Source organism: Macrosteles quadrilineatus, unplaced genomic scaffold (genome assembly GCF_028750875.1).
Source record: "Macrosteles quadrilineatus isolate MER2022 unplaced genomic scaffold, UCM_ALF_1.0 Scaffold_6__1_contigs__length_79288215, whole genome shotgun sequence".
Lineage (NCBI taxonomy): Eukaryota > Metazoa > Arthropoda > Insecta > Hemiptera > Cicadellidae > Macrosteles > Macrosteles quadrilineatus.
In genome coordinates this window covers 8,718,826-8,962,618 of record NW_026542599.1, presented here as the reverse complement: position 1 = coordinate 8,962,618, position 243,793 = coordinate 8,718,826, and the positions used below count along the sequence as shown (strand labels likewise).

General features: G+C 37.5%; 4 protein-coding genes and 1 long non-coding RNA gene across 8 annotated transcripts; 2 read left to right on the top strand and 3 right to left on the bottom strand.

Annotated features, from left to right (window-relative positions):
• Positions 1-250: 250 nt before the first annotated feature.
• On the bottom strand, positions 251-6,497 carry LOC128997251 (uncharacterized). Of its 2 annotated transcripts, XM_054422865.1 has the most exons (7): positions 6,374-6,497; positions 5,431-5,602; positions 4,152-4,282; positions 3,095-3,180; positions 2,546-2,653; positions 1,216-1,344; positions 251-466 (listed from the first exon to the last, which is right to left on the bottom strand). In XM_054422865.1, exons 2-7 carry the CDS (start codon positions 5,590-5,592, stop codon positions 348-350), a joined length of 735 nt encoding a protein of 244 aa, XP_054278840.1. In that variant the 5' UTR covers positions 5,593-5,602; positions 6,374-6,497; the 3' UTR covers positions 251-347. The 2 variants fall into 2 exon arrangements, with proteins under 2 accessions (XP_054278840.1, XP_054278839.1); XM_054422864.1 differs by lacking the exon at positions 6,374-6,497 and having other exon boundaries at positions 5,431-5,673.
• LOC128997252 (uncharacterized) lies at positions 6,423-8,008 on the top strand. Its single transcript, XR_008491112.1, has 2 exons — positions 6,423-6,531; positions 7,804-8,008. It is a non-coding gene; the product is annotated as an uncharacterized LOC128997252 (long non-coding RNA).
• Positions 8,009-8,862: 854 nt separating this feature from the next.
• On the bottom strand, positions 8,863-34,901 carry LOC128997000 (uncharacterized). 2 transcript variants are annotated; one of them, XM_054422572.1, is made up of 12 exons: positions 34,858-34,901; positions 32,460-32,581; positions 32,141-32,193; positions 31,025-31,088; positions 30,771-30,915; positions 20,449-20,537; positions 19,358-19,543; positions 17,672-17,847; positions 14,959-15,112; positions 14,116-14,299; positions 11,121-11,989; positions 8,863-10,138 (listed from the first exon to the last, which is right to left on the bottom strand). In XM_054422572.1, exons 2-12 carry the CDS (start codon positions 32,550-32,552, stop codon positions 10,067-10,069), a joined length of 2,085 nt encoding a protein of 694 aa, XP_054278547.1. In that variant the 5' UTR covers positions 32,553-32,581; positions 34,858-34,901; the 3' UTR covers positions 8,863-10,066. The 2 variants fall into 2 exon arrangements, with proteins under 2 accessions (XP_054278547.1, XP_054278546.1); XM_054422571.1 differs by lacking the exon at positions 34,858-34,901 and adding an exon at positions 34,627-34,835.
• A 687-nt stretch (positions 34,902-35,588) lies between these two features.
• Positions 35,589-46,624, top strand: LOC128996554 (kanadaptin-like). The gene is made up of 12 exons (XM_054421943.1): positions 35,589-36,235; positions 37,285-37,536; positions 38,072-38,188; positions 38,816-38,915; positions 39,366-39,543; positions 41,179-41,321; positions 42,034-42,194; positions 42,593-42,778; positions 44,192-44,289; positions 44,943-45,142; positions 45,713-45,828; positions 46,502-46,624. Exons 1-12 carry the CDS (start codon positions 35,873-35,875, stop codon positions 46,595-46,597), a joined length of 2,010 nt encoding a protein of 669 aa, XP_054277918.1. The 5' UTR covers positions 35,589-35,872; the 3' UTR covers positions 46,598-46,624.
• Positions 46,625-47,315: 691 nt separating this feature from the next.
• On the bottom strand, positions 47,316-152,340 carry LOC128996696 (semaphorin-1A-like). 2 transcript variants are annotated; one of them, XM_054422133.1, is made up of 19 exons: positions 152,149-152,340; positions 67,752-67,889; positions 64,794-64,890; positions 61,761-61,812; positions 60,792-60,854; positions 59,911-60,018; positions 58,972-59,065; positions 58,047-58,151; positions 57,557-57,645; positions 55,321-55,462; positions 54,816-55,018; positions 54,040-54,185; positions 53,401-53,483; positions 52,690-52,918; positions 51,838-51,977; positions 51,453-51,503; positions 50,194-50,244; positions 49,175-49,370; positions 47,316-48,715 (listed from the first exon to the last, which is right to left on the bottom strand). In XM_054422133.1, the coding sequence occupies exons 2-19, from the start codon at positions 67,852-67,854 to the stop codon at positions 48,541-48,543; spliced, it is 2,127 nt and encodes a 708-aa protein (XP_054278108.1). In that variant the 5' UTR covers positions 67,855-67,889; positions 152,149-152,340; the 3' UTR covers positions 47,316-48,540. The 2 variants fall into 2 exon arrangements, with proteins under 2 accessions (XP_054278108.1, XP_054278109.1); XM_054422134.1 differs by lacking the exon at positions 50,194-50,244.
• Positions 152,341-243,793: the final 91,453 nt, after the last annotated feature.

The window sequence follows — 243,793 nt, the reverse complement described above, 5'->3', positions numbered from 1 at the left end:
AGTAGTAGTAGTAGTAGTATCGGCCTTAGTCAGTAACAAAATTACAAATCACGCCACTCAACCTACACTCATCTTCATTCATACTTGGCTTAAAATACCTACCTTTGTATGGTCGCCATTACAGATAAAAGTATTAAAGTAGTACTCTTATGAAAACTTATTTCCTTTTGACGTTTTAATCTTCACATGTTTTTTTGACAAACTACTGATTCCTAGGAGATGCTTTAGGTAAAACTTCCAGTTTAACAAGTTTATACAAAAAGCGTTTATTTCATCAGTCTATACTATTTTATATACAAAAGTGAAAAGTCCAATATAATACACAGCCCCTATAAGGGTTAACTTTGTCAAGGGTAAGCCAGTTCGTCTTCTTGATCCACTTTGTGAGCATTGATGGCGAGCGCTCCATTGAATGACGTGACGCAACGTTTGCGTAACTTGTTGGGGAACACAGTGAAAATCCGACCTTCAACAGATAAACTTGTTATAAAAAATTGATATTAAAGTCACTTCCAGCCAGTTTGAGTTGAGTAGATTGTAAAATTAAGTAAAATGAACAGAAATTCAGAATTTTATCTGATATGAATCACGGGTTTATGTTTTTGAAGAGAACCGATTTTCAGTTTTTGTGGTATTCTAACTCTCTTTTGAGGAGAAAATTTTTTAAATATGATGGCAAGATAAAGTTTGGTCTTTACACAATAGTTTCCAAAATTTGGCACAGCCATAATTCTAAATTCTTAAGGAGTTTTTTTACAACACATGTTTGTCAAAGACTTATTTATAATCTTATTTACCTACATAATGATTGATGAATGATTTAGGACTATTGATGTAGGTACCGAAGTGTTCTCAAAGGAAAAATGATAAATTATCTGTAAGTTATATTCTTTGTGTGACACTATAAAATATCATAAATCTATTTAAGATTCAATTTACATATTTTTTTTTTAATTATACTATAGGCCTTTCTTAAGTTGAAACTTTTAAAATTGATGAGTGGGAAGGCTGATAGGTATAACTTCTCGAAAAAAGGTCAAGCAACCAACTTAGTCAACGTAGCAGATAAGCTACGGGACAGTTCTGTCGGAAGTATATGATTTGCCTACCTAAATCCTTCAGCATTCACAACATGATATAAATTTATCACAAAATGATAAAAAAAATGAAATGAAATTAAATGATTGTCTTATAATCCACTGAACTAGTTTATACCTTGAAATTCTAGTGTCTTCAGTTTGAGGTCAGACATGGCCAGTTTGTAGCAGGTTTTGGATATCTGTTCTGGGGGAGTCGATGTCAAAGTGTGTCGAACATCTTGAGGTCCACTCATACGCTTGCAGTCTGTAATTCGTAAATGATTATGATTATGTAAAGTAAAAAAAAATTATACCAGCATAGAAATTATGCAATAAATATGAATTATAACTGTAGAAATGGGTGTAGGAAATTGAAAACTCTGAAGTTTTTACCAAAAGTGGGAAGTTGTAGTAGTATATTTCATCACTACGGCCTAAAGTTACTCTTTTTGACCCGAGGTCAAGTTTTACGATCATGGCGAAGCCGAGGTCGGAAAATGAGCGAGGGTTAAAAACACGCTTTTTGCCCGTGTGGTGAACTATATTTTTTGTCATATTGCATCATTAATTAACAAACTAAGCTAAAAAACGAAATAATTTTTATGTAAAGATAACCTCTCAAAATGACATCTAGCTTGTTTCAATTCTGCTAATGCAAATAAGCAGCTGTTTAGTAAGTGATTCAATTTTTTGTCTATTATGATTGTGCTATTATACCATTGTCGAGCAATCCACAACAATAGGCTAAAACCTCACCTAATAAATCAATCAATAAATAATTTCAATTGATACAAGTGCCACAATCGAAATTTACAACTGTTTACAACAGCTGATTTTTACTCCCTAGAGACTAAAAATGATTTTTACTCCCTAGAGACTAAAAATGATTTTTACTCCCTAGAGACTAAAAATGATTTTTACTCCCTAGAGACTAAAAATGATTTTTACTCCCTAGAGAGTAAAAATGGTACTTTAGACCCAACTCATCCATTAAAAATGGCTGTTTTTTCTGCAGTATGAGGAACAAAATTTTACACAATAGCATCCACTTTCAATGACACAACCTTTGCACAAACCAGTTTATCTTCGTAGCCAAGTAAAAATAGTGATCACCTTCAAATAAGGGTGCTGCTTCAATCTTAAGTTGGGTTGATTTCTGGAACCAGATGCCATTTTTCGTTGGTTTATCTACTAATGATTCTATCTAACACAGCATTTCACACAACATAAAATAAATATGCAGCTTCGTTTAGGTTTTTGTTTTGCACAAAAGTCTTAATTATTTTTTTCACGATTTTTAAAATTTGGCCAAAATTGGGTACGTAATTTTTATTATTGAAGTTATTTGAGTATCCAAAAATATACATGTATGTATACATAATGTATGTGAGGATATATGTTAATTAATACTGAGAAAGTTTCACTTCAAGCAGCTCTTAATGAAAGTCGTAAATAAATACGCTTACCTCCGTGTAAGAAACAGGTGTAAAAGTAGTAAATAACAGTGTTGACATCTGTGCAATTGTAGCGGCCCAGGAGATATTCTTGTGTTGAACAAACGTCGTACATGTTACCTGGAAAATGGAAAATGCTCTTTAGACAAAGTGTGACTTGCAAACAGTGCTAATCATACCATTGATTGTATACAATATAGATGGCAGGCTTATCGCTGCTCTAGCCTGTGAACAAGTTTTAGTTTAGAAATGGGTGAGAACTATTTAAAACCTTATGCCACCATTTGTATTTACAGTGCAAACTACCTAATTTAACTTCACACTTCACACTTATAATAAGTTGGTGTCAAACTTTTTAGGTGTTGAAAATATTGTTGCAATGTTTAATTTGTAAAAATAGATGTTATAGTGATGTGCTGTTTTGACTGTTTTTCTTTGCTCCGCCACCGTCAGACTAACAGGAGGATCCACATTTAGACCAAAACCAGTATATTCTGACAATGGCTGAAACTAGGTTCTTTTTATACAAAATAATCAAGGTAGATATTCAATGGTACTGACCTGGTTTACTGGCGGCTCTGAACACCCCGGGTCTATTAGACACTTCTGACTCCACTAGCAGGGTTATCTCTCCAGTATTGTTGTGGCTGCAAATGTTACGCTTTGAAAAATTATATTCTAGCTCTAGCAAATGCTGATCAAAAAAGAGCGTAATCATAGCCTCCTCTAAAAAAAGGCAGCGGTGAGACAAAAGTGGTAACACCGCTCACCTGGCAAACGGAAACATCTGTTGCACTATATAATGGAGCATATGCTAATGTTTATATTTTTCATGTTTGTTTTTGTTTTTTCCATGGCACCAGACATGACAGTGCGTTTCCACACACCAACACCAGAGCCTTGTTTTAGAGGAAACTTTGGCATAATACATTAGCTCAATGTTGTTGAATTTCTATATTGGAACAAACACAATCGACAAACTAAGAAAACATAGGTACAGTAACTATAGTTTAAAGGTTTAAAAGTCAAAAATACTATTCAATACTTTCTTTAAATAATATACAGTGGTAGGGTACAAAATGTTTTTTTAAAGCAAATTCAATTATGCAGTAGGACCCTGATAAGCGGAATCCAAATGAGCCAGAAAAATTGGGTAAACACTTTTTAATCCGAAAAGTAGAGAGAGTTAAATAAGCTTCTCACAGAATGTAAAACCTCTATTGTCATTCTTAATTTTTGATAATTAATATATGTGGCATCTAAAGTGCTAAAGTTTGCAGCAAATTGCCTTAAGTTTTGCTTGGTTAAAAGGTTTGTGTGTATGACATAAATCAGTGACTGACAGCAGCACATTCTAAAAAAAGCTACAACATGGGATTGGAACGTCTACTACTTTCTGTAACCAACATAGTTGGTCTTTCCCCACTAAATCAATAAAAACTAAGAATTAATGAGCCAGAAACTCTGATGGTTCCACCACTAAAATTATTCCAGTTAAGTGAAAAATCTCTGTGACAACCCCGTTGCTTTCCCCACTTACTTTGAACATTGACACAATGGCAAAATTGCTCTTGAAAGTGGTCAGTATTTTATAACAATTAATATCTGTGATACTTACTAAACAACAGACTTAAAAATCAGGTAAGACGTCAAATCCAGATGGAAGAACGTGTAGCAAACGTTGTCTATGTGGCTAGCATCACTGGCATTAAGACTGAACACTTCATACAGCGGGGACATGTCTGCAAACTAAAAATGAAGCTTGTTAATTTAGATGTGCTAGATATTACATGCTAACCAAGCAACAAAAATGAAAAATACTAAACTAAATTCAAGACATATTTTTAGCAAATTTCCCTAAACTTCTCAATTTCTTCTAAACCATTTTGTAGACTTAAAAGAAATAATTTAGCAAAATTAAGCTTTGTTGTAAGCTCCCTAAAATGGTTAAGGAGAAAATTAAAAAAAAAGGATAAATTAAGAATTTCAATTATGGATTATAAATAAACTAACTGTTGTAGTTTGCTTGTTTATAAATATATCCTATTCAAATTTGAAATTTTTTTGTATCATACTAAGCTATCATCATTTCAATAATAAAACACCTCACTACCTTCCCTGTAGCAGCAAACCTAAGTATTCATTAAAATTAATGTTAATTAAAAGTAAATAAATCTGACAATTATTTTAAGGGAATATTTTAGTGGAAATCTAGCCATGTGAATGGAAATTCGCTGAGACTGCAGGTTTATTGCGGCAGGGGTTTTTGTTTCTATATTTATTTATTCCTTGTCTTATAGTAAGTTTATGTTATTGGAGGAATTATTGCAGACAGGTTTCATCACAATTGGTAAAATGATCGTTCTAATTATTGTGGTATTCCGAAACTGACACATACTTTCTCCGATAAGCTTGTCAACAACCCTTATGGGTAAGCGGTGGAGCCATGCACTCAGCATAGCAACGCTGGTGGCGCTGCCTACGATTGACAGGCAAAGCTCTCTCAAAACACTTAATGCTTTTTACCATGCGGTTGGCATTCTGGGTAATAGTAGTATGTTTCCTGTGGCAGTGGGGAGTAACTATGGTATTTTATGGGTAAAATCAGCAAAATTCTGGTACCTGATGAACTGTAATTTTACAGCACTAGAGGGATAATATTTTACTTTGAGTGAGAAGGACTACAACATGTTAAATGTAAATTTAAATAATTAAACCTGTTTTTGTAAGTATCCTGTTTTTCAGATTTTTATGTGTCACACCATCCCAAAAAAACGTGTAAGTTTTTCGTAGACGATATTGTAACACGAATATGCCTAAAGAAACAGCTGATCAACATTCAACACAATATCAAGAATCAAGAAAAAGCGTAAGTTTTCCGAAGATTTGACACTCACATGTCTCAGACCCCTGGCTAGTGTGTTTGGGTTCTTGCAGGTGTCTCCGTACATGAACTCGTGTGGACAGTTGTCTGGCGTCTTCATCTCAAAGATGAGGAACACTGTGATTCCACACAGACAGTAGAGGCCCAGGATCAGAAGTGTGTACATAGGCCTCATGATATACGGGCTGAAATTAATGTCAAAAAAGATCATTCAATTTGTTAATTACTGTATCACAAAGGTTTGTTGGTAAAAGATATCTGGTTTTCTACTTAAGGTTTGGTACGGTTTTAGCGAATTTCCCATAAAGGGAATAATCTATTACGGTGGGTCAAAAGTTTTTAATTTTGAAAGTGGTTTAAAAGGGCTAAAATGGTTAATTTCCTAAAAAATCTATCAGTTTTTAAGTTTTGTTTTAATTGTTGCTGTTTGTGATTAAGTTATTTGTACCTACATAAACACTAACTCAAAAAAAACCTAATGAAAAGGAAAAATATATTTTGAATAGCATTTTAAAACTAATTGTTAAATTTATTGTTATTCAATAAAATTATTTTTGTCATACAACAAGTTTTCCAATACCTACTTAGTTTGTTGAGTTGTTAATCTAAAATTTGCCTACTAGTTTAAAATCGATACCTAAGTTAATTTGTATGCATAAAGGTGTATTTTACTGTAAACTTTTTTATCGGAAAGAAGTCTCTAGTGTTCAACAGAAAGGATTAAAATGATAATAGTTAAAAATCCTACGGATAAATAGTAATTTGTTGTAAAGACAACTCATGCCTTTTCTGTAGTACTCAAGTAGGAAGTGTTTGGAATGGAATCTTTATATCCTGTGATTACAGACATTTCCCAAACAATCATATTTTTTGGAAATCACTTCATAGAACATTTTACATTTAATCCTCGTAATCAATGTTTAACAAAAAACAAGGAGAAATTAACCGGCACTTACCTGTGATCTAAGTGTTCACTTTCAATATCAACGACTCTGAACTATCAGTTCCAACATTGCACACGTCTTCTCGTAATTTACGACTCTGCTTCAGATTCTCTTTTGACTTTGTGTTTATTGTACACTATTGTGAGGTTAAAAACTGAGTGTGTAAAAAGGTATGCTTAATATATATTTTAAAGATATTTGAAAATATTCACAATTGTTTATGATAGTTTTAAAGATTTTCTTTTGCAGTTGAAATTAGTTACAGTACAAATTAGAAACTGTTCTATAACCAACTATTCTATTACATTCACTTCATATTTACAAAAAGAACAGATATAAAAGTGTTAGACATTATTTCAACGATATTAAATTTAAAATATGAATTAGTTTTAAAAAAGTTATAGCTTAGTAATTATTTTTAGTAAAGTAAATAACAAGAGTAGAAATATTTGGTTAACACCCTTTTAATTGAGTAATCTCTTAAAATTATAATCTATAAATTTATACTAAGATTGAATAGTTATTGCATGAAAAAACTATTTTCGCATGCAGAGTATAGCTCAGCATAATGGGCAACTATTTGTTAATCCTTCAACTAAGCAATATTTTTATTGGTCAACATATTACCCAACAAATCATGCTTTAGCTGATAAAGCTAGTATTGTTATCACTATACCAACATATCCTTATCAGTAGGCTTAACTTGACCAAGACAAGACAGGATTCAGTTTCTTAGTTTTACCGATTTTGATAATACAGTAATACTTAGTTTTGTCTCTTGTTCATTCAAGGTTTGAGTTTAAGGTGAGGTTATTTGGCTTTTATTGGCTGTAAGTAGATTTTTTTTACAGAATTTAGAGGTTAGATGTTTGTGCATGATAACTAGTCCAGTTCTCTTGGAGTAACAGGTAGGCAGACATAGTTAAGTTGCTCTAAAACAAGATTTATGATAAAAGATTTAGATGATTTTGGTAAAATAATCCTTTAAATATATCCTTTTCCTAAATGATCATTGCTTCAAGTTTCAGCCCTGTGTCTATACTAATTTCAATTTAGCCCATATATTAGCAATCGACTAGATGTTTTCTGTGGCTTGGTTATTTTAAGAAAGGAATTGAATTTAAGAACTAATATCTTACAGTTTTGAGGAGAGTTAACTTGCATAATAAAAAAAACACCAAGAGTAAATAACAGTCTTCATAAGGTCAAGTAATAACTATATATAATATGTCCGAAATATTGTAATTCTATTCAAAATACAATAGTTGACCTAAAATAATTTACAACAGTGTGGTTAACCCTTTCAGTGCTATGCAACGATATATCGTTGTGCGTCTTTTTCCCGAAAAGTGCTATGGAACAATATATTGTTGTTTGAGTTTCATCTGAAAAGCGCTTTTTTTAGGTATTGTAACCGTCAGTTAAATTTTGTATTATTCCAGGTTTCTGTCAATTTTTCTGATTATTCAAATGGCGCAGTTCAAGTTGAAGTTTCTTCTCTGCCTGGCGTTTTGCTTGTTTGCTGCCTGTTTGGGAACTCGAACTTGTAGAGAGAAAAAAGACTGACGATGAACAACTTACGATGTATCTTGTATTACTTTCACTCAGAGATGGGCTAAGTTACTTTCAATAAATGCTTAAGTTTTACGAGTGATTATTAATTTATGTTTACTTACACCAGTGAGATTAAGTCAAATTGGTGGAGTGAAGAACAAAATTGGTAACTGATTAATTTCAAGCCCTTACATTCAAGGAGTTTATAAAAACGAAAAAAAAATTCTTAGCTTAACCGTTAGTTATAGCACACATTGTATTAATCCAACAATCTCCTGGTATTGAATTGTCGATTCATCTGTATTTAAATTTTGATGACGAGCCATTATTTTTTCACGATTATTTATGTTTTGGTGCCTCTGTCATAGAGTTTTCAATGATTATTTATTTTTCAACAGTTTATTGTTAACTACCAGCAAAATTTTAATACTTTAAAGCCAACAGCGGATGAAAAGTAGAAGTTTACATATCATCTACTTATACGAAAACTTGGATCTCATTTAGATTTCAGTATAATTTGTGGTTATATAATTTCAACATCAAACAACAAAATCACCATTAATAGTGGTATAATAGCACAGTAATATATATAATTTTTTTATGTTTTTTAACAAGGCAAAATAGTTGATAGGCCTAAGGCCTACATCTTTTAAAAATTGCTTCAAACCCGAAACATGCAAAAAGTAAAGTCAATCAATGATCAGGTGATGATATGAAGTCCAGTTGAGAAATATTACTTCTCCGCATTTACACAAAGCCAGATGGCAGGCAGGTTACCTGCCTCAGGTAACTCGAAATACACTAGAGGCAGGTAACCTGCCTGGTAACTTGCCTGTGTAAAAGAGGCCTAACAGCTACTACCCTTGATTGTCTTGACTCTTGGCAAGACTGTAAGAGAAAAAAATAATTGTTAGTTGATCGCAAGGAAAAGTATTTTTAAACGAGTAATAAAGTTTATTAACAACATTATAAATGTTAAAACTTATATAGACAATAGAAGTGATGTAAAATAAATATACAGACACAACAATAATTCAAATCAACACCACAGAAAGAAACTGTACAACAGCAAATATTTTGGAAAACACTGGAGAATACTTACACTTTTGACACCAAACTAAAACACAGGTTAATCATTTGAAGTTTGAAAACTGGAAAAGAATACTGCATGAGGGGTTGAGAAACTTGATTACGGTTTAACTGAAACTCAAATTTTAGAAATTACCTACTTTTTTGACAAAGATTGTTGTTAATGGAATATTTGGTTCGGTAACATTTGTAAAACTGCCTATGGCAAGATTAAAGGTGTATTTTTTATTGCTTAAGCAATACCGTACTTTTAAATTATAAAACTGTCAAAAAAATGTGCCAAAACAACAGCACAGTAAACCAATCAGGCTATAACTTATAGATCTGTATATGTTATCAAATCGGTAACATGTTCAGTATGCCACCATTTTGTTTCTTCAAACGTTGAGAAGCTTACATTTTCACAAAATATTTTCAAAATCTACTTTATAAATTGAAGTTTTACATATTTTGGTACATAATCAGCCAAGTAATATAAAACCAAATGCCAAAACCCCTTTGGGGCATTCTGTACATATCCGAACATCAAACACTAACACCTGTATGAACATGATACGAAGTAGAAATTACCAAGTGATCGATGAAAATATAGGGTGAGTAAATTATTAGGTTATACTTACATAAAATTTGTTACAAAAATAAAAAATCCCACTGAGCTTACATGTCAAACACATTCCTCCTACAACATTCTTGAGTAACTACAGTAGGGTCTGATAATTTTATCCCACCTTTGGTTTGCTGCCTGGTATTAAACATGAACGAACTACAACACAAAACTTCGGTCACAACTTAGGTACGCCAACTGTTCGCTCATCGATCATGTTTTATGATCTACGACGCAACCGAAAAGTACAGTTATTGGCATAACATCCCATGCCTGAAGTTCACAAGTTGTAACAAATTAGATGAAGAGTAGAAATTGTCCTACCACAGTCGCTGCCAGATTCGACTGCTGTTAAGTAAGGAAATCGCAAATCATTGAATCATTTGTCTCAGCAAGCCAGGTTCTTCTTAGTTAGATCAATTGGAGGTTTCAGGTAAGGTTTGTAATCACTTTACCTATTATGTTGGGGGTTCATTATTAGGGTACATCTCCTTCAGAAGTTTCAGTAAAACCTCAAATCTCTGTTGGATCTGAAAAAATAAAACAATAATTAGGTTTTACTTCATACACCATTAGTAAAATACTTATGATCAAAAAGTAAGTACTCTTAAGTAGGCTACTTTATAAAAAAACATTATTTACCAATTAACTTCATTAATTGTTAATTTGTTAATTAACTTTGTCAAACCAATTAATTTAAGTCGTTTATCAATTTAGTCTAGCCACAGTTTAGGAAAATATTGTTTTATTGAGAATTTAGATTGATTTGTGCAAATTTCAGATAGTTTCTAGCACCGGTACTGGTACATAATAGTATATTAATTACATTACTAATCAAGAAAATAGACGTTTACCGGACGAGTACAGTTGTTCTATTTCGTGGGATTAACATACAAGTACGGTAAAGACATTTTGGACGAGAGATGTACAATATATATTGTCAACTACTCTAAACTATAAGTAACAGAGATATTGGACAGAAAAAAAACTAAAAAAAAACAAGTTTATATCTTAAGTTTTGAAAGTTGTTTAGTTCTGGGCGAATTGTTTGCGTTCGAGAGATGTGGCCGCCGCAATGTCGATACTGGTTATTGTTATTAGCTAAATGTATTTTTTTTGTAACGTGTGTAGTGACTATTTTGTTAATAATTAATATTCATTGATGATAAAAGGCATAGTGGATGCCTGAAGATGTCATTGTGTTGACGAAACATGTCACAAATTAGCAGTGAATAGGAAATTTATTTCCACAACTTAACCTCTTTATTAATATTTGAGGTTCCAGTAGTATGAAATATAATTGAATTATTATTTATTTCAATTAAAATGAATTTTTTTTGTAAATTCTCTGATACATTTTTGTGACAGCATATTTTTTTACAATTACAGACCCCTCCCATTGCCTTTGATCACCAGCTGCTACAACATTAAATGAGACAGTTAACCAAAGTCAATATGATATGTTCTTATAGAATAATTATAAACTCCAATAAAAGTTCAATCAATTCTTACCTCTTCCTGTGTGCGGTTTGGTAAATGCAGACTTGCTGTTCTGAATGTCTGCTCGAGTCCACTTTCATGTTGAAAAGTCAACAAGATGATTTTATCCTCTTCTTTTGTCCACTCTTTGAATGAAGAGTCGTCATGACTGGATCCACTTGGCGTTTGAAGATTCACATTTTCTGCACACTGTTCAGCACACACATCAACAATTTCTAAAACTTCTGTTTTAATTTCATAACTTGCTTCACTAAATGGTTGATCAACATTCATTTGCTCCATAACATCATGAGCAGAGCTTACTGACATTGGCTCAACCTTCACAATGTCAATGTCAACTTTCTCTTTAGATGAAGACTCTAACTCAGTCTGTTTAACTTGTTCCACTTTTGTAGTTCCTGCAATCTTATCAGCAGTCTTTGACAAGCTTTCACTTTTTGGATTGTTATCTTCGTTTGGTTTCAATCTTTCCTCGTATATGTCATTTCTTGTTTCACAAATTTCTATTTCACTATGGTCGAAATCATCCACTTCCTCGTCGAAGCTGCATTCCAAATCTTTCGGATTATCTTCAGCTTCAATACTGCTCTCATTTTCAGAATTCGCACCTTTGTTCAAATACTCCTCTTCGTCTTCTTCAGTATTACAATCGTTCTCCAGAACTATTTCATCACAGTCGTGCTCATCAGCGCCCTGTTTTATTTCGCCGTCAACGTTTCCCTGTGGGTTGTTATCTGCTTTTGAGTCAGGCAATGGGAAAATCCCATCTAAAACTTCTTCTTTGTTTTCGATTGTTTCTTTCTTGCTGACTTTTGGTTTTGAGTTGCGAGTCCTGGGTGTTCTCGGAGACTTTTTATTGACTCCACAGTCTTCTTCGGAATCTGAAACAGAATGATATTTTTAACTGTGTAACGTTTATGTAAGGCTTTCCACTCTCGTAGACTTATCATTAAACTTACAACATTGGTTCAAATTCAAAAATATATCCCCATGTACAACCCTAAAGACTAATACATCTCTCGTCTCCAATGGTTAATAACCATCTTAAATTGCTTATACAAACAAAATGGTAATTTATTGATGGTGTGAAACATTTGGCATGATCATCTTGCTACTTGTGAGAGTCTGTCTAAAATGTTACTTCTGGCCAACTAAATGATGTATGCCTGAAATCACACTTTATTTGTATGAGTATTGGCATGTATGCATGGCATGTGTTCACTTCAATGGATGTATTGGAGTATATTTTTTGTTATTTGACTCAGGGCCGGTTCTAGGAATTTTTCAGAGTTAAGCGAACACCCGAATCAGCGCCACTTTGAATTCCCCCCCCCCCCCCAAACCCATGAACATAACTTAACCGTATTTGTGAATTTTTTCCCAATAATTTTGGGAAGAATTTTTTTATAAGTTTAGGTAGAAGAATACTAACTTGCAATAAATGGCTGTTTATTATTCGCAGAAATGTGACATTTATACACTTTTACTCATCATATAAACTATAGCAAAACCAAGGACACACTAAAAAAACAGGCCGTAATGTAATGCTCGTCAAGCATGACGTCACGATAGAAGACGGCAATGACGTAATGTTTGCCGTTTGTGATCAGCTGCTTGTTTTAATCTTTCCTTGGAAAATAAATACCTACGTCATTGCCGTCTTCTATCGTGACTTCTTTGGGCTGACTGGACTCGTCACCAGATGATTTCTACAAAAGTCTACTCATTGATTTGGCTTTTTTTTTCTTCCTCTTCCAAATTCGCCTTACGCTTTCTATGATAAGCGCCAGACGGTTTTTTTTTCTGCCATTGTTTTCATAGTTTCGACTCGCAATATGCTTTACTCATTCATTCAGTTTATACTTTCTTTTTATTTAATGCGCTAATTATAAATTAAACTTAAAACACTCGTAATAATTCGCTTATCAACAATCATGAATCATCAAAACAATGCCAATACACGATACCGATACGGTATAGGCCTACGCACGATTACTAGAAAAATACCGGTATGGATCATAAACATAAACAAATGACGTTTTTGGCCCGAAAATAAACATTATTTAACATTGCTTAAATGGAACTGCCAAAACATGTGTTCAATGCTATTAGTATAGGATTCGGGCCAACAACGTCATTTGTTTATGTTTATGATCCATACCGGTATTTTTCTAGTAATCGTGGGCCTACGTATACAACTAAAAGAGTGCAATACAACGTAGTGCTCTGCTCTAGGATCAGAGGCAGAAAGGAGTGAAAGAAAGGGGAAGTTTCTTGTTGTGACAAGTGGCGCTGCGCGCTTGCTTATCTCGAGCATGAGCGATTCGTGAAATGAAACCCATAGGTGCCGCGCTGGCGCTGACGCTGCCGACTGCCGAGCGTCAGCTCAGTTCAAATAGAAACTGCAAATGGCATTGAGCCCTTGAGTTGTAGTGCTGTACAAATATACACAATTTTCAAGTGCTGTTGGTACAAACAGAATAAATGCCTTTATTGTGGTGCTTTGAATACCTACTTGAACTCTGAGCAAAAATAAACAAAAATACGTTGTTCACGTAAAAATAAATGTTCCGTTGGCGCCACGGCGCCACTTTTTCGTGGCGCCATATGCGGCCGCGTAGTTCGCGTATGGGTTAAACCGGCCCTGATTTGACTTGGGCATGGAAGAGAGCGTGATTAGTTTAAAGTCATAAAATTATTATTAAAATTATCATTATTTGTTATTGGACAAATCATGACCATTGAAATTGTTTTGTAATAAAAATAGATAAAATAGTACAATAACTATGGCCATGGGGCATAATCTGGTTTAGTGGTTCGGGACTTCGGTCCTCAAAGTTCCAGGTTCAAATCCTGTCAATCACCAATGGATTTTATCCAAGTGATAAAGCCACGACCCTCTAACCTAGCCTGAAGTAATAAGAATATGATTCCGGTATAGAGCCTAGTGTCCTATAAAAGTGAAAGTTGAAGAAAATAGCACTTTTTAAGGAGCTGATTAACCAACCTGCATTTGGTTTATTGTCGAAAAGGCCAGGAGAATGTGTTGTTTTAGGCACCAATCGTCGTCTGCTCCGTGATTTCTCTGCTTCCTCCCATTTGAGCAGATCCAGATGTTTCTTGTCCTTGAACTCGATCATGGCTGGCCGCAGAGATTTTCCACACTGCATGTATACTCTTCCATTCAGATACTGTCGATAATATTGGTGTGAACGTTTTGATATGCAGACAAAACTAAAGCGTGTTTCAACCAATGGATGATTACTTTGTGATGAGTGAGATACCTTGTGTACTGTCTAAAATCAGCTGTTAATTTATCGAGGGAAATTTATGAAGAGCCCAATAATTAAGATTGACTGTTACCAGTTTGAACAATTATAAATGAAACATTACACTCAAATAGCCAACCAATGTTAACAGCCATTTTGTTATCTGTTGACTTACAAAGTAAAATTAACTCCCTCTCATTTAGTTCAGACTTTGGGTAGTTTGGACAACTATCTGCATGACTCACACACACTTGGGCTTTTCATTAAGACTAGAATAGAACCAGCTGATCTTGATTGGTGACAAAGCTTTACAAGATAACCACACCGATTTCACATTCTTTTCCCTATCTTACTCGGTTTATTAAGTTATACAATTTAGGCTTAATAAAACGCTATATACTAAATTCTCTAACATTTTTATCACAAATTAATTATGACAACCCCCCCACCATGGCATTTGGGGTTGTATATCAATCTATTTAGTAACAAGACTTACAGTAGGCCTAATTGTAATAATGACAATAATAGCAAACCAATTTCTGCAGAACACACATCATTTAACTAACTCTGACTGATTTTACCTTAATGCCGCAAGCAAAACAGTGCCGAGTCTGAGCCTGATGACAGCTGCAGATGCATTTATCAGTGCCGTAAGGGTCGGCAAGATCAGGTACGATGATCGTCTCACACTCTGATTCTTCCTTGGTGTCAGCTTGTTCAAAATCTGTCATTAGGCTGTTGAGCAAAAAGTCAATAACATTTAGGCAGTAAAAATGTTGAAAATCAACAAGGAATAAGCTACCTCAAATTCTGCCAATTAATACATACTACTGCAGTGATAGGTCATTCAAGGCTAGATCTATGCTCATTTGTAGAGGCTTAGGCGATCAGAACTCAGAAGTGTGACTTACAAGTCACAATCACGAGGAATGGGATTGGAGAGGTACTAGTTGCATTTATGTTATAAAATAACCTAACAATCAATTCAGGGTGCTCAATACTTATTCTGTATAACCTATTAAGTTTAAAATTGTAACTTTTTGAAACCAGCTGGAAAAATAAGTTACCTACTCACCAAGAATTTTAACTTCATCCGAGGGTAGAAATGAATGTTTCCCATTTTTGTGCTCAAACCATAAAATTTTTGAAATTTCTTTCTAATATATTTTGGGGAGCTTAAAAAACAAATAATTCATAATACTGAAGCGTTGTTATATACCAAATGGTTACAGAAAAATTCAAAAAACTATAAATTTAAAATTCTCTTATTATATTTATGGAGAATAAAATTTTTTATTTGTTAAATAACTAGTCCAGAAACCAGAAACGCTACAACCAGAAAATGAAGCTGATGACTAAGTATATGATCAGGGGGTGTATAGGATCAACATTTGGGGATCCTTATATATAATACGTGAAGGCGATTTCTACAAAACACTACTCCTCCGTTAATAATGGACGGATTTTTACAAACAACGTGTCAAAATAAAGTATTTTTTGTGTAGACGCCCCCTTTCACAAATTCGTGTAATGAACATGCTCGGGCTTTGCCCCACAGGCCATCAAAGTTGGAGTTTTTCCCATAAGATTAACATGGGGGAATCTAAATATTTAATTGGAAACTTTGTCCCCACTAATTTGAGAAAACGGGTGGGCGTAGAAACTTGGTATAGGTGTCCAAAGAAAGGTCTTGGTCTGTAGATGGGTTATCAAAAGAAAACCTAAGCAAAATCCCTTAGGGCTCTGCCCCAGAATACTTTAAAGATCCCTCCACAGAGTTGTTTACATTTTGGCCATGTGAATAATACTTTTTAATGAAACAGCTGTTGATTTTAAAATTGTATTTCAAACAACACACATATATTGGGAGTTACTGAATTCTACCAAATAATTATTTGCAATGTTATTTTCTGATTTTAAAATTGGGTTTCTTCTTTATCATGTAATGTTTTGCAATATGACGTTCCATTACGAAATCAGTGGAAAATCCTTTTATCACAGAAATTCTTAAATCATTTCTTATTGAACTATCTTATATCTATTGTACGGGTTGGTGTCTGCCTTTTTCACCCCTTTTGCCTACATTTTATCATATTATTCTACACATATAAAATATTTATGTAGAAATATCTGCTCTTATCGTGTCTAATAAAATCCAATTATAGAAACCTTGCCTAAAATGGTACCCATCTTGACAAATTATTTGCACCTGCCTATATTACGAACTTTGGCGCACTGGGTCGGTAACATTATTGAAAATAACACGACATTTTGGCTCTAAAATATGGTACAAAGAGAAAATACTATTTAAGCATCTACTGTCATTAAAGAAAGGTCATAGGCTATTCCTTTTAAACTAGATCACATAATCCTTTATAAGATACGTTGATTAACAATATGTTAACGTCAATATATACATAACAGCCAATTTACAGTATTTTTGCTTTTTGAAAATGTCCCATTGCTATGTCATTTGTATTATTTGTTGCCAATGAAGCCGCAAGACCATATGAACTAGGAGGCCCCTAACAGTTCAAGAATAAAAGCCAACTTCACTTCAAGTATTCCACAACACCTAACATTCCGTAGAGAGATTATATTGACAACTTAATGTTATTGATAAGGCTGAGACAACTAACTGACATCCCCCATGTCAAGGAATTCCAGCTTTAACAGTAACCCCACAATCAATTTATCAAAACTATGCTAGAGGGTTATTCATTGGCACAGAAGTACGATATAAACTGATGCGACGTGACGAAGGAAAAATCAAACTTGCACTGTAACGGATATACCTCCCTTTGAAGTTAGAATATGTCTTCCCAAATAATATTTCCTTTTGAAATAAAATCATATTACACTGATGAAATCACGGAAGTGTTTAACTACAAAAGATTCACCAATACGATTTTAATATTAATTAAAGGTTCTTCCAAAGGAAGAGATGCCATATAACATACTAATAATAACTCCGATGACGTATGGTATGGGAAATATTTTATTCATTGAATGATCAACCAAATTTGGCCACTAACGCAATTAATATCATTATTGTTTTTACACTTATTACTCTTTAACCAATGCTAAATGCTCAAAATATATATATTTCACCCAATTTATCGCAGTTAGATGAATTAACGTAAGCTTTGAAAGTAACCGTCGATTTCGACGAGTTTCACCTAGTTGTATAGGATAGGGGTTGTATGATCAGCTAAGTATAGAACTGCGGGACTTGGCCAACCACCCAATTTCTCCCTTCCCCTATCCTACCCTCAGGTCCCTCTTTTCCCCCACCTGTCAGGTGGCCTCTCTCCAGGAAGTAGGCCCAAGAACAAGTTGGTCAGTAAGGGGCTGGACTTGATCAGAGGTAGAATACTCTCCTTAACATCGATCAATGTAACGTTCTGCCTCGATGTGAGAGACTCTAGAGCTGTGTGAACTTGTCGCACTTGACGCTTCATCAAGAGAATCTGTCAACAAATGCTGAGTGTAATGACACACAGAAAGTAGAGCCTTTTACCTAGTATAATCTGTAGGATTCAACCAAATCAAATTGTTGCAGAAAGCATGTTAATAAACAATTTTTGTTATCGCAACGGGCTTACTTGAATATAAAAGAGTCCAATCTGGCACTAGGCCACAATACAAAAGCTTTACACACAAAAAAATATAATATTTCACTGCCGAATCGAAGATACCTACCCCTCTTCGTTTGAATATTCTATGGTTAAAAATGCTGTCAGTAATGGTGAAATATCCTAATTTTTGTGTATAGTATAAAGCTTTTGTGTTTCTTGTGCAATGTAGGACAAGAAGCATTTAGGTTAGCCTGTTTTCCTAACAAATATCCTTAAAACAAAAGGCCCTTGTTCGATATGTTACATCCTCAACCCTTAACCCTTAAATTAATAAGCTAACTTAAACCTCAAAATGTTATCCTCTTTCAGACAAGATCACACCACTTATCCTACACTCATATTTGGCTTAAATTACGCACATAATGGCGTCCCCATCTTAAATAATTGATATAATTGGTATCAGATTAAAGTATTAGAATGGTCAATGACAATACCTTGCCACACATGTTGCGACAGTCCAAACAATATTCCTGCTGTGCTCAACATTTCACTCTTTTTAGTCTTTTTTATTGAAAAATCTCATTGAACTTTGTACATGTAAATTATTGCCATGGCATGAGGAATGGACAAATCCATGTCAGAGCATTGACACCTACAGCTTAACAACTGTTTGCATGATGTGCGCATGTTACATCATAATAGGTTCTAAAGGAAGTCAATTTGATTTAAAGAATGACCTTAACTTTTGTCCATTTGGTGAACTTCTAAGAAACACAAGGCACCACAAAATTAGAAGTATTAAGGCAAATGCCTTCCGAAAAAGATATAGTACATGGGAAGTGCTTGAAGAAGTACATTGTCTTTCCTCTGGCGGAAGCACTAGAAGAGTGGATATTTTGTTGATTGAAAGATAAACAAACAAAGGGATAATTCTTAATCCAATAATTTGATATGAAATCAACCTAATTAAGTAAATGAGGAAAAGAAATAAATTTATGAATCAACCTTGGAATATTTCAAGCAAAATTTCAAAAATATAGGTGATTGTATTGTATATTGGCTCTAGAGGAACATTATCAAAATGTTTTGTGAAATTTTGGAAAAATATGATTTTGACAGATCCTTTTGAAAATTACTATACTTGAAACATTAATAGGTTCATTGACCATAATGAGAAATCATTTATAAGGCAAACATAAAAATTAATCAGTCTTATAGCTGTTATAATCCTTCAATATTTTAAGTGTATATTTTTTCTGTGTCATTGGCAAACTTATTTTTTAAGACAGACATGTTTATTTTTATTAATAAATTGTTTTCTCTCTGTATAGCTCTTTGAAATACAGCAGTTTAGTATAGTCAGGTGTTATAAGCAATAAACTATATACTACTGGTAACTTACGTTGAGTTTGCGAAAGAACTCGGTCATCTTGTCGAGACTGAAGAAGTCCATGACTCTGTTGACCTCGAGTGCTTGGTGAGGCAAGAGGAACTTGAGGAACTCATCAATCAGGTCAGTGTGAGAACTCAGGAGAATTTCCATCTTGCGGTAGAGTTCCACAGGCTTCCTTTCACCCTCTGGTTTTTCCTATAGCGAATTTGACTTTAAAATCAATCAATCAATCAATCAATCAATCAATCAATCAATGAGATGGGAACGCCACCTAGGTGCGTATTTTAACCCAAATATGAGTGAAGGATGATTGTAGATGGTGTGTGATGACCTGTGTAGCTTTGTTACTGACTAAGATCAGCTGTTTCATTAGTCAGGATCATTTATTTAAAGCCCAATGATCAGGAACAGCTGGGTCCAGTTTCAAACCATCAAAAAGCTACTTACATTTCTCAGGATCGAACCGGCGACCTTTCGATTACTAGGCGAGCACTATAACCACTCAGCTATCCAGCCAGTGTAATAAATAGTAAAAAGAATACAAAAAGCCTAAAACTCATTTTCATAGCCCCAGGATTGCGTTTAGATGACAAATAATACCTAAACGTGTCTCGTCAGACAATTCATGACGTGTAGTATCAAACGTGCTACATATGTTCTGGCGGTTATTTAAATAACACAGCCAAGTGGATCTTTTTGTTAGCCTGACGATGGTGGAGTTATTTAAATAACCACCGAAACATATGTAGCACGTTTGATACTACATATCATGAATTGTCTGACGGGGTACATTTAGCTATTATTTGTCACAAAAAGCTTTATGTGAAGTTTAATTATCGTAATATCATATAATAAGCTGATCTGTTAAATTTTGTTAATGTATTTTTATCATGTAGAGATAAGTATAATTACTGGGTATTTACCCGGTCCACATCCCTATGGCACAACCCTATTCTTTATTTAGGATCGAATGTGAAGAAAGGAACCAAAGTTAATTGTACGGTTTTTAAGGAATCAATATTCAAAGAAAAGGGATTCTAATGTACAACATGAACATTGAAAACAATATAATACTCAAAACTAGATGACGATTTTCTTACCTCGAAACTGACAAGTTCTTGGACGAACTGTGCCCATTTTTCATCATCCAGACGAGTTTTGACTTTTTGAAAATAAGCTTCAGCAAAACCTAAAACAAAAACAAAATAATCTCAATAATAGTTGAATAGCAATGACATGAATTGTCTCTTACTTATTTGTTAAATGTCGGTGAGTGACACTAATCCAAAGGGTTGCTGCGTTTTTTTAGGCAAATAAGAGTAAAAATTAGTGTAAGATAAATTATGACAGCTGTGTTACTGACAAGGATAAAATGTTTATAGAACAAGAATAATTTATTAAAAGCCTAATGACCAAGGAAAGTTGGGCCCAGTTTCAAGACATCAAGGAATGCTAGGTGAACCAGCGATCAACTGAATATTGGATGAACAGTGATCTATGGTGTGAAAATATTACGGATTGAAACACATTAAACTTTTCAATACCCCGTCGCAGCAAACCTGCATACTAAGCGAATTTCCATTTACCCGGCTTGATTTCTACTAAAATATTCCCTATAAATTTTCAGATTTATTTCCTATTTAAATAACATTAATTTTAGTGAGTGGTTAGGTTTGCTGCTACGGGGAAGATGTTAAGGTGTGTTTTTTCAAATGAAATATTGATAGCTTAGTATGAAATAAACCAAATTGCCAAATTTGATTAAAATATATCTATAAACAAGCAAACTAGAACAGTTTTATTTATTCTCCATAAGAATAACATGGGAATTTTAAATTTACAATTTTTTTTAATTTTCTCCGTAGTCAATGAACATTCAAAAACACTTCAATATACCAAATTATTTGTTTTTTTAAGCTCTTCAAAATAAAACCCCCCATAACCCCTGATCCCATGGTCCGATTATGCTGGTTCGCGAACTCGTTCGAATAAATGTAGGTTTACATGTTTGTACCAAATTTCATCAAAATCGGATCAATTTTGCTCGAGTTATCGCGCTAACGGACACATATATAAATATATATATATATATATATATATATATATAATTTCATCAAAATCGGATCAATTTTGCTCGAGTTATCGCGCTAACGGACACAAATATAAATATATATATATATATATGAATTTGAACGGATGGTGTTTTTGGCCTCTGGGGACCTCAAAACGAAAAAGTAAATCGGTCCCGGGTCTAGGTCTTACCATGAGACCTACGGTAATAGCTTATTCCCTATATGGGAAATTCGCTAAAAACTAACTAAAACTTGCTACGGGCACAAAGACAATTGAAATATACTATATTTCATCAGTAAATTGACTCTTTTAGCCTCAAGTATAAGCAACAAAGCAAAGAGTAAAAGAAGGTGAAAGACAGTTCTTCCAAATGAACCCTCAATACATCATCATTTACATGCACTTGAAATGTTATTACTGACAAATCCTGTTTCAGGTTAGGCTATTTTAGGTTGGGTTAACAATTGAGGCATAAAGCATAACCTAAAACTTAGATTGTGTAGGCCTGTTACAACTTATAGCCTATAGTTGTAAAGAATTAAAGGAAAAATACAAAACAGTACGGCTGACCCTGACTTCAGCTAATTCATTTCCCTAGGGATAAAAGAGCCACTTTGGTCTTGGAAAGCTTATGTTGAAAACAGCTGTTTTCGCTATAATACGACAGAAAGGTGTTTGGACAACCTTAAATGCGACTATCCGCAGTACTATCCTGATAATTAGACCAATTCGTATATACAAAAAAAAAAGGAAAAAATGTGGTTCGGATCCACTAGCCTACAAACTGTAGGTCCCTTAGTTGCCATTAGCTGTATGGGCTATTAATTAACAGCTGTGTCTAAGGAATATGTAGGCCTTAGAAACTAACAAGACTACAAGATCGCGCCACTCATCCTACACTCATCTCCATTCATACTTGGCTTAAAATACCTACTTTGTATGGTCACCATTATGCACATTATATTATGGTACGTTTAGCCATAGGGTATGGCTACATAAGTTGGTTTTACCACTATAAAGGTAATTTTGAGTTTGGATCCAAAAGACTTAGACTTAATTTCAATTCTAAAATTTATAAAAGTAATTTGTAACGACCCAAAACCCGTAAAGGGGTAAAAACCCGATTTTTAAAAGTTTCATATTAAATATTATAATTGTCTACGTTCGGGGTAAGCCGCGCCCGCGTTGTCAGCGGCATCGTAGGGGCAATGGTCCTACGTCATCGCAGAGGGGAGGGCGTTAGTTACCTACCCCGCCGCCAGGGGCGATGGCGAAGAAGGGCCAGAAGAGCAGACCTCACGGTCAGTCGTCCACCCGCTACCGAACCGTCAGTACGCTTGCTGTTTGGAGACAATCCAACAGTCTATAACCTCCTAAATTCTGGTCAATTAAAGATTTCCCCCGTTCCTGGTAGAATCATAAGTCATCAGGTTAGTGTACTACCGAATTTATTTTGTTTAATCTCATTTTTAGAGAAGTTTTATTATTTTTATTTTACTGTGCCGCAGTCGCGCGCACCCCGCACGCTTTTTCACGTACGAGCACACTACCTTTTGTCTTAAACCAGCTTCGGAAATCAGTTAAGTTGCCGGAACGGTTTACGTACGACTTACCCCGTTACCCCGGACCGTCCTACGTAAATTTGGTTTAAAAACCCCGTATCGACTCTGGTGATCGACCGAGTCTAATTTTCCCGACAAGTTTACTTTGGTGATTACCAAGTATAACGACCGGATCACGTTTTAGTTCAGTTTCTAATTAATTAGGCTTATTCGCATTTCGATAGGTTATTCAAAATTCTAAATTTAACTTTACATATTTTTCGAGTGGCTATGATGAGCACTTGTTGAAGGTAAGCTTAACATTGTAAGCATTATTGTTGTAATTAATATTCTGAGCCAATAAACTCGAAACGATAATTAATTAACGAACACGTTAGAGTCCTGGACTATCTCATAGTAGGCTAAGCTATCTGGACAGATTTAAGGTGTGACAGAATTTCAGGTGAGACGACAATTACGTACTTTAAAATCTCAATTTTGTCTCTCAACCCGAAATTTCGTCATATCAAATGGCGATCCGAACAGGGACTATTGAATGTTAAATATATTTTTATGGCGCCCGAAGGCATAGTCGATAATTAATTGTTTTGGCTCAGAATTTAATAAATATTACACATACGAACATTACCATAATCAGTGTTGTGTACGAGACGTTACAGTGGAATATTGGTTGTATACCGTAGAACTAGATACGATTAAACGTCAGTACTGTTGTTTAACGTACTACGTTTGTGTAATAGAATTACAGGATATTTATTGGAATTTAATTGACTTCGAACTTAACCGTTTATACACCGTGTTTATCTGTACCATTGTTTATACATTTCCTCTGATAATTTATTATTATTCGATTATAATTATTTAAGTAGGAAATAGTTAACACTGCCTTTCGATTTAATTAAGAATATTCTGTAAGAATTGTTCTGCATCAAGAAGTCTAGTCGACCTGTTAGTTCACTAGTGTTGCGCTTGCCTATTGTTCTCTGTATGAATGGGCAAGAGATAAGAGCGGCCCGATCAGCTGTTTGATAACGGTTTGTTATTGGAGTTTCCCCGTAGTTCTTTCAATTCTAGTGGGCTTATTTCTGACAATATTTACATCCATTGCATTGCGTAATATTTATAACGAAATTGACGCGCTTTAAATATTTGGGATCAGAACTGTTTTATAATAATATTGTTGATTAACATATTGTTATACTTCTGGTTGTCCTAATACTTAACAGCAATTAGAATACCCCAGTTTTATTGTATTGTAATACAATATTGTTACACACAGGAAATAACATTGTTTAATATAATAATACAGGATTATTATATTTTGGATTGAGACTAAATACGACGGTTTACGTATACGTTAGTGATATAATAATATTGTTGGTTAACATATTATTGTATTGCTCAGTAACAATTAGTTCACAACGATCATTAGGCTAACGTATTATCGGAACTTTGTTTACTTTTTTTCGATTGTAAACATTGATTGTAGGGGTATTGTATCAGTGGTTTAAATATTATACTGAACATTTGCGATTAGCGACGAGCCTTACGACAGTTACACAGTCTTTTACGTATTTTTTCGACAACAACCATTATCGTCGACTGTTGTATTTCCTAATAATAATTTAAAAATGACACCTTGGGAATTATTTTTGCGCCTTTGGACTTATCTTTTCCCAGTTATGTATGTGCTGACTCCAGATGAATCCGGGAAAAGGCCCTCGCGCAAAAACAATGACCCGCCGCCAACTGCTACCGCTACCGCCGTCACTACCGCTCCCACCGTCACAACCGCTCCCGCTGTTACTACCGCTCCCGCCGTTACCATCACACCCGCCGTTACCACCGCTCCCACCGTTACCACTACAGCTGCCGTTACCACTTCAACGTTTGTCGCTACAGCAACCACCGCTGCTACTGCTGTTACCACCCGTGGGTCTACGGAATCGTCCGTGCCGCGCACACCGTTTGACGATCCGCGCGTCGGGTGGATTTATAGACTGAGCAAAGAGGAGCTGCAGAACGAGATGAGTAAATACGGCCTTTCTACGGCAGGTACGGCTGAGGAACTTAGGAAGAGTTTTGTGGATTTTTGGCGATCGCCATTCTCCGCAATTACCCGTACCGAACCCTACCGGACCGTTGACCCTCCACGCACTCTTAATATCCCGCCGGCGAATTACGGGTTGGAATACGCGTCTAAGGACAAGTTAGGCGTACATACCGCCCTCGACGAACGTGACAGTGTACGGGAGATACTTGGGTTGTCACCGAATGCGGACTCTACGCTAGTGAGACGGGTCCTAGCCTCAATGGTGAATACCTTGAGGTCAAACGACGCGACTCCCACGGGACACTACGCGACCGACACGGTTCCCGCTCACGCCGCACCCCCTACCACGAATTATGCCGATCTGTGCTACGGTGCGGTACCACGTCCTAACGCCTCGGCAACTCGCGAGTTGCGAGATGCCGATCCATCGAGCCACGCTGGCCCCTCAGGCCGCCAATCGCTAGACGGAGCCTCCATTTACAACGTCGTTCGTAAGTGGAACCTTCGTTTTGACGGTCGCAAAGACCCGGTATCGTTCCTGGAACGCTTGGGGGAGCTAATGGAGGCGTATTCCTTAGCCCCAGACCAGGTCTTCAGGGCTCTGCCGGAACTGTTGACTAGTAACGCCTTGTTATGGTACCGCAATAACCGGGAAGCGTGGGCCGATTTCCAGGATTTTCGTAGCCATTTCGAAATCCAATATCTACCTCTCGGTTATCGCCGTAACTTGGACGAAGAGATTCGTAAGCGGACACAGGGTGACCAAGAGCCGTTTAGAGATTTTGTAGTCGCGTTAAGCACGCTAATTCGAAGGAGAGGATCCATTTCGTCCCACGATAAGATTGACTTGATTTATACGAATATGCGACCCGAATACAAGCTTATGGTTCGACGCCAGGACTGCTTGACTCTGACCGAACTGATTAAGCGTGCCGAGGAGTACGAGTCCTACGTTAGGGATAAGAGCACGTTTCGTCCACCACCCCCTCCGGCTATCTCTCTCATTCCTGAAACCGCGTATCACGGGCGAAGGCGTTCTGAACGTCCGGTCGATAACGCCGCAGTCACTGCTGAGCCACCACGCGAACCGAGCTCCCGGACCTACCCGCAGCACCAAAGGTACGACCGCGCGCGGCAAGGACCGAGTTCGCCACCCAAGGCACAAACCCTATCCGTGCCCAACTCCCACACGAGTGTGAGAGGGGTGGCACTGGAGAAAACCGTCCACGTCAACAACCAGTACGTTTGCTGGAATTGTGACCGTACGGGACACTTGTTCCGCGACTGCCCCGAACCAAGAACATGGAAGTGTTTTTATTGCAAAACCAAAGGCGTCTCGACCGCAAAATGCAATTGTAAGGCGGGAAACGCACACAGGATTCAGCTAAGGAGGGGGAGGCTGAGTCCAAATCCCCGATCCGGACCACAACCCCCCAAGAATGGAGCGCGTGGCTCCAACGAATAAAAGATTTTCCTGTCTCGACCAATCACGATGTTGTTTCCCTCGATACAAGACCCTTCGTAACCGTAGAAATTTTCAGTCGACCGTTTAGGGCACTCGTGGATACCGGCGCCATGGTCAGCCTCATTGGTGACCGTCTCGCAACGTTTTTACAATCCCGAGGGGTCCCGCCTATAGACAGCGATGTCGATATAAGAATGGCGAATGGCATGCTGTCTCACATCACGACTGGATACCGAGTTCGCGGGTTATTCGGCGAACTCGAATACGAATGGGACGCGTTGCATGTGACGGGATTGGCTTGCGATTTAGTCTTAGGAATATCGCAAGTTAACGACCTCGGCTTGGTGCGATTTGAACTCACTGTAGAACGAGGTCCTGGAGAATGTTCCGGACCCACCGACGACGTAGCTGCAGTGAGTAGGCTGTCGGTTGATCAGAGCGCGCGACTAGAGACGTTTCTAGCTAACGAACTCGCGCTCTTCGATAAGGTCAGTGGCAAAACCCACCTTATAGAGCACGTGATAACTCTTAAGGAGGGTGCCGAACCGGTGAAACAGCGATCGTACCCCCGTAATCCGGCAATGCAGGATATTATTAAGAAAGAAGTCGAGACCATGCTTGAGGATGGGGTTATCGAGCCTGCGAATAGCCCCTGGAGCTCTAACATCGTGATGGTTAAGAAATCTTCCGGCGGGCTGCGACCTTGTGTAGATTTGCGACGAGTTAACGAAGCCTCGGTGCGTGACGCATATCCTTTGCCCCGAATAAATTTTATCTTGGAGAAATTAAGGACGGCAAAGTTTATCAGCACCCTCGACTTGAAGCAGGGCTATTGGCAAGTTCCTCTCTCGGAGAATAGTAGGCCAATCACTGCTTTTACCGTGCCTGGACTTGGTGTTTACCAGTTCACCGTGATGCCGTTTGGCCTCCATTCCGCTGGTGCTACGTTCCAACGACTCCTAGACCGAGTGATAGGCCCGGAACTTGAGCCCTACGCGTTCGCCTACCTCGACGATTTAGTTCTGGTATCTACTACTTTCGACAAACACCTTGACCTGCTACAGGAGGTATTCGGTAGGCTAAGAAACGCCGGATTACGACTAAACCCGGAGAAATGCAACTTCTGTAAGACGGAACTACGATACCTCGGACATATAGTGAATGATCAGGGCATAGGCACCGATCCCGAGAAGGTAGCTGCCATCAAACACTTCCCCCGACCTATCAACGTCAAAACCCTGCGGAGCTTCCTTGGTTTAGCCTCCTGGTATAGACGTTTCGTCCGTGATTTTGCCGCCACTTCTCGACCTTTGACTCAACTTTTACGCAAAGATTGTAAGTGGAATTGGGACACAGAGCAGGAGCGGGCTTTTGAATCTCTGAAAGACAAGCTCGTTACCGCACCGATACTTGCGTGCCCCGATTTCTCAAAAACGTTCGTCTTGCAAGTTGACGCTTCCGATTACGGTCTAGGCGCGGCGCTCACTCAGGACAACGACGGGAAGGAAGCTGTAGTAGCGTATGCCAGTCGTCTTCTCACTAATCAGGAGAAGAACTACTCTACGACCGAGAAAGAGTGCCTGGCACTCGTATGGGCAGCGAAGAAGTTTAGGCCGTACCTCGAAGGTTACCGGTTCGTAGCCGTCACCGATCACGTGGCTCTCAAATGGTTGTTGCGACATCCCGAGCCAACCGGACGGCTAGCGCGCTGGATAATGGAGTTACAGCAACACGACTTCGAAGTTAAGTACCGCAAGGGGACCCTTAACCGTGTTGCTGATGCCTTATCCCGTCAACCGAACGTCCCGGTAACCCCCGACGTGAACGTCACGTCAGCCGAAGGTCGAGGCGGTACGGAAGCCTCTAGCGACGCCGCACCCTCTTCACGTGACGACTGGGTAGCCGTCCTGTCGAGTAAAGTTAGGGCGAACCCTACAAAGTACCGGCATTACAACGTTCGAGGGGACAAACTTTATAAAACGAAGACCAATAAGGGCAACGGGGAATTGAGCTGGAAGTTATGCGTTCCAGAGGACCTGCAGGCCGAAGTTCTGCGCAAGACCCACGACCTGGCGATAGCCGGTCATCTCGGGGTCAAGAAAACCTTGGCGCGTGTGAACGAGAGATATTTTTGGCCTGGCTGGAGGAAATCCGTCAAGGCATACGTACGTTCCTGCCGAAAGTGTCAAGCACACAAGGTCCCTCAAGATAAGCCGGCCGGACAGATGTATTACCGTAACCCTAAGGGCCCGTGGCATGTTATTTCCACCGACTTGATGGGCCCGCTGCCTCGTTCGAAGAGCGGAAACACATTTATTCTGGCTTTCCAAGACGTATTTAGCAAGTGGACGGAGATGTGCCCTATTAGATCGGCTACCGCTAAGAACGTAGCGTCCAAGTTTAGGGAGCGAATTCTCCTGCGATATGGGTCTCCAGAAGTCTTACTTTGCGATAACGGGGTCCAGTTTGTGTCGAAAGTGTTTAGAGACTTGGCTGAGGATTGGCGCATCGAATTTCGCAACACGGCGCCTTACTCCCCTCAGTCGAACCCCATCGAGCGCCAGAATCGCGTGATCAAGACCATGGTGTCGCAGTACGTGGGCGAAGACCATCGCACTTGGGACACGCATCTGTCAGAGTTTCAGTTCGCGTTAAACTCGGCGATTCATGATTCGACTGGATACTCTCCGGCGGTCCTATTGCTGGGCAGACAGCTGCGCCCACCGCGAGCCCTGGCAGATTCCCACCTGGGTCTAGCCGAAGCGTCCGTCGACGAGTCGTTGGAGGATATCCACGACCAGCGTCAAGCGTGGTTCCGCCATATCTACGACAAATGCCGTAAGAATCTGGAGGCTGCTTTCCGGCGACAGGCCAACTACTACAACCTACGACGCAGGCCCGCAAATTTTAACGTAGGTGACGTGGTGCTACGCAGAATGCGCACGCTCTCCTCGGCCGCTGATTCCATCGTAGGCAAGTTGGCACCGAAATTCCGAGGACCATGCACTATCCGAGGGCGGATTGGGGCAAATCTATACTCCGTCTCAGACCCCTCCAGCAGATCTTACGTGACGGTCCATGCAAAAGATATAAAGCCGTTTGTCGAGCGCTAGAGTAAGAAGATTTTTTAGTTTCAGTTTTGTTTTGTTTACGCTCAAGTGAGCTTCGCGGCAGACGCCGACAATACCCTAGGTTTGGGTATTCTTTTTTTTTCTTTTTTTTCCGTTTTTCTTTTTTTTTCTCTGCGAAGTAAGAAGGGGGTGTAACGACCCAAAACCCGTAAAGGGGTAAAAACCCGATTTTTAAAAGTTTCATATTAAATATTATAATTGTCTACGTTCGGGGTAAGCCGCGCCCGCGTTGTCAGCGGCATCGTAGGGGCAATGGTCCTACGTCATCGCAGAGGGGAGGGCGTTAGTTACCTACCCCGCCGCCAGGGGCGATGGCGAAGAAGGGCCAGAAGAGCAGACCTCACGGTCAGTCGTCCACCCGCTACCGAACCGTCAGTACGCTTGCTGTTTGGAGACAATCCAACAGTCTATAACCTCCTAAATTCTGGTCAATTAAAGATTTCCCCCGTTCCTGGTAGAATCATAAGTCATCAGGTTAGTGTACTACCGAATTTATTTTGTTTAATCTCATTTTTAGAGAAGTTTTATTATTTTTATTTTACTGTGCCGCAGTCGCGCGCACCCCGCACGCTTTTTCACGTACGAGCACACTACCTTTTGTCTTAAACCAGCTTCGGAAATCAGTTAAGTTGCCGGAACGGTTTACGTACGACTTACCCCGTTACCCCGGACCGTCCTACGTAAATTTGGTTTAAAAACCCCGTATCGACTCTGGTGATCGACCGAGTCTAATTTTCCCGACAAGTTTACTTTGGTGATTACCAAGTATAACGACCGGATCACGTTTTAGTTCAGTTTCTAATTAATTAGGCTTATTCGCATTTCGATAGGTTATTCAAAATTCTAAATTTAACTTTACATATTTTTCGAGTGGCTATGATGAGCACTTGTTGAAGGTAAGCTTAGTTAACATTGTAAGCATTATTGTTGTAATTAATATTCTGAGCCAATAAACTCGAAACGATAATTAATTAACGAACACGTTAGAGTCCTGGACTATCTCATAGTAGGCTAAGCTATCTGGACAGATTTAAGGTGTGACAGAATTTCAGGTGAGACGACAATTACGTACTTTAAAATCTCAATTTTGTCTCTCAACCCGAAATTTCGTCATAAATTACTAATGAAGTATACTTACTTTGAGCTGATGCATCAAGCAAGTCCCCATTCTCTACCGCCAGTGCAGCCAAGATTTTCTTATGTTGCTTTTTCTTTTTCTTCTTTTGCGCTGAAGTTGGCTCGGTAGATGGTCTTTTTTCTGCTGTTCGGGCCTTTTCCTGCGCCTAAAAACATATTTAAATAAAAATATTGATTGAACGTAAAATGTGTTATCAAAGAGATTTTGCAATTAATTGTCTTACTGATGAAAGGTTCAAGAAATCTTGTCCTTACCTGTTCCTCATCCTGTGTTTGAATAGGTACAACACTGCTGGGTTCAGGAGTATTGTTGGGTGCCCTGTAAACATAATTTTCAATTCAAGTATTTCTCTCATAATAATCACTTCTTATTATAAACCATTTTATCAGTTCTAACCTATACCTAAATAGGTATGGGCTAGGGGTAGGTTGGTAAACCTATTTTTATGGATATATTAACAGATAGTAAGCACACTGAGATGCGGTAAGTGATAGCCGTAAAAACCTCTCTTCTTTGTTTAGTGGATCACACTTTCATTTTAGGTAGTCACTTTGGTGGTCTTAATCATTTTGAAAAAAAGGTTTCTTTTACTATCCCTCCAAAACTTTCTTGAAATCGTCTTTCATAATCATTAAGGTACTCATCGTTTAAACTCATGAATATTTGGAGCACTCAAAGACCATAAAAAAGGACAATTTTAGACTGCTTGGGAGAATTAGAGATCCACAAATCAATAAAGAATGAGCAACATAATTTAAATCAAAGATCCTCTATTAAATCCAACATAATCTATGACACAGTGATTATAGGACAACAATACCACAAGCATTCAATAAATAACAGGAGTGGAGCAAGGACACCTCAGCGACCCCGTCTTATTGTAGTCTCTGATACAGTCATCTACCACATCTTAGTGCCACATCTTAGTGTCCTGTACTGACCAGCTGTAAATATTTGTACAATAGTCCTGCGGTGTTTTGATGTTTTACTCATATTTTTGTTTGTGTTTTTGTGTTCACCGATGACCTCAACTTGAGTGATATGACATCTGAAGAAGCCTGATGATGAGATTTTAATCTAGAAACCGGTTGGCATAAACGTAGGATTAACGACAAGCAGGTAAATTAAACAATTTAACTCTAAATAAATAAATATCTCTTTATTCCAATTGTTACATTAATTTTATTCAGCGTAGCTACTGAACAGCTGACTTTTTCAAACTAAATTGCACTGTTAAAAGAATCAGTACACATTAGAAGTCTTAAATTCTCCCTGCAAGTTATCCTGGGCTACAAAGCACAATGAAACCATTAATTACATCATTAATTTTAAACATACTAATATGTATGAGTTTTAAGCAGAATACTCACGAGCTTGGCAAGGAACTGTTGATATGGTTTTGGTTTATCTCACCGTTTTCAACCTGAAAGAATGTTACCGGTAATCATTCAATAATAGGGTCCTATTAACACAAAAACAAATATACTTAGAGTAAAATATGAATTTACGCTTTCATTTCCTTGTCTCCAACACTCTCAAATTGTCTATGTCAAAATGTTTATTGTCTATGTTTTAAGTGTGCACAGTAAGAGGGATAGTTGGTTTTTGAACAAAGATATAGAATCTACACAGTGTAGCATACAAGTTTTACAATTTAAAAGGCTAACCTAAGTAATCAAATCAGCTTACCGGAATAACAGTTGGTGAATCATCACTGCTTGAACTTGAGTCATCCCCTAACTCCCTGATTGGAGTCATCAACGATGGCATGCTCGGCAGCATCTTGGCACAGTATTGCCAACCTTATTTGACTAAAGAACAAATTATATTTGGTTAGTAAGTAGGTAGCCTAAATCAAGTGAATAAGTAGTTATTGCACATAATCCTACATTTATTTCACTTTTATGAAGGCTGCCTATAAATTTGTGTGTCTTCATTAAGCTAGTATCACGACCCAGCAAGCTGGACTTCAAATTTTAGACTAACACTGTGTTTTCTACTTAATTCACTACCATGTTATTGTTTAACAAGTTCCTGCCCCCTGCAAAAATTAGTTTCATCACATTAGGCAAAAAAAAACTATCATTGAAATCTGTTCCAAATTGGTGTGTATGCAAAGTAGTGTTCAAGTAAGTAAGTCAGTATACTCACCAGGGTAGGCTATATATAGGCCTTACTTAAGTTATATATGCCTACATAGAATAAAATAGTCGATAGCTGCGCCTGACACAAGTTAAGCTCTATCCTAGTTGATGAGTCTAGACCATATTCTATTCCACTATAAACTGTAGGTCCCTTAGTTGCCACTGGCTGTATGGGCTGAATTAACTGTGTCCGCCGGTCGATCCTAATATTGCTGTGTCCTATTACAGGAGATGCATTTCGGCAGAATAAATTGCCATCATTAGTCCTAATATAAGTACTTGATCTTCCCCATTGGGTGCGTCTTGAAGTTTTGATACACGTACACGAACTTAAATACATCACGATTAAAACATAAAAATACACGGTAGGTCTACTTTTATTTGAGCTATGGCGGACATGTAGACGCGCGTCGGTCGTGTGTTGAGTCTCGACCAATAGGACACAGCAATATTAGGATCGACCGGCGGACACAGGTAATTTAACCTTTTGTTGAATGTCATACCGATCCGGAACAACAACAAACAACATAAAATGAAAATGTATGGGCTGTTAATTAACAGTCTTTTAAGGAACATGTCGGCCTTAGTCACTAACAAGACTACAAGATCGCGCCACTCGGCTGCACTTTACTTTACGTCCTACACTCATTCTAATGAAAATATCGGTTATTCGATTGTTTCATTCGATATATCGTTTGGTTAGTTAGGTTAATTAACCTTACTTAACTAACCAAACGATATAACTTATCGAATAATCGATATATCGATCGATATTTTCATTCGAATGAGTGTAGGACGTAAAGTAAAGTGCAGCCCGCCACTCAACCTACACTCATATTTGGGTTAAAATACACAAATAGTGGCGTCCCCATCTTAAATAATTGATACAATTGATAATTGGGTACTAGGCTACATACCGGTATTTGAGGATGGTAGCTAAGTTTAGTCTGATCCTGAGAAAAGCCATAGGGCCTAGTAGCTTTTTAGTGGTTTTATCTCATTGATATTATATTATTTCTAATTCGATAGTTTCAATAGATATTAGCAAAGCCCAGTCGTACCCAGACGAGGTCTAAACACGGGTACAGTTGACACTTCTTGACAGTTTCTTAACTGGGCTATGCTAATATCGATTGAAACTATCAAATTGAAAATATCGATTAATAATTGATAAGTTTGGTTGGTTAGGTTAGGTTATGATAGTTTAATTATATAACTTAATAGATATATTTTAAAATATTGATTAATATTTTCAATTTGATAGTTTCAATCTATATTAGCGTAGCCCAGTTATGAAACTGTACCCGGTAAAATGTCTTTTTGTCATTACTTACTTAAGGCTACTCCCAATTGGAAGACTTTAACTTACAATACAGCATCGAAGATTTAGAAATCCCATTTCCTACTTAGCCTAGGCCTATGAAATTAGTTAGCTTGTTAGCTAAAATGTGGTTAAAAATGTAGGCGTCCTACACAAGTGGTGTAAATACTTAAAAAATCTATTATAAAATAAAACTATCATAACCTAACCTAACCAACCAAACTTGCTGATGGTGAAAAAATCGCATGAAGGTTTACTAATCGAACCAATAGTTTCAATCGATATTAGCGTAGCCCAGTTAAGAAACTGTCCCCAAAAGTTAAATTAGGCCTAGGCCTACATTTTAGTTATACTAATTTAGGCCTAAATAATAATTTCTAACTCAACTAACTTGTAGGTTTAGAGAATCACTGAGGTTACACAAGGTATTGTCACATTATCAGTAATGTCTGAAGACTGGGCCTGGGCCCATTTCGTTGCACTAAGTTATTTGGCTAGAGTAACTTAAACTTACGGTAGGTTTATTTTATAATTATTAGGAGGTTGCAGAAATTTTGTGTTTGCTAACGCCTATTAATTTCCCAACGGAGACGAACAACCATAACGTCCAAAACAAAAATACCTTATTATTCAACACTCAACAGTGACAGTGACAGTAGTTTTTGTTATGTTTGTTTAATTTTTGTTTGATGATTTCTTCTTGTTTATTTTGATATTTCATTCCATTTGAAAGCTGACTTGATTGATTTGTAATACTGCCATAGAGAAAAAAAACTGTACAGTACTTTTCACCCTATTACTGTTGATTATAGAACATTACGTTGAATTAAACATTAATACTATAGGTAGCTTAGTAAATGTAATCTTGTTAAAGAGGTTAATTTATATTTTATTCAATTATTTGAGACAGTGACGCACTCTGAGGTAGGCTATGAGGTGCATTTTTTAATATTGCATTATCTTATCCTCTGTCTCTCCATTGACTAAATAGGCTATAGCACCTATAATCAATGGTCTCTCCCTACTATTTCTCTCAACGACTTTCTCACTTCGAGTCGATGGATGATTGGGCGCGTTCTGGGAACATGTACCGGTAATCCTCCTAGGTACCGGTGCATGTTCCCAGGAGGGCCAGAACGCGCTCATTGATCTGCATTCTGTCTGCCTGCGGAGTGCGGAGTGCGGCTTTGAGTCAACCACTGTCCGTCCCGTCCAGTCTCCAGTCCCAGTCTCCAGTCCAGTCCAGTCTCCAGTCCACTAACCACACTTCTCAAAATCGCACCTGTCAGTCAGTGTCAGTGTCAGAATCAGAATCACCCTTCACACTTTGTTTTGGTTATGTTATGTCCTGGTCCTGCCTTTTCTGAGGTGATATTTTTAGGTTTATTTTTCGTAGGCTATTGATAGCTTCCGATATATTTTGGAATACTACTCATACTTAAGTATTAAGTAGTAGAACTGTGTTATAATCAAGTTGAATAGTTAGTTCTTTGTTCCTTGCTTGGGCCTAGCTTCCCACAAGTTGCTAGGTTATTTACAGGCCTCTTAGAACTGATTGTACGTTACCTGTATCCTTCCATGACACAATTTAAAACCAAAGAAACTATCATTAGGATTTAGTGAATTTGAATTACAGTATGGAAGAAACAAACATCGAAGACAGTGTTCAAAGTGACCCAGTTGAAGTCAGTGGGGATAAGAGTACAGAAAATGTCTCAAATGAACCATTTAAGAAACCTCAACTGATAATTGGGCCGCAGAGAGGTAAAAACGTCACAGGTAAAAATAGAATTTGTAGAGGTATTGAAGAACCAGGCCCAATTAAACAAACGCAAAGTGAAATTGAAGAAAATGACCATAAAGAAAAACAATCTGATGAAAACTCATCTCTAAAACCTAATAAAGACCAAACATCAAATAAACCTCCTTCTAAAATTCCTCCACTGCCCTACATTGAACCCGAATGGGGAGGACTTCCTTCTCGTGAATATAAACTTGAGGTAAGTCAAATTGTTAACTTATAAATACTGTAACTAATCTGGAAAAAAACTGTAGCCAAACTTACCTACTTGTTTTTAACTGTAGTTTCTCTTCAGTTAACAACCAGTTCCACTTTTAAATGCATGCAGGGGATTAAGTTGAATCAGTAATTTTAAGTTAGAGTCTTGAGATTATCCGGACGCGGCAAGGTTCGATAACACAGTAAATTATAAAAATGTTGTTTGCACTGGTGCTGTGACCGCGGGATGAGTTGACGATCACGTCCCAAGCGTTAACATGTTGACAATTGTATCGTGATCGCGAGCAATGTTCAAGATTGTGATCGTGACCACAAGACATGCTGGAGATGCGCCTAAACCACTAAATATGTTTATGGATGTACCGCTAGTGTGGGACATGTTGACGATGGTGCCGTGACGTCTAATGATATTGTGGAGTGTTTGAGTAAATTAATGAAAAAATTAAGAGAGAAAAAATAAAAGTCATGCTTACAAGAAGAACAGAAATGAATATTTATTTTTACAATATTATTAATCATTTTTAAATCATCAGCTGTTCCAAACAGGCTAAAGAAAAAATATTAGGTGAAAGAACTGAACAAATGATGCCTACTAAAAAGGTACTATCCTGCACTTCCTTGAGGACTTTTCCCCCTAACATCTAATTTAGACCCTATTTCTTAAGTTTGCTTTCAAGGATCCCCAGTGATATAACAGCTGATCCTTCAGTTGAGTGTTTGGTTACTGTCAGATTGTAGACGAGTGACAAAACAGTTTATGTAGGCTACTTAAACAAATTTTGGATGGGCTACTTTTTTTAAAACTGTTTCAACCTGATTAAAGTAGGCCTATGTCTAGGTAAATCACTCTTAAAATCAACAAGTTTAATTTATTGTAAATTAGTTGCTTTATTCACCTAATGTGTCTCTTAATGTCTAAAAAAAAATATAAAAAAATCATTGAAAGGTAAGAGGCAGGTGCTCTGTGCACCGGTTCCTTAGGATTTGGTCATCCAAGTAAATCAATTTATACAAAACATTGTTTTTCAGGAACTGAAAAACGGGACGATAGTCAAGACCTTAGATCTGACACTGCGCAGTTTCCACGTTTTTGGTAGGCTGGAGAACTGTGATATACCCATGCTGCACCCAACTGTTTCTCGGTACCATGCAGTGCTGCAATACCGAGCTGTAGCAGATGAGGAAAACGACATCGGCTTCTACATTTACGATCTCGGCAGCTCCCTTGGCACCTTCCACAACAAGCAGAAGGTTAAGCCGAAGATTTTTGTTCGTGTCAAGGTATGTCTATGGATTGGCTAGTTAACCACCATGCAAGAAAGGGACAAACTGGACCAGTATTGTCTACAGTAACCATAAATTCATGCTACCTGTGCGGTCGGTCAACTTTTGTTAGAACAGGCCAGTTTGTAATGTTCAAACTTTATTATTATTTTATCGTAATTTTGTCGTGCCGTACTGTGTTTACCTCTTGACGATTTTAGCAACTGATCAACTCTACAAGTAGGCTACCGTAACTTACAAGCTAACGACGGTGTTTTAACAAGAAAACAGTTGACATATTTTGTTAAGCTGTGATGGGATTAAATAAGTGATTTAGACTAACATGAGGATACCATATTTATTATTGAACTATTCGTATACCATTTTATTGACACATTTAAATTCTTTGTGCCATGTTGAGCAATTTTTTAGGCTAGGTTATTTTTTACATTTGTGTAGACCTACAACATTTCTGCATCACCATATATCTAAAGATTGGTCTGCAGCAAGAGCTAACAGCTGTTAAGCATATTCACCTGATGGCTTGTTTAAGGTGGGCCACATGGTGAAGATAGGCTGCAGTACGCGAATGTTCATCCTCCAAGGGCCAGAAGAAGACGAAGAACCAGAGTCAGAACTGAGCGTAACGGAGTTGAGACAGCAGCACAAGGTAGCTAACCGTATTTAATGCAACCTTAGTAATTCTAAATAGTTTTCTCAAATAGTAATACTCTGTTACCCATTCGTGGCCGAACAACCCAGCGTTACAAGGCAACTAAATGTTTCTATTGTTAAAATAAATTTTGATTTTCAGTTTACTTCATTTAGTGTCTTTACAGAATGTATTTCAACACAAAATATCCTTGTTTGTAGTAAAAAAACAAAAAAACTGTGTTTGTTTGAATTTTCTGCCGAAGCAATCTCAACACCTAGAAGCATCGGTTCACCCAGATAGCCTACTAGTATAAAACGAAGCATAACAAGTATTGTGAGCAATTCCTATTAACTTTCTAACGCTGTCAACTACAACATTAATGAGCTGTCAAGTTTTGTTTTTGTACTAAAATTGTTGGGGTTTTCGATCTCCGTTATTTTTTTATAACTATCACGACTGTTTTTATTATTATTCATGATGAAGACCTTGAAGCAAAAAAGAGCTGTATCTCATACAAGAAACTATTCACTAGCTTTATTATTCAAACCTAATGATGAATTTGAATGTTTTACTATTCCTCATTGATCACTACTGTTCCTATTTTGTAGCTAAAATGTTCTTAAGATCTTTTCTCTGTTGTAGGAACGATTGGCAGCCCTAGAGGCAGAAAAATTGAGACTTGAGGCTGCAGAAGAAGAGAGATTGAAAATGGAAGAAGAAAAAGGCATTGATTGGGGCATGGGTAAGTTTTATTTCTTTCGTTTCGAATGTCAATTTATTGTAATATTCTCAATACTTAGATGCCCAAACTCCTTCATTAAATGTAGTTTGTGAACGTGTTTTAATTAATTTATCACGTAATGTCCAAAGCTAGTGGTCATTATTCTGAATCGATTTTCTAGTTAAAATACCAAGATAACAGTTGTTATTGTTTATGTTGCTAAGTGTAAAAAAGATGGTACTGTATAGGGATCTGTACATTATTTCGATGTCCCATGATAAGTTTATTAGATACACAGCAAAGTGTAAGATTTATTTAGTTTTTAGTCTTTATCTCAACAGAACCAATAATTCTTAATGCTGATTTTCACCAAAACAAAACAAAGGCCTATTTTGTGTGGTTACAGACAATACTTGAAGAGAAAATGCTTTAAACACAAAATCTGTTCACGTTTTATGAAATTTTATTCAGGCGAGGATGCAGATGAAGAAACCGACCTGACGGAGAATCCGTACGCTTCAACTTTGAACGAGGATTTATACCTGGAGGATCCGAAGAAAACACTACGAGGCTGGTTTGAGAGAGAGGGAGAAGAACTGGTCTATGATGTGGAGGAAAAGGGTTTTGGCCACTATATATGCCGGATAGAGTAAGTAAGGGTAGTTTTCTGGGAGTTTTGATACGAAGTATAAGTAATTATGGTCCAATTTGGCTAAAGTAGTCTAAAAGTTATCAATGAACTACATGTATTATGCTTTGTTAAGGCTACTTTTTAGGATATATTTCACCATGTAATTTGTTTACCAACGTTTTGTGATAACAAGGTGTTTGTTTACTGGTCACTGAGGGCAAAAAGGAAAGATTATGTTTTTGTTTTACCAGTTTCACGAACATCCTATAAGTTATCCTCTTTTTGGTTGCTTTGTATTTAAGATGTCAACACTTTTTACTGATGCACATTAGAGCCGCTATAGCAAATGGGCCCAGCCCAGGGTCGCAAGGATGATAAAAATTCCCGTGCAAGGGAGGGGCGCTAATGTCTCTCACGCCCCATAGTGCATCATATACCTTAGGCCTAACATTTTACCTTTTCATGGAATAGAAACCAAATTCACATCTGGCAATCCTGTAGAAAACTGGCTACATCGCAGACACAATTTGGGAAAACCCACCCCCAGTCCATCCACAGCCCTAACACTAAACTAATTGGTCAAACTGTTGTGAATTGAAGTGAACCTCCTGCGACGGATCTCTCGGCCTGCACCAACCGTGATGCGCTTTCACATGATCTTAGTGATGTGAAAAAACAATAGTGATACACAAACGCCTGTAAATAGTAGAGTGTCATTTTGTATTTGTATAACTAAGTGTAACTCTGAAGATGCCACACCTAAAATGCACATTAGTGACTAACTATGGACATCACACAAGGCAACCAACAAAAAACATGTAACTTTAGAAATATAATTAATGATTTTTCTAGATGCCTCAGAAGTTAATGTCTATATCCAAACATATTAATAAAAGTCAAATTTTTCTAGCCCTCAAAAAAGTGGCTCTTTTAGAGAAGGTTGGAATTGGCATGCTGCATAAGAGACCAAATTAAATAAAATAACTGGGTGTATTTCAGGGTGTTTTTCATCCAACTTCAGTAACTGTGCTGCGTGCCACGTGATTAAGCTTAAGAACGCAGCATGGTCAGGAACAGCATGATTAAAATAGGACCCAGTGCATAAGTGTTTTCCCAGAAATCCGCCAATTCATTGCGTGACTAGCGAATTTCTGGGTCCCACAGTGATCTGCTAAGCACTCAGCTCTACTGCCCAAAAGTCAAAAATCGGTTTGTGAACTGTTTAAAGCTAGGAGATATGTGGGTGCAAACTCAGACACACAGTCAATTAAACTGTTTTCATCAACAGTAAACTTGGAAACTGTACTCGTAGTGATCTCCATATTTCCTTCATAAACAATAGCCAAGTTCAGCAGTGTTCACAACAGACTGCTCTCCAGGCAGTACTCCCAATCAGGCTGCGTACTTTGTGCTGCGCGGTTAGCAGTTATTAATGCATTGCACTGCTAGGAAAACAGTCCCATTGGTTTCAAAGGGATCCATAGCTCCGGTAACCATAAAGCATGCTTCGAGACTGGCTTAATTGTGTTGATAGCTAATTGCCGCTTAAGGCTGATAGGCTGGGCTGAAAGGTGCTACAAAAGACCGAAGAAGCTATGGATACCCCAATACAATAATACAAAAATGTGAGTGTTTGATGTTTGTTGTCTCCAGGTTGCCGGTGGACAACGGAGGTGGAGGAAACCTCGTGGCCGAGGCTAGTGTCAAAGGGAAGAAGAAGGAAGCGGTGATACAAGCGGCATTGGAAGCTTGTAGACTGCTGGATAGACAAGGCCTGCTTAGACAGTCTACTCATGGTAAGTAGGATAATAGTTGGGTAGTTGAGACGTATAGTGCTCGCCAAGTGACAAGGCAATCGCTCGATGGTTCAATACTGACCTCTTCTCTTGCATGAAGTATTTTCATTGTTTACAACATGTGGTGCAATGTGGATGACTTTCATAAAATGGCAGAAGATATGAGATGTATGGTAAGTTTGAAAAATAAGTTCCAAGTAGTGTTAACAAATCATCGATTGTTGAAAACCCATTCCTATTTTTTGGAAGCTGAGTAGGTATATATAGATTTTGTTTTAGATAGGAAGAGCAGGCTTACCTGTACAGTCAGTCTTCTCAATTGGAAATACATTATACACACACAATCTCAAAATACTTTGTCAAATTTTCAGTGACACTTTTCATAAGCCAAATAAAAATAATATATCTTGAACTTGAGTGCTCGTAGTGATCCTGTTCTGCACACACAAAGACACTAAGAAAAACATTGGATGTAAAACTCATCATCTGCCGACAGAAGCTTAAATTCAAACTCAATTATTGGTCAACAGACATTTCTTTTGGTTCCAGCTCAGCTGGTGAAATAGGTGACAAGTATACATGATGTACGGTATATGTCAAGCTTGTGTCTGTAATAAAAATTACTATTAGTTGGCTGAATTTATGTTAGATACTTCTGTGTTTGAAGATTAATCCTACTTCAAGAGTCTACAAAAGTGTATACATTTTTCAGAGAGTAAAAAGCGAGCAGCCAAAGATTGGGAAGCAGTAGATTTTTACGATTCTGATGAAGACAACTTCCTTGACAGAACTGGGCAGATTGAGAAGAAACGACAAAAAAGAATGGCACAGACTGGAAAACTGGAGACTGAAGTAGAAACTTATGACACGTTGGTGAGTAAGAATCTGTCAATCCTTGGAGAAATGTAATGGAACTGAATAAAGTATTTTTTACAAGATTCTTATCAATATTTTATATATTTTTGATCCTCAAAAATCACCTTCTGTAGGAACCTCTCTCAATTGAAATTCTGAATTATATGTTCAACCTCGATGATTGAAACAAAATTATTATTTACTAACTATACTTAATCCACTGGCATACTTGGACAGAACATTTCCGTACTTCTGCTAATTCGCTCTGGTTTTCTTAGTCCGGAACTGTCCCGTCCTGGGACATTACTTTTACTAGTTTATTCATTTTCATTTTTAGTTTAAAAAATAATCCTGTCTAGAAAACATTACCTAACATCAGTTAATATTTTTAAATCTACTTGTGCTTATTTTGACAGAGGGAGAAATACGAAAAGCTAGTGAAGGAGTTAGAGAATACAGAGCATAGACTGAGCGACATGCTGAACATGGCTACTCACTCGGAGGCGGGGAGGGGAAGTGGAGAAACTGACGATGAATTGGACAACTACATGAAAAATCTGTCACAAACTCCAGCAGACAAGATACAGATCAAGAAGACAAAGGTAACTTTTGAATCAACTTTAATATTCATCAAATCATATTTTAGTCAATTTGGGGACAGATAAATGATTGTGCTGTCAGAACATTACAGTAAATATCAACTACAGCTCTACTGCGGAAAATGAAGCACATCTTCAGGTCGCAATGTCTTGCTGTTTACAAATTCCTCATATTGGAGTTTGTTAGAAGTTTTAAACTATAAAACTGAGTCAATAGACATGAAACGTAACATTCCTGGTTGATCAGTCACTCAATAAAAATTAGTGATGAAAAACAATCCAGTGCTGGCGGACTTTAAATAAACAATAAACATCGGCGGATTAATAAACATCTCTTTATCGTCCCATAAAAGTTAAGAGACAAAATAACGTAGCGGTTAAACGGGTGGCATTGTTAAATGTTATCCGATTTTAGATTTGATGATGAAATTGGGGGTTTCCATTTTTTCTTTTTTTGACTTTCAAAACATAAAAATTTACGACTTCATTTGTGTTCAAGTGTATCCAGGCCAACGGATAATGAAGTAGACTTCCCATCTATATGGACCAGCTGTGACTTATTTCTTCCTTTAAAAAGAATACAATTGTGTGAGCCAGGTACATAATGTGACTAAAACTCTATATGATATCTTTTCTTAGTCACGTTGATGGCCTTTTTTTAGTCAAAACTATTGCTATACCAGCTCATAAGTCATTCCATTTGGTTTTATTGGTAAAAAAGTAGGCCTACATGTATTTGAAGAAAATGCATACTAACATTGAATAGCACAATCTGTCACTGGCTCACATTAACTACTATGATTTTGGTTTTAAAACTGGCAACAACTTTTTGGATGGGATGTCTAGTTGTATTAATAGTTAAAAATCCAGGACTACACTTTCATGGCAAATTTAATCAAAATCAGACCAAAATTACTCAAGCTTTGAGTTCAGGAACACAATTAAAATGTCATGAACAATTTTAAAGAATAGTTTTTTTTTGACTGGGGACATCAAAATTAAAAAGTAATTCCGTTATGGGTGTAGGTCTTGCCAAGCCACATACGTTAATGTTAATAACTTATTCCCTATGGGGAAATTTGACAATAAAATTTACTGCTGATTTAGGAGTAGAATTTACTGTGATCTTGAGTTCCAGTCGAGGAGATGGTTTGAACAAAGTGCGGCAAATAATATTTCAACTGAGAAACAGCTAAGAAAAAACAAAAAAACCTAGTGTATTCAAGCTAGTTTTGGTTAGTGGAGAGAGTTAATCAAATGAAGAAACATTGACAATCAGTATTGAGCCTAAAGACAGTTTTTACATTTGTTTAGATGCATTCTGGATTGTGATTTGTAACCGTCCCCTTACTAGAATAAAAGATGAACTTATTCATGAAACTAGATTCCTGTAGTAAACCATTTGTTTCTATGCAGGACGAAGTGGCTAGACTAAGAGTGGAGGAAGGCAGATTGCGGAAGTTGGTAAACCTGGCTAAACCCACGGAACTTCCCAAACTGGAACCTTTTGTTGTGTAAGTTGTTGATTTTACTTTGTCAAAATTGCTAACAGTCTTGTTACTTTTTTTAACTTATGGAATCCTACGGGCTTCAAGTTTAGTTGAATAGAGTCTGTTATGTAATCTATTAATTTTTTGATGTTATACTAAACAAAATTAACTCTTCAATTTGTAGACATATGATGAAATAGATTGAAAGATTGGTGGATATTGGTTTAGTAACCTCTTTTAACACTATTCATCTTTCTATCCGGGCCCTAGGCTCATTTGTAGGATGTGTTAATTTACAAAATTATGAATTATAACAGTTACAACAGATCTGAATATAATTTGTGCATTTGACCTTGTTCCCCATGGTTTTAAAGTAAGTAAGTTCAGGGATCTTCAACCTACCTCCAGCGTGCCACATCCACCCACAGGAGGATTTTTCCCAGCCTTCAGAAAGCCAACATAGGCCGATGAAAAAAATTCTTTTCGATAGCAAAGCAAACCCCGATGATCTTCTCCTGCCGTAATCGCCTTTGTTCATGCAGTCTCGGCGATACTGTGATTTTCTCCGGCAATCTTGGCAACACTTGTTTGTAATTTCCTTATAGGGTTAAAAGAGAACCAATCATAGGCCAATTTTTACATTTGAAATGGTAATTTAATTTTCATTTGGTTTGCAGGAAACCCAGTAAAGAGAAGAAAAAAGAACTTCCACAAGGAAGCATTGGAAAGAGGCTTGTAAAGAAGAGACGAGGACCGCAGATGGCATTGCCATTGGAGACTACGCGGCAGTCGATGAATGAAGCAGAAGAAGAATTTGAAGAAGATGAAGAGGAAGAGATTACGGAAAAGAAAGTAGGAGGGAAAGTTAGGATTGAAGGTAAGGCTATTGTTGTTTGGTGTTTCTTTATTGGAAAAGTTTATTTATTTATATCGAGGAGATGGTTTGAACAAAGTGCGGCAAATAAGATTTCAACTGAGCAAAAGCTAAGAAAAAACAAAAAACTAGTTGATAAGTCTAGTTTTTTCCTTTTTTTATTAAAATTGAAATTTTTTTTATTATCAATAAGCTGTGTAGCAGAATCTAAGCTAATAAATGTTTCGTAATGTTAACATAGAAAATCTATAAGAACCAAATCAAAAGGTCAACTAAGGGGAAAAGTAAACAATCAATAAAATGAAATGTAATATCTGACTTAAATTAAATATTTTGAATGCGGTAAAAAACAATCTTTTAATTAGGCTAATTAACTTATATTTTTTGGGGAAGTTTAACATCAACACCTTGTTGTTTAACACCTTTTCATTCAAGTATGCGGTGTACGGCTTACGAATTTCTCAAAAGTTCCTGATTCTTATTAGCTTTATATAAAAGATTACGAATCGCATATTTTAACAGTACAGTAATTCATTTAATTCATTGATATTTGAATCATGAATTATTTTATAGATGAAACAATCCAACCAGAACAAGAAGATCCAGTTGATGAAGTTGAAATAAAAAAGAAGAAAAATAGACCAGATAACAGAAATAGACATAAAAGAAAACACCAACCCCCACAGAAGGTATGTACAACCAAAGCTTGATTTTTAGAGTTTGAGATTCTCAAAACACTCTACTGATTTTTAAATCCTCAACTATCGCTCTCATTTCATCCTGCATGTTTGTTAATTTTACAACAAATAAACGGTATCAGCAATCTGACACATACTTTCCCCGATCAGCTTGTCAACAACCCTGATCATGGGTAAGCGCCAAGCGGTGGAAGTAACTATGATATTTAATGGGGACAATAACAAAAGTTGCAATAACGTGAATGTAAGATCAATTCAAACATTTAGTGGTAAATTTTTATTTGGATTTTCATCATCATCATCATATGTTCTGAATATAGTTTAGACTACTACTTGTTTCTTTGGTGTTGTTTTGTAGCATTTCGTACTTGTTTCGATAATCTGTTCGCTCCAGTGCTGCCAGCTTGTGCGTGGAACAGTGAGTTGTTGCTAGATAGCTCATGATCTTTTATCCTTACTTATTTAAGAAAAACTTGCAAAAGTGCTTTATATTGTATATAGAAAATCTAAAATGCAAATGTCTATAAGATGTGTTGAGACTGATATGATCTAATCTCAAAACCAAAACTTTTAAGTTTTGGTGGTTTTGAGATTTGGGATTCGGTTTTGACAAATCACGAGTTACTTACCTTATTATAACCTAAACTGTTATGTTTTATCACAGGTTGATGAGGAAGACTACAGTAACTGTACTTGGACTCCCCCAGTGGGACAAACTGGGGACGGGCGAACCAGTCTCAACGACAAACTTGGCTATTGAACTAAGTGGAGTGGAGTGATTATTGTTATTAGGTTTTTTTAAGCAAATTAAATCGAAAACAAACAAATTAAGCCTTATTAATTTAGATTTAGTTCCTCTTTTTGCTGGTTGGTGTGTGACGGAAATCTCAATCAGGGATTGGATGTACAGATTTATAGATTTAGGTTTTTGGTAGTTGAATGTCAAAGATGTATTTTCGCCAGGGTTTGTTTTTTAAGTCAAAGAAGAGTGTTGAATGGATTTGATGATAGTTTTGCAAACGACTTAGCTCAGCTGGTTTTATAGCCAAGACCCCATTAAGCCATTAAGTGTCTTTTTTAATACATTTGATTAAAAGCTTAACTAAAGGGGGATGTTGAATCCAGTTGTGAACAAGCTAAAAACTATTCTCATAAGTGGATCGGCAAGAAAAGAGTTCCAGGTAGTTTTGTAGCATACAAAAAGTTCACAATTAACAAACATATTGCCGCTACAAAAGGGTTTCTTCCGTTTAAATTAGTGTCTCGTATCAGATTTTTACACTCTACGCTTTCTTCTGAAGAGGTGAATTGTCACAAAGTGTGTTAGGAACCTTTTTGTGTGCCTTTAACTGCCTAGAACACTATTTTTGGATAACTTAGATCCACTAATTTTTCCTTAATGTATCCCAAAGGAAAAGGGCAGCTGATGAAATTGTGGTTGTTCTCTAAAAAAGGGGTAAAGTTGGAAACGAAAAGTCTTAAAATAAAAAAGAAATTTTATTGTTTTGTTTACATCGTATAAAAGCATTTACAAAAATAAAAGGTTCAGCCCAAAATACTGATCTTCAATATGATAACATTCGTATAGGAGGCTAAAAATATCCAGCAGCAATACTTACAAAATAAAAACAATTTACAAATAATTAGATATTTACAGAGAGCAACAATTCAGAAATAACACAGACATCTACTTTTTAAGTAAAGTGACAAGATGATAAGATTCCTGTTGAAGCATCCACTGGGGTTTCGTGTATGTTTCTACGATACAAAAATCATTGTTTACCTGAATTTGAAATCCAGAAAGTTCAAAGAAAACTTCCAGTTTGTTGAAATTTTCACTTTTTGAAAGATGAAAAATTCACTTAATTCACTTTTGGTCTGACCAACAAGAGATTTTTTTCACTATGTGAATGTCTCAAGAAATGCTTACCATCATTTCACTTTTGTTAAACATAAGAAAAGAAAACCCAAATAAATGATCCCCGACCGTTTCTGGCGACTTAGTATATACCCAAAAACTGAGATCATTTAGTCTAAAGTCAAAGCCACGGTAAACAAAAAGCGGAATAGCCGTCTGTATCTGATGCACCTCAACTAAACTAACTTATTGTCTGAGCTCAAGACGTAACTACAAAATAAGACAACCACTAATATTATATGTGCGTTACAAGATAAGTAACTGATAAAGAGAGGGTGGGACAAATAATTCTTTACTGTACACAATAAATACTCGCTTCGAGCGAATCTTATCTACAAACTTGAATTTACAACTGAAATATAAAATTGTTAAAATATAACACATAAAAAGCTCTTCGGAATTTACAATTTAAAACCGATTCCAACTCATACATTTACAATCACAGTCTTCTTTTACCCTACGTCTATGTGGCATGCGATTTCTAGATTTTCAGTGATAAAAATTAAAATTCTAATTTATGGAATGTAACATCTTACCCTAATATTATACTTTATAAAACTTCGCTATTTATATTTATACAATTACTTCTCCTTAACCTACTGGCAATCGTAGAATTATATCTAGGTAATTATTAACACTTTTCCATATACAATAGCGGAACGCTCGCTAAAAGTCTAGTCAGGATCACAAAATGAGTATTTCGTCAGTCCAATTCGCTTCGAGTCATGGAAGGCATTTGATTCACTTTCACAATAAGGCAGTAACACTGTGTGCTAATCCTTGTATCAGATATAAGTCTTCTTCACTTTCTGAATAGGTTTGTTGTCTGTGGAGGAGTTGGCGTTTTTGCCGTTGGCATTTTTCGGCGGCACGTTCAGTACCAGGTTGATTGCGGGTTTGTTGTTGGCACAGGGAGGCAAATAAGATGAGCTTTCAGCGTTCAGGTTGGGATCAGTCAGTCTGGAAAAAGAATATTTTGTAAAAACGTTATACTCAAATCACAAACTATGTACACGACATCATTACTTAGGCTATAAAGTAAAAAATGTAAATGCTATGTTTTTATTACTTTTTTATGCAAACAAATTGTTTGACTAGGCTATGTATTATTTAACAGGTATTGATATACAATTTTGTTACAAAGAATGGTTTGTTACACACAGTCCAAAAACCTAAGAATAGAACGTGTCTCCGAGGTGCTATCTGCTAGGGTAGCAACACACCCTAATGCATGACGTTAATAATCTTTTACTCTTCAGCTTTTTATACAGCTTAAGTCCAATAACTGAAAACTTCTTAATCCATTATTTAGACTCATCACACCATCAATCAATCTTTACCTCTTTAACAAATTGAAAGTGCTACATTTTCAGTTTTGAGGTTAGAGGGAAACCCTTCAACTGAAAAATTCATGTTTACCTGTTGAGCTGCTGATGGCTATGCAGAGGCATGTTGGAGTAACTGCTCTCGTGGCGGAAGTGACGAGAGAACAAATACCCTGCGACGAACCCGACCACCAATGTTGCCAACACGGAGGTAGCGACGGCCATGCCTAGAGTGTCGGCCGAGTAAATCACAATCTTCTCCGAATTGGGGATGGCGTTGCTGTCGATAGCTGTGGGCAAAAGAAACACAGGTCAGTTTTATAACATTGGCAATGTGTATTGTAGTACACAATATATGGACAAACTGTAGCCAATTTTCCATTGAAATTAACACAATTCAGCTATTTACAGAGTGTGCTATATTTTACTATGGATAGAAGTAAACATTCTATTCATGTTAAAGTTGAAGAATGTTTTAGAGTGAAAATAAACACAGTTAAAATGAGCCGCTGACAGAATGATGATGTAAATTACTGATTTCGATTGTTTTTTTGACCATATCATAAAATAATTTTATCAATTTGTTTTGAATGAAAGAATTGTAAAATTACAACTTTTAGATTATTTATGAGAGTTCATTTTTTGGAACTAACCCAAAAGCAATAATGTGGAATCTTTCTTCCTGAAAATTGTGTATCTTTAATACATTTTTCTTCCAAGAAAATAAATAAATGCATACTAATCCAGGAAATATTTTTTGGAATATTTGGAAAATCATTTAAGACCCATAAACATTGTAAACGCATAAGTGACACAAGTATTACTCAAACTAACTCATGTACACACATTCTTACGCAATAATAATCAACCCATTATCGATACTGTATTACGCGTAATCTTACACACCACACATACATGTACTAGCATGTTTATAAAAGTATGTACAAAATGAAGTTGCAAAACTACAACTATAAAAGACCCCACATATGCTTATCTAAAACACAAAGTCTTTTAAAAGATTCATACACACTAACAAACGAATCAATGGTGTATTTTGTGTGCAATAACACATACAACACATACTAGGTTATGAGTCTGAATATTTACACTTACAGTTTGTACAAGGGGAAGGATTGCAAGCGGAACACTGCGGGCACTGCTCATCTAAAACAACAACAAGCACGTCAGGAAGACAACAACAAACAAACAACAATAGTCGTGTACAGTGATGTATCGTGTAAAAATTTTCTATCACTGTTGGTATAAGAGAGTAAAGAATGTCTACTGATGATTGTCACTATTAGAGAACTGTTTTGCTTAATGTTTTTATTTTTTTAACATCAATGGAAAGTTTTGGTAATGAAGTAAATCGGTTGGGAATAATAGTGAAGATGTGCTTCTAAAGAACCATAACTGAAGGTGGTACTTTTGAATAAGAATTGATAATGTTCTATTTTCAAAAAGTTAATTTTTTTATTGATAGGATATACCGGGTGTTCCACCTATTTAGTTGATATGACAGATGTATAGAGCGCGCTACAGACTTGAAATTCTACAGTCATGACTAACACATATGTAAAGGTGTTGCCCCTGAGTTTCAATTAATTCTGACTGATCCAAACAAAATGGCGGTCAAAACAAAAAACTAAATCAGCAATCGTATTTTAAAGGTAAACCTACTTTTTATCCCGTTATTTTGTCCTAATGTGTCAGAATTAACTGATACTCAGGGGAACTTCTTTTACATATATGTATGTTAAGTTTGTAGTAGTGTTCGGTGCGTCTAAATATATTAATTCAAAAATACAGACCCCCTGTATTTTATACTTGGTAGGCCTAATACTTTATAACTGTCTCAGTTATACAGGGGGGAAATTAACTAAGAAGCAAAGCCAAGCGGAGAAAAAAACAGTCACATGTTAAACTATTGTTTCTGTATACATTACTACAAAAGACTCTCTCTCTCATTCAGACACCTGGAGAAAAAAAACCATTGTCAGAACTAAAATACCCCCGCTGCAGCAAACCTGTAGACTAATCGAATTTCTTTCCGTCCGCGTCTAGGTCTTACCGTGAAACCTACGGTATCACTTATTCCCAAAAAGGTAAATTCGCTTACAGAGAGTTTAAAGCCAATACTAAAATAACAACACAAGCCAATACTTACACAACGTTTCAAAGTACAGTAATAACATCTACTAAAACCAAACAATGCTATCCAAACAACTGTGACTTACTTGGCTATAGAAAAAGCAGCGTTATTGAGTCAAACGCAGAAAGACAAATTAATTAAACAGATCTCAATGAGAGAGAGTCTTACTGTAACTGAATTTTAAACACACGTTTTAAGAAGTAAAAAGCGTTAAACCTACCTATATCCTTGTCGTCCAAAGGTTGAGGTGCCATGGCTGACATGACATGTGCTGAAACAAAAATTTTGCAATGAGTACAAAGTTTTAAAATATAAAAAAACCACTCGTTTTTATTGGATAGAAAAATTTTATTCAGACACTCCACAAGAGCTTATGAGTGGACTCTTTCTCACTGAGAAGGAATACACCTGATATCTTAACAAAATTCTTTAAAACATAAGCCCTCCTTGTGGTCTATATTCAACCCTAACTTGTAAAAAGTGTATTTTAACTTTTCCAACCAATATAAAGTTACAAAACAAAGCAGAGTTTTAAGCACTAGACAATTATAAATGATAGAATAGCAGAATAAAACACTTTACAGTTAATATAACTAAACACTCACTAGGTGCTGGACAGGCCTTATGTTCCCCGCGGGGAATGTTCTGTAAGAAATGTTTCTTGTTGTTGTTCTCTCCGTGAGCCACGCACTGACGAGATCTTGTGTCCCAAGCACAGTACGGGTCTTGTAGGCCGATACAGTCACTAGACAATCAAAACGGAACCTTATGAAATCACAACTCATTTACCAGAAAATACTTTACACATATACACTCGCAAAAGGCACAGTTTGCTACTTAAAGAATTAAAGTCTGCAAATAGTATTTTGAAGGAAAGTCAGGTGATCGAAGAACTTAAAAAAAATTGAGTTCTACCTAATTTACATGAGTAAAATTAGAGACAATGGTCTAATAAATACATAGTAAACATTCAAAAACATAACACTGGTGTTTGTATCAATATTATGTTTTGTGACTTTAGGGTGTATCTATCCTAAAATAGAACTCTTTTTTCAGCTAAGCTTTATGATAACTGTTGCAGTTTAGAATGTAATCAACTTATTTTATTAAGAGGTGATCTGTTTGCTCCATTGCTGCCAGCTTAAACGCTTGAAGTTCAAAGCTTGATAATGTAAATGACAATAATTCATCTTTACGATTTGAGAGGAATGAAATCGATTTGTTTCTTTGTAAGAATATTACACAACATTTTTTTAGCAGACAGGATGAAAAAATTTGATTATGATTGTATCCACAAACTAGTGAAGAGGCAACCAAAAACCGAAGGCTTATGACTGATCAAATCTCAATCCGAAACCTTTCCAAAGTTTTTAGGGTTTTAAGATTCGGTTTTGACTAGTCCAAGCCCACTGGGGTCACGTCTATAGCTTAGTTTCCCACAGAAATGTCTCCAATACCTGCAGTTTGTGATTTTCCCACTTCCACACCTATGCAGAGGCACCGAGACGACAGCGTCATCTGACACTACCAGTAGCCTATCCTCCTGCCCTGGCACCCTGACGACACTGAGCCTGCGGACTGTCTCCGAGCTACGCAGTAACTGCAGCTCCTCCACCACCACGCTGCGTACTGCCGGCTCACTGCCACGCTGGCCGATGTTGATTGCCTTCAACACTCTGCCGTCGTCTGCGGGAACATAAACGTCAGTTGTATTACTACAAATACCTTGGATGTACTGGGAATAAAATCTTGTTTTAGCACAGCATTTGCTGAATTGCTTTTGGTCAATGACTTCTACAGTATTAAGTGCCAACAGAGTTCCAATTATCTGACCTTCAAATTCCTTGACCTTCACTACAGACGATCAAGTACAAATAAATCACTTAGACCCACAATTTCCTTGTGAAATAACTACAACTAACAATGTTAATTGAAAATATATGTGTTAAAAAAATACATATTTTCAACGTGTTTACAATGGTTTTGTTTTTTGTTTATTATTTTCCGAGTTAGTTATCCATCCACATTGTGCAGTTGGTCAAGGTCGGAGAGGGAAAATACATTATCACTTGATAGCAATTTGTATTATACAAAATAGTAGACTCCCTAATAAGCGTGAGGCTATACTTTAAACAATTTCCCTACATCAACAACAAACAGTATCTCACCTGTCCCGACGAACATAACATCGTACACTTCTCCACTGACAGCCATAACTTGAGGGTCAACAGCGATAGAGGAAAACCTGTACCTGAAAAGATACACAGAATTGGAACAAACTCATTGAATAAGAAATGCAAACTTATCTTAAAAATATGTGTATGAGTAACGATTTATCAGGAAGTTTCTTTGATGTAAACTGGGTATCAATTAAATATTGTTTGGAATAAAGTAAACTTAAAAAAAACTCTGAATAAAGAAAGTTCTGCAAACCGTTTAGTCTTAATGAATTTTTACAAGAATTTTATTTCGCTGATTTATTTCTCCAAAAAAGGATATTTTAATTTCTCAGTGTCCAATCGGGACCATTGAAGATAAGTTAAACCGATCAAAATCCCATGCATTTGAAACATAATGTCAATACACATTAACCATCTTGCAAATGTTTACAGTATAAGGGGTTCTATATAACCTTAGCAGTAGTGTTGGGAGATGTATTTTATTACTTAGCGTAATTCATTTTGGATATGACATTATAAATATTACTTCATCCAATAAATTTTCACATCCACTTTGCACTTCAAAATACACCAATAAACCTGAGCTCAAAACTTAAAATTAGTGACGAACATTTACACCATACTTACTGGGAGCTGATGCGGACGAGGAGGGGAATGCTGAAGAACGACGGGACAGCCTCGTCCATGAGAGAGTGAGACTTGACAAAGTTGACAGAGACGTCAGGAAGTGTACGACTGTCATTGACACATTGACCTGGTCTGGGCTCTGGCACCTGTCGAACATACAGAGGGGTTAATTTACGGTCAGGTTGTTGGGGAAGTGTTCACGAAGAAGGTTATGGAGGAGAGGGAAAGTGGACTAGAGAGTAGACTATGGGGAGGGATAAAAGGAAGAGACAGTAAACCGGTAGGGAAGGTTGCAAAAATAAAAGGTGAAGGGAAAGGTGGGGATTAAAAGGAGAAGGTAAAAGGTTAAAATGAAAGATTGGGGGGATGATAAATTGTATTTTGATTTTTGAGTGGTTAAATTTGAACATTTTAACATTGTGTGTGTTTAAAATTTCAATACTAACACTTACTTGACATCTTTGGTAAAGTGTGAGATAGTCAGAAGGATGTAGAATGGCGATGAGAAGTTAGAGCTAAGAGAGGGAGAATGGATAGGAAAGAAGACTCTAAGTTCAGGTTTGGATTAAAGATTAGAAATGTAATTAATTATAGTTCAAATTTTTGTGGTCGTAACCTTTTAGTGAGATTGTTAGGTTTTGAGCCTTGTTCACTCAAAAATGTGTAACATTATCTCTATTCATACAATTTCAGGTGACAAAAAACTATCCATACTCCAAAGATATTATGCAAATTGAATATCCTTACAATTAAAGCTAACCAAACGTACGACTTACCTTGGAAGGAGAGACCCTCAGCCAGTTGGCGTTCATGGTGGCTTGTTCTTTGAACTCTCCGTCGAACGTCCGCATCATGTCTCTCATACTGAACGCACACACTGCTGAGCCGCCAATGGAGTTGACCGGAGTTGTAAACACTCCGTAGACCAACTCCGCTCCTTCACCTCCGTACTGACCTCTCACCACCTCACTGGCTCCCTCTGTAAGACAAACATTCAATTGATGGAATTTATTTGTCCACGACACTGTCTAGTAACTATACCTCTAATCTTAATTATTTATTGTTATTCATACTGAAGGAAATGAGTGCTGAAATCGGACTAATATGCAGTCACAGTGAAACCTTGATAAGAAAACCCTCAATAACAAGTCATTTTCAAATACCCTTGATTTTATGTCACCCTTAACTATACAACATTGATAACAAGTCACATTTTATAATCCCCATGAGAGACTTGTTATCCAGGGTCTACTGTAGTTTTAACACGAAAAACAAACTCACGGATTTCATCAAAGTAGAAGGGATAATCGCCAGGAACGGAGCAGTTGAGTCGGGCCTTCAGGAAGGACGTCCATCTGTCTCCGAACTGATGAGGTCCTCCTTTATCCTTCCTACAGACCCTCGCAACCCTGGAGTACACCACCTACACAACAAACCGGATATTGTACATAACTATCTCGGCAGTCAGCTGGTTTAAAAGAGTTCACAGAAGGACCAAACTCAGACCTTTTTAGTGTTTTTACCAGTGGCATTTTGTACAATGGTACAATCGTACCCATCCCTCTTAGTAAAGAATCCGAGAGATAGGTTTTTAACCACTAGGCTAACAAACAAAGCACACCTTTTAATCAAAAAGGAAATATCCACTATTTTGGTTTACCTGTAACATACCCGTAGAATTTGTTATGGGTCTCTGCAATTCTTTGCTAATTGTTACCAAGGTGTAAGATTGAAAGTTCTATGGAATATACCGTACATAAACAATGAAACATAATTTTTCTTATGGTAAAACATTTTGAATTAGAGTGTAAAAGCAATACTCCTAGCTTGGAATAGTTAGTGTTGTTTCTGACCTAGTTTTGATTTATAGATGTAAAATAAAGGTCTTTTATAATCTGTCGTACTATGAAATTCTATTTTGTTGAAATTGTTATAAAAGTGTTAAGCTTTAATTGAAATTGTAAAATATTTACACAAAATCAACAAAACCCAGTAAAAGTTTACAGGAGATTGGAACTGAAACACCTTGAATAAGTTTCAATTCATAGGAAAGACGAAAAGTCAATTTTGAAAAATAAAACACACCAATAATCAACAAAAAATTAAATACAAATGTTTATTCTTTTTTGTTACACATTAATATTTTTTTATAAGTAACATGCATCAATGGAATATCATGACAAAACCAACCAAACTGGAATAAAATGTTCAGTTCACACATACTTCGATTAGGGGTCAAAAACTTTAATTTAAGGACTGAAAACCAAAATATTAACATAACAAAATCCAGTTTCCACAGAACAAAAACCTCAGTACATTTGTCAGGGAAAACACTTAGGTATACCCTTTTTGACGAAACCAAAGCAAAAAGCCTTCGTACATTCCAACCATAACTGGGCTTAGATTTTTCAACGATTGCAACAATGGGAAACATCAAACATTGAGACAATACATCACTGTCCACGATACATTTACGGACATCACGACATAAAAACAACCATGACAGGCGCATCGACAGATAGACCATATTAGAAGAGAGGGGTTCATGACAAAAGTCGGGGTACATTTACAACTGACCTCCTTACAATCCTCAGTATAGCTGTAATATCATAAAGATTACTGTATGTGGTATTGTAATAGGAAGCACATTGAAAGACAGTCATGAAAATGGTAGACTCACTTGGTAGAATGTCAAATAGTTCAAAATTCCAAAGGTTTGACTTTTGCATAATTTTTTGCAAACGGTGTAGCTAAGCCAAAAAATTTCTAGCTAGGACAGTAAGGCAGTGAATTTTTTTTATCGTGCTTATGACACTTATAAGTTATAGCTACCGGTACTGTTAAGAATGTTCAAACGCACAACAAATCGTGTGTCAATAATTGGTAGGGTCTTTAAGTACTGCAAGTACTTGACTGTCTTCCAATGTCTTAACCTTTTGAACATACTGTGTTCTTGAAAAGCTAAAATCGTTGTCAAGTAACGTTAACTATTGGCCTATCAATACATTTACATATTTCTTGTGAAAATCTTGTTTTATAAAAGCAAGTTAACAAAATTGGTTTTGTGTATCAGGGGACAGAATGATAATTTGATGAGTAATTAGATAGATTTTAATATGTAGTAACATGTTATCACATTAGAACTGATTCGTAACTTTTTATTGAGCTGTGTTTTCAATATTTTTTTGTATTTTTTAAATTTAGGGTATGCTAAATAAATACTGTATATTGCTGTTTGAAAAAATATATTATCTGTGTATTTATGTTGGATAGGAGTATTAAATATAAACCTAAGAAAACACTTTTATGGGTTTTTACAAACTAGAATAATTGGAAACAAAATTTTATTCTTTAGAAAGACATGTTCTAGTGGTGTGTGAAAATTTTAATTTTTTAAAGTATGAGTCTAACTACTAAATACAATATAAGACCACAACAAAATCATAGTTTTAGCGCATATTGATTTATGAACCATACACATTTTTGCTAAATACATAATTTAAATATGTTTTTATACCTTTCCACAGTTCATATACTCGACTGCAGCTTCTCGAAAGAAGAACAGAACATATTCGTCGTAGACCATTGAGCTGACAAAGTTAGGATCTGTAAAACATAAAGATCATTAACAGCTGTTAAAAGCTAACAGAAAATTTTAGTTGCACTCTCGAGTATTTCTTATTTATATTAAATGGATTTAGATTTAGACAATTGATTAAAAGTAGTGGAAAGATTATTATGATAAAAAGTCAAGGGGACAAGTTAATTAGTTTGTAAATAGAAATTTCAACGATTGTGTTGCCATGCTTGGAAACACTATTGAAATCAATCAAACATATAAAAAACTGTCAATATTAATTTTTAGATAAAGATCATTTTTAAGATTTACATTTCATAAAGTTTTCTTATTGTTTCTTTTAAAATTTATGCCTGTGAATAAACAGACAACAATAATTATTCTTCTTGGCAAAAACCTAGTGAATATAATACATATAATATTAACATACCGTTTAGCAGCTTTAGATCCGATCTCTCCGTTCTCAAAGGTTCTCGGAAAATGAGAGCGTCCAACCCTGAGAAGTCAGCCACCGTCGCAGAATACATCTGCCCATCTGTCAAAAGTATTCTTTTGTTATCAGCTGTTCATTTATTAAAACCACAATTATGATTAAAATACACTATACTTACATATAGTTTCAATAAATCAGTGAGTAAATGAACATGTGTGTGCTACAATGTGTTGAGTATAGGCTACATAGGCTAATACCATTGACTATTACTATAGTTGCTTATTTTCAAGTCAGATCTTTAATTTTACACTCATGTAAGCTTATTTCTAATCTACAACCAACTTTACCCACCTGGTTCAAATATTCCACTTTTTCCACCCTCCACCAAAAAGAGAAAAGCTTTGTTCTTTTCTTCTTTATTGTTTTTTTCTAAACTGGTCCATATAGGTGGAAGGCCTACTAAAGTATACTGGCAACTAAAAGTAAATAAATTAACCTAATTTTCCTTTATCCTAAAACTAGGTACCACTTAAACAAGGAATGAATTAATTGTTTACTCCATGTTACTCAGTGGTGTAGTGGAACAAAACGTATGTGGACACAACTTTGGATAAAACAAAATTGGTTGGAAAAAACAAGTATCAATTTCATTTAGGATTGGAAGTCGGAGAGAAAACAGTGTGGACAAAATAGGATGAGCCACCTATATTAAGGCGGTCGCCAATTAATATATTATAGGTTTTTTTTTTGTAAAAGCAGAGTGGGAACCTACCCTACCCCTAACGTTTCCGCCCCTCTACACCACTGAGGTCAAGCCACCACATAGCCCAGATTCAATTAAATATACACAATTAAAATTTGCTATGAACTGTGGTCACATCCGTAGTCAATGGCACCTATTCAGTACAAGCGAGTAACTAACCTGCGACTACAGCTGTGCTATTGTGTGTCGGATCATAAGGACAGAATCCTTGACCTTCCGTCTCCTTCTGGTGTTCCAGTGCTCCACCATCAGGCTGAAAACAAACATTGAAACTGTTAGACAACACTAAACTAGTGTAATACCACAGAACAAGCAGTAGTTGAATTATTCTTATGTGGTTGTTGCAACTTTAAATATATTAAAACATACCATGAAGCAAAGATATCAATGTACTCAAGCATTGTGAGTTTTAAATGCCTTACAAATTGCCTTTAGCTGATCTACAACGATAAATTTATAAAGGAGTATGTTTCATCCACAAAGTATCCAGACTTCGAATTATTAATCAACTACAAAGTTAAAAAACTAGTGATTCATTTTCGGAATCAAACAAAGCCAATATTGAAGCCACAATAACCTAATCTAATTGAAGCTATTGAATAACCTTCACTAGTAAAATATCTAATAAGACTTTTTCAGAGGAAATGCCTCATATCTTGCTATCAAAGTACCAAATTCAAAAATAAAGTGTTGCGTGAATGACTCATTAAGACTTAGAAAGATTTTTTACTCCAACCATCACATACAGCTAGTGTAGGTTCCCAAAGAAAGCCAAAAAGATCTTCCACCTCACAAAACAGTAAATCTCATCAATAGGGCGTAAAGAGACTCTTGAGCGAGGATTGAAAAGAAATTTTTGCCCGTGTAATGAACAATTGCACCATTTTTTAAATAAACCATACTAAAAAACAAACATACTTTTCATGTAAAAAATAACCGCTCAAAACCATTTCCAGCTTGTTTTCTATCTTGCTAATGCAAACAAGCAGCTGTTAAATAAGTGATTCAATCATTTGGTCAACACAGTTGTTACATTGTTAATTTACATTACATTATCCATATCTTGAACTATTGACAAGAATCTACGCTTTTCCTCACCCCTAGCCTGTACGTTCTGCACTGTGGCTTGTAAGCGTTGGTTCCACACACAATCATATGCTCCTCATCAGTGCGAGCTCCTATCCTAATGTAGTTATGGCAGTCGTGCTGGAAAAACCCAATTTATTAGATATACCGATAAAAAACATACAATTAGACATAATGTGCAATTTACAAATTAAAATTTGAATAGGTGTTTGATAAAAAAATTTGAAGAATTTTTTTCTACCAACTAGCAAAGAAACAACATAAATATGATCAAAAACATAAAATTACAGGCAAAAACCAAGAAATGTTGATTTCAAGACCATTGAAATTAGTTCTATATGACAGGATAGAATAGACCTAAGTATCGTGATCTGTGTAGCTTTGTTAATAACTAAATACTTGTGTCTGTTAGCCATGACATTTTTACTTAGCCCACTGATCTTGAGTTGTGATTATAATTTACCTATCAAAGAGTTGAGTTTTCTCAGGATAAAACCAATAACTTATTGCCTAAGTTACCAAGCTATTTGAGACTATAGAGGTACCCAGAGTTTAAAACACTCAAACCACACAATAACTTGTATATTTTACTGAGCAACCAATTCTCAATGAACTTGTGAAATAATCATTCCCACTTTCATATTTAAAAATTTATTTTAAGCTCCAGTGTTAGCAGCTAAATCCGAAAAGTCTCACAGTTAATTTATACACAAGATAATCCAGACTATTACAATTTTGATTCAACCAAAACAGTCCTGAAAGAAAACACAAAATGATAATGTGTAGAGATACATCATACAATTTGATCAATAATGTGCTGTAGACATGAAATAGTTTAAGATTCGACATTGAATTAGTCAAATAATCAAATCCAATCCGACAGTAAAACTTACCTCAGACTTTCCTTTGAGGAAGCACAATTCTCTGTGAGCGCCAGAGGGTTGCCATGATATCCTCTGTAACAATTAACACCATAATACAGTTAATGTTGCGAAATAACAAATCAAATGGTTTAAAGTTTAAACATTATAGCGTATTTCCCATATAGGGAATAAGCTATTACCGTAGGTCTTATGGTAAGACCTAGACCAGGTGGATTTATTCGTTTTGAGGTGACGTCAAAAGTGCCATTCATTCAAATTCATATTTGTTTATAAATATATGTGTTCGTTAGAATGATAACTTGATCAAATTTGGCAAATTTGTTTATTCTATACATAGCTATAACATAAATTATTGAAAAAGATAAATTAATATTCCCCTAGACTGCAGGTTCGCTGCGACAGGGGTGTTTTGATATTTGATTCAACCTTAGTTTACTTAACTCCTTACATGCACTTATTACAGCTACATTTCGTATTGCTAGACCCAAATTGACAAACTTTTAACTGACATTTCATCAGCAAGTACAAGTCTAAAGGTTAACAAGCTTGGTTGTAACCCCAAAACAGCACTTAAGGTACCAGCGAGGGTAATTTATCTTTGAAAATAAAATTTAGTTATAGGGTTGAGGGGGAAGTATGAACAAAAAAGACGCAGAAAAAAAGTAACTTAATTGGGGTGGGAAAATAATTTGTATTCACATTGAAATTATACACATTAATTGAAGAATAAATGCAATCTCTACCCTTCGCCATATTATCATAAAATCTTTCTCCAAAAAATGTAATTCAATAGTATACTAATAGTACACATTATTTAAAAAAATCTTTTTTTCATTAAAAGGGAAATTGATCACGTTAATACTACAAATTATTTTCTTGCTTCATTTCATCCATGATTGAAATAACCTAAAAATGGGTCGTAAAGAAAATCATGAATGATTATACTACAAAAACCTAAGTATTATTTAAGATACCAACCTGGTGTACAAATTCGGTCATGTTGACCAGACTAATGTTGTACAGGTAATTTCTGAAACAAGACAAGAAATTAATAAATTAAATTAAAAAATATATCTACCACTACTTGCACAGTACTGTATTTTAATAAAACTCCTACATCTTAATCCTAAATCTTAATATTACAGTTGATGTATCAGCATCTTGTAATATAGGGAAGTTGTGGGAAAGCTAGTGTTAAAATATTTATAAAATGTAGCAGACCGGAGTTAACGATTTCGGAGTTATCAGTTTTGGCGATCTTCTCTTAAGAGCTTCACAAGAGTTTATGACAAAGCAGATACTGCTATAAAAGTCTTACTCTTTCTGTAAAATAACTACAGTTTCTTAGCATTGAAGATAAAAAGATTTGCCAAAATTAAAGAGGTATAGTTTTGACTGGTTGTAAAATCCAAAATTTAGATTTAGATTCTTTGAAATATGTGTTTTTAATGGTCTTAAGATATAGGGTTATTCTAGTTAATAGTAAACATGTAATGATGATTTTTACATGAAAGAAATTAGGACTAAAACTAATGATTTATGTGGTAAAGATTATTTTATGCTAGTCTAATTTTTCCATCAAAAATTTAATTGACCATCGTATTAAAGTATTATAAAAATCAAATTCTAACCTGTTAAAGAACTGTTTGATATTTAATTACAGAATATCTATAATTAATATTTCACCATTGTAGATGAGTTGTACACGTACCTTTAACAATACTTCAAATTCTTAACGAGATTTTTAAACATAACATCTACCCCAATCCAAATCTTACCCTAATATTACTGTAACTTAATTCATCCCTAAAACGTCTTCTCTCAACCACTTTTGTTCAATGGCTTTCTATGTTTTCAAATCAAATCAAATCAAAATCATTTATTGTTGTAGACATTTTACAATGCATTAACAACCAACACGGCAAATAAATATCAAATTAATTTACTCCAGTAGCCTTTTGATGTGTTCTTACTGTTCAGTTCTTACCCTTGAACACTCTCAATCACTTGGTGAGGTAAAACTGTAAAACACCATCTTATCCTGATTAAAATGTGTCCTAACCCTAAAAATTCTCTTACCCAGATGTTATGAAAGTAAAAAATCTCCTTTTCTTTTATCATAGGCCTACCCGTCTTTACGAAATCCTAATCATATTTTATGTTCCAAGCAGCATCTTCTACTCCTGATATTACAATGCATCAGCGTCCTAAAACATCATCTACTCCTAATAACATAATGTGTTCTAAACCTTATGAAATCCTCCATTCGGCATCACATAATTTGTCCCAACCTTAAGATAACCTTAAGATATCTTTTTCTCCTGATCATTAAAGCGGTCCTAACCCTAAGTACTTCTTCTACTCCTGATCACTATGTACTCTAATCTAACTTTAAAATCTCATCCACTCCTGATCATCTGGCCTGTTCTAATCCTGTATCTCCTACTCCTGATAGTTGTGTGTTCTGACCATAGAAAATCATCTACTCCTAATCATACAGTTCTAACCCTAAAACATCACCCTTTCCTGATCACATAGTGAACGCCTTTTACTCAAAATACTTGATGTTTTCCATCCCCACACCGTCTTCACAACCCACATATATGTTGCTAACCCCACATCGTCTACTTCTACCAAGGTTACCAAACCTCATCACAGGTGAGGTAACCTCGCCACAAGAGATTGCCATTGCTCTGATCACACCATGTGTGCCAACTGCCAACCTAGGGCACTGACTCCAGTCTCTAATGAGCCATTGTGAGTTGTGCCAGTCACTCTAAACTGCTGCCATCTATTGTTTGCTTCTGCAACTTCTCTTTAATTAACCCCCACTTGTTCATGCCGCCCGCAATCAACTCTACTCACACTCATTTATTCTAGATTAGGACACACCACTTTGATTTGTAATGGTCCGACCAAATTAGAGTATTAGAGTGCGTCCTTTTTTATCGGCACAAAGAATGCCTGTGAGCCGTTTGCTGTCCACTGTAAGGCGTGATGATAAAATGTAGCTTAGAGGGTTTCCTGGAGTTCCTAAAATCGCGACGGGACAAGAAATTCATTTATGACATAGGTAGAAACTGGTAAAGACATAACTAGATGATTTTGCAATGATCTTGGAAGATATTCACGACGATGCCGCGATCACAGTGACGATCAAAATGCCTATGTGGTCGTGGAAGGTATTCTTTATTCACGATTGATTCGCGATCACGTAGGACTAGGAGCATTATGAAGTCTCCAGGGTAATGGCAATTGATAATTTGAAACCACAAATTAAAAACTTAAAAAAATAACTATTGGATGTATCATTGCCAAGGTATTCCAATGTTCCATTGTACTGAGTCAGTATAAAATAGACAACTTTGGCAACATATTCATGGCTTGGGACTGGAGCAATCCCGGGAGATTTTCCTACTTTCCACTGTTATTGTCTCATTTGCAAAGTTGGCTGCTGACTACAGTTTGTTTGTTATAAACTAAGGTGTTCCGGAGTCCATTATAACTTTGATTCCCTCCGAAGTAAAACTTGTATGGAATTTGGAAACATATGAATTGATTTTATAGTACTACATAGAACCCAATTTAAGTTATTTACATGATAATAAAGTGGTCTTATTAGACACTACCGGAACTATAAAGTCAGTAGCAGCGATGACGACTCAGAGACCCAAGCCACGTTTGTGGAAACAATTGCAATAAACCTTAAGCTTTTTCATCCTTACAAATACAACAAAAACAATATATACGATTTCATTATTATGACTAACTATAGGTAGTTCACGACACCTTGAAAGCTAAACATAAAGCTTTGTTTGTTTGTTTACGTGTTCCAGTTACGGTTTCTGATCTCCTATGGTCGTTGGAACGCCCATCTCACTTTTACAACCAATACTTTGCGCACGCATTGGTTTTTAATTGTTTTAAAGTTTGCTAAATAACCATTCTTGATATTTATATATATATATATAAATATCAATATATATATATATAAAGTGTATGTTTGATTACCTCGCTCCAATGAGGACTGACGAGTGCTCCTTCTGTAGAAGCGTGAAGTGATCCGTGTAGGACTCATTGCCCAAGAACCTCCAGCCAGGCTCTTCATCTGTAAAGTGAAACACACAGTTAGAAGATTTATTTAGACAACGTACTACAAGGGAGTCGGTTACAAAAATGCTCAAGCTTAGCGACCAATGCAAGGGTGAGGTCATAAAATGAGGGTTTAAAAGACATTTCGATGGAAGTAAATCCATTGTAATTCACCAATACTTAGGCTAACACAAGACGAAATTTGTTTACATTTTAGCTTCCAAGATGGGTTTACTCTGTTTTTTTTTCTTTAGGCCTTTACTTACTTTTGGTCTGTTATTTGGCCCACAATTAATGCAACATCGATACATTCGATTATTCGTCCTCAAAAAAGTCTGACAGTGAGCAGAATGCACTACTGACTTCATCTCTAGGACTTCCAATAATTATTTTTACCTTAGGTATAAAAAAGTACTACATTAGCCTCTCAATGAACATTGAAACATAAACTACGAAAAATTATCACAAAAAATGAGAAATCCTCCCCCCAGGGGCTATTTAACCTCTCATTATCAAACGGCAAAGAAAACGCGGCAATTCAGAAACCGCTAAGGGAAATATAATAAGATTTACGATCCACCTTTTGCACACGCGACTTTCGCTTTCTATTAGCGACGGACGAGTCTGAGGACTATTAGTGGAGATATACGACCCAAGCTGAGGCAGTTGCAACTTGATGCTTTCTCCGTTATGAAACATTGTCTTCGGGATGCAGCACTGTCTTCCTGAATCCTGGATGACGTCTCTATCAGAGGTCCAGCTGATTTTGTGTGGAATTTAATTTACAAGGCAAAGCTGTAAACTTTGAAAGTTTGTTCAACCATCTAGAGTATGTGCTAAATGACCACCTCATGTGCAATTTTTGGTATTTTCTTAAGGATTACCTTCTAATGTTGCCTAAACGACTTTCTCAATGCTCACATGCCGTCAAGGATTGCGAAATTAAATTGGTAAAGGCAATAATGTGCAATTTTGTTTATCCTATGGCAGAATGTGATAAATGATTACGTTATGGGCTATGTAGGGAGGATTTTGCTTAAGTGCCTTCTTCACAGATCACAGGCCAGATCGGATTGTAGAAACAAATGAATTGACAAAATAAATTATGATGCATGTCTCACTATCAAGAGAATTTGATACATTGCCTAATCACGTCCACATATTGTTCTATATGGCTTCCTTCGTCAATTTGTCTTACTATTCTTCCATCTGAATTGACAATTTTGAAATATTATATGTTTAAATCATAAAATCAGAAAAAAAATAGCTCATCAAGGCAAAATAAGACTAAATGGTTCTACAATTGGAATTAGAATGATATTCGAAAACTGAGATCCATACGGTGAGGTAGATTTTTTCCTTCTAAGATATTACTCTTTTCGCCTAAGATATGGATACTTTCTTGCATATGGAATCCCGACAATCAGGCCAAATCAAGGCATAACATTATTTTGGGATAAGACACCGCCCGATTTATGGGTTTCAAACCCGAGGGGGGCAAACAACAAAATTGAAGGGTCTAGCAAAAACATTATTTTCAAGACTAACTCTCGCGACGTCCCCACAAACTAAGTGAACCACAGAATCAATTTGTTAGGTGAATTAACCTTTACAGCCCAACATCAACTAAGAAAATGACCCAGAAAGCAATCAGAAAACGTCCGAATCACAATAGTTTATTTCCTCACATTGCATAACCATTTACAAAAACACCACCTCTACAATATTCTACTCCAGCCTGAGCAATCGCACACCCATCGACGGAGTAACGGGAACGGGAACGCCGAGACAAAACCTGTTTCCGCAGTAATTTGCAAACAATCTGGAGCCTCCGCATCAAACTACGTACACAAACATAATTGATAGTACACATCTACACCGACACAAACACGAACACTCGCAGCGATTACACATTCCTTGCGGCACCGTGTGTAACGGCTCGTGTCGAAATTACTCATGTAATTGGCAATATTTAGCTACCGCAATGATTGCAAATGTCAAACGGACCACGAGAACGGTCGAAACGTTGCGAGTGCCCATTTAATTAAATGTTATTTTGTACATATTCGTGTTTTGCACGCTGGAAATTTAGCAATCACATAACTCAATGACACAAATGGGGATGAGGTGACGGATTTGTTTTGGTAGCTCGATCTGTTTGCACAAAGAACAGAAACTGTATTGATCATAAAAATAAACAAATGACGTCACAGGCCCAAATGGCCATACTAATATCCATAACAGCTGGTTTTGGCGTTTTTTGACAGAACGAAAGAATATGTTTACTTTCGGGTCAGTGACATAATTAGTTTATGTTTATGATCCATACAGTTTCCGTTCTAATATTCGTGAAAGGTCATATCAGTAGTCTTTGAAAGATCTGAAGTCGGACCAGCTTTCTTTGATTATTCTGCTAAAGAAACAGCTGATCTTAGTACCAAAGATACAAAGGTCATCTCACTCTATTCTACGCTCACAATGCATATACAATTTCAGATTAAAATATGCATCCAAGATGCATCGCTCATCTAAGGATTGAGTACACGTTCTCGTTAGGAAAATTTTTTGGACGCTGTTTGGTGTCTAGTTTACTAAACAAATTTGTGATTTCTGGACGTATTATAACCCAAATATGGACGAAGAATGTGTCTGGAGTGTAAGGCCTTGTGTAACTGTGTCTTCAACCATATCAGTTTATTACAAGTCCAAAGATAAAGGAAATCTGAGCTCTGTTTCGAGCCATCTCGGGTCTGAGATATTTTGAAAACTACTCGAATCAAGCACTAAAAACACTCGGTCGCCCAGCTATTGAGTTTACCACTATGAAAGTCTATTTTGTGATACCACACAGTAGAGCTACAAGTAGAATGTACTCACTTTGATGAAAGACTATGTTTGGTGGCGCGTTCTGCAGCCAGGCAGTCACGTGAAGGCTGAGCAGGACTTGCAGCCAGGCGAGGTTGGGGGACATCCAGGACATGGCTGATCCTAGACCCGCGATCTGGCCTCCGTCATCTGCAGACAAAACAACATCTTAACAACACTGCATACAACCGCCAAAACGTCGACCATATAGGCAAGTTTACAACACACTTGGCAAAATAGACAAAATCTTGGTTGACAGATAGTTAATATGTTAGATGTCAAGTTTTAGTCGATTTTGTCCCTTAAACTCTTCGTTTGTCCAACAAAGTTGGCTAAAAATCCGTCGTTGGTTAACGTATATAACACCTATGACTTTTTGGCTTCAAAGTAAAGGTCAATGTTGAATACACCACACGATTTCCATTCCACTCCTAAGGATCAACTGCAACGTAACAGTGTATAAGGTTGGAGTTAAGCTCCATAGTTGCTAACTTGGAGCAAGGCCTCTTCAGAAAAAGAACACTGGCTATTCAATAATGTTTGAATTTCGATTTAGAGCCTTACATTTATATTTATTTACTTATACTTTACGTTGAATATCTTGGATGGGAAAAGGGAAAGGATTAGCTCTTTTAGAGGCTGGAAAAACTATAGAAGTTTGTACAAGGTTTTACTAAATCGTTTAGTTAGCTTAGAAAATCTTCAGTTAAATTCAGTTGATTTTTTCAAAATACTGTATATGTATCAGTACCTTTTCTCTGCTCCGAAGAAAACTTAAACAGAAAAAAAACATCGTCTCGGACTTCGGAAGGCCTTTTTAGAAGGACGAGTTCCCAATATATCTACAAACATGTTTTTAAAACCGGTTTACCTAAAAAGCTAAAGCTAATCCAAAAAAACTTCGTAACTTACACCCTGACTACCTCTCTAACCACTTCGTGTTAACTTTGGTACTTGATCTTCACCCCGAAGAACGTTACGTGTTAAGTTTAATTAGATTCGCGCCGGCCACAATAGCTGACATCGACAGATGTGAAAGTACCGCGGACAGACTTGCTTGCCGCTAGAATTATTGTCTGTTATGTAAAACTTGCCCAACGCGGGGTGAGTGTGGCCCATCTACCATCCACAGCGCCGCGGCCCCAGGCGACGACGTGCGTTGTGTTGAGCAAGAGGCACTCGGCGCCTACCTAGGCCTAGCCGTACAGTAACAAACATCCAGTGTGGCAAACATGTTGTTGTTGACATTGTGATATTGACGTGTACAGCTGGGTTGATTACACAAGTTATATCCCAGCAGAACTGATTGTGAATAGTTTTCCCAAAAACTAGTACTGCATCTTTAAGTTGTTAACGGTATATGAACCAAGGATGGAAGGAATTCGTCCTTCAGATATGCTGCTGGATATGCTGCAGATATATTGAGCTGGAACAGCTACCGTCACAATCGATATTGGAATTTTACACAGTCAACGAATTTCTTAACAATTCTTTTCGGCCCCAGCAGTGGCGAAGGAACAAAATGGTCATATAAAAAATGTACACGAAGCAAAATTGAGTGTAATTTGCGTACTGACATGGCATCCAATCGATAAAATATTTCTCACATATTAAGTATATACAAGTAGTCTTGACCTGTGTTCTAAGGCATTTCGAGATCGGGAATAGTAAAGACGTCGAAGAGACTGGAAGTCCAACTTTACTTCGTATGGATCCCTCGGATTTTGCTTGGTAAAGACCTTTTGCTGATACTTTTCTTGAAGCGACCAACTGTTTTCATTGCTCATTGAGTTTCCTTTATTGACAAAAATTAATTAGGGGTCTAAAAGTAATTAAAACTTTAAAGACTTAGTTAAAATTTGGCATACCTCTAAATAAAAACATTAACTCCGAGTGATACGTATTTCACGTATCTGTTCCAATCAAAAGTTTATACTTTACAAAAAATGGGATTCTATATAAACCTCTATTCTAAAATTTGTTTATTTTATGTACTGACGTTTCATATTATATTTTAAAGAATATAAAACTTGCAAATCCACACACAGGTTCATACAGGTTGTAGGAGGTTTAAGTTCTTTTATTAATCAAAAACCTCCCTTTGCAACCAAAATCATCTCCTTTTCGCGTAGAGATCTTAAAATTGTGTCAGCCCTTGTTTATAGCTCTTTACAAACACGTATAAATAGAATATTCAAACCCAAGCTTCAAACTCTAGCTGAAGGCAGAAGGTTTTCAGGGTTCTCCGTCGCCCCTCGGGATTTAGACTTAAAGACGATTAAGTGATGATTAATGGCTCCAAGGGCCTGACTGGAGGCTAGGGACGGAGGGTGGGTCTGGTTCGAGGCTCATAAATAATCCCAACAGCTCAGTCGACATTTTAGTTGAATTGGGCTGTAAAACTGCGTGTAAGGTCGTATTTCATCGTCAAATGCCCTCTTCAGGACGCTTTGTTGAGGAGACTGTTTGGGGAACTGATTTACTCGTAAAGGTTGAAGGGGTTTGTTTGTACATCAAGAATAACGATTTTTTGTTAGCCAAATTGACATGACAAATAAATAAAACTGTTAAAAAATTCTGTATGGTGAATTCCTTGTTTGATATCCTTACATCTAATCATGTTGAGTAATAGAGGAAAAATCCAAAACCTCGCTTACTGAAGAAGACCTAATCGAATACGAAGAGGACCAAAATTACGTTCTTGCTTGAACACTACTGGTCACCAGAAGCAAAAACAAATTCCTATTAGGAAGGGAAGGAATCGAAGTTGACATTTCTGTTTCAAGGCTGGTTAGAGTAAAAGCAATACTTAAGGTAAGGCATCAGCAAACATTTGTAATGCATGATTTATCTGATTCATTTGATCAACCATGGCATTAGAAGTCAAGTAAGTGACCACAGATAATTTATTTTTCGATTCAATTCTATTAAAACATCACCGTCACACAAAATGTGCGTGTTTTAAAGCACAAGAATGTAGAATAGAACAAGTTTATCTGCTCAGCTTAATTAATGACTATGATCAGCTGGTTCGACAGGTCCATTTAAAAGCCAATCAAGACTGGGCCCACTCCTGAATCATCAATAATTGAATTTCCTCTAACGTAAGGCTTCCTAGAAACCCTTAGACCCTCACATCCAGCATCCCTGTTGGTGATGAAGACAGTTCCCAGGGGTATTATACACCTTCCTGGACCAGCACTGCGGGAGGAGAGGGGGGATACAGGAAGCGTACAGGTGGACATGCAGCTTTCCATATGCGGCGACACCGGTCAAACTGGCCGAACCGCTGAACAACTGGACTCAGGAAACGTCGATGAAGCAACGCCAATCTGATCAATTACACGGATCGAATCGAATTTCTTCAACGTTTATTTATCGTGTGACAATTTATCTTGTGGTTGATGAAAAGTTGTCCAACAGTTGGCGGTGTTACATGATACGACGTCATATTATATGAGTGGATACGCTTGGCAAATCCTTTGGTCAATTCCCTAAGCCGTTGGTTTATTGATAAAGAATCGTTGGAACTAAACCCAATATGGAAATGTGGTACTAATGATTTCCAAAGTGGCTTTGAGTCTATGCACACGAAATGATATTATGTGATCTAGCTAGAGAATCTCCAAACAGAACTTGGTGCAATACATTGTTTTCACATTAAAAAACATTATGCACGAACAAATTGTTAATCAGCACGATATCGCGTATGTCATCAAACCAATGCAAATATTAACTCTTTTTTTATTCAAGTTTTTTTCTATTCACAAATTGTGTATGGATCTGTCAATCGAACCGATTAAAAAAAGCTTGCTTATTCTTGAGTGAACAAATTTTTCATCAAAGATCTGAACTTGAAAAAAATAAGCGACTGCACAATCAAACTATCACGTAAACACAATCCCACCGAAGTAAAAACATCTTCAACACTTGCGACATCAAAATGCAACGTGACCCAAGATAAGCAAACCATCTTTGTAAACTTCCTCTCCAACCAAGGCCGTGATGACTTCAGCAGCAAACAATGCAATCTGACGATGCACTTCGGACTATCAAGCGGCTGAGCCAAGGCCAGTTGTCTGACGACGGCCGCTGCAACCAGTTCGAAACGTCAATTGTAATTACCTAGACGTTGATGAGTTGCACGTCGACGAGATGGAAATGTTCGCAAGGTACAAACTTGCGCGAGGCGATGCAACATTGTGGCAACAGAATTAAAATGGAAACAATCTTCTTTCAGCGCTGGTAAAAAAGGAAATTCACTTCAATTGCCAAAGGTTCTCTCGGAACGTTAAACACCTACACGCACTAACTACACGTTCACGTTGATGAGTTGCGCGTCGACATGATGGAAATGTTCACTAGCTTAGTTGCAATCTTGCAAGTTCTGCTACCGAATCACAATGTAAACAAGAGCGGATGGAAAAGTTACCTCGATCGTTAAAGATTCTCTTGGAACGCTCAAAATGTTTCGATCGGCTTGTTTGTACTGCAGATGTCAGATTTAACACCTTGTTTGTAAACACAGCATGAGCGCTGGCAGCTGACCGGAATACACTTCAACAAACATGGATCGACAATAACTTCTGGTCAGATTAAATATGAAGACTTTATGAAAATGTTAACTCATCATACAACATGGCAGCAACAACCACTGCAAATACATGATAGAATATCATGATGCATTTTAATCCTCACGTATAAATCTTATCACTACGTTACTTTTTAGAAACTAAGCTTTCAAAAATGTTACAGATTTGCTCTCTTTCCACAAAAGCCATTTAAAGTCAAAATGGATCATTACCAAATGTACCAAACTTTAAGCAAGTCTACAAATAATATTTGTGAGTCCTGAAATAAAAATACACGAGTCACAAACATACCTGATCTATTAAACAAAAAATCTTTTCAAATCCAAGGGAAAAGTCGGTAGATCGCCTGCCTGCCAGTACATTGTATTATACTACTTAGAAACTTGAAACATCATAAAATAACAACTCAGCTAATTCGCGTAAGCCGTGTTTAAGCACGAACAAGAGATAAGCGTAGAATGTAGTGTGCTATGTAGGTGTTTACTAGACCAGCTGATTCTTTGAGTATGAAGAGAGAGGCAGAACAATCTCAGAGGACTCTCAAACCGCTGATTTTGACAGCCAGGCCATGATTCTTCAGCTTGTTTTATTGACATGACTGCAACCCACCTAACAACTGATCCTTCAAGCCTGAAATGATCACCCCTAGAACAAACTTAGTAAACTCTCCACGGGAATGTTACGATTTCGTCAAGATCTTTCTGCTTTAACTGACCATAACATCTTTTCCTTTGCATCTTTTCCTCATGCTTTGACAAAACTTAATATTTTCACGAAACTGCAGCTGATTCTTCAAGACCAAATGAACACCCCTTGAACAACCTCAGTAAGCTCTTCAACCACTGGAATGTTGTGATTTCGCCAAGATTCTTCAGCTTCAACTGGTCATAAAATAATTGCCTTCACATCATTTTCCCATAACTGGCACTTTTGACAAAGCTGCAAAAAGGAAACAGCCTCCGTATTCCCAGGCCAAGGAAACAGTAACCGTAACCGATTACAAACTCTATCGCCAGCCCCAGCGTGCGTCTTGAGCCTGAACTCTTCTACAGATCAGTTGATCGACCTCTCCTCCCCCCACTCCTCTTTGCCCCTCGCGCCTACCAATTAGCCCAGAGCCGCACGACTCATGATTAGTGGCCCGGCCGGAGCGCCGATCTCTCAAATTGTTTTATGTTTATCGCACTCGCACTACAACAGTTCTTATCGATTTCGGATTTAACGATCCGATAAAACGGCGCTTCGTCGGGAAGCTGGTGTCTAAACTTGGGCGAGAGGTTGCCTAGTGTGCTGAATGGGCGTCTACGTTTCTGTAATTTGTTCAAGTTTCTCCCTTATAGTTTTCTGCTAGAATGCAATCATAAGTTATTCTACCTTAAAAGTTAAATATTTCAAAAATCCCTAGGTCAAAAATCCGTAATTTTAGCAGTGGTTAATGGCAAAACATTGGATTATTACAACTCGGGGCTTATTACGTCTACAAATCTATGCGAAGATCTTCAAAGCATCAATTTTTGATTGGTATGACAACACTGTTTTTACTTTCACGCAGTGTGAAAAGAAAGGTTTGCTTGCGTCAAAGGTGTTTACATTTTGGACTTCTGAAGATTGTCAAAACTGAGACACCAGTATCAAATTCAATGAAACCCCTTATTTTTTTCCTTAACATTGAGCTTCGTCAATATATCACAAGCATTTGAAAGGACTTTAAAGAGATAGTGATCGCCTATGGTTGAACGAATATAATTTCTATTTTAGTTCTAGAGTCGTCCAGATTACAACTGTATTTAGTAGATCTTTTCCATGTGAAGATCTGTTCAATCCCTAGCTTCTACAAGAGCAGTGACTCATGGATATTATCTAGGCAACGATAATCCAAAAGAATAAACCTCCTTTTTATATGTTTAACGCAAACCTTCAGCACTTATACATACATACATTTAACCTGTACACTAATATACGTAAACAAGTATTTTCCAACAAAACTTGTTTCAACATATAATATACATTATAGAACAATCTTCACTAAAGTAGTCATGAAATCAGACACTAATCTTCCCCACGATCTTTCACAGATTTAACTCACCGATCGTAAAATTCAAGAAATTGTCGATTTCACCCAAAACGCAACAACACCCGGTCGTGACTACAAACCCTCTGATTCCCAGTGAGTCCTTTCATCATCAATCGTCCAAATGACCGGCGAAAGTCTGACGCCGCCCGCGCCAAGCTCTCATTTCCCGCGCAATCACTGTCATTACCCGCGAATTGTCACTCCGGTGCATTACTTGCGCTTTCGTACAGTCAATAGGTCACACGTTCGAGATTATCTCTGGCCATTCCGTAATCGCGAACAACCGTGCTATTGCTATAGGTGTGTCCGCTGTAGCAAATGCCTCGGGAATTGTACAAAGAGTTTGTGTTTGATACATTTTGAACTGTTTGTATACAGACTAAGAATATAGTTTATACAGTCGAACAGCTACGTTATTTTCATAACAAGAATTAATCCAATCATAAGGGTTCATAGAGTTTGGCAACTCTTTCCACTCGCAAAAGTGTGATCAAATTCAACCTCGTCCAAATTCTAATTACTCGAATTTCAAAAACCATTTAATCGGATATTGTAATGGATTAACTGGACATACTTAAATACTCAATAGTGGAGTTCTGAAGCTAAAGTAGACTATTGGGTTGAATTGTAGCTTGTAGTAACACCTAATTTCTGAACTATTTTCGATAGTAAACCATTCGATAGAGATACTAAGATAAGTACTTTGTGTACTTTTTGCTGAATATGAATTCAGGGTGAGGCCGAATTTAGCTTATGATCTGCGTAGCCTCGACTGTTTTAGCAAGGATCTTCTTAAAGTCTCATGATCATGGACATTCACTTTCGAATCATCAAAAGACTCTTCTCATCGGAACTGGCAACCCTTATAATTTTTATTGGCGAAAACCACTCTATAGTTCAACAACGAGGTCACCACCACGACCAAACTTAATCCAGCACATTTTTTAATCCTAAAGACTGATAGAAAACGAGTGAATGGCCGTAGAATCCCTAGTGAGCAGAGCCAGAGGACGCATAGCACTGGCTGCATGTGTGAATGTGAATGGTCCAAACCGGTCCTGGACGGGCCATTTCTGTTATGACACCCGGCCAGAGCCGCCATGTTGATTCTGCCTAAATCAAACACTTTAGCGCTACCGCGGGAGGCTGTGTACACACTGCGGTACAACAATAGACCTCTGCAGACGTCGTGGGAAGGAACACTTCGGAGTGAATAAAACTTTGATAGCACGAGTATCTTGTTACAATTGTTACTATTAGCAAACGTCGTTACCATTGGATGTCTCACCGATTAGTTTTGACTTCAGAGAGTAGTAGATCCATTTATGTAAAATTACTGCATAAGTCAGTCAAAATGAAAATGGACGTTGAACTGTGGAGTGTAACCTTTGTTTGAAACCTTATACCTACGATTTTAAGGGTTTGTTAAGGGATTCTATGTTTTTTACAGTTTTCTTCATTAAAAGTGGTTAGTATTGCGGTTTTCCAGCATCAGCTGGGGTTGTGTATTTTACCACAGATTTATATAGTAGTATGTTTTCTGTGCTTTTACTTGCTATGTTCTAAATAATTTCTCACCTGAGGACGGGGTCAGATCCCAGATACCAAAACGTCGTGAAAACATTCTTACTTATAGGCTAATCGTCCATAATAACCTATTAAATAACATTTCTAAAACGTCATCACTAAAATTTGAAAGAACTTGAAATAAAATCTCACAGCAAAATTCACATTATTATCCCTGTTTGAGATTACCTACTTGGATGAACCTGGGTGAAAATCATTCATAGATTTTTCGTCAGTAATACAACATTTCGTCCATAATCCCCTAATTTAATACCTTCCAACAACGTTGGATAATGTCAAGCAGATTTGTTTAGCAAGCTTTATCTTAACATCACTGCCTCATACCCCGTGTACACAAATAGACAACATCATTAGACACTGCCAGTCATGCAACGTATTGTGTACAGCTCCTGTAGTTGTGTACAGCATTGTGTACACCACTGTACGTCAGTCTTCGTCAAAGCTGAATGCCTAGGGATTATTTTCTCCCGCGTCGTAATCCCGTTGCACAACCGCCGCCGTTACGAAACATATAAATATGAAATCTTGATTAATGGTGTAATCCTGTAGGACTTATGAGCCCTAGGCTGTCACTTGCTTATAAGAAAGTGTAAATACTCGTCTCGCGGTGTTGTTAATCAATAACATAAAAGAACAGCCGATGGATAACTTCTGTTAAGTAATGTAGGTCTCATATTTATACACAGGCTTTGTATTTTCAAAACCAAAGAAGTAAAATTAGTAATAACTCCATCATAATATAATCAATGCACATATTGGGTTTAATCAAGAAAATTATGGTAAAATGTCCGACACATTGGTAATCTAAAACGCTAACCACATTGGTAACCCATCTGACCACTAATACAAAACTCAAAGGTCAAAGTTGCATAAAACAAAGGTAAATTTTCCCGGGTTAATGGACTTCTAAATATGCCGTTCCCGCGAAATTGCGTACATAATTACCAATGGGAATGACCAGTCCAGCATAGTAATTATAATTACGGTGAGTAATTACCATGAAACCGTCTCACACTCGCAACGACATGTTATTGCAGAATATTATACGGGTTGAAACTATCTCCTGGGAAAATAATTACAACTTTTTACTTCCCTGAAGTTTTAGTTTCGTTCCACCAAGATTCTTTCTCAGATACGTCCAACCCAGATCTGTGTAGTGTGTTGGGAAACATGTTAAAGTGAATAAACTTTTCCCATGAGTAGGGCGTGTTTATAGCCTAGTCACATAGAAGTAATATAAATATATTACTTATAATTACATATACATATATTACATATAACATATAATTTATATTTACTTCTCTGTGGCCTAGTGGTTAGCGTATTGGATTTAGGTGCGAGGGAAAAAGTTAGATCCCAAACATATCAATAAAAAATTGCTAGGATTGGATCGATTTAAATTCAAAACAAAATTTTTTACATCAAAAAAGCCAATGTAGAAAAAAGGAGGTCTATGGTACGATTGTCAGACTTTACCTACCCCCGATAAAACCTGCCCCTACTCGAAAACTTTTCTGCCCATTTGAGTGTTGACTAACTTCCTCAGCCGAGCTTGTTCACTTTTCCTTATCACACTCTTAATCTGATAAACAAATTACCACGAGCAAATAATAGGCCTATTACCAACCTTCCTAAAATTATGAACACTCCCAGTTCGTATTCAGAAGCATGAGGGGACGCGAAAAGTGAAATTTTAAGACGCCAAACTGTCATAATACTTTTCAAGTAACTTATATGTTTTGCACCTACACGAAAAAATAGTCTTACGCCTCAAAAAATACCTTAGTAGGAATTTTGAAATAACAAATTCGTAATTGTATTTGCTTAATGAGAAATGTTGGGGCTTTCACAATTATTCAAACTAAAAAACCACGCCAACACAAACACAAAATTCTACCATCGACACAAACTCCTTGAGAATTTAGGAGCGCAATGAAAACTCTCATTACTCCAGTCGACCAACACATGTCGCAACACCGTGGGACTCCACAGAGAGATCATCAACAGCCATCAGCGTAGTCGACAGACCGACCTCATCAAGAAAAACAGTCTGCAGGTTAGTGTCTAATAGTCTGATGGCGTGGGTCCTAGCTCATCATAGACTGCAAGAAACTGTTTAGTAGGTTTGTGGATGCAATTAAATTACGACATTGGTAAACAAGAGGTTTTGGAGTGTTGCTTAACTTGGTAACGATTGTGTGTCACACTAGTTTCAAGGAAAGTTTGCAGGTTAGGTTATAATAGTGACATTGTGTGTCCTAGGACATCAAATATTGCAACTACTGCATGAATCTGTTTAGGGGTACTGTAGTGTGAGGATGCAATCAAATACAGTATTGTGAGTAAGGATACCTCTAGGACAACGGCAAGTAAACATAATCACACTTTACTGTGTCATAGGTGGGTAATATTTCACTCAATATTTCACTCACCAGAAAGAATCATAAGATCATAATATTAAGAATGTTTGTGAATGTTTGTACTGCGAAACTTGTTGGTGTCGCCAACTGCATTTGCCATTCCAGTTGAATTTTATATCCTACGTCCTACACTATGGAAAATCCGGAAACCTTCATTGTTCTGGGCTCTTTAGGAAGTAGTCTGGTTTTATAAACTTTGCATTAAATTAAATGAACTGATTATGAAGAAAAGTGGGGATCTTTTGCCCTTTGTACCATGAAACTACTTTTTATAGACATGTTTCGAAATATTTACCAACTGCTCTCAAATGGTTACCCGAACTAAGCTAAGTCCGTGTGAATTAGGTCTAACTTATTGGTGGTAGTAAACAGCCAGTAGGTCTATAGTAATCGGAAATAGAAGGAAAATAATTAAATATTTGGATTATTTAGTAAATTAATAATTTGAAATATCTCAAAACCAAAGGAAGGAGTACGAGATGTTTATTGGCAAATATATCTAAACTTCAACCACCCCTACTTCAAACCTTCCCATCTATTTGTTATCCTATCAACGTCTAATTCACCCATACGACAATGTCACTACATCACCGAGCCACAAAACGTGCAGCCACCGATTACAAATCCCCCGAGGAGCGAAACAGCACAACCATTAAATCAACATGGGTTGGGTTCCACATTACCCGTAACCGTTGCCCTTTTAGAGGTGGCACCCATAAATCCCGCTCACTCACCGTCGACCATCAAAGATCTAAACGGCTTCGAAAGTGAACGAAAGGCAAATGTTGAGTAGAACGGATCGGCGGCAACCTCCAGTATTATGCAGATGTTGGGTAATTTGCGAATCTCGACATGCGAAAAATCCGAGGATTAGCATCCACCGTCCTTGTAGAGATAAGCGACCAGAGACACCGCTAGTGATGATTAGCTGAAACCAGACAAGGACCAGAGGTTTAAAAGGATCGAGGATATTTGGAACATCAGACTGTATCAGGAGAGATATAAATTAGCAAAAGAAGAAAAGTTCTACCTTGAAATCCTTCTATCGATTACGAGGCGCAAATAGTATTTTGCAAAGCAAGAGGAATTGCAAACTTTATACTTGAGGAAAGTATAATTCTGGGGATCAGTATTCACGACCTGGGCTCTTGTATTGCTGATCGAGCAATTCGGAACTGCAAATTGTTGAACAAAGGGATACAGAAATCATTTTTTCTCATAGGGCAGAAAACAAATTCAATAACCTTCTCCTAAACCTCTTCCACTTTTTGGAATCGAAAAGAGTTGCACACTTGGTACCTGGAACGTCATAGTTGAAGTTGGATCAATAAATGTTTCAGTAACCAAAGAGTAGAGCAATCATAGTGCAGAGAAAAGAAATTCAAGAACTTCACTGTGAAACTTCATGTCTGACTACGGATTGAAAATAGTATGATGCAAATAGAGGATATAAGTTAAGGACTTGAAACTTTATCGTTGAATCTGGATCAAGGATTTGGTCACTAGCTGAAAAGAACAGCCAAATAACAAGACTAGCATTGTAAAAAGCCGATCATCTTTCAAGGTGAAAGACTTGTAATCAGAGTGATTCTATTGCATCTAAAAATATATTTTGTCATCGTGCTGCTCTTCTGATTCTGGCTGGAAAAAACCGATTTCATAATGGAACATTCTGGAAATGCAACGATAAAAAAACTTTAAACCTTAACGCTTCAAGTTAGATTATGAACTTTTAACCCATCTTTATTTTACAGCGAGTTTAAATTGGACGCAGAAGGCCAATGGTACATTGACTGGTGTTTTGCTCGTCTCGCCGGGGACCGAGCTCAAAGCGGCGAAGGTGAGCAGACAACAGACGTGTTTTTGCCTCATCTCGCCGTCTTGTTCTTGGAAATTGATTAACATTGCAGCCTCTCCCGGCGGCGTGAACTGGTTTACAATTGTCTGCCCAGGGGTCGTTCACAGAGAGTAGTTCATGTGAACAAGTCTACGAGGTACAATTAATCAGTGAGTGGTTTTCCATGTAGCGATAAGGTGTTGTGTTAAATAAAATAGCCGGTTTGGTAGGTCTAGTGAAGAAAGCTAGTACAATGCTGAAATCACACGTTGTATTCCCTCACGTTACTTTTATGAGGCCAAATAAGACAATTACAAACAATTGTCTACAAACAAGACGGATTTAAACCCGAGTAAGAATGGGATTTGTTGTAAATTTGCTACCGACTTAGATAAGTCGCTTCTTTGGTCAGAGCCATTTACTGTATCGAAAGCCTAAAGATCTACGAGTACTGGATCCAGGTTTATAACCATCAAAACACTTATAAAACTTACTCGTTAGGTATAGTTCAACGGTTGTTGGGGGAAGTTAGTAAAATATGAATGGGTACATTTGAATTTAATATACAGTAGCTATTAACAAGATTACCATTAAGTTTGTCACTTTAATTAGGGGACGCATCTAAGGCATGTCTTAACCCAAATTATCAATAGAAGATTATTGTATGATGTTTTTGTAGTAACACTAGGACCAACTTCTTTCCTTAGAACCTCTGTTAACTTTTTACAACAAATTATCAGGGGTTAACTCAAAGATAGGTACACGTTTGTTTTAAAAGTATATGCAGTTCTAGACTTATAATGCATCATCAGACCAATGTATATCCAAATAAATACAACTGTGGTAGTTGACATTTCAACAATCGCACACCGCGCTGTATCCCATGTAACCTTATATCATCACAAGTTAGGCTTCCCCGACCCAACTTCACACTGTTTAGCCGAACTCGTACAACAGCGAGGATTTGGTTACTCCACATTATACAGTCATTTGCTGCCCCCCCTCACCACCCCGCTCATACGACGTATGGCTGCTTCGCTAGGGCTTTAATCAAAATGCGCATGATGGATGATGGTTTATGATGGTTTACAAAAACGATCAATTCGTCATCGAGGTTTGGGGAAGTAATTCTTTAGAGTCACTGTATCAAGAGTGAGTACCTACTGTTACCTGTAGGTATCTGAAAGTCCCATTAACATTTTAGTATTTTAATCCCATAAATAATTGTTATCGTTATCATGATCAATTTTGAAATTAGGACGCACCCTAGGTGCGTATTTTGACACAAGTTTGAATGAAATTGTAAAATGTTGGAAACATGGAATGAGATGATCAGTGTAGCTTTTTACAAAGATCAGCTTTTCCATTAGCCATGATCATTTACTAAAACACCAATGATCAAGAACAGCAGGGTAAAGTTTCTAACGACTAAAAAACTACTTATTCTTTCAAGACCGATTGGCAACCTTTTGATTGCTAGGCGGGCACTATAACCACTCAGCTACCCAGTGAGTTTTCTCCTTATTCTACTAAAACTAATTCAGACAACAAAAAAAGTTTGGGGGTGATTTCGGTTAAAAATCTATTTCTTTATCCATTGTCATTTATAGCCTTTGATTCAGTTTGCAACCATCTAAAAGCTATTGACCATCTTTAGATCCAGTGTCCTTCTGAATTTCACCACTATAACCACCCAGCTATTCTGCCGTAAACGCTGCAATTCACCACCCACTTGTCAGCCACCATGAGCATCCTACATTGCACACATCCGTGCAGACATGACAACATAATCGGGAACATTTCCGTGTGCCCGTGCTCCGTGAGCGTGCGCCAATAACTTGTTCCCAGGGCCAATAAAAGTGAAACCATCAAGAGAGATGTCTAGCTTGTAGTGTGAGTGTAGCGGGTGTACCGTCGTGCTTCGTGCAGACTAGAGCACGAGGGAGAGCACGCCTAGACGAGTCACAAGTACCATCGAACCTCTAGAGGGACCGCGAAGAGAAAGACAGAACGAGTAAGAAGAAACTGTTGTAGCTTGTTCTTTGGCTAAAGAAGTCACAACAGACTATTTGGTTGAGTCACAAGTACCATAGAATCTCCAGAGTAACGGATGTTAATTTTATAAGATGCAAGATGTTGTGGGAGTAAAAATTTGAATCGTAGCATTTTCTTTTGACGAATAAGTGTGACAACAGGTACTTAAATTTTTGCGATGCTGATATTCCAACATCCAATCCTTTCTTCTTGCAAACAAGTCAACCTTCAGCATATGTATTGTACTTTGCACTAAGATATCAGTGATTTCTTCTCTCGTCCAAAAGCTAGACGTTACACTCCTGATGGTACCCGTGCAATGTCTAAACCACCAGGAATCACGACTTCCTAAATGATCAGATTTGTAAATTACTTTAACACTATATAAACTTATTATTTCCCTCAACTTTATCTCTCAACTTTATACTCACACCACACATGTAAACAATCTTTCCCCAATTCCAACCAACAAACAAATCCTCTCCATTCACACACAAACTAAACAGAGGTTTCAACAGAACATATGTCAAAGGCCACTATAAACCCGGTTAAACCCCCTGAAGACTAACATGTGTTGGTTGTCGGCAAAAAGCCCGCCTGTCCATATCGCAGTACTCGTCGGTCACAGGTTGGCGAATGAGCTGCCAATAAAATGACGCCGTAAGCGGTAAGCAACCGGTTCGACCCGCTGTAGTAGGACACGGAACAGCAAACCAGTTGCGAAGTTGGCTCTACCGAACAGTTCGATTGGAAACTTCAACTTGTATTTTATTCTTAAGTTTATAACTCGACATCTTTTTGGAGAGGTTCCATTCGATTTGGTCGTCAAACTCGTGTAAAAAATCTTTTAACATAATTGAGAACTCTTTTCGTTTACATTGTTAACAAGGTCTTCCAGGCCTTCCGATACTTGGGAACCGAAAGCAACTGAAACCCCGTATTTAAGTCCTGAAAAATACATTTCACGAAATTTACCCAAAAATTATTCACATACACTCTCATCGAACATGTATACTCATGTAGTACATGTATTCATCGACTAATATCGTACTCGCATGCTTCTTTCTTCGACTACAATTCTTAGGGCCAAACAAAACATCGATCAACTTGAAACTCCATGAAGACTTTTGAAAAAATAATTCGCCACATCAACCAAAAAGTATCAGTATGTCTTCGGAAGTCGTCGGGTAACTTTGTACCACATTGAAACCGAAACAAATCAGATTGATTCCTCTCTTCGATTGTATTCCAACAGAGAGACGCTCATTTGCCGCTGAATTAACCCTTCACTCTCGCCTCGCCTCCCTTCCTAGTCTATTTCTAATTTCCACAAACACTTCCTCATTCGAACACAAATGAAACGTCCCTGTGACAAATGTCATAATGGCCTGCTTCCGGGACACGTTCCGTTTCTACTGTCATTATAGCGACGATAACACAGAATATTGAAACATATATAACTGAAGCTATTTGAGTCTTGGTTGTGGTTGTTAGTGGAGAATTATGCTCTATGTATCTATGTTTCAGTAAGCATTATAAAAATACTTCCTACTCTTTATACAAGATAGTTGTATCATGTTGTTTTGGTAGCCTCCAAGAAAACTACTCTAACATCACAGTTCGAGTGACACACATCTCTGGGTGGCCTCACAGGTCCCTGCTATGTCGTGACAGACACATTATCCAGTGGCGGGTGTGGACCGTCCACAAACATCATAGTTACCTCAGACACCAGGTATATCCTATATGTCAGATATGAACGTCACATGTAACCAACACAGTTCCAGTGACACACATCTCTGGGTGGCCCCACAGGTCCCTGCTGTGTCGTGACAGACACATTATCCAGTGGCGGGTGTGAACCGTCCACAAACATCACCTAGTTACCTCAGACACCAGGTATATCCTACATGTCAGATACGAACGTCACATGTAACCAACACAGTTCCAGTGACACACATCTCTGGGTGGCCCCACAGGTCCCTGCTGTGTCGTGACAGACACATTATCCAGTGGCGGGTGTGGACCGTCCACAAACATCACCTAGTTACCTCAGACACCAGGTATATCCTACATGTCAGATATGAACGTCACATGTAACCAACACAGTTCCAGTGACACACATCTCTGGGTGGCCTCACAGGTCCCTGCTATGTCGTGACAGACACATTATCCAGTGGCGGGTGTGGACCGTCCACAAACATCACCTAGTTACCTCAGACACCAGGTATATCCTACATGTCAGATATGAACGTCACATGTAACCAACACAGTTCCAGTGACACACATCTCTGGGTGGCCTCAGAGGTCCCTGCTACGTCGTGACAGACACATTATCCAGTGGCGGGTGTGGACCGTCCACAAACATCACCTAGTTACCTCAGACACCAGGTATATCCTACATGTCAGATATGAACGTCACATGTAACCAACACAGTTCCAGTGACACATCTCTGGGTGGCCTCACAGGTCCCTGCTATGTCGTGACAGACACATTATCCAGTGGCGGGTGTGGACCGTCCACAAACATCACCTATTTACCTCAGACACCAGGTATATCCTACATGTCAGATATGAACGTCACATGTAACCAACACAGTTCCAGTGACACACATCTCTGGGTGGCCTCACAGGTCCCTGCTATGTCGTGACAGACACATTATCCAGTGGCGGGTGTGGACCGTCCACAAACATCACCTAGTTACCTCAGACACCAGGTATATCCTACATGTCAGATATGAACGTCACATGTAACCAACACAGTTCCAGTGACATACATCTCTGGGTGGCCTCACGGGTCCCTGCTATGTCGTGACAGACACATTATCCAGTGGCGGGTGTGGACCGTCCACAAACATCACCTAGTTACCTCAGACACCAGGTATATCCTACATGTCAGATATGAACGTCACATGTAACCAACACAGTTCCAGTGACACACATCTCTGGGTGGCCTCACAGGTCCCTGCTATGTCGTGACAGACGCATTATCCAGTGGCGGGTGTGGACCGTCCACAAACATCACCTAGTTACCTCAGACACCAGGTATATCCTACATGTCAGATATGAACGTCACATGTAACCAACACAGTTCCAGTGACACACATCTCTGGGTGGCCTCACAGGTCCCTGCTATGTCGTGACAGACACATTATCCAGTGGCGGGTGTGGACCGTCCACAAACATCACCTAGTTACCTCAGACACCAGGTATATCCTACATGTCAGATATGAACGTCACATGTAACCAACACAGTTCCAGTGACATACATCTCTGGGTGGCCTCACGGGTCCCTGCTATGTCGTGACAGACACATTATCCAGTGGCGGGTGTGGACCGTCCACAAACATCACCTAGTTACCTCAGACACCAGGTATATCCTACATGTCAGATATGAACGTCACATGTAACCAACACAGTTCCAGTGACATACATCTCTGGGTGGCCTCACAGGTTCCTGCTATGTCGTGACAGACACATTATCCAGTGGCGGGTGTGGACCGTCCACAAACATCACCTAGTTACCTCAGACACCAAGTATATCCTACATGTCAGATATGAACGTCACATGTAACCAACACAGTTCCAGTGACACACATCTCTGGGTGGCCTCACAGGTCCCTGCTATGTCGTGACAGACACATTATCCAGTGGCGGGTGTGGACCGTCCACAAACATCACCTAGTTACCTCAGACACCAGGTATATCCTACATGTCAGATATGAACGTCACATGTAACCAACACAGTTCCAGTGACACACATCTCTGGGTGGCCTCACAGGTCCCTGCTATGTCGTGACAGACACATTATCCAGTGGCGGGTGTGGACCGTCCACAAACATCACCTAGTTACCTCAGACACCAGGTATATCCTACATGTCAGATATGAACGTCACATGTAACCAACACAGTTCCAGTGACATACATCTCTGGGTGGCCTCACAGGTTCCTGCTATGTCGTGACAGACACATTATCCAGTGGCGGGTGTGGACCGTCCACAAACATCACCTAGTTACCTCAGACACCAGGTATATCCTACATGTCAGATATGAACGTCACATGTAACCAACACAGTTCCAGTGACACACATCTCTGGGTGGCCTCACAGGTCCCTGCTATGTCGTGACAGACACATTATCCAGTGGCGGGTGTGGACCGTCCACAAACATCACCTAGTTACCTCAGACACCAGGTATATCCTACATGTCAGATATGAACGTCACATGTAACCAACACAGTTCCAGTGACACACATCTCTGGGTGTCCTCACAGGCCCCTGCTATGTCGTGACAGACACATTATCCAGTGGCGGGTGTGGACCGTCCACAAACATCACCTAGTTACCTCAGACACCAGGTATATCCTACATGTCAGATATGAACATCACATGTAACCAACACAGTTCCAGTGACACACATCTCTGGGTGGCCTCACAGGTCCCTGCTATGTCGTGACAGACACATTATCCAGTGGCGGGTGTGGACCGTCCACAAACATCACCTAGTTACCTCAGACACCAGGTATATCCTACATGTCAGATATGAACGTCACATGTAACCAACACAGTTCCAGTGACACACATCTCTGGGTGTCCTCACAGGTCCCTGCTATGTCGTGACAGACACATTATCCAGTGGCGGGTGTGGACCGTCCACAAACATCACCTAGTTACCTCAGACACCAGGTATATCCTACATGTCAGATATGAACGTCACATGTAACCAACACAGTTCCAGTGACACACATCTCTGGGTGGCCTCACAGGTCCCTGCTATGTCGTGACAGACACATTATCCAGTGGCGGGTGTGGACCGTCCACAAACATCACGGTCCGATAATGACTGACCACCGTCCAGTCCAGAGTCCCCTTGTTACTTCTAATCAAATCATCCGGTCCGCATTATTCATGCTTTTATCCTCCCGTGTGCCCAATCTACCTACCTGGTAATTTGGCCGAGAGTATAATTTGGATTAACTTTCCCAATAACGCGTAGTTTAAAACCACACGATCTCTGCTCACCTTGTGGAATTGGATTTCGTAAAATGGATTTTCTGAAGAAAGAGTAATGTGAATTAAAATGTCCACTATGTTTACGGTAGCTACATACCTTTACACCCCCCCTTCAGGGGCTATTTTAAACAATTATCTTATCGTATTGTTGTAAATAATTATTTAAATATATTAACCAAGTGATATCAGATAAAAAACGGAGTATGTTTTGTCCAAGGAAGTTTAAGTGATTCGAATCCTATAACTTAAAACCTACTTACTATGCTGCGTGGGTGTCCGAAGTTAAGATTAGGGAAAAGTTGGAAACTTGTGGTGGCGAAAGGGCTAATCTAGTGGAAGTCAGCTGCCGCCCAACCAACTTTCGGGCAAAGTGTAAATCAATCAACTCTTAACGGGAGTGGGTTGCACATTAATAAAAAAAGTCCAAACCCTGTGATGTATCACGTATTGTTTGTTGTCAATAATTAGAATTATTCAATCTGGACTCTTAAATAATATACGTAACTATAATAGGATTTTATTACTGATTACAGTAAACAACATAAATAAAATAATGTACCTACAATATACTGTTTTATATTTTTACCTGTTTTTGCTAGAGCATCTTTTTATGCTGGAACATTTACCAAACCCCAATAGGATGTACTTATATAAAGTTGTTTCAACACTAAGGTTAAATTTATAACTTGTCAACTGATAGCTGTCTTTATTAAAATAAGTAGACGTAGAATTCCCAACATGCCAAATTCAAACAAATTACAATCCCTCTGTCTTCAATGCTGAAAACTGCTTTATAAATTACAGCCCACTGACCACTAGATAAACTTAACCCTCTGCACCCTTATGTAGTTACCAGTAGCACTGGTCACTCGGACAATAACCCACCTAGAGGAATGTACATTACGCATTACATTACACTAGAGGTGCGGCGAGGCTAGGTGACGAAACAACACCTCGACTTGAGGCTAGATCTGAGACTACTTTCACTGGGCCTTCCTAGGCTCATTGTCACATTGACGGGTGTTCATTAACGTCTCACGTCTTAGTGTTACTGTGAAGGATGTTGTAACTCTGACACGAGCGCGGAGGTGTTTTCTGCGTTTGAGCTTCTGAACAAGAGTGTGTCTATGTTTGATAGTTCAGACGATAGATGTTCTGGGTCTGTTATTCCAGTTAAATGTTTTCTGCATCTGATATTCCAGACTAGAGGTTTTCTGCATCTGATGTTTTAGAAAAGAGGGCCTCTGCTTCTTCGAAGAAGAGGGTTTCTGCATTTTCAGACAAGAGGGTTTCTGCGTATGTCATTCCAAACTAAAGGTTTTCTGCTTCTGATATTTCAGACAAGAGGTTTTCTGCATCCGATGTTCCAGACAAAACGTTTTCTGCATCTGCAGACAAGAGGGTTTCTGCATCTGATGATTCAGACCAGAGGTTTTATGCGCCTGATATTCCAGACAAGAGGGTTTTTGAGTCTTATATTCAAGACGAGAGATTCTCTGCGTCTGATGTTCCAGACAAGACGTTTTCTGCATCTGCAGACAAGAGGGTTTCTGAGTCTAATGTTCCAAACAAGAGGGTTTTGCGTCTGATATTTGAGACAAGAGGGTTTTTAAGTCTTATATTCAAGACGAGAGGTTTTCTGCGTATGATATTCTAAAAAGGCTTTCTGCGTCTGAAAATCCACAGAGAACTGTTCCTTCTTTAAATATCTTTCCGTCCTCGTCAACCTCAGTCGGGGTACTGTTCCATAAAACATGATGGAAGATTGAACACTCTGTGTACAAAGGACTCAAGTGTAAAACCAAGCAAGCTACAGAATCGAAAGTAAACGTGATATGAGAGGTATCGATAAAGCTCTTATGATGAAGCTCTTTCAACAGTGTGACGCAATGTGCAGGATGCATCCGGAACAAACTGAACAGCCATTAGCAGTACTGGTTCGCCCACAGAACTATCGGCCTTCCATGTCGGACACCACTGATGACGACACCAACACACTACACATGCAATACTAGGCACAAGTCATGCGAAACTGCAATGGTGTTCGGTTACTCCCTTGCAAGTGTATAAGCTATACGTGATAAATCATTACAGTTCCCTATCATGCAAACTCAATAGGCATATTTTTGTTAAACCCTTTAAGGATATATCGTACAAAATCTCTTTCCATTGGTTGAAAGTTGAACTATCTAGCCATTGATCATTGGACAGGTTAAAGAACCTGATTTTAGTGTTCATTCACGCATCTTAGTATTCCCACTCATACCCAATTATATGTTAGTTGAAACACGTCTTCAAAGCGGCCTCCATTACAAATGGTGATCCAAGATTTAGTGAAGATTATATTCCTATATTGCTGGCTCTCTTATATATGAAATAACCTATAAAACCCTTTTTACTCAAGCAATAACTCAGGATTTCATTCCAAATTGGCCTACACCAACGCAAGATTCCTTCCTAAAAGGCCACGTCGCAAAACACAATAAAAAACAACGGTTGTTGAGCTCTTTACGGGGTTTGAGTTGTAAAACGCCCGCGAGGCGCAATATAAGTCATCTCGGCGATTAATTAAATCACTTTACAGCGCTGTTAAAACTTTAATTGCCGCCATCCAGCAGCCGGCCGTTAAAGTCGCTACAATTCAAGCGAAGAGCGAAGAAGACAAAGAAGATCTGCGGTCACGCAGACTGCCCAGAGAACTTCTACAGGAGAACGTCGGGACAATCCACTAAGGACAGGAAAGTATGAACCCTTTCAAGAAAATTGTGATCTTCACGAACATCCAAACACTATTAGTTCAGAAGAACTGCTACTGGGCAAACCACTAACAGAAACGTATGTTACCATACTAAGTCAGAGTACGGTTAACAAAAAATCTTTCTAGATGAGATGGACACTCCTCTCAAGCAGATGAACTTCTTCAGAGCTATACACAGAGCTAGAGACACGAGTGAACTGATTTGAGATAAATGAAGTCGAAAGGAATATGTGTCGTTACTTAAGGTAAACTCATTTTTTGCTTAAACTGAAGACATGTGTATTAGGTGAACTTTTCAAAAGAGGACGATCAAACGAACAATTAAGACAGTACTCTTCTAACAAAATTCTTCCTAATCAGAATATCTTCAGATTAAGTTGATGAATAATGATCATAAAATTTAATAATGAATAAGAAAGTAGATAAAAATGTTTGTGAATAACATGTCAATAAGAACCACACATCTAAGGATGATAAGAAACAGCGTGAATACTTCACAATTTAAAATATTAATTGTCTAATCAAGCTTTTTACAGTTCTGCAGCAACAAACCATTTGAACAGCGGTGTATTTTTAAATATGTACTAACAATGAAACGGCTGTTTAGAAAATAAACATTAACAAGTCTGACCCAAATCAACCCCAAAGAAACATTGGGAGTATTCAAGCCCTGTTTTTTTTATGTCGATGTGTAATTCAAGCCCTATATTTTTTATGTCTATGTGAAATTCAAGCTCCATATTTTTGTATGCTTATGTGTAATTCAAGCCCTTTTTGGCACGTTTATACATAGTTCAAGCCCTAATTTTATGTTTACGTTTAATTAATGAAGAGGTTCGATCCTTTTTCGATTGTAATTTTAAATTATCATGTTTACCACAAAAAAAACTTTAAAAAAACAACCATTGGACTATTTGTAGGGTGGATTTCGTTGCGCTTTGTTCAATCGGTTAGTTATGTTCAAAGACTGCGCTTCACCCGCATTGCGTCCGTATAATTTTGACATTATAGCAGAACAATGAAGAGGCCACCCTTCCATGTTATGATATGGTTATTTTGCCTTTCGAGGTCGATGGCACCAGATATCTTCGATTCATATCAATCAGAACTGTTTAAAATTTGAGCAGTCGTATCACAATGCAAAACTGTCGATTCGCTACCTAAGTGATTCAGTGGTTTAGTTACTAGTCAAGAGCGAAAATTTATGTAATAATGTATATTTAAATATAGCGAGATATGTCATGAATACAAAATTAATAATGCAAAACCCCCAAATAAAGTTAGTACAATAATTCACCATTAAATAATTAAATAATTTGTGAATTATTTTTCGGATGAATGAAATTTCATATCATATTTGGTAGATCAAACAAGAACACTCTTGTATATAATACTCAGTTACACAAATTACACAAATTTACACAAAAGCAGTTAACTATCACCGCAAACTGTGCAACAAAAATGTGTTGTTTAAATAAGTTCATCCCTAATCTAGCTGTATAAACATTTTACAAACTTCCGTCAATTGGAAGACAAATTTCAGGGTAACGGGTCCCATATTAATGAGGAATAACTGTACCTGAATAAAGTGAAAATATCCATACACGAAAAAACGCTACTAACTGAAATAAGTGGTACTAAACAAGGTACTTACGAAATGATAATTCAACTAGTAAAATGCGCATTTATGAACCATTATTTCTCAATATTCCATCAGAAATCGTTCACTGGAGATATAAATGATAAATTGCTGGATGTTTTTGCAATTAATTGTTCATTATTGGATAAGTGATTGCGGCTGAAATCGAGTTTGATCGCAGCAAAACACATTACTGCAGACGTTAAAATGGTTGAGTGGTTTTTAGATTCAAAGTTTGTGGTAGATAAAATAATTACTAAACCATTGGTTATTATTAAATATTTTAATTAGATGTCCCTTACTATAAGCCTCTGCAACCTTTAAATAGATAATATGATAACATAAATAAGGTTAATAGAGAAAAAAACTGGATTGTTATAGTCCAATATTTACGAAAAAATATAAAAATGTAGAACCTTTAACAGGAAAAGTACGTATTTGGTTTGTACTCAAGCCAGAATCTTAGTGATACCTTTGACTATCTAAATTACTAATTTCTGCCGAATACACAATCTTTTTAACCAAGTCAAACATAGGGAATGACTGATGATGAGTTTTAGCAACTCTTATGGCCCATCAACCTGATCAGCAAAAAAAATTAAGTATAAAATAGAATTTTAGTAACTAGCACATTCTGTGACTGGCTCACACAACTACATTCTTTTTCAATAAGAAATGGGCTACAGCTGGTCCATATCGATGGGAAGTCTACTTCAGTATCCAATAGTCAATGGTGATACTGTACAAGTCAACCATTAAGTTTGACAGTAAGTACTTCTTCGAAATGTAAATGCGATTTTGTCAAGATAATTTTACTTCCTTTAAATAACACGACTAACTAGACTAATTATAGGAAACTCATAAAATAAGAACTAATTAAACATTTATTTCAATTTTAATAAAAAGTTCCTACTAACGTTAAGTGTGAATATAATACGTAAGAAATTTTAAAAACAACCTTACAAACAAAACAATTTTACTAAAAACTACGAAATTTCTTCACTACAGCATAACAAATTCAGCATTGAACGCAGCTATTGGGTGCATCCCTCCCCTCTTAAAGCTTGCCTTCAAACCAAAAGTTCACTGGTTCAATCCCAAACCAGATTCACAAGAATTTCTGTCTGTTTTACACTATTAAAACGTTCCACGATGATTAATTTAACATGAAGTGTTTTTAATCCATGCTAAGACTGAATTGGAATGTCCGGGTGAACTACTTATTGTTAATCCTCCAAGCACGCTGTGAAGTATAACAAACTAGTGTAACAACCCGTTAGTCTCCTACCGGTCGCTCCAAATCCGACCAATTCACAACACGGAACCGTTCAATGGTCCGGTGCAATACCTCATTCCTTGTTTGGTAATTGCCAATAGTCATAAACTAGAAATTACCCTTTCGGTTATTTCACAAACGTAATGACAGTTTCCCTGCTTTACAGAAATGACAGTAGCAAACTTACGGCTCTAAGTGGATTGGACTCCTTTTCTTACCTGCAAGCAAAAACATTGTGTAAGTGGGGGTGTAATGGTAAAACATTTAGTATGAAAGTTAGTAATGACGAACATAATTGTAAATGCAAGATGACACAAATAGAAGGACAATAAAGAAGAAAAGTGTAGAAGAAGCTTTGAACAGTCAATGGTTCTACTAACTAAGAAATTTTATGGAAGGAATAATCTAAAAGCAACAAAATCAGGTACCATGATGTGGTACACATGCAATCGATTTTATACTAATTTATGTATTTAGTTTAAAAAAATCCTTTAAAACACATTTGTCAGTGAGGCCCGCCGGATTGTGTGGCGAGCTACGAAATCAAGGAAGCTCTTTATTGATACGGTTAGTTTGTGATACGGTGATGTAAATATATTAATGTAGCTCACTTTCGTCCATACAATGTGAGCTCACCTTTTGCTTTGCTTGACTCATTCAACACAGGCTTTTGATATCCAAAATGGAAATGCAGGTGAAAAGAGACCGCCAACGAGTTAGAAAAAGAAGATGCCCTTGACGTTAAAGGAATTCCACGTAAATTTGCACAGTAGTTAAAATTCATATGCCCAATAGCAACAATTTCCTCAAATACCACTTCTGTTGGCGAATCAATAACTAATCCAACTAAATCCGCACCACTACTAATCAACTTAACACAAACTAATCACCACAAAGAAAACTGTTGAAATGCACACCGATGATTTCCCTATGATAAATCAGCAGGCCTTGCCGACATCACATTTATCAGCGCATCTCCAACGATTAAGCGATAAGGAAGTGTTGGCTCAATGTCGGTTGTTGGCGCAGTCGGTGTCGGTAGTTGGCTACGGTTGGCGTAAAAGGCGCGGCTCGCCCAACTAGGCCTTGGACACAACACACGACTCGCGCCTTGAGACTACAAATTGGTTGTACAAGGCTTTGTTATAGGCACGCTTCCTTGCCATAGGGTTATAGTACAGTAGTATGTTTTCTGTGGTCATAGGGGCATTAGATATCAAGAAAATTTTCTCATCAATGGAACAATTGTTATAGTTTACAGAGATTAAGGCATTTTTACCCATCGATGAATTTCTTGAAGCTGAAGTTGTTGAAACTGTTTTCACAGCTCATTGAGGTCCAAAACATAAGTTATCAGTGGGAGGTGACTATCTTGGGCAATCAGCTTCTATAGTATTTATGTTTTCCTTATGTGTTCCTTGCTGTAGTATGTTTTTCCATCAACAACGTTTGATGGGGTTTACAGTTAATTTGATTGTTCATGGTTTGAGATGGTTCTCTTAGATTTTACAGAATTGAAGACATTTGGTATGTTTTTCCTCAGTAGAACAATCGTTTTGGGGAAGTTTCCAGAGATTCGGCATTCGTTTACCCTAGATAGCTTCCAGGCTTAAATTAGTTGTTCAAAAACAGACAATCAAATAATCCCAGAAATAAAAGTAGTAACCAGCCAACATTAGTCGATGCAAGTGATTCACAAAGATTTCAAATAATGTAACATCTGTCTATTTCATGCACATATGATTATTTACATCCTATTGATATGGAAGGTTCAATGTACGATGAACATTTAACCATTAATCTCGGATGTCATATATTTTATCAAGGTAACCTTAAAACACATAAAATGTGTAAATAAAGAGCATATAAAACATTTGTTTATGATAAGATTACAAAGTAAATCTAGTACAAGCTTGCTTTCAATTCAAAATCACAAAATTACTCCATAATACCACAATATCCCATATCAACGGGCTTATCCCAACTCCGCGCAGTGGTCAGAAATCTGTCAAAACCGACTGCCCAACTCCGCGCAGTGGTCACTTCGGATCCCTCGCGGCACATGCCCAACTCCGCGCAGTGGTCACTTCGGGTCCCTCGCGGCACATGCCCAACTCCGCGCAGTGGTCAATTTTGGCTCTCACAGCCCTTACGGCTGAGAATTTGTGTTTGAACTTTAAAATTGTGTTATACTTTATGTTATGTTTATCATTTATGGGAAAGTAAAGAGATAAGATATACCTAAAACAGGAGATGAAGCTTAAAAACCACTATATTAAAAGTTTTAGAAAGTCCGCGAGAAAGAGTGACTGTGAATTTAAACGTTCCAAATTCTACAATACTCACTCATTCATATTGCTGGGCTTATGAGCTCTCTGAACTTTAGTACCAAGCTCATAAATATTAGTTTTGTATACAACCGCAGATTGCTATAACAAATTAGCTGTAATCTCTGTTTCATACAACAGTTAGCTACACACCTCAAATTGGAAAAAAATGGCCGACAAACTTCTATGTTTTTTATGACTTGCAATACAAAATTATATCAATACTTAAAGCAGTATAGGAATTTTAATAAAACATCAGACTTCAAAATTGACTTTATATTTAATTACTCTACGTACAAAATGTTCAAAATTCCAGGGCAAGTGAGCCAAAATTGGTCAAATTAATCATCGTTAACATACACATCGTGTATATTATTTACAAAAAAAAAAAAAAACAAAAAAAACAATTCATTTAAATATCTGGACTAAAAAAAAATACAAATTGTTAGCCTACTAAAATTTTATAAGTAAAATATTTACAAATTTACAAAAGTTACACTTATTTCAAACCATAATAAATTTAAATTAATATAGTTAAACAATAATTATAAGCTTTGAAATGCGAAGCAATATTCACCTTAGTAAAACATTTTACAATCGTAAATATTTGAAATATTACAGTACCGGTAAGTAATATCTTATTAAATTTTCAGAAAAACTAAATCACATTATTGGCAAACCTCAAAAACAAACTTATACTTTAAATTTGATTACAAAAAGAATTTTAAAATGTTTCCTTTGTTAAATGTTATTGGAAGAGATTATTAAGTTTGTTATTCATTAAAAAGTCCATTGTAGCCAATTTTAGATGCAGAGCTAAGTTTTTTTTTAAAAAAAAAAGAGATTGCAGCAAATTTGCAGTATATTGCTGTATAAAAAGGTAAAATCCGTGATCGCAGCACACAAGTTGCTCATGAAATCGTAAAGCTCATGAAATCGTTAATAAAATGTATTAGTATATTAAATAATTGTGAAATGTGAATTTCAGAAACTTTCATACGTATCCACTCTTCGCACGGACTTTTTGAACTCCTTACATAGTGGTTTTAAAGTTTCACCTCCAGTTGTGAATCTATAATTTTGCTTGTATAATAAGCTACAATATTTTTTTACGTCTTATTAAATGGCAAATTTGACGTCTATGAAGAGGATTTTCATTGAAGCCAGACCCAGACCAACGTTTTAGCGAATTTCCCATATAGGGAATAAGTTATAACCTTACTGTATTATGGTAAGACCTGGGCCCACTGATTTAATTTTTCGTTTTTATGTCCCAAAGGCCGAAAACACTATCCGTTCGAATTCATATAAATATATATATATATGTCCGTTAGCACGATAATTCGAGCAAAAATGATCCAATTTTGATTAAATTTGATATGAATGTTAAACCTACATATATTCGAACGAGTTCACGAACCAGCACGATCGGACCATGGAAACTGAGATTTATGGGGAAAAATCGAATTTTCCCAATTTTGACCCTAAAAGCATACATTTTTGCAAATTCTTTTGAAAGCAATTTGTAGAGCTGAAAGCCAAATAATTTAGTGTATCGAAGTATTATTATGCGCCATAATGGTTACAGAAAAAATGCCAACAAATTTTAATTTTATAATTCCCATGTTATTCTTATGGAGAATAAGTAATTTGTTGTAATTTCCTGTAAAAGGAGCGTATTTTGATTAAATTTAGAAATGAATTTTTTTTACACTTAACTATTGACATTTCACAAAAACACGTATTACCCTGCCTCTTGCAGCAAACCTATGTGCACTCATTAAACTAATGCTATTTAAATAGGGAATAAATAGTATATTTTGAAAGACATATTTTGCTGGTAATGCAATCAGGCAAATGGAAGTTCGCTTAGTCTGCAGTTTTGCTGCGGCGGGGGTATTAAACTTTTTGGAAACTTCTACTCACGTCCATGCAAATGTGCTGTAGCCTTTGTTTTGGTAACAACTTTACCAAAACAACTACCGTAGATATTAGGAGTGGCCACCGCGCGGAGTTAGACTTGACACTAAAAGTGACCACCGCGCGGAGTTGGGTTGAACCCTTCAGGGGCCATAAAACTTTTCCTCGGATTAAATTTGACCACTGCGCGGAGTTGGGCAATCCCCATATCAACCCCATACCTTGACCCCCCCCCCCCCATACCCCATATCTTGACAATGCGCAGTGCAAACCACTACTTAAAGTTAAAGATGAATTCTTCAGAATTGCAAAACTAACCTCTAAAGTAATCTATTGTTTCAGAAACAAAGGTAGAAAAGAATTTGTGAAATGTATGATGCAGAATCCTTTGAATTGAGAAACAGAGTTGCAGCGGCCAAGGTTTTCATTTACTGCACGTAAACGTTCGATCTTCAAAGTCGAGTTGCGAAATCTTTCAGTAATACCGGTGAATCAACGGATTCTAATCAAACACTTAAGTCTTGATCGATTCCACAAACTTTCAAGTAAAGACGGCCTCGATCGCTCACTGAAATTATCATGTTTTTCCAAGGAGAAAATACCGATCTAAAGTAATCAGTGCTCACCTTGGTCTTGAATTCTGATGAGTGATTTACATAATAAACTTCAACTCCGATTATCTCGAGGCCAGGGAAAGGAATATGCTATGTCGGAATGTTAAAAATTAATTAGTGCAATTTTCAAGCACTGTGATTTTGACATGAGACCTAACACTACACTATACAGTTCTCAGTCATGCCTGACAACACAAGTCAAACAAACCGAATCGTTTTGCAGATATATTATCCTATGCGTTGGCACAAGTTATACATAATTTATAGTATAAATAAATCTACAGAAGAAGGCTTAATTATTTCTAAAAACTATATCCTTCCTTCCTCCTATGTCAATCTCTGACGTAATGTACCAAAGGTACAAAAACTTGTGTGTTGCAGAAACTTTTTTCTAATAAAAAAAAACAAAGCTACATGGCTTAAAATTCTAGCCAAATCTCCTCAACTAATTTTGTATGTACGCAACAATCATTGTAAGTGCATTGCCCTCTGATCATGATTCCGTAGCAATTCACCCCGGATTGAATCATCCATAGCTGCATTGCAGTCTCAGCTCGCCTCGATGAGAGCGTGTAGATTGTCCACGCAAACCGGTCGCCTATCGGCATGATCTCCGCATTAACATGAGCATTTAAAAAGTGTAGTTGGCAGAGTGGAGACCGGTCGGAGCCCGAGCTAGGCGTGGTTGCGGCACCTGTTGCGTTGCCGAACCGGTTGTCCCCCCACCACCGGCCCGAGGACAAACTGGTTACTCCCCCCTCCACTGCACCACTGCAGACAACGCGTGACCTGGCCTTGGCTGGGGAAAGGCGACTGTCAACCTGGAGTTTGTGATCCAATTGCCTTTGTTCTCTACGGTGACGTCAAGTGTGGCTCATAGGTGAATCAAGTGCTCCAGGAAGAAGTCGGAGTGCGTAAGGGTTTACGAATAGTTTAAGTATCCGATGTATCATCCGAAGGATAGGAGAGAATAGTGATGTGAGGACTTACAAAACGACATTGCTCACGATTTTATTTACCTCGAAAAATTCACATATAAAAGTCATCAAGGTTTGTAAATTTGCATTCTTCCACGTACCCTCCGAGTACCTGGAAGTGGAATGGTTTTCCCGAATGCAAATTCTAACTTTTTACGATGGTGTAGTTTCATTTTCATCGAAATTTACAAAATGTTTACACACAATTAAGTATATGTGTAGACTATTCGCAAACCCAACTGCATATTATTTAGCACGTAACATTAATGCATAAAATAATGAAAAGAAAAATGCAAGACAATTCGTTTAGCTGCAAAATGTATCCAGGAATAAAAACATTCTTGTCAACAGATTTTGAAAAAACACTCTTATTCAAAGACGCAATACATTAATAACTAAAACTGGATACATTCAAAACTAGTTGCATACAAACAAAACATATCCTGTTTACACAATGAGCTATTCTATTAAACATTACAACATACTCCATTACCTTTTTTTTTCAATTCGGCACTTCACATTTTGTCATAAATCTACCTCATATCTGAATCATCACAGCCTATATAACTAACAAACAATAGACAATTGCGAGTACCAAATTGAAATTACGTTCGGACCATGACTAATAGGCGATTGTAGCCTCATAGCCCTTCATTATGGTCTTGATTACTGCATAAATTACGTTATACTACACAGTCATAACAAAGCGGGAGTGAACTAGAGTACGGAATTATATCACGCTGCAAACAACCAATTGGAATGTAGATTCAAAACTATGTGAAATTGCTGTAAATCATTTAAAGTACACAACTGATATTTCAAACATATCGAGAGGATAATACGACACCGTTGAAGGCACCCTACTCAAAAATATAATTTTACCATTTGTAATGAGAGGGTTAGAGAATGTTACGTAGCTACTGTATACATATAATTAAAAGCTAGTTCACATAAAATGACTCTCAAGTCCACAGGTTTACTGTCAGTGATTAAATTAGCCAGCAACAATAAGATGATTCATCCTTCATGACGTAAGGTAAGTTACAATTCGTCCTTAGATTTATTTAAAACCACCTGGAGTTAAGTCGAAGACCGATACAGTTGGCTAGTATAAATCTAATAAGGATCGCAAACTTTTGAAGCAGCACATCGACCGTATTCTTGAATGAAAGGTCTCGTTGAGTAACTTCCCCACAAAATATCAAGTGTTTTGATAAACCCCCTCTCAAAGGCATGACCCTCAACTAAATGAATCATTGGCTTATGGATTTAATCGCATTTAAAATGTTTTAAGATGCGTCAACTGTAATATTTGGTTTCATTTTGTTTGTTTACTCTTTCCTGACTCAACCTTTTGATTAGATTTCTACATTGCATTATGAGAAGTAACAGTACGTTTTTCTTATGATGAGGGATAGTGTCCAAACCTTTTAATTCTGTTTGTTAACTTATTAGTTCAATTTTCTATAATTTAAAAACACAACAATTAATGTTGCAGGCACATCTCCTTAATAATTAATTAACATAAGAACCATTTTGTTTGGAAGGAGCCTTATGTGTTTCAACTGTTAAAAAGTACTATCTGTGAAGTATTTTTTTCTTACGACATGGACATACAATTGATTTACATAAAAAGAACAAGCGTAAAATCATCCAGCAGTTCGCATTGGACAAGGCAGTGAAGGAAGGTACCAAAATATATTTTCTGCGTCCTCTTCCCGTTGCGAAGCACAGGCAGAGCAACTAGTATTAGAGGAATTAGAATTGTGAACAAATCTTCCAGTGTGAAATTCTCACTCCTACCTATTTTACCTGTTACCTATTTTAACCTAAGAAAATTACCCCATAAGCTACATACATATTGGTCTCCCCCCTACCTAAACGTCAAATACTTTACTCACCTGTGATAAATTATGTCCACAATAATCCTTTGAACACAGTAATTCACCACCGTCACACAACGCAGGGTTGCCAATCTCTGAACAATTTACTCAAAATCACTCGGAATACAATCGAAGGATGATACAGTTCGAGACAAAGGAATACAAAATTACCCTGCAAACACAAGCCTTTGCCGGTCTTTACCCAATCTATAAATCAGACTGCAGTAACCCTGCTCTGGCTTCCATAACTCTTTAGATGCCTCATAAAATTTGTATTCGACTGGGGATAAACAAGAATATAATTCTCCTGTTTAAAGGTCGGTTCAATATGTCAAACAGTCGCATTCTGTATTGGTCATAGTCGAAAATATACTTGGATTTTGTTTTGGTAGTGTGCAACTTTGAATATTGTATGAGAAATGTTATTTTAAACGATTGGTTTCAGGTTAAAATATTGAAGGCGGATTGTTGTTTACTTTTTAAATATCCTAAGAGGTAATAATTTTCCAACTGTTTATGTTGACAAAAGAGTAAGTAAGGGTGTTTAATTTACGTTGAAAAGTAATTTCAAAATTAAAGGTGTAGGTTAAAAATACTTGACCCTTTTCCTTGAATTTTATAGTAGAATACTGTTCAATTTCAAAGTTTATATTATTTTCGTGAGTCAACTGCAATGCATTGTGAGTACAGTACACTTCCAAACAAACTATACAGTAGATTGAAAATCTTGTAAACTTTGCGATATAATTTAGAAGAGATTAGTGCAGAAGTGAATGTTGTTCAAATGAATTAACACTGTAAACTACCACTACTTTGATGCGTGCGGAAATTTCGTAACATCATCGTTTAGATAAATCAAAGGTCAACATACTTGTTTTTTCAGCATAATGTACAGTACGCGTTTCAAAAATGTTTTACAAAATAACCTGTAAGTACAAAAATACGTCAAATAACACTTGTAACAGTACAGAGTCGGCAGGACCACCATCTTAAATTTTCTGCCCATAACGGCAATGTTAATGGTGGAAGCATATTTCGGCATTGTTTATTAAGATAAAAGTTGCACAGTGCTGATAAAAAAAAATATAGCCTAAACACAAAAAATAAAAGCTTTGCTCAATAATTGTAGTACTATATTCTATTTAAAAGAACCAATAACTCGATTTGGTATCAAGAACCTTGGAAGCCTTGGGCACGACAAGCCCGTTGAAAATAAAGGAAAAACCTTGCTTGTACATAATACTATAAAACCAAGGGCGGCCGAGGAATCGATTGCAAGTATTCATAACTCCTGCCAGTTATATAAGAGACCCGATGGATCTGCTTTGCCAATTCATTTCCAGTATTTCAAACTTTACAAAGCCACGCAGATTTCTTTTCCTTAACATGAATTATGACAAAAGTTGTAAGAATTATTACAATCCAAATTATTTGTTCCCTGTCAGTGGAAACGTTCTGATTTTTCAAATGCTTACGATTTATTGTTTAACTCTGATTTCTCTTTAAATTGTGGCCGCGCAATGTTATCAACGTGTATTACAAACTCAATGGTATTTGAAACTTTTGCATTTTGTTCAACTTTTAAACGCTCGTTTGATTTTTCAGCGAATGTTCCATTTGTAAGCTATCTTTTTAGGCCTCATGATAGGATCTGGGTCCAACTTACTATATCGTTTTGTTGTCCCCATTGGTAAAAAATATAAGCCGTTCAGATTCATATAGTCTATGTCCGTTAGCAACATAGCTCAAGTGAAAATCATCATCTTTTTATTACATTTGGCAAACCAATTTAAACTTATTCGAACGACTTCCCGAACTAGCATGACCGGACTAAGGGAACGGAGTTTTAAGGGGTAAACTTTTGGTTATCCGATATAAATTTTGCAATTTCTTTCCAAAACAACATGGTAGAGCCTAAACAAGCGTATAATTGAGTATACTAAAACGTTAATTTAACTTTTAGTGTAATGGTTACGGAAACAATTCTTAAAAATGGCAATTTAAAATCCACGGAGAAAAAGTTCGCATGTTTATGAATATATTGTGATCAAATTTAACAACGCTTGATTTTATAATAAGCTATTAAAATTGTACTAACATACTTTTTTCTCCTCCCTCTCCCCAGTAGCAGTCGCTATCCTCAGTAACTTACTCTTTAAAACCATTGTTATGTAAATATGAATGAATCTGACATTTCTTAAGGAAATGCTTAAGTGAACATCCAATCAGACAAAGGGAAATCCTTTTAGTCTACAGGTTTGCTGCCGATAGGGTATTTTCATTTCTCAAAACCACACAGTTAACTTGTCAATCAAATAATCGTATTCATTTTAGCGGAAGGTATTCTTCAACAGAGAATTGTTCCTCCTTCTCTAAAGGAGCTATCCGTATTTTGTCTTTTATTTGTGTCAACCTTAAGATTTAATCTAATTGCATAGCTAAGTCATTGGAGATTGGCAATATTAGCACCCGATACCTCAGTAAATTAAACCCGCATTCTATTAGGCATACAACCATCCACCTTATAGTTTTACAAATTTCCCCAGTGACAAATCGCCCGATCAATCAGTAACAACATCCATCAATGAACAACGCGCGGTGAAAAACTGACAGCTTTTGAAACTTTGACGCATCGCGTTGTGATGATAATGCAAAACACCATATTAAAAACGTCCTCCGACAGGCGCTGCATGGTGACAAGCTAGTTCTTGGGTCTAACGAGGGGTGAGGAGGGGTGAGGAGGGGGTTAAATTTCGATTAAACACGTCACGAGAGTGACAAGGATTTTCCACTACAATATCTTAGGGTGAGAGGGAGGGGGGGAGGGGGGGCACGTCACGCTATTGTTTGGCATTGATGATTCACAGGGTTGGAAAAAAATAGGTACAGTTAAACAATATCAAGTAACAACCCTAAAACAATTGGAAAACAGCTGCTGAGTGTAAATAATACGCATAAAATCAGTAAGTTGCCGGCTCCTGAAAAATGCCAGTGGTTATTGATGATTCGAAACTGCATCAAGATGTTCTTGAATGCGATGGCAATGGCTCTGGCTCAACAACCAGCTGATCTTAGTAACAAAGCTACCATTTCATTAACTCACAACTAAAATATCTCAATGAAAAATAAATAAGTGTTGACTTAAAACAACCGTAAACAATTATGACAAAATGAGAATTAAATTCGATTATTCATTGTAACTATGTCAATCGCACAAAAGAGTGGTTATGCTATTGGCTAATGGTTCAAACCACTTTTATTTCATTGAAACTGAGAAATTCCAAAAACGTTTCCTGTTGAAATAACGACGTCGACAATCCAGTGCAGATTTAGAAAGCAACTATCAGCAAGTTGTCAATTACCTATGTCAATTACTACGTCTAGACAGGTTTACAATGACATAGTTTCCGAACGATTAACTCATAATTACCGTCAATCTGTCCTATTGTGGAACTAAACAATTGATAGTGAGCAATTAACAATTGCTTACTACGACTTTGAATTCATCAGAGAATAGTTTTTCTTTTAGACCTCATCAGGTAGTCTACAACACAAAACCGAGCGTATTTGTGTTTCCAAAATTCTAGACACCAAGGTTCAATATAGAATGCGATATTTTTTCTCTTGAATATTTAGTGAAAGTCTTAATTCGTAAGCTCTCGCGGCCGATGACATTTTCAGCGAAGTCACTGAGGATGGCTTTCAAACTTTAAAGTGTCAAACGTCCAGCAGGAACCTCCACCTGAAGACACGTTTGGCGTTGAAACCAATTGACTAAGAATCACATCTGTGCATCCAATAAAAGGCGATTTTTTTCATAGCCTAATAAAGTAGTCACAATCCCTCGAGGTAATTTTTTCGCTTTCAAAAATTCGAGACACTTTCATGACCCGACACAAACGTCTCTTAGTGACTAAGAATTACGACTGTACACTGTACATCCCATCAAAGTTGATTTGCACGACTGTAGTTTAGCACGCGAACATTATTGTTGGTGTAGTTTGCGATGAGTCACTACCTTGTACATGGTAATAATCCTTGTTTTACCGAAAGACGATTCACGCACTTCCCGGCAGATGTGCGTGTAACACGCAATAAGTACGATATTCGATACGTGGGACGAAGAAAAAGTGACTAATTAATTGGATAATTGGATTAATTGGACCCTATTTCAGTGGGTCGCCGTTTTATTTATCGAGGAAACCAAGCGCGAAGGAAGAAGCAGTAGTAAATTACGATAACATACGTGAAAATTAAAATCTATGTATCCGAGTGGTTATAGACCTGGCCTTTAAATCTAAAGGTCACTAGTTCGTTCCAAGACGTAAATACCATTTGTCATTTGGGATATGAATTAATTAAATCTTATCTAACAAAAGGGTCGACATTAGATAGTAACTAGGGTTTGGACAGTTCCCTTCCAAGACGTAAGTAATGCCATTGGCGTTTAAAACACAGAAAAAAAAAACAAAAAGCCTGGCTGGATGGAACCTAATTCTCTTTTAGAGATAGTAGTATTCCATTAGGATTATTTATAGGGTTCAATAGTGTCTAAGTATCCGACTCAGCTTCTAAAATAGACTGGACAAAAATTTCTCGAAGATGACGAACATAACTCAATCGTATTCTTACTGTGTTAGGTAATGTGATTACTGAAAATTTGTATGGTAACTAAAAATCAGGCAGTGAGGAACAAGAGCAGGCCTACGCATAAACATGTGCTCTAGCTGTCTTCATACTTTTAAGAGAATTAGATGACCTGCTTAACACATGAAAGGCAGAACTTTAGCTTTTAACTCCTCGAATTCGGAATTGATTTTTATATTTTCGTGTACCATCAGAAGAGAAAACAATAATAAAAGATGTAAACTTCCAAGGCAGTTTTCCAAAGAGAAAATCCTCGCGACTTCTGGGTTTTACATCTATGGTTTCAACAAAGTTCAACACAGACCTAAGGATTCCTTCTAAATGAATCTAACAACAAAATACTTCATAGCTACTGGTAACCTTGCACACATCAGTCTTTAGCACCTGACAACTGATGAAGGCCACCACGGAAGCAGGTGTGAATCATCCTCCCACAACACACGCTAGACACCAAGGCGGACCCACGGTGACTAACACGCGTGGGCTTGACGTAAATTAGATGAAAATTAAACCGGCGGCGAGTAAGGGCAAAACCGGACCACGTGGGCGATCACAGACTAGCAGACTAGCAGATCCCGGCCATTGATGAATGGGTAATGTCTGAACACGGCTACCAGACCGGCTGTAACTATCCCACGTGATCTGGCGATCTTGATATACTGGCGAACTATCGAGAGTAATACTTTCCCCAAGAAACATGGGGCGGCGCCGGCAAAGTTGTTTGGAGAGGTTGCGTAGTTGATGTGTCCAGGGTAGATATGAAAGAGTTATTTGATGGTGGAAGTGGAGGCCTAGCTGAAACAGAAATCCCTTTAGCGTCAAAGTTCAACCTAACTTGGATACCCAGGAGAAATATAAATCAGATAAAGAATAGCTGTGTTCAACCCGGCGAGAATTAAGAACAAACAGTAGTCACATGTTGAAAAACTCAATACAAATTGGAGGAGACCCGAGATAACAAGACAAAATTATATCTTAAAGAACTTAAATCTTCGGCCCACAGTCAGCCATCTATTCCTAGAATACATTCGGTACAGTGACACTCCATCATACAGTACATCGATGGCATCCACTTTTTCAGCAGCTTTGCAACAGTGACATGGACAATACAATAACATGGAGGATTTTAAGAACAGCCATTAGATGTTCTTTTTGAAACCAAATAAATATGTCTTTATGACTGCGACATAACAATATATAACGAGTGTACGAATTTAGTTTGCTTTACGAAGTTTATATCTGTTTACAATTTTATAACTTTATTCCTCATCATTCAAGGAAACTTTGTTTAGTTTAGCAGCTGTTGAAGGTTTTTTACGAATGTTCCAAACAGCCACCGTCATTTTAAAATAGCAATACATTTATCCACCATACAGCACACAAAATCACTTCACCAGACACAAATCACTATAGGCATAACTTGGCCAACCATACCATTTCCCCTTTAACAAACCCAACCGTTTTAAACAGTTTCTTCCATTCCCACGACGTACAACCTCCTAAATCACCCGATAATTATTCAATTACAAGCGCTCTTTGAAACTGCGCCTGCATATTTCACGGCTACGTCGACGGTTATTGAATCAACTACCGCCGGGCCCCATACATTACCGCGGTATTTCTGACATCAATATTAATGGAACTAGTCCGGCGGCCGGAAGGCAATATAAATAACGCGTGTTGACTGAGTTATATGGTCGAGATCGGCACGCCACAACGGCGCACTGAGGAGTCTCTATCACCGGTGTCACCGGGCAGGTCGATGAGAGCGCAGGGTAGTACGTCGCACAGGTATTCCGGCCATCCGTCACCTTGGAGTAGTGATAGGAAGAGTCTTCGTGCAAACTTTATTTTGTTTTTATAAACTTTCGAGGGAGCCACAAGACAATAGATATTTAGTAGACGCGAACACACCAGAATGAGTCAATTTGATAAATGCGATAAGATCAGCTGGTACTTCAGGTGAAAAAAGTCCCGAAGGCTAAGACAGCTGGTCCCAAATGCAGTCAAATGCTACTTTATGGATTAGACCGGTATATTCTAATTAGTCCGTAGACCCTATTTATATTCACTCAGTTACCCAGGTATATTGGTTAGGGTTTCGCTATCGTATCTAGCAATCTGGCCATCAAGAACTTTAAAGTGCCACAAAGAAGTGTTCAGTTTGATGTTATTCTGATGAAAGTCATTTGTGGCACTCCACAAGGCAGTAGGTTCGGTCCAATACAATTACGCTTAGTAGTATTCTTATTCTGATAAACACGCCTTTTGGAATGCCACTTAGGGAAATGTTCAGCATGAAAATTTGATCAAAGCCCCCTTTCGAATACCGCAAGGCAAAAAGTTAAGTACCATACATTTTCTCCTGTTATCTTTACCAACCTTTAGACTTAGAGTACCGTCAAATGGACTGGAAACTTGCTCGAAATTCAAAAGCATAACAAAGCGGACACTATTTGTTACCCTAAATACCACTATCAGTAGAAACCGTATTTTAAAATACTGTTAAATTTGCAAAAAAACAGAAGCGGTAACAACGGAAAGGTAAAGTAATACAGTAACAGCCAGTATCGTACTGTAAATGATCGTCAGATCATTGCGTCAAGTCATGCAACTCTGAGGTATGAAAGTTTTATTGCACCGCAACTACAGTGTTTCCCCGGTCTCTGTGTTGTGTGAATGAAGCAGAAGTGGTAACAACATGAAGGTAAAGTAATACAGTAACAGCCAGTATCGTACTGTAAATGATCGTCAGATCATTGCGTCAAGTCATGCAACTCTGAGGTATGAAAGTTTTATTGCACCGCAACTACAGTGTTTCCCCGGTCTCTGTGTTGTGTGAATGAAGCAGAAGTGGTAACAACATGAAGGTAAAGTAATACAGTAACAGCCAGTATCGTACTGTAAATGGTCGTCAGATCATTGCGTCAAGTCATGCAACTCTGAGGTATGAAAGTTTTATTGCACCGCAACTACAGTGTTTCCCCGGTCTCTGTGTTGTGTGAATGAAGCAGAAGTGGTAACAACATGAAGGTAAAGTAATACAGTAACAGCCAGTATCGTACTGTAAATGGTCGTCAGATCATTGCGTCAAGTCATGCAACTCTGAGGTATGAAAGTTTTATTGCACCGCAACTACAGTGTTTCCCCGGTCTCTGTGTTGTGTGAATGAAGCAGAAGTGGTAACAACATGAAGGTAAAGTAATACAGTAACAGCCAGTATCGTACTGTAAATGGTCGTCAGATCATTGCGTCAAGTCATGCAACTCTGAGGTATGAAAGTTTTATTGCACCGCAACTACAGTGTTTCCCCGGTCTCTGTGTTGTGTGAATGAAGCAGAAGTGGTAACAACATGAAGGTAAAGTAATACAGTAACAGCCAGTATCGTACTGTAAATGGTCGTCAGATCATTGCGTCAAGTCATGCAACTCTGAGGTATGAAAGTTTTATTGCACCGCAACTACAGTGTTTCCCCGGTCTCTGTGTTGTGTGAATGAAGCAGAAGTGGTAACAACATGAAGGTAAAGTAATACAGTAACAGCCAGTATCGTACTGTAAATGGTCGTCAGATCATTGCGTCAAGTCATGCAACTCTGAGGTATGAAAGTTTTATTGCACCGCAACTACAGTGTTTCCCCGGTCTCTGTGTTGTGTGAATGAAGCAGAAGTGGTAACAACATGAAGGTAAAGTAATACAGTAACAGCCAGTATCGTACTGTAAATGGTCGTCAGATCATTGCGTCAAGTCATGCAACTCTGAGGTATGAAAGTTTTATTGCACCGCAACTACAGTGTTTCCCCGGTCTCTGTGTTGTGTGAATGAAGCAGAAGTGGTAACAACATGAAGGTAAAGTAATACAGTAACAGCCAGTATCGTACTGTAAATGGTCGTCAGATCATTGCGTCAAGTCATGCAACTCTGAGGTATGAAAGTTTTATTGCACCGCAACTACAGTGTTTCCCCGGTCTCTGTGTTGTGTGAATGAAGCAGAAGTGGTAACAACATGAAGGTAAAGTAATACAGTAACAGCCAGTATCGTACTGTAAATGGTCGTCAGATCATTGCGTCAAGTCATGCAACTCTGAGGTATGAAAGTTTTATTGCACCGCAACTACAGTGTTTCCCCGGTCTCTGTGTTGTGTGAATGAAGCAGAAGTGGTAACAACATGAAGGTAAAGTAATACAGTAACAGCCAGTATCGTACTGTAAATGGTCGTCAGATCATTGCGTCAAGTCATGCAACTCTGAGGTATGAAAGTTTTATTGCACCGCAACTACAGTGTTTCCCCGGTCTCTGTGTTGTGTGAATGAAGCAGAAGTGGTAACAACATGAAGGTAAAGTAATACAGTAACAGCCAGTATCGTACTGTAAATGGTCGTCAGATCATTGCGTCAAGTCATGCAACTCTGAGGTATGAAAGTTTTATTGCACCGCAACTACAGTGTTTCCCCGGTCTCTGTGTTGTGTGAATGAAGCAGAAGTGGTAACAACATGAAGGTAAAGTAATACAGTAACAGCCAGTATCGTACTGTAAATGGTCGTCAGATCATTGCGTCAAGTCATGCAACTCTGAGGTATGAAAGTTTTATTGCACCGCAACTACAGTGTTTCCCCGGTCTCTGTGTTGTGTGAATGAAGCAGAAGTGGTAACAACATGAAGGTAAAGTAATACAGTAACAGCCAGTATCGTACTGTAAATGGTCGTCAGATCATTGCGTCAAGTCATGCAACTCTGAGGTATGAAAGTTTTATTGCACCGCAACTACAGTGTTTCCCGGTCTCTGTGTTGTGAATGCAAATTTGCTAAATATGTGTTTCACGAGCTCATCAGCATAATTAACTATCCAGGTATGAATATTTCATATTGTTTAATCATTGTGAAGGGTAGAATATGAAAAGTAGTGGAGGGGCTTAAATAATAGCACTTCATTTTCGTCGGTTCTAATATTTTTATTTGATATCCTGCAGAACTTCCATCAGTAGTGAATATGTTGGTCATATTAATGTTATTTGTTTGAATAATTTGATACTTTGTTCGTAATTTGTAAGGGAACGATACTATCCTTTCTCATTTACTATTTAACGTAGATTTTACTTTTTAATCAAACTTATTTAAACTTCCTAAGTTTAAAGTTAGAGAAACTTACTCACAATAGGTTATGTACTGCTCAGATCACTTCAATAATGTTTACCTGTAACAAAAAAGTACACAATCAAAAATTCATACTAACACTGTGCTAAATTATCTCGACTAACTTCGACAAATAGTTGTCGAAAATGGTAACAGTTTACAAAAACTATCTCGCTTCGGTATCCTTCAGATTTAAAGGCGTGAATTATAACTAGGCTACCGACGTTATTATTGGCTACCTACCTAGACGTATTGGGCTAGCAGAGTCCTGAGAAAAGTCAGAATTTCGTTGTGGTTAGAGACAGAGCAATACTTTCGCTGGCTTTTGGTGGTGAATGGTCCTGGCTTAAGAAACAGCTGATCTTAGTTAGGACAAAACTACACAGGTCATCCCACTTTATTTTATACTCCTCCTTCATTCATATTGGGCTGTATTTATTATTCTGATGATAAAGATAATAAGTGAATAGCCCTTTTCCAAAGATTCTTATTTCGAAATTGAATAAAGGTCTCATATTTGTTTTCCAACAGTGAAGAATGATAGTCAGGTTATTACTCAGTGCCGGATTTACCACTAGGCCGATTAGGCCGCGGCCTAGGGCCGCAAGCAAGAGGGGGCCGCAGAAGATTGCACAACAATTTTTTTAGATAAACAAATAATTTTTTAACCATTAGTTTGCCGCGATCACAGGTGACCATAATAATGTTTCCATGATTGCGGCCCACAGAAGATGTTCACGATTTTGCCGCGGCCGTGGGTGTCGATGATGATGTCCCTGTGATTGCGGCCCACAGAAGATGTTCACGATTTTGCCGCGGCCGTGGGTGTCGATGATGATGTCCCGTGATTGCGGCCCGCGGGAGATGTTCACGATTTTGCCGCGGCCGTGGGTGTCGATGATGATGTCCCCGTGATTGAGGCCCGCGGGAGATGTTCACGATTTTGCCGCGGCCGTGGGTGTCGATGATGATGTCCCCGTGATTGCGGCATGCGGGAGATGTTCACGATTTTGCCGCGGCCGTGGGTGTCGATGATGATGTCCCTGTGATTGCGGCCCACAGAAGATGTTCACGATTTTGCCGCGGCCGTGGGTGTCGATGATGATGTCCCTGTGATTGCGGCCCGCGGGAGATGTTCACGATTTTGCCGCGGCCGTGGGTGTCGATGATGATGTCCCCGTGATTGCGGCATGCGGGAGATGTTAACGATTTTGCCGCAGCCGTGGGTGTCGATGATGATGTCCCTGTGATTGCGGCCCGCGGGAGATGTTCACGATTTTGCCGCGGCCGTGGGTGTCGATGATGATGTCCCCGTGATTGCGGCCCGCGGGAGATGTTCACGATTTTGCCGCGGCCGTGGGTGTCGATGATGATGTCCCCGTGATTGCGGCATGCGGGAGATGTTCACGATTTTGCCGCGGCCGTGGGTGTCGATGATGATGTCCCTGTGATTGCGGCCCACAGAAGATGTTCACGATTTTGCCGCGGCCGTGGGTGTCGATGATGATGTCCCTGTGATTGCGGCCCGCGGGAGATGTTCACGATTTTGCCGCGGCCGTGGGTGTCGATGATGATGTCCCCGTGATTGCGGCATGCGGGAGATGTTAACGATTTTGCCGCAGCCGTGGGTGTCGATGATGATGTCCCTGTGATTGCGGCCCGCGGGAGATGTTCACGATTTTGCCGCGGCCGTGGGTGTCGATGATGATGTCCCCGTGATTGCGGCCCGCGGGAGATGTTCACGATTTTGCCGCGGCCGTGGGTGTCGATGATGATGTCCCTGTGATTGCGGCCCACAGAAGATGTTCACGATTTTGCCGCGGCCGTGGGTGTCGATGATGATGTCCCGTGATTGCGGCCCGCGGGAGATGTTCACGATTTTGCCGCGGCCGTGGGTGTCGATGATGATGTCCCCGTGATTGAGGCCCGCGGGAGATGTTCACGATTTTGCCGCGGCCGTGGGTGTCGATGATGATGTCCCCGTGATTGCGGCATGCGGGAGATGTTCACGATTTTGCCGCGGCCGTGGGTGTCGATGATGATGTCCCTGTGATTGCGGCCCACAGAAGATGTTCACGATTTTGCCGCGGCCGTGGGTGTCGATGATGATGTCCCTGTGATTGCGGCCCGCGGGAGATGTTCACGATTTTGCCGCGGCCGTGGGTGTCGATGATGATGTCCCCGTGATTGCGGCATGCGGGAGATGTTAACGATTTTGCCGCAGCCGTGGGTGTCGATGATGATGTCCCTGTGATTGCGGCCCGCGGGAGATGTTCACGATTTTGCCGCGGCCGTGGGTGTCGATGATGATGTCCCCGTGATTGCGGCCCGCGGGAGATGTTCACGATTTTGCCGCGGCCGTGGGTGTCGATGATGATGTCCCCGTGATTGCGGCCCACAGAAGATGTTCACGATTTTGCCGCGGCCGTGGGTGTCGATGATGATGTCCCTGTGATTGCGGCCCACAGAAGATGTTCACGATTTTGCCGCGGCCGTGGGTGTCGATGATGATGTCCCGTGATTGCGGCCCGCGGGAGATGTTCACGATTTTGCCGCGGCCGTGGGTGTCGATGATGATGTCCCCGTGATTGAGGCCCGCGGGAGATGTTCACGATTTTGCCGCGGCCGTGGGTGTCGATGATGATGTCCCCGTGATTGCGGCATGCGGGAGATGTTCACGATTTTGCCGCGGCCGTGGGTGTCGATGATGATGTCCCTGTGATTGCGGCCCACAGAAGATGTTCACGATTTTGCCGCGGCCGTGGGTGTCGATGATGATGTCCCTGTGATTGCGGCCCGCGGGAGATGTTCACGATTTTGCCGCGGCCGTGGGTGTCGATGATGATGTCCCCGTGATTGCGGCATGCGGGAGATGTTAACGATTTTGCCGCAGCCGTGGGTGTCGATGATGATGTCCCTGTGATTGCGGCCCGCGGGAGATGTTCACGATTTTGCCGCGGCCGTGGGTGTCGATGATGATGTCCCCGTGATTGCGGCCCGCGGGAGATGTTCACGATTTTGCCGCGGCCGTGGGTGTCGATGATGATGTCCCCGTGATTGCGGCCCGCGGGAGATGTTCACGATTTTGCCGCGGCCGTGGGTGTCGATGATGATGTCCCCGTGATTGCGGCATGCGGGAGATGTTAACGATTTTGCCGCAGCCGTGGGTGTTGATGATGATGTCCCTGTGATTGCGGCCCACGAGAGATGTTAAGGGGATACGCCACTATCTCTGGGCCATATTTTTTATTTATTTTACATTTTCCAAAAGTTGCATTTTTAGATAGGTTATTTAGTTGTGAACATTTACCTAAAAAATGTTTCCAATCTGACAACTCCTAGTATAAAATAAATAAAATATAAAACGCCGCAACCAGTAATTTGAAAAAAATTTGGACTATTTATTTTTTTTGTTCCTGATATTTACATTTTTGATTTTGTATCATAATTATGTATTATGAAGGTTTAAAGTAGGGTACATTTATTTAAAACAAAATAAGTACTTTGGTATTTTTATATATAATATAAAATAATAAACTAGTGTTGTCATGGGGATTTTAGTTCTGCCAATCACCTGTTACATCACCTGCGATTATCTCAATACCGTGTTTTTTAGGTTGTTATTGTACAAAAGTTAGAATAACTCCGTTAGTACTATACTTATAGTATTCAAATTTTCACCAGACCTTCTTTATAAAGTAATAAGGGATTGTGTGTATAAAAACTCCTATAGCATTACATTTACTAAAACTATTTATGTTTACGCTTAATTTTTAAATTTTTTTAGCTTTTTTTATATTTTGAATAAAGTGTCCTAAAAATCTTGTTTTGTTAGTTACCATAACGATTATACACAGAATGACTCATTATTTAATCCTGAATCAGGAAATAAATAGAATATGTCATTCAGTTCAGTAGTTAAAAAGTTATTCTCAATACCGAATCCCTAAAAATTTGGGTGAAAAAAACTAAAACCGCATATACATTTAGTAAATAAGTCATAAATTCAATTTTTTGGACCTAAATCTTCTAAATAAGTCGAGTATAAACAAAATATACTAATTAGGTTGACAAAAATTAAAAAATAAAAATAAAGTTGGAGATAGTGGCGTATCCCCTTAACGATTTTACTGCGGTCGCGGGTGACGGTGATAATGTCCCTTTGTTGCAGCCCGTGGGGATGTTCATGATTTTGCCACGCTCTCGTATACCTATGATTGCTTTGACTTGATTTAGGAGAGATGTCCACGATTTCATCCACGATCACGGGTGTCAATGATGATGTCCCCTTGATGCATAAGAGATATTCACGATTATTTCCGCGATTGCAAGGAATTTCCACCACAGGGGGAGGGGGAGGGCCGCTCAAGTAATTTGGCCTAGGGCCTCAAGTACCCTAAATCCGGCACTGTTATTACTCGTGTGGTAAAGAAAACTAATGAGGATTGGAACGAGTCTCTGTTATTACTCCGACACACCTGTAAATGCGTACGACCATGGGAGACACTGAGAAGAACGAGTTCCCACCATCGCGGCTTCGGAGACCAAAAACTGGCCGCGAGAAACAAGATCCTGAGCGAAAAAACTGGACTGGCGACTATAGCTGTGGTCTCTCCGGTTACTTAGGATATACACACCCACTACCTTGGACTGCTAGTTGAGTATATACTTTCTGGGTGTTAACTTCAATATAAGTGAAGTCTGGGTAGAATATATTAAGATGTGTTTTTTGTGACTGGCTAAGAACAGACGACTCTCTTGCCAGGATAATCATATTTAAGTCCAATCATCAAGGCTTGCAACTAAATTCTTGGGGGCGCCCGGAGAATAGCTAGATTTAGATTTAATTCACCAAAATCAACTGAATTTTCATCGATACGAATCGATAACTGAAGTTCGAAACGGTAAAAATCTTGATTATCATGCGATCATTATAACCACTGAAATACCTAGTTATATGCTGTATATCAAAAAGCATACCGGCAAAAAGCGACTTTCACTTCATCGAACCAACTACAAATGGTAATTGAGATTGAATACACGAAGAACAGTCATAACTAACAGAGGAGAGTTTGGAAGAATCAAACTTTGTCATCTGAACATTACAAACATCACACGATCCGAAACGTTGATGACACATCCAAATGCTTCACCTTTACCAGAACTCAATTCTAAATCAACTAACAATCGCTCCGCTCGCATATATTCCCAGACCCATCGTTAGGGCGGCTCAGTCGGCATACAAAGTGTCCGAACAATGAGAGCTCCGCGCAGTGCCGGATTTAGGGTACTTGAGGCCCTAGGCCAAATTACTTGAGCGGCCCTCCCCCTCCCCCTGTGGTGGAAATTCCTTGCAATCGCGGAAATAATCGTGAATATCTCTTATGCATCAAGGGGACATCATCATTGACACCCGTGATCGTGGATGAAATCGTGGACATCTCTCCTAAATCAAGTCAAAGCAATCATAGGTATACGAGAGCGTGGCAAAATCATGAACATCCCCACGGGCTGCAACAAAGGGACATTATCACCGTCACCCGCGACCGCAGTAAAATCGTTAAGGGGATACGCCACTATCTCCAACTTTATTTTTATTTTTTAATTTTTGTCAACCTAATTAGTATATTTTGTTTATACTCGACTTATTTAGAAGATTTAGGTCCAAAAAATTGAATTTATGACTTATTTACTAAATGTATATGCGGTTTTAGTTTTTTTCACCCAAATTTTTAGGGATTCGGTATTGAGAATAACTTTTTAACTACTGAACTGAATGACATATTCTATTTATTTCCTGATTCAGGATTAAATAATGAGTCATTCTGTGTATAATCGTTATGGTAACTAACAAAACAAGATTTTTAGGACACTTTATTCAAAATATAAAAAAAGCTAAAAAAATTTAAAAATTAAGCGTAAACATAAATAGTTTTAGTAAATGTAATGCTATAGGAGTTTTTATACACACAATCCCTTATTACTTTATAAAGAAGGTCTGGTGAAAATTTGAATACTATAAGTATAGTACTAACGGAGTTATTCTAACTTTTGTACAATAACAACCTAAAAAACACGGTATTGAGATAATCGCAGGTGATGTAACAGGTGATTGGCAGAACTAAAATCCCCATGACAACACTAGTTTATTATTTTATATTATATATAAAAATACCAAAGTACTTATTTTGTTTTAAATAAATGTACCCTACTTTAAACCTTCATAATACATAATTATGATACAAAATCAAAAATGTAAATATCAGGAACAAAAAAAATAAATAGTCCAAATTTTTTTCAAATTACTGGTTGCGGCGTTTTATATTTTATTTATTTTATACTAGGAGTTGTCGGATTGGAAACATTTTTTAGGTAAATGTTCACAACTAAATAACCTATCTAAAAATGCAACTTTTGGAAAATGTAAAATAAATAAAAAATATGGCCCAGAGATAGTGGCGTATCCCCTTAACATCTCTCGTGGGCCGCAATCACAGGGACATCATCATCAACACCCACGGCTGCGGCAAAATCGTTAACATCTCCCGCATGCCGCAATCACGGGGACATCATCATCGACACCCACGGCCGCGGCAAAATCGTGAACATCTCCCGCGGGCCGCAATCACGGGGACATCATCATCGACACCCACGGCCGCGGCAAAATCGTGAACATCTCCCGCGGGCCGCAATCACGGGGACATCATCATCGACACCCACGGCCGCGGCAAAATCGTGAACATCTCCCGCGGGCCGCAATCACAGGGACATCATCATCGACACCCACGGCTGCGGCAAAATCGTTAACATCTCCCGCATGCCGCAATCACGGGGACATCATCATCGACACCCACGGCCGCGGCAAAATCGTGAACATCTCCCGCGGGCCGCAATCACAGGGACATCATCATCGACACCCACGGCCGCGGCAAAATCGTGAACATCTTCTGTGGGCCGCAATCACAGGGACATCATCATCGACACCCACGGCCGCGGCAAAATCGTGAACATCTCCCGCATGCCGCAATCACGGGGACATCATCATCGACACCCACGGCCGCGGCAAAATCGTGAACATCTCCCGCGGGCCTCAATCACGGGGACATCATCATCGACACCCACGGCCGCGGCAAAATCGTGAACATCTCCCGCGGGCCGCAATCACGGGACATCATCATCGACACCCACGGCCGCGGCAAAATCGTGAACATCTTCTGTGGGCCGCAATCACAGGGACATCATCATCGACACCCACGGCCGCGGCAAAATCGTGAACATCTTCTGTGGGCCGCAATCACGGGGACATCATCATCGACACCCACGGCCGCGGCAAAATCGTGAACATCTCCCGCGGGCCGCAATCACGGGGACATCATCATCGACACCCACGGCCGCGGCAAAATCGTGAACATCTCCCGCGGGCCGCAATCACAGGGACATCATCATCGACACCCACGGCTGCGGCAAAATCGTTAACATCTCCCGCATGCCGCAATCACGGGGACATCATCATCGACACCCACGGCCGCGGCAAAATCGTGAACATCTCCCGCGGGCCGCAATCACAGGGACATCATCATCGACACCCACGGCCGCGGCAAAATCGTGAACATCTTCTGTGGGCCGCAATCACAGGGACATCATCATCGACACCCACGGCCGCGGCAAAATCGTGAACATCTCCCGCATGCCGCAATCACGGGGACATCATCATCGACACCCACGGCCGCGGCAAAATCGTGAACATCTCCCGCGGGCCTCAATCACGGGGACATCATCATCGACACCCACGGCCGCGGCAAAATCGTGAACATCTCCCGCGGGCCGCAATCACGGGACATCATCATCGACACCCACGGCCGCGGCAAAATCGTGAACATCTTCTGTGGGCCGCAATCACAGGGACATCATCATCGACACCCACGGCCGCGGCAAAATCGTGAACATCTCCCGCGGGCCGCAATCACGGGGACATCATCATCGACACCCACGGCCGCGGCAAAATCGTGAACATCTCCCGCGGGCCGCAATCACAGGGACATCATCATCGACACCCACGGCTGCGGCAAAATCGTTAACATCTCCCGCATGCCGCAATCACGGGGACATCATCATCGACACCCACGGCCGCGGCAAAATCGTGAACATCTCCCGCGGGCCGCAATCACAGGGACATCATCATCGACACCCACGGCCGCGGCAAAATCGTGAACATCTTCTGTGGGCCGCAATCACAGGGACATCATCATCGACACCCACGGCCGCGGCAAAATCGTGAACATCTCCCGCATGCCGCAATCACGGGGACATCATCATCGACACCCACGGCCGCGGCAAAATCGTGAACATCTCCCGCGGGCCGCAATCACGGGGACATCATCATCGACACCCACGGCCGCGGCAAAATCGTGAACATCTCCCGCGGGCCGCAATCACAGGGACATCATCATCGACACCCACGGCTGCGGCAAAATCGTTAACATCTCCCGCATGCCGCAATCACGGGGACATCATCATCGACACCCACGGCCGCGGCAAAATCGTGAACATCTCCCGCGGGCCGCAATCACAGGGACATCATCATCGACACCCACGGCCGCGGCAAAATCGTGAACATCTTCTGTGGGCCGCAATCACAGGGACATCATCATCGACACCCACGGCCGCGGCAAAATCGTGAACATCTCCCGCATGCCGCAATCACGGGGACATCATCATCGACACCCACGGCCGCGGCAAAATCGTGAACATCTCCCGCGGGCCTCAATCACGGGGACATCATCATCGACACCCACGGCCGCGGCAAAATCGTGAACATCTCCCGCGGGCCGCAATCACGGGACATCATCATCGACACCCACGGCCGCGGCAAAATCGTGAACATCTTCTGTGGGCCGCAATCACAGGGACATCATCATCGACACCCACGGCCGCGGCAAAATCGTGAACATCTTCTGTGGGCCGCAATCATGGAAACATTATTATGGTCACCTGTGATCGCGGCAAACTAATGGTTAAAAAATTATTTGTTTATCTAAAAAAATTGTTGTGCAATCTTCTGCGGCCCCCTCTTGCTTGCGGCCCTAGGCCGCGGCCTAATCGGCCTAGTGGTAAATCCGGCACTGGCTCCGCGCCGCACCGCCAGAATAATAGACCGATTACCGCGCATGCGCTGTCAGCGCGCATCGACGCAGCGCATCGTGGAGATTGGCGCAGGCGCACAAATACACTCGCCGCCGGCAATCAGGCCTAACTACACGGCGCAAAGTGGTGCCTCGGAGCCGCCTATGTGGAGTAAACGACCACAGATCAGGGGTTCATCGTAAGTTTTGACAGGGGTTGTAAAGAATAGGTGGTAATTTGCAGTAAAATTGTATACCGTGATCAAAGTACACTAATTGTAAGAAATTGGTAAGATACACAGTGTGTTACGAGTTAATTCCGTACTACTCAGTTTTTAATTAAGCTGTTGCTTCTTAAAATTAATACAAGTATCACAAAACTCAAGGGAAAATTGAGGCAAAGAGGTACTCGAGGTGTAGGGTAGTTATGGATGCAATGTATTTTATTTCATTGTACTGTCCGTCGTATGAGGTTGAAGACTAAAGTTCACAAAACACTAGCTTTTGCAGGCCTGTAATATTGTTATTACAATGAAGTCCCATGTTTAAGTAACTAATAGTACTACTATTAGGGAAGAGGGGGAATAAGGGGATTGCCTATCTGTTTTTGAAATGCATGTACTGTACACTGTGTTTATGAACTAAAACTAAGTACTAAGACGACAGAAAAAAATTTCTTAACGGTTCAGCTAATACTGTACAAAACAAAATTCAAAAACTATTAGAAATGCTATTCTAGACTTGACACACTACAAATTACACCAATCCGGTTTCTCTTACAAAACTTATCACAGTGAATGTTCCCACCTACGTTAACTACAGCTTCGTACTAAATCTCTGTAAACACCGGAGCTTGTTTATTTAAAACACGTCCACGCCTCCATAGCCTACAGATTAGACTTGACAAAAACCTGACTGTAGATAACTGTTGAGAATAAGGACTTGACACAGTCTAAATATGGATAAGGGAGTGGGGTACACATAACGCTTGAAAAATCTAGGACAATAACGTTGACTTTGGACAATACGGTATGCATCCCTTATGGTAAGGTTATAATTTTGTTGTTTTACAAAGGGAAAATAGTTGAAGCCTAACATAGAGCGTGTCATATTGTAGTCTTCCTACTATAAGTTATCCTTTCAGTTTTACTTGAGAAAATATTTGTTTACGAAAGAAAACAAACATAACTGCAGCAAAGTTTACAACAAGTTACCCTTTTAGCTTGGCTTGAGAAAATATTTGTATACGAAAGAAAACAAATAGTTTACAACAACAAAACTTTGACTCAAGTGAACTATGTATTTATGTACTTTTCTGGCTTTAACTGCTTCAACACTACAGAATGTCTATTTTAAGCAAGCTTTTCAGTAGTCAAAGGTACCATTAGTCCATTAATTTTAGGGTTTTAGGTGGAAGTAATTTCCTAAACGGGAAAACTTTGCATATGTTTAGTATTAGTATCTAGCAACAACATATCAAAAATCAACATTCGTGCATGCTGTGCTACATACATAGAGATAAGCCAAATATTTTACTAAAAAATGTATTTCTTGTGTTCTTTAACTTTTGTTTGAACAAGATTTCTGTATTTCCAACGGTTTGTGACATATGGTCAAAAAAGTGAAAATCGGCCGCCATCTTGGAATGTTGATGCATGATATGTTGTTACTGGGTACTAGTACTACGCATGTGCAAAGTTTCACCATTTTGGGAATTATTTCCAGGTATTTTTCCCTGACTGGACTATTTAGACAAATTTCTATTTGTCTATGGTAATACTGATCCCTCGTCATCGAAGCGTTCCTTAACAATAATCTATGTATTTCTAATTAATAACCTTGGAACGTTAAGAATGTTTTTTGGGAGGAGAATCGTTCAAAAGCATGTGGAATAGCTAGTGACTGTTCAACGAGCTGGTTTGTGCATCTGTTCGGAATGTTCTTTCTTTAGAAAACCTTTTTCTTTGACGATTGTTCCGCCGCCGGTGGATGTCGGTGTTGTTCGCCGCCAACAAAGACGCGGTTATACGCTTATTGTAAGAAAATGCGTGTGCGTAGTGTGTGAAACCGCCAAAACTGTGTTGGCAAGTTCGGTTAATAAAACCTATATTGGTTGCAACAACGCCCACAAGAATCTTTTCCGAAATTCGATCAAAAGACTCCCTTGTAACAAATGTTTACCTAAAACGTGTCAAAACGTTTTTATCCAAGGTTGGTTTTCAAAGACGTAATATAATAATTCCTTTTCACAGTCTATTTAAAGGCTTTAAATTAACAAAAACAACGTAGAACATAGATACAAGGATAATTATGGAAGTGAGATATCTTTGATGGTACACAAGTAGGGACCAAAGTATCCGTTTTTTTTTTATATTACGATTGAAACAAAATCTACAGTCACTTATTCATTGCAAAACTTATTCATTGCAAATACTGTACATTTTATTATTTTTTAGATTGCTTTGTGTTGTTTGACAGTGTCTGTATTTACTATCGTTCGGCGAGTTACTAACAGGCGATAATTTTAAAATAACTTTTGAGAGGTTGTTGTATGGTTTTTCAAGCCCTTTTCAATAAGTTTCTATATTACGATTACGTTACATACATTAAATTAGGATTATTCATAAACAACACAGAGTAAATTTGTACCTAAACCTCGCAAAGGTAATTTATTTCTTTTTTCAATTATTTTCAGAAAGCATTGAACCCACCATTTTTGGTCTCCATTCCTTTTTCGCCCTTTCACATAGTACGAAGTGCCCCCGATTATAGGCTAATGGCAGAAATAACAAACCATACTTCCAAAGAGGGTTTAATAAGCCACGTAAAGGCGTTGTATTAATATTTAAAACCCATAAAACGTAAGAGGTGCTAAAATTATTCACCGCTCGGCGTCTTGTAGACCATTTAAATGAGTGGCATAATTCGCCGCACGCCAGCCAAGTCCCACGCCACGCCAGCTCATTACGACGAGATGTGTCGTATAGGTCGTATACGATCGACGACGTCGTATACGATACGAGCTGAGAGGCCCGTGTTGTCACTATAGTAATGTAGATGCGTGGATAAATTGTGGAGACGTCTTGTTTTAATGCATTTTGCATTTGCTTGTAAAAACACGGGGTTTGAACGAGTTTGTGATTGGTGGAATAATTGGTGCATTTAGTGTTTAATTTTGTAACTTCAAATGCTAGAAGATAGATTACGACGCAGATATCTTGGACTTCGACTCTCTCTCTGGTCTTCAAGAGAATGCGTGTCATAGTTAAACTTTTCTTGCTTAATCTAACGGGCTATGGCTTTAATATATGAGTGAAAAGGTTCAGAGTTGTACATCTATAAAGGAATTTTATTATTTCGTTTTTATCTACGCCACTGACAAATTTATAAGGGATGGTCGATGTCCTGGCTTTGTAACTAACGTTAACATGTTGTTAGACATAATCATTAACTGATAGCCCAATAAGAAATTGCATGTGGTATACAATCTACCTCGCTTGGAATAGAAACAGCCACATTTAGATTTGAAGGCAAACATCATACCCCCCTCGACTACCCTGTCAAAATTAAGTAGCACCTTGAACGAATAATCTTTAGAAACAAAATGTCCAAACACAGCCTGCATCCATTGCATCGAACTATTCTGTGCTCTCTGATCGAATCCTTCAAAACAACTTGAACGCGAGGGGATGGTTTTTGGCACAGCCACAAACACTTATCTTCCAGACATAATTTGATACCCAGTTTCTAGGAAGGGCTTGTGGCTTTTAGCAGCCGCTGATATTGGAGAAAAAGTGGTGTTTTGACAGACGGATGCGTAGCGGGGCGTATGACAGGGTTTGAGATATCGCACCCCACTATCCGACAGATAGGATCTCGACTATCCGGGGCCTATTTGACGAAATTAACCCCCCTCGGGGCCCAACGATATAGAGAGGCTCAAACTGTATTTCTGATAGGCACCCTGCTTCTGACTGAATGGACCACTTTGTATTGTCACGATTTATTAGCCGATAGTTTCGTGATTCCAGACATAAACCTTTTGTCGTGGGAAGTTGATAATTATAAATATTTGTACGAATTCAAGAGAATCACTTTGAATAATTATTTGCCACTCTCAAGTGATCAGCTGGTAGTAACGGTGGGCGAAGAATCCACAGTTATTGCTTCGGATTGGTATCACTCCGAAACACTTTTCTCTAAAAAATAGTGCTCCAAAATTTGTTTATGTTTATGTGTATCCAAACAATGTCGGGATCTCAACAGAAGTAGTAACACCAAGAGCTTTCTTCCCAGCCCAATCATTCCCAATCATCACCTAAGCCACTTATACAGACGTATAAATTACGTTACGCAAGCAATTTCGAAAGTAACAGTCAAATGTATTTGTTGATTCACTTTCCTCGCTAGCCAAAACCGCGGATCGTCCTTAACTCCTCTGGTTACCTCAGACCACAGCTCTCTCTACAGCCACTTCACTCAACGACATCCGATCAGCTGGAATTCTCCCTCCAAAATGATCACCTCGGTTTCCCTCCAAAATGATGATCCTGCACCTTGGTCAACCATTGAGTCAGGTGGATTTCTTTGAATGGCAATCGAAGTATTCCACTGTGGCCAGGTTTTCTCAGCAGTTGGTCTACAAGTCGAAAGGAAAAGTGAGTTCTATCAGATTAAATTCACGTCTCTGACTCGACAAGGAGTATTTAAAGACAAAGTTGGGTGAAGGATTTGTGTTGAAAGAATATAATGGTTGCTTTGTTACTAAGATCAGCTGATTCTTCAGCGATGACTATTTCTCAAAGGCTCAATGATCCCGCAGAGCAAGGTCTAGTAACGAACCATCAAAATTATTATAATCTTTCAATATTCGATCAATTCCGCAGTCATCGTATACTCATTATATACACCAACTTTCATTTCATTTATTTATACTGCAATTTGTCACCTTTGAAATATGTATTCAATCAAGGTTGAATCCATAACTCTAACTATGCGTGAATGACTTTGTCGTATCGTGAATTAGGATTAAGAACAACCAGTAATACAGTGAAACATCAATAACAAGGCCCTCAATGACGAGTGGCTTTTTGAAATTTCCTGGAATTTAATCCACTCCTAATCACAGGTTATTGCAAACCTCGATGAAGTCAAGCTTGATAACAAGTATTATTTAACAATTCCTATGAGTCCTATAGTTAAGGTTCTACTGTAGTGTACTTGCAACCAATCCTTATACTAATTTAATATGTTTTTGGTTCAGGGACCGTTTGCATCAATTTACTTAAGGAATTTTATAGGCGATTCAAGTAAGTCAGGATCATCTTGAATAACCAACCACGGTTTATATTGTCGTGAATATAAAATTAAAGGTCTACCTACTTTTGTAACTGTTCCCACTTTCTGTAGCAACTAGGAACCAATACGATTGCGACCGAGTGAGTTTTAGGGCAGTAACACTACGTTGGAAAGGTCACAGTGCAACAAAGTCCCACACTACATGCAATGTATTGTAGTCCTAGCTGATACAAGGCTAGATTTAGCTCAGAACTACAAGTCTCAGCCCTTTATAAACACTTTCGTCTTCCGGCTGTCCCGTATTTCAGTCCCGATCCCATTTGGAATTGAGTCAAACAATGTTTCCACCATGTCTCCGCTATTTGTAGTACGCCTTGGCTCGCTCGACGGAAAACTGTGATTAGAGGTTCCGAGAACTGGGTTCTTTGGGTACAGCAGTTTGAATACGTTTTAATTTGTACTTTGTATTTGTAAATTTATAGTCATTATATCAGTGAGATAAGTATTAGATTGTTAAATTAGAACTGTTCAAGGAGTTTCCAGACTACAAATAAAGACTAGCTACAGCAATTAGAGCAGAAAATGTATGGATCATATTCATAAAAATGATGTAACTGGCCGAAAAGTAAAATTGCATGTAAATGGAACTGTCAAAAAACTTCCAAAAACTTGTAATCCAACTAACCGATATTTCGGTAATCTATAAACATGTTCAAAATGCAAGCTCTGTTTGGATACGTTATATTTTATCACTGAACAATATTTAATACTGATTCCTACTTAGGCTGATAGCTTTGTTCCGCATAGCGTGCTGAAGACAGGCTCACCTGTTGGTTGTAATAACCTTACACCTGCAGCATGTACGGGGTGAACAACACCATAACATTGTCAGTGGGTTTTGTGATCGTACTTTGTATATACGTATTTAGTGTGTATAAGCATTTCTCTTGTTTATACATTTGATATGGAAACTCAGATGGGTAGGATAAGAGGTTAAATTATAGTTTGAGTTTTCACTATAGATATTTCACTGATACAGTGTAAGTTCTCCTTGGATGGCGTATTCTTTATTATAGAAAGGTGGACCGCTGTGGTAGGCTCCAAACCACCAATAGCTTTATCACGTGGCTAGAATCATTGTCAAGTCATTAGAGAAATTTGAACTCGAACCTCCAGAAAATAAATCAAGTGCTTGAACACTAATTCATTCATGCGACTTAATAGAAGGTTGAGAAGTCAATGATTGAAGCGGACTACTGTCGTAACCAATTGCAAGATATGTATATCCTTTATCCTAGAAAGGGCGCTCCAACCAGCAGTTCACGTCTGTTTAGTCAAAAGCCATTTTCGTAATTGGTATGGGTTTGAACTGGGGTTGTAAAACAGGAATCCCAATCACAAATCAATAACCAGCTTCAAAAGAAATTGCATTACAACGAATTGTCCAGGATAGAATTCTTGCGCTCTCGAGTCCCAAAGTCAGCTCAATATCCATAGTCAATGCCTGCGAGAGCGAGGCATATGGCACACACGCGGCGGATTAACAAACAGCTACTTTCACACCACACTCTTCATAACACAACATGAGCTGGCAGCGAAAGTGCGGACAGACAACCGTACTGTTAGGCCTGGTTATCCGTTCATCCAACAAATCGAGTGGTGAAAGTGCAACGACAGGCGCCAAGCCGGAGTACACACTAATACAGGTACATGAATACGGATCGTTCTACACATTTCGTAGCTGGTTTTAGAATAATACTGTAATACTTTTCAATGAAATGGCGACCATACAAAGTATGTATTTTAAGCCAAGTATAAATGGATATGAGTGTAGGATGAGTGGCGCGATCTTGTAGTCGAATTAGTGAAGCCGACATATTCCTTAGACTCAGCTGTTAATTAAAAGCCCATACAGCTAATGGCAACTAAAGGACCTACAGTTTATAGTGGAATCCGAACCACATTTTTGTCTTGGTATTAACGAATTGATCTAATTATCAGGACAGTACTGCGGGTAGTCGTAAAACTCACTAGTGCGGACGTTTATCCACACCAGGGAGTATCGTATCCACACTACATGCCTATAAATATCCACAATTCGTGACCTCTTAGTAGCTGGATTACAGGACGTCCGTCACCGTCCCAGTCTAATAATATAGGTTGAGGTGAGCCACCAAGAACATGGCAGCAACAAATAAGTTTGACCGAAGCACACACACTCTGAATGGCTCGTTCGATTATGTTCTTTTCGAAAAAAATGTTACAGCTGGTCTATATAGATGGTATGTCTACTTCAAGTCCAAAAGTCTATGGTATGAGAATCCGGACGAGCATTGGACTTTGACAGAAAGTAAGGGTTTAAATTGTTCAATTCACAGTATACGATAATAGAATTCATAAGAGTTCTTGAGTTGAAACTTTGCCATAGAAACTCAGATGAAACGTCATTTTTTAAGCTATATTGTGACTGATAACCTGTTATGTTGGTTAATATTGTATTAAAAAATCTTGTCATATAAGGCTCCAGTTAAATAAGGACCCAGAGGCTAAATCTCCAAATATAAAATCTGCTGTTTCTTCCACACACTTTCATACTGCGGAGATTCTAGCAAAAGAAGTTCGACCCAAATATTTGAATTGAAAACAAATCTAGAAACATTAATATACCACCACTTATTTGAATCAGACTAAAACCTAGTAATTCTGCAAATCTTATAACATATTGATTGTCAAGTAAAGGTTTTATACAGTACTGACAAAGAACTGCTGAACGTGTACATGTTTGTTTCAATAGATGTTGAGGGCTTTTAAATTTAAAAGATAACAAATTTTAAATACCTCACATACACTATTTCTTCCCTAAAGAGGTGAGCAATGTTGTAGCATACCTACCTATAACATCAACATCATCATTCGAATATGTAATACACTTGCCCAGAATGGCCATTTGAATATAAGCAGATAACAGCTGTGGGGAAGATACGACGATGACATTCAGCAGAGAGAGATAGAGATAGCATGTACGTAGGCAGAGGAAGTGTGTTATCCCATTAACAAACTGGACCGACGTTGTATCAAGTGACGACGAAACGTTGATTTATGCGATCTCCGACGCGGCGAGTATGTCTTCTGCTCTCTACGCACAAGCTGCAAAACCAAAGCGAAGAACTTGGTCTACCAAGATAATGTTACTAAGTTGAGGGGTATGCTGATTCATTTAGGGTAGTTTGGCAAGAGAATACTACCCCAAGTATAAATGAGTCCAAAAAGATAGAAAAATCTTGATCTTTTCTGACAAGCTGCACCACCTTCTACTGATTCAACTGCCCCCCCCCCTCCCCAACTGGAGTAACAGCTGACAAGACAATGATCAGCTGTTCGATTACGTATATATTTCGCGTTTTGTCAATGGTTTTGTCAATCTATCTGAAAAAGGTTCATCAGTGGAACTGGATGTGTGCGAATAGATTAATGTGAAATTTCAAAACATTCTAAATCTCTCATATTCGGTCTAACAACTTTGAATAAACTTAATATGCGAAAAGTATTAAAACTGGTGGGGATTTACTTCATAGTTTAAAAACATGTTACCACTAAAGATTCTAAAGCTTCTTGATCGGCCGAAGTAAATGCGCAGAAAGAATAAGGAGAAGAAACGCAGATGATTAACTGGTTGATATCAATGTATTTGGCACTTTGTCAAGAAACAACCATTCGTCTGGAAAGAGTTCATTAGTAGCATATGTGTGTTGAGTGATATGGCTTTGGCTCAGCTCTTAAGTAAATCTCTTAGATTCAGTCCAACAACCAAGCTAAATACAACAGTAGAATCCTAATCCCTGGTCAGACTTCTAACAGCGCATTGAGGTGATTTTTTGTCCATCAAACAGTGAAAGATAGGAAATCACGCGAGAAGAATTTACGATGAATTGACAGCAGATAAACAGTCAGACACTGTGTTTGGCACTTTGTCAAGCTTAATCGTCAATGGTGCCATGTCTAGGAAGGGTTCATCAGTTAAACTGAAGTTTTCAACGATACGGTTCAACTATCTTTCCTATTTGAAAACTTTCTAGCCCTCTTGACAATGTAGAATAATCTTCATCCGAGCGAAAATGGTGCATCAAGATGATCAGCTGTTGGATGACGTAAATCGTTTGCACTTTGCCAAAGCACAGCCTTCCGTTAAGGAAGAGTTCTTCAGTAAAACTGAAGTGTTAAATAATAAAGTTCAATTACCTTCCTACAGTATTAAAAAACTGTCTAGCCTTCTTCACTTACTTTAAAAATATAGAATAAGCTTCATCTCAGGGAAAATAAGCATCAAGTTGATCAGCTGTTTGATAACTTAAATCTTTGGCACTTTGCCAAGGCACAGCCATCCGTCACGTATGACCACACCAGTAAAAGTGAAGTGTTTAATTATACGTTTCATCTACCTTACTGTAGATTTTGAAAATGTTCTAGCCCTCTTCACTTAACTCAAGAATCTAGGATAATCTTCATCCAAACGAAAATTAAGCACCACCTTCTCGTGCGGCTTTATATTTCGCCATAAAGAACAATGTTACCACAAACAGCTCTCCTAACAACCATATTAATAAACGCAAGAAGAGTATTAAAGCAAAGAGGCCTGAAACAGCAGATGATCAGCTGTTTGATGACGTCGTCTTTGGCACTTTACCATCCGCCAAGGAAGAGTTCATCAGAAAACCTGAAGTGTTGAATGAAACGGTTCAATTACCTTGCTATTTAAAACATGCTAATCCCTCAAGCCGTATGGTTATTTTAGCTAAAAAATGTACAAGCAAACCTTGTAAAAAACATGATAACTATGTGTTATTCTAAATGCTAAAGTGGATACCAGTGTTTAAATTAGGGGTATATGAAATTACAAGCAATATTTTAGACGACTCGTGTAAATTTACACTATTCCCATTTTCTCAAGATCAAACAGAATAGTAGACAGACACCAGTGTTCAGAATTACAACGAATCACTGTTGCAGCACAACAGCCGGGAAGCATTATCCCATGAAAGACCTTGCGTTAAGACTTACGACTGACTTCTGGAAATAGTTACTGTTTCGAGGAACTCTAACTACACTACAGTCAACGAGTGATGTGTTATGGTTGGTTGAACTATTCGATCAAACTCTACTTGACTATGATGTGAAAAAACGTATTTTGTGACACGTTCATAATTTTAGTGAGGAGAAAGGTGGTCTATTTAGCCTAGAAAAGATTCAAACCTTCGCTTAACGGCACTAATCAAACTACCTTTTCGTTTGTACTGAATATATGAAATGATAGTATAATTATCAAATGTATCAAATAACGCAGCTGTGGGGCTAACAGAATGTCACGTAGCAGCTCGATTGGCTTTTTGCCCATCACTGTACGCGTTGTAATTAAATTAGAGTTATTTTCAACAATTGACTTTGCGCATTGTGTTACAAGCAGTAGAACATTAAATTGGTAAGGTATTATTATCACGACACAGCGTTGAAACACTGAACAAATATTGACATTTGCTATATATTTCAACTTTGACAAAAAATTTTGTTGTCACAAATGTCTTGCTAGTATGAAAGCCCCAATGAGAGAATGGAAGACATTTCCAATATTCGTATAGATTCAATGTTTATCATTTATTTGAATCCTATAAAATTCTAAGAACTGTAAGGTGCCACTTAAAGCTATTTTCAATTTATAACCAAGCGTATACAAACTTCTAAATTAAATTAAAGAAACTCACTGCTATCGATCATTCTGCTAAGTTCACATCCACAATGTTTACCTGCAACAAAAAAATGCTTTTTACTACCATGCAAAAACATTCCCACAAAGTTCTACAAAGACTCCTCGAACGCGATAAACCGTAGAAGAAAATCACCTTCGTCGCAAAAAAGTGCAAAACCTGGCGACAAGCGTACCGAAAAACAACTTAGACTACAAACATGTTTAGTTTGGGTGATAAACCCCAGAACATACTGCCCAGATTGTAGTGTGTGTCTTATAAAATACACTTGAATACAACCATACAAGTGGAGGCCGGAGTGCACTGTACTGTATGAATAAAACATTGAATCTGCAAGTGATAATATAAAGAGGACAACGAGTCTGGTTGGATTGACCTGAATTCAAAGTGGGATATAAAACTGGAATACAGCATTATGGGGAATACTTGGAGTGATTGAATATTGAATAGTATTTCAGATATTGTGGTGCAGAGCTATATGAGTTTTTATAAGATACTGGCAAAGTTTAATATTTTATCACTAGTGCAAGTGACTTTTTGATACGAGCTTAAGTTTAGCGATTGAGGCAAAGCCGATGTTGAAAAGGCAAGGATTAAAAATACGATTTTTCGTTAAAGCTACTGCAGCTAGATAATTCATAAAAGCAAAAACCTTGTACATATATTACTTTTTTGGCTTTTTTCCTGACGAAGGTTTGTCCATTTTGTTTTACCATCAACAAACAGCTAATAATATTAATTTGTTATCTGTAAAATATTTCAGCTAGGTTCTAGTAGATTATTTTTCACCAAGGAACAAAAACTTCCAAGAAATCTGTAAAAAGCCATTTTCCGTAATCACACGACGTTCCAAACGAGCTAACAACTAATAAAAAATAATTTTCCACAGATAGTTTAATACGAAAACAAACAATCAAAACTAGACTTTTCCTTTACAAACAAGTCATCACATTAGACATATTGTATAAACACCATTAGTAATTATCTAAAAACACTTTCAGTAAAAACACAAACAAGCTTAACATTAACGTGGTAACAGCAACCGCATCTTCGGTCATCATTGACCCAGAATGATTGAAACTTGCAAAAAAGTGTGAGGAAAGGTGTTAAGATTTAAAACCACATTTGCAAATCTGAAAACGACTGGTTAAAAGAGACAAGAAGCTTGACATTTACGTGGGAACCGAAACCGCATCTTTGGTCATCATTGACCCAGAATGATTGAAAGTGGCAAAAAGTGTGAGGTCACACGAGTAATGTTAATGTTCAGCAGGTGTCCTTGGTTGAGCAACCACTATGGGCGTACCTGCTCTGGCTGTTTGGGTGTCTGGGTGACGAAATGGACTTGGTGGGACGCGCTTCGTATGAACAGTTGAATTCGGAATCCAAGTGGATGGATTAAAATCCGTATACAATTAAAGGAGTTAATGGGAAAAGCCGTATGGGAAGACCGTTTGAGACAAATGCCACACATTTTACATACGAATCTTGAGGTGCATTCTTAATTTCGAAGCGTGAGATGTAATACGTACTCAAAACAATCATGAGAACATTTTCATGATAAATGTATTAGGGATCCAAGATTTCCGGATGGATTTAAGTCCGAATTGAATTCAATTCCTTTGAAAGAGGGCAGCTCTATTCCAGGAGCGTTATAAACCAAATATTAGTGTTATCACAATTTGATCTGCAATCACTAGTGAACCACCTTCAGTAGTTCCAAGTAATCAAAGGTGAACACTGTTTCATATCCCCAATTTAGATCAATTTAAAATGTAACTAATATTACAGAAAAAAACTTAAATAGCACATTCTAAGCGTTGAAGATTCCAAGAGTTGCTAAGCATACTAAAAACAATCAAGATAAAATCGAAGCCACGAAAGTATAGTACCCTGATTAAACTGACCTAATTTCTAATCCAAGCTATTTTGATGAATGAAAGTACAGATTAAGTTAGATAAAATCAATTAATTGGAAAGGCAGCGGTACTCCAAGACCGTTTGGGTACATAGAAACCATCTTTGCAAAACACTTTCTAATAGCCCATTATAAATTCAAAAACAAACAGTAAAATAACCAAGCACTGTAAACTGATACAACAAAACAGGTGTACAGTGGGTACAGTGGTGAATTCATAGCTTAGTTGTGCTGTTTTTTTACAAGCTGATGTAAAATGGCTGTCGGGATTTAGCCAAGTTTGTATTAAGGATTTATTAAAGCTTTACTTTACAAGTCAAAATGTTCTTCACGTATAAAGTATACTTTTATGCCTACAAATTCCTAAATTTCTTAGAAACAGTGTTTATACTTTATGCGTTTACTGGGATACACCCGATTCACATTGAGTGATTTTAGCCCACCGAAGCGAGTTCACATGTTTAGTCATGAGCTCAGCGTAGTCAAGTAGGACCGGCAGATCTAACGCATTACACAATCGCCACAACAGCTAGTTAACCCAGTTGTACCAATCAGCTGTTTTCCTGTCCGGAATGCCTGTGGTATGCAGCCATATACCGCTGTGACCCGTACAATTTGACCATGTAACCGTCTTCTACAGCGTATCCCATTGTTGAAATGTTCCTTGCCCTACTTCACACGTGCGATCAAACGGGTGCATCAATATATCTGGGGAAGAACAGTTTACCGTTATAACTCTGACACTTTGGTGAGCTAAGAGTCTTTGCAAACAGGAAACACGTTTTAATGGCATAAAAAATTGGGCGTAATGTTTTTGTCTTACGAACTCATACAAGAACTCCTTCGAGGTAGCTTAAACCATCGGAATTCAAGATGAGGAAGTTTAATTTGACAATGCATTTTGTGTTAGAATGCATTGAGTAACATTTGACTATTCAATGCAGTATGAACCATTGTTGAGCCAATAATCTAATCACACTTGGTAAAACGAGAGGCAAAATTCATTTATGCTAGCCTAGTGGCACTTTTGGTGGACTTTGGTTCCAAAGATGGTTTCGGTCCCTAGTATAAACCACATTCCCTTAAACGCCTTTGAATAAGTACAACGCTTCACACAACATTAGAAGACGAAAAACGTATTTTTTAACTTATTAAACATTTTCTTTCGTCAATGATGGAAGTTTGTGTTCAGCGTGACGTTGTCTAGCGTTACACAGCGTTACGTTAAGTGCTGAGTGATGGTGAACGTCTCCCACGACGGCACCACTTCCGTTGACCGTTACAGCTGACCGCTAGCCCCGCCCTTCACTTACTGACCGTGTCTCCGTCACAGCCCCCTTTATTCCTTAGAATTTAAACGTTGTATACATTTAAACACGTCTAAACACTAGCGACTGTTAATAAAAACTGCGACTAATGACACTGACGAACACGCAAACGAAAAGTGGCAACTGGCAACGGCTGTAAAATCGGCAGCACAAGCGGTATTGTAGAATCTGCTAAAAGAAATAAATTTCCAAAAACATCTAAAACTTCAAATTTAACACAGTAGTTACAGTACCAAGGAATGAGAGAACCACTATCGTTGGAACTATTTACAAGGGGCGCCTACAACGGCTAAAACTGCAACTGCAATAACCGTTGCAGCACGAGTGTGGAAACAACAATAACGCTACTACCGCTGAAACAACTACACTCTTTAACGGCTGATAGTCTCAACAGCTAGCTGCAATCTATTACTGAGAAGTTCGCGGCCTCTTTTAACTTTTCCTCGTTTACATAGGATTGTAGGCGGAAACGTATCCAGCAAAGGGCTGAGCTGGTATCAAAATGCACTGTGCTGATACAAATACAATTTAGCTGCGGGACCAAGACGCGAACCACAATAGATTCTTAGTTGGTTGCATAAGCATCAGCATTGAGACACTGCCCAGTTAAAACTGTACAATTAATCTTGGGATCTATGCAGATTACTTTGTAAATGCAAGATACGTCTTTACGTAAGTTATTATATCTTCTACAACAGCTAAAGTTGAAACAAGTGCAACTGCAGCAGTTACTTCGTAAATGTAACAGTTCCAACAACTACAACCACTGCAACACTAACAACCACTTCAGTTTCAACAGCAGTGACGGTATCTTCTACAACCGCCAAAACTGAAACAAGTGCAACTGCAGCAGTTACTTCACAAATGTAACAGTTCCAACAACTACAACCGCTGCAACGCTGCAACACTAACAACTACTCAGTTCCAACAGCAGCGACGGCCACTGACAACGTCTGGCACGACAGACCGTTAAATTACTTATTCAATAACCCCAGTGAACCACCATCTTGCCGCCTTCTTTTGACACTTCCTCAGATTAGTTACGAGTTTTTACCTTGTACAAAGGATTACCGTAATGCTTTGTAGGTTTTGATGATCGGTGGCCGCGGCGATTGTGAACAGTGCCCGGGTAATTTGGATCAGACATGGCCACTAATGAGATTTGTCCTCTGTTTACATTTCACATTCAAAAATCTTACATGTTGGAAATTTAGTCTCGAAAATAATGATTTTGTATATTACCACTACAAACACGACATACTTATTCGCAGTCAGGATTTTCGTTAAGCAAATTTTAGTTACTGTTAAGTATATTCTTTACAATTCACACTCTCAGATGAAACTTGCAATCTTCAAATGTAAAAGAAATTCTCGTTTTAAATATTTTGCATTTTTAAAGGATTTTGATGAGGTTAGTAGAACTGTTTCAACATTGAGCATGCTAAAGGTGCATTGTCCCTGAAGCGACTCTTGCGATAGTAGCTGAGCGATAGTAGCTCAGCGATAGTAGCTCAGCGATAGTAGCTAACCATGTCATTGTCCCTGAAGCGATTGTTCTAGAGCGATTCTGTATATTAGTTTGCTGACTTTCGAGTTAATTGGTGCTATGAGTGCCATGACACCTCCTAATTTTAAAACGTTTTTACTAGCTCGCTTTTTTGTCCGCTACAAACTTTGCAATAAATTTTAAACTAACTTCCCGACGAGCTAGAGAAATGAAACTAGAGAACACAGCTCACAAATGGATGACAATGTAATACTATAACATTTAATTTTCATATTTTCCTTGGGCTAAGCCCCATGGGCTTCCAAATTTTCCATGTTTACATTTTGAAGTCAGCCGTAAATACTTAAATTCGACAGTTCGAAAAGCTTGGGTAGAGGTACAGGTTCTGCTCCCGAGAGATTCTAAATATAAAATAAGCAGTTCAAAGGAAATATAAAACATATCACTTCAGATAATAAGGGTTTGGTATGTATTAACAGGCCATATAAAATAGATTTAACATATTTACACATTAAAGGCTAAAAAGTAGAAAATAAATTATAAATAAAAATCTTTTTTTTAAATGCCACGTTTTTAAACGCACTAAAAAGTAAAAAATAATTTATAAATATGTGGAAGGAAATACTTAAAATATTTAAAACTAAAAACGTGGGGTGCATGCAATAGATAATAATAGTTCAATAGGTAAAGATAATTGTAAATCAGCATGTGCCCACGTTTTTTTTTAATCTTACAAGTATTTATTCTCCCCACATATTTATAAATTATTTTTTACTTTATAGTGCGCTTAAAAACGTTGCATTTTTAAAAAGTATTTTCATTTATGATTTATAATAGTAGCGATTTAATATTACGTACATATCTGATATCTTCTTAGGGGTAAAAAACAGTTTTGTTTTCTTTGAAGACATTACGAGCAAAACAAGTCTACACACAACACGAATCGCTCAGCGACTGCGACTCTGACTGCCCTCAGAGCAGACCCGCTACAGTCGCTGTGTTCAGCCGCTAGCCGCTCCAGTCGCAGTCGCGTCAAGGACAATGGTCCCATTTGAAACAACGCTAACCAGTGCTCAGCTACTATCGCTGAGCTACTATCGCTCAGCTACTATCGCAAGAGTCGCTTCAGGGACAATGCACCTTAAAGGTGCATTGTCCCTGAAGCGACTCTTGCGATAGTAGCTGAGCGATAGTAGCTCAGCGATAGTAGTTGAGCACTGGTTAGCGTTGTTTCAAATGGGACCATTGTCCTTGACGCGACTGCGACTGGAGCGGCTAGCGGCTGAACAGAGCGACTGTAGCGGGTCTGCTCTGAGGGGAGTCAGAGTCGCAGTCGCTGAGCGATTTGTGTTGTGTATAGACTTGTTTTGGTCGTAATGTCTTCAAAGAATACAAAACTGATTTTTACCCCTGAAGAAGATATCAGATATGTACATAATATTAAATCACTACTTATAAACGAAAATACTTTTTAAAAATGCAACGTTTTTAAACGCACTATAAAGAAAAAAATAATTTATAAATATGTCGGGAGAATAAATACTTCTAAGATTAAAAAAAACGTGGGGCGCATGCTGATTTACAATTATCTTTACCTATTGAACTATTATTATCTATTACATGCACTCCACGTTTTTTGTTTTAAATCTTTTAAGTATTTATTACCTCCACATATTTATAAATTATTTTTACTTTTTAGTGCGTTTAAAAACGCGGCATTTAAAAAAAGTATTTTTATTTATAGGCCTAATTTATTTTATACTTTTAGTCTTTAATGTGTAAATATGTTAAATCTATTTTATACGCTTTGGTACCTGTTAATACATACCAAACCCTTATTATCTGTAGTCATATGTTTTAGATTTCCTTTGAACTGCTTATTTTATATTTAGAATCCTTCGGGAGCAGAACCTGTACCTCTACCCAAGCTTTTCGAACTGTCAAATTGAAGTATTTACGACTGACTTGAAAATGTAAACATGGAAAATTTGGAAGCCCATGGGGCTTAGCCCAAGGAAAATATGAAAAATAAATGATATAGTATTACATTGTCATCCACTTGTGAGCTGCGTTCTCTAGTTTAATTTATCTAGCTCGTCAGAAAGTTAGTTTAAAATTTATTGCAAAGTTTGTAACGGACAAGAAAGCGCGATAATAAAAACGTTTTAAAATTAAAAGGTGTTATGGCACTCATAGCACCAATTCACTCGAAAGTCAGCAAACTAATATACAGAATCGCTCTAGAACAATCGCTTCAGGGACAATGACATGGTTAGCTACTATCGCTGAGCTACTATCGCTCAGCTACTATCGCTCAGCTACTATCGCAAGAGTCGCTTCAGGGACAATGCACCTTAAAAGGGCAAGATTCCGAACGCGCAGTAGTTGAATGAGGATCTGGCACAAACGTAACAATTAGAAGATACCATGAAAACCATGAATTAAAACAGACTTCCAATTTTACAATAGGATGAAAAGTCTCAACAGCACTGTTCAAATTCATGGATCGGAGTGAAAAAATTAAAATTTGATTTAATTTTTTCACACTTAGGTATTAGATCTCTCAGAAATACAACTGACAAAAACTAATCTGTACACAGGCGGAGTAGGCTACTTTATTTTTCCAACACGCACGACTATATCATGACAGCCATTCAAGTTTTCGCCACATACTTCAGTTATGACCTGTAATTTGCCTATGCCACAAAATACCTCCAATAATTACAGGTATGAACACTGGCCCAGTTGACAATGTAATTCACTCTGGTAATCAGATGTGACATGCAACGTGTGACTGACCACTGCTGTATCGTTACTTTCCATTGCCCGTGTCATTGTACTCATCATAGGGTCTTTCCAATAAAAGGGACGGTTTGTAGTTTGCCCTGTGAAAATGAAGATTATGTGAATGAGGAGTCCATGTACACATGTAATAAACAGAAATGAATGTTTTATAGGCTGATTTCGTTTGGGAACAAACCTAACCTAACCTTTGTTTTCCCAATAATCATGAAAAGCTGGGGCTGGTATGATCGGATCTACTTCTCAACCTAGCCTAATCAGAACCTTACTTAACCTAACCTAACCGTACTTAACCTAACATGTTCTCCTTATCACAATGATGTTCAATAAGCAGTATATTACATGTCTGGAACTAGAGTTCGCCCCTTCCCAACCTAACTTAACCGAACCTAACGGAACCTAATTTACCTAACGCAACAGACTTTAACTAACCTGACATGTGCCCCTTCACATCAATGATGCTCAATAAGCTATAATTATTGACATGTCTGAACTCAGAGTCACCCCTTCCCAACCTAACCTACCCTAGCATAACCTAACCTAACCTAACTTATCCTAACCTAATACTGTTAATACTTTTCAATGAAATGGCGACCATACATAGTAGGTATTTTAAGCCAAGTATGAATGGAGATGAGTGTAGGATGAGTGGCGCGATCTTGTAGTCCTATTAGTGACTAAGGCCGACATTCCTTAGACACAGCTGTTAATTAATAGCCCATACAGCTAATGGCAACTAAGGGACCTACAGTATAGTTTATAGTGGAATCCGAACCACATTTTTCCTTGGTATATACGAATTGGTCTAATTATCAGGATCGTACTGCGGATAGTCATAGTACTCACTCGTGCGGACGTTAATCCACACCAGGGAGTATCGTATCCACAGTGCATGCCTATAAATATCCACAATTCGTGACCTCCTAGTAGCTGGATTACAGGACGACGCCACCCGTTCCCACCTCCAACTAGACCTAACCTAATCTTCCATCAACTTCATTATTAAATATGGCACATTTTTAAAGTGGTCATATTTTTGAAAAGACCATACGAACCTATGACATTTCACCTTGGGTCGGTCACGCTACCGACTGAGCCACTGACATGCATGCATGGTGCAATGAAAAGCTACAATCAATGCACGTGCGGGGAAGTTCCAGTTGCTCAAGTTTCATAATCTTTACTCACTGAGGTTGCTACATGGATACTTTATGTTATCCTGTATGACTAAGATTCATCGACGTTTCATGTCCTCGACTTCCTTTGCATTGATTACTTCTTCAGTCCGTGGGAAAAATGTGGTTAAGTTATATCGTTGACTTGTTAGTCAATGGTTACGGAGGGAATAATAATGCATATTTGTTCAAAGGTTTATTGCGGACATTTTCCATCACGATGGTAAAAGACAATACACAACGTTTCGGGATCTGGAATCTGATCCCGTCCTCAGGTGAAACCACGAGATCCAGATCCCGAAACGTGTGTATTGTTTTTTACCATCGTGATGGAAAACGTCCGCAATAAACCTTTGAACAACATTAACTCACCATCACCAACAATAAATTTGTTTAAAAAATGTATATTTATTTCATAATTTCAATAGAACAGTGATTCGCTTCTTGGTATTCATAGGACGGACGAAATACTTTGAACTATCAAGATTTTAATATCATTGTGTCAAGTAGTACATCGAAAAAAATAATGCATCGTACATTTCAGATGCAAAAGTACAGTAGCCTTTTAATGATTCAATAACAAGCAAAAAAACTTGTATCGAAAAATTTTGATTTTTTGGTTGATCCAAGGCACTTGAGTGAGGGAACCAATCATTTTCTAAGTAAATAGAAGCGTAAATAAACCTTGAAGTAAAGAAAAATTAATAATCGTCACTTAACGTCACAAAAATAATAAGTCTACTGTATTTGCAATATTCAAAGCCAACAATTCATCAGTCTATACCAGCTGATAATATGGAAAAAACTCGAGCACGCCATTAAAGAAGACACGTACAAATGAATAAGATTAAAGAGAAATATCTTCGCACTTGACAATGTCAATGTGGAAATCTAGAACAGCTCAACCAACTCAATGGAAAACACAATCCCTGTCTTCGAGAATTTCAACGCATGTAGAAGACTATCACTACAAGTTCCCTCGCCTCGAGATGTTGAACCTTAACTCATCCTGTACTCCGTCCCCTGGGCAGGTCGTGGACATCGCGTGTGGATGTCGAGGGTCGCCACGGGTCAGCATGGGATGAGACCCGGGGAAAGTGCTATGAAAGTCTGATCGCCAAGAACTTTCGCACAGCTCGCTCCCACAGAGCCAATGATGTAATTCTGTTGCTGTTGGAATGCAACTTCTTACACTAACTACACTGTATTGCATTGTAAACATGTTTCATATAATTACCGCTGTAAAATATGTTCAGTTATTTCTGTTCGGATTCCAAGTCAGGTTATACAACTAAATCAACTAAACACCAGAGAATCACCAATTCCAGACTCTTATTTTGATTTATTTTACTTTTTAACAATTTTAAGCTAGACAAACCATCCTACATATTTAATTGACAAGCATGTTTCTTGGAAACCTTTTTTCTCACCTCGTGTGCATCGCAGGGAAAATCTACGCATACTGTTAGAAATCTATTTTCCTGCAGATGTGCACGATCCCATTACAAATTAAAATAAAAATAAAAAAATGCTAATTTTAAATTTTAAAAAAATGTATTTGGGCCTTATGGGTTGCCCATGGGTTATGCTTTTGGTGACGAAATAACAACGAAATAACAACAATATACAGAAAATCAAAACAAATGGAAGGAATTCCAATAACATGTTTTATTAGAAGTCTGTACATTACATATTTCTTTGGTCGGATTTTTTACCACTGGGTGATCTATTAAAAATATATGTCTATAGGAACCATGCCAAATTAATGTTCTGGATAGCCAAGTGGTAAAAGTCCTCTCCTTGAAATTCTTTTAGTGGTGTAATTTAATTCGGGTAGATTTTTAACTCAGATGCGTTTCATCATTGTGGTATTAATTGATTATGAATAAAAAGACTATGGTGGATATTAACACCAGTGTTTTGTTCAGTCTTTTACAGTAAAGAAATGTCACTGAGGTTGAAAAAAATAAAGTACAAAAAATAGTAGGCCTAACTGTTACAGAAAAAATCACGTTGTAAAAACTATATAATGAACGAATCCAATTGAACAACTTATCTCTAACAATATTATTTCGCAAATCCACAATCTTCACTGAGCTGTGCTTGGAGGCGAAGTCAGTTTGCAAATGAGGTATAAACAAAATATAGACAATGCCATGGAGTCGAGCCAATAGGAACAATACGAGTAACGCGGGGCTAAACACGTTTGTGTGTGTGTATGGAACACGGACCCGCTAACACATGTACACATGCACACACACACCCACACACACACCTGCAAGTGTTTACGTTTAACATCGCCTTGCGGTTTAGATCTTCCGTTGTTTTGGCAACGCTTAATTAGAAATTATGATAATTGGCGGGTTCGCTTCGCATAACTTGACATCAGGCCTGTTTACATTAACATCACATTAGAGATGTGAGTTATACAACTGGGAGAAACTGTGGTATCTATTGAAAAACACTTTCCTTTGGTCGTTTAACTTACAAATACTGTTGAAACATTTAAACGTGTATGTATGATTGTTAACATTTATGAATGTTTTTTTGTTTACGTTCAACCTTCACATTTAATTACCAAGCATGCCATAATGCAATGGAAACAAGACGTGAAAATAAGACAATACCCATTGTCTTATTTTCACGTCTTATTTATCTAAAACAGAAGTTTCTGGGTAGCTTCAAAAACAAACGGGACATTTTTGCTTTAGGCCTACTTGAAGTAAACCACTGCATTCGCAGGTTTTTCTTAAGAGAAATCATCGTAACTGTGTATAAGACTATGTGGCATAAAAAGAACGAAATACCTCTGATATACAAATAACAAAGATATGAAATATAATTAATATGTAGACTAGTTTAAGATTTTACTATTTATAATCGAAAGAACACCGATAAACTTCAAGATTTTTCCCCTTCAACTAAGAAGTAATTCTACAGCTTAAAATAACTACGAATTCATTAGGAACTACCTACTTCTACTGGGTGTTAATAAGATTTACATAAGTTAATGTCTAACAAAAACATAACAAAAATAATTGTCGATAATGATTTTAAAATACTGTTGATTCCTTTGAATGAATAACCACTAAATAAACCATGAAAATAATCAATTTTTAATTTCATTTTATTTATATAGCTATAAACAAACTTCCAATGCTCCAGAAAAAACCAATTTTCCTTTGTTAACTACAGACACGTCAATTTAATTAAAGATTTTGTAAACTTAAGGGTGAAAATTTCCTTTCGAAACAGGAAAAACTAATTAACAACTAAAACTAAATAAATAACTAATTGGTAAATCCTTACTCTTATGAGAGTCAGTACAGTTTTGACAATGACCGATTAGTTTGAGAAAGCAATCAGTACTCAATAACAGGAGTTGACGAAAACACCTCATAGTAAAGATTAGATTATCTTTCTAATTCAAGGTGACTCCAATGACATGGGTTAACTTTGGTAAACACAGATGAGTAGTCATCTCATCGCAGAGCAATTTAAGTGTTTGACACTTGAGTTTTGTTAATCGACTCAACCATTCCTCTTATTTTCTACAGAGTAGAGAATCAGAATAAGCGTTTAAGTCGAGCGAAAATTAATTGTTAACAATATTGTAAGAGCAACATAATATGTTAAAAATTTTTCATAAATGAATTATTTACTTCCAGAGGTTCAATCATAGACTAACCAACACAAATAAACTTCTCATCCCATTTTACATTTTTAAGCTCGTTTTTCGTGTCTAGTTCATGTCGGGTGACACTGATCGCTAGTGTTGCAATGAAATTCTGTTCCTATTATTTTAGGGTTAATATCGATTAGTGCTTTACTGTTTTGTTATATAGCTAGGGGACGAGTTATTGTTTGTGATTAGATCGTTTTATTTGGTTAAAAGAGGTATTAAATGTCTGAAATAACAAGAAATAAATTGTAAACAAAACACGTCCTCTACAGTGCACCCGACAGAACTAGCAATAAAAGGCTTCAGCTGTTTCATAAGGATGAGAAATCTACTAAGGGATTTATAACTAAGGGGTTTATCTTAAAAGAATATTCCAAAGCATTTCATTACCACTTTTGGACGGTTTAAATTCTTTTAAATTGTAAAGAGTGTTAACTAGTCTAAGTTACGGTACCGCAATGATTAGTAAAATAATACGACTATGTCGACATTGACAATACTGTTGTGCAAGAAGGCTTTAAATGGACTTGCCAAATTTGTCTGTTGTGTATGTATTTCATGTTGACGTTTTGAATTCGCTTAGGTAAAAAAATATATATATTTAATGTAGACAGTTTTTGATAACAAGCAACATTCAAACATTGTTATATTTAGTTCAAATATTTTTTTTAGATAGTAGGAGTACTAGTAGTACTGGTAGTACTACTAGTAGTAGAAGTACTAGTAGGTAGTAGTGTTTTAGATAACAAGAACCCAAATAGTAACCAACATCGTTCTCACCGTAAGATTAAGAACATACCCTAAAATCTTCAACTATATAAAAATCAATACCAAAATATAAAAAGTACATTTTTTAAATCAATGTTTTCACACTTCTACCGACTACAATGCCACCACGATCTGGTCGATGCAATAGTTACAAAACACCCTATTTGTCGGCTTACGTTGTGAATACCGCTCTCCTGTTTTCTACAAGTCACTTCACTCAATGAATTGTGCAACGCATTGTTGAGTCACGTGACCACTATTAGATGATACGGCAACAAATAAACAAGCCAGATTGTCTAATAGGACATAGGAATGTCTTTTAATAATTAGGATGAACACATAAAGTACTACTTCAGAACAAAAGTAAATTTACAAAAAAAAAACACGTTGTATCAAATACTAAATACAGAATGCAATATTCTAAAACTTCCTCCCTTATTTAAACCTACCCTACAGCTTCCAATAATTTAGAGTGTCTTAAAACGAGCAATAGTTTATCACCAAGTCTTCTCTATATCTAGTCCACGTTTATCGAAAATCTATTTTTCTATTTGCACTGTCACTACTTGATAAATTAAATACACTCTTATAGTTTTATCAAGCTCATGAATCATTTGAAGATAATTTGAAGATTTTTCATTTCACTGGTGCGTTATGTTGTTCGCTGTTTCCTTCACTAATAAAAAATAGTGTTGTAATTAATTACAATTTACTGAATTTGTCTAATTCTTGTTCTATGGTTTCACAAAAAAAATCAAAACCAAAATTGCAAAATAAAATCCATCCTGTGACGAGAAACATTTAGTCAAGTCTCAATTTAACTTCACCAACGCTAAACACACAACATGCTTCATATGTTACAATTGGATGGCAAATCTATTTACACTGCCTATTAAAAATCTATGCTTAAACATCAAGATATTTTTTAGTTGGTTGAAACCGTTAAAAAATTTTGTTCACTATGGGACATTTTGAAAGCATGAGAGTGGAATTGCCTTCAACCAAAAGAAAAACGAACCAACTATAGACAAGTTAAAGAAAACGTGCTTTGGGAATGGAGAACAGCAGAATTAATATGATTCTACTTAAAATAAATACCTTCTACCACGTGTATAATACATATCCACAGTGAAGACCCTAAGCCCAAAGTAAGTTTGATTCCACTATAGACGAGTCGTATCTACCATGTGCACAAAGAGCACAACACCAAGCTCAAATAAAATAAAATTCCACTATAGACGAATATCTCCTTCTTATATTGTAGATTTTATGTGATACACCCAGAGGAAACCTTTTTTTGTCCTAAGGACGCTACGCACGAGCGTGGGATTGTTTTTCACATTACTTCAGGCTAGACCTAGGGGTTGCGGCATTATCACTTAGATGAACTCCATTGGTGACTTGGCGGGGATCGAACCCGGGACCTCGGGGACTGAAGCCCCGCGCTTTAACCACTACGCCAGCTCGCTCCCCAAGAGGAAACCTTAGGACCAAAGTAAGTATAATCCCTCTATAGACAAGCTACCACATGTCGTGAAAGGACAGACAGACTCAAAGTAATCACAATTTCACTATAGACGAGTTATGGCTGCCACGTGTATAGAGAACAGACTCATTCACATTCACTACGCTCACTCGCTCACTACGTCTCCCCTCTGGACCTCACTATGGTACGATAATATGATAATGGCCGAGGCCAACGTCCACGGAAGGGCTTAGGGTGGCGCTGCACACGGCTCATTGTGAAATGTGAGAAGGGATAAAACAACTGTGTGAAAATTGTCCGAACTTATTCAATTCACACTTCAATACGAATTTAATTGCAGTGCTGGGATTAAGTTTAATTAATTTGTCGGGGTAGAAAATTCTATTCGTATTCGATTATTCTCCTAGTTTAATGTTTAATTCAATTAGTTGGGCTTTTCTATTTTTAGCACATTTTCCATGGTGAGAGGTTTTTGTGGGGGGTTATGGAAAATGTTTACTTAAAATCCAATCATATTGAAATACGTTAGTCTACAGATTTGCTATGTAGGTATTATTATATTGTCATAGTAAGGTTTGATTATTAATTTTTACCAAGATTGTGTTATTTTTGAGAGGCAATAATCATTAATTTCTATAAGTTAATGATAGAATAACCTAAAATATAGAATGACTTTCCGAAGCAAAGCTCGGTGCTCAGGTACTTTCCACATGTATAAATGACGCTGTATACACTTTTTTCAAAACCAATTTCAATGGATTGGGTCAAGTAAACGTTGCAGGGAACGGGTAGAGCTCCAAATGGTTAAAAGGCATAAACTTGGGTGTTAAAGTGACAAATATATTTCAACCAATTTAATAACCATATACAATTCACACATTTAGAATCCAATCAAACACAAAATTTGATGTAAAATTTTCGCTCAATTAGTAGTTCGAATTTTACCCATCCGCAAAAATCAGGGGGAGTTGGGTACCTAGGTAAAATACTTTGAGAGAAACGCGAAACATAAATTACAAAAATGGAATACACTAAGAGGGATTATTTACAAAGCTTTTCACATAAAGAAGGAAATTCGCGAGTATGAACATGAGTAGCTTATCCTCGGGGACGCGCTGTTAAGAAGATTACATTCATTATCTGTTGTGAAAATGTTAAACCGTTGCTTGCTTGGGTAAAGTCCAGACTGTCTTGGCTACCTAGCCACAGAATGAAATTGTATTAGTAGACAAAAATATTTATATAAATTAATACTAATTTTTAAATAGATTTTTTCATCAGATTTGTTGACCAAAGAACCTTCCAATAAGCGGTTTACTGTACATTAATTAAGATTTAAATAGTGAATAATATCCTTTTGCATTGTTATCTATAAATCATGTATATTTAGAGTGGCGACATTAAATGTAATTCGATATTTTTGACCTCTCAATACAGTAACACTTTAAAACTAAAATGGTTCGGCAACTAAATTTATTTTATTTTCACCATCTTAAATCTTCAACATTAATAATTTGTATCTATTTATCGTATATTTTTCAAACAGTTTAACTTAAATTTCTTACTTTTTGACTAACAAGGGTTTATTCACGAAAAATATCAATGGAACTACAATAATTTCCCAGTTTTGTGACACAAATGTTTAAATACATACTATTATTGAAACGTATTTGTGAAAGCAAAAAATTCTCATTGTTTTCTCCCATTAAACCCCCTTTACTATACGAAACGCAATAGAAGTATGAAAATATCAAAAGCACAACATTGTTGATAACTGTTTCCTTTCGCGTTTACCAACTAGGCCTGGAAATTTTAATACGCTCCAAGTCGGCAATGAAGATCGGAAAACAGCACAAACGTGTGTTGCCAAGTGGAGTTTAGTACTTTAAAACTTCATTCCAACTTTTCACAACGTCTCATGGTAGTTCGAACCCTCTGTTTTCACCCCGAATGAATATATTTGCACAATTAATAGGGTTGTTTTCGCCCTTTCTGACAGCTTTACCGCTTCTTATCGCCTGGGTTGTTTATCTTGAGTTGCTACACATCTTGAGAGATTGTATCAATTAATGCGATTGTTTACGTTCGATGTTGCACAGACAAAATGAGGGTAGATAAACAATAAAGTGTGATTACACATTTCAAAGTGTTATTACCTACTATCCCAATAAAAAAATGCTAAAACCTTTTCAGAATATAAAATATATTTGTAATAATAAATTTTGTTCAGAAAATAAGTTTCTTTATTGTCACCCCTATACATAGTACATGGAAAAAGTAGTGTGTATGTGTGTGGATGTGCAAGATACAGACTACACCAGAGAGCGATTTTAAGGAAATTTGGCATGTCACTAATCCAGGAGTTTTTTTTTTCATTTTAATTTTGGATGGTGATTTTCCAATAAAGCCCAATAAAATCACGGAGGAATTATATATTCATAAACATTTCTCGAAAGCTTTTAATTACGATTCAGTATGTTATGGACCTTTTAATGCTAACAATGCTGTAAAAATTACGGTTCAAAAGTGATTTTGCAACTTTAGGATTTTCTACAAAAAATATCATACTCTCCCACCACCCATTTGTTGACAGACTGGGAGAAAGTATGTGTTAGACTGCTACAATTTATTTCTTGTTCTACAAATTAATTATAAAAATATTATCCTACCTAAATCATGTTCATAAATAACTATTAAACCATATAAAACCCCTTTACAAACCAATCTACTACTAAAAATATTTAAGTAGGCTTTACCGTAGTGTACAAGGATAATAACCATTTACATTTTACACTCGCCTATTATAAACCGATTGCTGGTCTGGCGACGATGGCTGGAAGCCAATTCTCCGTGTTTTCCCATAAAAGATGGCACACTGCCGCTAGCCGTCACACACTGTGGTGTTGTGGGATTATTATTTACGTAAAAATAATATATCATACAATAACTTAAAAACATATACTGTATATTAAGTATACAAGCAATAAACCCGACTTGTTTCTGTTTTAATTTTAGTTTATGGCTCTTTTATTGTTATGTGTTTCCTTCAATGCGTATTTTATCCTTAAAACAACGTGTGAAATGCTAACAAGAACTTAATTTGAAAACCTCAACCTTTATCCTACCCACCTTTATACATTACGAAATTTAAATGGCAAAAAATGAAAACGTTTCTTGTTATTCCCGTGCGTCACATGTCTGATACCAAAAATATAACGCGTACTTTCGCTTGGATACAAGACATGAAACCTACTAAGAGTGATAACACACTATTTGTAATTCTTAATGCACTTTAGTTGTTTCCAATTCTTCCCTGTGATAAACAGTAGGCCTATCAGCAATCTGACACATACTTTCTCTCTTTGCTTGTCAACAAGCTTTTATAACGGGTAAGCAGTAGTTAGATGACTTTTTGTAGGAAAAACTCACATGAGTAAAATCTTTTGAACGGTAATTTTGATTAGAGTTAAAAGGACTATTTAACATACTGAATTTTAATCAAAATCGTTCGAGCCGTTTTTGAGAAATTGAAAACCCTGATAATTCTGCGGATTAGTATCCATATAGGCTACTAAATTTCATCAAAATCGGCCCAAAAAAGTTCCGAATCCCATCCACATAAAAATACAGACGTCACTCCGAAAACCAGTTCCAAAAACGGATATTTCCATAACAAAAATATCCTAACAAACGAAAACAATACTTTCTCCATATAGGTAGTATGTATAGAAGGAGAAAGTAAAAAGTCATATACCCTCTTATTGTACCTAAAGTAGAAGGTTAGACCATTGACTTTTACCTCACAAATAAAGTAACCGAAATAACCATCTAGGATTGTACATTGTAGACATAAAACCCGCATTAGCAGGAAACAACCTACTTGTCCTCGAACACGGTTACATTTCCCTTGGGATCAGATTGACTACACAACGTCCTGAACTGAGTGTTGCGTTTACATTAAACGGTTAAACCAAATACATTCTATCAGTTAACTACTTCTTCGAAATGAACTGTTTAAGACGCATTGTTAAGCTATAAAAATTACATGATATGATAAAATAGTCGTAGTTTCTGTTTGTTTTTCAGGCGAAGGCAAAAACCGCTGAACATACTAGGCTGAAATGTCACAGAGATTTGGATAAGTGACGTACAACATATGGACATTTCATGACATCTTTCCTTGGATTACACACTGTGAAGATGAAATGATTAGTTTATAAATGGGACCATACATTAATCATTCTTTTACATCATTTTACGGCTGTGTAATAATAATGTACGGGGTTGAACTTAGCTACCGTCAGTAGCCTATGCTAGTGTCATGATGGAATGGTCTGTGGATCGTCTGAATTAACTATAAGGTTTAAATCACCTTGTTACGTAAGGAGTTCGTCAGGAGATTTAAATAAAACTCCATGAAGGATAAGCAGATTCTAATCTGAAGATGATCTCCATTATTGACAGCACGATACAGCTTTAGTAGTTTTAAACTACCAAGGATCGTGTTTACAGTAACCAGGTAATCTAAACCTCTATGTACTAAAGCAATCCAAATGATGATGTATGTCAAGTATGCCAATTTTTTTAGCTAAACTGAAACGACAACTAGGCCCTAATTATTTCAAACTATAGCGTAGGTCACAAAAACTATCAAATTATCAGAAACGAATACAGAAAATATTATTTAGACAGCAACTAGATGTACAAACATTTACAATACACAAAGCTAGAACAAGTGAAGAATTATTAAAAAGCAATTGTATTTTCTTAGCGAACAAAATCACATCAACAATAGTAGAAAACCGAAGGACCACTTAATATTAAAATTGTGGAAGTAATGCATTCTGTGAGTGGCGCATTTTAGACTAGGTAGTTGAATACAAATATTGATTGCATCTAGATCCGCCGTCACCAGTGCTGTATCAAAAAGTCAATAATCTCAAGGTAGAAACACATCTTGTAGGCCCTACCATCGACATATAACTACAATAACTATAACTACTGGTAGTTATACATCGATGGGCCCTACTACTCAAGATAAGTGTTATTTCCTTTTTCAATATTCCACTTCTATCCAGGGAATCCCTACGTACAATAATAGGCCTGTGCGACGTGCGTAGCTGTAAAATTAATACCACCCGGCTACACCTGGTACATTTCCTACAAGATCCAAAAGTCAACGACCCTAATATCCAAAGTCAACGGTGTGGTAGCAAATATTTATTTTATTCCAGTCCCAACTAAACAAACAAAAATCCACTTATATATTTACAATTATTTGGTTCACATTTAGATAAAGATGTTTCAAACAGATAATTCTACACACAAAAAAGATTTCAAATTAAAAACGGTGAATGTTTTTTTTTTAGAATCTTGGCAGAAGAAATACTTTATTTTTTAAGTGATTGATTTCTTTCCCAACTATTCTTTTTAAACAAACTCAGGAATACATTCTGCTATATTTAACTTGTTCGTTATCTTATTTGCTTATTTGTTTTAACACTGACTCATTCATTGGTATTGTTGATATTTGATTACTTATTATTCATCATGTTCAACTGATTTAATAAATGGGTAGTTTGTTTATTATATTAGCTATGGATGTAACATTAGTATTGTTTCAGATGTTTGCGAATTTAAATCATACCATAAAAACATATCTGTTATGCTAAGTGCTAAGATATTCTAGATTTCATCTTCTTGCATTTGGGAAAAAATAATATATAGGCCTACCATTAATACAGTTTATTTAAAGTAGTTAAAGGTCATCAAGTATATAAACAAATATTTATAGGTATTAAAAAAATAAAATAAAAACAAGTTGATCGATCTCGAACTCATTTCAATAAAATTTTCAAAATTATAGTATCAGTGTGATATTCAATATTTAAGTCCCTAAACACGACGATTTAAAAAGAAAATACCCTAGAATCCTATTAGTTTGCCTATTTCATGTTACAACAATCACTTAAATACCGGTAATTGATTGATTGATTGAATTGATTGATTGATTGATACATACAATCAACGAGTAACAGAGAATATTGAATGGTATAATCCACCCGGAGGGCTTTGATTGATTTAAAACAACCATTAACAAAATTAACCATCTTTGACTTAATTCTGTAAATAGAGATATTTTTCATTGAATAACGCTTACAACTAACTGATGACTTAGTAATTGATATTACATTGTTTTCAATCACATGACACCGGTGCCGTAAAGCATTTTTCACGCTTATCAAAAGGTTGACTGAGAAATTGACCCTACCGAGTCAATATATTTAAGATGATTTTTTTATTTAATACAAATTCTTCTAACTGGCACATATATGTTGCTCATAAATGATCATATGAGGAGTACGGAGAGACACAAACAAACATATAAAAAAAATAGCTTAACATCCTCCCTCCCTCAAAATTTACATGTAAAATGATGTAATTTGATCCAAAAAATGCATCTAAATTTAAGGTAGAGATCATTTCACCTTGTTTGGGAATTTCTTGAATATAATTATTTACAATGTTAGAAGTTAATACTTTCGAAGAAGTGTAGATAATACCGGTATACAATTTTATGTAAAAAAATAAATTTCGTTATTTAAAACCTTAAAATAGTACTTATTTCCTAAACTATTATACAAACAATCGACGACCGTCGTAGTGTAATTTATAAATTCAACAAAAATAGTTCACAATTCAATCTTGACTATGAAAACACATTTTCAACACTTCCTTATCCTATAAGTCCTTGAAAAATTCAAATTTACAAGAACATTCTATATCCACACGCAGGAAAACCACCCGCCAACAATAAACAAACTTGGTCCTACCTTAAAAATCCTCGTAACTCGGCTAATCCTCAATTAAAGATCCAACGGTTGCACTATCACCAACACTACACTAGTCTGGCCATTGTAATTGTCGTGAAAATACCATCCGCGGACACACACGGGCACAAACAACGTTATAAACAACAATTGTAAAAACAAAGGAGCGAGCGACGCTCCCTCTACTGACACATACACTCGACTGACGCGCTCTCGTCGGGCGGCGGCGGCGGCGCGCACCATAATTATCGTATCGTACCAGAATTATTGTGGTAGTACGATAATTTTTCAAAGCAATATACCGTGTCAAAACAAAAAGTTGTTTACATTAAGGTTAAATTTGTGTTGGTGAGTTAGGGTGCTATTTACTTTAGATAACAAATGAAAACACAATGCAAACTAATAAACGATGGCAGTTATTTCATAGTACTGTACACATAAAAACAAATTCAGTAATGCAATTTTATCCAATACAAATTTTTTGAATCTTTTGACAGTTTTTGTTACTGATAATACTTGAGAAATATCAGAGTTGAATTGTGAAAAAAGTAAATATACATTTTACATTTAGAGTAAAAGATTTGACTAATTTCACTTTATCAAAATTTTTTAATGGATGTGTAGTTTATAGGGCAAAATATTAATTGTCACAACAATCTCATCACCATTTTAATTCACCAATTATAAAAATATATTTACAGAAATTAATCCAGGTATTAAATTTATAAGTGTTTTAGATTATTCTTTTCTTAATTTTTACTTCTTATAATACATGCACATAGATTGTAATTTAATTTAAAATCATATTGCGTATTACCGTTGCGAATATTTTAGGTATATCGTGTTGGCTTGTGTAGCTTTCTGAGTGAGGTAACCTGGTCTAGCAGTCAATTAAGTTCAGATAAGTGCCATAATTTTGACAATTTCGTACCATAACTTCCCCCTGTTGGCTGGGAGGCCAGTTAGTGGCCAGTAGACCGGGTTCAGCCCCTAACTAGCGTCTATGTATAGACTAACGGTACAAGGGCCTAGATCCTCCCCTCCCCTCACAATGACACTTCACTGGCCAACAATAACCGAGGATTATGGAACCGGGAAAGGTTATGGGCTGAAAATCAATTTAGAATGTTTTGTGCCTTTTTATAATTCCCACGATGCTTAAGGTCGGTTAAGGGGAAAAGAAATGTGTGTTGAAAAAGTGTCGTACTCGCGTAAAAATCGGGCGAGATGAAAATCACTGGGATAGATGTACAGCAATTAATGAATCTAATCTCTTTGTTAAGACAATTACTTACGTGAAATGGTTGAAACCGCCATCCTTGGTGGCTGTGGTGGCAACTATAGGCTATGGTTTCGGTTCTTTCACATCTTCTGAAAAATTTAGGGTAACAAGGTTGTGTGTAAAATAAATTCGTCCTGACTTTTCTGCTTCTAAATTCAAACTTTGGTCGATTACCCCTAAGAAGAACGTAAAAATACGCAATCCCTGTCAATCCAAGAAGCGGAATCTTTACCCAGTGCGTAATTCCGATGTATTCCTGGATTCGAGTGCGCAACCTGGTACCCGATATTCCGACGCCAAAAACTACAATGACCCACAAAAACTGTCTATCTAAAAACTGCATCTATCGTTGCATTAGATCTAACCGTTTCTCTAGACACAGACAATAGACACACTCTGGTGCCAAACTAGACACTCCCACCTCCACATAGAGTCAGTCTCAGACACAAAATTAGACACCCCACCACGCCGTCGCTCCGAGTACGTCCATTCAAAACCTTCGACAAGGATTCTAGACGGGCTTACCCCAACTCCGCGCGGTGGTCAGAAATCTGTCAAAACCGACTGCCCAACTCCGCGCAGTGGTCACTTCGGGTCCCTCGCGGCACATGCCCAACTCCGCGCAGTGGTCAATTTTGGCTCTCACAGCCCTGACGGATGAGAGTTTGTGCTCTAAGTTTGAAATTATGATATATTTTAATCATTTATAAGAAAGGGAAAGTAAAAAGGTATATGCCTACCCAAAACAGGAGACGAAGCTTAAAAACCACTAATATAAGAAGTTTTAGAAAGCCCGTGAGAAAGAGTGACTGTAAATTTATATGTTCCAAAGTCTACAATACTCAATCATTCACATTAGCACTGGGTTTATGAGCTTACTGATAAACTTGAGTACCAAATTCAAAAATGTTAGTCTTGTAAACAACCACAGATTGCTTCAACAAATTGGCTGTAATCTCTGTTTCATAAAACAGTTAGCTATACACCTCAAATTGGGGAAAAAATTGGCTGAAATTGGTTTACGAGCATATTTCTTTTACATCTTATTAAAATTGGCAAATTTTACGTCTATGAAGAGGGTTTTCATTGAATCCAGACCCAGGCCAACGTTTTAGCGGATTTCCCATTTACAGGGTGATTGATATAAGTGTGCCAGCCGTTTTATTCGAAAACTATAAGAGATATCAAAAAAAGTTAAATGGTAAGTGCCTTGGATTTTTTATTAAAAAAATGGTAGTCAAGTCAAAAAAATTATTTTAGCCACCATTTTTTCAATATGGCCGCCCACTTTGATTTTTCTTATGGAACACCCTGTATTTTATGATGTATTCTGGTAGAAAATGTAATTTTAAGACGATTTTATTCTTGTAATTTTTTTCATAAACCTAACCGTTTCAAAGATAATAATGGTTAAGTTTTGAAATTTTTGCATGAGAAAGAGTTTCGATAAAGGCCTAAGCAAGCATGCCAGCTGTTTTATTCTAAAACCATTCAAAATTTCACAACTTAAACCATTATTATCTTTGAAACGGTTAGGTTTATGAAAATAATTACAAGAATAAAATCGTCTTAAAATTACATTTTCTACCAGAATACATCATGAAATACAGGGTGTTCCATAAGAAAAATCAAAGTTGGCGGCCATATTGGAAAAATGGTGGCTAAAATATTTTTCTTGGCTTGACTATAATTTTTTAAATAAAACATCCAAGGCACTTACCTTTTAACTTTTTTTGATATCTCTTATGGTTTTCGAATAAAACGGCTGGCACACTTATATCAATCGCCCTGTATAGGGAATAGGCTATTACCGTAGGTCTCATGGTAAGACCTGGACTCACTGATTAAATTTTTCGTTTTTATTTCCCAAAGGCCGAAAACACCATCCGTTCAAATTCATATATATATATACCGGTATATATTTTATGTATGTAAGTCTGTTAGCACGATAACTCGAGCAAAATGATCTGATTTTGATTAAATTTGGTGTGAACGTGTAAACCGTTTATTCGAACGAGTTCACAAACCAGCACGATTGAACCATGTGAACGGGGGCTTATGTATATATTATGAAAGTATAACGGTTTGAAATTTCTTTTGAAACCACTTTGTAAAGCTTAAAAACAAATAATTCAGTATATCGAAGCGTAAAAGCGCCATAATAGTTACAGAAAAAATGCCAAAGAATTCTTATTTTTAAATTCTCATGTTATTCTTATGGCGAATAAGTAAACTGTTGTAAATTCCTGTAAAAGGAACATATTTTGATTAAATTGTCAAATTCATTTATTTTACACTTAACTATTAACATTTCACACTTTTACCCTGTCTCAAACACTTGTTGATGGGTCTGTAATTGACGGGTAACCTTAATATTACAAGTGGCCACCGCGCGGAGTTGGAATCGGCCCTAAAAGTGACCACCGCGCGGAGTTGGGCTGAACCCTTCGGGGGCCATAAAACTTTTCCTCGGATTAAATTTGACCACTGCGCGGAGTTGGGCAATCCCCTTCTAGACACCACCTCTGGGAATCCACCCCCGTGGCTAATCCGCCAGTTGTTTGTTTGGGACTATTCGGGCGTGGCCTTTTAGGGTGCGCACATTAATACGTTCAACGCAAAGGGACTTTTTGATGGGTTTCTTTAGTCGAAAGCTACTTTCGTAGACCCTATGTATAATTTCTTTACGTAACTGCTCAAGAGCAGTCTGCTATGTATCTAATAAGAAACATAGAAGTATTTATATATCATATTTCATTAATCTTCAATATATGCAAACAGAGAATCTCATAAAGTTGACTAGGCAATTGACGCTGTGTCGAGAACGTTCAAGTAACAAAGTTAAAAATACTCGTAGCTTTGAAGAAGTATTTGAATACTGTACTTGATACGTTTATGGATATCATTTTCTGTTTCCCATTGTAAATGATAGGTTCTAGCCATGCTACAGATTGATGTGTTTACTAATGAATAATATAATACCCCCGCCGCAGCAAACCTGCAGACTAAGCGAATTTCCATTTGACTGATTGGATTTACACAGAAATGTCTACTTAAAATATATAACATTTATTCTCTATTTAAATAGAATTAGTTTAACTGGTACTTAGGTTTGCTGCATCAGGGAGGGTAAAACTGTTTTTTTTTTTTTGTAAAACGTTAATAGTTAGTAAGAAATAAAAACATTTTCCAAATTTGATCAAAATATGTTAATAAACAAGCAAACTACAACAATTTACTTATTCTCCATAAGAATAACATGGGAATTTTAAATTTACAATTTTTTGGAATTTTCTCTGTAACCATTAGGCGCATAATAACGCTTCAATATACTAAATTATTTGTTTTTTTAAGCTCTACAAAATGGTTTGGAAAGAAATTGCTAAATTTTATGTTTTTTGGGTCAAAAATGGGAAAAACCTGTTTTTACCCCATAAAACCCCCCGTAAACCCCCGTTCCCATGGTCCGATCATGCTGGATCGCGAACTCGTTCGAATAAACGTAGGTTTATACGTTTGTACCAAATTTCATCAAAATCGGATCATTTTTGCTCGAGTTATCGTGCTAACGGACACACATATATATATATATATATATATATATATATATAAATATATAAATATATAAATATATATATATATATATATGAATTTGAACGGATGGTGTTTTTGGCCTCTAGGGACCTCAAAATGAAAAAAAAAATCGGTCCCGCGTCCAGGTCTTACCATGAGTACTACGGTAATAGCTTATTCCCTATATGGGAAATTCGCTAATAAAAGACACAATTATTTTAGTAAAATAGTTATCTATTAAAAATCCGACTTCCAGAAAGTTGACTCCTTAACATGTCGTCCCTACTGTAAATTCTATGTTAGAACCATTCGCAGGACCCCAAAACCATCAGCCATTTACAATATTTATCCTTATTTTTTTCTTCGCACGAGCAGCTGATTTACCGGATGTGATTTTAACATAGTAAAACAACGTTTGGGCGAAGAAGACTTATGAAGGGAAAGTCGGTTCAACTAATTTTAGCCCTCTGCTACAGACTGTAGTCATTGGCTCTATATACCATAGGCACCGAACAGTCCGGGGACATTCAAAGGTAGTGTTATAATTACGGTCAGGCAACTGTACTCAACTTGACTCAATACAAGGTTCCATTTGCCGGCGAGCAGTGCGGCATAATAAACATTGAATGGTTGTTGGCCGAGATACAACTCAGTTGTGTATTTATACGCGATTCAGCGAAGTGTCTCCGACCTAGCGGCAACTCTCACTCTTCCCTACGTTTGTCAGTGGTTGTCTAGTGTCTAATGACTAGTGTCTAGCTTGACAATATACACAGTGAATGGTTGTTGGCCGAGATACAACTCAGCTGTGTATTTATACGCGATTCAGCGAAGTGTCTCCGACCTAGCGGCAACTCTCACTCTTCCCTACGTTTGTCAGTGGTTGTCTAATGTCTAATGTCTAGTGTCTAGCTCAACAATATACACAGTGAATGGCTGTTAGCCGAGATACAACTCAGCTGTGTATTTATACGCGATTCAGCGAAGTGTCTCCGACCTAGCGGCAACTCTCACTCTTCCCTACGTTTGTCAGTGGTTGTCTAATGTCTAGTGTCTAGTGTCTAGCTCAACAATATACACAGTGAATGGTTGTTGGCCGAGATACAACTCAGCTGTGTATTTATACGCGATTCAGCGAAGTGTCTCCGACCTAGCGGCAACTCTCACTCTTCCCTACGTTTGTCAGTGGTTGTCTAATGTCTAATGTCTAGTGTCTAGCTCAACAATATACACAGTGAATGGTTGTTGGCCGAGATACAACTCAGCTGTGTATTTATACGCGATTCAGCGAAGTGTCTCCGACCTAGCGGCAACTCTCACTCTTCCCTACGTTTGTCAGTGGTTGTCTAATGTCTAATGTCTAGTGTCTAGCTCAACAATATACACAGTGAATGGCTGTTAGCCGAGATACAACTCAGCTGTGTATTTATACGCGATTCAGCGAAGTGTCTCCGACCTAGCGGCAACTCTCACTCTTCCCTACGTTTGTCAGTGGTTGTCTAATGTCTAGTGTCTAGTGTCTAGCTCAACAATATACACAGTGAATGGCTGTTAGCCGAGATACAACTCAGCTGTGTATTTATACGCGATTCAGCGAAGTGTCTCCGACCTAGCGGCAACTCTCACTCTTCCCTACGTTTGTCAGTGGTTGTCTAATGTCTAGTGTCTAGTGTCTAGCTCAACAATATACACAGTGAATGGTTGTTGGCCGAGATACAACTCAGCTGTGTATTTATACGCGATTCAGCGAAGTGTCTCCGACCTAGCGGCAACTCTCACTCTTCCCTACGTTTGTCAGTGGTTGTCTAATGTCTAATGTCTAGTGTCTAGCTCAACAATATACACAGTGAATGGTTGTTGGCCGAGATACAACTCAGTTGTGTATTTATACGCGATTCAGCGAAGTGTCTCCGACCTAGCGGCAACTCTCACTCTTCCCTACGTTTGTCAGTGGTTGTCTAATGTCTAATGTCTAGTGTCTAGCTCAACAATATACACAGTGAATGGTTGTTGGCCGAGATACAACTCAGCTGTGTATTTATACACGATTCAGCGAAGTGTCTCCGACCTAGCGGCAACTCTCACTCTTCCCTACGTTTGTCAGTGGTTGTCTAATGTCTAGTGTCTAGCTCAACAATGCACACAGTGAATGGTTGTTGGCTGAGATACAACTCAGCTGTGTATTTATACACGATTCAGCGAAGTGTCTCCGACCTAGCGGCAACTCTCACTCTTCCCTACGTTTGTCAGTGGTTGTCTAATGTCTAGTGTCTAGTGTCTAGCTCAACAATATACACAGTGAATGGTTGTTGGCCGAGATACAACTCAGCTGTGTATTTATACACGATTCAGCGAAGTGTCTCCGACCTAGCGGCAACTCTCACTCTTCCCTACGTTTGTCAGTGGTTGTCTAATGTCTAGTGTCTAGCTCAACAATGCACACAGTGAATGGTTGTTGGCTGAGATACAACTCAGCTGTGTATTTATACGCGATTCAGCGAAGTGTCTCCGACCTAGCGGCAACTCTCACTCTTCCCTACGTTTGTCAGTGGTTGTCTAATGTCTAGTGTCTAGCTCAACAATGCACACAGTGAATGGTTGTTGGCTGAGATACAACTCAGCTGTGTATTTATACGCGATTCAGCGAAGTGTCTCCGACCTAGCGGCAACTCTCACTCTTCCCTACGTTTGTCAGTGGTTGTCTAATGTCTAATGTCTAGTGTCTAGCTCAACAATATACACAGTGAATGGCTGTTAGCCGAGATACAACTCAGCTGTGTATTTATACGCGATTCAGCGAAGTGTCTCCGACCTAGCGGCAACTCTCACTCTTCCCTACGTTTGTCAGTGGTTGTCTAATGTCTAATGTCTAGTGTCTAGCTCAACAATATACACAGTGAATGGCTGTTAGCCGAGATACAACTCAGCTGTGTATTTATACGCGATTCAGCGAAGTGTCTCCGACCTAGCGGCAACTCTCACTCTTCCCTACGTTTGTCACTGGTTGTCTAATGTCTAATGTCTAGTGTCTAGCTCAACAATATACACAGTGAATGGTTGTTGGCCGAGATACAACTCAGCTGTGTATTTATACGCGATTCAGCGAAGTGTCTCCGACCTAGCGGCAACTCTCACTCTTCCCTACGTTTGTCAGTGGTTGTCTAATGTCTAGTGTCTAGCTCAACAATATACACAGTGAATGGCTGTTAGCCGAGATACAACTCAGCTGTGTATTTATACGCGATTCAGCGAAGTGTCTCCGACCTAGCGGCAACTCTCACTCTTCCCTACGTTTGTCAGTGGTTGTCTAATGTCTAATGTCTAGTGTCTAGCTCAACAATATACACAGTGAATGGTTGTTGGCCGAGATACAACTCAGCTGTGTATTTATACGCGATTCAGCGAAGTGTCTCCGACCTAGCGGCAACTCTCACTCTTCCCTACGTTTGTCAGTGGTTGTCTAATGTCTAATGACTAGTGTCTAGCTTGACAATATACACAGTGAATGGTTGTTGGCCGAGATACAACTCAGCTGTGTATTTATACGCGATTCAGCGAAGTGTCTCCGACCTAGCGGCAACTCTCACTCTTCCCTACGTTTGTCAGTGGTTGTCTAATGTCTAATGTCTAGTGTGTAGCTAAACAATGTACACAGTGAATGGTTGTTGGCCGAGATACAACTCAGCTGTGTATTTATACGCGATTCAGCGAAGTGTCTCCGACCTAGCGGCAACTCTCACTCTTCCCTACGTTTGTCAGTGGTTGTCTAATGTCTAATGACTAGTGTCTAGCTCAACAATATACACAGTGAATGGTTGTTGGCCGAGATACAACTCAGCTGTGTATTTATACACGATTCAGCGAAGTGTCTCCGACCTAGCGGCAACTCTCACTCTTCCCAACGTTTGTCAGTGGTTGTCTAATGTCTAATGTCTAAAGTCAGTAAAAAAATTTACACAGTGAATGTACGTATCGTCTACGATAATCACAGACAAAAAAGCCGATTTCGTGCATAAACGTTTTAGCGAACGTTTTTGTCAGTAGTGAGTAAAAAATTTTGTTTATTTTCCAATTTCTACTCCATTATTTTTTTACTTGAGAGTCCAAACTCTTTTCTTGTGATAATTTACGTCAACATTTTATTGGATCGCACATTTAATTGATAATGATAGACATTCGAATCTTGGTTCCCGGATTAATCCCGCATGGAATCAAATCAGAAACCTTCAAATTTGTTTTCGAGCACTGTAACTACATAGCTATTTATTTGGATAATACAACTTGAGCTATGAAAATGTTTTGTAATAAGGGTGGAATGGTATACTTTTTATACTCTTACAACATCCGAACTAAGAAAAACCCACGGTTATGGTGTTTCATTCGATCGTTTGAATTTTTGGATGAATGATAAAATGTTAACATTACAGTACGTAAATAGAACAATAACTATGGGTTAAGCTTATAACTACAGTAACACAGTTTATACTTTCCAGCTTAAGTAATACTCTAATACGTATAAGAAGTCCGACTAGAACTTAGAACCTATAGTTTTGAAGATAATTTTGATAAACAATTAAAAATACATCTTTGTTTATAGTAATTACATCTTAGCTACGTACATCTTCATTTCTCATTGAGGATTATTCCTCTGTCTATAAAATATAGTTCAAACTATCCCCAACTCACCGTGCCTGTCTCAGTCCCGTAAAGATCGAACAAGTAAAACCATTAATACGTTGCCGCACCGCAAACGAGGTGAATTGCTTTCGCAAAACTTCACAAAACTAGTTCCATTAACAAAACACTAAAAAGCTCGCCAAAGTATTCATCAGTTTAACACCGAGAGGCGTGTATCCGACGTTCCCGCCAAATTGCGCGGAAGCGCGCGTCCGCGGCCCATTTGCCGCCAAAACCGACGAGTTATGTCTTTTGTTCTGCAGAGTAAAACAAAAGCTAGATAACACATTTCACAACTTTCCATATTAAAGGTCGAAATATGTAGCGAACTTTGAATTGTGTAATTGAATGATTTGTTTCAAACCGTTTTGTAAGAGTTCTATAAGACTTCGACATTAGTTCAAAGGGTGGTATTTATTTTTGCGTGATAATTGTAGTACCGTTTGCATCTCATTAGGCCTTGAACCACAAGCTATTAAGCTAACAATTTTACATGCTTTTTATATAGGAAAAAATATGTTTAACTCGATAACGGAATCACAAATTATTTTTAAATGTGTAATTTGTAATTCATACAAAATAAATTGAGTTGAGATTTATCAGAGTTTTACCTATGTAACTTAAAAAAATACATATTTTGTTCAGAAGTGAAATAAATACTGGACATATTATAAGATTCACCCTGGAAAACCGTAGACCGCTTTGTGTGAAATTTTTAATAAAATTAATTTTATTTATTTATTAATTTTTTTTTAGAAATCCCAATAGCCTAGAAGGTTTTTTTTATTTGTAATACTGTATTGTAGAAAATTACTTAGCACTTTAGTCTACCCACCTAGTTTTATTTTACTAGCTTTAACCACACTAGCTGTAATAATTTGAATACACTGCCAAAAAGATTAAATGTCTATAAACATGAATACAATTTAAACTTTACGATTTCACCACAGCAGTTTCAACATTTAGAAGCCACACATTTACACATCTAGTTTAACATTTAGTTGTCGGTGGACACAATGAATTACAATGAGGTAAGACAAAATATACTTTATATTTCAAAACACTTTAAGTTACAAACAATAGGCGAAATATTTGACAACCCAAATGAGTTTGATTTTCAACATGATAAATTGACTAAAACGAATCTGTACAAAAATATACCAACACGAAGTATCCCACCGAACGATTTCAGAACGATTATGCCAACAAGATTGACCAAGACCAGACAAAAAAATAGATTAAGAAATCCAACAAAAGTAAATTGCTAAATGAAGACAGAAGTTACTACACCCGATAACAACATAGTTTTAAAGCGTCTATACTCTATACTACCGACGCTGGACATAGGTAGTGATTACAATTACGAGAAGACAACGGGGTCAAGTCGTGGGCAATGTTGGGCATCGGGCAATTACAGCTGGTGACGGGGTTTGCCTATTGCCCATCTGGGGCATCAGCTGTTGTTATGGGGTTGGAGCACACCCCAAGTATGAATCGAGTGAGTTGGACCCATAGTAGTCAATAAGTTCCATAAGGTTTGCTGCCGTTGAGTACGCAAATGAATAATAGTAACTCACAATTTTCTTTTCCCAGACTCTCCCACTCAACCCTTAAAACTATACCTATAGAAACTTGTCTTCACATATTCGAGAGTCGGAGAGTGACAGCGTCGGTGTGTTTAAGCGTAGAGTCATGAGCTGGCTTTTAAATATCGGCAGGGAGCAATCAGAAGGATTACTCAAATCATTGTACTCGTAAATTTCTGCAGTTTCATGCGTCACCAAATCACTTTTATCCTTCATTGCTAAATACCACTTACAATCACTAAATTTGAGTTTTGGATGTTTCGATGCAATTAGGTTTTTTTTCTCTCTCTTGATCTTATTAATATTTTTTATTTACTATCATCATTAAGTGTCTAAGTACTCCTGAATGTTTATGGACCTGTGTATAGGTAGCTGTATTAGCAACTCATTCCCAAACACAGACGGATAGTCTACTTGGGAATTATTTTTCCTGTACACACAATTGTTAACAAACATGTAACATTAATTCAGGAATAAAGAGATTTTGATTTTGATTTTGATTTTGAATTTTGGAGTAATCGAAACAAAAAATACAACTCAGTTATTTTCTCTCGTTGCTAACTAACTAAAAACACCAGTTAAACTCAACGAATGTAAGTTTCATTTTTATTCATTTTATTTTCCTCCTGGAATGAAATTGCACTAGAAAATTACCTTCACCATCCTATATTCGTGTATTAGTTTTCAATTACTTCAATTAGTTCCAAGGCTCAGAATGCCTCATTATCAAATCACTCGTCCTATTTTGTGTTGTAAATTTGCTTTCGTTAGAAAAAGAAAACACAATATCATACATCATTACATAAAATTTCACTCGTACGGGACATATAAAATAGCTACTTCTATAGGGAAATTCTAACACAATTTTAGTCGGCTAACTAACTTAATATCAGACTGTATGTAGAGATATAACAGTAATTTTATTTATGACGATGACAAAATGTATAACAATAGTTATTTTAAAAACTCTAACTACACGTTTTAAAATTCTTTGGAAACACTAACCACAATTATATAAGAACTCAAATAGTTAATTCAAGCTCATCATGCCAGCACTGTAGCCAACTCCGTAAAATTGGCGGGAATTGCACCGAAATTACAACCAAGTGGGTGACATTTGTAATCTCTCGCAGCTGGTGCAACACCGCCAACATTAGATTAGGAAACAGCTGTTTTTGTTGTCATTGACATTACCTCCCGTGCTTATTTATTTGCTCAACGCACAGGGAGTTACGCTATACGCAATGTGAGCATTTATATGTGAGTTACTCTTGCAAAGAATATTAACTCGGGTGGATGGAAGAAAACTTGAAGTTCACACTACTAGAATAAACTACGGTACAACATTTTTTAAGCTTGCTAAGAAATTTGATAACAGATTACATCAACGAATAAAAGTGTTCATTTGTGTTAGTACCTGGTAGAGTTTAGTGAGTTCAAAATAATCCAAGAGCAGCTCCAGATCGTCTGATTGTTAATTGTTTGCGTTAATTAATTGTTTGCGTAATGTTTTGTTGGTAGAAAACTATACTTAGTTCGTTCAGCATTTCGTTAGGTTCAGCATTCTAAATATTTGAAAAAGTCCAATGCAATTATCACATCACTGGCCATTGAAGGACCCAATCACTATTACTTAGTGTTTGAACCAGATATAATAACTATTTTACAAATTGAAGCACCTGCAATTATCACAATGTATTGATGAAAAGTATTCGTGATGAAATAATTTCAAACAACCAGACAACGCAAAGGGATTTAAATACAACAGCGTGGTTTAAGGTGACACAGTACTCCCTATCCCGCCCATGTTAAAATGACAGTTTTTAGGTACACATAACTTTTACAAATATTAACCTATCAACTTTAAATTTGTGTACTAAGTTTAATACATTATTACCAACAATAATATGAAGCAAAAAAAGTTTTTGAGCAAAATTAAATTGTTAGTATGATTTTAAAAATTTTATAAAATATTTTGTAATTTTTTAACATAAAATATTTTTTTATTTCAAAGGTTTTTGGTTGTCATGGAAACTGATTCGTATTATTGTTCCTTATCATATGAGGAACACAGACACCAATTTTTATTGAAATTGGATTACAATTGAGGAAGAAAAGTGTACCTGACTAAAAACCACTTGACTTTCGGAAAACGACAAAAGTACCCCCTGTCACGGGTAGTAGTAGGACCCTTGGACATGCTAAAGTAAGAGTGGATAAAAGTCGCTGTATAGCTTAAAATAATTTTTTCTTCCATAATATTTGGTATGTACGTGTTCAGGAAAGTGTGTTCTACAAAACTAAATAGTAAAAAGTGTTAAAACAAATTTATTATTTGACGGCGTACCCTCTGCGTCTTGATTAGTAGTAGGACCCTGGACATGCTAAATTAGGCTGCAATAGTTTATAAAAGTAGCTGAAAATTTTTAAAATAATTTTTTTCTTCCTTAATTTTTATTATCTACGTGTTCAAAAAAGTCTGTTCTACAAAACTAAATAATAAAAAAATTTAAAAAATTGTATATTTGGGTACTGTGTTACCTTAAATTACTATTTTATAACGAATTAATGTTAATGTTATTTAGTTAACCCAAGGTACATCATCATCCCGCACGTGTAAAGCTGTGGCGAGACGAGATTTTACACAGACGAGTGGCTAGTGTTTATAAACCAGAATAGCTCTGTATACAGAACAAGCATAGAGCAGATCTCTATAACACGTACAACAACAAATGTTCGGAATTTTTGAAGAGTAAACAATTCTCTTGAATAATCAAATCTAAGAATAAAGAAGTACACTTATGATCAATTCAAAATAGAAATAGATACAATACCCCCGCCGCAGCAAACCTGCCGTCTAAGCGAATTTCCATTTGGCCGAATTGATTTTCAATTGATCTATTTAAATAACATTAGGTTTAACGAGTACCTAGGTTTGCTGCTACAAGGAAACTAATAAAGTAGTGTGTTTTTAGTAAAATATTGATAGCTTACTATGAAATAAATAAATTTGCCAAATTTGATCAAAATATATCCATAAACAAGCAAACTACAACATTTTACAATATTCTCCATAAGAATAACATGGCAATTTTAAATTTACCATTATTTAAGTTTTCTCCGTAACCAATAACCGTACAAAAACACTTTGATATACTGAATTGTTTGTTTTTTTTTAAGCTCTTTAAGAAGGTTTAGAGAAAAATTGGGAAATTTTGTGTTTTGAGGGTAAGAAGTGAGAAAAACCAATTTTTACCCCATAAAACCCCCCATAAAACCCTGTTCCCATGGTCCGATCATGCTGGATCGCGAACTCATTCAAGTTTATCCCGCCATACACCTTCAAACCAAATTTCATCAAAATCGGATAAAAATTACTCAAGTTATCGTGTTCACGGACACATATATATATATATATAAATCTATATATATATATACACCTATATATATATATATATATATATATACATATATAAAAATTTGAACGAATGGTGTTTTTGGCCTCTGGGGACATTAAAATGAAAAAGTAAATCGGTCCCGGGCCTAAGTCTTACCATGAGACCTACGGTAATAGCTACTTCCCTATAGGGAAATTCGCTAAAAACAGTTGAGTGCGTTATAAACGGCCAAATAAAAGTACACTTTTCAAAAAACGAAATCTCAAATTCGGAAAAATAGACTTTCATTAGTGGATTTAGATACGGAAAAAGCAAGGAGCCGACTGCATAACTTAAACTGAGAGCACTACAAATGCCCCAATTAGAAATACATACAGTATGTACATAAAAAAATAATAAATAAATAGTAAAGCTTATTAATATACAAGCACTTTTTGTAGACTATAAATTTTGTAACATGATTATTAACCAGAATAATATACAATATAATCGTAATTTATATACCAAAAAGTAAACTTATATCAGCAGAAATTGCAGAATAAAAAAACATAACTAGCCTACTTCTGTAGAATCAAATCTGTGATTTTGGTAAAAAATAGAAAAACGTTGAAATCTGTGACGGATGAATAAGCAAGTAAAACTGCATTTTTGAAAGATGGATAAGCAAGCTTATAGGACATGAAATCTATAACATTGAAAGCTAAAAGAACTTAAAATGGTGGCTCATCTATTTAAATGACTACCAATTGAAAGCAAGTAAAGCGGTAGCTTTGAATATAGTGTTAAATTTTCGATCTCACAATCAATATTGGGTAATGCTGTGAATTGAAAAAAGTAGACCTCCATTTTTATCCTAACCGGGTTGTAAAGCAGAGGTAAACTTGGAACAATATATATTTTACACCAAGATCATCCTCATGATCTATTGCAATTATAAAAACCTTGTTATTTTACATCCGCTTACAAATTATAAACCTGTTCTGATAACAGCATGATGGTAAAAAGAAAGTAGATTTCTCGTCGACTCATACCCATTTAAATCTGGAGCACTTTCCTGCCTTATAGCGTTACCAGTACGAAGGCTTGTCAATATTGTAAAGGCTAAGAAATTATATTAATCTTCTGTAACCTTTTTACGCTTTTGCAAACATTTAAGCTGTATAAATGCATCAAAATATATAAAGCTGCGGCATCGCATCTCTTAATAAAGCCATGTAAAAGTAAATAATATATATGGTAAATTTGTCAGTCTTTCAACGGTACGCAACTGTAAGTTATTAAGGAACTGTATGGTTATTTGAAAAGCTTCTAATTAAGGTTAAAGTAGCTAAGTCCATTGTAACGGGGTCTAAAATAATAAGCTCAAAATGGTGTTGAAGTTGCTACAACAACAATTATTTCAATTCAAATTCAAATTCGTCTCTCTTTGACTGTGTAATTGAGTAGGTTAATTTAGGTTAGGGGGTTAGGATGACACGTAAAAAAGGTTATTCTTTCTGCCGGCAACTCACCCCTACCTGGATTGGGCTTGGCGCAAATAAGGAAAATTGTTTGGTGCCCTTAGAGGATTTTGGGTCAATTAAATAACTCTTCGGCGCAACAAATGCACGACCAAAAAATCAACAGTGGATTACAAAATCAGATAAAGCGATTCTCCTCGGCACCATCCGCCATCCTCCGCGGCGCACGCACGAGAAACGCACGCAGAGTGGATTTTAATTCCAAGTAATGAGCGTATAAGTGAATTCGCAAGACGGATGAGGTCGGCGGGTGATACATGGACGAGAGCGACCTTTAGATAATGGGATTGTTAAACCGTATCCCACAAGTCCAAGGTTGGCGGACAAAGGTGGGTTCGAGGCGTTCACCTCCCAGCTGACCAAACAAATACTCAAACAGCTGATAGTCTACAGGAGGAGAGTTATTGTTATTTTAATTTGATAAAAGGGCTTAACTAAACTCAACTAATTTATTTTTCCTACAGTTACCTGACAAAGCGGGCTTTCTTGTACTCATAGTTCGTAACGTAGCTAATTGCTGCATTTACATTTTTCCGCACTCGTTTTACTTTTTCCACACTCATTTTTTTACCACACTCTAGTATCCCAACCAAACAACACAAAACAGTTTGCTTTTATTAGGCACGTGATACGTGTAAGCTTAACAATAAGTTGGCAATTACTACGACTAGCTGGTGCTGTGTTTCACAATTCGTTCAACGGTTGGATATAACCTAACCTAAAACGTGTTGAAACGATACAGATAAATGTATTAGCACGTAGTCAAATTTACTGTTCCTACTTCTGTAACACATAAACCAATGGAATAAAGACTCGTGATTTTGAACTCTTATCAAATGCAGCTATTTAGGTTGAGTAGCCCAAGTGACAACATTTTACCCAGAAGCTCTTAAAATTTAACCATGATAATACCCTGTTACAAAACCAAGAAAATAGCAACTGAACAAAACAAAAAATCTACGAAATGTGAACTCAGTTAACATCGGCACAGAACTAAAACCACGCGTGCCGTTGACCACGTGTGGTTGTAGTCACTAACTTATCGCGGCAATAGCTGTTTCTATTCTGTGCTCTCTGGTTCGGCAACACTGTGCCATCATGCAGTACAGCATGCGGCATGCATGATCATGTCGCGTGGAACGTGTGAGGCGATCATGCAACGCTCAGTGCATGTGGCAAAGCATGACCTGTAGATCGACTGATTGTAGCCACACTTGTGTTAATGATAAGGATTTTGTTGGTTATAATGCAGCTTGTACGAAGGCATCACGCATTCTTGGAGTACATCTTTTGTTTCCTAGTACACTAGGGTCCAGCACGGAATCGTTTTTAACATTACTTCAGGCTAAGCCTAGGGGTCGCGGAATAATTATGAATTAGATGAAATTAATCGATGATTTGGCGGGATTTGAACCCGGATCCTCAGGGATTGAAGTCCCGCGCTCTACCATTAGATCGGGTGGGCATCAATTGCGCCAACTGACCTGAGTCAGGTAGTCTGGTATTCCTGAATTGCGCCAACTACTCCAGGGAGCCACCCGAGACGTCCATTAACTGGCCAAGTGGCGGCCATCTTTGACTGTATAATTGAGTAGGTTAGGTTAGTTTAGGTTAGGTTAAGTTAGGATAGGTTAGGATGACACGTAAACCAGGTTATTCCTTCTGCGACAATTCACCCTTACCTAGCTTGGGCTTGGCGCAAATAACAACAATTTTGTTGGACCCTTTGAGGGTTTGGCGCAATTAAGGAACTCTTTGGTGCAAATAATGCACGACCGATTTGTCCGTATTCAAAGGCACGACATAGATATTCTTCGGATTTTTTAAATACATCAAATAGATGCTCATTTCCCTTTTCATCCAGCCGATCCATAGACTCATTACAGGAGCGTTGAAAGGAAGCACTCCAGACTTCAGAGTTGATTAAGCGAAGTAATTAACCGAAGAGTGTCACGAAAGCGAGGCCATGTAGTCAAGGCCAAGGACAAACTGGTACATTCGTGTAAGTGATCTTTGGGTGAATAAGTGTTGTTTGGACCTTGAATCATGTACACTAATTTGCTTACCTCCACCTGAACCACTTCAAGAAGTAAATGCGTTGACTCAAGTTATTTCCTTTGCCGTAGAATAGAACCAGTAGACTTACTCACTTATTAATTGTTGTTTTCTTTGAATATATTTTTGTTTCTTGTTTTGGTTATTATATTCTCCGTGTGGTATTTATTTGGTAGTTTCCTTTCCTAGGCCAACGTATCTACAAGAAAGAAGATGGTCATTCTTAATTTAAATTTTCCATCACAGAGTTTCACTTACAAATAATCAGTGAATACAATTTATACCACACGTTGTTTGACTAACGTTGCACGTCAGGTTGTGTAAAGCTAATATATTGTTGGACATTTAAAGAGAATGTCACGGTCACTAGAGTGACTATAGTCATAAAAGCTAAATCAAACAAACATTTATCTTTCTTTAAGCTCTTGATCCTCCATACCAGGCTTACGAATTAAGTGATTACTATTTGGCTTTGATGATGAAATTGAAACTTTAAACGGACTATAACTAAAAATTTGTGTTGTTAAGGATTTTCTAATTCCTCTAGGATTAAAATTTTCTAGTTCCGTATTTTTAGTTGCATGTAAACCTTTCACTGCTATTCGCCTGTATTTATTTATTTTGTTTACCTTATTCTGCATGTAACTTCTTTTAATTTAATCAAATAAATCCATGCATCGACATTTTGTTTGGTGGCATTATTATAATTGATAGCCCAACGACAAATGGCATTCAGGTCCAGAATTTACCCGCCTGATGGGAACGAACCAGAAACCTTCAGATATTAAGGCTATCGCTATAAACCCTCACAATTATTATTTGGCAATTATATGTTTGATCAATAGCTTCCCAACCAAATGACAAACTGAACCGAGGTCAACTAAATCAATCAATACAACTCAATGGTGTTATATACGCTGTGATCGAACCAGCCACCTTCAGATTTGAAGGCTAGCGCTATAACCAGACAATACTAGTCAAACCAGCAGATTCCCAATCACACTGCACACACATATGCGGTTATTTACACCAACCAATACAACCGTCACGACTACGGTATCAATGGTGCTATATACGCTGTGATCGAACCAGCCACCTTCAGATTTGAAGGCTAGCGCTATAACCAGACAATACAAGTCAAACCAGCAGATTCCCAATCACACTGCACACATGCGGTTATTTACACCAACCAATACAACCGTCACGACTGCGGTATCAATGGTGCTATCTCCGCAACGGTGATTATTGTTATCAGACGTGTAGACCACTGTCCAGCGTCCGTTATTGGTTATAGCCTACCCGGGATCCCGTGTAACTGTACAGGTATACGTGCCACTCCACCACTTCGCCACTCCGAACAGTGGGCTCACCACAGGCAATCGTCCAAGACATGGCTACAACCAACGTTAATGTGTGTTAATAGTGAAGCCTTCCTTCTTCCTTGGCCTAAGTAGACTGGAGTCTTGGTTTTCGTGTTGATCACGTGTTTGAACTCGCATGCGTTTCTGATGCGTACCAATCTTCGGGGACTACATTTCATCGACGTCCGTTTCGACGCGGTCGTCTCTAGGAGTTCAAAATTGCACTGTATTAGGCTATGCTTCGACGGTCAAAATAAACAAACAAATCTTAGCCGAGGATTGGACGCGTCTTTGGAGTAGCTTAGGTACCAGCTTTCGTTTTAAATGTGTTGTAGCAATCTTTGGGACAAGGTAAAATTCAATGTCACATGATCGACCACGCGATCGTTTCTCGAAGACCAAAATTCAACAGTATATGAAATTGGTCATTCCCGATCCCTGTTCTACACTTGAGTTAGTAAGGAGTATTATTATTGTACTAGACGGCTACGATTGTTTCAAGAAGAGCATTTGCAGATCAATAGTGCGCTATGTTTTATCTACGACAATACTAACTCCTTTACTTCACCGAATGCTAAATTTGTGAGCGAGAAATGAGGCAACACTGATCTTTACTCAACCTTCTTGTTGCACATTTCCATTCTCTGGAACGAACACACATGTCTATGCAATAAGAGCAGCTTGACAGCTACATCCCTTGGACATTTCATTCCCTTGGGAGCCTTATTTTGAACTTGTGTTTTGTTTTTGGGAACAGGAGATGGGATTATGTTTCATTCTTTTCCTGATGCCAAAATTATATTTTCGACACAACTTCAACGCTGAGGACTGATGATGCTTCAAGACGAAATCGTTTAGGATGTGACCGACCATCCATTCATTCTTTGCCTATCCCTAAAATCTTATATTGTAGTTCTCTTCTCTCACACACACCTACACATTATCCTGCTCTGAAAACTCACTCATCCTTTTATCTTAATGCAAACAGATTACTCACTTGGATCTTTACATCGCTTCTCTTCGGGAAGCCACTTTCTGTCAATGATTTTGGAAATAGATTATTGGATCTTTCATATTGTCCTCTAACCGATTCATGTTGTGTTTCACGTCGAAAACTTTCCTGTAAGTAAGTCACAGAGAAGTAAGGTACAGAAGAAAGACTCGGTACACTTAAGTGGTGTCTATCACTAACGCTTGGGTCTAGGACAAAGTTCAACACCACCCCCACCCTCATCACCCCTCATGTACTACAACGGGCAAAGGAAGACCATGTGCCCCGAGCGATAGAAAATTTCGTTCAGTGCTCGTAGCTAGGGCTCTTCCTTGATCGTCACAAGTATATTTCCGGGTACATATACCAATGCTGAAAGGACGGTCATCATCAAACCGAGTTTCCTATAAACCTTAATTCCCTGTGAGTGATAGTCAAGCTATTTCAACCAAACATATCCATACAATCCTACAATTCCCTTTTCCCTCCCACACTCACACACTTCCCTGCTCCAGAACCCTTCTCTCGGCCCACACCCGACACCACCCACTTCCCAGTGCTGACCGTGGAAAGCAGTGCAGACAATTAGCAGTTCCACCGTATACTAATCACCGTTACGTGGGAGTCACCGCGGCCCGGAGCCGTTACCGTTGTCGCGAACCAGTTTTGAAAGCTGTTCCAGGTCACGGGACTATAAACCGGTGTTTTTGTCATACGAGTTGTCATAGTGTCCCGAATTCTAGTGTTGTGGGTGGTTGGTCCTAAATAAAAGTGGTTGGATACGTTTTCTACAGCTGCCTTAAAACCGGGTTTTGACTGGTTTCTGAAAAATAGCTTAGCTCCATATTGTTATGGTCCATAGGAATGGCAAATCTAAAAGCGAGTATGCTTAGGGACTACACTATCTTCAGTCTTCAGCTAATTTATAAGGATGATCTATAAGCGATGTGATAAATGTGTAAGGGTTCGATTAACTACCGCGTTTCTAGATTCCATTATCATCAGATTCACTCAGTTACAAATGTTATCTTTAAAATATTAGTCATTGATTGTGCTATGCTGTAAGCTATCTCTTTTATTCCCAATTTCCTGAATTATTATAGAAGCTACGTCCTAAAAGATCATGCAAGTGACTACACAATCGTGTTTGAAACGGATTTCTTTAAATATAAAAAACTGCATCATCCCTATGATGAATTTCTGCTTTCGTCTTTACAATATTTTGTGCTTAAATTCGAGAATTTTGCACCTCTAGTTCTACTCATAGTCTAAGCTGATATCCAAAAGTCAAATCTGAATCACAACATTATCCTGTACTAAATTCTCGAATAATTTTTCAACAGTTCCGCATCAAGTTTATAATCGGTTGACAACAGCTGATCGTAAACACGCGCCCAATCTGTCTCCCGCGGCACTTTGTCAGGTAAACAGCCGGTTGCGTTATTTGGTAAGCCGTATTTGTCGACGCACCGTTACTGTTAATTTGTTTTCTATGTCGTCTTCACCGTGGGAGGCGAAAGGTGAATTGAGAAACACTGATTCCAAAACGGGATTTGAGTGAAATTCGAGTAGCAAGTGTAAACAGATGTTGGTAATAGCTGGAAGACTTTTGTTGTTTGGTTCGTTTCTGAATCTACTTCTTGTGGTTTTGTGGTAGACGAATTTGTTTGCGTATATTATGAACATAATCTAGCTAATCTTAAGGATCACGAACCTTTGAGAAAATCTTAATCCCCACCCCTATCAACCAGAATACCTGAATCATACCTGAATGAAAGGTCTTGAAATGAAATTTCCCCGAATATAAATGTTTTGATAAACATTCTCCTAAGAGCACAAACCTTGATAAAAGGGTTGTATTTAAACATTTAAAATATTGAATATGCGCCAGCTGTTACAATTGTTTGTTATTTATAATTGTTTACTGTTTTCCCTGAGTTAAATCTTTTGAATCTTATCATAAATTTTTTATATTTCACTATCAAAAGAGAAGGTATATTTTATGGCGAGAGATATTTACTTTTTAATGAAATGGCGACCATACAAAGTAGGTATTTTAAGCCAAGTATGAATGGAGATGAGTGTAGGATGAGTGGCACGATCTTGTAGTCTTGTCAGTGACTAAGGCATATTCCTTAGACACAGCTGTTAATTAATAGCCCATACAGCTATTTGAGTGTTCAAACCTATTTAATAAGTTTTCCAATTGTTTACATGTCAGCCATGCATGAAATTGCTGCGGTGTTCCAGTCAATAATAGGTACCATTATAATTTGTCCTTAGATAGTCAAATGTGTCCATTATCATAGTCCTTAGATTAGTTGACAATCACCAAGTACGTAATAGATTCTCTGTTGTGGATTTATCATCTTCATGGATCAGCTGATTGTTGTCTTGATTATTGCTGTTAATACTTGTGACTCAAAATTCACCGAAGTGAACCCCACCCAAAAATGCTCCCAAATTGACAATAGAGAAATCTACGTGTACCAAAGTCAATGGGTTTCTCAAAACATACGCAAGTGCCCGCCATCGATACATAATTGATTCAAGAAGAGATTCCCCTGCGGAATCGTTTCGCCAATAAAAACACGAACGAAGCTTTTAAAAAATAGACGATAGAATCACTAAGCAGCATCGCAGCATCAGACGAGCTATAAGGGATGGTGGGGGGTGGTGGGGTTGTGGGGGAGGCTGTATAGACACAATAGGGCCTATAAACATTGACTGTTGGCCTTGGTCCAAACCCGCTGCTCTCCATTACATAATGCTCGGGTTTCTTTGGTTTTGTTCTCTATGTTACAAAAGGAAATAAAGTCTAGATTATCATAAAAGTATGACTCCAATGTGGTTTGCTAGCGTTGGCATCTCGAAAGAAAATAAAGTCTAGATTTTCAAATGTATGCATTAAGCCGCAATGCATTTGTTTTCTATTATCAATATGAATAAAAATTGTATGCATATATTCAGTAGGACATACTTATTCAGTATATGTGCCGCCATCCAATAATATACTGAGACTTCTTTGGTTTTTTTATACTGTCTGTGTATCAAAAGAAAAAAGTGAGTATCATATCTATCTATCTATATATTAATAGGCAAGCATGTTTCTTTAAAACCTTTTTTCTCAGCTCGTGTGCATCGTAGGGAAAATCTACGCATACCGTTAGAAAGCTATTTTCCTGTAGGTGTGCAGAATCCCTTTAGAAATTTAAATAGGCTCAAAGATAAGCACAAAAAATTAGTTTAAAGATTTGAAAAAATTAACATGGATCTTATGCGTTGCCATGCTGGTGACGAAATAACAACGAAATATAAACAGGAAATCAAAACAAATGGAAGAAACTCCAATCACATGTTTTATTTACAGTGTGGGGTTGAAAAAATTAACATGGATCTTATGCGTTGCCATGCTGGTGACGAAATAACAACGAAATATAAACAGGAAATCAAAACAAATGGAAGAAACTCCAATCACATGTTTTATTTACAGTGTGGGGTGAAAATAGAGAAGTGAGTACATTACATTATTTTGGTCGAGTTTCGACCACTGGACGACCTCTCGTACTTATTTAATACGCAAGCAGGTTTTTTGTGACAATTACTCCTCCGAAACTACTGAACCAATTGAAATTTTTTGGTGTCATTGGAAAGAGCGTAACGTGAAATTGTGCAGGAAACTTTCTTTTTAGGGAAAATTTGAGAGTGAGGCCCTGGGGCCCTTTAAAGTTTCGTATTTATCCATAATATTAACATGGGAAACAAATATTGTTATGAAACGCCAGCTGTTGTCAGAAATTAAAAGTGAGAAGAAGAACATATGTTAATTGTAAACAGTCAACAAGTTTGCTAATTTAACAGTTAGTTTGCTACAAACATTTACTGACTTGGTTGAAATAAAATATTTACTATTTGAATTTGGGTTGGTGTAAATATTACAATGGAAAACAACTAGAGAGCCTGGATAAATTGATATAATCTGTTATTTAAATCTTGAGTATTTCCATAACCTTTGAGTCGAATCTTTTAAAGTCATCAGAAACTATGACTGTTAATTCGTTTTAAAATACTTAGCAATTGCTCGAGTTCGAGCAACATGGACACTAGTATAATATAAACACTGAATACTGATGTATCAGTAGTGTGTAAAAAAAAATGGCATGTACTGCAATGTAGTATTCAGACTATGTAATTAACACATAATGTTGTCCTTTCTCAAATACCCCCGTCACAGAAAACTTTCAAACTAATATCCATTTGTCTGATTCGATTTTGACAAAAATATGTCCTTAAAATTGTCAGATTTGGTCCCTATTTAAATAACAATATTTTTAACGAGCACTTAAGTTAGCTGCTGCAGGAAAGGAAAAAGTTTTTTTTTATGAAAAATGTGTTTTGTAAGGTGTGAAATCAATAAATTGGCTAAATTTGGTCAAAATATATACTCAATAAGCAAACTAAAACAATTTACTTTTTCTCCAAAAGGATAACATGGCGATTTAAATATACATTATTTTTTTTATTTTCTCCATTAGCTGTACACGATGGTATAGTGAAAATTTACCATTTTTATTTTTAAGGGTAAAAATGTGAGAAATCATTTTTTTGATCAATACTGTTATTTCTTAAAAAGGATCTTGATCATTGATCTATTCCGTCCTTCTAACTAATAATTTCAATCACTTCTTGTTTCGAGTAATCACATTACTAAAGTAAATATAGATCTTTAACACAGTAAAAACGCCCTAGTAAACCAAATAAACCCTACCAAAACAAACCGCATACTATAGTTTAATTAATGTTACATTCCAACCGCTATCCCACTAGCACAATATTGCCGGCGACCACAAAACAAGAAGAATCGCACAATATACCGTCGCGCCGTCTGTTTTACTGCCAGATGAGACTATAAAGCGCAGTTTGTACACGCCCGGGGAAACCTCCGCCTCCTTGCAACATAGTTCACCTGTAATGTTTATCGGGCGCAAAGTGTCTATTTACAAACTACTTGTTGCTGTTTTACTGCTATGTCTGGTGTTTTAATTAGTATTGCAATGAGGCTTGACATTGACTTTAGATAATGAAAGTCAAATACGACGTGTAGCCATTTGTACTCTCTAAATTACCTAGTTTATTTTTTCAGAGTTTAATCATTGACTTTGGATACTGAATCATATGTCACATCTAGCCAGCTGTAGCCATTTGTCCACTCAAAATTGACTTGAATGGGCATCTTATAGAGAGTGCCACTATTTTATGTTCTCTTTTAGGCGTTTTATGTTCCTAGCGTTTGAATCCTATGATAGCTTGTTGACGGGGTAAACACTATGCTATAGTTTAAAATATAAAAATAACTTTCAGATTTTTACGATTTGAATCTATACGAGTTAATGGTACTTTACAGCATCAAAACACACTACATTACCTTCCCTGTAGCAGCAAACCTAGGGAATGTTATTTAAATGGGGAATAAATATGATTGATAAAAAATGATTCCAACCACAGCTGTTGGTATGACTAGTTTCGTTCCTTAGAACTTCAGATAATTTTGTATGCAACCACATTATAAATGTATTAATACATTGTATGTCAATCGATTCTTTAAAACTATCACAATCACAATAATTGAAACCTGTCATGTTGATAAAATGGTTAAAATGGAATAAAATTTGACGATAATAATAAAATTGATATATTCCATCCAAGGGTCAAAATGAATAATAAATATGACTTGTTTATGGAAATAAATCAGACAAATTTAAATTTGCTTACGCTGCAGGTTTGCTGCAGCAGGGGTATTTATGTTTTTTAGTGACTTTTGCCATGTACACATTGTATTTTCGGTAATTCTTCCCCCCTATGACGCTGGGCACGAGCCCGGAATTTTTTTCACATTACTTCAGGCTAGACCTAGGGGTTACAGCATTATCACTTAGATCAAATCCATTGGTGATTTGGCGGGATTTGATCCCGGGACCCGGAGTCCCACGCTCTAACCACTAGACCAGCTTGCTCCCCCAAAGCATTGTATTTTCGGCAATACAGCTCCTATTTAGATTCTAACTACGACACAAGCTGTACCTCTGCCATTCCCGATGTAGACATCCCCACCGTTACCCCAGCCCACCTAAGGTTCGATGATACACTTGAAAGACACGCACCGACCGCAACTACAATTATATGGTAATTCCTGTAGTGGACCGTGCAAGGGGGACTCCGCCCTGTCGGCCCCTCGACCGCTTCCTGGAGGGACCCTCGTGGTGCGTTTTCATCTCTAAATAGCCCCGGCAGAAATGGGAGCGGTGACTGACGGCGTTAGGAAATGTTAAATATGTATGGCTTTGTCTAGTGAAGAACGTAAGGGTTTGACGAGAGTGCAAAAGGGCTAAATGACCTGTTAAGGGTGAATGTAAAATCTTATGCGGTGTAACAATTCACAGTAATTTACATCAGCGCAATTTCTCTGTGGCTCAATTAAACCATATAAATTTTAATTAAAAACTGGCGATGAAATGTCTAGTCAAAGCTTCAACCCATTACAATAAAAATCGGAGTCTAAGTTCTGCCATGGCAAAACACAAAACACAATAAACTTATAGAAGGATATTTCATAACCGCAGTAATTTTGAATTTTCAAAACGGTATGATAATAAATGTTAAAATACACTAAAAAAAACTACTTGGTTGGTAAATTTAATACGTAAATCTGACTGAACCATAATATTAAAATGCGTCCAATACAGCAGCTAACACTAAATTAGTGAACCAAATATTTTAAAACGTTCGACAAATTAAATTAAAAGAGAGTGGAAAATTAAAAAATAAATAATTGCTCATACCAAGGATGGTATAAATTTAAGTGTACTGTATACTATGGAATATCCTACTTCTTTTGTACCAAATCATCATCCCAAATCGCTGAAACCTTTTCGACACTTTAGCAAGAATTACTCATATCCATTGATGAAATTTAACGCTTTTAGCTTGCAACTTTATTACCCCTACCTTCCTCGCAGGAAATGCCACGGACGTCTAGGCTCTGATTGTGCCACGGCGACAGACAATATCCCCATGACACTCAGGTGGTCCGGTGTGCCACATTTTATGTCACTTAAAAATCATAATCCTTTGAGTCACTTTCCTCGAAATCCCACGTGATCCAGCTCAACTGGTCGATAAATCTTGCTAACACCGCCTCTGTTACCAGGTCTACACTTAATTACGTTATTTATTGTACCTGGAAGGAAGAATTGTGTTTATGACTTGACAAGGTGTGAACTGCTTGTTGGACGAGAAGTCAGCGGTATTAAACAAATAAGTAAACTTCCAGTCTAAATATATTGTTGATTTAGGTCTTCAAAAGGCGTTTTCGTCGTAGCCTTTGTTCTTGAAGAAATTCTTGTATTTCTGGAGAAACCACAAGGAACACAAACATAGCCGCAAGAACAAAGGCTACAAAACAAGGTAATGTAACAAATAGTTTAATTTTCTAGTTCTTGCCACGGTCGTGCATTAATTGCACCAAAGAGTTCCTTAGTTGCGCCAAGCCCTCTAAGGGTCCCAAAAATGTTCCTTAGTTGCGCCAAGCGCAAGCCAGGTAGGGGTGAGTTACCGGCAAGAGAAATAACCTTGTTTACGTGTCATCCTAACCTAACTTAACCTAACCAATTATACTGTCAAAGAGGGCAGCCACTTGTGATCCCTTTACCTTATTACCCCTTTTACTTATCGTGTGGTCTTTGGAGTGCTTGGCACAATTCAGGAATACTCGACTACATGACTCAGGTCAGTTGGCGCAAATATTCCCACCCCGTGCCACTGGGAAAATAAATAAACACATTTTACCATGAAACAAAAATAACACAAGTCAATCGAACCTCTGCAGTGATAAGCACTACCTTACTCATGTGCGTTTCAAGTTTTAATACTTCCTGAAGCTAAGCAAGGAAAGCTTGCTGACAAGACCTGATTCTACACTCACATTCGTCTTATCACTATCAGCATTATCAGTCCGGGAAGTGTAATGATATTAACAGCCACTCAGGTCGTCTTATCACCGAGATAAGAAGGTCTCGAGTGATGGATGAGCTACGACCAACCTTTCTAGTGTCACCTTGTACAATCTATGTTGCGGATTTATTCTGGTACAATTGCGGTATGATTGTTCAAATCGGGAACGAATCGAATTTATTAATGCACATTCAATAGCAAAGAAGATAAAGAAATTGCACAGGTTCCTGGGCTAAAACGTGATGTCCAAGCAAAGATGCTGACGTTACGATGCAATATGGTCTTCTATCCTCGATTGGGGGCTGAGCAACTATAGGCGATCCATGTAATCGGTGTATAAAGATTTTTCCTCCAGTGATTAAACTTAACTCATATAAGCTTGGCCGGTGACTTAAATTTGTCAACGACTGGAACTGTGACACTACTAACTACTATGGTCCCTACACGGAAGTAGCTCCTTCTCTCTTTTTCGTCATGTTGAAGTTTCCCAAATTTCCCAGATGTTATCCTGAACCTTACTGTTTCCTCTTCGTGAGCTACTTCAAATAAACTCCATTAAACGTTACTTCACTTTTGGGTACGATTAAGTCCCCTCACTATCGGAAATTATTATAGGAAAAGGAAGGTACTCAAAATCATCTAATGAGCATTGGAATTTCAATGATTACGTAAAAGCACAAATCTTCAGCAGATAGAAAAGAAGCTACTAAAGGGCTGCTATTCAAAGACATGAAATTTGAATCTGATGGAAGATAACGCGATGGGAAACAGTTGTTAGCCGGAGTGCGACACAGTTTTATCCCAGACTACAGTACACTATTGCACCGGTGGCTCGGTGGTGGCTTGATGGTGGCGCCCCCGAGGTGAAAGTGGCTCTAGACCGGTCCTAGGCGGGTCTTCACGTGCTAATGTCCGTATAATAATGCGGTACTCGACCCCCATCTGAGCTCTTCCTGGTCTATCGGCTATTGGCGAAAACTTCAGACTCACTCATGATCGTAGGAGGATCTTTCTTCACTGTGGAAGGATTGAGAGAGAAAACTCGAGCAACATCTCATACATATAGCCCACATCAAAACAGGGTTACAATTAGGGCCTGCAATAAGATTATATGTATGCTTGCTGTATGTAAAACCAAGAATTACTTAAGTTACCCTTTGAAGGGCAAAGGAAATATTGTTCGTTCTCTAAAACAATACTCGAGTAAAACAGGAGAATCTACGGTATTGAGTCGAGAGGAAGTAACCTATTCAGATGTTCCTATTGGGTAAAACATACCGCTTCGGGAAAATCAAGTGTTGAGGTTCAAGAAGGAAATGGTCGATTTCAATATCCCCAATTAAAACATGAGAATCTACGGTATTGAGTCGAGATGAAGTAACCTATTCAGATGTTCCTATTGGGTAAAACATACAGCTTCGGAAAAATCTAGTGTTGAGTTTCGAGAAGGAAATGGTCGATTTCAATATACCGATTAGTTAATCAAACCGCAACCGGTTTCATGACCTCATGTATTGGTAAAACTGTGGACTTTCCGATGACTGTTCACAGGAGGAACTTTCTTCGATATAACTAAAATGAGAGAAATTACTTTTTACACGCTTATGGTCTAAGCAACATTGCTTAAGTGCATGCACTAACCTACTATATGTATTAAACTTAAACGATAAAGTCCAATGACATTGTTCATTTAAGTTAAAATATCTATACGCAACCAGTCTCATGGCTCTTCATAGCGAAAACTTCACAGATTTACCCAACCTCTTGGAGGAATCTCTTCTAAATCCAAACAACTCCTACTCTGTTCAGATTTTCAGTGAGCAAAAAATCTTTGAAGCAGGAACACTATGTAGACGTCATTTTAAGTAACTTTATCAAGCGTAAATTTTCAACCAACCAGTTTTGAGAGTACTGTATCCTATTTCACAAATAATTTGACAAAACTGTTAGGCTGAAAAATATTATTTCTTGCGAATCCACCATAATTATTAGCAATTACAACCAATACGGGGATCACGGCCACAGCCAGTGGCGGATTTGCGACTTTCGAAAACATATTATCGTCACCAATCACCGCAGTCGACGGAAATATCAAGACGATTTCCCGTCCCAAATAGTCTTTACGGTCATTCATGGCCTTCACCCAATTGGCAACGAGAGAAAATAAAGAGTCGCAGACAGACGAGTAGGCCTACAATAGGAAGAAGAACAAATAAAGACTAATGATTGTAAATTACAGCCCAGTCAAACATCACTAAAAATAATTATTCGTGTATCCATGTTAAGCTCGCCTTTATACCTGAAGTACAGGTTCAATCCCTACCGGATACAGTTTTCAGATGTTACTTACCATGGGGATATGGTTTGTATAGTTCTTTAGAAGTATAAAAGCTCCATTGATAAAAACTTCCTAACATTCAAACCAGACAATACTTGGATTGTCAAAGTTTCTAAAAATTTTACTAAATATAAATTAACAAAAAACTATTAAGCTCTATGATTCTTTTTTCAAATGTAAACACGTCTGATATCTTGTGGACTTTTCATGGACGTATAAATACTGCCTACTCACTAAACTAAAGAAACAAAATCCATAGGGCAAATCCAAAGAACGTCGTTTGGAGAAAGGTACCTGCACTAATACACATCCTAACACACCTCCAATACACATCGAGACATTATATCCATGAAATTACTGACCGACTTCTCACTAACCCCGATTGGCAAATCGATTAAAAGTTCTTTGACCAGATTTTCATCAACACATTAGAAGAAAATCTACTGTTACAATTCTCACAGTTAAACAATTCCGATACACTTACAATGAGGTCGTATAAAAACATCAGATGAATTCTCGCAAAACCCATTGGCAAATCCATTATATTCTTTCCAGCTTTTCGTCTGCTAATTAAAAGGAAATCTGCAAGAGGGAGCCGCACTCACGGCTAAACACGGCCAATACACTTATTTAGACACGGCTCCCCCGGCTCCCTCCGTGTTGGGAAGGGCCGGGTGTGTGTTGAGCCACGCATTAACACTAGGGCGGTCTGTTGACCCTTGGAAAGGCGTGTCCGTGTCATGCAGCCTGACTGTCTAATCAACCGAGCGTGAGAGAAGTGACGTTTGAACATGAAGCTCTGTTTCAGAATCGTCCAATTACGTGAAGACTCATTTCATTGGGAATGTATCGCACGCAAGGTGCAACTAAGGAAAAAGAATGGCGAAAAGTTAAGGAAGATCATTTATTGAGTATATACCCAAAGTCAGGCTTTAGGAACATAAATCTTTTATACTGTAGTTCAAAATCATGTTTATTTGAACGGCACCTCATAAATCGTGTAATATAGCAGCAAGCAATATAGCAATCGTCAATATAAAACATCAACAAATTCACATCCGGCTCGAAGGACCAAAATTCAAACTGTTCCGAAAGTATCAGAACAAGCTTCTTCATACATAAACAAAATGTACATTAGCATTGTTTGTAAAATTCAAGAACTTTTTACGAACCATGATTCTTTACTGTGGCATAAATTTTTATATTCACACGACAACTAAACCAGTTATAAAATGTGTTTAACATTCAATAAACATAAATAAATTTCGAACTGTTGCCTCATTGCTAAATTATTAAAAGTACCACCAAAACGAATATTCAATGTTGTATCAAAAACACGTACACACAGTAGTTTACGAACTCTCTTCGAAATTTGAAGAGACGACTGGGTAACCGAGCGAAACATCAAAACTATTCCGTTCCCCGACACGTCAGGTTCACACCCCGACAATCGTTGCGAGTTTCTGAAGCTAGTTATGTCCTTCAGTCGTAACAAAGCCACCTGTTACATGCGTCGTTAACTCACACTAGTTCATATCAAATCTTTGAAGATGAAAGGCACGGAAGTTCTGGGCGTGGGCGTTGATACACCTGGATGACTTGACACATCGGTCAAAGAGTTAACTGAGCGAACAAGTCTGTATGAGCAAAGAAAGTGAATGCACCAATCATATTTGTGAATAAAGCACCACTGTTAACATTAAAACACAACTATCGTCTAAGAAAGTGCATAGACAAAACATATATGTGGATAAAACTCTGAATGGTATGTTAGTTTTTTATGAACAACTTTACGCTTGGATTTTTTGTCGACACTCCTTCATTACTTGTTGATCGGTCATAGCGTTAATCAGTTAACAAATCCGTGTTTAGTATTTTTTTTGCAATAAAACATCTCTATGGATTAAAAACAAACAGATAAATAACATATCCATGCATAAAATGATGAGGTAAATTAAAAGAGTTTATTACTACGAGTAACAAGTACATAATTAGAAGCAGTTGAGTGTCAACGGAATCATGTCGACAATTTTAACATAAAAATGTATTATTTTTTAAACAATCTATAAGTATAAAAGAGGATGTTTGTATATATATGTTTGTATATATATATATATATATATATATATGTTTGGCAGTGATAAACTCAGACACCGCTGAACCGATTGCCACGAAACTTGGTACATACGTGTGGAATTTCATGGAATAGGTTTATACACCATCAATTTCGTGGTCCGTCCAATCGGCTCCGCCCCAGTGGCTCTGGTGTTTCCCATGTTAACCTTATGAGAAATGGAATTAATGAATCTTAACAGCTGTTTCAATTAAACAAGTTGGTTCTGTTCTATGATATTCAATAGCATTAAAGTTACAAGGATTACCAACAGGGTGCAGCACTATTATTTCTTTTACATTTATGACAACAGCTAATTTGCAACCAAAAGGTGAGTGAGCGTAGCGAACGAACTTCAACCGGGAGGCGAGTTAGCCACGAACAAGCTAACCTGAAGGCAAGTGAGCGTAGCGAACGAGCTAACCTGAAGGCAAGTGAGCGCAGCGAACAAGCTCCAACCTAAAGGTGAATGAGCGTAGCGAACGAGCTCCAACCTAAAGGTGAGTGAGCGTAGCGAACGAACTTCAACCAGGACATGATTGAGCCATGCGAACGAGATCATCTTGAAAATTAAGAAGTTAAACGGGGCAAAGCCCGCGGGTTACAGCTAGTTAAGTATAAAATCTCACAAGAACCAACATTTCACAGCGTGTCCATAATATTTTTACAGAGGTCGGTTAAAAGTTAACAGTGACAGTAATGGTGTTCAGAACAGAACAGTACACTCGCAGGCGCGGCGGAACAAATTGAACACGCAAATAGAACTTTTAAACGAAGCGAGGGCAAATAACCGACACTTTTTTGCTCTTTCACTTGTTACTGATACTAACTTTCCGTTTAAAATACGTGGGTTTTAAATACGAAAGAACCCGCGTAGATTCACAACAGATTCACCACAACGTGGTATACGTATAAAATAGTGCGGATGATGATTAACAATCATAAACAATGTCACTTAGGCCTGCATATCATTTTTAATTACGTAAATGCACCAATTAAATTCGTTGTAACCAGTATAACCTATCCTTTTTAAGTATTTGACTTTGACAATAGACTTTTAAAATTCTCTATCCTAGGAAGAATAAATCATAATTCTGTTTTAGCATAAATAAATGTCACATAAAAAGATATTTGAAAATAACACGTTTTCCATAGAACATTATTTGCTTTTATATGAATTTATTTTATATTTTCATAATTTTATGTCTCATCCTACTAATATTATAAATGAGAAAGTTTAGATGTATGGATGTATGGATGTATGGATGTATGTTTGTGACAAGTGAACGTGAAAAATACTGGTCGGATTGGGCTGAAATTTGGCATGATGATAGCTCACATTCCCGATTAACATATAGGCATATTTTTATTTCAAAAATCCTTTCGGGCTCCGCCCCAGTGGCTCTGGAGTTTCCCATGTTAACCTTATGAGAAATGGAATTATTGAATCTTAACAGCTGTTTCAATTAAACAAGTTGTTTATGTTCTGTGATGTTCAATAGCATTAAAGTTACAAGGATTACCAACAGGGTGCAGCCCTTTATTTCTTTTACATTTATGACAACAGCTAATTTGCAACGAAAAGGTGAGTGAGCGTAGCGAACGAACTTCAACCTGGAGGCGAGTTAGCGTAGCGAACGAGCTAACCTGAAGGCAAGTGAGCGTAGCGAACAAACTTCAACCAGGACGTGAATGAGCCATGCGAACGAGATAATCTTGAAAATGAAGAAGTTAAACGGGGCAAAGCCCGCGGGTTACAGCTAGTACTTCATATTGACAACCTGTCTTGTGAAATGTAATTGATTGTGGTAAGTTCTTGATAAAAAGAAAACAAGTGTAACATTAAGCGAGCGTTTTACTTTTTAAAATTTGCTCTTAGCCTACATCTGATCCAAAAGTAATTTCAAGAAACTGTTCAAACTGTCAACAAATTGTTCTTCCTAAAACAACAAAAAATACAAAAATGCATATTTTTTAAAAAAGATGACACAAATAATTAAGCTAAAAAATAAACCCATCATAAATGAATTTCAAGAACTGGAAATAATAAAAAAAACTTTAATGAAACATCTTGAATTCTAAATAGTTTTGATACAAACAAGTAGATCAGAAATTTGAAAGAAATCAATTATAGAGTTAAACAACTAGGCTGGTTTAGTAGCACAATTTAACATTGAACCAAATAGTTTATCAAAAAACCCCGGAGTTATTGTGGAGACGTTATATAAGATAGGAGTAGAAGAGGGAGGTTTGAAAGTTTAGCCTCTTCAGATATCGAATCGATTAGCCTAGCTAGCTTCCTTCGCCGAGTTCGTTTCAAAGTGTGACAAACTTCACCTGTGTTACTCTCTTGGTACTTTGCAGCTAGACAATTGCAATTTAAGTGTACCACTGTGAACCATCACTTCAATGCACTTGGAACTATGACACATAAACTACATTAACCCTTAAATCGATAGGCTACAATTAGTTGATCTCACCTTAAATGCAGTTTAGCAACGTCAAATCAAGTAGAACATCATTCTGAAAACAAAATCAATAAATTATTTTCCTTTCATATGCATTTACCATATAAAGTTAAATGTATAAATATAAACGATTTTTAATAATCTTGAGTTGTTTTTAGTAGGCTTAAAACAATATGAACATGAAGAAATGTGTGTATAAAAGTTTAATTAAAATGTATAAATTGTTAAAACATAACGATGATCGTATGCACATTATCAGACCAAATATGTTCTGTACAACCTGCACAAAAATCCACATAGACTATATAACATAATCCACAAAGACACGTCCTTATCCGTCCTAAAGAATGAAATCAACACGGACATATTGGCTTGTAAGACCAATATGTCCAAAATTACACTTCTAGAGACAATCCAATATAATCCAGCAAAAACAACCAAAATCACCTAACATTAACTGTTGTATCTCTATATTCCCTACAATCTTTACCAACTGCTATGCATTTTTTAATTTTCATTCATCTGTTATTATAATTGTTTTAATGTGGTTCAATTAATGTAAATAAATAAGTTCTCGAATTAGGCTTATTTCAATTTATTTTTATTCAACTATCTTTTATTATTCAAAAATGTACAACAGAAATGGCGACGAGGATACGATACAACATAGGGATACAGCATTATCCATCCCAGAAGACCCTAACAATTTCACTTAAATACCTTAACAGACAAACTTATATATTTTAAAAGGCAAGGATGGTCAAACGACTCGACACTACCCTTAGAACTATGCTAACCAATACTTTACCAAATTCCGGCAAGAAGAACGAAAACGCCCAACATTATCACTCTCGGAAGATTAAACCAGCAGCCTTAGATTCGTGAATTTCGTTAAACATTTCGTCAACTGGTTAAACATTTCAGGAGAATATTTAAAACAAAAAAATACACAAAGAATCCCCAAATATATCAGAGATATAACAACCCTTGGCGGAAGAAGAGCAATCTTTTCAATTATTTAAACAACTCAGTAGACCAAAACAGTCAAAAATAATCCAACAAGAAGGACCAAAATACCAAAAATCTATTCTGAAGATTCAAACCAACCAACCAAGTTTACTTAAGATAAACCATAAGCAATAAGACAACAAATCCCGTAAGACCAATGAGTTTAATAGTTTTACTTTAACACACCAGGAGACCAACATAATTCAACACAATCTGGCAAGAAGGGCGGAAAGGGGCAGTGTTCGTCCCGAAGAACCACAAACGTCACTGAACGCCTCAAACAGATCAGATCAGCTAAGAAAGATGTATAAAAAAGCCAACCAGGCGAAACAATATTTCTTAAGACTTTCTTATTAAATGGCGACCATACAAAGTAGGTATTTTAAGCCAAGTATGAATGGAGATGAGTGTAGGATGAGTGGCGCGATCTTGTAGTCTTGTTAGTGACTAAGGCCGACATTCCTTAGACACAGCTGTTAATTAATAGCCCATACAGCTAATGGCAACTTAAGGGACCTACAGTTTATAGTGGAATCCGAACCATATTTTTGCCTTGGTATATACGAATTGGTCTAATTATCAGGATAGTACTGCGGATAGTCGTAGTACTCACTCGTGCGGACGTTAATCCACACCAGGGAGTATCGCATCCACAGTGCATGTGCCATAAAGGGCGAAAACTGGCAGTATTCGTCCCGAAGAACCAGAAACGTCATAAAAAAGCAAACCAGGCAAAACCAATATTCCCAATATTTCCCAAGTAAACATATCACGTGACTATCACAATCCGGCTCGAAGGACCAAAAACCGCCATTATCGCAGAGGACCAATCCACGATATCTGGTCATCCCCGCTGTATCCCACTGTAGTGCGAGGACCCCAGTGCATCCCACTCTCATTGTATGGTAATCCACCATTGTGGACGTCTGCAGCCGAGCCGTGATAAGTCAATTCCCGCCGTGGGCGGGTGACAAATCGCTTCCATAGTTCTACATGTGTTTGTCAAATTATACATTCGTTTGCGCTTTTGTATTCGCGATTGTTTGGTTAATCTCCCGTACGAGTGGGTCGCGCTGTCACGTTTCCAGGTATGCGGATCTGTGCTGGTGTCGAATTACTTTGGTTCGAAACGACGTAAACATGTGCGAATAAAAAAAAGTTTAAGATGAAGAATTTAGACATGGTAGTTGTCCTAACAAGAAACCTTGGGAGCTGTTTGAACCGTGTCTGAGCGGCGTGGATGATGACGAAGACAATACAATTATCTTTCTTGCAGGAATCATCAGGGTAACGTAGGACGTTATACTGTTCAAACACAACACTACTATTCCTCTTTGAGTATGGAATATTAATATAAGTAAGGAATGTGAGTAAAGTAACGAATACGAGTAAGGAAATGTGGTTTTAGACAAACAAGAGTGTTCGACCATTGACTGTTGGATACAGAAGGTTTTTCTTTGTCCTAGGACGCTAGGCACGAGCCCGGAATTGTTTTTCACATTACTTCAGGCTAGACCTAGGGGTTACGGCTTAATCACTTAGATAAAATCCATTTGTGATTTGGCAGGATTTGAACACGGGACCCCTTGAACCGCAGTCCCGCGCTCTAACCACTAGACAAGCTCGCTCCCCCAATACAGAAGGATACAGAAGGTTGGACTAAACGGTTTTGTTAAGAAGGGATAAATTTAACTAGTAGGCCTACTGTATATGAATTGAGTAATTAAGTGCTTGGGGGATAAAGTGTTACGCTGCTTTAACTCAATTCGTGTACAACCGAATAGCCTGTTTTCTCGTTTTTAATGTTTAGAAATGTACCAAGCGATTCTAAAATATCTTAAAACTTTTTTCAGCTTAGAATCATAATCAGTGTTGAAATATAACGACCCTTAAATTTAAAGCCAAATCTTACTAAAAAATCAAACAAAATTGCACGACATAAACGTCTAAAATCTTTCTTTTACAAAAAAAAAAAAACTACACTGTAAAACAAACTTTAGCGTATATAGTAATTTGAACACAGTTCCTAACACATCATCCATGTGGAAATTTGTCAGCGTTAATGATGTGTCCATTAATACAGGGCTGCGACAAGCTCTCGATTCTGCCAACAAATAGCAACAATTACCGTCCTTATTACACTCTCCATCACAACGAAGTCCAGCATTGCATTGTATGTTGCTTTTTCGAGTTTAATCCTAAATAGGATGTTTTAACTAAATAGTCCCTTATGTATAATATACAGAATACATTTCAAAATGTATTAAATTTGTTTGTACAATCATTCGAAGCCGTGAGGATTTGTAGCAATTTTGCAACAAAAACGCCGAAATCGGAACAAAATGTTAGAACTTTCTTACACTATAAAAGTAGACCAAATCATCACCTGTTATTTACTTAACTAGTAAACTAGTTTACAAGAGCGGCTCCAGGAATATCTTTTTGGGTAGGCCTGCCAAAAATCAAGAAAGAGTTTTATTGGGGGACGAGAGGTTTGAAGCCTTGTCCCTAAAGGAATGCATTTAAACATTTAAATGCAAAATAATTAGTTTGAAAGCTTTCCCTTTATTTACATATAATACATTTTCTTTACTTATTTATAATTTTGAAAAATCCTCCAAAATTTTGGGTAGGCCTGGGCCTACCTTTGGAACCGTCCCTGGTAAAATAATGAGAAACTAAAGGTTTGTTTTTGAGAGGTCATTGTTTTCTCTCAGTCCAATTTACTACTTTATTTCCACATGTTAGGACGTTTTTGGTGTTCGCTTGCCAAATTATCTAACCCTCAATTGAGTTTGATATATTTATTCCGATACTTCGCCTCTTACTAACATAGTTTAGACATTTTAAAAGCATTTAACCGTAAAATGTTTTATGAATCTTAAAATCGAATTGAATACCATATTCCGTGTTTATTTATGTAGTCTATAATATTTGTTAACTATTAGTCTTATTTTTTTAAGAGACATGTTTTTGATCAACCGAAAATTTATTCTAATGCATTCATAAAGTCAGTATTAAAATTTGAAAAGGAACGTATAGTTACGTTAAGATCGTTAAGTTCCTTCTAAATTGCATAGCGTCAATTCGTTATGCCAATTCGTTATACACACGTATTTATCATACTTGCCACTAACTGACAATATCTGATTAACATTGTTCAGGCTCAACGTTACAATACATCATCAGTAATTTACAATCCGGCGTGTAGCGTACGAGACTTATGTCACTGAATAGCTAATGGATAACGGTCCTTCTCGAGGCTAAGTCTGTTGAATAAACAGTTGGAAGACCCTTCTAGAGGCTAGGAGAGAACGTGCATGAAGAAGAACCCCTTAGAATAGTATATTTTCCCAAAACTAAAACATCAATTTGTCTTGAGTATTAATTTAAGTCTTGTATTTCCATAATCTTTGAGTCAAATCTTTTAAAGTTATAAGAAATTATTATTCGTTTTAAAATAACGCCAGTAATACTTAGCAATTGCTCGAAGTCGAGCAACAGGGACACTAGTAATACTAAACACAGAAGCTATCAGAAAAGTTATTACTGATAAGTGTCACCTAAATGCAGGTGGCTAGCATACTTTTTCCCCTAGGACGCTAGGCACGAGTCTGGGATTGTTTTTCACATTACTTCAGGCTAGACACAGTTGCGACATTATCACTTAGATAAAATCCATCCATTGGTGACTTGGCGGGGATCGAACCCGAGACCTCAGGGACTGAAGTCCCGCGCTCTAACCACTACGCCGGCTCGCTCCCCAAGGTGGCTAGCATACTAGCGGATTATTCCACGACGGAAATTTTATGCAGGCTTATATCCTAGTTGCGTTAAAAAAACGTCAGCCTAGCCGTAAACATCTCAAGTCAAGAACATGGAGGACGATACATATAATTAATTATGTATAATGGGAAAGCTGTTACAATATCGTCGTTAAGTATTTCACCAACAAGATCAATTTAAAGCCACAAGAACCTATAAATTTATATCAGTATATCCCAAATGTTAAACTTCCTAACGACTCTTTTTAAGCTGATGGTCTTTTATGGTTATTGGCTATGAAGAAGGGTTTACGAAGTAGCTTATCAAGAAAAATAGTTTAATGTAAAATAAAGAGTCCCTTTAAGGCACATTTGGTTTACCACTAAAGATGCGATGGCAAGTATTTAATTGTTGTTGACATCATTGAACAACCGAGGACTAACGGATAAACACAACTTTTAGACTCAATCCGAATATTTAGGGATCATAGTAGGTATATAGTTAAGATACACATCAAAAGGGTTATAATCTATTGTATTGATCTTCACTAATCAATTTACAACAATCTTATTATGAATTTTCAGAATCAACCTAAGTATCACCAGTGGTACTCTCACAACAGGTTGTAATTCAAATTTGTTAATTTTTTCACGCATTGTTATAACTTAGGGAAGAAGTTTAACGAATTTTAGACATTAATAGGATCTATATTCTCTTACCTTAACAAACTCTGTAACTGCATTTTCCAATCCAATGCACACTTTAAATTTTAAAATCCCGAATTCAAACGCAAATAACCTAAAAACAATCCACGCCAAAAATGTCAACGTACATAAAACTTCCGTTGTCACAATGTAAACCAGCTGACAGCTGATTACTAGTCAGTTCTGCCAACAGCTTTTACGTAAAAAATACCAAATATTTACCAAAGTAAATATACCTTGCTTGAATGTGGCATATTCCAGCTGCCATGAAAGTAGGTGACCCTTCCTAATCCTTATAAAAATTAATATCGTGATTATTTAATCATTTCAAAATTACCCAAAATACCGTGGCTATTTCGATTTCTACAATCCAACAATAGTTTACTGCGCAGGATATTTGGTTGACGATAAGTGTTCATGAAATTTCCATTGAGATTCCATTAAAAATGTTCAAAAGCTTGGACCCTCTTCACCCTTGTTGTAAATCACCTGTAAACTCCCATTCAGAAGACTTTGCGATATCTCAATGTATTCTCAGCCATTTAAACTTTAAATTCCCCGGCAGGTAAACATGCAGAGGTTGTCGCAGGTAAGGCCGACGTAGGAATGAGGTTGGAGCGGTGCAGTGTTGCTCAACGTCTATTGAGCAATGTCGCCACTGCTCAGTTGTTCAGTTGCTCACTTGCTCTCTTGCTCACTACATACATCCCTCATACTGCTCAGTGATCACTCGACCAACGGGGGTAGCGGATTTCTACCCCCGGATATTTACCCCCATGAAAAAACGCCTACGTCATTTTGACGTCACGAGGGGCGGGGCCTATGCACGGTCGAGAAACAGCCCGCGACTGGAAATGTACCCCCAATATATTATTAAATAATCAACATGTAATTGTTTGATTATAAAGTGATTTGCCATAGCACGGAAATCTACCCCCGGACATCTACCCCCAGAAATCCACCCCCGGACATTTACCCCCGGATATCTACCCCCAGACATTTACCCCCGGATATCTACCCCCGGACATCTACCCCCGGATATCTACCCCCGGAAATCTACCCCCGGACATCTACCCCCAGACATCTACCCCCGGACATCTACCCCCGGACATCTACCCCCGGACATCTACCCCCGGAAATCAACGGCTCTTCGGTTAAGCATTGTCTTGTAATATCCAGTATAAAGCATGCGATATGTCATTGTCTTGTTTAACATTATCTATCTTCCTAATTCAATAAGCTGTAACAGTCCTTTTTCACCCGACCTACTTCACCGATTGTTACGATTGAGGTGTCATTTTAAAGCTTAAGATCTTGCGCAGAGCAAAATGGTAATTAAAAAGGATATTTTGATTAGGGCTTCAAAAGGTTGACCCCTAAGCCATTGATTTATTCCTAGAAGGTGCTTCCAATGGTTGACCAACTTTCACACTATACAGTAACAGTTTTAAAGGTGAAATGTGAGCAGATTACTAATCAGTTCAATTTTTAAGTCAGGTTGAAAACCAGAATAGATCGTCTGCAACTGTAAACAAGAGATGGAACACTACCCCCAAACGACTTTTAGTTCTCAATTGGCCCTCCATCAATAACCTGTGTTGCCTGTACAGCGAGGCATTTTGAGAAGAAGAAACCCGGCCGGATGAATGCTTTAGGTTTATCAATAACGAAGATAAACATGGTTTTAGTTACACACCGGTAATCTTTGAGTTGCCTCATTTAAACTCATTGTAAATATTCATTGTTATTCATTTTGAAATAACTCCTTTAATACTTTGCAATAATTGCTCGAATTTTTGCAACATGTACACTAGTTACAAATTATTGCACTTAAGATTTATTTGATCCGTTTATTAAAGTGAGTCACAACGTTTTTAATCTTACTTGGTTTTGGATTTTATTACACAACGTGATCGGAAATGGTTGCAGTATTTGTAAACAAAATGTAATAACGAATTTCCAGTGACAGCTAGAAAAAATCATCTTTATCCAGCTTTTCATCTTTCTCAGCTGTTCGTTATTTCATTGATGTCGTATTCTCCAAACAAATTATTAGTAGGCTATTTCATAAATTATTTATAAACATTAGGAGTAGCCTAAACTTGACAAAAATGCAAAAAAATTGGGGGTTTGAACAAAATTTATTTTAATTCAAAAGTAGTGAGGCCATATTTTAATGGCTTAAGTTACTCGTGCCAATCCACCGAATCCAAAAAGACTATTTAAATCGAATCACGATCGATGCTCTAGTTTTTGAGAAGAAGGTCACGTGAAATGCCTTCTGGGCCTTGACAGACAAGACAGAAATTGAGATAAAGACTTGTTTTGGCTTAGAAACGTAAAAATTACCAAAAAATATATAGTTTTAAGCAATGTTCATACTAAACTCTAATTTCATTAAAATAAATTCGTAAAACCAAAAGAACCATGAGGTAATACATTCCCTATCCCGAAATATCCAATTTTATTCTTTTACATTATTCTCCGTTATTTCACAGCCAGCATTGACAACCAGAACCAATCATAAAATATGTTTATGTTTTATTTTTTTCGATTAATTATTTGTGTAAACAATTAGACCCTTTAGCCAATGTAAAACTCCGGATAGTGTCTACGACATAGGGATTATGCTATTTCGTATTACTAGGAGGTAATTGATAGTGAAAAATTATTAATTCATTAATCAACCTGTGACAGGCTTTTTATCAACATTTAATTGCATTTTTACCACTAGTAATCAGAAAATAACCTCCTTAAGTGATATGTTTTAAATTTCACGATCTGCGCTCGTACACGTGCCGTTAGCTATGAGTGTATGTGAAAATTGGTTAACCATTTAAATCACTGCCTGAAAATAAATCAAATGCTTATGGGCTAAACTTTTGGAGCCGTTTATCAAAATATCCTTTTTAATTAACATTTGAGTTGCACTGAATCTTAAGCTTAAAAATGACACCTAAATCAGTTACAGCTTAATGAATTGGGAAGATAGATGACATTAAACAAGACAACGACATATCGCTTAATACTAGATATTAGAGGGTAATTATTAAACGAAGAGCCATTGATTATTTTTATAAACCAATTACTAAAATCAACTACAACAATGAATATTGGCCGATACGTAGTGTAGCACGGGGGGTAGATTTCCGGGGGTCGGAAATAAATAATTCCGGGGTCGGACATTTATGATTTGACCACTGGGGGTACATTTCTGGGGGTAGATTTCCGGGGGTAGATATCCGGGGGTAGATGTCTGGGGGTAAATATCCGGGGGTAGATGTCCGGGGGTAGATGTCTGGGGGTAGATTTCCGGGGGTAGATGTCTGGGGGTAAATGTCCGGGGGTAGATGTCCGGGGGTGGATGTCTGGGGGTAGATTTCCGGGGGTAAAGTTCCGGTGTCAGGTTTATTAGCATTTTGATTAATTACAACTGTTAAGTAAACCGTGAAATGCGAGTTGATTGAATATATAATAATTTATCCATCCTAAAAGTTCGCGGCCGGAAATCTACCCCCATACATGTGACGTCAAAGTGACGTAGGCGTTTTTTCATGGGGGTAAATATCCGGGGGTAGAAATCCGGCGACCCGACCAACGAGCATAATTGATTTTGGTAGTGGAAGTAGACACCTTCATCCTATTGTACAACATGCCAATTTTAACGTTTAAATGCATTAACGTCGTCTAAATTCTAAATATCTCTTTTTAACGAATTTCCCATATAGGGAATGAACTATTACAGTAGTGCTCATGGTAAGACCTGGACCCAGGACCGATTTACTTTTTCGTTTTGAGGTCCCTAGAGGCCAAAAACACCATCCGTTCAAATTCAAATGGAAATATATACAGGGTGGTAACAAAATCCCTGGACAGTTAAATATTTTAAAAAAATAATGCAGATAGAGCTACAATACTTGGTACAACGTTACAGGGCATAAAACTCTATTTTAACACATATTCAGTGATCCAATAACTCTTCAGGGGGACGGCCCACAAGGAGTCGGAAGAAAATCTTAAATGGAAGCATAGGTCAATATGCACATCAAATTAAAGGTCTTTTTTATTAGAATACAATGCCGCAAACCGCACTTCAAAAGGTTGATCCTGCGCAAAATGACAGTTGTTCAAAGATTTCTTGAATCCGCCATTTTGAATCTTTGAACGACTGCCATTTTTTTACTCAGGCATTCTTTTGAGCTTGAATTTACGGCATCGTAATCTACTAGTAAAGACCTTTAATTTGATGTGCATATCGACCTATGCTTACGTCAACAATTTTCTTCCGATTCCTAGGGCTGTGCCCCCTGAGGAGTAAGCGTATAATAACAATGTAAATTAAATGAATCTTTGAACAACTGTCATTTTGCGCAGGATCAACCTTTTGAAGTGCGGTTTGCGGCATTGTGTTCTACTAATAAATACCTTTAATTTGAGCATATTGACCTATGCTTCTATTTAAGATTTTCTTCCGACTCCTTGTGGCCCGTCCCCCTGAAGAGTTATTGGATCACTGAATATGTGTTAAAATAGAGTTTTATGCCCTGTAACGTTGTACCAAGTATTGTAGCTCTATCTGCATTATTTTAAAAAAAAATTTAACTGTCCAGGGACTTTTTTACCACCCTGTACGTGTGTATGTGTCAGTTAGCACGATAACTCGAGAACAAATTATCCGATTTTGATGAAATTTGGTATAAACGTGTAAACCTACATTTATTCGAACGAGTTTGCGAACCAGTATGATCGGACTATGGGAATGGGGATTTATGGGGGTTTTATGGGGCAGGAATTGGGTTTTCCCATTTTTGGCAAAAAAAATATAAAATTTTGCAATTTCTTTCCAAATCATATGTAGAGCTAAAAAACAAATAATGTAGTATATTGAAGTGTTATTATGCGCCTAATAGTTACAGAGAAAATTTTAAAAAAATGGTAAATTTAAAATTCCCATGTTATTCTTATGGAAAATAAGTAAAATATTTTAGTTTGCTTGTTTATGGACATATTTGATGAAATTTGAAAAATTCATTTATTTCTTACTAAACTATTGCCATTAAAAAATCACTTGTACCCTCCCTGTTGTAGCAAACCTAGGTACTTGTTAAACTAATTCTATTTAAATGGGGAATAAATGTAATATTTTTAAGGAGACATCCAATCAGGCAAACGGAAATTCGCTTAGTCAGCAGGTTTGCTGCGGCGGGGGTATTTAATAAAGTAAGAACAGTACACTACTCTATTGTAAAATTTGAAGCGTGTGCTTTTGTTATGGTAAAGTTTTAGTGCCTCTCTTAGGGGAGTTTTGACAATTTGTACTTTATTTAGATGACAAACAGTGGTTGGGGAAAATATTGTACAAATTTGATAGGAACAACTGTAAAGTTTACTGGATATAAGAAGATGAATAGGAAGGAACCCTTTATAAAATTGGACATAAACATGGCATAAAATTACTGTCTCTAGTTGGTCAATGAGAATAACGAACCTACACAAGTAAAATGCTACTACATAATTCCTCTGGAAGTACATTTCCTGTTGTATCGAAATGCGTTTCCAATAGCGTGTAAGACATTTATAAATATTTAATCATGCCTTTGATATACCATTATCTGAGAGTTCAATATTTAAATGGAAAATGTTTGAATAAATTGTAAGCCCGTGTTGTATTTACTTATAGAATAACTAGATTATGAAACACAATGTAACGAAAAAGGGTGTGTTATTTGCGTAGTGATATTAAGTATCGCGTATTACCATACTAACATATACAAACCCAAATTAAAATTAGTACTACCGAGCTAATTATTGTTAATTCCTAACTTAACTCTACGCTTTTCTATAAATAGAAAAATTTTAGTTCACAATTCAATTATGCCAAAAACTGCATCGCTAAAATTTTGCAATTAAAAAAGATTACTGACATTGAATAAGTATGGTTCTAATATGAGACAATACTGTTTAATTATACATTAAGGTAAATAAATAGGCATATATTAGATAATTTTACTTTCTTAATTTTGGAATTTTTATTTATATTTTAGTCGGTTAAGTGTAAAAAAACTATGTAACTATGACTTTGTCTGCTTAAATAATAAAAAAAATTATAAAAAAAGAATTTTGCCAACAGAGTGCGTACTACCGCCACGTAACAAAGTAAAAACGTCATTTGCCAAACGCAAACACACAAAAGAGGCGAAGTATTTGAGAAATCCAGCTTGTATTTGGAGGTATTTATATTAAATTTGTTGCAGGGTGGCTGTGAGGCGTATCGGAAAACGGTTACCTTGGGGGCACTTGGTGTCCAAAAACATTACAACCAACATCCCAGACTTGACTGGGACCAATCGTTTGAAAACTTTTACCGATAGTTTTATGTTTGAAAATTATGCGTGTTCTATAAAAAAAGTTGCATGATATACTCGTATTACAATTATATAGACTAACACAAGTGGACTTCTCACCTCATTGTAAATTCTGTAGTTGTTTTTATGTTTGGTTAGTTATATTTTTAAATTTCAGCAACATCGTATCAACGAAAATATCGTGTATGTTCAAATACTCGGTACACAATAACCAAAAACGAGCGGAACCGTGTGCGAATGCGCACATTTTAATAATGTCCAAAATTCGTCTCAAGGCATAACAAATAATGCAATGTTATCACAGCTGAGAAAAATCCAAGACCAAATCATGATATGAGAAATAATATAAGCTGAAAGTTTGTGTAAGACAATTAGGTCTCTCGTATAAACAACACTACTAATTTACGATATTTAAAAAATACCTATTGTAGATCTATAGTATGACGAGTATAATTTACTTCAATCATGTTTCAATAAAAGTAGCCTATTTAACACTCACTCCATAAATTGTGTTGTCTCTTGTTTACAATCTGAAGGTAACCAGCTGTAAAACAATTAATTAATTAAATCACATTTTAAACTGTTATAAAGAAAGCTAATCAGCAACAGCGCACCTTTAAAAGCGCTCTTCAGAAATAAAAACAAATCCTATGGGGCGAATGCCTATATATAGCCAATATATGCCTATAGTTACAGTTGCCTATTTAACTACCATTTGTCAATCCATTGGATTATATAAGCTTTAAAATAAGACATAAATCATTTACATGTAAAGGGGATGTCACCGAAAAAACTCGTTTTGTATTAATTATATAGATAAGTTTACGAAACATACTTGATCGATTATAAAAACCATCCCCAAAAATAATCCATAACTCAAACCGTCATCATTCTCCATACTCAATGATTCGATATTTTTACCCTCAGCGTAATCCATTAGCCTCCCTTTTGTTCTTCCAACCAATTTGTCTGGTCCATGTTCGCCAGATCAATGGGGTTAATAAATGCAGCAATGGGTTACATTTCACCCGCGGAAAATACAGGGGTGGTCTTTACCCCCACAACAGCTGCGTTGGATAGGAGGGTGCGTAAAGTAGCCACCGGTAAACCTGCAACATAGGGGTTGCGACACGCATCGGTTTATCTAAGGTATATTTTCATACATGTTTTTCATCTGTATTTGAGAACGATTTTTATCAGAGAAAAGTCCGAAGAGGTTTGAATAATGCAGGGATATATCAATTTAGTTGGGCTAGGGGGTTGTTGTGCTCGTTGGTTCCATTGTGAGAAAATTCAGTAACTATGGTTAAAAACTGTGTGCTGCTGTCTGTAATCATTAGGCCTAATAAATATGCATGGCTAAAGAAACTGTTCTTAGTCAGTAACAAAGCTAGACTACACAGATCATCTAACAAAGCTGTGTCTTAGGAATATGTCGGCCTTAGTCACTAACAAGACTACAAGATCGCGCCACTCACATTCTACACTCATCTCCATTCATACTTGGCTTAAAATACCTACTTTGTATGGTCGCCATTTGATTGAAAAGTATAAAAGTATTAAAAAGTATTAACTACATTCAACACTCATCGTGCATACCCAGCTCAAAACTCAAAATACCAAGGGATGTCGTTGTCTCAAAATAATGATAATGATGAACAATAAACTGTGTCTTTGTGTGAACTTGGACATGGAACCACAGAGAAAGGAGTAACACTTTTTTTATTAATGGAACAAAGTAATGTAATGTGGGAAACGGACAGAGGGGCGTCAATCATAAAACTGTCAACCCCTCGGCCAAAGAATTCGTCAGGACTGGAGGAGTAGGACTGAGGTGCGTCTAAGTACCAGACGAACTGTGCAAGGAACTATACCCATCGATGTATAATACCCTCATACCCTTAGTAATATGGGTGTGCCTCTAAACGCCAGATAAAATACATATGCTAACGGGCACTCCCATATTGCTAAGGGTATACTCCCTTACTTACGAGGCTTAAGCGTTTAATATAACCAGATTAAATTAGCGTAGGTTAAAATCCTGCTACAACTTTCTCACCATAGTTACCATTTGTTTTAAGACCCAAAGATTGACGTTTGCAGCTGAATGGGCGTTCTACATATATTCTGCAGCTATTTTTGAACACACGGTTGAAAAACACACCCCTTGTTGGGGTTAAACGTTACACGTCGCCATCTGTAGTCAGTTACTCTCGTGCCGCACGTGCCCGGAGTATCATGTAACGGGCATCTGTACAGTGGAGTACCAGCGGGGCGAAGCACCCAGCACACCCATCACGCGGGGTACATCACCCAGGGACCGTCAGGAGGCAGATGTCATGACACCTGCGGGAGCGTAGCACCTGCGGGGTAAAAAACTCACCTTCTTGACTCTGAAATCACACGATCTAGCTGGATAAAGTTTTGGACTCTCGCCCTATCCAGCTGGCTGAACACAGCGCTTTGGGTTTTGTGTTTTATCTTTGGCTATGGAGAAAAGTAGTAATTCCACTGCCATGTTGAAGCATTGACTTTTGGATACTGACGTAGACATGAACTCTATATGGACTAGCTGAAGACAATATTTAATTCTAATAAACCATAGCTAACCACTTGCTATAGCCGTAAAAATAACCCCCCACTTAGATTTAGTTCCTGTGATGGTTGATGTGACGTGATAGAAATTTTAGTTTGCAATGTGTCCTTTGACACCGCGGCTACAAAGTATGTGTATTCGACAAGAATCGTTCATTTAAATCAGAGGAGTCTGTCGGGGGCAAGATTACACTAAATTCTTCAAGACACTTTGCGCACTTCAATTCTCACTTTGGTGCGTAGCTGAATGGATGACGAGTGTAGAATGGTGTGGTGTAGCTTTGATGCTGGCAAAGATCAGCTGTTTTATTATACATGGTCGGTTAAAAGCCCAATTGTCAAGGACAGCTGGGAGCAGTTTGGAACCTTCAAAAGCTACTGACTTAACTCAGAATCGAACCGGCGACTTTCTATTTATCAGGTGAGCACTGTAATACTGTAATTATTCAGCTGCCCTTTAGATCCTATATTGTTCAGGTAGCATAAAAGATACTCTAGTTTACTAAATTACTAGTTGTCTTTAAAGTCCTTTGAAACCATTGTTACAAAGTGGGTGTATTCCACAGAAATCAGTAAGGACTCTGTCTCAGTAGCTCAATTTATCGAGGTTAGTTTTCATTCTAAACTAGATACAACTTTAACACGTTGCCAGAAAATTATAGTAACGCCACCTTTGACTATAGATAGCCATAGTCAAAGTTTGTGTTACTATCATTAGTGGTTTCGAATTCGCAAAGTATAGGCTCGTCACACACTGAGTCCGGTCCGGTAAAATCGGATCCGGTGTTTTTCACCGGATCCGGCAAATCTCCACACACTGCATCAGGCGTTCCAGTTCCGGCGACCAGTCTGAGTCTATGCGAGGACAGCGGTATTGTGAGTTGAAGAAGTGTTTAACCAACAACATACAGTATTTTGTTTTAACCAAATTTCCCTAAAGCAATGAGTGACAGTGACAGTGAAGAGATCTTCGTAGTTGCAGCAGCTCTTGCTTAAACGTCCTTGTGGCCTAGGTCGTATAGCACAGGGTACGCCTGTACTAGCACAATCAGTTTCTCTTCCAATGACATTTTGTAACAAGTCGTACAGCGTAAACAATAACCACAAAACCACGTCTGCTGCTACTGTCAGTGCCCACTGTCACTGTCACGAGGTGAGTAGAAGTCGTCTGCATGCGCGAGGTCTCCGGCGTCGGAAGCTTGCCGGAAGCCTATCGCTTCTCGACCGAAATAATTTTACCGGACCGGACCTGAAGCACCGGACCGGATGCAGTGTGGGGACTTCCATTTGAATTAATGGTTTTCGAATTCACCTGATCCGGCATGCCGGATCCGATTTTACCGGACCGGACGCAGTGTGTGACGAGCCCACGCACTCCTTCGTTACCATTTCAACTATACATTCTCATTCTTGAACTGACCCAGCCTCCACATGGGAATGGATATACTTCTATCAATATTCAAAGATACTATCCAACCCGGGCGAAACTTCCCGTGGCATTTAACGTGCACCAGTTTAAATTACAAGGCCAGTTTACACGCATGGATGGCTTGCGAACCGTGACGATCTGCAGACCGCAGTAGCCTCAAAGGCCACGAGGAGTCAAATTGGGAGGCACCGGGCGTAAAAATAAGGTGAGGCGGCTTTAGCGGTTATTAACTCGGCCGCAAACCGCACAGGCCAAGGTTGCTAGGAGTCATCAGCCAAAACAGTTACTATTATTGCAAGCTCGAGTTCATTTAAGTTTTTATTCGAGCCCTGCCGAAAATTGGAGTTTTTAAACCCTTGCCAAAATGTCGATTTGGAAAAACCATCGGTAAACTAAAAAACCAATCCCAAAGAAAAACCACACAAGTCGATGTCTTCAAATAAGTTCTAGTTCAGTTCTAGGTTGTCACGGCGAACCGTTCCTACATTAAATGATTGGAGTCATCTGACAGAGAATCTGAAATACCAGAATTAAACATTCTCGGTTCGTTCATTAAATTTTGGTTCGACTCTAAAACCTGAACAATCAAACAGTGCAATTCTCAACATTACTCTCTACTTCATAATATCCATTTATGAAACACAATACCCAATTTTAAGTAGTAAATTCGCTAATGTTTAAGTGGTTTAACGAATTTTCAAGCGTAACGAAACTGTGTGATACAAAATAGTTCAAAACAAAACCGAAGTACTTTGGTCACAAATTCATGTATTGCGTACAACTATACAGTCATTTAAATTTCATTATGTTCGATAAATTTTTCATCCACAGCAGCCCCTACCCCCCTCCCTATTTTTTTCATCCGGTAGCCCGTAGAAGGAAGTCAGTAGTATCCAACTGATAAATATGGATGAGGATCCAGGGGGTTTGAAACGGGCCCACCACCTGTTCTACACGAAGAAGAAATAGGTTGGGATAATTTCTACGTCGAGTTCTTTTCACGTCCATTTCTCTTCTTTATAACGTTCATAAATACCAAAAACTTCCGTGAAACCGAACTAAGAATGGCAAAAATCACCTGTTAACCCTTTGACCAGCCAGGATTTTTCATTTATTTACACAAGCCTATTATTTATAAATTTCACACTCATCCAAAATACACAAATATATAGATTAAAAAACATTTGGTGGATACCACCACCGTGTATGCAGTAAACAAGTTACAAAATGCCTTATTGAAGAGCAACCAGCAAATATACGTGGATACGCATCCTAACAACAAACTTGCACCATATTGATGTATCTTTGTCACTGAAAAGGATTAACAGTCTCTTCAACGATGCAGATGTTTTAAAACTCAAAACTAACTACAACTGCTAGGTCCACTCACGAACCATGCAAAGGCTACAGCTCAGGCTTGAACCATTCTGAACTCACTTTCATTCAGCTATATATTCAAAATATTTAACATCTCGTACTGAATCCAGTCAATGTAATTCCAATGGAATGGCGTTGTTCAGCCGAGGATAACCTGTTGATTTGAGAACAACGAAGCCATTCATTGCCAAGGATGAATCAACCAATGATTGGTCTGTCCATTGATTAGCTATGGCGAGCTTCTGCACTACTCCGTCAGTTGAGCTAAACAGTACAAAGCGACCGAGAATAACCGTGGCACAATCGTCAATTGCCGCGAACAATTGATCGATTGCGATAAACTGGCTTTGTACCAAACCGGTCGAGTGGTTATAGACCATTGAAAACGTCTTCATTATACTTTAGAAATTGTATTGATACATACTTTAAAATTAGCTCTGTTGGTTGCTTTTTGCATTTATTTTACATTAAAATATCCACTATATTGGTCGAAAATGACAAATCGTTAATATAATCAAACGTTTTGTGAAATCTGTTAAATAAGTTCTATTAATGTGTCTATTAAATCGATAAAACAATTTTAGAGTATATAAAGCTAACCTTGCGAACGTTTTGAACAGCTAATACATTTATTTTAGTAAGTAGCTAGAGAACAGATATTGATTCTACCTTTCATAATACTGTGCAACAGAAAATGTTTTTTGAGTATTAGTTCTTTCCGTATGAACACCTGAATCAGATTATTAAAATCAAGATTGCTATACACTTATTTTGAGCAGTATTTTCGGCACCGTTGCATTAAGGGTTGGTCATCATTCCACAAGGTTTCAGAGATTCATGATTCATAGCCATTTTAAACTAACGTATGCAAATTTAACATAAATATATGGAGAAGAAGATTCACGGATTACCCTATCGCTGATCACTGTGTAATTTAGATTTTCTTCTGTGCTCTCTTTTATAGCGCTATTTGGACAACCCCCGAGAAATACAAAACCAAACTAAATTTGAGTATCAATCTAACTCACTAACTAGATTCAAACTTCTCCATCTCCATCTGCGTCTAGTTAGCCCTGTTGCCCAATATCACACAAACCCACCACAAATCCAGAAACCCATGAAACCCGTCTAGCAAACTAGCTGTGGTAATTTAATGCCCACTCAACGATATCCAGAATGAAAGAGGCTTACGAAACCGGGGACAAATGAATGGTCCCTGCAGAGATGAACAGGTCTTGTGTTGCGTCAGCGGCACTGAGCTATACTTCAGCATGCAGCAGTCGCTGCTGAGCCCACGCCGGGTATCTGGGACAAACTTGCGACAGAACTACCTACACTGACTTTGACCTGTCGTGGTACAAGTGGATTGGGTATATTTATATTGTTGGTGTTTTAGATATAAGTTACGTCTAAAGCAACGAGATAGGGTAAAATAAAATCGTTATAAAATACTATAAGCCCGCGAATACCGTGTTTTGTCAAGCGCTCTTGAATCTTGTTTTCTTTTACCAGTTTGATGATAAATGTTGATTGTTCGAAAATCCATGCACAACATTTTCTTTTTAGTGAATTTCCCATATAGGGAATAAGGTATTGCCGTAGGTCTCATGGTAAGACCTAGACCCGGGACCGATTTACTTTTTCGTTTTAAGGTTCCCATAGGCCAAAAACACCAACCGTTCTAATTGATATATATCCGATTTTGATTAAATTTGGTACCAAAAGACCTACGTTATTTGACAAGTTCGCGAACCAGCATGATGGGACTATGGGAACGGGTGTTTATAGGGGGTTTTATGGGCTAAAAATTATCTTTTCCCATTTTTGACTCTAAAAACATACAATTTTATATGTTGTGTATGCGGCAAGGGTATTTATATTTCTTGGTTTAACAAATAGTTATCGAGATTGGGTTGAAATAAATGTTAAATTATTCTAAAGTACAAATAAAGTGCGGTTTTGGACGAGTAAATGATGAATCAATTGTCGAATCCCCTTCACCTTGTTTATATAGAACAGACAGACTATTTGTAAGCCCAATACCGTATACCGGTTACCGTTCTATTAGTTTACATAATTCTGTATGGTTTATTTCCAGCCTATCCAGCCACCCAGAAAACATGTATGTAGTATTTCTGAAATTGAATAAATTTAATCAAAATAAAGTGTATTTTTAGGGTTTTATCCAAAGTTGAAAAATTACGTTATTGGCGACGAGGAGAGATCCCCGAACTCACGTGTGCAAACTAGGTTTTAAATCTACCTCTCTTTCTCAACCATGATTTCCAGCTATGTTGCTACTTCGATAATCATCGAGATAAACACATGAACACTGCTCTTAAGTTTAACTCAAGTACAGAATAGGCTCAGTATCTTATACCAAGACAATTAAGTTGTTGATTGGCAATAACGCGTGAAAGAACTCTAAGAAAATTACAAATTAATTATTTTTAACTGCAGCAAATCTTTCGCTGTTTTTAAATCACCCCAGCACATTTTTTAGAAGTAAAATGTAGTTTAAAATTTACCACGCACCATCAGGAATCACAATAACGTTTCACTTGGCTTTTAAAGAAAACTCGAGAGTTACCAAGCACTTTTTACTCATATCACAGCGTACGTAGGCTATCTAAAGACTGTGATACAGGCGACCTCACAGAGGCGTCTTCTAGGTCTTCACACGGTGGAAAGGTCCAAAGGTCCCTTGCCCAACCCGTCCCGACCCTGGCCACAACATTTACTTTGTAACGAAATTCTGAAAGTTAAATGAATGCAGCGCCACGTTCCTACTTTTATAGCCCGCGGCAAAACGACTGTCTCGACATTATTTCCTCGGTCTTCGTGCCTTACCAACCCTCTGCAAGATTTGGCTTCATCAGTCATTTTGGCCGTTTGTACCCTAGGGATCCATTCAAGCTGGCACCTTTCGGGTGAAATTTGTCTAAGGGATTCCGCAGGGATGAATGCAGACGTCATGTTAGCAGAATGTAGTTTGAAATGTCGTTTCTTTGGATTGTTTGAAGAAAATCGAATGGTGACTGAATACATTATAAAGCACCCCTGACTGGTCGCTATTTTGATTCATAGATATGTCAGAAGCTTGGTGGAACCCAGTTGTCTTTGAATTGAACTTTAAAAAATACATAATACAGCTAGAAAACAGTTTATTGTAGTCATTGGAAAAGCCTAAAAGGCCATCTCACTCACTACACTTACTTTGCGTTCATATTCAGCTTACACGGACATGTGTGTCAAAATAGTGATAATGAAAATGGTGAATATGAAGTTTAACCTTGAATGAATTCAGTTGAAATACGATAATTTGTATCTCTTCATATGAAAAAAGGAATGCGTGTATTAACGGGTTCAAATAGTGATCAACTCTGATTTATTTTGCCATTTTGTTCAAAAAGAGTTTCAGACTAGCACGCTAAGTATTTAAGGAGCAAATCATATAGGATCTTTGAGTCAATGGTAGGATATAAACAAAAATAAAATATAACACTTCTAAAATAAAAACACTTCTCTCTTTCTCAACTAACATAATATTGAGTTAAATATACACCTTTAGCAATATGGAAGCGCCCCTGAAACTCTATGTACATTTGTCTTTAACCTAACGTTCAGAGGCACTCCCGTATTACTGAGATCAACATATTGGTTGATGAACCATTCAGTGTGTTCTAGCTTGCCCCGAAAATTGCTGCTACGCTACCGAAACCTTGTCCAGTTTTAACGCGGTCTCCTAACTAAACATCGACAGTAAATTATCTTTTTACTAAAAAAAACCTGGAAACAGCTTCATCGTAAATGGTGTACGTGTTCACGGTATATTAATAGTCAAAGATTTAAACCATTGCTTTGATTATGACGTAGACTAGCGGCTCCAAGAGAAAGGAGAGGCAGTGCACAGGTAAGCTTTGAACACGACATATTGAGCACAAGCCAACCTCCACTATGTCATGATACAGGTCAATGTCAGCACCAGACCACACTTGACAACTCTCACAGTGTCAAGTCGTAAGTTCGATAGTTTAATGTCCATAAAAATTATAGGCATCACGTTCGTCCCAAAACGCAGAAAGGATTAACAATAAGTTGATGTGAATTATTTAGTTTGTTTATGCTTTAACTGATTTTTCGGAGTTAAAAAAACTGAAGATGAGATATTCTAAGGTATCAAAAACTGCGTTAATTACACTCTACAGTATCTCTAGTACCGTACAGAATCTGGTCACAAGAATCCATTTTTTCTATAAACTACTTTGCATTTGAGTGCGTTATGAATCAAAGAATTAAATTCCATGCGATGACATTTAATTTTACAGTTTCAGGAGTGCATCTGATTTGGGAGTGGGGTTATGATACAGAAATGTGTCTTACTAGTTTGTCTGTACAGATACTTCGTCCTGTAGTGCAAGATAAATATTGTATTTACTTAAATTTGACCTATTGTTTGATTGTTCAGCACTATCTACAATAGATCCGTACTATCCGCAGTACTATTCTGATAATTAGACCAATTTGTTAATTACGAGGGGAAAATGTGGTTCGGTTCCCCTATAGGTCCCTTAGTTGCCATTGGCTGAAGCTGTGTCTAAGGAACATGTCGGCCTTAGTCACTAAAGACTACAAGATCGCACCACTCATCCTACACTCATATTTGCGTTAAAATACGCAAATAGTGGCGTCCCCATCTTAAATAATTGACATTAATATCGATTAATATGTCTAGTAGATTTAAAAAGAAGCAAAAAAACATTTTTGTATTTACGAGTAAAATCAAACAAGTACCTATGGTTCTTATAGCTAAATATATCAAAATTACTACTTGTTGGGTAAATTCACCGCTTGGGCTGTAAAGCGTTTGATTAAGGCAATAACAAATAAGCGAGGTATCGAATGAAGTTCCAATGAAACACCTCCAATGAATCTACTAAGACATTCAGGACATTTTAAGGCAGCAAATAAAACAATATTTTACTAGCTAAGCTAGTGTAAAACACTAAAATTACACGCCAACACCAACACGTCTTAGAGAACAAGATTTAAAGCCCATCTATCACCATATTTGTTCTCTGTGATAATAAATCTACCAGTAGTTTACATGCCACGTTAAAATATAGATCCACTAAGTAAAAAATCCTTAGTGTAAAATGACTGTATCCGTATGGATTTCCCTCCTTCAAAAGCTCTCCCATGATCCATTACTTGTAATTTGTTCTCATTCAACCAAAATGGCCGAGAAACGTATGAGAAATCCTGAATCACAGGATATGAAGTTCCCTGGGATCTTCATTGCTAACAATCCAAGAACTTTCACTCCAAAGTGCGGCATTATCACAAGTAGACCGTCGTTCTGGTGAAGCGACGAACAAGAGAGAGTTCGAAAAATGGAATAGCCTTGTGCAACGGCTGATCACTGTGATTGTGAGGAAGGTTGTCTTCAGCTAAAGAGTGTTTGTAGAAAGGAAAGGACGTTGTATTGTAGGGTACCCTACAATGTAAGAAAGCACAAAAATGAAGGAATTGGAAAGTAAGCGGTAAAATGTTATTGCTTTCTACAGGACTGTAATTCTAATCCATGGGATGGTTGTAGGGGAGATAGCTCTGTCACTTAAGACCAAATTTGGCAATGAGGGTGATTATATCATTCGATGACGCGAGGGACTACGAATCCATGACAGAAAAGTCGTCGGATTGCCTCAAGGGAGTTATACAATAATATTTACTAGTGGTCGTCCAGTGGTCGAAAACTCGACCAAAAACATGTTACGTACACGTATTGAATATTGGATACTGAGGTAGACTTCCCCTCTATATGGACCAGCTGTCACAATTTTTTGTATTATTAAAAAAACATGTAGTTACAGTTCGTTCTTGAATGTTCCCAGCCCTTGTGTTTCTTGATATCGCAAGCACAGGTCCAAGGTTTGTCTAAATACAAAAACCAGGCTAAATAGAAGACACCAATCTTTGTCTATAAACAATTGTCGAAACAAATTAGTAACAATCAGAACCAAATACCACTTAATACATACAACTAGAAGTACATTTCCCAAAAAGATCCCTATCTCTAGATCTGTTCCCTACCCCACCCAACGTTCTGAAATTGCATTGCATCGTCTGGAAGAGCTTCACTAACTAAATTGCTCAAATATGATTAATTTATCCAATTGTTATGAACACACAGAAAGACTAAATTTGAATACTGATTACTGGACATTGAACTGGCTGATTGTTTTTGTAGAAGAGTTTGTAAAGAGTTGTCCGTCAGAGATTGTTTTAAGTTTGATTGCTCAGTGAGAGTGAGTCAAATGAAGATTGATGCAGAGATTGGTCAAGACAAGGACGTGGCCGAATATCAACGAACGCAGTCAATGAGGATATCAAACTTGGCCAACTGTTTTGTTGATGTCCTCCCGTGTAAGTTAGTCCTTTTGTATTTACTTCTCACTCCAATAAAAAAAATCTTAATTGAAATGCAAAATAGTTGTATATGCAGTTGCCTAAAGTGGGGGAGTTGGTCTAGTGGTTAGAGCGTGGGACTTCAGTCCCTGAGATCCCGGGTTCAAATCTCACCTATCACCAATGGATTTTATCGTGATAATGCCGCAACTCCTAGGATTAGCCTCAAGTAATGTGAAAAACAATCCCAGACTCGAGCCTAGCGACTATGGACATAAAAGGTACCTAAAGTATGTTAGTTAATCATATTGAGTTTTGTTTTTGGAGGATAATACTGATGTGTCAATGTTTATTACATTATTACCAGAATAATTTGCATGATCATTTTTAGATCCACACAATTTTAAGGGTGGATTTAATTATTTGCTAGACTTAATCGCTCCATAACCAATACTAATTCTCCCGCCAGCGCCCAGGTTTGCCAACCCCACAGAGATGTATCAGCGCCCGAGGAGGTCATATTGATAACTTATCTGCCAGTAATACCACCTTGCGCGCCCGTAAAACTGATTCACTTCGCAGCCAGTAACCGCGGGAGATCCCTGCGGCTCGGCGAGATTGGCGGGAACCGGTCTAAAAATCTCCTAGTTAAGATATTCAGTATATAATCAGCGTTTCCGCAGCAACCCGTGTTATGTAAAGTGCACACGGGAGACTTTCTTCGCATGCTTTGAGATACTTTGGCTATTTCAACGCAGCATTCCAACCACTGTATAAAGAGGGTCTCTTCCTTTATTCAGTGGAACCGGAACCCATTATTCTGTCTTACCTCGTTTTCCACACTGGTAGTAGTGGATTCATCTAATCCAATGCAAAGAAACAATTGAAGTCACAGAGTAGTAAGTACAGTGTTTCTTAAATCGCTGTGAAAATGCCATCATTGCATATAACTTAGTAAAGGGACTGAAACTAATCACACAACCAAGCCTGTAGGAATGAAAACATTTTAAATCTACAATTCACTTAAAGAGCATACAAACACTCAAACTACTTCAAACCCGAAATGGTAAAGCACCTAAAAGGCTGTAGATGAACTAGAAACTACAATGTTCCTAAATGACGAAAGAGCCATAAACTACTGATCAGATGATTATTGTTTTTTGAGGATAGTACAAATGTTGAATCACGTAAGCTTCTGAATGAACTGAAATAGGTTAACCTCCAGTAGAAAAGTTATAGACTTCTTGTTATTCAGTGAAACCTAGGTTCGTCCCTTTCTATCTGTTCTTTAAATAAAGTCGAGTATACCTTCTTGATATGAAACCTAACCCTACTGCTCATTGGAAATTGTAAAATCCGATCTGGTTAATTTGGTGTACTTTCTTGGTCGTTCAGTTGAAAGATCTGTTAAAGAAGTGCATTGATGGCAAACCTTCCTTGAGAAAAAAGTAGTTTGGAGGATCTTACTGGTACATTCTTCACACAAAGTTGGAGAAAATGGTTAGCAATCGAAGCCATAGCTGAGAAATCCTTGGTCTTGGGGATTACATTAAAATATCAACAGCCACGAAAATGATTCGCCGTGATAATCTAAACCGAAAAGGGATTTTATCCCACCTTTTACCTTGCATGTGTATTTTACCTACCAGTAAACCACGTCTCTTTTCATAACATCCGAATTATTCTTTATTTGTACATAACGCGCAATGAGGACATATCATATTAGTTGTAATAAAATCATATAAAGACACCGTCTTGTATAATGTTACATCAATGGCCTTGCAGAACAACTCCATGTGCTGATTGTCAAGTAGTGCGAGTCTAAAACAGTTTTAGACTTAATTAACATAGGCAAGGACTGAAAATAAACATACGGGTGGGACTACAAACTTAACTCACCAATTATAAAAAAAAAAGTCACTTATCAAGAACACCTCCTTATTTTCAACGCCATTGGAGTTTTCTGAGGTTCGATTATTTTTTTAAGGGAACTGCCTACCCTTCTATCTTTTAATTTTTTTTAGAGGATGGCGGTCTCTTTTAACCTTGCATTTGCCCGCCCACATAGACTAACCGCCCGTGCGTGGAACGTAACAGCAAAGCAAGGAGTGAGCCGGTACAGTACAAAGGTGATATGTACTGATAAAATGTTTTCGGCAGTGACCAGGATCCGAACCCACGACATCGCTGCCTTGGGTCCGAAGTCCGCGACGCTACCGACTGAGCCCCCGACTCACTAAACCTACCACCACCTACCTATTTACCTAGCACCATTGAGTCATATCACAATAAAAATTTGATATAGGTCCATAAGTAACCATTAACTTTGAAGGCAAGCACACCTAGATCACATTTCTCACTTGCCCCCTTGAAACAAACTAAGGATTGTGACATCACTAACAAATTACCGACACCGTTTACCTTTGCTCGCACATGATGTTATCTACAGGAATAGCAACGGCAGTCATGTATGCAGAATGCGGCAGTGTATTGCGACTGACATGGTCAGGGTATCATTAAACTGTCATCAGACAGACAAGCGCACGCAAGCACCACTCACGCGGCCTACAAGTGTTCCCATCTGGCGGAAATAAATCATTCCTTCAAATTGATATTCGTCTGAAACCGCAGCTTAGAAGTTACGCTTAGTAATCAGCGTTTAAAAGCCTTGAGTTTGGTTTAGTCACAAGTGGTCTAGAGGTAAACCCGTATCATCATTACTGATAACTCGAGCTTACGTTACGGACTATAGTGTATTCATTGCTATAGTTACAGATGACCATTTCCATACCAATAACTGATACTGGGTAGTAGTGAACCATTATTGATCTGAAGATGGCCATCAACAACGAGGCCGAAAAATTAGATAGAATTGTTAGTTCCAAGACTACACCTATTAGGAGAATATGTGGATGCTGACCGATTACCAAAGATAGGGATTTTTTTATATGTGAAAATATTGGAGTTTAAAGGGATCAAATTTGAAATTGAAAACATTGTCCGTGGATACTCCCCAATCTAAATCTTCCTACAAAGCCCACTTTAATATGGCTCTTGTTAAATTTTAGTGTCTTGTACAATTTACTGGGATGAAGTAAGCCATAGTTGATAACTTGAACAATTAAAACCCATTTACCCTCTCACCCACCCCCAAAACAAAGTTTTTTAAATCCTCACCAAAACATCGACATTTGCTACAGAAAGTAATGCAAAACAGCAGACTATGGCGTAACCTTAATCAGCGACTGGTGATCGGTTTACATCTAAAATGAAAGGTCCTGACGTTAATGGGCAGACAGTAGCCGCTGTCGTGCTGATCCTATCAGCTGACTGCTATCAGCTATCAGCTGTGACCGACGTGGTAATGCTGAGTCCACGCCCGACGTCGTCTGCTACAACTCAGCTGTGCACTGCAGTCTGTGAGAAATGGCGGGAACCATCTATTGGCGGCAAAGTACGCCACAGTTTGGCGATTCTGTTTTGCTGTGATATTCAAATCGCACATATCAGAAGGAAGAAACCTGATAACGCGAGATGGGAAAGAGTTAAAGAATGGGGAATAGAGACCTTGGATCGATGTTAGACGCCCTTGTCAAACACGAATACCTATTCCTCTAAAACGTTGGCTATATTCTTTATAACGTTTGGCTACAGCAATACTTCACTTTGCTCAAGTACAAAAACTGGTAGCACACTAAAAACACACAGGATGGAAAAAACACCAAGTATATGCTGAATTTCAAATATAAGTAGCGAGTGATTGATTTCTTTATTCTCTTGTCAATGACATTGGTTCGTTAGTTTATCATGATTGAGAGATCAATTAGCTGATTGATTCTAGCCACCTCAGTAGTAGTCAAACTGATGTTGCTGATGTTACATTCAGGAATTTTTATTACTAATATATTTAATTTACAAATCATACAATCGAGACCGCAGACATTCCTACAAACATAGAATTACTTTACGTAATCCAACGATCTGGCTTCTCAATATGTATAGTTATCCAGAAATAGCGTCGGAAACACAACCTGAAGATTTGTAAGGATCGTACTCAATCCCTACATTAAATGCTCCTGACCAATATATTCTACTCAGTAGTAGAGTACTATTGGACTCAGGATTTGGGTATATACCTAATTTTATATATTTGCAGTTTTGCTAATAGTGTAAATAAACTAATAGATGTTAAATTTTTCATCCAAACCTTCTCCTCGAAGACATAATTTAGTTAATTCAGGTAGTGTAGTTTCATATTTTTCGAGGATTTAAAAATTTTACTGTAAGGGGACATTTCAACGTCCCATTAAAAGGACATTTCAACGTTTTGTTATCGAGCTTACTTTGACACTTGTAAAAACACGTAAGTGTTGTCAATTTCAACACTTACCCACACTAGTTGCCCCGGCCTCCGCTAGGGTCGCCTACATCGATCACAAGTCACAACAGATCCTATCTTGTCTTCTACACGACGTCCGACATCGGAGGCCGCGCTGCTCAAGGTTCTGTAATGAATAGATACAGACTTCTTGCCTCTTCACATGTAACAATAGCTTTGCCAACTGACGTTTATTTCCAATCACAGTAATAAATAACCCCTCCGGGTGTTTCCAGCACACGCATCTGATTGTGAAGGCTCAATTACAGGATACCCTGACTTCTGTTCGACAACATTTGAATATGGGCTTAAGCCTTGAGGTTGTTGGGTTTGGCCTTAAAAGTTTTTATCAAAAATTTTTTTTGTCTTTTTTTAGAGTAAATTCAACTGTTACTTGATATATAACATAGCTCGAGTCTAAATCGTATGATTTTGATAAAATTCTAAACAAACTAGTAAACCTATATTTATTTGAACGAGTTCGCGAACCACTATGATCGAACAATGGAAACGGGGTTTTATGGGGGTAAACCTAGTAACTTCCCACTTTTGACATTCAAAACATACAAATTTTCAATGTATTTATAGACCATTTTGTAGAGGTTAAAAAACAAATAATGCATTGTATTGAAGCGTCGTTGTAATATTTACAGAGAAAATTCCAAAAAGTGTAAACTTTAAATTTGCATATTATACATAGGAAGCTCAAAAAATACGTCAAATAACACTTATAATAATATATTTACACTTATAATGTTTACTCACAAGACCGTAAATACATATAAGAGATGGTAGGTAAGTTGTGATCGATTTCGATTGGGATTTCGTTGTGATTTCGAATGACAGAAATTCCGTGTTGGGATTTCGAAGTGTTATTCCCATCAGATGTGTTCGCCTATTAGGACCTCTTGTGAGTAAACAGTATAAGTGTAAATATATTATTATAATAGTTATTTGACGTATTTTTTGTGCTCTAAGATGATTTAACAACACATATGATGCTTATCAAGAAGTTGTTTAATTATATAATATATAGGCTATGCAGAATAAGTAAACTATTGTAGTTTGCTAGTTTATTGATCAATTTGGATAAAGCTATGCATATTTTTCTATACTGCGCTATTTAACTTTTAAATATGACACAGTTTAATATACAGTTATTTTCTTTTATCTGAAATGTTTAAGGAGGTAAATTTAGTGACATAAAATCAGGCAAATGGAAATTCCCTTAGTCTGCAGGTTTGCTGCGGCGGAGGCATTTTTCTTGTTCTACGACCTCAACCCGATGCAAGAGTAAGTTAAATCTATTAACATGATGAAAACATAATTAACCTATTAAAACATAAGTTACTACTCCAAAAAACATACTTCCTCTAAAAAATCACTTAATTTCCAAGACAAAAACAGTAATAACCTCCATTACATCATACATATTAATCTTATATCTGAATTTCTTAAATATTTATAAATGCGCTGTTCACCTAATCATTCAATTAAAACAGTATTACTAACTTAGAATAAATAATTATGATTACTATATTTTACGTGTAATGTTACTTTATTTCTCCAATCCTCGTAAAACTAAACCGACACCCAAAACTAACCTCAAACGATCAGGAGAGGATCAGACACAAAATCCCCGCCGAGGATTGGGGGTGGGGGGGGCGATAAGATGAATATTAGCCCGAGAACCCCCCCCCCTAAATGGAGTGTCAATAAAGATATCAGGTGATCAATATAAGGGACGGGGGGGATGACGAGTATAACGTTAACCCTGTCATCAACTTGATGTGTTTGTTCTCCGGCTACTGTTGCCGATCTAACTTTTGCGATTTTGTAAATAATCAGATTTATTATTTGCTACTGTGTGTATCGATAGCATTTTATATTAAAGCATTTAAGGGCAAGAGGTTCAAACTCTTCACATGTTAGTAAAAACGTCGGGAATCGAACCCGTCCCTCCGACATTCTCTATACAAACCATAAAATTGTATTTGAGTCACTATATACAGTAGTATGTATTTAATCTGGGGTATACAAAATTTTTAGGCTTAAAACACAAAAAAGGGTAAACATAATCACACTGTGTTTTCACTCGGTCCATTATAACTACTGTTCGTCATCGCAAAGCCTTTTTAAAAATATGCAAGTTATTTATTTTTAATACACCAATATTTCTGTGTGAAATGTAGTTAGAAAAAAACTTTTCCCTTTGGTTGAGGAACTTCCAACCATTTTGTAATGGAACTTATTTTAAATTAATCAATCAATGTATAAAAATGTACTCACATAGAGAAATTAACGGTGTGCATCTGATAGAGGTAAGTATCCGAAAATCCCTGCAAATCTGAAAAAAATAAAATGTTATAAAAAAATATCTATTTGTACAACATCAAAATAGAAATAATTGCAACAATTAGTTATTTACTTTGATATTTGCTTAATAAAATAAGACATAAGATATATATATATATATATATAAATTAGTTAGCTATAAATAAGATATAAGGTATAAATTAGTTTTTAACTGTTTCCCATATAGGGAATAAGTTCTTGTGGTAATAAGAACATAGATCAAACACCATATGGCACAGACCAGGGACAGTCTTTTTTAATTTTGATGTCCCCAGAGGGATAAAAACACCATCCGTTCAAATTCAAAGATAATTTAATAATGATCACGAATCTATCAACCGCAGGAGAGATCTTGATGAGAAACTTCCCAAAAAATATCAGTTTCTCGATAAACGTTCCTAAGGGCACAAACCTTAAATAAAGTGCTGTATTTAATCACATTTAAAATATTGAAAGTGAATAATTTAATTTTACTCTTAGTTAAAATTCGATTTTCTCTATAGGGTAAATGTTATTAGTTTTCACATTGCCACATACAGTAGTTTAATGCAAATACACAGATTTTCATTAAAATAAGCAATAAGTACATTCACTTTAGTATTTTTGGGACGTGACGATTTTAAGGTAATGTTTTTTTAAACCAACCAAGTAATTGGAAATTCGTTTAGTCTGCCGGCTGCGGCAGGGGTATTTACTTAAATTGACAATGGAATAAAATAAACATTGTTTAATAATATTGAGATTTTTCACAACACCTCAACTGTCACAACAGAGCGAGAATGTCACATAAGTGATTGACATTTACCACGAAGGACAACAACGTATGTTGTGGCAGACAGAATGTTTCCTGGTGTACCGTCTTTTTAACAAGTATTTATTTACAATCTGTTCTCATTACTAGAACATTAAGTAAATTTCATGAACAATTTAACATGAGTTAGTAATAACACAACGAGTGCAGTAACATAAAAATAATACCCTCGCCGCATCAAGCCTGCAGACTAAGCGAATTTCCATTTACCTGGCTGGATTCCTGCTTAATTATTCCCTAAAAATTTTTCAGATTTATTTCCTATTTAATTAACATTGATTTTAGTGAGTACTTAGGTTTGTTGCTACAGGGAAGATATTGAGATGTGTTTATTTTAATTCCAATGTCGATAGCTTAGTATCAAATAAACAAAATTTTTAAATTTGGTTTAAATATATCCATAAACAAGCAAACTACAACAGTTTATTTATTCTCCATAAGAATAACATTTGAATTTTAAATTTAAAGTTTTTATTTATTATCTCCGTAACCGTTAGGCATACAACAACGCTTCAATATACAAAAATATTTCTTTATTTAAGCTCTACAAAATGGTCTGGAAAGAAATTGTGAAATTTTATGTTTTTAGAGTCAAAAATAGGAAAACCCAATTTTTACCCCATAAAACCCCCCAACACCCCCGTTCCCATAGACCGATTATGCTGGTTCGCGAACTCATTTTGCAGCTTTACTGGTATCAAGAAGGTTTACTACCACGAAATGTTGATGTTTTTCAGATTTCCTTTGATATTTTTCACTTCGTTTTTGGATACCTCCCCTCTGTTCATAGTGTTTTATTTTCTATTCATATCAAATCACTATTTACACAGACAGCTGGTCAACACAAAAACCCCACAATTACAGTATTACGAAAATATATATTTGCCAAAACACAACAATACATATATCATCAATTACAAGTAAGACAAGTATTTAATCCAATTTACGAACACAATTAAAATTGCAACTCTGACTTGGTGGAAACTATGCTAATTATAACCATAAATGTCACTCCAAAACAAAAGCTTCCAAACAATGTTGAATAGAGTGCAATAAACAGCTTCAACGTCAGAAGAGATTTAAGGATGAAACAGTCGCAAAACCTGACGTCCTGGCGTCCTTTCCCAGGAGGTTTCTCTCAGGACTTCTTTACGAGCCAACATCCTGCATACGTTTCCCACTCATTGTTTACAGGAGGGCTTAAATGGCTTAGAGGTAAGATCACATGAGGATATGCTACTGTCAATAGAAGGTTCGGCAGGGCTACTTCTCTAAAGATTATATATTTTTTTACATGAAGCGATCTTTTCTAACGGGATGAGAAAAATTCCGAACGTTTACCAATGTGCGTATTGTAAGGAATGAAGAATTGGTCATTGGTGTTTATTAATTCCCTAACGTCTCTGTCCCAAAGAACAATTTCCAAAGGTATCCTTTTAAAGATTACTTAGATACAATTATATACAGCTGGTCAATGCAGTTAACAGCTGTTTATTTTTTACTTTAACAGATTTGTTGTGTTTATTTATTTTTACAGAGTTGGAAATTGTTGACAAGCAATGGACAAGGTTGGCTGTCATAACCAATAGTAAAAATCGCAATCATGGATTGAAATGATGTATTTAGTGGGAACCCCGGGGAAATGCTTACATATTCTCTCTTAGATCAACTGAGATGTTATAGTTCGATAGACGATGTTCTTTTATCACTCCATAACAAGACATTACCTGGGATTAATCTCGATAAAACGGGGAAGCCAGTATGTTGGCCAACCTATTCCATTTTATCTGCTAGTCTACAATTTAAATTTTAGGTCTCAATATATATTCAGAGAAACAAAATCGGAAACAATCATGATAATACTAAACTTCAGCATTTGACCGAAACAACCAATGATAGTACGTTGAAAAGAAACAGAATCGTTAATTTATAAAATTTGACTAATCTTTTGTAAACAACCTGTATATCCACTTAGCTACTGTCGATGTTGTGTTTAGGTACAATAGTTGGGGAGCGAGCTGGTCTAGTGATATGACTATGCTTCGGTTCATGAGGTACTGGGTTCAAATCCCGCCAATCACCAACTTCCTTAAGGTTACCCCGATAGTTTGTGAAAAACAGTTTTGGGCTAGAAACTATGAAAACAGCTACAGTAGTTGTGTTTCCAGAGTCAGGTAGGCCAAGGGCTGTGACATGTGAGAGGCCGAACAACCATCGTGATCGTTGCGGGCGAAGTCCGAGGTCCCTCTCTACTAATGAATTGTGTAATGACAGTCTGTCTCTATCCTCTAATTGCAGCCTTGGGCTGCCAACAGGCCTTCTAAACGAGGTGTTCGAGTTCAAGGGACCACTCGACCACGTCTGCATCCATTGTAGGATTAACTCGTGTTGATCTTGATGTGGAAAGGTTGTTATCAGAAAATCCCGTATAAACATTCCATTACCGTAATTATATTTTGATTGGAGTGCCTTGTGACAGTCATTGTAAAGGTGTTTATAAGTTGTTAGTCGATGTGAAATGATAATATTTACCTGGGTTTCTTTATTTATAGCGTATAAAAGTTGTTGTTCACCGATTGTCAAGAAAGTGTTGTGATGTTAAAATGTCACAACAACACAATTGCTTGGCTAGCAAAGTGGTTACCTGAAGGATGGTGGTTCAATTCCAAGCGAGAACGGCCATTGAAACTATTGTCATTTGTCAGTGTTATTAATAGTGTTAATTAATAGGATAGGGCTTTAGATAGTAAAATCAGGATTCAAACAGTTTCCGTACAAAAAAACCATTTAATACTTTTCATTGAAATGGCGACCATACAAAGTATGTATTTTAAGCCAAGTATGAATGGATATGAGGGTAGGATGAGTGGTGCGATCTTGTAGTCTTGTTAGTGACTAAGACCAACATACTACTTAGACACAGCTGTAATAAATACTTAATAGCCCATACAGCTAATGGCAACTAAGGGACACTAAAAAGTACCAGTGACGTAGATAAATTGAAAAAGAAAATAATATAAAAACACAGACATAGTTGAAATTACGAATTACATGTAAGATTTTAACTTTTCGATGGATTACAAACTAACAGTCTGTAATATTTGCGTTACAAAATCCAACAGAACAGTTTACAAATTGGCATTTTATTTCCAGAAATATATTTCAAAATGGTTGCATTTTTATTCTGAAAGTGCAATACTTATTTTCAGAACGTTTTCTGTCTGCTCCTCTCATTTATATTCAACAAAGAATTAGATGAATAGTCACGTAAAATCAATATTCAATATGAGAGTAGGCTTCTTATTTGAATAGAGACCATTTCATTTTGTCCTTTTAATCTCCTACTAGTATTCAACTTAATAACAATATTTCATACAAACAGTACTGAAATTCAATACGTCATCCGAATGTTTCATTGAACACACACCGAATAGGAATTTCCCATAGTTTCCCGGAGATTCAACAGAAACCATCTTGTTTACCTTGCCAAACTGTGGTGATATCAGACAATTTGTGGTGTCGATAAAAAGCAGGAGTCAACGTTCGGCCTCCATTGGGCCATTGGCCATGCGTGTCATGTCGTCACACTGCAGGGCTCATGGCCAGAATTACATACGCGTGGTCACTGGCCATGGGCCATATTATTACTTTCCGTTCATCTCCAGTAGTGAACAATGTTACTACACTCATTAATTCCATGCAAGACTGACTACTGGCCTTTTATTTCACTTAGACCAATGCCTTTTGGATACTGATTCTGACCAGCTGATGCTAATTTAAAACAAAAGAGAACTTATTTGGATAAGCCACTCACAGCACTTCAGTCTAAAAAGCAATATTCCATAATTCCTTTCGGTATGGATTGCTTGCTAAATTCGCGCATTTGATACAAATCACTCTATCGGTGAAAATTTGTCTGTAAACATCTCGAATAGAGCACGGTTGTAACTTCTATATCACCTTGACGATTCTTTTTAGAGTCCAGATGTATCTTCTTTAAATCCGTCAGAACTGCAAAAGTAGTTGTAACGAACCTTCCTCAGATACTACGAACCTTATAGTTTTCAAACTGGGGATAAAAAGGTGGACAGCAATTATTGGAAGTTTAGATTGAGAAACTTCATGCTATAGGATAGTCAAAGATGATACTGACAAATATCAGCTGTTTTTTTTAGAAGTATTATTAAATTCGTAATGATTAAAGACAGACCGAACCATCAAACACCACTAGCTTTTTGTATGCTCGAACCTACAACATATTTATTGAGCGAGCACTATAATTATTATCATATTAATTGAGATGAGGACACCACCCAGGTGCGTATTTAACTCAAATAAGAGTGAAGGATGAGTGTAGAATGATGTGAGATGATCTGTGATTACTAAGATCAGCTGTTTCATCAACAAGGATAATTTATTCAAAGCCCAATGCACATGGACAGCTGGCTCCAGCTTCGAATAATCAAAAAGCTAATGACTTGTATAGACCTTTAACCTTCTAATTTTTTATCACTATAAACATTCATCCTCCTAGCTTAATCCAGAGCAACCGATGCACCAGAGATTGCACTGCAATATGCCAGCAGACTATGGCACCGTAAGGTTATCCATGGATAAAACTTGTCACACAGGTAACTTACTACGCTCTTGCCACTTGCCACACCGATGGTGTCTCTATACTACTTGCCACATCTTCAACGTCCAAGGCTGCCACTTGGCACTCCAGGCCTGTCCATGGGCAGACGCCAAACCTATCCGTATTCGCCGCTGCAAGTAGCCTAGTACCGCATCGCAATGAACCAGGCTCCTACTATACGTCTTACTCTGTAGACCTTACGTGGGCTGAGGAACAAACACCACGCTGGCGTCAGTGACTTAACCACACTACAAAATATCCTGCTATTAGGCACCGAAAGTCTTATTATATCCCCCAATTTCCCATCTCAAAACCCATTTGATCTCACTTGGTTTTATCTACTGCGTCTGCGTTGTAAAAATATCACTATATATTTTTTCAATACAACTCAATTTGTATACTTCAGTTTAATATTTCATGACACATTCTATCCCAAACTACTCATCCCCCGAATTTTTCTCGAATGGCCAACTGAATGTGCGATGAATCAAAAGATCCAAAAGCCAATCTGGTGTCCGAAAACATCCCTAACAATTGCTTCAATGTATCGAAAACGTACCATTTTATCCCTCGCCTTGCAGTTCGATCCCCCACTTTTCAGATGTCCACACGCCCGTTGGTTTAAGCACGGACTATAGACCATTAATGGTCTAAGTCAACTCGATGGCCTACGTCTCATCATTGCGACAATGTGTCCCGAACTTTGTCAATGAACATTTCATTGTATCATCCCCTCCCATTTTCGATAGAGATTTATCCCACGTTGTACGTAAATTTACCCTTTGCTCGATCTCATTAACTACTTTACAATACCCATAACATCTCAATTCACTTTTTAATTACATCATTTTTTTTTAATACGACGTGTATGAATTCAGGTTCTGTTGGAAAACCACTTAAGTAGGGTTTTAAGTAGGCCTACAGTATAATCATAATTGAACATGATGGCATAAACAACAAAAATTATTTATAATTAAGATACATAAACTTATAAGAGTGTTTAAACAGTTAATGCAGTTTTTAGTTCGGAAAAGTTAACTTGTTAATGTGTTAACAACTAAACAAAACTAAAATATTAGCAATTAAAATACTAATATCTGTATGCAAAAGTACCATTTTTGCTAACATTAACATCACAAATCGTAAAAGTATTTATATTCATATTTACTTTGTAAAATTTTATTTAGGTATATCATATTCCTTTCGATTGTTAAAGTTTATTTTACTATGTTTTCTTCGTCCACAGATGTTAAAAATAAAATAGGCTAAAGTACTTACATGGATAATTATAATAAAAATAAATAAATAACGTTAAGGCTATCGGTTGACACTCACCTTGACAAGCAATCTCATATATAAACCCATAAACCTGTCAGTTTCCCCATAAGCGAGCGGCGTGACAGGCATTTTTCCAAGAGGCCGGCAGAATGCCGATATGATATTAGATAGCTGAGTTGAGTCTCATAAATAGAGCTCATGTTTACAAATGAAAACACCCCTCTGCCTCAAAACACGAATTATTGTTTTCCCCCGACTAGGCAGATATTGTGTATCTTCCAATAAAATATTGTTTACAAAACTGGCTTTGTTTAGCGGAAGAGACACGATTGGAACATGAAGCGTTTTGTAGAAAGTATATTTTAGCAATTTTTTGGCTTGTAGGATACTTTTTAGCTTGAGAGTGTAGGACGATATGCCAAGTTGGTTTTATATGGGGTTTTCTTAGTGGTTATGCATAGAACGTAGGCAAAACGTGAGCTTCCCTACGATATAATAATTTAACAATGGGGGTGAAATGTCCACAGCAATAACTGATCTGAGGATGTTAGTGGTTATGAAATAATACTTCAAAATACAGCCCTAAACGAGTGAATACTCCGAGAAAGGGGCTACTTAGAATTTTCCCTCCCCTCCCCTAAAACGTATTTTTATTCCAAAGATTCCTGCATTGGTGTCATTTCTGTGTTTCATTGTAGTGTTTGTTAATATATTAATAATAATAATCAACAAAAATTTTAAGGGAGGGCACGTAAAAATAATCCAAAAAATGATTCAACTCAATGTTAAACCATATCTGTGTTCTAAATTATACTGTATCAATCAAATTATTGTCAAGCCTAAATTATTGTTTTTTGTGCGGATGATTGACTCAATCCCCAACCACAGGCATATAGCCCATTTGGGGATTCATATTTCATAAATCGTTTATGTACCATTCAATCTGATGTTCTGTATTGAAATAATAAAGAATTCATTCAAAGAAAAAAAAGAAAAAAAATCGTTATTTTACACATTAGTAGTCAATTAAAAAACAATATTATTTTCCAACATTTTTTCAACTAAAAAATCACAAACATTGAAACCAACTTGGTTTAATTAAAAAATAGTTATAATAAAAACATGTTACTCTTAATTCTAACCAAAATGTGTCCCGTTTATAATATCCAAATCAACAATAAATTGCACTTCCAACACTATTTTCCATCTCAAATTGTAAACTCTCACGATTCTAAGCCCTTGAGACAAACTGAGCATGGCGGCGTACAGATAGCATCAGCTGTTAGACTAATGTCCAAGTGTCAGCCGTTATCAGACCATCAGGTGCTAATGGCGGCGTCACGTGACTGTTCCCGCCAAAACCGTGGCGTGTCCCTCCAAACTGGCAGACTCGAGATGGATCGTCTGCACTTTCTTGTCTAGGTTACGAACCTCACGAGTATTTTGTTAATTTTAATTTCGATGATTCACATGACTTTTTGTGAAAATAATAAAGTGTGTTTTTATGTCCTGGCAATCACCAAATGATTTTAGCTACCATATGTGATAATCCCACGATTCCATGGATCGGAGCCTACTTAAACAATGCTTAAACCTATACATTAACCTAAAAGAAAACAAAGAAAATTGCTTATTCTCTACATAGGAAATTCGCTAAAAAGATGGATCTCTCAGGTGCCATCATTCCAGGCTTTGAATTGAACAACTCATAAAACATCCATAATGGAAATAATATTATAACATTGTATTACCTCATTACACGTTGAAGTTGGCAAAAACATTTCCTAGTAAATTGTGTCAACGAAAAATTTAGTGCTAATGCCAACAAAAATGAAACTTTTAAGTAAAAAAACCAATTTTAAATATCGGGTCTATAGACAAAATGAAATATATAAAATATCTATATAGGGTTCCCCTCTTACCGCACTCGCCTTTTAGTCAATCAACAGACTGTGCTTACCTCAGGTTTAACCTATCTACTTACTTAACTATTCACTTATTCAGAATTAATCAATACTAAGGCGTATAATTAATCGGCTAGCAGACCTGCTCAGTGCTCCACACTAACCTGCTTGGCGTCTATGTTAATGTGATTTAAATAGCAGTATCTGCTGCAAGTGCATGCGAGATACGTGCATTTCTCGTATCGGTGGAAATGCCAAGGCTCTGCTGTCCTATACAGATCACAATGATGCTCAATCAAGAGCTTTATTTTAAGTGATAAGCTGTTCCGCTGTTCCCATACATAAACAGCTTTATTTTCTTTACTAAGCTGTTATGATACACAAAGAGCGTCATTTTGTTCATAAATTGCTTTATGTACTAAGCTGATCTTATCCAAGAGTTTAATCTTTTGAACGAAACAATTCACCCATAAAGAAAACTATTTTTCTGTATTGAGCTGTTATCATCCATAAAGATATTATTTGTACTAGACAATTCCAAGCCATAAAGATTTTTACTATCTTGTGTTTACTGATTCGTCAAAAGGGCTCCGCCCCAGTGGCTCTTGAGTTTCCCATGTTAACCTTATGAGCACTCATATTTAAATGGAATTCAAGAATCTTAACAGCTGGTTCAACTAAACAATTTGATTTTGTAATGTTCAATAGCATTGAAAAGTTAATAGGTTTACAAACAGGGTGCAACACTATTATTTTTTTTATTCATGACAACAGCTAATTTGCAACCAAAAGGCGAGTGAGCGTAACGAAGGAACTTCAACCTGGAGGCGAGTTAGCGTAGAGAACGAACTAACCTGAAGGTAAGTGAGCGCAGCGAACGAGCTCCAACCTAAAGGTGAGTGAGCGTAGCGAACGAACTTCAATCAGGACGTGATTGAGCCATGCGAACGAGCTCATCTTGAAAATGAACGAGCATTTGACATAGAACCACATTAAGACAGGACGACGTCTGTCGGGCCAGCTAGTTATTAATAAAAAGTGTTATTCTCTATACTAAAGTGTTTTCATCCAATAAGATCTTTCCTTTCATACTTATTGAGCTTTATTTTCTGTCCTATGCGTTTTTCACTTATGGAAAGTTATTATTCTGTAATGCGGTGTTCTCATCTATAAATAATTTTATTTTCTACACCAAGCTGATCTAATCCATAACATAGCACAAAAACGCGTTAAATAAATAATACAGAGGATAAGTGTCAGGATGCGCTAGTTTGGTGTCTACATTAGTAAGTTTGTAAGTCAAGGCCATTGATATTAACTGGTCGTGTAAGTTTAATAAGCAGTCAATCTCCACCATGTACTAAACAGGAAACACAGCACGAGTGTATCATTAACATATTCACGATACTCTTCCTGCTTACCAGATTTGGCAAAACGGGTTGCAAGTTATTTAGAATTTAGTTGAGTGTTTTAATCAACCATTTGCATTAAATTTAATCTCTTGAGAGAATAATTTGCAACATTGAGATAAGCGTGTAAACAAAAAGACTTGTTTTTGTATATAATTATGTAAAGGTGGCAGATTATTTTTTATTACACAGCTCTTGCAAAAAACCGTTACTTATTTAAAACGTTATATTTGTCATAAACTGCACCTATGCCACTGCTGTCTGGTTAGCCGATAGATGTGACCATCATATCCAAAGGTTGCTGATTCGATCCTGAATTATACTTATTTCAAACCCAAACGTGTATATGTCATCCTATATATTAATTATGAAACCTTAAGTATACTGTAAGTGTACAGTTAACATATTAATTTTTTTGACACAGTAATTGTCGTTGCATAAGAATGTTTCCTATAGTTAAGTGACGTGAAACAATAACCTTTAGTTTGGAAGGAACCTTGTTTGTTCCAGTTGGTAGAAGATAATTCATCTGTAGCGTATTTTTCTTTATGGACATTAAGAAAATTGATTTCAAGAGCAAACGCCTAATCATCCAGCAGTTCACATTGGACGAGTCAGTGAAGAACCACAATACATATTATCTTCTCTACGTGCTCTTACCGTTGTAAAGCACGGGCAGAGCAACTAGTAACTGCTATACAGGAAAGGATATACAAATAAATTTAAAACGAAATATTTACTAAAATATAAAAATGTTTCGTACTGAATATATATCAACCACTGAATCTACTACCCAAACTCTTTCAATACAAAATTTGATCGTTACAATTCCTCCCCTAGGGAACTTCGCTCACCGGAAACATAAACTATCTCTGTCAACCATCAAGGACACCCAGCAGGACCTCCTAAGTGAAATGATATCACCGCCGAAAATGCGGTAGATTAAGACCATCGGGGAAGGAATTCGAGAAGCCATTTCCGAAATCAAAATTCGCCCGCACGACGACATTAACACGTAAAGTGGTAACTAACTAACGAGCGAGCGCGTGGATCGGGATGGAATCCGGAATGGCCAATTAACATGTTAATAAGCCTGGAGATGCTGGGGGGCATTCCCACGTGGTCTGGGCGGAGGCTGGGGAAAAATGTAGCAGCAAACCTACGGACTCGGCGAATATTTCGTCCATAATGAGTGAGTAGGTGACTTGAGCGGTACATTTGAAACAAGATAAACTTATGAATTACGTCATTGGATTCTTTAAGTGTTTTCAGACGGTCCATTCACTGGGCTCGTTATCTAACTTTGATCTAGTAGCATTGTTAATGTTTAGTCCAATGAAAAATGGGATCTGAAATCCAAAAACCTTTTCAATCTTCAGAATTGAAGACGTACTTTGACCAATCGACTAAATCAAGAGATGATCATTTCAATATCAATTTTGTGAAACAGGATATGTTCACTGCTTCAACATGAATTTTCTCACATGATTTAATTTTTTTTCTCACATTAGCTTCAAACAAATGTAAGAATTTAATCTGCGTTCTAGCCTTGGGCTATTTTTACTAGACAATTGTCGAAAAATACATTGTGCAAGGGAACATTAATCGAATGCTAGCTGAGTTACTGGCTAATATTAGAATAATACTTTGAAGGATTTGTTAAGGCTAGGCACAATTTCAAGCCATCACAACCCTACTGTCTTGAGTCCTAGTCGAACTGCCTCCATCCAATCGCTAGCGAGCACTAAAATTACCCATCTATAAACAAGTTTTTAACATGTATTCACCAATTGACTTTATTACTTTGACCTAGACTATCACACATCCGTGTTTAAATGGACAATATTCCTCATCAATACCCTCAATGCCGGCCGACTCACCGAAGCTATTATACGACCGAAAGCATTCGCCACACGCCAGATTGGCAGATAAAGGTTTCACCATCCTAATTTCACGGGTGTTGTCAAATTGATTAGTATCACGACGTTTTGTGAAAACTTTTTACGTCCGGCTTAAATCGTGCGTAAATGTAGTGCGTTTAATAGTTGAAGATGCAATTTTGTTAATATCAAAATCATATTACTGCGATAAAAAAGTATTAAAGGCGAACACTTCATGCCCTCATATGATTTACAAGATGAAATAACAGGAATAAAAAAAATATATTTTACTTAAAGACCAAGATACATCAAGTTGGATCTTTGGGTCGAGTTGGTTTGTCGTAGGACTCTAAAATACCAAAGAACAAATCTTTTTAGAGTTATTTTAACGTCAAGGGCCTGCACTTCTGTTTCATCACTACCAGATCTGAGTCATCTTAAGACCTCCTTGGAACAAGATTTTTTCAAGTAGGATTCGTCTTGAGTCGGAGTCGTAAGAGCGACTCTATAATACCATATACGACTGAATCAGGGCAGTCAGTGGCGAGTTGGAACCATAAGGTCAAGGCTCTGCGAGTACGAGATCACGACCTGCTCTCGGCATTCACTCGTCCATCTTGGACTTAAAACAACCGGTTCCAACCCATTCAAGGCTCCAGAAGAAGAATTGGCAAATATATCGTTCAGGAATGATTCGGGAGATATTGCTTAGGATTCGCCCCAAAAGGTAATTTAAGGTTGTGTAAGCGAATTTCAAGGATTGGGGAGGGCCATTTGGTGAGAGGGTTTTATTTTGTGAAAAGTAGACGACTGAAGAGATGGATTTGCAGGAGAAAGGCAACATAAGAACCTTAAAGCTTTGACACAAAGTCGTACAAGGTACAATGTAGTACCAAAATCATACTAGGTAACCGAGCAACACTTAGTATTCAATAATCAATCTCTAAACACAGACAACCTTTTGTTTGTCAAGAGGCTTCTTCGCTTCTATTGGACGAAAATTACACTGAAGAACTGAAATACGAGAAAAGCTATTTCACCTTAAAAGAGTAGAAAAAGCTGTTCAGCATAACCAACAGACTTGCCAATGTTGACACACATTATAAAAATAAAATAATGTGAGGAAATTTGAAAAGAAAACATTTTATAATACTGTACCACTCAATAAAAATACTTGGCGCTTGGTAGCCTACATCTCTAGCGATCACATCGAACAATTTTAGTCACATTTGTCTTCAGGCTTGTCCCCTACCAAAGGACTTGACTTTTACCAAAGACTGCGAAACCAGAAACTAAATACTGTATCTAAAAAATCTCGACCTAAAAAATTCCTGCACACAAGCCAACATCTTGCGACAACTTTCAAAGCATTTACCAATCGATGGTAGATTCCAGTTCAGTTTCCACATCTCCACGACCGATTACGCCGGCCAGTCCGGTATCTTCTTCTATTGCGATATAATATGTAATAGAGAAAGGCCGTAAGAAGTCACGTGGCCAAGTGTGGGTGAAAGGAGACGAGACGTCGCGAGAGATGCTACGACTTGTAGAGATGAGCTAAGTATGTCGTAACCGCACTGCACAACACCTACACAACATTGTATAGTATACACACAACATTGCGCCACTATACAGCACACAAGATCGTATAGTACACACGATACAGTATATCTCGTCCGCAATAACCCTCGCATTTTAAAGCATGGACTAGAGTGGGCATGTTTGAATTTATTGAGGGCGATGTGAATATTAACCTCATTGCGCTGGAGTAATTTTTAAAGCACATTACCTCTTGAAATTCATTGTAAAATTAAGTTGGCGGTGACCAGATTTAAAAACATCCAGGGTCAATGAAATGAGTACCCCAGGTCCAGGGTGGATTATCCACATAAAACTTAAAAACACAAGTAAAACCCATGTCTTATCGTGTTTAAACGTTTTTTCTCGTCTCTACGGATCTAAGTTACAAACGTAAAATTATGTAACATCTTTGTCAACTCGTCCGGTCTTAAAGCTGTTTACCAAACGTTTTAAACAGCATTTAAAGCGGAAATTCCGGTTTTTGAACGGTATGGACTGGATTTTACTTTTAAGCTTAATTTTGTTCTGTCACAATAAAATAAATTTAGGGTCGGATGCTCTAAAACCCTTTCACACTATTATTTAACTCAAATGATTTACTAATTTTGTTATGAGGTAAATGCATTCTAAAGGTAACTATATCTTTTACTGTACACATAGCTTATTTGCAGATTTGTGTTAACTATTGGTAAACAACAAACTCTGGTACTACAGCACCGATGAATGGTACTACTGTAGGCTGTGGTGCACTCGCAACACAAGCCAACACTTTATATTCACACAGAGAAACCCAGTAAAGTGCATTCAAATTCCTCAACCATGTAGCTGCGCCCACTCGAGTCACGAATAAAGTTGTTTATACAATGCAAGCTGCTGCGCATGCGCTGTCCCCGAGCCTGCGCGGAGCGTAGCCGAGCTGCGTAGTGCAACACAAATAGCGCTGTGCAATGCACAATCGCCACATAGAAAACAAATACGAATTTCTTAACTTATATTTACTTAATTCAATACCATACTAAATGTAATAGGGGGTTATTTAAACTTGGCCGATTTATATTTTGGTTATTTTTTAGCTGTGCTCGCCTGTAAACGTAATTTTATTGTTACATTTCTAGATCACCATCACTTGAATCATTTATGAATAGAGCAACTGTAATAGTTATAGTTCCACTTACTACAAGGGATCGTATTTATGAGGACAGAAAGAGGAAGGAGAAGAAGGTAAAGTTGTGTCATGTTGCCTAGGCCAATTGTATACATTGTTTGGTATTAGCATAGTTCACACAAATTACTAGAACGTTTACGTAAAATGTTGTATGAAAATGGTATTTTTTACATGTTAATCAAGGGAGTCTACAAGTTGCCCGACATAACTGCCTAAATACGAATAACTTTGTCAACAAATGTTTAGCTCGACTCATTGGAGATCATGTCTAATTAGATAAATTACTACGAGAAACCACTTCACCGCATTGCTGGTTTGTCGTTAAGGTTTATCCGTCTCGTGTTGTGTATTTAGTCCAGGAGCTGAGGGGGGCTGAGCATGCATGAAAGTAGTACGCAATGTTATTGCTGATTATTGTAATATGGACTGTGGTGATCAAAATTACGTATGTCGCCTATTTCAAAAGTGGTCGATAAGGTGGGGGGGGGGGGGAGGGGGCAAACATGGCGGTTTGCGCTATGCGTTAAAACGCTGATAGTTCGAAAACGGTAAAAGATAGAACATCGGTTAAAACGTCGTTGTAATCCTAAAAATGTGGACAACAATAATGGTTATTGGGTCCGAGGTTGTATCTCTATAAATAAACAAGTTATTGTATAAAATATGTAAAAATGGACTTTTCGTGTAGTTTTTTTACCGAAAGTAGAATTAATTTGTGAGTGTCGCAAAGAAGTAATATCAAATATCTTTACTGATAGTTGTAATATGGACTGTGGTGATACAAAATACGCATGTCGCCTACTTTTCAGGTGGTCGAGAACTTGGGGGGAGGGGGGCAAAGATGGCGGAACGCGCTATACATCGAAATGACTGTAGCTCGAGAACGGTACGAGATAGGACATCGGTTAAAACGTAGTTTTAATCCAAAAAATATTACCAATAGAAAAGGTCATCGGGTAAAAAGTCGTATCTTAACTAATAAAAAAGTTATAACAATAATAAGTTTAACAAAATCTACATCGTACAGCTATTTTTTTCGAAAATCGTATGGATTGTTGATAAATAATAGTGTAATTACTTAATTACTCGGCTAAATATTAACTAGATGCATTTTCTTATAAGAAAAAAATATATTATTACGAATACATATGGTTTAAAATGTAAAACACGGCCTCCAAACGCCTTGGGGTTCGTCCGTTAGGTTGCGTTATAATTGCTGCTGTTTTTAAAATAATGATTGCTTGTATTTTGTATTTCATTATACACTGAGTATATAAATGAAATAATGATAAATAAATAATCAAACAAATAAGATAATAATTAAATATGAAATATAATATATAGTAGTTTAATTCCATTGTAAATATAAACACCATAAACTTTAAATTTCTTGACCGCTCTCATGCATTAATTATATATAGATGTATATACATTTGTATCAAAGAAAATATTTACAATTTTTTTATTTGTATTACAGGTGCTAAGAGAAATTAAAAAGGTACCTATTTAAATTCAACAAATAATATGAACAACCAGTGTAATTGTTATGGATAGAATGAAGAGATTTGCCGTATTTTTTATTATAAGGTATTTACTTTAGTAGTAATGTTTTTTATTTCATATAACTGTATTAAAAAAGAATCTGTTACATAATCATATTGTAATAACCTACAACATTATAATAATTAAAATTGGATTTGTAGTGGTAGTCTGTATTATGCATTTGATTGCGGCGAAACCCCAAGTATTATATGTAGTTTGGAGGCCGTGTTTTACATTTTAAACCAAATGTATTCGTAATAATATATTTTTTTTCTTATAAGAAAATGCATCTAGTTAATATTTAGCCGAGTAATTAAGTAATTACACTATTATTTATCAACAATCCATACGATTTTCGAAAAAATAGCTGTACAATGTAGATTTTGTTAAACTTATTGTTGTTATAACTTTTTTATTAGTTAAGATACGACTTTTTACCCAATGAACTTTTCTATTGGTAATATTTTTTGGATTAAAACTACGTTTTAACCGATGTCCTATCTCGTACTGTTCTCGAGCTACAGTCATTTCGATGTATAGCGCGTTCCGCCATCTTTGCCCCCCTCCCCCCAAGTTCTCGACCACCTGAAAAGTAGGCGACATGCGTATTTTGTATCACCACAGTCCATATTACAACTATCAGCAAAGATATTTGATATTACTTCTTTGCGACACTCACAAATAAATTCTACTTTCGGTAAAAAATCTACACGAAAAGTCCATTTTTACATATTTTATACAATAACTTGTTTATTTATAGAGATACGACCTCGGACCCAATAACCATTATTGTTGTCCACATTTTTAGGATTACAACGACGTTTTAACCGATGTTCTATCTTTTACCGTTTTCGAACTATCAGCGTTTTAACGCATAGCGCAAACCGCCATGTTTGCCCCCTCCCCCCCCCACCTTATTGACCACTTTTGAAATAGGCGACATACGTAATTTTGATCACCACAGTCCATATTACAATAATCAGCAATAACATTGCGTACTACTTTCATGCATGCTCAACCCCCCTCAGCTCCTGGACTAATTCATCCTTCATTCATTTGGGTCAAAATACATCCAGTCAGTACCATCTTGTACTACCACAACCATTGACCAGTAAATTAGTAAGTTAACACTCGCCGTATGAATGGGCCCTGTTAGAGGTCATAGTGGACTGAATGTGAGTTAATTCCAGGCAGGATACGAGTGCTACATTCATCACTCTGATTGTACATCCTGTCACCAGAGTGGAGCTTTATCGTCGACTGCTAGACCGTAATGTCTAGAACTCCACATACATACTTAGGATGTAGTGGTACATTTTCTGGGAGATGTCAATTGAATAATGACTTCAGTAAAAAATATATTTTCTGTCTGTAAGGCGATTTGTGGTTAAGATAAGGTTGGGTAAGTTTCATTGATAAACATAAATATTCAAACGGTCAATCGGTAAATCTGATTTGTCAGAAAAATAATTTATTAGCCCTCTCCCCCTTACTCTGACAAACACGTACACAATCACCCTATATAGCTAAATCCACTGAAATAAAAGGTGGATTTAGCCCCCCTCTTTACACTTAGAGACAAAGAGGTAAAATAGTACTCCCCATTCTGGGATATAGAGAACGATATGAAATACCACTCTATTCTTGGAGGTAAAAAATAACATACATGGCATGCGCAACGCATAACATATATGGCAAATAACATAGCTTTATGCGTAAAAAATAAAGCTAATCCTCTTTATTCTAGGAGATAAAGAATCAAGATATGTCTCTCCATTCCGAAAGGTAAAGAACTAAGATAGGCTAGTTCTTCCCATTCTGGGATGTAAATAATCTATCTAGATATATTTCTCCATTCTTGGAGGGTTATAACAACATATGCCTTTCAACTCTGGGAAATAAAAAAAAAATCAAATAGGCTATGTCTCTCAATTCTGGGGTATACAGAAAAGACATGTCTCTCCATTCTAGCAGGTAAAGAATGAAGATATTCCTCTATACTTCTGTACTATAACAACTTAATACGTAGGGTGTTACGATTCACTTTCAAGATGGCAATCTTAACTGGTGGGAATCTTACAGTGTTCAAGTCCGAGAATAGCAAAACAAAATTGAGATCCACCAAATTATGTTTTTTCTCAATTTTAACTGAAACTCAATTTCACTCAGTGTTCAGCGACTGCGGCTCGTCAAGACAGACAGCGCGGCGCTGAGGCACGCGTTGTGTTCTGTGTTGTGTAACCTCAGCTGCGACCGCGGCACAAGTCTGTCGACACAGTAGACGTGCCGAGACTGAGAATAGTCCTACACGGCGATAATGAACATGATCAGTCGTCACAACTAGCTCTCCTTGGTCACTGGGGGCCGAGCTTTGCTCACTGAAACTCTCGTCAATTTTAGTGTAAGCGAGGTATGAACACAACTGAACGAACTTTTTCGTTATTTGCAATTACAAACATTGTTTTCCTTAAACGCTGACCAGGCTGACCTTGCTTACTCATCGCATTGATGAATGGTTGCCTAGTTGTGTTTTATGACTAAGTATGGCCCTCATTATAAAAGCAATGCTGGAAACGACAAGTATTACCACTCCATGCATTTTTAATAGTCAATCGCACCACCAAACAATTTATAGGCCTACGGGAGGGGTTTATTTAACAAAACATTACTATTTTTTGGGGGTAAGCCGAGTAATGTGCAATATTTGAAAACATAAAAATATCAACCAAACATAAGAAAATAGTTTTGTCTTACCGTTTCCATGGAAACAGTAAATAAAAACAAAATTACTCACGTCACACAAAATGGTGAATTCGAAAGCACGAGAAGAAGCTCGAAAATATTACAGAACCTTCTCTGGCAGTAAAGTAGTTAACTCTGCGACCAGTCACAAAACCGCCGGACCCTAACGACGTATTACTTCTCACCCATTACCCGACGGTGTAGATAGCACACACCGCGATGGCTGGAAGAGGTAGGCCGATGTCCTTGAGTGAGTAGCTCGAGGCTTCGTCCTCCAAAACACCTGAGCTCGAGATCTTCTATCAACCACGCCTCGCCAACAAACTGCCAACACGTTCACCACAACGTCTAGTTCCAATGTATACATTGTAAACTATCACCATGGACGAGATACTGGAGAGCAGCGTGGACGTGTCGCATTGGTTTGGAAGTAATACAAGATGGTAAGGTGTTAGATTAGCGGGTTGGTAAACGCGATAAGTGAGCTTACCAATAGTTGGCATAGTTACCAATAGTTACCATAGTTGGCTTAGAGGTTACATATAGATGAAGTAATTTGGTAATTAGCGGGATTTGAACCTACGACCTCTGAGGGGGGCTTCTATTAGGTTTTCTGATACTAACGTTACAAACAACTACACGGAACAACGGATAACTGTAGTACAGTACATACTTGTAGTAATTCATTAGTTTCTATCCTTGGTACAAAATTTACTACCAAAATGAAAAACAAGCATTGTTAACGTCCTCTCGCCAAAGATAGGACATGGCTTAATGCAAATTAGTTAGAAAAGCAAGTTTTTTAAGAGCTGCTAAAGCTCGATATTTAATCTAATTAAATAGATAGTTACGATCTTATCATACTTTAAAAAGATCAAGGACAAACTTCTTTAAAGCAACACTTACAAACGTCATGCATAAAACAACCCTTTACAGAAGTTTTCCATAGTGTAATAATCAAGCCAGTTTACAAATACTCATACTGTACACCAAATTGTATGCAAAACTGTCACAGAAGGTATTACAGTAAAATATCTTTCTCAACGTTGACATTTCAAACTTGAATAAAATCTGCAACAAAATGCAAAGGTCAAACGTCACAACTTGAGGATGTGCAGAGTGATTTGAATATGTTAGACCGGCGCCGGTCAATCTGCTACAATCAAAAATTCTCATCGTGTGATCGTCATACAGACAGAATGGGATGTATCGGGATCGGATCGATTCGGCACACAACATGCTTGCAATGGTGTAGAGGTCGTTCGCACTGCAGTGCACTTGCTTATTCACCACTTCTGGTAGAAAATATCGAGCAGGACGTTTAATAAAATGTTTACAGGATAATATTGTGAATGGTCAAGAGGTAATTTGTAATTAAAAGTAAAACGCTTACAAAATGTTATGTGATCATGCTGGACCATGTTGAAAGCGAGCTGGTATAATGGAACAGGTTGGAAGAATTTTGTTTGTGTTATAGGATGGGCAACACTTTATTTTTGCACCAGTGACAGGAAGTTACTTTTAAAACAGTTTATGATAGACTAGGCAAAACAAAAGTTTGACACTGTTTTAATACGAAGCGGTCATTTACTGGAGGGTGGTCATTCACTGGTGCACTCGCCCTAGTATACGACAGAATCCAGTTATTGGTGGAAGTAAACTTGACAACTGCGTTCTTTTTCAGTTAAAAACTAACTACAGTAGAACCTGGATAACAAGTCTCTCATGAGGATGATCAAATAAAAGTTGTTGTCAGGGTAGGCTTCTGTTGTGAGTTTTTCAATAACATGTAATTAAGGGTCGTATGAAATCAAGGGTATTTTTAAATGTCATGCAGTCTCTCGCTAGAGTTAGAGCACCAACTTAATAGAACTTATTCTTCAGTATTCCACTTACGTTATTTCATGCTTAGTTTCCGCTCAAATTTCGCCAAGAACTTACAAAGAAACACCCAAGCCTGCAGTCAACCTTGCAACAGCATGTCAACTGGCGCCCGAACATGGCCTGACTTGGCCGCGATCGTCCCGATAGCGTTACATGCAACCGTGTTATTAGATAATTGCAACCATTGTCACGGATATTGTACCAAGCAGTCGCGCACACGCTGTAATTAAATACTCCAGAAACGATACGCCCACGAATTAACAGGGATAATTGTTTCGCTTATCTGCCCGAGTTATGATACGGTTGTTAGCTTGAGTAAATTAAATTAAGTCGCCCAAGGTCTGGATAATCGGCGGGTGAGGTGTCAAGCAATAAGTGATTTAATGAAGGGGTTTGCAGAAAAGTAAAAGTTTTAGTTGGCGTTGGTGCAGTAGAGGTGATCACAGTCTGAAATGGATTGCCCCAACATGTTTTGGATCACAAAGAATAAATCGTGAAAAATAAGATCGCCCAACAAATTAATTTCGAAGAATGTTCCGAGGGAAGGATGCGATTTGGGAGATTAAGAAATTTAGGTTAAACTACGTAAATTATCAACTAAGAAGAATAGGAAACTTCAAAAACTGATGTTTTTGGCAATTCACAGTGTATTACTAGAATATCAGACATCCAGTGTACTTTGTATGCAAAGAAGATCAGCAACATAAGGCATACTATTAGATTTAACTTATCAGTGGAGATCGACAGCAATAAAAAAGGCGTTAAACCATGATTTTATCAGCCACATTGACTCATTGCAATTGACTCGTGCCACTAATGCGCTGTACTAATATAGATTACACGATAAGAGGGGCATTTGTTTATTATGTAAACTGTAAACAATTCTTTGAAACTGAATGCCTTCTTTTGAAAAGAACTTGTGCATGCCACTTTCAATAGAAACATTTGTTAGAATTCCATCATCAATTTGAAGCACTTTGAAAATAACTCATGAATCACAGTGAATAATTTGTACATTGAAACAAAAATCAGTATGGCTGTATTATTGGAAAAACTAATAAAATTTTCAACCAATTGTAGTAATTTACAAGATGTACTCTTTTTACCCTGACCAACATGCTTTATTCATTTCACTCATTGTCAAATAACCCCTGGATTTTCCCGAAAGTAAATCCTACTAGGTGAACCTGTGCGAATTCGCATGAATAATAAATTAGGATATTATAGCAACGTCGTTAGAAGTCGTTGTTCTTGAGCTCGATCGTTGACTATATGCATTCTAAGATCTTTTGCTGTTCAGTAGGGGTATTTTGCAGGACGGAGCTCATCATGTTGAAAACTTGCGTGTATGGATTAATATCCAAGTTGAGTCAGTGCTGCAAGAGCCATTAGCTTTGCTTAGCATTCTTTCTTTAACAGCGGTTTCGACATCCGTTAGGTATAAATTTGGGCATATGTGGGATGCTCCCCTAATGACGGTTGAAAGGTTACAATTGGGTGATCAACTGTGTCTTGTTCCTTATACATGAAAGGCCCTCCACCGTTATGTTCTTCAATTTTAGTTCGAGTGCTGACCATTGCGAGCGCAGAGTTGTACAATCTAATGTTCTCTTTGTAGTTTCTGCTCAAATGATTTGCTCCATTAAGTACGCTCTTAATAATCACAATCAGTTGTCAATATTTTCTTCACACACAAATTTTTCGCTTGAAAAAAAGATAATTTTTCAACCTATAAATAGACTCATATTAGATCAGGTCCAAATGGTAACTTTCCCTTAAAAAATTAAAAAAAATCAACCTGAAGCCAAACTCCTTTCACAAAATACAACTGCTACTTGTTGCCAATCAAGCGTAATCCGGGAAATAGTTAATTAATGCGCATAAATCGGGGAAATGTTAAAATGTAGCAAGTTTAAAATCCGTTTTGAAGCGGATTACTGTGTAGATGCAGAGATATCGTTAATGGACGCTGGGCGTCGCGCAGTCTACAACAACCTGTTCACCCTGACAGTCCGGTCTGCGACTGCGCAGTTTGCATAATGAAGCCACACGCATGCGTTGTTGCCACGCCGCTCTGCGCAGTAACTGTTAGCACTGCGTTTGGTAGTAAAAACTACGAACTGCGCTTTGTAGATGAATCAATAAGTGTTACCCTAGATTGAATTAATATGATGCCGAAAAACTAGGATGCGTATTTTAAGGCTATAAGGAGTTTTGGATGGATGATCTAGAAGGCTAAGTTTGAATGGATGTACAGTAAATAATTGTATAGTTTTGTTACACACATAAGAACAGTTGGTTCTTTAACAAGGATAATAATTGATCCTATGTTTTGGGTTGTATTGATCCCAATGAGTAAGGGATCCATTAAAAACGTACAGATCTCTCTCAAGATTCTACTGGCAAACCCACTAATTAGTAGACGAGCACTATATTCACTCAGCTACAGTATAGTGCTGTATTTTCAAGATTAAAAGTAACTATGACTTGGAAACATTGAAAAAAATCATCAAAAATGGTAGCCTAATTAATACATTTTTTTAAAATATTTATGCATCCCAATGTTAAGTATATGTTCAAATTCTTCTATTTCCATTTTTGTTATAGTTCCGTAACTAGAGAGACAACTCATAACATCCAGATTTCAACGAAAAGGACGCCAGGGTGCCACAATTATTTACTTTTTATCTGTTAATTTGTTATGTTCGGGCTTGAGGTTCATTTCTATTTAAGTTGTAAAATATCTACATACAGGTCTCTTAGCTTACAGATAATTTTTAAGAAATGTTGACACATTTTGCCCAACGATCTTCGAGTTTTCAATTGGTGTCCATACCGCGACTTCATGTTCTTGTATGTTACTGGTTGTTAACTATGTGAACCACGATTCGCGTGTTCTACCTCTTCAACATCCACTCACGAAATGGAGGAATTCGGCGATCGTCAGCAAAACTCTCCAAAAATGTGTTGCGTACTATTATTTTATTTTTTCAATAATTTATGCCTCTCTCTGTATGTAACGGGTTGGCAGCTGTGACCGAGGGTGCGGTAACAGGAAGACCAGAAGGTCGACTGGTCCACAACTACACTGGCACTAGTCTGCACAGTGTATTGTCACTGTAATGTCACTGTATTGTCACTGTATTGTCACACCATACAGTAGGGCGGAACCTCTAACTGTGTGATCCAGTCAAATATTGCAATCGAGGTCACTGTGTGTATCAGTGTATATTTTGTGTTATGTGTTTATCTACGCCGTACGTTTTAATAAGGGAACGGTCCAAACCCTAGTCTTGTACACGTCGACCTTTAGTTAATATCATTGATAACTACTGTAGTCTCGGAGCTTTATTTAAAACATATATATATATATATATATAGTCGTCAATCCACGAGTCACCAGTGGTGTCAAAATGTATAAAACATTGATTAAGAAAGGCGTTAAACATTATCAAAATAAAAATAGATTAATAAAAAGTATGAAAATGATCATAAACTATTACTACTAAACATTACTAGCATTATTAAACATTCTAATATATTTACGAAGCTCATTCACAAAGACTCAGGTGCAGATAGAAACAAAATAAAAAAACATTTATATATACATTCACATCATCATTTGAATCACTACATTGACAAACCCAGTTATCTAAATTTTAGTCCGAGCACTTCAGAACAAGTAAAATTATCCACGGGCAAACAGAAATATAACTGCAAGACGTCGCTCTAAACAATGGGTTCGTTGTGTCCCGCGGACAATAACAATGAAGATTTGCAGCGCCAAAAATAGAAGTATAAATCACAGCGGGAAACTAAATGGAGACGTGCAGAAATAGCCTTCTTATCACTGGCCAGGGCCAAGGCTGGTCATAAATTAAGTGACAAAAGTGGTTATATTTGCATCATTGCAATTGTGAGCTGTTCAAGTAATTGACTCATTCAGCCCTTCATTCATTGGGCCCTCTTTTCATCACCAGTTTTGAGGCACTGTTCCGAAAACGACTCGGGGCTTAAGGCGCTGTTAAGAAAATAATGCGGGGCTAAGGCGCTGTTAAGAAAATAATTCGGGTCTAAGGCGCTGTTAAGAAAATAATGCGGGTCTAAGGCGCTGTTAAGAAAATAATGCGGGTCTAAGGCGCTGTTAAGAAAACAATTCAGGGCTAAGGCGCTGTTTCGAAAATAATGCAGGGCTAAGGATGTTCCGAAAGGTAATGCAATGTCAGGCATAGTTTCTAAACTTACTTATTATGATGGCACTGTTTGCAAGACATAGCTTCCTAAGGTACTCAGATTTTTTTTTTTTTTTTAACAGTGCCTTTCGCAGCATTGCCTAGAACTTTTCGGGAGACTAGTGAGGACACAGTATTAAACAGTGTTGAAGAGTGAAATAAACATTATTTTTCGCTAAATTGCACATTAAGCTCAATTCACGAAGAGAATTTTTTTATATTGTCTTACTCAATAATTCAACCTCCAAAATTTCTTTCTTCTCGTTCTGTTCTGCTTTTCTTTTAATGTACATCAATTTACTCTACATCGTTAGTACCTTTTGTAAGTAATTAGTCAGAGTAGCTGTATTGTTGTGTTTGTACAGTGTTGTATATTTTATTAATGCCTTTTTAATTACTTTAAATGCAGACATCGCAGCTTCAAGTTTAAGCTTGCACGAACTAAATCTAATATTTTAGAGCTATAAACGTTAACATGGTAACAATTACCCTAATGTACACACACAGTATTCATTTTGCCATTGCGGTAAACTAGAGTGGATTTGGTACAAATAATCCATTACCGGGGCCATTTCGTCGGATTGGTTTTTTCGATCGCCCATCACCAGTTTCCTGGATGAATCACCCCATTAGGTGTGAAGCCTGATAGGTTAGTCATCGGAAGCCATTTTCTCAGTTTCAAGGTGAGCTGCCGGTTGATTAGACGCTGTTGATGGATGACAGCCTCGGGCGTACGAGGGATTAAAAATTACACGTTACAAAACACGCTTTGTTTTTTGTTTGAACGAGGCAAATATGTTGACGGTAGCCTTTACTGCAGAGAAAATC

Coding starts and splice junctions, on each gene's coding strand:
- LOC128997251 (XM_054422864.1), bottom strand. CDS start 5,628: ATGATCTTTTTTGACATTAATTTCAGCCCGTATATCATGAGGCCTATG. Junction 4,283..5,430: donor TAGCCAGGGGTCTGAGACAT/GTGAGTGTCAAA, acceptor CTTCATTTTTAG/TTTGCAGACATGTCCCCGCT. Junction 1,345..2,545: donor CACCTGTTTCTTACACGGAG/GTAAGCGTATTT, acceptor TACGAATTACAG/ACTGCAAGCGTATGAGTGGA.
- LOC128997000 (XM_054422572.1), bottom strand. CDS start 32,552: ATGCTGCCGAGCATGCCATCGTTGATGACTCCAATCAGGGAGTTAGGG. Junction 15,113..17,671: donor GGAGAGAGGCCACCTGACAG/GTGGGGGAAAAG, acceptor TTTGCTCAACAG/CCTAATGACAGATTTTGAAC. Junction 10,139..11,120: donor CAAACCGCACACAGGAAGAG/GTAAGAATTGAT, acceptor TTATTTTTTCAG/ATCCAACAGAGATTTGAGGT.
- LOC128996554 (XM_054421943.1), top strand. CDS start 35,873: ATGGAAGAAACAAACATCGAAGACAGTGTTCAAAGTGACCCAGTTGAA. Junction 38,189..38,815: donor AGTTGAGACAGCAGCACAAG/GTAGCTAACCGT, acceptor TCTCTGTTGTAG/GAACGATTGGCAGCCCTAGA. Junction 39,544..41,178: donor CACTATATATGCCGGATAGA/GTAAGTAAGGGT, acceptor TGTTGTCTCCAG/GTTGCCGGTGGACAACGGAG.
- LOC128996696 (XM_054422133.1), bottom strand. CDS start 67,854: ATGTCCTGGATGTCCCCCAACCTCGCCTGGCTGCAAGTCCTGCTCAGC. Junction 60,019..60,791: donor TCCTCAAAGGAAAGTCTGAG/GTAAGTTTTACT, acceptor GGGTTTTTCCAG/CACGACTGCCATAACTACAT. Junction 51,978..52,689: donor GGGAAAATCACAAACTGCAG/GTATTGGAGACA, acceptor TTGATTGTCTAG/TGACTGTATCGGCCTACAAG.